This window comes from Pongo pygmaeus, chromosome 4, assembly GCF_028885625.2.
Source record: "Pongo pygmaeus isolate AG05252 chromosome 4, NHGRI_mPonPyg2-v2.0_pri, whole genome shotgun sequence".
NCBI lineage: Eukaryota > Metazoa > Chordata > Mammalia > Primates > Hominidae > Pongo > Pongo pygmaeus.
The window spans coordinates 58,220,868-58,509,225 of NC_072377.2; the positions used below are offsets into that span (position 1 = coordinate 58,220,868).

At 38.9% G+C, this 288,358-nt stretch overlaps 2 protein-coding genes, 1 long non-coding RNA gene and 2 pseudogenes across 4 annotated transcripts; 4 read left to right on the forward strand and 1 right to left on the reverse strand.

Moving 5' to 3' along the window:
• The first annotated feature begins 1,120 nt into the window (after positions 1 to 1,120).
• ITGA2 (integrin subunit alpha 2) lies at positions 1,121 to 116,127 on the forward strand. 2 transcript variants are annotated; one of them, XM_063664813.1, is made up of 31 exons: positions 1,155 to 1,365; positions 21,521 to 21,641; positions 45,123 to 45,243; positions 60,526 to 60,635; positions 63,406 to 63,497; positions 66,788 to 66,902; positions 67,068 to 67,195; positions 69,841 to 69,989; positions 75,866 to 76,016; positions 76,312 to 76,477; positions 78,327 to 78,403; positions 80,172 to 80,310; positions 81,200 to 81,345; positions 83,085 to 83,228; positions 85,212 to 85,415; positions 86,140 to 86,276; positions 87,420 to 87,559; positions 90,412 to 90,563; positions 93,437 to 93,547; positions 94,112 to 94,194; positions 94,619 to 94,760; positions 95,878 to 95,970; positions 96,552 to 96,628; positions 96,712 to 96,795; positions 100,288 to 100,390; positions 102,021 to 102,131; positions 103,105 to 103,209; positions 104,866 to 104,979; positions 108,480 to 108,569; positions 111,466 to 111,582; positions 112,036 to 116,127. In XM_063664813.1, exons 2-31 carry the CDS (start codon positions 21,584 to 21,586, stop codon positions 112,114 to 112,116), a joined length of 3,540 nt encoding a protein of 1,179 aa, XP_063520883.1. In that variant the 5' UTR covers positions 1,155 to 1,365; positions 21,521 to 21,583; the 3' UTR covers positions 112,117 to 116,127. The 2 variants fall into 2 exon arrangements, with proteins under 2 accessions (XP_054345114.1, XP_063520883.1); XM_054489139.2 differs by lacking the exon at positions 21,521 to 21,641 and having other exon boundaries at positions 1,121 to 1,365.
• Positions 116,128 to 119,583: 3,456 nt separating this feature from the next.
• Positions 119,584 to 130,197, reverse strand: MOCS2 (molybdenum cofactor synthesis 2). Its single transcript, XM_054489161.2, has 6 exons — positions 130,076 to 130,197; positions 128,628 to 128,772; positions 123,642 to 123,769; positions 122,888 to 123,038; positions 121,940 to 122,063; positions 119,584 to 120,189 (listed from the first exon to the last, which is right to left on the reverse strand). The coding sequence occupies exons 2-6, from the start codon at positions 128,723 to 128,725 to the stop codon at positions 120,124 to 120,126; spliced, it is 567 nt and encodes a 188-aa protein (XP_054345136.1). The 5' UTR covers positions 128,726 to 128,772; positions 130,076 to 130,197; the 3' UTR covers positions 119,584 to 120,123.
• Positions 130,198 to 131,407: 1,210 nt separating this feature from the next.
• Positions 131,408 to 136,844, forward strand: LOC129036335 (uncharacterized). Its single transcript, XR_008502524.1, has 2 exons — positions 131,408 to 131,716; positions 135,598 to 136,844. It is a non-coding gene; the product is annotated as an uncharacterized LOC129036335 (long non-coding RNA).
• A 75,016-nt stretch (positions 136,845 to 211,860) lies between these two features.
• LOC129036177 (transcription factor NF-E4-like) lies at positions 211,861 to 223,612 on the forward strand (annotated as a pseudogene).
• LOC129037406 (large ribosomal subunit protein uL13-like) lies at positions 223,299 to 223,915 on the forward strand (annotated as a pseudogene).
• The last annotated feature ends 64,443 nt before the right edge of the window (positions 223,916 to 288,358 follow it).

Here is a 288,358-nt window from a genome sequence, read left to right on the forward strand (position 1 = left end):
GCTTGATTTTTATGAATTATTAAGTCCTTCCCACCTTGAGCCACTTTGCTTCCTAGAGGCAGTATCTCAGGCATCCTATTCTGCTCATAGTAGCATTCCATGAAGATCTGGAATGATGACAATAATGATGATTATTAGACTCATAACTCCTTAAGCTTGATTTATGAAAACAGTTGGTTCCTTCACAAAAGTAGTCACTGGAAGAATTATGGTTTCAGCTATGTGCTGGAAATTTGTGGCCAAACTTTTGGATAAAACATAAGATTCAGACAAGAAAAATTAATATCCTATTTCTTAGGTTTTTAACTAAAAATCTTGGATATAGAATGTTCTCTTTCCAGATGTGAGACTGAAATAATGGAAGAAAATGGCCACAGTCTATGTCACGGTGTAATGTAGACAGGGAGAGTCACAAGTGCATGTATGGGCTCTCAGCCTTTTCTCTGGCCTTGAAGTTAATCTCCTAAACTAGGTCATTAAATAAGCTCTTAATTATCTCGGAGGAGAGGAAGTAATGATGATTTCTCTCTCTCTGTCTCTCTGACACACACACACACACACACACACAGCTCTTGCAGCAGGTATTGCTTAAATATCACCTCGGATAATCATAACTTGTGAGCAGATCTTCTTTCCTGGTGAGTTGGTTTCTAACCTGGTCATTCTGCACTTATGTTTGTCCCTTTCTCCACCCACTTAGGAAAAACAGAGAAAGGGACGCACCGCGCAGCCCCTAGGCACTGTGGTTTAGGGCTAGTGCCCTCGGCACCCGCTGCCAGGAGCCGGGCGCTGCCAAGGGCTGCAGAGGGGCCACGTTCTCCCGCGGACTGGGGCATCTCCTGCGTGCTGGCGACAGGCTGCGGAGGCGGAGTGGTGCCAGGGCAGGCGCTCGCCCGTCGGATGTGCCCACCCGTCCCGTCCAGGGTAGGAAAGCCTGCCAGGACGCCATCCCCATCCCCACCGCCTCCAGGCTGCCGGGGCTGGGCCGCTGTACGGGAGCCAAGGTGCGGTGCCCCGGGTGTAGACGAGCCGAGGCGCAGCCCGCGGGGCCGCGGGGCCGGGGTGGGGCGGGGCGCGGCCGGAGCAGATCCGGAGTTTGCGGAATCAGGAGGGGCGGGCCGGGGCGGGCCCTCGACGCTGCAGGAGCTGCCCAGAAACTTTTCCCTGCTCTCACCGGGCGGGGGAGAGAAGCCCTCTGAACAGCTTTTAGAGTGTGCAGGTTCTTGTATCCCTCGGCCAAGGGTATCCTCTGCAAACCTCTGCAAACCCAGCGCAACTACGGTCCCCCGGTCAGACCCAGGATGGGGCCAGGACGGACAGGGGCCGCGCCGCTGCCGCTGTTGCTGGTGTTAGCGCTCAGTCAAGGTAAGCGGGGATTTCGCTCTGCATCGGCTGCAGGAGGGACCCGCGCGGGTCCCTGGGGCTCGCTGGAGGGATTGGGCGGAACTAGGGAGCGAGCTCCGTGTGTGTTCCCTCGGATTCCACGTGGACTCGGGCTTCCAGACACCAGGACCTGATTGGAAAGGGATACTTCTTAGTCCCCTTCCTGCTCTCCCAGGCCTTGCGTCCCCATTAGGCGCGTCTCGCCCTGTCTATTAGGCACCCTCCAAAGTCATCTCAGTGAGTGCTTTGTTTTAGGTACACACACGCTCACACACACACACACACACACACACACACACAGAGAGAGAGACACACACGCACTCAGGCATGGACAGTGTGGGGATCCGCGGGTGTCCTGGAGACCACGAGTCCTGCAGCCCAACTTCCCCTGGCTCAGACAGGTGCCGCGCCTACCAGAGACCAGGGAAACCCGGAATCCAGTGCTGATGGCGGCCTGCAGCTCCCCAGCGCTGTGCTTGCTGGCTTTGCAGAAGCCTGCAGTTCCCCAGCGCTGTGGTTGCTGGCTTTGCAGAAGCCTGCGAGCCCCAGAATGCTTATTTTTCAACCCAAGGATGTGCATAATGCCTCTATTTCTTACTTGAGGACGAAGCGCTGTGTTTTTTCCCAGGGGGGACTTGGAATAAACCAAGCGCCACTTAAATACTTGGCAGAGGGGAATTCTTCCTTCCCCTCTGCCTTCCTCTTATTGTTGTAACATTGTCTATTCGACGAATGTAAACTTAGGCTAGGAAAAGTTCTTTTCACTTCTGGATCCTAGATGCCGCAATGAGAGAATAAGCCGGAGCAGCCGCTCTAACTGTAGTGCTGTGGCGGTGGGGCCCGCCCACCTCCTGAGTTCTTTTACACTAAAAGGAGGAAACAAGGCTGGGGTGGGGAACTTTTGTGGGACCATCGCGTGAGTACTTTTTCCCTGACCATTAAGCAGAGCTAGAGTGTGGTCAAATTTAAGAATTTTAGTTTATTTGGAGGGAGAAGGAGACACGTTTGTATATTGTAGTTTGAACAGCGATCAAAACAAAACAAAAAAGTTGTCTCTGATTTTAAAGTGTGTGTTTTTTTTTTCTTTTTTTACAAAGAAGATAAATATTTCCTAAGCTGTCCTCCTTTGAGACTGACATTCAGCCACTTGCTATTCTTTATTGTGGAGGAATGAATCCTAGTCCACGTCAACCTGGTGACATTTTCTCCAGGTCAGAGATAAGAGAGAAATAGCACCACTGTCCCCAGCCCCAGCAGAGAATGGGCATCTTAGGTTTTCTGTCTCACCTGTATTGGGTGCCTCAGATACTTTCTCCGGGAACCAGATGAGTTGTTTTGAGGGGCCACCAACCCTAATCTACGGATTTCAGGTAAAGTTGTACTTGACATTGAAAATGAGTCTCTGGAATACAACTAGAGCTAACAGAAATATAAACCCAAGCTTTTCATCTCTCTGTAATTACCCAGTATTAAAATAAGCTATGGAAACATAATGTCATTTTCTTATCTTTGAAGTGTTGAGACTTGTTATGTAAAGAGCAGTGAGAAACACTTTAATGAAATGCAGCGCTGCAAGGCATGAAGTCAGGAACAGAGACTTAACCTGGAGTTAATAAGGACACCTCAGGGCAAGCAAGCAGAGATGATCGAAAATAACATCTGCAAAAGTTTTGTGCATTTATTCCCTCCTCCTACTCCAGTCATTTGTATACTCAAGGAACAGGTTTTCTCTTAATTTAAGATCATCATAAGAAAGCTCGCTTATTTGTGATATCACTTGAGGTTCCTGGAGAAGCAGCATCATTTTTTGATACCATGAGAATCCCAGGTTAACATGAATAAGTGAAATCTCTAGCTCAGTAGTATCTGAAATTTTGTATGGCATTACCCTACCTGTATAAAATTTCTCATTCACTATCATTACACACACACATATAACTATTATAAAATTATATGTATGTACAATTACATAATATCACATACAAAAATTCAAATTTAAAAGCTATGTATGTGACAGAGCTTTATTATGATGATCTTAAATTAAGAGAAAACCTGTTCTTTGAGTATACAATATGCTGTGATTATGTATATACAATTGTATATACACAATATACATACTATACCTGTTAATATGTATAAAACACATGTGTGTTTAGATATCTTGTATCATCTCTAGCATACATGCAAACCACTTTAAAAACATATCACCTTCAAATCTTATTTTAACACTTACATTCAAATTTGCTTTCCAGAAACCTTTTCACAGGTGCTTAAGAAGAAACTGTACTCATAGTTTAGTCCCATATTTATCACCTTTCATTGCTCATTTCTAAGTGCTTAATACCATGAAAATGGTAAGTGGGCAGTCTGAGGATGAAAAAGAGAGAACATAAGAGGCCTAGATAATCTATAAACTAAATATAGGCCCTTAGCAGAAGGCAAATGTAATTTTGAAATGAAGGCCATCACGTATTTTCTCCAGTATGTTCACAGGTCAAGGATAGTCCTTCCACCCAGGTTCTAGACCACATCTTTTCTTACTATCCCTGAAACCCTGCCCCAGCACTCATCCCTCTTCAGTGCATGTCTTCAAATTCTCTCCCTAATTTAACTTCCCCTCAGTTTGTAAATATTCTAATTTTTCTTATTGTAAAAAAATATTTCTTTTGATATTTAATTTCCTCCTGAAACATCCTGTACTTCTGGCTTCTGTTCTCTTCCTGTTTTTCTCCTCCTTTCCTCACTGCTCTCCTGTCATCTCCTTCACAGGCTCTTTCCTTGTTGGTGTTTGCAGAGTTTCATCCTGAATCCTCCTCTTCATTCTGCAGATTGTCTCTGGGTCCATTCCCTGCACAAGTCACTATCTCCAGCCAGCCTCCCCTTCTGAGTTCCAGATCAGTATTTCCATCAGCCACCAAATTTCTCCAGCTAGACAGTCTGTAAGTAAGCCAGATTCAACATTTCCAAAACTGAATTTAATACGTGTCCTCCAGAATTTTCTCCTCTATTGACTACCATTGTTTAATGGCAGTATTATTATCACACAAACATGAAAGCCAGGAATTTGTCCCCATATTTTCAACCTCACAGCCACTCTCCAAATTCTCTTGGCTCTCCTCCCATCCATGCAACTCCTGCCACCCAGTCAGTCCCTCATCTTATGTCTGTATGTAACTTTTAAACTGGATTTTCTTTTCTTATCTCTCCAACCCATTCTCTTCATTTTCACCAATGATATCTTTCTAAGACACTTGTACGTATCCAATTACTGCTTTGTTTCAAATGTTAGTGGCTCCCCATCTCAGGTAGGGTAAAGTGACAATTTCTTGGCATGTCATAAAAAGGTACATTCTACCTATCCAATCTTTTCTTTACCGTACGCTTTCCCGAACACAAATACACATTCACACACACACACCACACATATGCCCACACATGTACACACTCTAAAGCCATCTATATACACCATTCTTTGTTATGACTATACCTGATCATACCATATTTGGTGTGAAAATATTTTCCAAATACTCCCTTTGCCTTCATTGCATTGTTGCTTTCACCCCTTTTCACTCATCTCTTTGCAACTGACCATTATCCAATGCTAGAAGGGTCAATCCCAAGCAAAATTATAAAGTAGAGAACTTTTACTTTTGCAACAAAAAGGAAAGCTTGAGGTAACCTACCTTTGCTGGGTCCCACCCTAAACCACCTCTCTGGTCTCATCCTCAGCCCCTTAATGGACTTAGGCCGCCCTCTGATAAAGTAACTTTGCTCCCCTGTGGCTTAGCAGTTATACCTGCCCAACCTCAGCTAAGCTTTGCTCTCTTAATACTAGGTCCTGAGCCACTGTTTGACTTAAATTTATGGACCGGGGTTCAGGATTCAGTATTTACAATGGCTCATATATTTCTGTTGTATGGCCTGGTTTGGAAGTGATTGCTTAAATATTATCACTGCCTCCCCACTTTCCTAAAATTAAAATTCCAGTGTTACCTACCCCATACCACCCTGTGGGATGATCACCAAGACAGGCAGATTTCAACGTCAAGAGTTAGTGGCTGTGAGCAGCTGTGTCAGTTAAATTCCTTCCAAAGTGGATGATGACTACTCCCTGTCTTCATGTGCTGACAGCCCTGGAGATATTAAAATGTAGAAGCTTGTTAATGTAAAGAGATGAGCTTCTCATGATGGAATTTTAGACATTCAGCAAAATAAAGACATATGTTCAGTCAATGTGTATAAAGTCAAGAATTTCGGGAAGAATGGGGAAAATATTTGGGGCCAAAAGTGTCCAGGCATCACATAAATTCTACCACTAAAGCCATAAGTCTTGACTACCAACACGGCTCAGCTTGGGATATTACTAAAAGATTTAGGGGGGAGGAGCCAAGATGGCCGAATAGGAACAGCTCCGGTCTACAGCTCCCAGCGCGAGCGACGCAGAAGATGGGTGATTTCTGCATTTCCATCTGAGGTACCGTGTTCATCTCACTAGGGAGTGCCAGACAGTGGGCGCAGGTCAGTGGGTGAGTGCACCGTGCACCAGCCGAAGCAGGGGCGAGGCATTGCCTCACTCGGGAAGCGCAAGGGGTCAGGGAGTTCCCTTTCCAGGGGTGACAGACGGCACCTGGAAAATCGGGCCACTCCCACCCGAATACTGTGCTTTTCCGATGGGCTTAGGAAACGGTGCCCCAGGAGAGTATAGCCCGCACCTGGCTCAGAGGGTCCTACGCCCACGGAGTCTCGCAGATTGCTAGCACAGCAGTCTGAGATCAAACAGCAAGTCGGCAGCGAGGCTGGGGGAGGGGCCCCCGCCATTGCCCAGGCTCGATTAGGTAAACAAAGCAGCCTGGAAGCTTGAACTGGGTGGAGCCCACCACAGCTCAAGGAGGCCTGACTGCCTCTGTAGGCTCCACCTCTGGGGGCAGGGCACAGAGAAACAAAAATACAGCAGTAACCTCTGCAGACTTAAATGTCCCTGTCTGACAGCTTTGAGGAGAGCAGTGGTTCTCCCAGCATGCAGCTGGAGATCTGAGAACGGGCTGACTGCCTCCTCAAGTGGGTCCCTGACCCCTGACCCCCGAGCAGCCTAACTGGGAGGCACCCCCCAGCAGGGGCAGACTGACACCTCACAGGGCCGGCCAGGTACTCCAACAGTCCTGCAGCTGAGGGTCCTGTCTGTTAGAAGGAAAACTAACAGAAAGGACATCCACACCAAAAACCCATCTGTACATCACCATCATCAAAGACCAAAAGTAGATAAAACCACAAAGATGGGGAAAAAACAGAGCAGAAAAACTGGAAACTCTAAAAAGCAGAGTACCTGTCCTACTCCAAAGGAACGCAGTTCCTCACCAGCAACAGAACAAAGCTGGACGGAGAATGACTTTGACGAGCTGAGAGAAGAAGGCTTCAGACGATCAAATTACTCCGAGCTATGCGAGGATATTCAAACCAAAGGCAAAGAAGTTGAAAACTTTGAAAAAAATTTAGAAGAATGTATGACTAGCATAACCAATACAGAGAAGTGCTTAAAGGAGCTGATGGAGCTGAAAACCAAGGCTCGAGAACTACGTGAAGAATGCAGAAGCCTCAGGAGCCGATGTGATCAAATGGAAGAAAGGGTATCAGCCCTGGAAGATGAAATGAATGAAATGAAGTGAGAAGGGAAGTTTAGAGAAAAAAGAATAAAAAGAAACGAGCAAAGCCTCCAAGAAATGTGGGACTATGTGAAAAGACCAAATCTACGTCTGATTGGTGTACCTGAAAGTGACGGGGAGAATGGAAACAAGTTGGAAAACACTCTGCAGGATATTATCCAGGAGAACTTCCCCAATCTAGCAAGGCAGGCCAACATTCAGATTCAGGAAATACAGAGAACGCCACAAAGATAGTCCTCGAGAAGAGCAACTCCAAGACACATAATTGTCAGATTCACCAAAGTTGAAATGAAGGAAAAAATGTTAAGGGCAGCCAGAGAGAAAGGTCGGGTTACCATCAAAGGGAAGCCCATCAGACTAACAGCGGATCTCTTGGCAGAAACCCTACAAGCCAGAAGAGAGTGGGGGCCAATATTCAACATTCTTAAAGAAAAGAATTTTCAACCCAGAATTTCATATCCTGCCAAACTAAGCTTCATAAGTGAAGGAGAAATAAAATACCTTACAGACAAGCAAATGCTGAGAGATTTTGTCACCACCAGGCCTGCCCTAAAAGAGCTCCTGAAGGAAGCGCTAAACATGGAAAGGCACAACCGGTACCAGCCACTGCAAAATCATATCGAAATGTAAAGACCATCGAGACTAGGAAGAGACTGCATCAACTAACGAGCAAAATAAGCAGCTAACATCATAATGACAGGATCAAATTCACACATAACAATATTAACTTTAAATGTAAATGGACTAAATGCTCCAATTAAAAGACACAGACTGGCAAATTGGATAAAGACTCAAGACCCATCCGTGTGCTGTATTCAGGAAACCCATCTCACGTGCAGAGACACACATAGGCTCAAAATAAAAGGATGGAGGAAGATCTACCAAGCAAATGGAAAACAAAAAAAGGCAGGGGTTGCAATCCTAGTCTCTGATAAAACAGACTTTAAACCAACAAAGATCAAAAGAGACAAAGAAGGCCATTACATAATGGTAAAGGGATCAATTCAACAAGAAGAGCTAACTATCCTAAATATATATGCACCCAATACAGGAGCACCCAGATTCATAAAGCAAGTCCTGAATGACCTACAAAGAGACTTAGACTCCCACACATTAATAATGGGAGACTTTAACACCCCACTGTCAATATTAGACAGATCAACGAGACAGAAAGTCAACAAGGCTACCCAGGAATTGAACTCAGCTCTGCACCAAGCAGACCTAATAGACATCTACAGAACTCTCCACCCCAAATCAACAGAATATACATTTTTTTCAGCACCACACCACACCTATTCCAAAATTGACCATATACTTGGAAGTAAAGCTCTCCTCAATAAATGTTAAAGAACAGAAATTATAACAAACTATCTCTCAGATCACAGTGCAATCAAGCTAGAACTCAGGATTAAGAATCTCACTCAAAACTGCTCAACTACGTGGAAACTGAACAACCTGCTCCCGAATGACTACTGGGTACATAACGAAATGAAGGCAGAAATAAAGATGTTCTTTGAAACCAACGAGAACCAAGACACAACATACCAGAATCTCTGGGATGCATTCAAAGCAGTGTGTAGAGGGAAATTTATGGCACTAAATGCCCACAAGAGAAAGCAGGAAAGATCCAAAATTGACACCCTAACATCACAATTTAAAAGAACTAGAAAAGCAAGAGCAAACACATTCAAAAGCTAGCAGAAGGCAAGAAATAACTAAAATCAGAGCAGAACTGAAGGAAATAGAGACACAAAAAACCCTTCAAAAAATAAATGAATCCAGGAGCTGGTTTTTTGAAAGGATCAACAAAATTGATAGACCACTAGCAAGATTAATAAAGAAAAAAAGAGAGAAGAATCAAATAGATGCAATAAAAAATGATAAAGGGGACATCACCACCGATCCCACAGAAATACAAACTACCATCAGAGAATATTACAAACACCTCTATGCAAATAAACTAGAAAATCTAGAAGAAATGGATAAATTCCTCAACACATACACCCTCCCAAGACTAAACCAGGAAGAAGTTGAATCTCTGAATAGACCAATAACAGGAGCTGAAATTATGGCAATAATCAATAGCTTACCAACCAAAAAAAGTCCAGGACCAGATGGGTTCACAGCCGAATTCTACCAGAGGTTCAAGGAGGAGCTGGTACCATTCCTTCTGAAACTATTCCAATCAATAGAAAAAGAGGGAATCCTCCCTAACTCATTTTATGAGGCCAGCATCATCCTGATACCAAAGCCTGGCAGAGACACAACAAAAAAAGAATTTTAGACCAATATCCTTGATGAACATTGATGCAAAAATCCTCAATAAAATACTGGCAAACAGAATCCAGCAGCACATCAAAAAAGCTTATCCACCATGATCAAGTGGGCTTCATCCCTGGGATGCAAGGCTGGTTCAATATATGCAAATCAATAAATGTAATCCAGCATATAAACAGAACCAAAGACAAAAACCACATGATTATCTCAACAGATGCAGAAAAGGCCTTTGACAAAATTCAACAACCCTTCATGCTAAAAACTGTCAATAAATTAGGTATTGATGGGACGTATCTCAAAATAATAAGAGCTATTTATGACAAACCCACAGCCAATATCATACTGAATGGGCAAAAACTGGAAGCATTCCCTTTGAAAACTGGCACAAGACAGGGATGCCCTCTCTCACCACTTCTATTCAACATAGTGTTGGAAGTTCTGGCCAAGGCAATTAGGCAGGAGAAGGAAATCAAGGGTATTCAATTAGGAAAAGAGGAAGTCAAATTGTCCCTGTTTGCAGATGACATGATAGTATATCTAGAAAACCCCATTGTCTCAGCCCAAAATCTCCTTAAGCTGATAAGCAACTTTAGCAAAGTCTCAGGATACAAAATCAATGTACAAAAATCACAAGCATTCTTATACATCAATAACAGACAAACAGAGAGCCAAATCATGAGTGAACTCCCATTCACAATTGCTTCAAAGAGAATAAAATACCTAGGAATCCAACTTACAAGGGATGTGAAGGACTTCTTCAAGGAGAACTACAAACCACTGCTCAAGGAAATAAAAGAGGATACAAACAAATGGAAGAACATTCCATGCTCATGGGTAGGAAGAATCAATATCATGAAAATGGCCATCCTTCCCAAGGTAATTTACAGATTCAATGCCATCCCCATCAAGCTACCAATGACTTTCTTCACAGAACTGGAAAAAACTACTTTAAAGTTCATATGGAACCAAAAAAGAGCCCGCATCGCCAAGTCAATCCTAAGCCAAAAGAACAAAGCTGGAGGCATCACACTACCTGACTTCAAACTATACTACAAGGCTACAGTAACCAAAACAGCATGGTACTGGTACCAAAACAGAGATATAGATCAATGGAACAGAACAGAGCCATCAGAAATAATGCCACATATCTACAACTATCTGATCTTTGACAAACCTGAGAAAAACAAGAAATGGGGAAAGGATTCCCTATTTCATAAATGGTGCTGGGAAAACTGGCTAGCCATATGTAGAAAGCTGAAACTGGATCCCTTCCTTACACCTTATACAAAAATCAATTCAAGATGGATTAAAGACTTAAATGTTAGACCTAAAACCATAAAAACCCTAGAAGAAAACCTAGGCATTACCATTCAGGACATAGGCATGGGCAAGGACTTCATGTCTAAAACACCAAAAGCAATGGCAACAAAAACCAAAATTGACAAATGGGATCTAATTAAACTAAAGAGCTTCTGCACAGCAAAGGAAACTACCATCAGAGTGAACAGGCAACCTACAAAATGGGAGAAAATTTTCGCAACCTATTCATCTGACAAAGGGCTAACATCCAGAATCTACAATGAACGCCAACAAATTTACAAGAAAAAAACAAACAACCCCATCAAAAAGTGGGTGAAGGATATGAACAGACACTTCTCAAAAGAAGACATTTATGCAGCCAAAAAACACATGAAAAAATGCTCACCATCACTGGCCATCAGAGAAATGCAAATCAAAACCACAATGAGATACCATCTCACACCAGTTAGAATGGCGATCATTAAAAAGTCAGGAAACAACAGGTGCTGGAGAGGATGTGGAGAAATAGGAACACTTTTACACTGTTGGTGGGACTGTAAACTAGTTCAACCCTTGTGGAAGTCAGTGTGGCGATTCCTCAGGGATCTAGAACTAGAAATTCTATTTGACCCAGCCATCCCATTACTGGGTATATACCCAAAGGACTATAAATCATGCTGCTATAAAGACACATGCACACGTATGTTTATTGCAGCATTATTCACAATAGCAAAGACTTGGAACCAACCCAAATGTCCAACAATCATAGACTGGATTAAGAAAATGTGGCACATATACACCATGGAATACTATGCAGCCATAAAAAATGATGAGTTCATGTCCTTTGTAGGGACATGGATGAAATTGGAAATCATCATTCTCAGTAAACTATCGCAAGAACAAAAAACCAAACACCGCATATTCTCACTCATAGGTGGGAATTGAACAATGAGAACACATGGACACAGGAAGGGGAACATCACACTTTGGGGACTGTTGTGGGGTGGGGGGAGGGGGGAGGGATAGCATTGGGAGATATACCTAATGCTAGATGACGAGTTGGTGGGTGCAGCGCACCAGCATGGCACATGTATACATATGCAACTTACCTGCACGTTGCGCACATGTACCATAGAGCCTAAAGTATAATAATAATAATAATAATAATAAAGAAAAAATGTGGCCCTTAGAATTGCTTAAAATCATCACATTTCAAAAAAAAAATACTGATTTGTATAATTGTAGCTATTTTACATGACAATTATAACTAATAAAAATAATGATAAGACAATAACAAATCTTAGTGGCTGAATGTAAAATAAAATTTGCTTTCTGCTAAGTAGGCTTTCAGGTGCACAACAAAATACATAACGCTTTAGGTGTTTGTGTGTCTGTAAATGCCAAATAATGAAGAGTGTGTGTTTGTATATATCTGTACACACATATACATATATGTGTGTATGTGTGTGCAAATACTCATATGTACATGCTTACACAATATGTAAAGGAAGAAATTAAAATTAGACAACATTATGCAATAAAAGTAAACATTTTGTGATTAAAAAAAAAAAAGATTTAGCACAGCATAAGAGAAACCATGAAAGATCACTGCTGTGATTGGCAAGTGAAAGAAATGGAAGGTGGGTGGAGTTCTTTTTTTCCAGTTGTTACAGTGACCAATCATTTACCAGCAGAACATACAGAAGAATGGCTGCCTACAGGGGAGAATCCTAGCATTGCAAATCATGAGACAATAGACTGTGTGTATGACAGTGATTCCTGTGCCCCTTCAGGTGATCCATAGAGGCTTTATTGATCTGGCTACAGCGAATTTCATAAAACTAATACTTGATAATATTCTTATAAGATATCTACTTTATGTAAGGCTGTGTGTTAGGCTCAAGGTGGAATCAGAGAAAACTTGAAACATGGCTGAGAGAGTTTGGAGTTTATTTGGAAACAAATCCAAACATAGGGAAAGGAAATTGTCTCAGCCCTGAAGCGTACTTAACCAATTTCAGCCCCTTGTCATCTTCCTTTCTAGCAGAAGTCCATTTATTGAGTTACCATCCTCTTCTGCATAGCTAAAATATTGAGGTGATGCTGAAGGGTGATTAGGCTGGTCCCAGGCATCTGGGCTGTGTCTGATTTAGCCATGGGCATGTAATGCAAGGTTGGCCAATGAGATCTGCTAGGTGACTTATGGGAAAGGAATTTTCATTCCTAAGAGAGATATTTGTTAAAATATTGTCAAGTTTATATGTGAAATTTGGAACAACTACAGCCATCTTGCAACTGCGATGTCAACTAGCTTAAGGATAAAGCCAGTATACTGGAGTTAGCCTTATGGAAAGAAATGGACTTTGATGTTGTCTTTGAACTTCTGAATTATTGGAATTTAAGACTATAGTATGTCTTGGTGTCTTTAAAATTTTCATATAATTTAAAACTTGGTTATATCATTTTCTATAACTTAGAGAGCTGTAACATCAGTTTCCATAGCATAATAGATGTCATGTGTTCACAATTAATGAGTGGTACAGATAACTTGTTGAATTCAGAGGATGGAGAGATATCATTGTGATACATTGAAGTGTCGAGCTTCCTGAGATGTCTTCATGGAAACAGGTAAGAATCATTACAATTTAGATTTGCCATGAAGAACCTCAGAGATCCTGGAGTACAGTTTCTACCTTTTAAAATGGATGTAAGTGATACTAGAAAAGCAAGCAACATAACTAGCAATAGGACTCATCTCCTAGTTCCTGGGGCAGATGTTTAGGTTCTTGAATAGGATACTGATGCAATGAAAACAGAAGGTCCTTATGCCCACAATGTGGTATTCAAGTTTTTCCCAGAGACTGAAAGCTGAGTTGCAGCCACCAGACCTTGAAGGGCCTTGTAAATCATGATATAGAGCAGGGGTTTTATCCCGAGGACAATAGAAAGGTCTTGAAGGGCCTTGAGCAGGGGAGTGACATGATCAGATGAGGAGAGTGGATTGGATGCAGGCCAGGTGGAAAGCACCAAGATCATTTAGGAAAGAATATGTTTGGGTTTTAGTTTTAGTTTAGGAGACCAGTTGTGAGATGATGGTGGTAAAAACTCAGATAGTGGCAGGAGGGAAAGAGACTGGAGGATTTATTGGAAAGGCATTAAAGAAGAAGAATGAACAGGATTTGATGATTGATTTACTATGGAGGTGGAGAGAGAGGGAGAAGATAAGGCTGATGCTTAGGTTTCTGATATGGACAAGTCAGTTGATTTTGTGCCATTCACTGAGATAAGCAGTGCTGAAGGAGAGCAAGTTGGAGGAAAAAGATGATCAGTTCAGGTCAACAGATGGAGTTTGAGACATCTGGATGTACACCTGGATGTATATGTCTAATTAGCAAATAGTTATATGTAGTGGCGTTAGGAACAGGCAGGAAAGTAAGATGGGGATAGAGATTTAGGAGTCATTGGCACCTAGAGAATAAATGAAGACATGACATTAACAAGATGAGCAAAGGGACTAGAAGAGGGCTTTGGCCATGGCTCAAGGAACTGCTTTAGAGGGTCAGGTGAGGAAGAGGAAATGTGAAGGGAGAGAGTAGGAACAGCTGGAGAAGTAGAAAGACATGTGCAAGAACTGAGGTAGCACAGAAATATTTGGAGAAGGAAGAGGTAGTGAATAGGGTCAACTTCTTCAAAGAAGTCAAGCAAGTTGATAGTCTTGAAGGGCAGTCTACATGGAGTGAGAAAAGAGAAATCAGAACAGAGTGACTGGAGGAGTAATGGAAGATGAGGAAATGTAGAGAGTGTGAGAAAGTTTGGTAAGATAGTAAAAGGGAGGAGAGAGTAGCAAGAGAGGTAAAATGGGAGCAGCTGCCTTTAAGCAAACATGGGAAAGGCTTGCATAAAAATTATTACAAGGAGTTTTTTTATTTCTGTTATTTATGGTGCTGCATGGTACACTTGTAATGTTTTAAAATTGCATCGAGCTATATGTATGTGGCAGAGATTCATTGCACAAGAGAAACCGAGGGAAGGGGAGGAGCTTTGATGACTATACAAAGGATATTATCAGAGAGAAAGGAGAGGAAGAAAGTTAGGTGTCCAGCACCAGTAACAGCTCTGGCAGAAAGGAGCCCCTGCTTAGAAGCTACAGGTGATCATGGGAAGGTAGGCAAAGCAGACTCTGGGCTATGAAATAGAGAGGATATTAACTAATCAGGGAAAGGTGAAGTTGATCCAGGTATGCAGAGAGGGAAAGAAAGCAGAGGTATGGAAAAAGGTACCTCCCGTCCTCCAGGGTGGCTACTTAGATTGATGAGCCCATGTATACATTTTGGTTTCAAACATACTTTTCACACTAATGCAGTTATAATTAATAAGCTGTTTTTAGGGCATGTAATACATAACACTCCAATTCCAATGGCAGAATTAATACCAGGGCTTTAGTCAGATTTCCTAAAAAACAAACAAGTTCTTTTAGAAATATAGATTTATGTTTCTCCAGTTAAGCCTTCAATTCCTTATTTCTATCTAGTTTAATAAAGATCCCCAAAATAATCTTGTTAGAAATAAGTCTCATATATCACAGAGAAATAGTGTTGTCTCTGAAAGATTTTGCTAGTAAAATGTGAAAGCTTTTTGCCCTGTAACTTAGTGTTGTTTTCAAAGCATTTTAAAACATTTTCATTGAATCATAAATTAGAAAAGAAGTTGATGTCTATCCTTAATTTTGTTAGTCATGATTAAAGTGCTTATATTCAAGTGTTTTATCCAGTCTATGCCTGCTAACTCTTGAACACATAATTTACATTTTAGAACCAGTATAAACTTGAACTGCATATTTGGCTAATGTTTTCAGCTCCATAGACTGTTGGGACAGTTAATGATTTTCAAATATATTTTACTTCCTTTGAGAGACTTGTCTGTTCAGTTGCCCAAATAGGTAACAGAAACTTTGCAATTCTGTCAGCAAAGATTCCTGCATTATTATCTTGTTCTGAAAAGGTGACTGCAATTCTTCCATTTATTAGTTTAAAGTGTCTAGAGACAGTTTTTGCTACAGAAGCCATCTATAACCCCTGACCACTGAAAAGCTTTCTGTATAAAAATGAAGTTAATGTTTAAACAGAGCAATGGAAATAAAAGAGTGTTCAAAAAATGGAAATAAAACAGAGCAATGGAAATAAAAGAATCACTGTATTGTCAGTGCAAGAGATTACTTCATTGTGTTTTGAAAGGCATGAGCAAAGCTATTGCACCGATGGACGCCTTGAACATTGGCAGTTGTCATTCTCCCGGATTCATTTGAAGGTGGCCTTTGTTTGTCTTTGTGCAGGCCTGATCTCATTTCCATGGATACCATGTAGAAATGCAGACTGAACACAAGCTGGCTTCGGGTCAGTTCAGTCAGACAACTCTATTCCAAATTGTTTACCAGTTGCCTTCAAGTCCTTTAGCCAACAGCTTCTTAGATGCTTTTTAGAATAGAGACCCCAAACCGTCCTGGATTTCATAACCTCTTCTAAACCATATTCTGAATGCTGGTGCATAAAAATAGATATTTCAAAATAATTGACTTAGTTTTCTATGTACTTATTAACATTGTTCCCTGGGTGGAGGAGGGGAAGGAAAAACTTAGCCTTGGAAATTGGGGCACTTTTATGTAATCTTTATTATTTTTTCAGTATAAAAATATAATAAATAGCCCTAATGAGAAAATCTAATGCCACATTGAAAAATGATTAAAAATTTATGGAAGTAGTCATGGTAATTAAGAAATGCCTTTATTATTACACAATATTTAATTTTTGCCCCTCAAATAATCAGGCTTTGATATATTAGTGTCATTTTATAATTTTTTTTTTGCTATGGTTCAAGTGAGCTATCGCCTTAGCTCTTTTTAAAAGTGAAGTCCCAGACCGAGTGCAATGGCTCATGCCTGTAATCCCAGCCCTTTGGGAGGTTGAGGTCAGGAGTTCAAGACCAGCTTGGCCAACATGGTGAAACCCCGTCTCTACTAAAAATACAAAAAAATTAGCCAGGTGTGGTGGCGGGTTCCTGTAATCCCAGCTACTCGAGAGGCTGAGGCAGGAGAATTGCTTGAACCTGGGAGGCAGAGGTTGCAGTGAGCTAAGATTGTTGCCACTGCACTTCAGCCTGGGTGACAAAGCCAGACTCTGTCTCAAAAACAAAAAACAAAAAACAAAAAAAGCAAAGTCCCAGGAGCTCCTGACTTTGTTCATGTCCTCCCTCTCTTACTGGAATACTCTTTAGCCCCAACCTCCATTCTGTGCATCGTTTAAATCTTAACTTCACTGAGGTTCATGCACCCTGGGAACCCTACCAATCTTCTAATCCAATTTAGGTATCACTCCTCACTTGGACCCTTCCATAGCAATGTTACATTCTATTTCAATAACCCATTCAGAACTTGGCTATAGCTCTTACAGACTGCAAGCTGAGAAGACAGGCCCATATCATCTTCACTTGTATCAAGGGTTCTTGGCACCATTTTATTCAATGAATGATGAATCTATGAGCCACATATGACAGCTACTGTAACGGGATTAAAGACACACTTTCTGAATGAAGGCCAAGCTGAAAAATTCCTACTTCTTTCCAATTAGTATATGCAAAAATAATTTTATTTGTAAGTGTATCTGAATTTGCTAAAATATTCCTTTAGTTGATAAATTTGTTTTCACTTCTTTGACAGAGTTTGTTTGCTTTTAAAATGTTTTTCCTTTTTCATAACATGTCTAACTAGGATAGCTCTGTTGACAAGTAACAAGATTAATGAAAGTATTAAGACAGTACAGATATCATTTTTTCCCCAAACCCTTTTCTGTTCCCCTTTTCTGTTCTCATAAAGCAACACCATAATTTATCTTCAGCTTGACTCTCTCTCCCACTGAATACATTCTTTAAGATTACCTTCTGTCCTATTTATCATTGTATTTCAGGAGCCTGGCTCATAGTAAGCACTCAGAAAATGATGTATTAAAAAAGGGAAAAAAACAAAATTCAAATACAGTAAATTTTAAAACCTTTATTTATTGTAAAATGTAACATACATGTAGACAAATGCATAAAAGGTAAATGTACAGCTTTTTAGGGCTTAGGTTTCATTTTACTCTACTTAGAATTAGTAATTTTGTTTGTTACTATTTCACGGATGCTGGCACAAGACATGAAACTTCTGAGTAAGAGACAAAGGCCTTTATTACTCATTGCACAGCAAGTAACTTGATCAGCATATCTGTGTTGATACCCTTTGCCCACCAAGACACAGGGGCAACACAGAGGGCCCGGATAGATGCCTAAACATGCAGTAAGTTGCATTACAGAAAAGGAACACTGAGCTTGGTGAATCTGCTGTTTTGTAGCAAGTCCCAAAGCCTGTTCTTTGTCCCACAGGGAGATGTTACCTCATTCTTCAAAGCTGCTCACTGCAAAGACACCCCTGAGAAATGCTATGGTAAACAGTCATCAGGGTCTTGCATCTCAGGTATACTCAGCAGATATGTAGGTGTGTGAGATCTCCATGGAAGCATGTCTCCCAACACAGCTTAACACATTATTTTTTAAAATATTGTGTAACCACAACTCAGATAAAAAAATAAAAATAAAAGATTTCCAGGATCCCAGAAGTCCCCTGTATGTTCTTTTCCAATCATAAATCCATTTCTCTAGTCTTATTTTTTTGGCAATAATTTCCTTTCTTTCATTTATACTCCTACTAGTTAAATATACCATCTACACTCGAGGGCTTAATTTTGCTAGATTTTAAGTATACACACACACAATTATACAATACATATTATTTTGTTTTTGAATTTTTTAACATTGCATTTGTAAGATTAATCTATATGTTGCACATAGATATAGTTCTTTTGTTTTCACCACTGTACAGTAAATAGTATAGAATTTTTATCACACAGTTCTCCTTCATCACCAGATTGCTAAGAGATTTTTTAAAGTGACAATTGAGTATTAACTTTTAGAAATATTTTTCTGCATCTATTGGTGATTACATAAATTTTTCTTCTTTATTAATGTGGAAAATTACACTGATTGATATTAAAATATGATGAAAACCTGGTATTTGTGGTATAAACCCAAGTTGATCAACATGTTCTTTTCATAGGTTGCTGGATTTTGTTTAGAATTTTTGTATTCATGTTCATGAGTGTGATTATCCTATAATTTTTTATGTTTCTTACTCTCTCTACTGTATTGTTCCTCCATATGTCTGCCTACATTTCATTCTGGTTAGTTTCTTTTATCCTATATTACGGTTTACTAATTTTTGTTTCAACAGTGTGTATTCTGGAGTTAAAACATTCATTGAGTTCTCAATGTTGGTTATTATATTTCTCAGTTTATGAGTTTCTATTTGGTTCTTTTCTAAATTTCTTTACTAAAATGTTTAAGTTTAGCTTGTCCCCTTCACAACTTTTGTAAAGTTAGTGCTGGTTCTCATTTATGTTGCCTTCTTTCCCCTGGTGCCTGCTTATCTTAGCTAGACGTTATATTAGAAAAAATTATTTGATAAAATAGTTTGAGGCTTGGGTGATATTTTTCTACATAAAGCATTTTCTTTTTTTCTTTTTCTTTTTCTTTTTTTTTTTTCTTGATGAAGTCCAGCTCTATTGTCCAGGCTGGAGTGCAGTGATGCGATCTTGGCTCACTGCAACTTCCAACTCCCGGGTTCAAGCGATTCTCCTGCCTCAGATTCCCGAGTAGCTGGGAATACAGGTGTGTACCACCACACTGGGCTAATTTTTGTAGTTTCAGTAGAGATGGGGCTTCACCATGTTGGCCAGGCTGGTCTCGAACTCCTGACCTCAAGTGATCCACCCACCTCAGCCTCCCGAAGTGCTGGAATTACAGGTGTGAGCCACCACACCCAGCAATAAAGCATTTTCATTTGCTTCTATTGAGACAATACCCTAGAAGTTTTGCAGTGGCAGTGTGATGACAAATGAGGTTTATCTGAGGCGTGATTATTGCTAATTGAAGCAGTGCCCTGGAGGTACTAGAATTCCTTATCAGTTTCATACAATTTCAGGGCTTGATTTTTTATAGGTTACCCAGACAATTCATTCAAGGGCTGCTTTACTTATGGTTCACATGTCATGTAAGGAGCAGTGGTTTTGAGCATAAACTCCATTCCTGGGATAATTTATCAGATACCCCACTTTTGACAGGTCTTGGATTTCACTTTTCAGATCCTTTTTAGGATTGGCAAATCCTTTTCCTCACTGTCCTCTAGCAAGACAAAAAGTGATTCAACTCCCCAGCACTTTGGGAAGCCAAGGCAGAAGGATTGTTTGAGGCCAGGAATTTGAACCTAGACTGGTCAATATAGCAAGACTCTGTTTCTATAAAAGAAAAATTTAAAAAATTAGCCAGGAATCATGGTGCATGCCTGTAGTCCCAGCTACGCCAGAGGCTGAGGCAAGAGGATCATTTGAGCCTGAGAGGTCAAGGCTATGGCAAACCTGGATGACAGAACAAGGCCCTTTCTAAAAAAAAAAAAAAAAAAAAAAAAAAAGAGTGATCCAACTGTCTGCCTGAGTCATTTCTCTGAACTTCTTTCTTCACCCCATCTTCTTAGCAATTTGACGCTTTAGAAGACATCTTAAATATCTTGTTTTATATTTCTTCCAATTTTTCAGTGATCTTCAGTGGGATAGTTGGTTAAAATAACAAAGTCTTTTATTGCCAAAGGAGAAAATCTAGAGTAGTGTTTTAGAGTCCCCTTTTAAAAAAATATTGATTTTTAATTTTCCAAATTCCCCTCATACTATTTATTGATGTGGCATTTTAACTGATAGAAAATTAGATTTTTTCAAAATAGATTAAAACAATATTCAATATTGGTTAGTATTCTAAAATTTTAATTTTATAGTATAAAACATTTTTAACCAATAAACTCAACTCACTTTTTAATATATATCTGTATATTTGCTTGTATTAATTACTCCCTTTTCTTTAACTGTGAAGTAAAGGTGTCCACTGAAATACTAAACTTGATTAATAATTTTATTTTGTGGATTTTCTTTATAAAGTTGAATATTTAAATATCTTTAGAGAAAAATGACACATACTAAAATAATTAACAGAAAAAATATTTATATTTCTTTTGATATTTACATGTGATTATATGAATATAATCTTTTCATAGATATACTTACTATATGCAAATGAATACTGCACTTTTATCACTTAATATATTTTGTATATTCTTTTCCATATGAGTTTTATATTTATAACTTTAATGCATCCTGCCATGCCTTGGTTAACTATTGTCCCATTGTTGGATATTTAGGTTGTTTCCTGTGGGATATTTTGCCCCCCACTGTAAATAATGTGGCTATAAACATCATTGTACAAGAAGTTTTTTCTTTTCTTTTTACTTTTGGATCATTTCCAGAAGGGGCATTACTATGTCAAAGAGTGTGTGTGTTTTTTAGCTCTTGTTGCATATGGAACAGTGTAGCCATCTGTAATGTGGAATTTACTAATTTCACCAGCATTAGATTTTCATTTACTTCTTGAAGTTTGATGGATATAAAGTGGTGCTCCATATTTATTTCCATTCTTTTTATTCATGAGGGTGCATTTTTTCAAGTTACGATTTGAAAATGCCTATCTTTTGAAAAAAATATTTTTAGATTAGGGTATTCTAGAAATTTGACCTAGAAGAAACCTCAAGATATCATCTAGTTCAGTGTCCTGCTTTATTCTTATGATAACCAGCCTTGAAGTGACTAAAGCCCAGGACTCCAACCCGAACAGAACACTCCAGCCAGTATAGTGTCCATCATTTTAAGCTACCCATTGGGTCTCCCTCTCGAAATCTCTTTGACAAACTGCCCTTTGTCTTTTATTCCCCACAGGCTGGTTACAATCCATTTTCACTTGAGGAATGGCAATCTTCTAGTTAAGATTTCCACACTTCCATGGGTCAGAACCCTTTAAGGGAGAGGGAAGACATTCTGTTTGCCAGAGCACTTGACTGTGAGTAACTGAATCTGTAGACTGTTCTGGTTATCCCTTGACATGTAACCAGTCAGCCCAAAATTTAGTGATATAAAACCACAACCTCATTTATTATCTCTCATGGTGTCTTGGGTCAGGGCTTTGAGAATGGCTTGGCTGGGCAGTCTCACTCGAAGTCTCTCACCTACTGTTAGAGGGAGGCAGCTCTCTCTCTTCCTGTGGTATGCTCAAGCCTCTCCACATGGTGCCCTCTGAGTAAGTTGACTTCTTGCATGGTGAGTAGGGCACCAAAGGCAACCATCCCAAAAGAAACTGGCAGAATGGATGGGCTTTTATAATCTTGGCTCAGAAATCCCATAACTGCATCTATTCATCAAAGCAATCACAAAGTCTCACCTAGATTCAGGGGGAGGAGACTTAGATTCCACCTATGGATGGGGAGTGTCAAAAAATTTCCAGACATATTTTTAAACAAAGTAGTAACTTAATAAACTTAATGGTCCTCACAAGCCCATTCATTGTTTTTTTTTTTATTTTTATTTTTTAGAGACAGGGTCTCACGATGTTTGCCCAGGCTGGTCTTGAACTCCTCAGCTCAAGCGATCTGCCCTCCTCAGCCTCCCAAAATGCTGGGATTACAAGCTTTTGAGAGACCATGCGAGAGCCCATTTGTTGTTTAGACCAGTGTTTTGGCATGGATATTATTGACAATTGGGGCCAGATAATTTTTTTTTGAAGTAGTAAGGTAGGGTGGGGGTGTCTGGTCTGTGCATTGTAGGATATTGATCGTTAGCCCTGTCCTCCACCCACTAGACGTTAATAGCAATACACTACTCCAGCTGCCCCAGAGTGACAACCAAAAATATGCCCAGACATTACTAAATGTCCTCTGAGGGATAAAATTGCATCCAGTTGAGCACCACTGCACTAAATGAACATATATTAAGCACATTTAATGTTCATGGCAACATAAAGAGAACTCCAACTCTGGAGAGTAAGTTAAATCCCATCATTTTTCTGGATAACTTTAGATAAGCCATAGGCAAACAATTCCCTACCTTGTTGGGTCATTGGGAGGATCAAAGGGGATTATACATGAAAAAGTATTTTTCAGATTGTAAAAGCATATGGAACATTATTTTTAAAAAATCAGTACACTTGGTATGCATCCATTTTTATCATCATTTATTTAAGGGACCTTCTTAAGGGACTTTTATGGAGTGCCTATTGTATACCCACAGAGTGTCAGGCCTGGGGGACTGGAGGATTGAGGCAGCCAGCCCCCTTCCAGAAGCTCTTCTTTCCATTTCTAGTATCAACTGTACAGGAGAATAGTAGCACCTAGATCCTTAGTGAATGTAAAGTTTGACACTTAAAGCAAGGACTTTCTAAGAAAATTTCATCTTTCTTTTTTTAATAAAAGCAAGGGGAAATGTTATGCCACTGCATTCCAAAAGCGGTTGTAAGGGTCCTTTTGTGCTTTTGGTTTTTGCTCTAACGTTTTGTTTAAGGACTAGAGCCATAAACCAAACATTACAGAACTTAAATCTTTAAACAGTGTGTGGTCATTTCCAAAAAAAAGGCCTACAACTTCTAAGTTTAGTTGCATTTTTTTTTTTTTTTTGGAAGGGGAGGAGAGGACTTTCTACTTGCATTACTGTCCTTTCAACATGAAGACAATGCTATTGGAAAATGAGATTTCCTGTGGTGATGTATGTGTTCAAAAGATCTAATGTGACCTATGATCATTTCCCGTTGCCATACATATTCTGAGTAATCATGAGATACACTTTAGAGTTTGAAGTCTATTTGCTTAGGTTCAGAGTCAGGGTCTGAGTAACCCCACTTCCTGTTTGTGTGACTTCCTGGAGGGTCCGTGGACGGATAATATTTTCTTGGCTTTTGTGGTGTGCTTCTCATGTGCGTCAGCAAAATGTAGCAATATGTCATCCTCCTACCCATTAGACAGCAATTTTCAGAAACTTAAATATAAATTTGCTCAGGATATACTTTTTATGTTAGAGATGAAAGTGGGCGCCAGGTGGGCAGATCACTGGAGGTGAGGAGTTTGAGACCAACCTGGCCAATGTGGTGAAACCCCATCTGTACTAAAAATACAAAAATTAGCCAAGTATCGTAGCAGGCGCCTGTAGTCCCAGCTAACAGGAGGCTGAGGTAGGAGAATCGCTGGAACCCGGGAGGTGGAGGTTGCAATGAGCCAAGATTGCACCACTGCACTACAGCCTGGGCGACAGAGCAAGACTCTGTGTCCAAAAAAAAAAAAAAAAAAAAAAAAAGATGAAAGTGGGATAATAAATTGATATGCCTTATTAAATTTCTCAAGACGTGTGCCCCCCTCAGTAGTGCATAATGATACTAATCGTAAAAACAAAAACAATCTACTATTTACCATTTGTCAGACACTGGGTCGAGAGTTTTATATGCATTTTCTGACCACAATGAGGTAAACATATACATGATATCTATTTTACAGATGGGAAAGGAATGACTTATACAAAACAAGGAACTTGCTCAAGGTCACAGTACTATTCAAACCTCAGAGGCCAAGCTCTTAGGCACTGTGATATACTGTTGGCTTTGCTCAGTAAATGGACCTTTCAGCTTAAAAAATGTTGTACATCACAAACTAACACAGAAACAGAAAACCAAACACAGCATGTTCTCACTCGTAAGTGGGAGCTGAACAATGACAAGACATGGACACCAGGAGGGGAACAACACACACTGGGGCCTGTCGGTGGGGGCGAGGGGAGAGAGAGCATCAGGATAAGTAGCTAATGCATGCTGGGCTTAATACCTAGGTGATGGGTTGATAGGTGCAGCAAACCACCATGGCACACATTTACCTATGTAACAAACCTGCACATTCTGCACATGTATCCCAGAACTTAAAATAAAAAGAAAAGTTACAGTTGTGAAATTTTTAAAAAATGGTGTACATCTCTTAATGGTATTAGCATACTTCTGCCACGCCATCACCCCGTAATATAGTCAATCTTCTTTTTAGGGTTCTCCTATAGCTAGATTCTTGAAAAAGTTAAATGTTCTGTCAAATTCTAAATAGAAAATACAATGTGTTTATTTGCATGAACATATGCGTATATAGGTATATATATTTTAAATTAATCTGTCTTTTAATTCATTGATGTATATACCTGCACAGTAGCATTCAAGCATTTTCCTTTGAATCAGTCTAGAATTCTGAGGATTTATTAGTTAATTAAACTGTTCTTTATTAATCTCCTATTATATCCGTAACTTATTGTTAGGTGGAAAGGTGAAGCAATGAGTGTTTATTCAGTAATTATTATTGAACCACGACCATGTGCAAGGTATTACTCTAAGTACTGGGGAATATATCAGTGAACAAAATAGACACAGCCCCTCTCTGTTAGGGTCAAAGGCATATTTATCATAAAACAAGTGAAGCTGAAGTTTCAGGGGCCCTCCCTGTGCACTTCCCTTCCTCTGTTTTCACAGTGCCAGATATTTTCATTCAACATGCAAAAGGTTAAGGTCACCATCTCTTTTTCTATCCTAATACAACATATTTCAACAACAAGAACATCAAAAAAAATTCATTAATCGACTTCATCAATTCAGAGTTTCTGGATTAATCACTATAAAACAAAGCATGAGGTGCCTTGAAATGCTGTAGCTCCTATGCAGACTTAGAAAACAGTCCTAAACATGTGCATGGCATCACAAACAGGAAGGTGTGAAAGTGAAAGGAGCTTTTCCTAACTACGAATAATGATAATTTTAAAAATTCAATTTAGCATGCTAGAAGAAAAAATGAATTCTCTTATTCTCTTTAGAGAATAGTAACTTAATAAAATTGCTGTCATGTGAAGAGGTGATCTAGAGCAGAGCCCCAAACTAGGAAAAAACGAGTTACATAAGTGTGTCAGGCAATCAGTTGGATTTCCAGGAAGTACACTACAGTAAGAGCTGCCAATAGTGACCATCAAAGGAGTTGGAAGAAAGGTATGCACAGGCTAGGATGGTCAGAAAAGACCCTAACCAAAATTTGTAAAGAAGTGGCTTGTGAACAGGGTATAATAAAAGAAATACTAACTTCAGTTATGTCTGTTTTTTCCATATATTGCCTCAAGATATGTGAGACATATCCTGCTAATGAGCAAGTTAGGTGACAGGCACTGACTTGCTAAATACACACAAAATATGCTATTTTGAGAGAGAGAAACAGGGGGAGAGAGAGAGAAAAAAAAAGAGAAAGTTTATCCTTTCACATAGAAGCAATTTAGGAAGAAGTGGAGAAGTAGAAAGTGACTTCATGGGATGGTATTTCTAGTAACTCTTGGGCCAACACACTTTCTTCTGTATTTCACTGTCTTCCTCTCAGCCACTGAGAGACAGCAAGTCTACCAGATGGTGGCTTACCCTCCAGCAATCTTATGAAAAAGAGAGAATCTACTGAGTTGTTAAGAAGCACTAACTCATAATAAATGGACATTAGAGGCAATTGCAATGGGCTTTTGGAGATGTTCCTGGCCTGAAGATTGAATTTTTGAAATGTGAAAGGGCCTCCAAATGATCTAAACACATGCCACAGTACTCCAGGACTTGATGCAGTTACAAAACAAAATGAAAACAACTTTGGATCATTTTCACACAAAATATAAACCTTAAATGATACAACTGGAATTATTGTATATCTGTCCTTATATCTGTGCATAAATGTATGGACAGAATTATCTTCAAAACCTAAAATAGTAAATTGGAATTTTCTGGTGTAATATACTTTCTCCTTGTATTAGTCAGCTCGGGTTGCCATAACAAACTATCACAGACTAGGTGGCTTAAACAACAGAGACATATTTTCTCACAGTTCTGGAAGTTAAAAGTTCAAGATCAAGGCTCTCTCAGGTTGGTGTTGGTTTCTACTGAGGACTCTCATCCCGGCTTATAGATGGGCACTTTCTCACCATGTCCTCACATCACCTTTCCCTATGTGTGTACTGAGAGAGAAAGATCTCTGGTGTCTCTTCTTCTTGTAGGGACATCAGTCATACTAGATTAGGGCTTCACTCTTAGGACCTCATTTGACCTTAACCACTTCATTAAAGGCTCTGTCTCTAAATACAATCACATTGAGGGTTAGGGTTTGAATACAGGAATTTTGAGAGAGACACAATTCAGTTTGTAACACCCACTTAGGCTTAATGGTTTAAGGGGTTTATTTCTGGCCATGGAAGTGACGCTCATGTATTTCTTTGATATGAACACAAAGTAAGTGTCAAACATATGATATATGGACACACTGTAAAAAACAAATAGCCACAAATCATGAAGCAGGATATTATCGCCAGATGTCAGCTAAAGTCTGTCTCTCTGCCTCTCAAAATTGAGATAAGATTTATTCAAATCCCTATTCCATTCTTATAAGAAAATGCAGTGCCCTCTCAAGATTTCTGTGAACTCCCAGGAGATGTGCATTTTCATTGATTTGGGCCCTCACTTCCTGACTGCAGAGTGTTTATTCTCCACTCTGCCAGGTCTGGTATTTGATTTTGACCCTAGGTACAGTCAATACATTAGCTTGATACTGTCTCATGGATGCTGCCAGATGTCATGACATGCATGAGTCGGAGAAGGACTTTATTACTCACAGCACAGCAGGCAGCACGAGTATGAGCATGTGTCTATCAGTTCCCCTTTCCCCACTCTAGTCTCATAGTATTACATGAAGGGGCCCAGACAGACACCTGCACACAGTGGGGTACACTACAGGAAAGAAACAATGAGCTTGGTGGACCTGCTGCTTTATAGCAAGCAGTCAGCAAGCCTGCTCTTTGACCTGGGGGAAGAGATTATCTCACACCTCAACATTATTCATCATAAACACAATGCTAAGAAATGGCCCAAGTAAATAGTAGTCAGGGCCTTGCATTCTTGATATACCCATTGTATTAAGTTGAATGGTGGTCTCCCCCAAGTATGTCTCTATTCTAATCCCCAACACCTATGAATATTACCTTATCTGGAAAGAGGGTTTCTGTAGATTGCCTTGAGGAGACTGATGGTAAAAACATGAAGGCTCAAGCTACTTCTGGTGAGGGCTCAGAAGGAAACCAGGAATATGCTGTTGGAAACTGCAGAAAATGTCCTCATTATACAGTGGCAGAATATTTGACCTAATTGGGTCTTATAGTTGTTCAGAAAGCACACAACTTTTAAGTGAGGAACTTGGATATTTAGCTGAGCAAATTTTCAAGCAAAATGTTCAAGGTGTAGCCTGTTTTTCCCTGCTAGATATAGTAAATTGTGAGAGGAAAGAGATAATTGGAAGGATCACCACTTGGTGATCTGGCAATTTCTCAGCCTATCTAGATTGACTATATATAATATATATATAATATAATATTATAATATATATATATAATATATATATGCTGAGTGTTATGGACTGAATGTTTGTGTCTCTCCAAAATGCATGTGTTGAAATACAATCCCCAGTGTGATGGCATTTCGAGACTGAGTCTTTGGAACATAATTAGGTCATGTGGATAGAGCTCTCTTCCTGCCTTGTGAGGATGCAACAAGAAGTCAGCAGCCTGAAACTTGGAAGAAGGCTCTCACCAGAACTTGACCATGATGCACAATGATTTTAGACTTCCATCTCCAGAACTGTTAAGAAATTTCTATTGTTTTTAAGCCACCCAGTCTATGGTACTTTAACAGGTGGAATGAAGACACTCATATTAGGAGTTTCACTGTTAGAAAAGCATCCTCTGAAAGCAAAGGGTGTGGCTAGACATCCTTTTGTGGAAAAGATTAGGTATGTGGTTGCTGGATCCTCTCAACCATCTCAGCAGCAATCAAAATAGTGATGAGGTTATCCAGGGAAAGATTTCCTGTGGAGAGCTCTTTTGTTTAGTGGCATGAATCCTGCATTACCTACATAAGAAACCTGCACATTTTTTAAAAAATGTTATCTCAGCAGAAACATTGCCATCTTTGATTGAAGGTGATAGAGAGGCAGAGGCCAGAGGAGCTATTGAGAGCCCAGAGGCCTATAGTTGACAGCCCAGAGAACAGAGGCTCGAACAACAGAGGATTATTCTCAGGCCTTGAAATCTAATGGAAAATTTCCTGCTAGGTATTAAATTTGTTTAAGGTTGGTGACCCTTTTACTCCTTCCAATTGCTGCCTTTTGAAATGGGAATGTCTATCAGATGTCTGCCCCACCATTATATTTTGGAAGCAAATAACCTATTTTCTAGGCTCACAGGCTTAGAGATGGAGAGGAATTTTGCCCCAGGACAGATCATGCCTGGCACCTCACTCACACCAAATTTAGATGATGAGATTTGGGACTTTTGAGCTGACAATATTTAGATGAGATTTTGAGCTCAGAGTTAATTCTGTAATGGGTTGAGCCGTTTGGAAATGTTGAGATACCTTAATGAATGTATTTTGCATGTGGCATGAATGTGAATTTTGGGGGGCCAGGTGACAGAGTATAGTGGCTCCCAAAAAGATATGTCCATGTCTTAATCACTGGAACCAGTAATTGGAAAAGGGGTCTTTACAGATGTGGTGGTTAAGGATCTTGAGATGAAAACATCCTGGATTATCTGGGTGAGAGCTGAATCCAATGACAAATGTTTTTGTAAGAGTGAGGCAGAGGGAGATTGACACACGTAAAGGGGAGGAGGAGATGTGACCACAGAGATAGAGATTGGAGTGATGCAGACACAAGTTAAGGAATGCTCACAGCCCCAAGAAGATAAAAGAAACAAGAAATAGATTCTTCTCTGGAGCCTGCAGAGGGAGCAGAGCCCTGGCAACACCTTGATTTTGGACTTCTGACCTTCAGAACTGTGAGAGAATAAACTTCTGCCGTTTTAAACCACAACGTTTATGGTAATTTGTTACAGCAGCCAGAGAAAACTAATGTATCCATTAAGACATATAGAGGGGCCAGAGACCCATAGAGGACTGTCTTTCCCAGCCAACTAATCCTGTAGTTGTTCCTTTATTTTGCCTAAAAGGTTGAATTTTCTTCCTTAACTTTCCCACAAAATCATTCATACAAAACCTTTGTGTGTGTAGTGAGCTTTCGCCAAGGTGTGGTGAGATCAGAGGCAAGCCAATTACAGCAATACAAACAGACTAAACTACTGTGTTAGGCATCCCTGTTGCTGCAGGTTTCCAACCACACCGCTATGTTGTGGTCATCCTTTCTTTCCCTCTTGTCCATTGTTCCTGCCTCCCTCAAAGTCCTATTCAGCTTCCTCCTTAGTGGCCCTGCCTCTTTATTACTGATGCCCTAAAAGTTTTATCTGCACCTCAGTTTATCAAGGATTTTTCTACACAAAGATAGTTTCTCTCTAAAATGTAAGTATAAAATATTTTCCCCATTAAATAATAAATGATTGCATCAGAGTAATAATGTTTAAAAAGAACTTTGAGAGATTCATTGTAGTGATGGTGAATATGTGAGTTGGGGGGAGTGAGGGGAGTGGTAATAAGGGAGGAAGGTAGGATGGGACCAAGAAAACCCGGAATCAGAAGGATGTTGGAATTAGAACCAGTCAGAGCTAGAAAAGCAAGGTCCTCAAGGCTGAGAATATGGTCTCATGCATCTAGACATAAAAGTTACAAAGTGGAAGAATTTGCCAACTTAAAATGTAAGTGAGTGTATTTGAAAACAAATTTGTCATCACTGATTTTAGCAAAATCTGTGTAAATTAAGTACAAAGAAATTGTCATGGTTATAAAAAAAATCCTTGGGAGCAGTGAAGGGTTATTTATATGTAAAATATCATTATAGTCTTAGGAAGTTGAGCACAGTCTGGCTTTCATTCTGCACCACACACTAGAGTGGAGATTCCCTCAGGATGAGGACTGTATTTTAAATTTCATTGAAGATTAACAGTTTCTACAAGGTGGGAAAATATTCTACTGTACACTCTTGCTGAGAATTTGTAATGTTTGTGGATGCATTCAGATTTATTTGGATAAAAAAGGATGAGTTTGTTCCTAATACACATGAGATAGATTTGGTTTTCTGTTCCTGCCACCAGATAGCAACATTATATCCAAATGGTGGCTTAGATTGACTGGAAAGTTTTAAATAACATTAACAAAATTAATTTCTATTTTTATTTTTGGAGAAGGAAGAAATGATTCTGTCTTAAGCATCAGCATTTATCGCTTTCTATTATTTTTATTTTTAAACAATACCATTGTTGGGCTACCATTGGTGGGCATTTAGGTTGACTCCATGTCTTTGCTATTGTGAATAGCACTGCAATGAACATACACATGCATGTGTCTTTACGGTAAAACAATTTATAGTCTTTTGGGTATATACCTAATAATGGGATTGCTGGGTCAAATGATAATTCTGTTTTAAGTTCTTTGAGAAGTCACCAAACTGCTTTCCACAATGGCAGAACCAATTTACATTCCCACCAGCAGTTTATAAGTGATCCCTTTTCTCTACAACCTCACCAGCATCTGTTATTTTTTACTTTTTATTAATAGCCTTGCTGACTATGAGATGATATCTCACTGTGGCTTTGACTTGTATTTCTCTAAAGATCAATGGTGTGGAGCATTTTTTCATATACTTGTTAGCCACATGTATTTCTTCTTTTGAAAGCATTGGTTAATTTCCTTTGCCCACTTTTTAATGGGGTTGTTTGGTTTTTTGCTGGTAAATTTGCTTAAGTTCCATACTGATTCCGGACATTTAATCTTTTTCAGATGCATAGTTTTTGAATATTCTCTCCCACTCTGTAGGTTGTCTGTTTACTCTGTTGATAGTTTATTTTGCTGTACAGAAGCTTTTTCGTTTAATTAGGTCTCACTTGTCAATTTTTTTTTGTTGTAACTGCTTTGGCATCTTTATCATGAAATCCTTGCCAGAGCCAATGTTCAGAATGGTATTTCCTTGATTATTTTCCAGGTTTTATAGTTTCAGGTTTTGCATTTAAGTCCTTAAATCTATCTTGAGTTGATTTTTGTGTATGGTGTAAGGAAGGGGTCCAGTATCAATCTTCTGCCTATGACTAGCCAGTTATCCCCACACCATTTAGTAAATGGGCAGTCCTTGCTCTATTTTTCTTTTTTTTTTTTTTTTTTTGTCAACTTTGTCGAAGATCAGATGGTTGTAAGTGTAAAACTTTATTTCTGGGGCTCTCTATTCTGTGCCATTCATCTATGTGTCCATTTTTGTACCAGTACTATGTTGTTTTCATTACTGTAGCCTTGTAGTATAGTTTGAAGTTGGATAATATGATGCCTCTTTGTTCTCTTTGCTTAGATTGTTTTTGCTATTTAGGCTCTTTTTGATTCCATATGAATTAGAATTAGTTTTTTCTAATTCTATGAAGAATGTCATTAATAGTTTGATAGGAATAGCATTGAATCTATAAATTGGAATGGGAAGTATGGCCATTTTAACAATATTGATTCTTCCTAGCCACAAGCATGAAATGTTTTTCCATTTGTTTGTATCATCTAGGATTTATTTCAGAAGTGTTTTATCAGTCTCTCTAGAGATCTTCCACTTCCCTGGTTATGTGTACTCCTAGGTATATTATTCTTTTTATGGCTTTTGTGAATGGGATTATTTTCTTGTTTTGGCCCTCAGCTTGGACGTTATTGGTGTATAGGAATGTTACTGATTTTTGTATGTCAGTCTTGTATCCTTAAACTTTGCTGAAGTTGCTTATCAAATCTAGGAGCTTTGAGCAGAGACTATGGCATTTTCTAGGTATAGAATCATATCATCTGCAAACAAATAGTTTGACTTCCTCTCTTTCTATTTGGATGCCTTTATTTCTTTCTCTTGTTTGATTGCTTTGGCTGTGACTACCAGTAATATGGTAAATAGGAGTGGTGAGAGTCAGCATCCTCGTCTTGTTCTGGTTCTCTGAGGGAATGCTGACCACTTTTGCCCATTCAGTATGATGTTGGCTGTGGGTTTGTCATAGATGGTTCTTATTACTTTGAGGTATGTTTCTTCAGTGCCTAATTTGTTGAGGGTATTTAACTTGAAAGGATGTTGGATTTTATTGAAAGGTTTTTCTGCATCTATTCAGATGATCACGTGGTTTCTGTTTTTAGTTCTGTTTATGTGATGAATCACATTTATTGATTGGCATATGTTGCACCAACTTGCATCCGAGGGATAAAACCTACTTGATCATGATGGATTAGCTTTTTGATGTGCTGCTGGATTTGGCTTGCTGGTACTTTATTGAGGAATTTTGCATCTATGTTCATCAGGGATGTTGGCCTGAAGTTTTCTTTTTTATCGTGTCTCTACCAGGATTTGGTATCAGAATAATGCTGGCTTCATAGAATGAGTTAGGAAGGAGTCCCTCCTCCTCAATTTTTTGGAATAGTTTTAGTAGGAATGGTACCAGCTCTTCTTTATACATCTGGTAAAATTCAGCTGTAAATTCGCCTGGTCATCTGGTCCTGGGCTTTTTCTGGTTGGTAAGCTTTTTATTACTCATTCAATTTCAAAACTCACTATTGGTTTATCCAGTTTCAGTTTCTTTGAGGTTCAATATTAAGAGGTTGTATGTTTCCAGGAATTTATCTATTTCTTATAGGTTTTCTAGTTTGTGTGCATAGAGGTGTTCATAATAGACTCTAAGGGTTTTTAGTATTTCTGTGAGGTTGCTGACAATATCCCCTTTGTCATTTCTGATTGTGTCTATTTTAATTGCCTCTCTTTTTCTTTATTAGTCTAGCTAGCAGTCTATCTATCTTGTTTATTCTTCAAAAAAAAGAACTCCTGAATTTGTTGATCTTTTTTATGGGTTTTTGTACCTCAATTTCATTCAGTTCTTCTCTGATTTTGGTTATATGTTGCTTTCTGCTAGCTTTGGAGTTGGTTTGTTCTTGTTGTTCCACCTCCCATAGGTGTGATATTGGGTTGTTAATTTGAGATCTTTCTAACTTTTTCATGTGTATGTTTAGCACTATCAACTTTCCTCTTAACATTGCTTTTGCTGTGTCCCAGAGATTCTCATGTTGTATCTTTGCTTTCATTAGTTTCAAAGAATTTCTTGACTTCTGCCTTAATTTCATTGTTTACCCAAAAGTCATTCAGGAGCAGGATGTTTACTTTAGATGCAATTATTTGGTTTTGAGCAATCTTCTCAGTATTGATTTCTATTTTTATTGTGCTGTGGTCCAAGAGTGTGGTTGGTATGATTTTGTTTTTTTCTTTTTTTTTAAATTTGCTGAGAATTGTTTTATGGCTGATTGTGTGGTCAGTGTTACAGTATGTACCTTGTGCAGATGAGAAGAATGTGTATTCTATTGTTTTGGTGTAGAAAGTTCTTAGATGTCTGTTAGGTCCATGTGGTCAAGTGTCAATCAGGTCCTAAATATCTTTGTTAGTTTTCTCCCTCAATGATCTGTCTAATCCTGTCAGTGGGGTGTTGAAGTTGCCCATTATTATTGTGTGGTTATCTAAGTCTTTGTAGTCTCTAAGGACTTGTTTTATGAATCTGGGTGCCCCTATTTTGGGTGCATATGTATTTAGGGTAGTTAGGTCTTCTGTTGAATTGAACTCTTTACATGATATAATGCCCTTCTTTGTCCTTTCTGATTGTTGTTGGTTTAAAGTCAATTTTGTCTGAAATTAGAATAGCAGCCTCTGCTTTTTTCACTTCTCTGTTTGCTTGATAGATTTTTCCCCAACTCTTTACTTTGAGCCTATGGGTGTCATGACATGTGAGATGGTTCTCTTGAAGATAGCATACACTCGGGTCTTGCTTCTTTCTCCAACTTGCCACTCTGTGCCTTTTAATTAGGGCATTCGGCCCATTTATACTCAAGGTTAACATTGATTTGTGCGGATTTGATCCTATCATCAAGTTAGCTGATTGTTATACAGACTTGATTGTGTAGTTGCTTTATAGTGTCAATGGTCTATGTACTTAAGTGTGTTTTTGTGGTAGCTGCTAACAGTCTTTCCTTTCCATATCTAGTACCTCCTTAAGGACCTCCTGTAAGGGAGAGGTCTGGTGGTAACTAATTCCCTTAGCATTTGCTTATCTGAAAAGGATCTTATTTCTCCTTCACTTATGAAGCTTAGTTTGGCTGGAAATGAAATTCTTGGCTGGAATTGCTTTTGTTTAAGAATGCTGAAAATAGGCCTCAAATCTCTTCTGGTTTGTAGTATTTCTGCTTATAAGGTTCGTTGTTAGCCCGATGGGGTTCCCTTTATAGATGACCTAGCCCTTCTTTCTGACTGCCTTTAACATTTGTTCTTTATTTTCGACTTTGGAGAATCCGATGACTATGTGTTTTGGGGATGATCATCTTGTCTGGTATCCTGCAGGGGTTCTCTGCATTTCCTGAATTTAAATGTTGGCCTCTGCAATGAGGTTGGGGAAATTTTCATGGATGATGTCCTCAAATATGTTTTCCAAGTTGCTTTCTTTCTTTCCCTTTCTTTCAGGGATACCAATGAATCATAAATTTGGTCTCTTTACATAATCCCATATTTCTTGGAGGTTTTGTTCATTCTTTTTTATTCTTTTTTCTTTATTTTTGACTGAGTTAATTTGGAGAACTGGTCTTTGAGCTCTGACATTTTTTCATCAGCTTGGTCTATTCTTCTGTTAATACTTGTGATTGTATTATGAAATTCTTGAAGTGAGTTTTTCAGCTCTATCAGATGAATATTTCTTTCTTGAAATAGTCATTTTGTCTTTCAGCTCCTATATTATTTTGTTGTATTCCTGAGATTCCTTGGATTGGGTTTTGACTTTTTCTCCTGAACCTTGATGATCTTCATTTCTATTCATATTGTGAATTCTAGTTCTGTCATTTCAGCCACTTCAGCCTGGTTAAGAACCATTGCTGGGGAACTAGTGCTGTTGTTTGGAAGTAAGGAGACATTCTGGCTTTATGAGTTGTCAGAGTTCATGGGCTGTTTCTTTTTCATCTGTGTGGGCTGATGTTCCTTCAGTCTTTGAAATTGCTACTTTTTGGATGGGTTGTTTTTTGCTTTTATCTTATTTGATGCCCTTGGAGGATGTGATTGTGGTGTTTAGTGAACTGGCATTGTCTCTGTAAGATTATAGGGAGCAAAGGCTCAGCCCTGCACTCCTAGGCTTCATACTTTAACTCTGAGGAACTGGCACTGGGCTCCCCCCGCTTTGTTCTCTGGTCCTTCAAGGATAGGCATCTGCTGCACTGGAGGGGCCGAAGTGTTCACGCTCTATATTGTCCACAACACTCTGATGGGGGAATGCTAGCCAAAGCTCTTTGTTGGGGTGGTGGCAGCAGGATCCATGCTCACTTTTATGTGACAACAGCTGTGGCAGCATGGCCGCGTGCACATGTGTCAGCTGGGGTGGGGCTCCAGAAGGAGCAGGGTAGCAGCAACCTGCTGGTGGTACATGGTAGCAGCACAGCAGGGGCAGGGCACCAGCGGGGATAAGGTTGCCAGTATTCCTGTGTGCATTCATGCCAGCATAGCAGGCTGCCCACACATCAGCCGGGGGTATGGTAGGATGAGCATGCACTGGCAGGGGAGGAGAGACAAGGTCTTCTGGCATGTGTGGGCTAGCAAAGCAGTGTTGGGGGGATGTGGAGGGGTGTGAGGCATGGGTAAGCGCATGCTGGCAAAATGGTGGGGAGAGGCTGCGGTTGGGGAGGCTGTGGTTGGCGGAGGCTGCAGGTAAACCATTGTGCGTCGGTAGGGGCTGTTCTGCTGGAGCCCTCTGATGGCCAGCCATGGTCTGTCAGTGCAGGAGCTCTGATGAGGTGCTCTAGGAAGCACTCTGGTTGGGCATCTGAAGCTGCTCTGCAAGCGGCCATGGTCAGGCTGGAGCTCCAGGAAAGGCCAGCAGACAGGAGATGCTCAGATAGGACTGGCCTCATCCCACGGGCAAGACTGCCCTGCTCTGTCCGGGTCCAACAGTCACCCTAAGGCTAAAGTCTCCTATAGGAGCACGGCAGGCCTTGAGGGATGGGCGTCCTTGGCCATATTCTGCTGTTGTTAAATCCTCTGGGCTCCCCACTGGCTGGAGTCTGCCTCTGCCACCTCTCTAAGCAGCTGTCTTTGTGTCAGCTCAGGTGTCCGTGGGGGTCGTGAGTTCCGCTGCTAGGATGCTGGAGGTCCGTGGCAGGAGGAGGCCGCTCCTCACCTGTTCAACTGACCCCAGAAGTTGCTGGGGACCAGGAAGGATTCCTGGTGCTGGGCAGCCCCGTGTAGGGCTCCTAGCTTTCTCCCCCTTCAGCCCAGCATCCGCGTCCTCCCTCATCCACTCTCAGTGCCTTCCCTGCAAAGACCTGTTCAGAGTGTGTGCCAGCCTTCCCAATGTCCTGGTTTCTCGGTCGGAGAGGTTTCTCCCGGCTGCCTCTAGCCAGCCATCTTGGCTCCCATCTTGGTATAGTTTTTGAGTAACACAAAGAGGATTATAGAAAGCATATAAAATATTTGTAGAAATTGCATTTATTCTTGAAGAGGTCATGTCTAAAATTAGTGAAATACTCTTTAAAACATTTTGTTTTTTAGGCTGGGCACAGTGGCTCACGCCTGTAAATTCCAGCACTTTGGGAGGCCCAGGCACGTGGGTCTCCTGAGGTCAGGAATTCGAGACCAGCTTGACCAATATGATGAAACCCTGTCTCTACTAAAAATACAAAAATTAGCAGGGCGTGGTGGTACACGCCTGTAATCCCAGCTACTCATATCTCAGGAGGCTGAGATATGAGAATTGCTTGAACCCGGGAGGCAGAGGTTGCAGTGAGCGGAGATCATGCCATTGCACTCCAGCCTGGGTAACAGAGCGAGACTGCAGTCTCAAAATAAATAAATAAATAAATAAACGTCAAATAAATAAATAAAACATTTTATTTTTTAAATGAAAATAAAGGATACTTTAAAAAAATAATTTTAAAATAAGTTGAATCATTTAAAAATGATTCAATGATTTATTGAACCACAAAGGATAAAAGAAGTAATTCATATATAATAAGCAAACTCATTAATTTTTTATCTTGAGCAAAATATACAAATTAGTTACCCACGGTCACCTGTGACCTAAAAATATTAAATGGAAAATTTCAAAAGTAAACAAGTCATAAGTTTTAAATTGTGCATCGTTCTGAGTAGTGTGACAAAATCTCACTCCATCCTGCCCAGGTTGTGAATCGTCCCTTTGTCCAGCATGCTGTCTGAGGCCCCTGCTCATTAGTCATGTAGGAGCCATCTTGGTTATCAGATCAACAGTCATGGTATTGCAGGGCTTGTGTCTGAGTCACCCTTATTTATTTATTTAGAGATGGAATCTTGCTCTGTGGTCCAGGCTGGAGTGCAGTGGCATGATCTCGGCTCACTCCAACTTCCACCTCCTGGGTTCAAGTAATTCTCCTGCCTCACCCTGCCATGTAGCTGGGAGTACAGGCATGTGCCACCATGCCCAGCTATTTTTTGTATTTTTAGTAGAGATGTGGTTTCCCCCTGTTGGCCAGGCTGGTCTTGAACTCCTTACCTCAGGTGATCTGTCTGCCTCGGCCTCCCAAAGTACGGGGATTACAGGCGTGAGCCACCATGCCTGGCCAAGTCATCCTTATTTTACTTCATAATGGCCCCAAAGTGCAAGAGTAGTAATGCTGGCATATTATTATAATTGTTCTATTTTATTATTAGTTATTGTTTTTAATCTCTTATTGTGTCTAATTTTATAAGTTAGATGTTATTATAGGTATGTATATATAGAAAAAACAGTATATACCGTATAGGGTTTGGTATTACCTATTGTTTTAGGCATCTACTGGAGGGATGGGAGGATCTTAGAACACATTCCCTGAGGATAAGAGAGGATTAATGTAATTCTCATTCCTGCACTAAGAACAATGTTTACCACATCATAAATACTCAATAAGTTTATTGAGTGAACAAAAAATAAATAGGAAAATAAAATCTGTTTATTAACTGTGTGTATAAATTCATTAGTTTTGTATTATGGACAGTTTTGAATAGAGAAAAACCATAGAATCATGGAGAAAATATCACAAGTTATCATACAGATATGAACAAGTTTATACAAGACATTACAAACATAGAGTTCCATGGAATTGAAGTGTTATTATGTGACCATTTGAGTTACTGAGATGAAAGACATTTATAACCATTGCACTTTTAAGTCTATAGGCATAAATGTAGGGATCTCATTCTTAGGACATGCCTAGCAAATGAAAGTAATAGTCAAATGCAACCCAATGGGCCAGAGTTTCCTTTATATATTATAAATTATATATTTGTGCATGTGACAATAAGATTACACACTGCAAATGAGGTTGAAATAAAATAGCTCATGCTTATAGTCCTTCTAGTGCAGGGTAGGAGAAGCAATTTTCTTTCTTCCTTATTTTATCCTGATTCTTATTTTTATTTTATTTTATTATTATTATTATTTTTTTTGGTGAGGTAGAGTTTCACTCTGTCACCCAGGCTGGAGTGCAGTGGCTTGATCTTGGCTCACTGCAACCTCCGCCTTCCGGGCTCAAGTGATTAACCTGCTTCAGCCTCCCGAGTAGCTGGGACTACAGGTATGTGCCACCATGTCCGGCTAATTTATTTATTTTTTTGTATTTTTAGTAGAAATGGGGTTTCACTATGTTGGCCAGGCTGGTCTCGAACTTCTGACCTCAGGTGATCCACCCACCTTGGCCTCCCAAAGTGGTGGGATTATAGGCATGAGCCACTGTGCTGGCCTTTTTATCCTGATTCTTACACACTAAAGGAAAATTTAAAAGCAGCTACATTACACTCACAATTGTACTGTTTGTTGTGTTACTATTCACATATATTTTACCTTTTTCTTCTATTCTGAATATTATTTTTGTATTTTATTTTCATTAAGCACTTTCATCCTCTTCACAATTGCTGTTTTTTTAATGGCAAGATAAAACTCCATCTAGTTTATATGCTACCATTTGCATATTCACATCCCTAATCTTGGACATTCAGATAATTTTAATGGTGGTTATTAAGAACTAATTTTTTTAGATTGCTAGAAATTATTAAAGCTATTTAATATGTATAAAGTGTGTTTTCTTAGGCCACCTAAGACTGAGAGATGACATAAAATACAAAATTTTTATTAGCAAAATAGAACTTCTGTGGCCCAGCCACCTACTTACACACACGGAGAGCCTAAGTGCCTGAACACTGTTTTCTCATTCTTCCAGAGTAGATAACATTCTCCCAGACTCTAGAGCGTGGTTCTCCTGGAAACCTTTGCTGCCCCTAATTGTGTCCCCTGTGTCCTGGTCACTATTGCACCACGGCCCCTGCCCTCGGCATGCTCTAGTTGCTCACTATCCTCTGCCCTCTTCCCTGTCAATCCTTCTGCAGCTACTGAGGACCAGTCCTTCAGGTATGGGAGAAATGTGCTCCACCTTCTTAAAGTAATGACACTCTGTGCTAACAGTTAGAGATAGGCCTTACAGTTCTTATGTTTTTTTTTTCAATATTTAATGGAGACACTGTTCCCCCTAGAAGTGCAGTATGCATCTTCGGGAATGGGCCAAATTGCAATCTGAGAGGCTATGTCAAAACCACACCTCTATTCCCAAGTCCACCTCTTGCTTTTGGCCTTTGCTCTCTTCACTTAACCTGAATTTCTTCCTATGTATGTCCCTGGGCACCTTTTGCAAATGAGTCCCTTCTATGAAAAACCCATCCCTGCCCCTGGCCCTTCAGTATATATAGATATGCTCAAATTTGCATTGACCACAAAAGTTAGACCCTTTTTTTTGCCACCCTTTACTACAAAATGCATCCTTTAGTTCTGACACTGATATCATAGACATCAATAAACTTCCCTTGCCAAATTTTTGTGGTTGAATATAAAATGACATGTTTTGTTTTATACATTATTTACGCTCTTGTTGTTAAAAGACTTTCCTTTCTGAGTTTCACTGCATTTTTTTTTTGGAGACAGGGTCTTACTTTGTTGCCCAGGCTGAAGTACAGTGGCACAATCACAGTTCACTGTAGCCTTGAACTCCTGGGCTCAAATGATCCTCCTGTCTCAGTCGGCCATTGAGATTACACGTGTGAGCTGCCATGCTCAGGCTTTGCTACATTTTTAGAGCAAAAGTAGGTTAACTATATCAAATCCCCAATCATATGTTTCTCTTTTGAATTATAACTTAAAATTACGCTCCAGAAGAAAGTAGGAGAATAAATTTCATATTTACTAAAATTAATTCTTAAATTATTGTTTCCAAAAAAATTATTTCAGAGATGGTCAGGAATCCTCAGGAAAGGAGATCCCGTAAATTTTTGTTTGTTTGATTTAAAGACAGAGTCTCTGTCACCCAGTCTGCAGTGCAGTGGTGCCATCACGACTCACTGCAGCCTCGACCTCCTGAACTCAAGCAATACTCTCATCTCACCCTCCCAAGTAGCTGGAACTACAGGCATGCACCACCGTGCCCACCTAATTGTCTATTTTTTTGTAGAGATGAGGTCTCATTGTGCTGCCAAGGACGGTCTTGCACTCCTGGATTCAGGCTATCCTCCTGCCTCAGACTCTAAGAAAAATAAGAAATCTACATTAGTTAACTTATGCTTGACTATCTGGTTTACTTATGCATATTAAAATGGCAACCAGCCTGTAATAATCTAGGATGAAACACTATCCCCTTTTTATTGTGAAAATAGAGGAAACTAGTTAGCCCTGCATGAGATTAAAATGTATTTGGTGTAAGCTTTGGTGAGATTTACTGGAATACTTTGGCCTGGTTACTGTCAACACATGTATGACAAGGTCACCTTTGTTAAATATGTTGAGTTTGCTATGCTATTATTGCATTTCCAGGCATTCACATGAGGACAAAGAAGGAAGATTTATATTCTGGGTGATAATAGGCTCCTGGCAAAGCCCAAGTCAGTTAAGACTCACTGCATCTAATAGAGAACTGGAAATGTATAGATTAATGAAGCAACCTATGACTTTCTGTGCCAGACTTTTCGCCATTGCCGTACTCTTCTCTTTCACACCCTATGCCTACGTTTAACATGATGTTCCCGCTGCCTGGGATGAACTTTGCCTTCCTCTTTATGTAGTGAATTCCAACCTGTCCTCCAAGATCCAGATTGATTGCCATCTCCTCTGTGAAACCTTTGAACTTAGATTTACCCTCTTCTCAATACTGAGCTTAAGGTTCTTCTTACCAATCTTTATTTTAACACTTACACATTTTGATGCCATTTTTTTAGTAAAATTACCATAATGGAAATGCAAAGAGAGCAGGGAGAGTTAGTTTTATTTATTTGCAGTATCCTTAGGACCTTAAAAAACACCTGGTACAAAGGAGCTGTATAAACATATGTTGAATGATCCATTTTTTAAGTATGTATAGACACATGGGCATGGTTTGGAGGAAGGAAACAAGGTGAACCAAATATGGTTCTTATTATCCATATGATTCAGTTGAGCTATGAGGACAGACATCAGAAGATATAGGCACTGGGATTGCAAAGAAGAAATAGATGTTGAATTAGACAGAATACTTCCATTAAATTTTTATGAGCTATTTAGATATCATATGCCAAGTGTGAAATGATGACAAAGATTTAAATTGTAAATACATATTAAGAGAAAAAGTATAGAGAATTGAGATTGTCTAGATTTATCAAAAGAGACAGGATATAAAGGGAAAGATTTAAGTAGCTGAAAAGAGATTTAGTATCAATGGAATGAAGGGATGGTGATAAAGAAGGTCATGCTTTGTGAGGAAAAATGAGCAGATCATTTATGAATAGAAATTCTGGACAATAAAGTTGAGAGATGAGCCAAATCTAGACTCAGAGTGGGTGACATTGCGCAAGAAAGACATTTAGCCTTCATGAGTTTCAGTTTCCTTATTTGTAATTTGTTAATAATAGCTTGGTTTTGCTATTTCACAGGATTGTTGTGGCACTCAAATGAGTCAGGATGATTCTGACATAGGCAGACATAAGCATTAAGAAACAGTAGGATGCGAGTTGGAATAAACATTATAATTTAAATAGAGGAAAAATACTGGAAGGAAATACATCTGAATTAACTGAACTTACAGTAGAATGAAAAGATTATGAATGATTTTTCCCTCGAGTTTTCTCTATATTCCAAATCATTATTGAAGAACATATAGTAATTAAAATGCATTTTATTAAAAAAATTATCCTAGGTGCTGAGAAAGTAAGAGTGAATAAAAGAAACAAGGTTTGACTTCTCAAGGTGCTTACATTTTAGTAGGCACAGACAAAATAATATGGCTATATAAGATAATTTTGGATAATTGCTCTAGTAGTGATACAGTGATGAAGAAGGGTGCTGCTGCTACACAGAGGGGCAAGGGAGAGCAGAGACCTATTTGAGCAAAGTCCTACGTGCCGTATTGGGTGAGGATGTTATAGGCAGTGGAACAGGCAGCTGCAAAGCGCATAAGCAGAATGAGCTGCATGTGTTCAAAAAACAGAAGGAAAGTGAGTGTGGCTGGAACACAGGGAGGGAGGACGAGAGTGGTGGGAAGTGAAGTCAGAAAGATACACCAGGGCTCAATCATGAAGGACCTTTGAATCTACAGTGAGGAAATTGGATTTTATTCTCAGTTCAATGGCAAGACATAAGTTAATAATATATATCTATGCATGTATAGTAACACATATATGCCTATATATGTGAACTGCTGTATAATTGAAGTGCTAAATGATAAAATGAACTCCTTCATAATTTCCTGCCATTAAATGATCTGCCCAGGTGTAATTAATGGGGGAAAAAGAGGTCGTTGTATGTACAGTCACATGTGTCCTTTCCAGAATTAGGTATTTTAAAGGTGAAAGCAGTTTGGCATCATCTCTCCACGCTAATGTGTTAGATGATTGATAACATATTCAAATAGCATTTATTGAGCTCTCCACAATGGGGTGAAGATAAATTTTGGTTGAAAACACCAGTATTTTGCATGCCAATTCTGGTTCTCTGCTTAATTTGCTGTTATTTTCTTTTGCATTTTTTTATTATTCAAAAATAAAAAGGAGCAATGTTTCATATGAAAAATAGATGTTAAGGAGAAAATTTGCAGATGTTAAGCTTTGTAGATTTTGCTACAGAGTATTTCAGAATGAGTATTTGTATTTCTCTTCATGGCAGCCCATTATTTGTAAGAAATAAAAAGCCGAATTCCTTGTGTGGACAAATCCCTGATAGAGTGATTTTGGCACTTAGAGAGGGACGTTAACTACTTAAAGTTCCCGTTGCTTCATCATTGACTTCATTATCCTTTTGGAGCACTCTACAGAATCTGCTCCCAGAAATGCAGAGGCACAATGGAAGAGCAAGCCTTTTTCTTCCGGCCTTTCAGTGCCTAAAACAATAGACATATGAAATACCGTGCACTTGCAATGCTTCCTAGAAAGTAGGACATTTCTTTATGAAAGCACGTGTTAATGGAACTTTGATGTCAATTTTAAAGAGTCCATTCTGTCTTCAGTGTCTGCAAAGGTAAATATTGATCTTAAGCAACATAAGGCATATTCCCGTCTCCAGAGAGAGCATTAATATCCACACAACCTTCTTTCTGTAGGATGAAGAACTGGCAGCATTAATGTTGTCAGTGTCAGACAGAGAAACATGATTTGCCTTATTCCTTTCCTTCATTCCCTTTCCATCAGAAATAAGAATTAAAAAATAAAATAAAATCTATCAAGGCTTTATCTGCCTTGGTCTTTGTTCTGTTTTTTGAAATGATTAGCATTTCTCAATCATTCAGAAAGAAGCATCAAAAACAAAACCACTTTTGACAGTTCCCACTGGAATAAAAAAGATAAGACACCAATCCCTACATTTTCATCCTCAAAAATGATAATGATCCCTTCTGAAAGAAAATGATAACAATTTTCAAGGAGCTGTGATTTTCTATCTCCTTTGATGTAGTCATCAATGCTTTTTCAACGGATGTTTCATATAGAGTCCATGTCAAGATGTTCAAGGTGATTCAGAATAAATAGATGATACCCTTCAGCCCTTGCCCTTGGGTGGCTTAGAGTCTTGTTGTTTTGGGAAAGACAAATATAACTCAAATTACTTAAGAATACTTAGAGGCAATTTAGTGGTTTTAAGTCTTGTGTTCAAATTTTGCCTTCATCCTTACCTCTTTCCAGCTGTGAGATATACTTGTCCCCTGGAACCTCAAAATTCTCTGCAAAACAAAGATAATATTAGTAGCTGTCTTCTAGGGTTGCCATGAAGATTAATAAGATAATGAATTATGCATATATAGTGTTTAGCTTGGTGCCAGGCCTCCAAATAAGTACTTAAAAAGCAGTAGTTATTTTTTCTGGGTAAACGTTAATAAGTAATAATTATTAGGTCAAGCAAGTTTTCTTAAAAATGGCCTTTGAGAATTATATGACACACTTATATTCATGAATTGTAAATATGTGCTGTTTCATATTTTTCTTAATAGGCATTTTAAATTGTTGTTTGGCATACAATGTTGGTCTCCCAGAAGCAAAAATATTTTCCGGTCCTTCAAGTGAACAGTTTGGCTATGCAGTGCAGCAGTTTATAAATCCAAAAGGCAACTGGTAAGAATATTCTCTTCTTTATGATTTCAATAAAAATACAAAATAAATTTCATATTTGACTTCAATTGCTTTTTCAAATTGGTGCCTGACTGTACTATAGATGGGTGGCCCTCAAATATCCTTAAATGAACAATCTTTGAGAGTTGACAACTGCAGACTGATCATTAATGGGATGGTATAATGGTTCATTTTTAAAAATCTGGATAGAAAATTTTCTCTAAATATTCAAAAGCAAATTTATAATACCAGTTTTGACCATTAATACATAGGTAGGTAGATTGATTGATAGAATGATAGATTTGTCTTCATTTCTTATCGTGTAAACTGCTATTCATTGAACTTTGTAAATCATCACCTAGTTATTAATGCTCTCTCTGGGCCATTTCTAAATGGTGGAATTGTTGCCTACATTTTTTTCTTTAGCAAGGTTTTGTCTACTTGCTTCATTCTAAATTAACCTTCTCCCCTCCATGTGGTGAAGGGTCCTCACAAACATCAATGCGAAATGTACAAAGGTGGCTTTCTCTAGCATATTAACACCTTTTATTTTTGCCCCAAAGTGCCCCCAGTTTTTTCATGCTATGTGGTGGTTACATTTTCAAACCATGGCTATTCTACCCAGGTGAAAAACAACCACCTCAATGGAGATGGAAATCTAGTTCCCATAATAGTAATGCAAGTGAACCCAGAGAAATGAGGTAATTTGAAAGTTGTATTTGGGGAGAAGAGCTGTAGCTCCTATTCTGCCAGAGTTAATGCCCACTTGTGGACACGGGTCCTGCCATGGGGACCTTATCTCCTTGTTGCAGCAGGAGGCTCCAGACCATCCCCACTCACCCTGGAACGTCAGATTCTGAATCTCCACTCTCTAGAGCTCTTTTCAGTGATTAAATGGGCTGTTGTTGGCTTATCAAATAAGAACTGTAATGTATGGCCAAGTGCAGTGGCTCACGCTTGTAATCCCAGCACTTTGGGAGGCTGAGGTGGGAGGATCACTTGAGCCTAGGAGTTAGAGACCACCTGGGCAACACAGTGAGACCTCATCTCTATTAAAAACCTAAAAATATGCTGGGTATGGGGGTGCATGCCTGCAGTCCCAGCTACTCAGGAAGCCGAGGTGGGAGGTTGGCTTGAGCCCAGGAGTTTGAGGCTGCAGTGACCTATGTTGGCACTGCTGCACTCCAGCCTGAGTGACTGAGTAAGATCCTGTCTCAAAAAAAAAAAAAAAAAAAAAAGGTAAAAAACCGTAACTGTAATTTATAAGCCTTTTTTTTCTGTGTGAATTTCCATTTGATACTCTAAACAATCGAATTCAAAGAAAGGTTCAGGATCACATGTTGGGGCATGCCTGTCTATTTGATGAGGAAACAAAATGAAATCATCCCCTGAGAGGGCAGCATTCCTCAGGAGGCATCTTGGAGGATGTAAATCGTGAGCTGGGTTTTAAGCAGTGGGAATGAAGAGGCTGGAGATGAGTATTAACTAATGTGAGGAGACTTAGAAAACAATGCATGTAGAGACAGTTTGTCAATTGTCTGGAAGGATAAGAACATCTGGTTGGAAACCAAAGATTAGCAATTATTGTAACCATTTGGGATACGAGAGAGAGTTGCATGTCTAACAATTATCAAACGATGCTTTGATAATCATAAAGTGGTGAGGAGGCTAGAAAGACGATATGGTCAGTATATTTTGACCTTGGAATCTAGCAGATGAAGTAGCTAATGACCCACAGTTTTAAATATTCAGCCCTAGTTTTTTCCCTCAGACTGCTATATTAAACAATTCATTCAACATCTCCACTTTAATGCCCAGTAGACATACCAGACTTAACTGGGAGAACACAAGTATCTGATTTTCTGCACAAGCTAATGAGGCCAAAAATCTTTGACTTGTCTTCTTTCTCCTCCCCTGTATCTTATCCATGAGCCAGTCCTGTTAATCCTGTCACCAAAATACCAATTATACCTGGCCGTTCCTCACTGTCTCTCCTGCTGCCACCCTGATGGAAGCCAGCACCAGCTCTCACAGGCACTGCTGCAGCAACTTCTCCACCTGCCTTCAGCTTCTCTTCCTGCCAGCTTTATTCTGCTCTCTTTGCTAAAAACATGGCTCGGCCAGGAACAGTGGCTCACACCTGTAATTCCAGCACTTTGGGAGGCCAAGGCGGGTGGATCACTTGAGGCCAGGATTTCAAGACCAGCCTGGTCAACATGGCGAAACCCCATCTCTACTAAAAATACAAAAATCAGCCAGGTGTGGTGGCAGGCGCCTGTAATCCCAGCTACTCCAGAGTCTGAGGCAGGAGAATCGCTTGAACCTGGGAGGTGGAGGTTGCAGTGAGCCAAGATCAAGCCACTGCACTCTAGCCTGGGCGACAGAGTGAGACTCCATCCCAAAAAACAAACAAAAACCACAGCTCACTCCCTAGACTAAAATTCCTTAAAGGATGCTCTGCGATTGGGTGTCAGCCTGCCTCTCCTATTATCATCTTTTACACCTTTTCCTTTGCTTTGTATGCTTCAAGGACTAAGTCTTTTGTCTGTTCTTTGAACATGCCTAGCTCATTCCTGTTGCAAAGCTTTTGCAAATTCTTTTCTCCTGCCTGGAAGAGTCTTCCCTAAGATCATCACTCAAATGGTTTTCATCTTTCAATCTCAGCTCAAATGTTTCCTCCTGATAGACCTTTCAGAGCAACCCTATCTATATAGCGCTCGACTGCTCTCTGAGTCACTCTAGCCTTACAGGTGGATTTATTTTCTGATGATTAGTACTATCTTAAATGATCTATACTTTTTTATATGCTCATTATCTGTCTCCTGCCACTGTCTCTGAGTTCAGGGACACTGTTTTGTTGACTGCTGCACTCTCAGTACCCAGAGTGATATCTGGCATTGAGTAAAGGATCAATAATTATTTGTTAAATGACTAAATGGAAGTCCCAATTCTAAATGATTCATCCCAAGTGCTATACAAAGTGAGCTATAGTAGACTGACTTAAGATGTATGAGCTGAAAGGGAGCTTCAGATGAACTCCACTGTTCTAGTTCATAGACATGGCCGAGCTGAGGACATCTGGCACCGAGTTTGAAGCAATTCTTTTAAGTAACAAAGCTTTCCTGGACAGAGTAAATCTAAGAGAAAGAGCCACCATCAGTAACAGACATTATTGAAGGTGATAAGCCTTTCAAGGATTGTAAGGGGCTCAACAACTGGCCATGCTGCGGGTTGGAAGTTGAACAAGATGAAAAGGGACACAGAGTTGAGAGGATCCCACCAGGCAGAGTTCTGGGAACATGAGCGGCAGCCCTATCTCCTTTCTCTATTCAGGATTACCTCTAAGTATCCAAGACATTGTTGAAAGACAAGTATATTTGCAGTTTATAGTGAGATCCTAGTGCTGGTAAGACCAGGGACACTGGACATTTATAAATCCTGCCTGGACCTTCTCATGACATCCCTGAATGATGTATAAACACAGGACAATAGGTCTGGGAAGCAAGGCACCACTCTATTATTGGCTGGGCCAGTGCTTTGAACTCTAGTATAGAGCTTTCTGGCAAGGTGTAGCACTGAGATTAGGCTCAAGGCCTAACCACCAGATGATACAAGCATACCCCACCATGCAAGAGGAAGAGACAGCATCTGTCTGACCTGAAGGGCTAAACCATATGGAATTCAGAAGCAGGAAGGACAGAGAACAAAAGTTGGCCAAGCAAGTCTGTCTGGGTCCTTTCGTTGATCTGGTCTTATGAAGCAAAGAAACAAGAGAGGCAAAACCATGGGCATGATTTTCTAAACTACATAAGGTGCAAAAAATGCAAAACATAGTTGTTAGCCTCAAGGAGTGTAAAATAGAGTCAGTGAGGAAGATTTATATGCAGAATAGGCAACTTTGAATAATATAGAAGACATCACTCAATGTAAACCCCTTGCAGTTAATGGTGTTTGTTTTCTTTTATTGTCACTAGCTATAATAACTTAATATTAAGAGCTCATTTTCTTTTCCCAAGGCCTGGATCATTAGAGAGACAAGGTTTTGTCATGACCTCTGTCATTTGCCCAGCCCTGCCAAAGTACCTTGCCACACAGGGCAGGGCTGTGGCCAGGATCCAGGTGAGTGGGTTATCCCATTACAGTGCTAGAGTGGGCCACGTTAGGACAAGCAGTCTTCACGACTCTCAGGCTCAAGGAAAATTATATGAAACTTGGAACCCAGAATTGCCTGTTTGTTTTGACAGTGGGCCCTGTGCCCTTCTCTACTCTTAATTTATGACTGTTGCATAGGCATTATGGAAGTAGCAGATGTGGGAAGGACTGTTTAAACATTGACTTTCCTTCTGATACTAATCAAGTTAGCTTTGGACACAGAAAGTGGTAGGACCATGAATTATTCCTTTAGCAAATTGTGAGTTCTTTTTCCATGGATTTATCATATAATACATGCACACACACACAACTTTGTTTTCTTTATTCCCTTACTGCTTATTCTGAAGCTGTCATTTTGGTACCTTTTTCCTCTGCTTACTTTGACTTTCTTTATAATCTGTCTATCTAAGTCCTGACTTCACACTTTTCCCTCAGACAACTCACTGAAGGCTCTAGTCTGAGTATTTTTAAATCACACTCTGTTATTTTTAAAGTACAATTTTAGCTCTGTCATGTGTGCCATGTTTTCTAACAATTTATGGGCATATTTACATCAGGATCTACCAGATTTTAACAAAATAATCTTAACTCTTTTGCTAGTTTTATTTATGAGACTTTCGTTGCACTATGAACTTCAACTCTAGAAACAGTGGTGACATGGCTTTGATAATTCTGGAGCCTTTTTAACAGTCTCAAGTGAGCAGGATAATTTTAAAGCAAGCTGACCTCCCAAGCAGAGTACCTGGGCAGCCCTCTGGCTGTAAGTAAGGCTGTGGTCTGTTCTCTTTTCGGTGTAGGCGGAGGGCCATCCCGCTTCAGAGCCCTCACTTCACACACAGGATGTTCCAATGTGGATGATGCAATTCTTATCACAAACAATCTACAAAGGATTGAGATATGTTTAAAATCATTTCCTGGAGTTTGTGGTGATATGCACTCTTTCTGTTTGTCTAATCTGAAGGCCTGTTGCAAGAACAATCTGAGCTCATTATGTGACTCAAAAACCAGAGAGAACTGCAATCACTTGTGTGATGAGGACTGACTGGGAATTAGGGTATTTCCAGTTGTAGAAATCATTCTAGCAAGGACTAGTGCATTCTTTTTCCTTAAAGAGAGAGGAGAAATAGAAATAACATGTGTCATAGCAAAAAATAAAAATAAAAAAATCCACTTATATATGAGCTTATAGTTTTAACTTTTTAATTGAGAAAAATTTTAATAAAGCTCTATGTGTATTATAAATATAACATTGTCATCCACAGATGTGCCTGTAAGAGAACTTTAAATTAAAAAAAATGTTTAATTCTATAAACAGACATCAAAGATTATGTCACATGATACTCTGATAATAACACCACCTGGTATTTATTGAGTACTCTTTCCTTGCCAAACATGTAATACCTATAATTACTCTAGGAGCTTTGCAAAATTATTACCCCCTTTACAAATGAGAGGAGTGTGACTCAGAAAGGTTAAGTAATTAACCTAAGATTACAGAGCTGATAATTAATAAAGATAGGGGAAGCTAATGCAAAAATGAGACAAAATGTTCCAAATGTACATATTTTTGTAAGTATCCAAGAAGGAGAGTGACAGGATGTAGTTGGCATTTATAAATAATATTTAAATTTTATTTTAACATAAACTTTTTGAAGTTAAGAGAAACTTACAGAATCTTGAATGGAAAATTCTGTTATAGAATTTATATCATCATTCTGTAACATCTTTACCATCAAGTGTTTCCTGGGCAAAGTTGATAGTTACCATCCATCTTTTCATCTTATCATAGACAGGAATTTCTTGTATGAATATACTCAGGAGCCGGAGCACAAGGGTTTTACCCTCAGCTTCCCCACCACTCCCTGGGTGACTTTGGGAAAGTCACACAACTTCTCTGGAGCAGAAAGTATGCCATCCCTATCAAACTGGAATGTTATGAGCACCTTGTGTGAGAATAAAAGTGAAGCACTTCAGGGCTGGGCTTGGTGGCTCATGCCTGTAATTCCAACACTTTGGGAGGCCAAGGCAGGCGGATCACTTGAGGTCAGGAGTTTGAGACCAGCCTGGACAACATGGTGAAACCCCATCTCTACCAAAACCATAAAAAATTAGCAGGGCATAGTGGCAGGCACCTGTAATCCCAGCTCCTTGGGAGGCTGAGGCAGGAGAATCACTTGAACCTGGGAGGCAGATGTTGCAGTGAGCTGAGATCATACCACTGCAGTCTAGCCTGGGCAACAGTGGGAGATTCCATCTCAAAAAAAAACTGGGTCCTCCCTACCTCTTCCTATCCCCTCAACCAATTCTCATCTGTCATGGATGAGCTTCCATGCATATTGGATTAGCTTCAGTCCATTTCTTCTTCTTCTTGGCCAAGAATGCTATTCTATTCCAATCCTCTTTCCAAAATAATCATGTCTTTGTCTTTTATGATATAGCCTTTTAAATATTAGTCAATTATCATCCTTTATATCTCTTTCAAAGATAAAAGTCTCTTGCCATTAGGTTGTCCTGGCAGTGCCATTTAACATGCCAACTTCATTTATTCACAGAGTTTGCTTTTATCTTATTTAATTGAATTTATTTATTTATTTATTTATTTGAGACAGAGTCTCAGTCTGTCACCCAGGCTGGAATGCAGTGGCTCAATTTTGGCTCACTGCAACCTCTGCCTTCTGGGTTCAAGTGATTCTCATGCCTCAGCCTCCTGAATAGTTGGAATTATAGGCATGTGCCACCATACTAGGCTAATTTTTGTTTGTTTGTTTGAGACGGAGTCTCACTCTTTTGCCCAGGCTGGAGTGCAGTAGGGCAATCTCGGCTCACTGTAAGCTCCACCTCCTGGGTTCATGCCATTCTTCTCCCTTAGCCTCCCAAGTAGCTGAAACTACAGGCACCCGCCACCATGCCCAGCTAATTTTTTATATTTTTAGTAGACACAAGGTTTCACCGTGTTGGCCAGGCTGGTCTTGAACTCCTGGCCTCAAGTGATCCCATCTCAGCCTCCCAAAGTGCTGGGATTACAGGCGTGAACCACCGAGCCTGGCCCTCCTTTTATTTTAAATTCATAACATAAATATTCCTTTTCTTCTTCCATTCAATTTTATTTTTTACTCATAACTTAGTTCAGTGTTTGATTCTGTAAAGACATTAGAAATCCAACTGTAATATATTCTTATGCTTTTATTTTAACTTTAAATACTTATTGTTAAAATTTTTATAAATAGTTATTATGCTATTGCTGTACAATTAAGCCATCCTTAACACTATTAATACAGGTATCCAAAGTGGCATGTCTCATATCAACAATGACAACCCCCCGAGAGGCGGAAGTTGTAGTGAGCCGAGATCACGTCACTGCACTCCAGCCGGGGCAACAGAGTGAGACTCCATCTCAAAAAAAAAAAAAAATCTATAGTAGGAAGGAAACTTTAAATATCTCCTGATTTGCTTCTTCGTTCCTTCACTCTGGATACAAGTTTGTGTGTGCACCTACAAACACATGAATACATACATACCCATTGTTTGTGACTCGCACGTGGGACAGATATGTTGCTCCAGAATGTCTGCTGTGCTTTAATGATCTATAAAAATCCTCCATGCCTCACCAACAAGTCTTATAATTTTAAGCTTTCCTCTGTGATAATGTGTGAATATCGGTTTCTGGAATAAAGTTCATTTACAAAGGTGACTGGGACTTACACACACACTTTCCTAATATCTAGTTGTCTAAGACATTTACATCCATCTAACTCCATCTAGAGAAGTATCTGGGGAATGCTAAGTGGCACAAGTGGAAACTATTTATTAACTTGCTATGCCCCATATGATGGGAAAGCAAACAGTGCTTCTCTAGAAGAGTTCTAAGGGAACTTAATATGGTAAAAAGAACCAGCGATTTTGAACAAAAGGGCAGGGGTGCAGATATATAGGTTTTGCTTTCACTTAGACCCTTAAAGTCAGTTTCTTTAAATGAAAACATAAATAGTTATACACTTGACCTCACAGAGTGTTTATAAGGATCAAACGAGATAATGCACATAAAAAATGCTTTATGAGCTATAAAGCAGTTTACAAATATTGCTATTCCAGTTTTTATCATTGATGAAACAACCATCTGCCAAAGCACCTAGTTGAAAGGTACTAGCTCATGAGCTTTGATTTGCAAAATGTGGTGGTCTTAAAATTATCCCCCTCTCTCCCTCCAGTAGCCAAGAACAGGAATTTGTATCATCACAAGGCTTTAGGGTTAATATTTTAGCTTTTGATTTTAAATTCAAGAAAACTGCATGTTGGATGAGAAGAAGTAACATAATTAGTTTTTATTGATTATATTTCTTCTAGTGCCAAAGCCAATTTCTGGAATTTTTATGAGACAGAACAGTAACCTTAAGATGTTTTAGCAATAGTGAAGTCAGTGGACTCTTTATTGCGAAACTGGAAGACGTTGAGGGTCTAGCCATCCCGCTAACTGAGGAAACAACGTGGAAGCCTAAGAAGTCTGAGACAGCATAATGAGGCCTAAATACTAAAATTGCCTTTCAATATATGCCAAAGAATTTAACTATTAAATTTATAATAGCAGTATTTCCAAATAAGACCTAAAAAAATGAAATGACTCTTTTTACCTGTCTTCCTTCTTCCCAGAGACGGGCAGCCTTCACGGGTGAATTCTTTCCATCACAAACTCATTTTACGTTTACCAGCAGAAAGCAGGTACCATTTAGAGCTCACCAAGCACCTTGTGTTGTCCGTGGCCTGGAACTAAACAATATAAGAAACAATATTTATATTTATATACTATAGACTTTGAAAATTTTTACATGCATGTAGATACAATAAGTTTCTAATCCAAAGTAAAATATCGCCTTGGATGGCTCATAGACCTCTCAAACTTAAAATATCTCACAGTGAACTCTTGAGCTCCCCCATAGCAAAATCTTGCTCTACTGACAGCATCCCCTTTAATCTGATGGTAGTGACTGGTTTCTTTTAGTTTCTCAGCCAAACACCTTTAGGCTGTCTTTGACTCGTATTCATCCATCCATTCATTCATTCATTCATTGAAAGACCAACTCCTCAAGAAGTCCTGCGGCCCCTACCATCACACTCTATCTAAAACAAGACCACCTCTTACCACTTTCCCTTCTGCCAGCCCTGTATGAGCACTCCATCATCTGTTGCCTGGATGATTGCAGTTGCTTTCTAAGTACTTTACCTGATTCACCTGTGCTTCAATACAATCATTCCCAACAGTGTGGCCTTCAAAATTCTTCTACAGTATGTCAGATCACATCATGCTGTACTTAAAACCCTCCAATGGCATTCTCATTTCCCTCAGTTGGAGAGCTGAGGCCTTCTATTAATCATTACATACAAGTCACTACATGATCTATCATTACCAGTAGGACTACCATCTCCTTCCACTATCCCCCTCACTCATTCTGTTCCAGACACAGGGCTTTTGCATTTGCTGTTCCTGCAGCCTGGACTATTCTGCCACTAAGGTCTTAAGGTTTACTCTTTAATCTCCTTCAAGTTTTTACTTAAATATTACCTTCTCAGTGAGGCCTTCCCTGACCATTCCAATAAAGATTATACTGCTCTCCACTCCACACTCCTAACTCCAGCCTGCTTATTTTTCTCCCAAAGCACTGATCACTACCACTATATGTTTTACTTACTTATTACATTTACTGTCTATTTTCTCCCACTAGAATGTAAGCACCTCAGGCTAGAAACTTTTTTACTGATTTATTCACTAGTATATCCTCAGTACCTAGAATGAGGTCTGGTATATAATAGGTCTGGCCACCACGTATAGACTCACAGATTGTATACTGCACAAGGCCTGGACACACCATTCAAGAAATGGTGTCCCCTGGGGTTGTGTACCATTTCAGTCCCCAAGAGCCCAATAAACATTTGTTATAAAATTGAATAAAACAAAATGTTTTGCCCTACTATCTTAAGTACATCTCTGTCAGTAATCTCTGGTAAAATCTCTAGTATTGAAGAAAACACTTGGAGAATTTATAGACTCACAGACCAAAGGAAGATATTTATAACAGCCCCTAGATTGTGGGTTTAAAACTGTCCTACCTACACCACCATAAATACTGCTTGCTAACTAAACAAAGTATTTTGAATTCCACTGGAGGTAGGCAAATTGGCTGTGTTTTGAAAGTCTACATAATCACTATTTTCCCACAAGATAATTGAACAGTAAGTGTTATTTAAAGTACTCTTGGAAGAATTCCCAGTTTCACTGGAGGAAAAGAAAAGTTTATATCTTGGGATTTTGTTTTGTTTTGAGAATCAGCACACATGCCTGTTCATGCAACTCTTTTGTCTGGTTGGGATTAAATTAAATCCATTACTTCAAAGAGGTTTTGCCATACTTCAACAGGTATACTCACCAACATATCCAATTTCCCACCTTGGTAACAGTCTCTCCTGGTGTGTCTCTTCCTTCACGTAAAATTTCATAGACAAATATAACAGCCTCCCTCATCTTCCTGTCTGATTAATTTAAGAATGTCACAGTTTTCTTGGAATAGCCATTGGTGATGTCATAGCCTCTTCTTATGAGGGTGAGTTGTCAGGAACTAGGATTTCACTGGGGCCTTAGGGTGTGAATGAGGAGGAGAGTCTGCTGGAAATGTTTCTAATAAAGAAGGTAAGCAAATGTTAGTGACTTCTCTGTAGTCACCAACATGACCTGTAGCCTACTTACTAATTTGGTTCACAATATTTAGGAAATGAGTCATATATGATGAGGAAACCCTTGTTCTTCAAGAGTTACCAAAATGGTCTGGTTTTCCACTATTTTCTATTGCCTTGTGTTAAGAGTTTAAGATAGCATAATACTGTCAGAGATGTATTTGCATGTATCTTTCAGGGAATTCCAAGTGCTTCCACATCCTTCTTGTTAAGTGCCACACAACTGCACAGATGCTTACTTTTCTCTTCTTTCTGATTAACTTAGAAGAGCTGCAGTGTTCACAGAGGTGGTCATGATGTTACGACCCCTCCTGCGCTGCAAGGTTATCAAATCCTGAATTTTAGAAAAGGTGGTAGGAGGTGATGGGGAGAGTGTCCAGGGAGTGCTTAGTTGAGAGAAAAAACCAAATAGTCTTCTCAGGGAGAAAATGGCTAGTTGTTTCAGCTTTGCTACCAGAGGCTCTGATAAAAACAAAACAAAACAAAACAAAACAAAAAAACAGTTAAATTTTAGATCAGACACACTTCTCTGTTGTTTCTCAGCAAGCCTCTCTTGGGCTGTGGTGAGGATGGCTGGAAGTGTGCATAATAGAATCACCCGAATTTGATATTTGCATTTGGTATTTTCTGAACATACCCTGTTCTTACCTGTCATTGAGTTTGTATTTGGTATTGTCTGAACATACCTTGTTCCTACCTGCCATTGAGAACAGTGTAGCCTAGGCCCCACAGTATGGATGTGCCCTCACAGGACAGCTGTGCTTGGTGTCCAGTCTGCAGCCCCTTCATATATCACACAGCCACACACCCCTTCACATAAGTGTTGCCTGACTTTCTGTGTCTGGTTTCTGATCCATGCTGGTTCTAGAACCCACCTCATCTGCTAAGATCATTTTCCCAATCTGGGCCCTCTGCCAGGACTTCCTGCAGCTAAGAGGAAGGACACTAGCCTAAGGGTTAAGAACCTGGGCTTCCGCACTTGGTTTTCACTAGCCGTGGGAACATGAGCAAGTCACTCATCGATCTGTGTCTCAGTGATTCCATCTGTAAAATGAAGTGTAAAATGGGGATAAGATCATCCCTGGTGGCCAGGCACAGTGGCTCACACCTGTAATCCCAGTGTTTTAGGAGGCCGAGGAGGGTAGATCACTTGAAGTCAGGAGTTCCAGACCAGCCTGGCCAACATGATGAAATGCCATCTCTACTAAAAAAGTGCAAAAGATAGCTGGGCATAGTGGTACATGTCTATAATCCCAGCTATTCAGGAGGCTGAGGCAGGAGAATTACTTGAACCCAGGAAGTGGAAGTTGCAGTGGGCCAAGATCATGCCACTGCACTCCAGCCTGAGTGACAAAAGAAGAGACCATCTCAAAAAAAAATAATAATAATAATTTCTGGCTTCTTCTGCAGATGAAATTAGATAATCTTTGGAAAGCCTTACACATAGTACCAGATGTTGTAAAATTTACTATAATTAATAGAAATTAATTAATGAATGCCAAGGGGCAGAGCCACACTTCCTATGATAGTTCCTTGCTATAAGGTGCTATTTTGTTCTCTACATTTACTCCATAGTAAGCTTTTGTTTGAGAAAAAAAATGCCAGTTTGGTGCATAGTAGATATGCAGAGGCTGAGTCAGGAACAGATGACACAATAACAAAATGGTAACAGAATGTATGATGCTTTCCTCTCAACTTGGTTGATTTGGTTTTTTTACTTTTACTTGGACCAAACAAGCAAAAATACATGCTCCCCAGAAGAATAGAAGTAAGGATTTTCTTTGGGAGGTGGAGGCAGGCGGATCACCTGAGGTTAGGAGTTTGAGACCAGCCTGGCAAACATGGCAAAACCCCCTACTAAAAATACAAAAATTAGCCAGGTGTGGTGGCACGGGCCTGTAGTCTTAGCTACTTGGGAGGCCGAGGCAGGAGAGTCGCTTAAACCTGGGAGGCGGAGGTTGCAGTGAACCAAGAAGGCGCCACTGCACTCTAGCCTAGGCAACAGAGTGAGACTCCATCTCAAAAAAAAAAAAAAAAAAAAGTAAGGATTTTCTACTTAACTTTTCCTTAACCAGGAAACTCTTTTTTAAATAATAGCATAGAATCATCCATTCATTTGCTTGTTTGTTTGTTGTTGTTGTTTTTAACTCATTTGTTCAACAAGTGGTTATTGATTGCTACAGGCACAGAATTCCTAGCCCTCATGTACCTTTCCTCTCTAGTGAGGGATTTAGTCAGTAGGAAGGCAGCTATGGGGCAATATGATTTTTTTAAATGGGAAGTGGAAAGGTCAGAGGCTATGTAGGTACTTAGGGTTACCTAGAGTTAAAAGAGCCGGGGGACTTCCTAGAGGAAGTGGTGTCACACAGGAGATCTAACTAATGAGTAGACATTGCCAGGCAAGAAACAGCATGTATGAAGGTTTAGAAGCAACAGAGACTCTGATTTGAAGGAGGAGCTAAATTCGATATGACTGAAATGTGATTTCAGGAAGACGCATAGAAAAAGCCAGGGTTAGGGAAGAAAGTTAGAGTCAGATTTTTTCCTTTTTACACTTTAACATATGTTCAGCATGCAAAAATCAGAGTTAATGCTGTGTAATACTACTGTGAAATGAAGACCTGTACAGATGGAGAAAATCAAGGCTCTGGAAGACAATTTTCTTGGTACCGACTCTATAAGATTCCTAATTTCTTCTGAGCGATCATGAATTTGAAAGACATCAGATATGCTCAAACACGCATTCCAATTCTGCACTGGTTCCCTCCCTTCAATAAAGTGGCTATTGGGACTTACTAACATCCGACATTCAGATTTCTATCTTTTTCAAAAGCCTTAACCTATCTGCCTGGTATTATTGTAAACCTAGCTATGGTAATGTTTTAAAAGGTAAATTATGGTAAATTATTAGCTCATAAGAAGAAAAAATCTTTCAACTCTAACGTTAAGGCTAACTGAATTAAAGTGTGCTAGAATGCTCTATATTAGTTTGAGAATAATTTTATAAGATGAACGAGGAGAGAACTTATTACTGAACTATTAACTTTCAAAATAATCTGCATTTTCCTTTTTCCCTGATTGTTCATGCTATTCTGTCTGCTAATACTTCAGGTTAAAACCTTCATCCTTTGGTGTCCATTTTTGTAACCTTGGACCATTTTAATGTTTTTTCTACTGGTAAACTAGATCATATATTCCAGATCATTTGAATTTTTATTTTACTTGTCACATATATCTAGTTTTACTAGATTTAGAAGACAGCAGTCTGCTTTAATCCTTTTGTATCTACCGTACCTCAACATGGGGCATATGTTGTTTAAATGGTAATTATAAAATATATATACAGAAGGCTCATGAAAGAATTTTAGTTTCTTTGATATTTTAACCCTTCCCAATATTGACATGAAAAAAAATGGAAGCAAATATGCTTCCGTATTGATTGAATGCTGCTGAGTAACCTGCTGCAGTTTCTAAAGATCAAACTGATACCTGGGCTCTTTCTGTGCAATCTTCTGTGGTTCTAAGTGTCAGGTGAGTGCTTCTGCAAGAAAACCCATAGTCTCTAGGTGAAGTTCTGAAGGAAGTGAAACTAACAAAAGGAAGGATGTAAACACCAATCTCATCCTGCATTCTAGATATATGCACTTTGTTACACATAAAGATAGCTTGTAACGTATTTGTTCTGTATTTTTGCTAAGTATCCCCTTATAAAGACAGTTAGCATAAAGCCACTAAGATAAGATATCTGCTCTCTAAATGAGTCAACATACGAAAATGCTTAGGGCATAGAAAGCACTCAGCAAAGGCTAGTTGTTGTTCTTGATTTAAATTTGGTTTCATTCTTTAGAGCTGTGCTGAACAATATGTAGCCATGAGCCACATGTGACTACTGAGCACTTGAAATGTTACTTTTCCATACTGAGATGTGCTCTAAGTATAAAATCTACACTGAAGTTCAAAGACTTAGGAAAAATGAATGTCAAATATCTCATTACTAATTTTGATATTGCATGCTAGTTTTGATTGCATGCTAGTTTGGATATATTGAATTAAATAAAATATATTTTTAAAATTAATTTCACCTGTTGCTTTTTATGTTCTTAATGTGGCTGGCTACTAGAAAATTTGAAATTATATACGTGGCTAATATTCGTGGCTTGCATTATATTTCTATGGGACAGCATTGCTTTAGAGAGACTTTCTAGGGTGTGTAGCAATGCAGCAGTTTTAAAGACATTGATCAAGGCTCTTTATCAGCTAAGCAGAAAGGAAGCAGGTCAAATCATAGCTGAACAAATATAAACTGTTCACATTGAAATTTTAAATGTGTTTTTCACTGTTTGTGATCAGGTTTATCTTTAAGAAACGATACTTAACACTTTGTGTTTAATAAAAAAAATCTGTTTCTAGGTTATTGGTTGGTTCACCCTGGAGTGGCTTTCCTGAGAACCGAATGGGAGATGTGTATAAATGTCCTGTTGACCTATCCACTGCCACATGTGAAAAACTAAATTTGCAAAGTAAGTTTAAATTTACTTGCAAAACAAGCGATTTGTCTTAGACTCAACTGAAAAATAACATCAAAACAATCATTGTTCTGTCTTAAAGAAATATAGACAGCTTTTTTTGCACTTATGTCTTTAGTAATATGGGGCACAATCGTATCCAAATTTTGAAAACAGTTTGGAGACTTGACTTAACAAGATGCGTGGAAAATGTGTTGTCTCCTGTACCATTTACCTCCAGACCATGGACTGGTTTCCATCAACATTTAGAATAATTTTGATGATTACTTGCAGAAGTCCGAGGCTATCCATATTTCTTTCTCTCCTCTTTGCAAAATAAACCATTAAGTTTGGAAACATCAGTACAAGGGCTGAGTTTGGAGGCACCAAAAACACTCTGTGTTTCTTGTTATGTCTAAATGATGGCATTCTCATAAAACAAATCCACAATTTGGAATTATTTGCTGTTTTAATTATCCACATCTCAGATGCCTCCTATTAATGCCAAAAAAATTACTAAAGGTTCAAGGATAGATAGCTAAATGAGTGACATTTCCATATAATATGCTGATACAAGTAAAAAGTTACTCAATTTGATCATCATTACATCATCAGCAGCAGCAGCCTAAAAAAACAGCCCTGAGGAATCACAGAGTTCTTCTGAAGAATTGAGGCATGAATTAGAAAAGAGTGTTGTGAAAATCAAGGGAAAGAAGAGTTTCAAAAATAGTGATTAAGACTTGGAAACCAGGGCAGTGGTGTTTCTTACATATCTCTGTAGACCTAATATCTAGAATAATTTATGGCACATAATAGGGCTCAATAAACATATTTTCAGTGAAGTGTAAGGAATATCAGTAGTGTCAAATGCTACAGAAGTTGAAGGGGATGAGGACTGAGTAAATGTCTTCAGCTTATTTAAGCAGGTTGTGGGTGATCTAGATCAGTGATCTCCAAATTTTTTGAATGTTCTCTCTCTATATATATATTTATATTTCTAATAACACAAATATATATATTTGGAGTGAGAGTTCAAAGCTTCATTATATAGCCCAAAAACTTTAGTATATCACCCCCCTAACATATCATATCACCCTTAACTTCTGAACACTCATTCTTAATGTATATATTTTTATTATTTTTAAAGCTATATACATGTACTGGCCTATCTTCTCAATAATACCTTCACATAAAAATAAATTTTAAAGAATAACAACATGCCCATAGAAGTTCTATTATTTTCTGTCTTCACTCTAACAGATCATATTTTGTGTAACTTACCCACCTAGAGGATAAATCCACCAGTGTTATGGGGAGAAAATAGATAACAAAGAATTTAGGAGTGTGTCAGTAGTGAATGTATAAGGGGTGAAAGTTGACCTCCATTTCCAGAAGTTCAGCAGTGAAGGGGGAGCTGGGAAAAACAATTCTATGGGATAGCAGTGTTAGAAGATTTTTCTAGTAAACAAGAGATGATACTTTTTGTAGGGAACATGGAGGCAGCAGTAAAAAGGGATGATTTGTCCAGGATAGAGTTAACTGATTGAAATTAATGTCATTTGTACCTGAGAAATAGAGTCTTAAAAAGAGTTCTTCCTTCTCTAAGACACAAAGGAAGGAGAGAAAAATTAGGAGTTCTAAGAATGATCTTTACACAATGATTAGAGAAACTGAGATTACCCTGGAAGTCTGATTCATCTTCTCTGCAGTAGTCGTTATTCACTGAGTGATGGGATCTGAGTTGAGGTTGGAGGCTTGAAAAGAAGGGGTGAACTTGGCCGGGCATGGTGTCTCACGCCTGTAATCCTAGCACTTTGGGAGGCCGAGGTGGGTGGATAGCCTGAGCTCAGGAGTTCAAGACCAACCTGGGCAACACGGTGAAACCCCATCTCTACTAAAATAAAAAAAATTATCCAGGCATGGCGGCATGCACCTGTATTCCCAGCTACTTGGGAGGCTGAGGCAGGAGAATTGCTAGAACGCGGGAGGCGGAGGTTGCAGTGAGCCAAGATCGCTCCACTGCACTCCAGCCTGGATGACAGAGTGAGACTTTGTCTCAAAAAAAAAAAAAAAAAAAAAAAGAAGGGTGAACTTTTACAACAGTCACCCTGGGAAATAAGGGAAGGAATCCAATTAAGAACAAGTGACAGAGGCAATGATAGCTTGGCAGAGATGAGAAACATGACAGAATAATGGTATTACTAAAGAGAATTGCAATGTTCAATAACTCAAGAATGGATACAGTGGTTGATGCCCTAGGTCAGTGGAAGATAGGAGGTGGAGAGATTTATTTAGTATATTATATGACTAGTCTAATTTCCTTTTAACATTCACTTACTATTGCTTTGAACCAGATTCTATCATAGGGCATTCTTTGATAACACTTCAAGAATATTTTTACTGACCCAGAAAAAAAAAAAAGGCATTAGATAGAGCTACTATGACTTTCAAAAGAGAGGCAAAAATGATGTCCTCAAATGTGTTTTGTTTTGCTAGAATATTGTAAAAAAAAAAATCATAATTAAACATCTATAAGTCATACCCTCTCCAGAGCCCACTCCTTATTGTCTTATGCTCTGCAGCCTCACACATTAATGTGAGTTACCAGATCACTGGAAGCATCGCGTTTCCCCACACTTCATTATATAACTCAAGTACCTGTATTGATGACACATGCAATGTGTCAATGCTACGTGCAAACATGAGTGTGCCTGTTTTTTTAAAAATATCTTTAAGTAAATGAGGAGTTTTTAATCACTTTTAAAAATTGTTTTCCCTTTGAAAGCTTCAACAAGCATCCCAAATGTTACTGAGATGAAAACCAACATGAGCCTTGGCTTGACCCTCACCAGGAACATGGGAACTGGAGGGTTTCTCGTGAGTGTTTACTTTACAAATCATTATTCCTCTCAAGAAAGTACATAGACAGTGTCTTCTCACCATCCCTCCCAACCTGGGGATTTAGATGTTTAGAACTTGCTTTTTGATAAATTATGCTATTTATTTGGCTATCCAATGTTGAATATTCAAAATAATGTTGATGTGTAGACTTTTTAGGATATTCAGCAAAACCACTGCTACTGAATGTTTTGAAGAAAAGGTAACAAAAAGAACCCTGATTCTTTGCCCTTGGAAAGTGTGCTGAGTATTTATTGATAACAGCAGAATCCCAAATCTCATTTCTACTTCCTGTAGGATCATTCAAGATAGATACTTCTAATTAAAAAAGTAGGTTTCAAAGCTAAAAAGTATTTTTGGTTTTTAATCATTTCCTGTAATTGTAGAGTAATCTGGTGTTATCTGAGGCATGGAGCAGTCTCTCATGTCAGTGCTCACTTTCATTTAGTTACAAAAAGAGTAAAAAGACATCACTAATCAGTGAAATAGAATGCCTTATTTAACAAGTGCTTTTGGAACAATTAATTGATTAATATTTACATATCCAAATACACTGTCAAGTGAATTGAAAGTTAATATAAAAAACTAGAAAAAAATGGAAATTTTCTGAAGGATGGAAAAATTTCTGAGTTTAGAGCTAATAGAAAAAGTAATATAGGAAACTGTTGAAAGGATTTGACTATATAAAAAAAGGGATAAACATCACATACCAAAAAAAAAAAAAGTTTGAAGACAAAAACACAATCTTATTTGAAATTTCCATTGACTCATATAGGTATGTGTATGTATGTATAACCCTGTTAAAATTGTCTTAGAGAGGTCGGGCGCAGTGGCTCATGGCTGTAATCCCAGCACTGTGGGAGGCTGAGGCAGGTGGATCAAGTGTGGTCAGGATTTCGAGACCAGCCTGGCCAACATGGTGAAACCCCGTCTCTCCCAAAAATACAAAAATCAGCCAGGAGTGGTGGCACACACTTGTAATCCCAGCTACTCGGGAGGCTGAGGCAGGAGAATCACTGCAACCCAGGAGGCAAATGTTGCATTCAGTGAGCCGAGATTTTGCCACTGCACTCCAGCCTAAGCGACAGAGTGAGACTCTGTCTCAAAAAAAAAAAAAAGAAAAAAAAAGTCTTAGCGTAATTCAACTTTACATTAGTTTTATCTAAACCATTGGCATGCTTCCTTAAAAATCCTGTTTTATAACTGTATTATTCTAAAAATGTAATCAATTTTGAACAATGTCATTCTATTTTTACTAATAGATATTATTATTCTGATGACTGTGCTGCCAGTAAGTGAATTAGATATTGCTTGTGATATGTGTTAACATCAGTGCATAAATGAATATTTTGCAATGGATCTTTATGGTTTATGATATTCCAAAGTCTTCACAATAAGATTGCTTTCATCTTTTTGTTTGTTTGATTTTAAGGTTGCAAAAATTTAAAAAAAGAACATACTGATATTTAGAGATTACAGAATGTGCCTCAAAATTTTTAATCTATAACTCCAGATAAAGTAAAAAATAAAAGGTAAAAAGCAAGAGAATTTGAGAGATTAATTAACAGTCCGGGTAGCAAGCAGAGAGGCAGAAAGAGAGAGAGGAGGAGAAAGAAAAAAAGAAAAAACCCAAAGTTTCCTTTACATACTTAAAAGGTCAAAATCATAAGATACTCTTAAGAATTATGTGGAAAAGACTGACAATCATCACATTTTTTTGAAACTTCTTAAGTTCTGGGCTTAAAGTAAGAATGTAGTTCTGGCACTTACAATTGGCATATTTTAATTTCAACTTCTTAATGCTGTTTTCCATTGCTTTTAAAACAAAAAAAGTATTTTTGAATACTTCATGAGTTCTTTTTCAAAGTGATTTTAAAAAAATCTTAGGAATGGGGATATAGAAACCAACAATTGGTATCTGTTATTTGGTAAACTAACCAAAGACATTAATAATGACTTTCTTCTAATTAATTGGCAAAATAAATCAGTTTTTTAAGGAGAAAACTATGCCTTGTTCATTGCACATGAAATATGGCCAAAGCTGCTTCCCCTTTGACAGTTAAACTGGGTCAAATAAGTTTTCTTTTATTTTTCCAATTACTTCTTGCAAGCCCATACTCTTCTGTTCAGTTTTAATAACTGATTCACAACTTTACGTAATGTTAAATTCTGTAGGCATTTTTTAGGATCTTAATTAGATTTCTCTTTTGCACTTGTCTCTTTTTTCATCTATCAATTTTAAAGTTATTTAATCTAATGTTTCCTGTGTCATTTAATCATGATTTAATCAAGAGTTTTTGGCATTCAAGGACTCCTGACAAGGAGAGAATTGGGATTGCATTAATGGAGATACTAAGGATTGGAGCAGGTATAATGTGAGCAAGAAGATAAGTGCCATTCAGCATTAGTGACTGCAGTTAATTGGCAAGTGGGCAAAGTTAAAAACTGGTAGTCAGTGAACCTCATTTGTGTTTGCTTAGCATATGGAGTAATTTTGAACTGAATTTTCACACAACATTTGCCCTCTCAACTCTCTTTTATAAATTAGGGAATCTGGCAACACAACCTATTTCATACCAGTGGGCAGGCAGAAAACATAGTGGTCTGTACATAGGCATGGGTTCTTCATTCACCATGATGTCTATACCTGACCCCAAGCCCTCTTCAAGCATTACTGCCATTAGGTTTATGGTTTCTGCTGAGCAGTATGAATGGAAGGAACTGCAGAAAACTAATGTTCAACAAGAACAATGATAATGATGCTAGCTAACAATATTATATGGCATTTGCTATTTATCTGGCATTGTTCTTAGTGTTTTGTATCTATAGACCCATTTAATCTTTACAACAATCTTAAAAGATAGAATGTGTGATTATCCTCATTTTACAGATGAAGCACCTGAGGCCCAGGTAAATGAGAGACAAAAAGTGAACTTGCATGCATTCTCCTCCTTGGTGTTCTCTGGAAGGAAAGCACCTGTTTTATCTCACTTGTTGGGAGACCTCATAGGCTCCTCCCTTCACTGACACCTGCTCCCAACAGTCTCGGCACTCCTCCTCCCGCAAGGCTTGCCACTGGGCACAGAGCACCTGCCACCTTCTCCATCACTTCTGCTTTCCCCAAAGGCATTACTGACTCATTGGTTTTGAGTTGACAATTATTAGTATCTTAGAAAAGAGTAGAGATGATTTCTGAGCTCCATAATGGAGAGGTAGAAGGTTAGCATTTTTCCTGTGTTTCCATTGATTGTTTTCTCATTTCTTTGAAGACATGTGGTCCTCTGTGGGCACAGCAATGTGGGAATCAGTATTACACAACGGGTGTGTGTTCTGACATCAGTCCTGATTTTCAGCTCTCAGCCAGCTTCTCACCTGCAGCTCAGCGTAAGTTATTTATGTGCAGATGGTCTGAGCAATGCCTTACAGTTAAAGGAGGGGGAAAAGGTTATCAACTAGTGGCACCCAAACCCTCCTTAAGTCTCATTTTTATATGGCTGTGAAATGTGACTTACCTGTGGAAATCTGCTTCTTTCTTCTTTTCCTGTGTAGCCTGCCCTTCCCTCATAGATGTTGTGGTTGTGTGTGATGAATCAAATAGTATTTATCCTTGGGATGCAGTAAAGAATTTTTTGGAAAAATTTGTACAAGGCCTGGATATAGGCCCCACAAAGACACAGGTATGGCCAGCAGAAATGCATAAACTAACTTATGGCTTTCTTTCTGAAAAAAATATTGTTAGCTATGAAGTCTTAATTTTTATATTTGCCAAATTCCCATTTTAAATGCATTTGATGGTAGTTTTTAAAGTTAATTGAAACTTTTACTACATTGGGTTATTCTACCTATGGCTTTGCCCGATGCTGGTCTTTTGACCTTAGAGTTCTATTTCTGACACAAGCATTAAAGGTATGGGATATAACTTTTTTTTTTTTTTTTTTTTTAAGACCAAGTCTTGCTCTTGTCACCTAGGCTGGAGTGCAATGGCACGATTTAGGCTCACTGCAACTTCTGCCTCCTGGGTTCAAGCGATTCTTTTGCCTCAGCCTCCTGAGTAGCTGGAATTACAGGCTCCTGCCACCACACCCAGCTAATTTTTGTATTTTTAGTAGAGACAGGATTTCACCATGTTGGCCAGGCTGGCCTTGAACTCCTGACCTCAGGTGATCCACCTGCCTCAGCCTCCCAAAGTGCTGGGATTACAGGCATGAGCCACCATGCCCGGCCAGGATATAACATTTTAATCTTTCTTTAGTTTCCTGTCTTTCCCTTCTAACCCATGAGTTACATTTTAAAATTCAATATGTATTTTTATGTCCATTTGGACTAATAATTAATTTCTTTTGTTTATTCCTTGCTAGTAAAACAATTATTGAATTCTGAAATTTGTATAAATAAGTCACTAAGCATAGTTCTACCATTTATGATAATATTTTATAGTTATTTATCATATTCCAGTTTAGCTTGCCCTTTTGCCTACAGAAAAGGTCTTTTCAATAATTTTATATAGCTCTTTATATTTTAAGAAGTCTTTAATTTGCTTTTACATCTTGAGGTAGGCACCTAAAGCTCAATAGTATTATTTTAAAGTTCAGTTTCTGGTTTTGGATTTTTTTTTTCCTTTCTGATTGAATCTGCCATTTCCTGAGCCATTCTGGTTATAGCAGTATACTGAACCAGTGTCAACCCGGACCAGTTCACTGTTACTAGTGTATGTTCATGGATTGCATCTTATACTCTAATGTCCAACATCTAATACAAATTGTTGACATATTTTTCCCTAAATGCTTTCCAGCTATCTTTATTGAAATTTGCTTTTCTGCTTTCCTGTTCACTATTATAACATGTTGTTATATGTTTCCCCCATTGAAATTGCTTTTCAGTACCAAGAGTATCTCAATACCCACAGAAGCTTTGGAAATTTCCCTGTGGGCATTTTCCAGGACATTCTGCTAAATAAAACTGCATATAGCACTGGTTTCCAGCAAGCACCACTCTTAAAGCCCCTTATAAGTTTTCATATGTATCTGCTTATTTCCTGTTTCTAAATGAGTTACCCTTATAATGTGACTAATTTTATTTAAGTCTCCTATATAGAATTCACAGTCTTCCTCTTTTGTGTCTTCCTACCACAGTGCATCTGATTCCTCTCTAGAAGTGGTTTAACTCAATCTCTTTTCTTACAGCCTAAATTTGACCTTCCTGTAAGTTCTAACCTACCACATTTCTTTAAATCTTTTTTCTTCTTTTTCACACGGAAGTCCTGGGGCTCTGTCATGGGATTACTACCGTCTTCCTCTCATATTAGACTTTGAAATTCTCAGTTATTTTTGATTCTTTCCTCCCTCTCAAGTCTTACATCCCTAGAGAAAGGGGTCCAGGAATATTATATTTCTCACTATCTTCCCAGTGCCTAGCTCACTGCCCCCTTGGCAAAACACAGCAGATGGAACTCAGAAATCCAGTCCTCACCGCTTCCACCTCCTTACATACTGACCTGTATTTCAGAGAGCCTCTTATTGCCATTCAGAGATCCCTCACTGCCACTCCTGTTCTGGAAAGCCCATCTCCTAGGCTTAGAGGATGATCTCAATGCCTGCAAACAAGGACATTAACAGAAGGGTGTGACCTTGTTGATCTCTAGGATTAAGGAATGCTCCCAAACATCTTGTTCAGAAATTCTCTCAAATAAGATGCTCTCCAGCGGCATTTTCTCTGAAAGCCAGAAACTCCCTGCCCCATATGCACATATAGCATCTTCTTTCCAGTGTTGTTGAAGCCCGCCCGTAATAGAGGAAATCCAGCACAATAAATAGACCTCAATTGACTACACTGATTAGGAGCACATTGGTTTTTGTTGTATTCAATTCTAATTATTTATTACATCGTTACTATCCTTTGATGAGATGTTACTTTTCATCTGTGATTGCTTATAGTTGTTCGCGAGCTTCTGTCCATTGGTAATTAGAAAGTTTATTTATATCAAGTTTAATCTTCCTGTTAAAAACAGTGTTCTAATAGTCATCCATATTAAAATATTATATGGCAGTATTAAAAACTACAAATATTACTCTTGGGAATCAAATCATACACTGTAGCACATCATCTTTCTTGGCAATAGTACTGCTGTTGTACACTGATGGCCTCTAACAGAGAATAAATCATTCCATTGAAAGAAAAGTAACTATCGAGAACAAAGTTGGAAGTGATGCCTTAAAGCTACCGGCCCATGTCTAAATGTACTTTTGATTTTTATTTTATTGGTTAAGTAGAAATTATTTTTAATGTAATGACAGCCCATTAATAAATGTCTCCTCTTTTGAAGGTGGGGTTAATTCAGTATGCCAATAATCCAAGAGTTGTGTTTAACTTGAACACATATAAAACCAAAGAAGAAATGATTGTAGCAACATCCCAGACATCTCAATATGGTGGGGACCTCACAAACACATTCGGAGCAATTCAATATGCAAGGTAAGTTTTGGTGCTAATAGGCCAATGTTTTCATAATATAAAACATTATATTTATGTAATAAATAAGAAAAAGTAAGGAAAAGACAAAAATAATATACCTGGTACCTAACTTAAATCAGAACTAATAAAGAAAAAAACACCAGCGCATTCTATGTCTTGAATATTTTGGGAAGGCAGTTGGGAAAGTTAAATCTTTGATTTTAGGGTATTTATAAGATATTACATGATGTTTAAATGAATTTATATGAAGTAAATGAAATGAGAAGACCTTAGATTAAAACAGTAGGAAATGGGGCAATCTGTCATAATTTGTTAATATTCATCAGAGATTCAGACAAGTTGAGCTCATGCATCTCTTGGTGCGAATTAACAAAGGCCACAGAATCTTAAACATACAAGTTTAAGTTTATTAGGCTGATTACAATCAGTGGGAAATGTGAAATTATAACTATACAGGACTCTCTTGATTCTTATCTCAATTTCTCTATTTTCTCAGATCCACTGACCTTTCTCTTCACTCTATTTTTTATTTTATTTTTATTATACTTTAAGTTCTGTGATACATGTGCAGAACGTGCAGGTTCATTACACAGTATACACATGCCATGGTGATTTGCTGCACCCATCAACCCATATCTACATTAGGTACTTCTCCTAATGCTATCCCTCTCCTAGTCCCCCACCCCTTGACAGGCCCCAGTGTGTGATGTTCCCCTCCCTGTGTCCTCATTGTTCAATGTGCTCTCATTGTTCAACTCCCACTTATGGGTGAGAACATGCAGTGTTTGGTTTTCTGTTCCTGTGTAAGTTTGCTGAGAATGATGGTTTCCAGCTTCATCCATGTCCCTGCAAACCAGATACCTTCATTCACAAAAATGCTAAACACACTCCGGTTGTTAAACAAATTAATGAGAACAACAAGCTTGCCTTCCCTTAAACCTATTCTCTCTCTTTGTCTTGTGCATTCCTTATTTTCACCACCATAATTCTTTTTGAAAAAAGCAACTCTATTCCCTCTCTCTACTTCCTTGAAACTTAACAGTTCTGCCACTAGATAAGCATGACCCTCTTCATCCCCCAACCCCGTGGTCCCACCTCAAACCTCATCCTTTCTGGCTCCTCTGAACATTTGATAATGATGAACATACGCTGCTATTCCTAACCAAGTTGCCATGACACCACAAACTTCTCGAACTCCTGCCAAATTCTTTTGCCTCTTCACTAGCTCCTTTTCCTATTTTTTCTTCACTAAACAGAGCCCTCTCTTCTTTACTGCCCTTCTCCTGTAGAAATTCTATCCACTGTCATGGCATCAGCAGCAGCACTGTTGGGTTATCTCATTGCTATGTTGTCAGCCCTACACTCTCTCCCAAAACTCACACTGGCATCTAGCTGATGCTGAATATTTTTATTTGGAGTGTTGGCTCACTTACCAAATTCAATCTGTCCCACACTGGCCTTATTCTTTTCCCCACCACTCCTCATGAACTTGCCATTTTGATTCATGCCACTGTCTTTTGCCCAGTCATTCGAACTAAAAATTTGGTTTCCTTTATTCTTTCCACTCTTCCTTACGTCACACATCTGGTCAGTGGCCACATCCTGTCATTTCTATTTCTGCATTTCCCATTTTATCTGTCTTCTTTTTCTGTGTGTGTATTTCAGTTGCTACTTCCATCAACTGGTGACAATCCCAAATGTCTCAAAAGCAGATTCCCCACAAGAGAAGATATGATTGGTTTGGTTCATCATTACTGTCTCTATTCAGGGACAATAAAGGTTTTTTGGGCCAGGCCATCTCATAAGCTGCTGGCCAGTCAGTAGGTCAGCTGCCATTAGGTGAAGCGCCCTTCCTGGATCCAGCAAACTGGACTAAAAGGACAAAGAAGTTGAGATGAAAAATGGCCTTCCTGGAGTTAGAAACTGCAATGGCCCGGTTTTCAGCAGGGAAGGTGGGAGTGGCATTTTTCCCTGGAAGGAGCCTGGGGCCCTGGCGAGCTTTGTTCTCCGGGACAGTGGCCACTGTCCATTGAGGAAGGATTTGCCTGGCTTTCATCATCTTTCAAAACTTTGGTTTTCTCCCTTATGCCATTGTCTATCTCCCTCTTCCCACTATTTCCCAAGCTAACAGGTTTTAGTCTGCCCGGTGCTAGGACAATCACCCAACATTTTACTCATCCCTCCTAGAATGTAATTGCCTGTCTCTCTCTCTCTCTGTCTCTCATCTCTTTCTTTAAAACATTGAAGATAATCTGAAATTATTTCAGTAAATGTTGCCATGTTTTCATTCACCTCATTTCATTCAATGCCTACAGTTGTAGTTTATTGTTTTAAGCACTGTGGGTAATTAAAACTAAATGAGACGCAGTTTCTGTCCTCAAAAACCTTAGAATCATACATGAAATTTACAGTGTATCATGAAGAGTGTGTGACACTCAAAAAGGATCTGATGTGAATAGTGTAATTCAAATTTGGCCAAAAAATGCAGAATATTTTCTGTGTTTCTATAGTCTACATTATAGAATACAAAAAAGATTTTAGGAAATGATATGCTCAGTTTTATAATAAACTTAAACTCATATGTTTAAGATTCTGTGGCCTTTGTTAATTTGCTCCAACTGATCCATGAGCTCAATTTGTCTGAGTCTCTGATGAATATTAACACGTTATGACAGATTGCCTCATTTCCTACTGTTTTAATCTAAGGTCTTCTCATTTCATTTACTTCATATAAATTCATTTAAACATCATGTAATATCTTATAAATATCCTAAAATCAAAGATTTAACTTTCCCAACTGCCTTCTCAAAGTATTCAAGACATAGAATGCTCTGATGTTTTTTCTTTATTTGATACTATCTATTAATTATTTGATACTGTCTATTAAAATTTGAAATGTGTGTATCCTGTGTCCCAATAATTTTACTGCTAAGATTTTATCCCATTTGAAAAAGTATGCCAAGATATATACACAAGGATATTTATTACAGCCTTACTTGTAAAACTCAAAATTGCCTAAACATCCAATAATGGGGAACCGGTTAAATAAACCAGTCTTCCTTCATATGGTCCTCCAAATAAAATATTATGCAGACATTTAAAAAAAGAATGAGACCTTCATATATATACATGTGCTGATATGGAAAGGTCTCCATCAAAGTGAAAAACAACTGTTTAGAATATGCCCTCATTTGATGCAAAGGCATAAGAATGATACAGTGGACTCTGGGGACTCAGGGGGAAATCGTGGGAAGGGGGTGAGGGATAAAAGACTACAAATTGGGTTCAGTGTATTCTGCTCAGGTGATGGGTGCAAATCTCACAAACCACCACTAAAGAGCTTATTTATGTGACCAAATACCACCTGTTCTCCAAAAACCTATGGAAATAAAACATTTTTTAAAAAAGAATATGCCCTCATTTGAGTAAAAGTTTAAGGGGTAGACTATGCCTGTACCTATATTACATCTAAATAAAACATTTTCTAGAAGGAAACGCAAGAAACTGATAATGGTGCTTACCTGTGGAGAGGGGTTTAGTGTCACATTTGGTTTATACCTTTCCAAATACTTTGATTTTTTTTAACTGTGGATATCTATTACTTTAAAAAAAATAAGTATTGAAAAAGTAAACACAAGCCTAATGCATAAAATTTATAACAAAAATATATTTGCCTGAATGGTATTGCCTAGGTTTTCTTCTAGGGTTTTTATGGTTTTAGGTCTAACATTTAAGTCTTTAATCCATCTTGAATTGATTTTTGTATAAGGTGTAAGGAAGGGATCTAGTTTCAGCTTTCTACATATGGCTAGCCAGTTTTCCCAGCACCATTTATTAAATAGGGAATCCTTTCCCCATTTCTTGTTTTTCTCAGGTTTGTCAAAGATCAGATAGTTGTAGATATGTGGCATTATTTCTGACGGCTCTGTTCTGTTCCATTGGTCTATATCTCTGTTTTGGTACCAGTGCCATGCTGTTTTGGTTACTGTAGCCTTGTAGTATAGTTTGAAGTCAGGTAGTGTGATGCCTCCAGCTTTGTTCTTTTGGCTTAGGATTGACTTGGCGATGCGGGCTCTTTTTTGGTTCCATATGAACTTTAAAGTAGTTTTTTCCAATTCTGTGAAGAAAGTCATTGGTAACTTGATGGGGATGGCATTGAATCTGTAAATTACCTTGGGAAGGATGGCCATTTTCACGATATTGATTCTTCCTACCCATGAGCATGGAATGTTCTTCCATTTGTTTGTATCCTCTTTTATTTCCTTGAGCAGTGGTTTGTAGTTCTCCTTGAAGAGGTCCTTCACATCCCTTGTAAGTTGGATTCCTAGGTATTTTATTCTCTTTGAAGCAATTGTGAATGGGAGTTCACTCTTGATTTGGCTCTCTGTTTGTCTGTTATTGATGTATAAGAATGGCAAGGACTTCATGTCTAAAACACCAAAAGCAATGGCAACAAAAGCCAAAATTGACAAATGGGATCTAATTAAACTAAAGAGCTTCTGCACAGCAAAGGAAACTACCATCAGAGTGAACAGGCAACCTACAAAATGGGAGAAAATTTTCACAACCTACTCATCTGACAAAGGGCTAATATCCAGAATCTACAATGAACTCAAACAAATTTACAAGAAAAAAACAAACAACCCCATCGAAAAGTGGGCAAAGGACATGAACAGACACTTCTCAAAAGAAGACATTTATGCAGCCAAAAAACACATGAAAAAATGCTCACCATCACTGGCCATCAGAGAAATGCAAATCAAAACCACAATGAGATACCATCTCACACCAGTTAGAATGGCAATCATTAAAAAGTCAGGAAACAACAGGTGCTGGAGAGGATGTGGAGAAATAGGAACACTTTTACACTGTTGGTGGGACTGTAAACTAGTTCAACCCTTGTGGAAGTCAGTGTGGCGATTCCTCAGGGATCTAGAATTGGAAATTCCATTTGACCCAGCCATCCCATTACTGGGTATATACCCAAAGGACTATAAATCATGCTGCTATAAAGACACATGCACACGTATGTTTATTGCAGCATTATTCACAATAGCAAAGACTTGGAACCAACCCAAATGTCCACCAATGATAGACTGGATTAAGAAAATGTGGCACATAGACACCATGGAATACTATGCAGCCATAAAAAATGATGAGTTCATGTCCTTTGTAGGGACATGGATGAAATTGGAAATCATCATTCTCAGTAAACTATCGCAAGAACAAAAAACCAAACACCGCATATTCTCACTCATAGGTGGGAATTGAACAATGAGAACACATGGACACAGGAAGGGGAACATCACACTTCAGGGACTGTTGTGGGGTGGGGGGAGGGGGGAGGGATAGCATTGGGAGATATATCTAATGCTAGATGACGAGTTGGTGAGTGCAGCGCACCAGCATGGCACATGTATACATATGTAACTTACCTGCACGTTGCGCACATGTACCATAGAGCCTAAAGTATAATAATAATAATAATAATAATAATAATGAAAAGGAAATAAAATAAAATAAAATAAAACTATTAAAAAAAACAAAAATATCTTTGCTCTATTGATTCATACTCATTAATTCAACTTTCTTAGAAGAAAAGAATTCTAAGGAATACTGGGATAAATACATGCACACATATACACGCATATGCCCTGACACACAAGACATTGTTTTTAATGTCAAGCAAGACTTACATTTGTGTATGTTTCTCTACAAGCTACAAATGGAACATTAAATATGTCGCCAGAGTTAATATGGAGTTACAATAGATTGTATTTAAAGAAGCTAGTTTCATGTTTCTATTTTAAACCAGAGGTTCTCATATTAACTTCGTATTTTGATAGCAAGTCTTTATTTAATTTTATCTGCCACAGAAAATATGCTTATTCAGCAGCTTCTGGTGGACGACGAAGTGCTACCAAAGTAATGGTAGTTGTAACTGACGGTGAATCACATGATGGTTCAATGTTGAAAGCTGTGATTGATCAATGCAACCATGACAATATACTGAGGTTTGGCATAGCAGTAAGTGGCTTTACTTTTTACTTGTCCTGCAGCTGTTGGGTAAATCTTTCTTTATAGCATCACTTCTCAAGGCTGCACTTTCCCATTGGCTGTTCATAGTTGAATATAAAAGAAAGTTCTTACTCTATCTCTGCTTCTTGATGATTTTCAATCCTGTCTACTAAATAAAGGGTTATGGAAATGTTGCTTGATTTGCTTTTCCAGAGGGACTATTGTGTTCAAAATAGACTAGAATGTACTCATAGGGAAAATGTACAGCAGTAATGACTGTACATTCTCTTCCTCTATTTTCAAGGTTCTTGGGTACTTAAACAGAAACGCCCTTGATACTAAAAATTTAATAAAAGAAATAAAAGCAATCGCTAGTATTCCAACAGAAAGATACTTTTTCAATGTGTCTGATGAAGCAGCTCTACTAGAAAAGGCTGGGACATTAGGAGAACAAATTTTCAGCATTGAAGGTAAAAAAATAACCTCCTTTCAAGAATTTTCTTTCAAAATGTTTAATTGTTTATTATCACATATTTGCTTTATCAATGTTAACTTGTATACCATGTATAAAAAGAGCTACTACAATCAGTAAGAAAAATGGATGAAAAACATGAATAGTTTATAAGTGATAAAATACAAATGATTGATAAACATAAGAAAATATTCCCAATTTACAAAGTATATTTCTAAATACTTTCAGTAAGTATTTAAAAATATAAATTAAACCAACAATATGTTTTTCCTAAAAGATGACACAGAATAATAATGTTTAATCCTGGAGAGATTATCAGGAAGCAAAGAAGCTCATACACTGTTGACAGGATGATAAATTGTTATGACTTTTGGGGGACAGTGTATTAATATCTATCTATTAGAATCATAAATAGTTTTGCCTTTTTACACTGTGTTATATAAGTTCTACAATTCTTGAATTTGTTTACAGTAAGCATATATATTTTTAAAATTAGAAAAATACAGCAAAGATTTTTAATAGTTCAGTTTTTGAGGAAGCATTTTATTTATAGGACCTAAAATAATTTACTTAGGTGGCCTTGGAAAATCTAGTTAGTGCAGAAAGATCACGTGTTCAGGAGCTCACTGTGTGGGGGACTAGCACACACTTCACAGTTGGTTGAAAGAAAAAAAAACACATGACCCAAATCCTAGTTTTTGATGGTTAACCCAAATAACTCTTTGCAATAAAGACCATATGTTATTGGAAACCTATGTATCAGGTACAGCCTTAGAGTCTGGGGCTAAAGAAATTGCATAAATTATTCATTCATATATGATTTGATTATCCACTGGAATTACCCAAAAAGCTTTATTGCTTCTTCAGTATTCCATGGTGCTTCAAAGTTGTTTAAATAACCATTTAAATCCAGTGTACTCTGAGATAACACAAAATCACTAGGCTATCCACACTGATAATTGTATTTGTTTGTAGTGGAATGAATGAGAACAATTGCAATCTACAAGCTAGCTAGAAATGATTTTGAGCATTATTTGCTCTTACGGACTTTGGGGAGCATTATTCTATTTTATTAAAAATTATCTCTACTCATCCTGTGTAAATTATTTTATCTTCTAAATAAGACTATGTTGTACAGTACAGTTTGTCTTCTTTTCTATATTAAAGTGTCAGTCCAGTAATTTAGCTTCCTTTTTGTGAAGATTAGTGAAACGTAGCCATTTTGATCACACTGTATGAAAAATAAGTACCAATTGCATCTTACAGTGTTAGTGACAGAGGCAAGCACATATACAGAACCAGAATAAACTTCCCAATTGGTAAAATTCCTACACAGTCTTGAATTCTGACTCCTAATAGCTAACTCAATTATCTCCCAGCAGTCTTCACTACAGATCAATTGCCCAGCCCTTCCAACTGCATCTGAGATATGTGTACATTATCAGTACCAATATTTCAAAGCTAAAAATTCAGTTTCTTAGCTAGTAATGATCAAGTTTTTAAAAAATTATTATCTCAGTTTTCACCTTACCTTATACCCTTTGTTGAGTGTCCTTTGGTATCAAGAACGTCATACATATTCTGCGAAATACATTAATGTTCAATTAAGATTAATGCCAACTTTGAACACTATCTTGGAAGTATTGTTATTTCTATAACCTGCTAGAACACTTTCTTAGTAATTTCTTCTTCCCAGAATACACAAGCTCTGTATTTTGGGGTGAGTATTGGAACAGTGTGTTGTTTTTGTGTTTGTAGGCATGTGTGTACATACGTGCCTTCTTGTGTTTGAAAACTTGATTTGAAATTACTGACAGTAATAAAATTTTTAAAATTGAATGTTCCAGGTACTGTTCAAGGAGGAGACAACTTTCAGATGGAAATGTCACAAGTAGGATTCAGCGCAGATTACTCTTCTCAAAATGTGTGTATATCAGATAGCTTCAAGCCATGTTGTCATTTGGCATAACACTTCCAGACACAGTAGCCTTATACATAAAATGGGAAGACAGCCATCTAGGGATCAGCCCTTCTGATTCCTAGTCACGGTCATTTAGTTTCTTTGTGCTGCTGATTTACCTCTAAAATTTGAAGGTTAATAATGTCTTCCCTTCCCTGTTTCACAGGGATCTTATATGGGGGAAAACTGATAGTATACCAGAAAGTCTTTGAGTACTCCAGGGCACAGACTGTGTATTAACTTAAGGTATTATTCCTGCAGGAATTTTCTTTGAATCAATTAACTACTGGAAATGTTTGTTAAAAACATGTACTCTTGTCATCACCGTCATGGTCGAATTCTGAGTTGTCATAGTATCTTTTTCTAAGAGCAGACAGAAAAGAGTTGAAAAAATAAGGAGGTAGGAAAAATGTGAGATGGAATTGGAGTACAACACTGTCTTTTCAGCTCAGGGAAGTCTATTTCTATCTCTCAGAAACATCCACCTCCTGGGCCCCGATTCTAATTTGAGTCAGGAGGTGAGAGAGATAGTGAAAGGAGGGGGAAAAAAAAGAAAGAGATCCTGGGAAATATTTAAGGAACAATAGGAAGTCAGAGGATTTGATCAGCAGGTCAGAGGACCAAGAACAGCTTGTTTTCTGTCTGGAATCAAAGAAACTGACTTTTTCTGGATCATCAATCCTTAGAGATACTCATAGAAGTTATGGATCTTTCCCTCAGAAAAAATGTAAATGAATCTATGCACAGAGAATTTTGCACACAATCCCATGAGGTTTTTGTACATACGCTGAAGTCCTTTCATGCACCCCAAATCCAGAGTCCCTCAATTTACTACAGTCATTCACATAACTTCATGGTCTCTTATCCTCAAAGTAGAACACATCTTTTCCTTACTTGCTATTTTTCATGGCTTGTATTTTTTAGTCCAACATCTTATCTTTGGTATGTTCTAAGATAGAAGAACAAAAAATTAAAAATAGTGTATCTCATCCTCACCAAATCTGCCTCCTTTGATGATTTATAGCTTTGACTGTTTAGATTGGGTTTCAAGTCAATCCAGAGTAGGCTTCCTCCTTTGCCCTCCCCACAGGGCTGACAAATGGTTATTTTCCTTCCAATAGATTGAATGTCACAGCTAAAGGTGTCTCTTGTAGCTGTGCTATTATCAAATAGATGGAATATAGGAATATACTGGAACATTTGAGAAGGGGTCAGGAAGAGAGAGGAAGAAAGCTGAAAGTAGAATAGGTCAGAAGAGGGCCTCCCGAGCCATGTCTGGGATAGCAGCATCTCCGTCTCTCCTGTGTCAGTACTTCCTGTTTCTCAAGCATGTCTCATATCCGGCTGTGAGCTTTCCTTATAAATATGTGGAGTGAGAGACTCACTTCTGACTCCTTTCTAAAGTTCATAAGGGTTTACCATTGGCAAATATATGCCTTTGAACGGGAAATTTGAAGATGGCTATGTACCTGTCCTGTACTACAGGGTATTACAAAGGTTTGTCTGTATAACATGTCATACTAAATAAAGTCCAAAATAACACAGCCAATGGGAAGGCTTGTTCTCTAGCACAAATATATTAAGACAATTCTAAGATATATCAATATATGTTCATATATATTTCATCATTTTTAATAAATCTAAACAATTTATTTCAATGTTTTGCCTACCCTGCATTCTTATGTTTTAAGGGTAATTTGTTTCAATGATCTTCATTTTTCAATTATTTTAGGATATTCTGATGCTGGGTGCAGTGGGAGCTTTTGGCTGGAGTGGGACCATTGTCCAGAAGACATCTCATGGCCATTTGATCTTTCCTAAACAAGCCTTTGACCAAATTCTGCAGGACAGAAATCACAGTTCATATTTAGGTAAGGCATAGTAATAATTGGCTCAGCAAACTTAAGTTCCCTTGCTTTAAACCAGCTCTTTGTTGAATCTCAGGGTGAGTTCAGCAAAATCCTTGAACTGTCATCTAATTATCATATTTATTACACATATATATGTTGTCTCTTTGCCAGTCGGGCCTTAAGGCATAACTGCTTATTGGAATACTATATTATACTCACTAGTTTCTTCTGGCTGGTCAAGTGGTTGTAATTCCTGGAACATGATTGTGTTCCTCCAAAATGGAAATAGTTCCCAAAAGTCAATACAGTAAGTGATAGTCTTATAGTATTTTAGAGCTCTTAGTCTTCTTGTTCTTATAATAAGCAGCCACTGATTTTGCAGACTTACTATGGGACAGTTCCTGAGCTGGCTAGTCTATCTACATAAACATTTAAATCTTTCCAACAAGTCTTTCAGGGATGTTTTGCCTTTGAGAGATAGCAAGATTAACAACTTGTCTAACGTTCAACAACCTAGTAAGTGGCAAATCCAGAATTTGAACCTCAGACTGTTTCCAAGACCTGTGTTCTTTCTACTGTGCAACACCACCTTTTAAATACATTTATTCATTCGTTCAAGAAATATTCGTTGAATGCCAGGTTCATAGGTGGCTGATGAGGACAGCGTGGAATCTAGAGGCAGTTTTATAGGTAGAAGTCCCACCTACACAGGGAAGTGCTGCAAGTCACAGGACAGGAGCAATTCATCTTAGAAAAAGGAAGACATGTCCTCAGTGATGTATTCAGGAGCACTAGAAACTTTGCATCACATCTGACACAAAAGGATCTCTGGTCACCTTTACTCACTTCTTTTAACCTTATTTTGCTCAGATATTCAATGGTAATCACTCTGTTGCTCCTTCCCATTTAGGTTACTCTGTGGCTGCAATTTCTACTGGAGAAAGCACCCACTTTGTTGCTGGCGCTCCTCGGGCAAATTATACTGGCCAGATAGTCCTATATAGTGTGAATGAGAATGGCAATATCACGGTTATTCAGGCTCACCAAGGTGACCAGGTAAATCTCACTGTTTAGCAGGTGAAATTAATTTTATGGGCAACTGGGCAGATGGGGAGTCAGGTGAGCAGAAATGGAAAACAACATGGCCTGAGTGCCTACTCTGTGATTGGCTCTGTAATTTGAGTTTACTTAGTGTATTCCTTAAATCGTCACAACAATACCAAGAAGACAGCCCTCCCTTTTGACAACTTACTGGGAATTTAGCTAGCTTTCTAAGGTCACACAGCGTCCACTGATTGAGCTGTCATTAAAACTCAGTCCTTTCTGGACTCAGAGGCTGTCCTGTTTGATTACATCCCCTTCATGTTTTTGACTCCCTGGATCAATAATGCATGGACATTATTTAGTTGTGATGGCAGGCACCTAATCACAGCTTTGTAGGTAAGCACACACTAGGAACAAGGATTTGGAGAGTAAACAATGAGTAGAAGGGAGGCATAGCATTATAAGGACTGAACTTTTACATCTGGACCTGTCAGAATCTCATGTTCGTTTTGAAGATTCTAAAAGTAAAACAATTATCTTCTCTGCCACTTTCAGCTGATGGTGACAGTTTGGTAGTCAGACCCTATGATGAATCCCAGATATAGCTCACTACAGCAAAGGTCTGTTGCTAGAGCAAAGGCCAGCTGATTGCTTCCTGTTTCCTTACTAAACAGTTTTGACCCAGGGGCTTGACACATATTTAAAATGAGCATCACTAATCCCTGACAACCAACAAAAAGTGGTTTCCTTCTTTAAGCTGGAGAAACTTACAAAGATTTCTCTTCTCTGAGATTAAGTGTGATCCTGCTGTTCCTATGGATTTTCTAGGAGTAAGAAGATCCGAGTTCTTGACTTCCATGACCACAAATTAGCTATGGTCACATACTTTTCTCTCTTTTTTAATATTTTAAAGAGGTTCTTTTCTAATTTAGAAAATAACAGTGACTGTTATGGAAGGAATCATTTCTTAGTCATTTCTAAATCCTTAAAAAGTGTTCACATAGGCATGCATTGAACATTGTTGAATGAAATGGGATGAAGGTTCAAAGTCTCAGCTTTTCTTATTTTAATTTATCTCCACCTAGTCCTCCTGTCCCAATCTATCCAGCAACTACTTACCTGTCTCATATCATGCCATGTACACTTACATCATCATATGTGCTTTCCCACTTCCCTCTGCCTAGAAAACTCCATGTCCTTCTTACTTTGCAATTTGAATAATATTTTAACTTTCTAAGCCTTCCTGACTCTCCTGCTTTCTGATCACTCAGCCTTTGGGACTTGCCTCTATTACACTTTATTTTACTATAGAAACTTAATTATTTATTCTCCCTGCCTCTACCCCTCCTGCCTTTTGCTACGACAAACCTCACATACCTACAGAAGGTTTGCCTTATAAGTATGTCTTTGACCCCCAGGCATCAGAAACACCTGGAATGCTAATTTAAATTGCTGTGTTCTGGATCACATCCTAGACATTACATCAGAATCTCTAGAAATGGGTCTCAGGGATCTGTATTTCAAAGGCATTTTCTTGGAGATTCTTGTGCACACTAAGATTTAAGAACCAGGTGTTAGATGGTGTTAGAACCTGAGGGAAGGGACTATGCTGTCTGTCTTCATGTTCCAAGCACTTTGCAAATAGTAAACACTCAATTTTTATGTATTGAATGAGCAAGTAAATGTTCAGTGTAATATTAGAAGTATATGAATCCTAGGAATTCTAAGTTTAAAATGTTTTATTACTCCAGATTGGCTCCTATTTTGGTAGTGTGCTGTGTTCAATTGATGTGGATAAAGACACCATTACAGACGTGCTCTTGGTAGGTGCACCAATGTACATGAATGACCTAAAGAAAGAGGAAGGAAGAGTCTACCTGTTTACTATCAAAAAGGTAAAAAAAAAAATTAAACTTATAGTTTAATTTGCTTTAGTACTGGTAATTTAACTTGCATTTGGAAAGAAAAATTTATTATTATTGAATGATAATTTGCACAGATAGTGTAGTTTACATTTCATCATTTTTGAGGATGTCCCCATTAAGTTATGATTTTAAAAATCACATTAAAAGGAAAAACTAGAGTTGAATGTGTAATGTACTGCCATTTTCCATGAGAGGTCTTTGAATATATAGTCTCTTATGCAAATAAAGCCATTATAAGTGCACATCGTTTATTGAAGTATGCACACACACAAACATTTGTGTATTTCTCTAGTATCACATGTAATTTTTTGCTATAAAGACAACAATAACAGGGCAATGCTTTCTTGTTATCAGTTGACAGTGAAAAACATAAGTTGTACCAAGCACTTTGTAAATTCGTTGTGATCTCAGATGCTTCCTACATTAGTCTGTCAGGAAGTGTCATTGCTTAGTGTAACATTTAGGCATGTATCCAACTCTTGAAGTTTCAAGTCCTTCCACAAAAAAACACCATACGTTAACATGGCAAAGCATAATTTTTCCAATTTGTTGACTGAACCCTCTAAATCCATGTATATAAGTATAGTGAACTCCATGAAATAAAAAAAGAAAACCAAATTAAAGGCACAGATTGACATAGAAAATTATATGCTCCTTAGTATATAAGAAAAAGAGAAGCTGATGTTAAAGTAGTAAATATTATGTTTAAGTATTGTGATATTTTGTACTACCTGATTTATTGATATTTATGTAAAAATTAATCTTTTAACAGAAGTAATTAATTAAAACAATTCTAAAGCAATTATACATATAAATAATGTGTAATTGAGTATCAACAAAGGCTGGACCTAGTTACTTGTTGAAAAACTGACAAATCCCCTGTTCTTTAAATATTTCTTATTTGTGAGATAAACTGAATTATCATTAATTGTTAAAAATGAACAGATCTTTTAATACCATGTCAAACTCAGTAAAAATTTTTATAAGATTATAATAGAAGAGAAAGAATCAACACTGACCCAGTTTCATGGTTGAGAAACATTGCTTTCTTGCGAAGTCATGAAATATTTCCATACTTGATCATAAAATCTAAGAAAAAAACCATGTTTTACAAGATAACGTCTTTTCCTTTGCACAGAATTATTTAGTGTTTTTAACAATGGAGATATTAACAATCTCATTTTCTACTTCCTGTACCACTATAATTATGTCACTATTTGGTAATTTTTACAGAAAGCCTAAATTAAGGTATTGTGTTTATTTTGTTCTGTGTCTGCTTTAATTTCATTCAAGATATTAGTAATTTTCACCAGAAAAATTTTAAATCAAAAGGTTGGAAATAGGTGAAGATCGTATTATTGAGAGGAAAATGAGACCAAGAAATGGATACTGTTCAGCTACAGTAAAGAGAATTATCTCCTTTCACCTTGGTTTATGAGCAGATGTTTATGACCTGACTGAAATTCTTATTTATAATTCTGATCATAAATAGTTCAGGTTTAAAATTCTATCCATTTTTAACGTTAAAAAATTAGTTTGGTCATCAATTGCTCTGAATTTTATTTTCTTTTTTATTTTATCATATTTCTTTCACTTTTTTAAATAGATGGGGTCTTGCTCTGTCACCCAGGCTGTAGTGCAGTGGTGTGATCATAGCTCACTGCAGCCTCTAATTCCTGGGCTCAAGTGATCCTCCCACTTCAGCCTCCTGAGAGCTAGGACTACAGGTGTGTGCCACCACTCCTGGCTAACTTTTCACAAAAATGTTTTATAGAGACAAGGTCTCACTATTGCTCAAGCGGGTCTCAAATACCTGGCTTCAAGTAGTCCTTCTGCCTCAGTCTCTGGAGTCTTTGGATTACAGGCATGAGCCACCACACCCAGCTGCTCTGAATTTTAATTATACAAGTTGTAAGGTTTGCTTTAATCATGCTTTTGTTTCCCTTTTGCAAGGGCATTTTGGGTCAGCACCAATTTCTTGAAGGCCCCGAGGGCATTGAAAACACTCGATTTGGTTCAGCAATTGCGGCTCTTTCAGACATCAACATGGATGGCTTTAATGATGTGATTGTTGGTTCACCACTAGAAAATCAGAATTCTGGAGCTGTATACATTTACAATGGTCATCAGGGCACTATCCGCACAAAGTATTCCCAGGTAATCCATGAGCTGTATGGTGATGTATGTATTTGTGGGTCTTATCATATTAGACATAGAAAGCGTCATGTAAACCATGCAGTCCGTCCCTCTTATGTTGTAACTTCATTCTTTCACTCAACAAATATTAAGTGAGCCTCTACTGTGTGCCCAAGCACTGTTCTAGACTCTGGGGATGCTATAAGAACAAGACAGACACAATTCTGATCTTTGTGTGCCTTATATTATATTGGAGGAGACAAATAAAAAAAAAGAAGTAGATAAGATAAAGTGTTCCAGATAGTAATAAAGGAATTTTTTAAAAAACAAATGAAACTAAAATAGGAAATAAAATTTCAGCAATAGGAGTATCAGGTGGTTGAAGGGGTGAGTAATGAGGCCTCACTGAGCAGCCAATTTTGGAGTAAGACTGGAAGGAAAAGAACTAGGAAATTAACCCTGTACCTGAACTTGCATCAATTTGCTCCAAGTCCACTGATCTTTTCACTAGTTTATGATTTTTTATTAAAGATTTATGCTGTCCCTTTGATGAAAATGTGGCTGTAAGAGTGATGCAGAGATCAGATAGTAAGATGTGATTAAAAAACTAATCTTTAGAATTTGTAGAGAATAAACACAATCTGGAAAATTACTATATAGAAAATACAATAATGAAATTCAGAGGCTGCCATTTTCTGGTTCAGCTGTTGTGTACTATAATTTCATGTCAAACCTGCTCTTTTAGAAAATCCTGGGATCCGATGGAGCCTTTAGGAGCCATCTCCAGTACTTTGGGAGGTCCTTGGATGGCTATGGAGATTTAAATGGGGATTCCATCACCGATGTGTCCATTGGTGCCTTTGGACAAGTGGTTCAACTCTGGTGAGTCAGGAAGAGCCAGACACAAACTAACTAAAAATTACCTGCTAAGAAAGCAGAACAGATGTCTGTACTGGTATTATAGAAATGCCACGTGCATTCTGTAAGACTATAGGGAATCGATGTATCATAGTTTGCACAAAGGAATAAATGTGTTTTTCCAAGTAGGAAAAATAGATATATTTGCTTACCATTAGAAATATAGTTCTCTCCTCATATGGTGAGTAAAACAGTACATAGAAAACATAAAGTTCTGGAAATGGTATCCAGGCTATTTCTGAATGTTATCTTCCTATAAATAGCCTTATCTCAGCGTACAGAAGGGAAGCCTCATGAGAGTGCATTCAAAAATACTGAAAATTCAGACCACACAAGTAAAGTGTAACTTCTCTGTGACCGAATGGTATATTTTAAAATGATTAGTCATAAACAATAAGCCATTATTTAGGTTTCGCTGACCTCTCATTGACCTCCACAGGAGTTGAAGATTCAGAGAGAACAGTATAAAGATCATGTGATTCAAGGTCAAAAATAAGTATATTGGGCTGGCAAGGGAATAGAATCAGAAAGAAGTTGATTATTCAGTCAAGAATCTCCATTCATTTATCTCTGTCAAAAAATGTGCTTTAAATGTCCAAATATTTGAAGAACAGAAAAATAATATTCATTGATTATTTTTTTATTTCTGAGTTTAATGATACCATTTACAAATCTCACTTGTGCTTTTAAAGAATGAAGTACATTATTTTTATTGCAGAATGAAACTTTTACGTGGAAAAAATAAAACTCAAGAATCATACTTAAGACTTTAAAAAACAAGAAAATATATTTACTGAATAAATCAGTTAAAATCATTTCAGAGTAGCATATCAAGAGTAAATGCACATATCCCAGAACCTAAAGTATAATAAATAACTAATATGTTAAATGTGTATTGTGTTAGTGATGCAGTCACAAATTTAAAAAAAAAAAATTATCTCTGTCTGCCATCTTAGAGCTTTCAAATACAAACTACTGCTAAAGTGCTTTGATAGAGAGTAGAGAGAAAAATTCAGTAATGCTGGTACTGGGTCCTCTATGATAAAGGATATAATACGTGTGCTCAGTAATAACATCCATCCATCTGTTACTCTTTATGTCTTTTAGGTCACAAAGTATTGCTGATGTAGCTATAGAAGCTTCATTCACACCAGAAAAAATCACTTTGGTCAACAAGAATGCTCAGATAATTCTCAAACTCTGCTTCAGTGCAAAGTTCAGACCTACTAAGCAAAACAATCAAGTGGGTGCGTAGATCTGAAATAATCTGTATAGAAATTGGTTGGTTTACAGAGTTTTAGTCCTGAATATAACATATTTTAGTTTGTAGGCCAAGAGAAATAAGGGTCTTTAGTTACAGACACTTAAGTTTCCTTACACTGGAGATGCCAGAGAATGGTTCACTAGTCATGGAAGATTTGTTTAGATCTTCCTTCCACATCTCTAGAAGGTTCTGCTGCAGAAAGTTGTCATCTCTATGACATAACGAAGGGCCCTCCTGCTTCCATCCGTTGAGTTTCTCTTACCTCCATTTCTCTTACTTAAAACCTTGAGCATACACAGATTATGCTGAACTGCCACTCAAGTGACTATATCATGTTGGCTATGCCATGATCTATATAGGACAGGTTCAGTAAAAGTATCAAGTATTTTTCCTGTTGTTGAGGAATTAATAAACATGAAATAATGAAAGAAAACATGAAAAGCAATATATAACTTTTACCCAGTGTTTTAAATGTTCTAAATAATACAGAGAAATGAGTAAAAGTCTGAATTATGTCTCATCAGATGGGGAAGGGTAAGGAAATCATTGTGGGCAAGCATCAGCAGGAATTGTTGTCTTTTCTTTTGGGCTGGCCAAGCTGTCTTTCAAGGCCTGGCAAAGGTCCTGCCTCCTCTTCAAAGCTTTTTCTGAGCACACTATCTCACCTTCATCTCTCCTGCCCCAATTATCTCACCATGCTCAATACATAGCTTGCAATTTAACACTTGATTCAAAGCTACCTTCTTTCATTAACTGCTGCTTCATGGGTCCCAATTCCCCTTCCATCAGAATTTGGCTTTAAACTTCAGAACCTGTAATTCCTATAGGAATTCAATTAAGTGACAAATATATTAACTTAAAGCTGAAAATACAGAAGCAGGTTATTTGCCATAATTCATACCAAGATACAAATAAGATGAGAACACAAAGCAAAATTAGATTCAAATCTTAACATGCTTTCCATATTTTCCTACTTTTCATATCCATTTGGAAGTTTTCCATGCAGATGTTCAAAGATTGACCCAATTTTGAGTAGCATATGTCACTTGACCTGCCATGTAGCACATCTAACTGAGCACACATGATAGTTAAGTCAAAAAACGTTGCTGTATAAACATTGTGGCTAGTCTGCCTAATAGATTAACTTGGGAAATATATTATTTGGCAGAAACAGCAAACTGGTCAGCTCTTCTGGCCCCGAAGCATAGATGTGTCTCATGTATCTTCCCTTTTTGACTATACTTCAACCCTTATGGTGATGCACACTCAAAAATTCTACTTTCAGAGAATTTCCTTCCCATCCACAGGCTGCCGAGGGTTTCTGGCCTTTCTTACTATTGGGCATCTTTCCCCTTAAATCTTTTTTCCTGATGCCTTCAGGTCCACACAGACAAGCCAAGTGAAATGATTGTGAGCTCATTTGTCACTTCATTGCTTGGCAATAATAGTATGTAAGACATGAATCCCATCTTCATAACTGTGGAAAGTGAATTTATAAAGCATATGGTTTCTATCATTTATTGCATCAGGTGCACACTTCACTTTAAGATTAATAACATAGCGTATGAAGCGATGTATCATTTTTATAAAGCTGCTTGAAAAAAAAAGGAAAAGCATTATAATGTGGACTAACTTTGTCCTAACTGCACTCACCTCCTTGCCATTGTTTTTCCTTTACATCATCTTCACAACTTATTTTTAGTTTATTTAATTCTTTAATATTTTATCTATCTTTGTTTGCATTGTAAAGTCACTGGAGCAAGAAAAATTGTACAACATATATGATAGATTTTTTTCAAGGTAACATGTAGAATTCATGTTTTGGTAAGTATATACAACCTTTAAAATATTGAAAATAGTAAAGTAAGGTAGAATAACCCCAAATAAGGCAATAAGGCAGCTGATGCTGTGAATGGCACCAGGTGTTCTCTCTCAATTTTGGACACACGGCCAGTGGACTTTAGTTGAAGGTGATAATTCTGATAGTTTAGACATCAGTTACTGACATCAGTGATTGTCACATAATTTTTTTTCATGAGTTGGTATTAGGAAACAGAGGTTCAAAGAGGGTAAGTAAATTGCCCCAAGTCACAGAGCTCATAAACAGCAGAATTAGGATTCAAACCAAGTCTGCCTGATTGAGACTTTATTGCTGCAGTGTTGCGTGCATTTCCCTATGTGAGCATCTAGAATAGGTCAAGCACTGTCCATGTTCCCTTAGAGTATCTCAGTTAATCTTCACAATAACAATTAATTCTTACAACTGGATGGAAGCAGAAAGAACATGAGCTCTTATTTCAAAAATACCCAACTTTTACTTTGGACTAGCCATGTGAACTTAGGTGAATTATTTTACATCACTTATTCTAGTACATTATTTGAAAAATAAGAAAATAAAATTCACTTTCCAGATTCATTGTAAAATTTGTATGGCATACATGAGAATGTGTCCAATTGCAGGCTCTCAGCAACTGTTCCTTTCCATTCTGTGTCTCCGTGTTATGAGTAATGAAACCCGTGCTTGTGGGAGTGAGCTATTTGCCCAGGTTCATCACAGTAGGTTTCCTGGCGGCAAGTCTAGTTTCCTTTCCACTGCTCCCAGCCACATTTCTCTGAATCACATTTCTTTGTATGCACAGTCACCTACATCACATCAGAGCTAGAAAGACAAATGCTTTGTGGTGCTAGCTATGATTCACAAGCCACCAGTGTGAAGACTATTTCCATATTTTCTTGATGTGAGATACTTTGTCCAAGAAGACACAATAAAGCAAAGATGCTTTTTCCTATAAGTTGATTTGAAATAACATTTCTTTATGATTTTTTTTATCATAGCCATTGTATATAACATCACACTTGATGCAGATGGATTTTCATCCAGAGTAACATCCAGGGGGTTATTTAAAGAAAACAATGAAAGGTGCCTGCAGAAGAATATGGTAGTAAATGAAGCACAGAGTTGCCCCGAGCACATCATTTATATACAGGTAAGGCCTCAGGAACATCCCTTTTCACTTTATTTCTTCCTAAAGACAAATGAGTGGTAAAAGTCAAAAATGGAAGCTTATGAGTTAGAAAATGCTCACCTTTCTAATGGATGCCTTTCTTATGTAATTCCATAAATAAGAAGCATATTACTTTATGCTAATATTTATGGTCACAATCTATTATATAAGTCAGCAGCATCAAATTTCATTTGGAATTGCAGTGAAAGGGCTAAAAATACAATTCTTAAAGAAATCATAGATACAGTGTTTTCTTAAATGTTTAACAGAAAGAACTTTCCATTGGCAATAAATGTTATTTTGATATTTTCCTATCAGGGAAAAATCTTATTTATTGTTCACCTACTGAAAAATAACTCCAATTGTGGTTTCTACTATTAGACTTAAGTTAACATAGATGAAATATAGTAGATTATGAGATAACAATTATTTGTTCTAATTGTATGCTGTAATTACTGTATTTAACATGGATTTTGAAAATTTCCCAAGAAAGAAAAATGCTTTTCAGGAGAAAACTTCCAGCCAGAAATTTATTTTATAAATGATGTGAATATTTCCACCTTGGAAACCACATAATGGCATTTGAAAGGATAATTTACTCAAGAAATCACTTTTTTAAAAGGATATTTAAGTACTTTCTTAGAATACGGTTCTCAGAATTTAAGGTGTGAAAGAACTGCCAGGGAAACTTTTGGGAAATGTATATTCTGGGTTCTTACCATCAGAAATCTAGGTTTGAAGGCCCAAGGAATATGCAGATCTAAGGAGCACCCCAAATATTTCTGATATAAATGGATGGTACAGAGAGATCTTACTTCAAGAAATGCTAAGTGTAAACACTAGAAAAACATAAAGTTGACAGTTAGATGAATTAAAATCAGTTGAGTTGTTTAGTTCATTTTTCAATTTGAAGTTTTCTTGTTTGTGAAGACATAGACTTCTTTTTTGTTAAGGTGACAATTTTATAGACTCTTTAAAGGAAAAAATCTTGTTCCCTTCTCTCCCATCCTGTGCTAACTGGTGGATCAGATTATACATGCAATCCCTAGTGAGGAAATGGAGACAGCCAAGCTGTTCTTCTTTAAAGTTTAAAAAAAAAATCCTTTTTCACTATTTGATATCAATGCCAGTTAAAGTACACCCTACTTGCTAAGCCCACAGCCAGCCAAGGAAACATCTCCTCATAGTCCAGAGCTGTCATGGTAGACAGGCCCCCAGAAGGAATAAGTCCTCTGGGAGGACTTCTGGGAGGCCCCCAAAAGTTAAGAGTAAGTCCTGCCTGTGAATAGACTAAAGAATACCAGGTGGATTAAAGACTTAAACGTTAGACCTAAAACCATAAAAACTCCAGAAGAAAACCTAGGCATTACCATTCAGGACATAGGCATGGGCAAGGACTTCATGTCTAAAACACCAAAAGCAATGGCAACAAAAGCCAAAATTGACAAATGGGATATAATTAAACTCAAGAGGTTCTGCACAGCAAAAGAAACTACCATCAGAGTGTACAGGCAACCTACAAAATGGGAGAAAATTTTCACAACCTACTCATCTGACAAAGGGCTAATATCCAGAATCTACAATGAACTCAAACAAATTTACAAGAAAAAAACAAACAACCCCATCAAAAAGTGGGCGAAGGACATGAACAGACACTTCTCAAAACAAGACATTTATGCAGCCAAAAAACACATGAAAAAATGCTCACCATCACTGGCCATCAGAGAAATGCAAATCAAAACCACAATGAGATACCATCTCACACCAGTTAGAATGGCAATCATTAAAAAGTCAGGAAACAACAGGTGCTGGAGAGGATGTGGAGAAACAGGAACACTTTTACACTGTTGGTGGGACTGTAAACTAGTTCAACCATTGTGGAAGTTAGTGTGGCGATTCCTCAGGGATCTAGAACTAGAAATATCATTTGACCCAGCCATCCCATTACTGGGTATATACCCAAAGGACTATAAATCATGCTGCTATAAAGACACATGCACACGTATGTTTATTGCGGCATTATTCACAATAGCAAAGACTTGGAACCAACCCAAATGTCCACCAATGATAGACTGGATTAAGAAAATGTGGCACATATACACTATGGAATACTATGCAGCCATAAAAAATGATGAGTTCATGTCCTTTGTAGGGACATGGATGAAATTAGAAATCATCATTCTCAGTAAACTATTGCAAGAACAAAAAACCAAACACCGCATATTCTCACTCATAGGTGGGAACTGAACAATGAGAACACATAGACACAGGAAGGGGAACATCACACTCTGGGGACTGTTGTGGGGTGGGGGGAGGGGGGAGGGATAGCACTGGGAGATATACCTAATGCTTGATGACGAGTTAGTGGGTGCAGCACACCAGCATGGCACATGTATACATATGTAACTAACCTGCACATAGTACACATGTACCCTAAAACTTAAAGTATAATAATAATAAATAAATAAATTAATAAATAAATTAATTAAAAAAAAAGAATACCAAGATACCACTTCTGAGGAAAAGGCAAATTCAAATGTTAGGGTTTCATTTGTGTAGACATAGTGCTTTCTTGACAAGAACTGATGAGCTTAACTAAGAATCCCTGCTTCAAATTCTTACTAGACCCAAGTCTCCTTTGGTTTCTTAGTAGAAGAGAGGCTAAAAGCAGAATTAGGATGGAAGAAAAGAAGCGAGAGTCTTGATTATTCAAAACAAAGATATTCTACATAATTGAGAACTGACTGTGCTCTTAATTGTAAACACATTTGTAATCGTTTTCTTGTTTTAATGCTGCTATGCCCTAATAAAGTGACTCTGTCTCTCCCTGTATGTTTGTGTGTGTGTATGTTTAGGAGCCCTCTGATGTTGTCAACTCTTTGGATTTGCGTGTGGACATCAGTCTGGAAAACCCTGGCACTAGCCCTGCCCTTGAAGCCTATTCTGAGACTGCCAAGGTCTTCAGTGTAAGTGCAGCTTATACTTCCTGGATTTAGACTGGCAAACAAAGTTTCACAGTCACTGCAATAGTGTCTGAAGGATACTTAGGATGCAGCCTGAAAATTCTTAATTTTCTAAATGAACTACAATTACATATGCGTAAAGTTCACTAACACTTAAGTTCCATGACAGCAGGGTTTTTTGTCTTTCTTGTTCACTGCTGTGTTTCCAGTCCCTAGAGCAGGACCTGGCCCATTGTATGTGTTCAATATATATTTGTTGAAGAAATAAATAAAAATAAAGTAAATGCCTTGTGCTCACACTCAAAAAATATTACCAATACATATAAAGCTGTATGTATAGCTGTCCCCGCCATAGACACTTCCATCTAGCTCCCCCTGTGCAAATGATTATCTTGAATTTTGTGTTTATTAATGCTTTTCTTTATTATTTTGTTAAACATTTATATATTCCTAGAACATTGTTTGGTTTTGTACTTTATGTAAATAGAATAATACTGTATGCATTCTTCTGTAATTTGCTTTTTCAACCCAAGAGCTAATGTATGGATCTTTTTTCCTTTTTCATAGATTCCTTTCCACAAAGACTGTGGTGAGGATGGACTTTGCATTTCTGATCTAGTCCTAGATGTCCGACAAATACCGGCTGCTCAGTAAGTTTTACTTTAAAGCTTGTTGTAAAATGTAGAAATAAAAGACACACTAGATTACTTTATTCAAATGCATGTTTATAGAGTTTTTCTACAAAAGCAACATTCATAACTAATAAAGACCTTTAAAAACTAAATTTCAATGTCTACCATCCACATAGGAGTAAAACAATAAGAAATACAAAATTATCTGTATTTAAATGGTTCCATTCCCTCTAATATAATAGCAATAAAGAACAAAATCCAATTGCATTTACTTATTTGTTGTCAGTATCATTTTGATGAAAAGATAGTTTATTACACAGCAATTTTCTCAGTATTCTAAGTAAGTGTAAGGAGTTTAGTTTTTTAATGAGTGAAATTTTAAAATGCTGGCCTTTTTATTTAACAGTAATGGCTTTTCCCCCCTCCTTTTTACTTTTAACAGAGAACAACCCTTTATTGTCAGCAACCAAAACAAAAGGTTAACATTTTCAGTAACGCTGAAAAATAAAAGGGAAAGTGCATACAACACTGGAATTGTTGTTGATTTTTCAGAAAACTTGTTTTTTGCGTCATTCTCCCTGCCGGTATGTGATGAGACCCTGCGCTTACCTCCACCATGCTTCCTACTTATCGATCACTGTCTTCTCTATGTCCTCTGAGTTGTTTAAAGAAGCACCTTAACCCTCAGCATGATCAATCTGAACTTTGTGGCTTCCGACTAGTTAAACCGCATGAGAACATAGTCTGGCTCTATATCTAGATTCTGCTTGACAGCTTGGGTCAGTTTTTCCCTTATCCTGGGACTTGGCAGCAGTAGCCAGACACTCCCATAACTCTTCCTGAGCTATCAGTGTGATGAGGCTGCTGCATTCTGCACAGATGCGGTGCACTTGCTCTGAGACATTTGAGTCCCAAAGCTTAGCCTGAGCTTTGCAACTATGGTTGTTGCTGTGCCAAGATGATGCACGCCAGCAAAGCCAGCTAATCACATTGACTTGATCATTATACCAGGAGCACACTTGACCGTGAGTGCTCCCTGGTCCCTCCCTTACCACCAAATGATGAAGAAAAAAGGGAGAGAAGGAAAAGCTGAGATTTTCCAAATGAGCTATTTGATTAAAGGATTAAACAATGATTTCATTTAATTTAAAGTTAATGTGATCTTAATAGGCTTAGAGTTCTAAACCTTACCTGACCTTGGTGTTTAAACATCCTGTGCCAAGTGGCAACTACTTCTTTTAAAGGGGAAAAAAAAAACCTGAAGAAAACTAAAAAAAAAAAAAAAACCCTCAAATTACTTAAAATACAGACAAACACCAATATATGATTTTACTTTCTTCTCTTGAAAATGCTTCAAATAAATTGAAAGAAACATATTCCTAAAGCTAGCATTTCAAAATATTGAATTAAAGCTATTTGTGCATCTGAAATATAAAAACTATCATTTTTTTCTGGGGAAAAAATACAGTATTTAATCTTTTCTTTGTTTTGTTGGATGTCTTAGGTATCTTTAGGGTTAGCAATAAAAATAGTACATTAGCCACCTGGGCAGTATAAAATTTCAAGTCTTGAGGTATAATAATTTCAGTATGAACCACCCTTACTGCTAAAATGCCACTGTACCTTTTTTACCAGGTGCGTGCATACACACGCAAATGTTATATGCCAATTGATCATTGTTGTTTCCTTGGTCTTGTTCAGGTTGATGGGACAGAAGTAACATGCCAGGTGGCTGCCTCTCAGAAGTCTGTTGCCTGCGATGTAGGCTACCCTGCTTTAAAGAGAGAACAACAGGTACAACTTGCATTTCATCCTCCAATCCATACAAGCCCTCCTCAGCACATATGCTAATTTACCAACATAACATCTTGCTATCATAATTTGATAGGCATCACAAAATAACTGGCTGCATACTTAGGGGAAGTTTTCAATATCTAAATGTTTTCTTTAAATTATTAATAAAAATGGGATTTTCTCCATGCAATTCATTCCAAAAGGTACACATAATATGGAAAGTTCTTTTTGTCTAAATATGTTGAGCAACATTGGTCAAAGCACTATACACAGAGTCACAGAGATCATTTATTAACCCCTAGTAACAAGTTTCACATCAGCTCAAAGCTTCCAAATTCAGACAGGTATATATGCCTGGATAACTTACATGTGTCACTTGGAAGTCAAGCTTCTCTAATTCTAATGTGAGGCATAGTAAAACAAGGTGGACAAATAAAGATATTCCACAAATTTGAAAGCTTAAGGTATATAAAATTCAGAACCAAATTTGAGTGAGTTTACTTTTATGAGAAACATTTTTTTTCACGTTGGCCTCTGAGTATGAAGCATCATAGACTGAGAAATTTTAATTTTGTCTGTAGGTGACTTTTACTATTAACTTCGACTTCAATCTTCAAAACCTTCAGAATCAGGCGTCTCTCAGTTTCCAAGCCTTAAGGTAAAACATAATGAAGTCATGAATGGAGTGATGGATAGCTTTATATTTCTCTTTAAGTAATTTCCTAATGTTTCTTTCTATAGTGAAAGCCAAGAAGAAAACAAGGCTGATAATTTGGTCAACCTCAAAATTCCTCTCCTGTATGATGCTGAAATTCACTTAACAAGGTAGGTGAAGCAGTGGGTAACCTGCTATCACTGACACCAACTCTAGATCAGAAGATTTTTGGCTCATGGCTAAAGAAGTCCTCTGTATGCTCATTCTTAACTGAAGAATTTGAATTAAAATTCTTGTCAACTAAAACAAGTCCACAGACATATTGGTCCCTAGGAAAACCTTGAGTGACTCGTTAGGCTTATTAAACTAATGAGAGTAGCCCAGAAAGGCAGAGAAAGATCCCTGTAGCCACACATCACAGGCACACTCCACATTGCAGGCCCTCTGAGTAGCTGCAAACATTCTCAAAATATTGAAACAGAACTCTCAAAGGTCCTGAGAGTTGTCTTCACTTTCTTCTCACTGCCTGCTTCCCATTGTATATGAGCTCTCAAGCAGTATCCCCATTCCTGGACATTGAAGCCCCAAGCACAATGTTTTGCATATAGTAGGTCCACAATAAATATTGAATCTAATCACAGTTTGAATATTCAGATATTAGAACTAGATCAAGTCTAGTTTCTGAGTGAAAAATTCCTAACATATCAGATTAGGGTTTTCTTCCAGCAAGGAGGAAATGAGGTTTTTTCCAAAGGAAGTTATCCATAAAGAAATGCTTTGTTCCCTGTTTTTACCTGCCCAAAGCAAGCAAACCTGAGAGCAGTGGTGTAAACGTCACTGGTTGATACAGGCTGTCTTTAATTGTTCAGAGGGACAGGTGTCTTGGTAAGTGGGTAACACACAAATTTCACAGGTTCTAATAGGTTGATATCACTTTAACTCACACTTAGAAGTAAGGTGAGTTCATGGCACAGACAAACTGGAACACAGTTGTGCAGGTGCGCTGGGCACAGGTGATGCCCTCCTACAGGCCTGGGAACCAGAGTTCTCTACCTGGTGAAGCAATAGGACAGCTTCCCAGCACAGATCAATGACCCCTGAATAGCACACTGCAGCACTTTCCCAAGAAATCCAGTGACAGCAGGTTTGTCTAACTTCTACCACATCACTCCAGCCCCTAAGAGCATGGAATCTGTAGATCATCCAATAGCTCTCTGAGCAAAAACAAAAAGGAAAATATGTCATCATGTCTAGAGCTTGAGCCAAAGAGCAAAGATGAAAAGAATGCTTCTGTATCAAGTGAGTTGCAAACAGCACAAGCAGAAACAAAATTCAGTCCAAATAATACATCTCTGAAAAAGTCATCAGTAACTGCAGACTTCAAAGGATCCCCACTTGCTAAAATAAGAAATTGGAAACAAATGCAACCAACCCAAATTGATGTTACCACATTACCTGAATTTTTTCCTTCTTATATTTGGTCCTTTCTTCTAAATATTTTTTGTCAATACAGTCTTTTTATTATTCTAATTTCCTACAATGGCCAATATTTTCCCAGATATTTAAGAATGAAATAAATATAAGATTGAAATGAGACTTTACTTTTACTAATTATCATTTTAGGCAGGTATTTTTGTAATGGCAATTTGAATTCAAATGTATTCTAATGTTCTTTAAAATATATCCTCAAAAAAATTAATGTAGAGAATTATAAAGAACAAAAGTTAAAATGAGTCCTAGTCCTACTACCTAGAAAACCCAAACATTAGAGAAAGATACACAGTGAGAAGTCATCCCTCCCCACCTTCCCTAGTGCCACTCCCCATAAGAGACTAACAAGACTGTTTTCAGAATATCTTCCAGATACAGGGTTGCTTATCTACCAGGATATATGCATGTAACACACACATACACATATATATACACACATGTGCACATTTTATTACCCAAAAGGAATGATAAAACACTCTTCTGTACCTTGCATTTTACATAATCTTAGAAAAGTTTTCATATGAGGACATACAGATCTAACTTATTCCAGTCCTGGCTGGATCATAATTTATGTAACCAATTCAGTATTAACAAGATATTTGGTTGTTTTGCATTTTTATTTTGTTTTGTTTAACCATCATAAGCAATGCTGCAAAAAAATTAACAAACATCTTTGCAAACTTTTGGAAAAAATCCTACACAATAACTTAGTGTATTTCTTAGCAACAACTTTGATACTGTATAACTGTACAGTTATATTGTAAAAAAATGATGCGTAGAAATAGCAATAATAGTATTATTTCTGAAGCAGGATCACCCTGAGTATAGATAATTACCATTATAAATATATTGATCAACACTTAAGTAGCTTAAGGAACACTTAAGTAACAAATGGAAAAGTGTCAGATCTCTTTAAAATGCAAACGCAGACCATATTAATTTAGAAATTGGCCCCATTTAGGATCTCACACAAAGATCTTCTGGAAGGCATAGGAAATAATTCATGCACACACATTCAAGCTTTCTGTTTCAAATCCTAGTCAGTTTTCCCATTTTCCATGTCAGGCTGACAAATCATTGTTTCCTCTCATATATAACCTTGAGAAATACATCCACTCAAGTCTCCCTATGACATATTTTCCTTTTAAGGATATGGAAAAAAATCATTAAGGCATAAAAGAGGGAAAGACAAGGTTTTAGTAAAGAAACCCAAAAAATTCTACTTCAGAAAATGTCCACCCCAAGTTTTTAAGAAATAGAATCAACATTCTATAATTAACGTAAATTGTCCAGTGGGAATAAATGGAAAGGATATGCACAGTGTTCTCAGACCCCTACCCTCACCACTCATCCCCTAATCCTCCACCCAAAGAAGGTACCCTGGTTGGAATCCCACCTCAGAGCCCCAGAAATGAGTGAGGAGAGGGGAGGTCCCCAGTTTCATTCTAGTCTGAGTGGTCCTATGAGGGTTTCTCTGATCTCATTATCACTTTGCTTGCAGAACTTAGTTGGCAATCTTAAGCAAAGAAGTTAAGATCAATCTAGTGGCTTTAGGTCCAAAATACTAAAACCTCTGGGTCAGCCATCTTAAAGGTGGTCTCTACACTAATGGTGGAAACAGATTTGACCAACCCCATTCAGACCCAAACCATTTGAATTGGTTTGCAACTGAAGAAGGATAGGAAGAATGAATAATACAGGCATCCGGTAATGAACACTGAAGGAGCTCAATACCCTATTATTATATTTTAGCCACATCAAAGTGAAAACCCCTGGCTTATAAATCCATTCATTCAACCAACAAGTACTGATTGTCTACTATGTTAACATACTAGTCAATATAACAGTAATCTTGGGAAGACTTCTACTATCAATTCTAAAGTAATACTTTTGTACTTATTTAGAAACTTGACAATTGGTAGACATGTAATGCACAAACTCTTAGCAGAAAATCCACAAAGAAATATGTTTTGAAAGAAATTTATGTTAGTCTTAGAAACATACATTGGACCATAAGCCCATAGGCAAGCATTTCTTTTTATTTGGTGCTTTTGTAACTAAAAGTAAAATTTACTTTAACCTAAGCTATAAGATACTTAAATAAAAGAAATATTAACCTTCAAGAACAAAAGCAAACTAAAATATTTGGCTTTACAAACATCATCCAACAGATCTACCAACATAAATTTTTATGAAATCTCTTCGGATGGGAATGTTCCTTCAATCGTGCACAGTTTTGAAGATGTTGGTCCAAAATTCATCTTCTCCCTGAAGGTTGGTAAGCCTGTCATAAGGATGGCAAATCCAGGAGAAAGTGAGAAGAAAAAAATGAGTCTGGAAATAAAAGGAGAAAGTAAAAAGAAATTGAAATAGATCCGTGGTTCTCAAACTTGGGTGTGCATTAAAATCACCTGGAGGAATTGTGAAAACACAGATGCTGGGCTTTATCTCCAGGGTTTCTGATTCAGTAGGTCTAGGGTGGGCCTACACATTTGCATATCTAACAAGCTCCCAGGTGATGCTTATGCTGCTGGTCCAGGTGCCATACTTTGATAACCAATAGGCTAGATCTAGATAGGTAAACAACTGGGCTTTGTGCATAGTTATGTGTCTTGGGTAAGGGATAATTGATATATTTTGAAGGCAAATGTTCAACATTAACCAACAGAGCATTACTATAAAGGAAGATATTGCTGTGGGTAAGTCTTTGGCATATAATTATTATGCCAATTTATCCTCAGAGACTACTTCTGTTTGAGTTTACCATTTGTATACAAATCTGTACAGTAATACTAGGTAGTATCTAAAAATATTTTTGAACCAAATTCTATTTACTATTAGTAAGCGATTATTAATCTAAAGATTACTACCAGTTAAAGATAAATTAATTTGTGAAAGAATAACTATTTTATATTGTAATTAAAATTAAAGAAATTTTGGAAAGTAAAAAGAATTTATCCACTATCCTAAGCCAATACCATTTTATTTTTGTTCATTTCTCACTCGTTTGTTACATGGTTGCAACTCTGCAATTTTGTGATAAAAAAAATCTTTAGAAGAATCTTTATGATCTAGATACTATAATAGAATTTATAAAATATGGATGGTATTTGGCAACTACATTCTTTAACGGGGCATCTATTCAATTCGCGGTAATAACATTCATAGAGTGTGTAATAAGTATACACCAGCCATGGTATCAAGTGCTTTACATATGTTATCCCATTTAGTTCCCAGATCAGTTATGACCTTGGTATTATTATTCCCAGGGATGTTATTTAAAATATTTAAATAACCAGTAGGGTATGAGCCCTGGCCAATTAGAACAGAAACCCCAACCCATGAGAACAGATGCTATACCAGTGCCCTGTGCCAGCACATACCTACTGAATTTCTGATCATCTTTATTTTACAAATAAGAAAAGCATAGAGAGGTCAATTTCCTTGCCCAAGCCACACTGCTAATCAGCAGCAGACTGGGACACAACACCCTGGCAGCCCAGCTCCACAGATGGCATTTTTAACCATTTATACCACATGTCTCACAAAGTCACAAATTACTTACCCATTAACATTGTAGATGTTGAGTTTTTTTTCCATTGAGCCATTTATGCCTAGTGTTCCATTATTGGAACACTAAGCATGTGGGAGTTACTTATATCCTACTGCTCAAGGTCATTGCCAAGGTATGATTGAAATTTCAAAAAAATTGCAACCTCAGGCATAAATGCATTTTAAGAGGTGAGACACAGAGACCTGAAGTGTGACTATAAAGTGATGGCTTTCATTTGGACTCAATCTTACTACCTCGTAGTTGCCCTTCATCAACACAGGGGTTACTGGTGAATTTCCTTGCATCATGTACATCCTGTTGCAGTACTGGCACATTTTATTCTCTATATAGGTAACAACAGGAAGTGTTCCAGTAAGCATGGCAACTGTAATCATCCACATCCCTCAGTATACCAAAGAAAAGAACCCACTGATGTACCTAACTGGGGTGCAAACAGACAAGGTAAAGATACAAAATTGCCTAAAAAAATGTGTACTTTCAAGATGTAAATAACCCATGAGATTAGGGCGATCATGTCTGACATTTTACAGATGGGAAACAGACGGTAACTCCTATGCAGCCCAGGTGCCAACTGACTAGCAGTTAATTTCATATTAGAAGAAGAATATTGTTACAAGAAAACAAATGGCTGAGTCTAGGGAATAGTGGGTGGCAGAAATTATTCCAAAAACCCCATTTTGTCCTGGTGAAGATCTGACTTTGACAGGCCCTGTGAAGGCTGGGAGGTAAGAGGCTGGACCTTTATGGGGAGCATAGCAGGTCTTCACAGCTGCAATAAGGAGCTGGTCTTCAAGCAGCCAGCCTGGACTTTCTCCTGGTAATACTCAACCCTGGCTGTTCATTTTAATCCCTCTGTTCACTCTTTTAAATAACAGTGCCCAGACCTAACCCAGGCAATTAAATCAGAATCTCTAGGGATAAGATTCTTACACCAGGGTTTTTCTTTAACCACCGCCACTCCATCCACCCCGTGGTTCTAACACGCAGCCTGGGCTGAGAAGCGCTGCTCTAGCCAAACCCCTTGACATTGGCTCATCTTCATTCCAACAGTTGTATTATTCAACAGTTGTATTATTTCTGTAGTGTGCATAGGGGGCTACGGAAAAATCAAAATCCTAAAATGTTCCAGAGAAAATTACCCTGAATTATTCACAGTGTTTAGCTATTGCAGATTTGCCTCATCATATGTGGGCTATAAGAACCTAGCCCACCTCATCAGTTCACATCACGAGCATTTAAATACTTCATGTTCACCTAGAGATTATATGAAGTGTGGCCAGGTCAGCGGCGTTGAAAGAAGCCTAACAGCCCTTCCCAGGCCCCTACAAGTGACAGTAGGATTTCCTAACGTGTTGAAAGGAACATCATAAACTGTTTTGCTTCTGCAGTCTGATCGGGTGTTCTTCTTTTATAGGCTGGTGACATCAGTTGTAATACAGATATCAATCCACTGAAAATAGGACAAACATCTTCTTCTGTATCTTTCAAAAGTGAAAATTTCAGGCACACCAAAGAATTGGTGAGGACAAGTTAACGTGTGAAAGCGCCCCTCATTCATTTATTTCACCTGTGATCAGGACGCTGCTTTTCTCCTACCAGCTGATATCATAGAGCTTTCTTATTTTGCCTTTGATGCTTACATGAGTCAAGATTTAGAAAATATTAGGTTGGTGCAAAAGTAAATATGATTTTGAAACCCGCAATTACGTTTGCACCAACCTAATATGTGGTCAAATCTAGGTTACTGGAATTATTTTATGCCACTTCTTATAAAATATAAGTTCCAGACTTCAGGACATCAGAAAAACTCATGTGAAGCTATTGTGTTTATGCATTGTGCACTTTGGAAACAAGGCAAAGAGCTGTGAAGGAACTGGGTGTGTGCTACAGAGCAGAAGCCCCTTAAATCCCCCTTCCACATAATACTTACGTTTTTTATTTAGCTGTGAAATATGCTGCTGCACTTCTCTGTTTTTCAATATTTTGTTATTTCCTGTTCTCAAGCTATGCCTGCTTCTTTGGGAAAGAGACTAGTCTAGCGTCTGGCATGGTGCTTGGCACATATTAAATATTCAAATAAAGTAAACCTTTAGTAAGCAATAACTCCTAAACAAACCTCAGCTCTCCCCTGTGAACAATATTGGAATTCTCCTGGTTTTCTTTGATTGCAATTGTTTTATTTTGCGAAGGATGGGGAAAACAGGAAACCTGTTCTATTCTTTTATTAAAAGAATAAAATTATTTCTTTTAATGTGTATTAATCTACAAGTAGGTAAATGCATGCTGTAACAGAAGTGGGCCATGCTACCTTTTGGCCTTGAACATAGGCCAATATGTCATAGATTTTCAATTAATCACTTCATTTTTTAATGCAGTTTTACATTCATGGAAGAATTGAGTAGAAAGTACAGAAATTCCCATATACCCCCTGTCCCACACAGCCTCCCCCACTATCAAAATCCTGCACCAGAGTGGTATATTTGTCACAATCGATGAAACTACATTACTATATCATGATCAACCAAAATCCATAGTTTACATTAGGGTTCACTCTTGGTGTTGTTAAAATCCATGCTGCGGAATTTGACAAATGTAAAATAACATGTATCTACCACTATAGTATCATACAGTGTATATTCACTGCCCTACACATCATCTGTGCTCTGCTTATTCATCCCGCCCGCCCCACTAGCCCTTGGAACCACTGAGCCTTTTTCTGTCAACTTTTTTAAAAATCTAGGGAGTCTATAATTAGGTTTAATGACAAATTGTAGTACATTTTGTATATGTTTAATAATTTATTTAACTAGTACATTGTTGATAAACAAGTTACAGTTTGGGGGGTTTGGTTTTTAGGTTTTTTTACTCTTAGAAATAGTAGTGCAACAAACAGGCTTGGGGTACTTTGTTCCACACATTGCTGATTATCTCCTGAGGCTATCTATACAGACAGGAAATGGATGGGGTAAAGGGTGTGCACTTGGTACATTTTGAGATATAGTCCCACAATCCCTTGAAGGAGGGCAGGAGAGTTAGAACTACTAATAGCTCATGAGATTGCCTGTTTCCCTAGGTGTGTCCCAGCACTGAGTTTTATCTAGCTTTGAAATTTTAGCATTTATTTTTAACTCCTACTAACTTGCTCTCTCTTTTACCTTTGACTCAATACTATAAGAACTGCAGAACTGCTTCCTGTAGTAATGTTACCTGCTGGTTGAAAGACCTTCACATGAAAGGAGAATACTTTATTAATGTGACTACCAGAATTTGGAACGGGACTTTTGCATCAGTAAGTATCAGTTTTATTTGTTAGATTTATCAATAGCAAGGAAACGTAAGTCTGCACTGACAAGTTCTTCCCCTTTGACAAAATAAGTATTCTGGCTAATGTCTGCAATGGCCAAATAACCCAGAGCATTTTACCCTGAAAGGCAGCACACTTCCATCCCTTTCCAATGCTCATCCAATTTGGCAGTGCCTCAGAGTCATCTGGGATACTTGTGAAAGGGTCTGTTTCTCAGACTCCATGCGACCTACCACATCAATGGGAATGGTGTCGAGGTCATCTCTGCGGCCCTGGGCTACAAGGGGCAGCCTGCTTTGTCACCCTCTAGGGGTTCCCCCACTCTCCATCTTCCCAGTCTCCTCTGCCACACCCAAATCAAAATGTCTGCGTCTCTGTCTCACTCCTTGAGCTCTCAGTTAATTGTATGATTGATCTCAAACCACCTAGTAGATGAATCTAGCATAAAGATATGTCTTCCCATATTACAGCCAGGTCATCACCCTGCTCTCCTGTTTTACCCTTTCCCTGTTGGGAGAGCCCAGTGGGCACATGACTTTCTAAATCATCTCAATCCCCATGAAAGTTTGAAGAAAAAGCCAAAACAATGTCATTGTTTTTTTCCATATGGCAACTGTGAGTCTGCTCTAGTGATATTTGCTTTCAGCAGGGATTTTGGTAGCCAGAATTTCAGTCTGGCATGAAAAAATATAAGGATAGACAGGCCTTCTTAAACTGGACTGCTTGTGTGGCTAGCATTCCTTTTACTGACATGGGCTCCAATTGAGGAAGAAAAACAGAAATTAGTCTGAAACCTCCTGGGGATCTTTGTAGCTCTTACTAGATTTTTTTTTTCTTTTTAACAAATAAATGAGTTCCCAAGGTGCTTACAACCAAACGCTACTCATTTTTTTTCTTTTTACCATTTCATGAGCTCTCCAATAAACCCACTTCCTGCTAGAGAGTTTTGTAAAACCGGAGGACTCAGCACCCTCCAAACTCATCCCTGCAGTCAAATATAAGCAATATTCTTGGATAAAGACATAGAAGAAAATGGAATAGTAAAAGTTAGAAAAAAATGCAGAATTGGGGGAATGGGGAAATGAGGAGTTGAATATTTCTTCTGGCTTGCCTGCCTGCTTTTACTTTGTTTTCTTGTTAGTTGCATTTGCTTTCAAGCCTTCAGGACAATTCTAGGTCCTTTAAGATGTGAAGCATGCTGTTAGTTGTACCGCCTTCCCAGCTGCTTCAGTGTGGTGCTCAGTTTTGCTCCATTGGTTCTTGGCTCCTTGGATTTGAGGAACAAATGTTTTCATAGCAAATTTTGCCAACTGGAAGGAACACTGACTGTTGCACATCAAAATGCACACATGCCAGCTCTGTAAAACACATTTGGATTTTCTTGAGTTTAAGACTACATCACTTTAACTGTGAAACGTTTTAAAGTACCTTCCCAACGATCTTCAGAAGCAGTTTATTTCTGGGAGTAAACTTCCTAGAAAGTGTAGTATTTATGCTGCTTTAATGTGGCTATGGTGGTTAAACTAAGAAAACACCCTTGAGATTTCAAGGTATGTCAAGTGACATACAAGGATTGGTGTCAAGTCCTACATATCTTCCACCTTCATGAAAAGTCAAATGTTTATCCTCACCTTGCTTCCAGCAATTTAAGCAGCAAAGTGGATGTTTCTCAGACCACTTAGGAGATCCAGTCTGAAATATGGATCTCATTTCCTGTATTTGAACCCATTAATGCACTGCCTTTTGTTGCTAACCTTTCTCTGACGTAGTGCAAGGCAACTTAACATTTCAAGTAATTTCACTACAAAGTGATTGATCAGGCCTCCAAATTGATGATAGAGTTGCTGCCATTTGTAAGGAGAAGCCTTGTTGAATGCTAGCAGGTGCGTTACTTCACTCTCCAGATGTGTGTGGCATGCTTACCTCTACTTGTTAACCCTGCAGGATATTGTATGCCTGTGAGAAGGGCCTATTTTGAGAATGCTATAAGAAAAATTCTTTCATCTTTAGTCTTTGGGGATTATGAAACCAGCATTTACTTAACTGCCGCTTTTTTTCTTAAACTTAAACCATCATCAATACTCTTAATGTTTCCCCCAATAATATGTTTAAGAGACTGGTGAGCGTGGTTAATTTCTGATCCAATCATCTATCTTGAGAAAATTAACAGTAACCAGAGACCGAGCCAGTGGAAAGGAAATAAATTGCTTAGTTTTTGGAAATACATTCTTTCCGGATCCCAGATATTGTTTAGCAAATTACCTCATAGAGTATGTCCCATAATGTGCCCTAGTAACCAGAAAAACTGAGTCCTAGTAGCCACAGCATGTGAAAGCAGCTCTAACATCTAAGCGCAAGTGCTGCATTCTGCTTCACAGTAGCATCAGACCTAATGTAGAGAAAATAGTGAAATATACATATCAATAATGTTTCTATTGAAAAAATAGACCTTTTTTTCCCCCCCCCCAGACAGAGCCTTGCTCTGTTGCCCAGGCTGTAGTGCAGTGGCTTGATCTCAGCTCACTGCAACCTCTGCCTCCTGGGTTCAAGTGATTCTCCTGCCTCAGCCTCCTGAGTCGCTGGGATTACAGGTGCCCACCACCATGCCCGGCTAATTTTTTATATTTTTTAGTAGAGTCGGGGTTTCGCCATATTGACCAGGCTGGTCTTGAACTCCTGACCTCAAGTAATCTACCCGCCTCAGCCTCCCGAAGTGCTGGGATTACAGATGGGAGCCACTGTGCCCGGCTGAAAACTAGGCTCTTTTTCTGTAACTAGATGGAGGAATGAATGTAAAGTTATTTCGAATTAGTAAGTTACCAGTGACATCAGCACAAAATATCCTTCCTATATACCTGCCCCAAATTAAGTATTATTTGATAGAAACACTTAGGAAATCTGAAGTTATACTGATGTGATATAACAAGCTGAAAGGTTCAGGGCCATGGGTGGTCAAGTGCACTTTTAAACACTATCATTTTACACACATGTACCCAGAAGGAAAATTCTCTTCCCTTTTAAATGTTGGTTTTCCATTCCATTGTGTGACTTATTCAGGTAAGTATACAAAGATGCCAAGTTTACAATTTTCTCTCATGTCACAAACTTATTTTTTAAAAAATCTGAACTATGATCTTCCCAGTTAAAAATATTCATTTTAAAATCCTCGCCTTTCAACCCAGTTCTCAAGTTCAGATCTCCTCAGGGAGATATTTTAACCTACTCATGTCTGGATCCCACCCCAGAGAGCTGATTTGTGGTGGCAAGGTGCAGGCAGACATGTATTAAAATTACCCCAGGTATTTCTGACGGGCAGTCCTATTACACAGCACTGGTTTAAGCACACACAGATTCTGGACGGGTCTTCAGAACCATTTGCTCTTGTCACATTCTACCAGGAAATAAATACATAAATCATAAGCATGCCAACTTCGCTGCATTTGCTGCTGCTAGGATAAAACACATTCCTTATTCTTATCTTCCAGTCAACGTTCCAGACAGTACAGCTAACGACAGCTGCAGAAATCAACACCTATAACCCTGAGATATATGTGATTGAAGATAACACTGTTACGGTGAGCATATCACACCCTTCCCTGTGAGCCTCAGGGTCTGTGATGGCATTCCATTTCTAAAAGCCTGGAATAGTCGCTCTTCTTACCTACATGTATGTAGAAGTATCTTACTAAAACTTTAAAGATCTGATGTTTATTATGTTGAGATTTTGGCTAGGGTGTGTGCTACTTAAAAAGTTCAGTGATACACTTGCCTTCCTCCATGCCCCCCACCCATGGCAGCAAAGCTGGCTTTCCTAGAAGTGGTGATCCAGTGAGAAGTACAACAAAAGGGGCTCTATGTTCTTTGGGACTTCATGGTGTCTCTTCTCATGACTAAGCCAGCAGCACCAGTTCTTCCTTTCTCCTCCTGCTTACACAAAATGATCTGGAGCTTAGGCCACGAAACCTAATCATGCTTATTTAAATCATAAATTGTATTTTGAAAAATTTTTAAAGAAAGGTACTGAAGCATGCTTAATAAACAATGCATTTATTAGAGGGTTTTTAAAAATAGTTCTCCTTACAAGTAGACACTGACACTGTGTGGCATGTCCATTCATTAGATCTTACATTCTGGAGGACTATAAATGCTCCCCTTGATTAAAAAAAAAAAAGCTTTTACAGAGAAATGTACTTTCACAGAAAACAAAGGCTCTCTGTTCTAAGAGCTGGCATGAGATAATTTTCCTCTGCACTGACTCTCTGGTTAGAATATGCCATGTTTAGATACAGTGGGATTTCCATGCCCAGCTAATCTGCTGGCAGAGCCCTGAGCATTTTCCTCCCAGTGCTTGTGTTAGGAGTTGAAAGCCAGTTTAAGAGTCTGCCCCCAAGGCCAGCTTGGCAGTTGGCCTCAGTCCACTGCTCTGGCTTGGTCAAAAAGTTATGGCCCCATGAACTATGGGCCTCCTCACTCCATGCCTAAGAGTGAAGCTCACAGCACTGGGGCCCTACTCTTGTCCAAGGGAAAATGATTCCACACAACAGAGCACACTTCTCTGCCTCTGGTTTAGGAGCCTCAGTGAAAACCTACACCCTCTCTTCAGAGACTGGGGCCTGGAAAATCAGAAATAGAGCCAAAGGAAATGCAGACTTCAAATTTAAAATGCTATGAACTTAGCATAGGGGAGAAGTATTATAGATTTTTTTTAAAAGCTCATTTTAGAAAAACAGTGTTCAGACAATATGTGAAACTCTACTGAAGACTTTTTAGAAAGCAGTATTAAATATATTAATTGGAAATTCAAATGAACAATTTTAATAAATCCATTAGATTCTTCTTTTATTGGTTTTCTCTGAGCAATACTAATAAATAACAGAAGCCAATTACTAGGTGCAAAAGTAATTGTGGTACTTGCCATTAAAAGTAAAGAAAGCCTGGGCGTGGTGGCTCAAACCTGTAATCCCAGCACTTTGGGAGGCCGAGGCGGGCGAATCACCTGAGGTTGGGAGTTCGAGACCAGCTTGGCCAACATAGTGAAACCCTGTCTCTACTAAAAATACAAAAATTAACTAGGTGTGGTGGTGCATGCCTGGAATCCCAGCTACTCAGGAGGCTGAAGCAGGAGAATTGCTTGAACCTGCGAGGCAGAGGTTGCAGTGAGCTGAGATTGTGCCACTGCACTCCAGCCTGGGTAACAGAGAGAGACTGTCTCAAAAAAAAAAAAAAAAAGTAAAGAAAAAGTACTTTTAATGGCAAAGACTGCAATTACTTTTGCACAAGCCTAATATTACTCAGCTGTGTCTATAAAAAATTTTTTAATCTAAACAATAATTTGGATAAATTTTTGAATAAGGTATCTAACCTAAATAATAACTTCACATGTTCCTAAGTATCTGTTACATTTATTTGAATGCCTGGCCCACTTAAAAATCTGATCCACAAAATGCTATAGTCATGGGTCCATAGAGATCCGTGGTTCCCTGGGTTAGAAAGCTGTGGAAAAGACAGAAGTAGGCTTACGACTGTCATTAAGCAGTGAGCTACAAGAATTTATCATCACTTTATTCATAAATTTATAAAGCCTTACATTTTAGCTCTTGAAGATACAAATGAAAGGAAATACAGTCACCAAGGCCAGTTGCAAGTTTAGCCCAGCCCATAAATTTATGACAAAAAGTAGCTCATCTGCCATTGCAATTTAATGTTAAATCAAGTAAATAAAACACATATTATCCTCTTCTTTTGCTTCTAAATATAGCTCTTTAGGAATATTTTATAAAGAGAATGCTTGAGACACTTTCCCCAATTAATTAAATTTCCCCTAATTAATTAAAAACTGAATATATAGTTTTACTGTTAAAACTCAGGGCAGCCATTCCATTACAGCATCTCAAAGATTGCCAGGAAGCAGATATAAAGAATCCTAAGTAGCCTCAAGGACAACGTTCCCACTGAAAAGGTCAACTTGACCCTTGAGATATTATTTCTACTTTTTCAACAATATCAACTTGGAATGAGGATTAAATGAAACTAGTATTTTAGACACCCAATACAAAGCTGTTGTTTCATCACCATGAAGTTGGGTTAAAGAGTTTCTTCGACTCCCCTCCCCAAAGCTGTTTGCTTTCACTTGATGATGCTTTCACTTCATTTGAATGTATGCCAGAAATGGAAGTTTCTATTTCATAAGTAAAATAAGCATCTGAGATTGTCAGGCATGATGTAGCCACAAGACACTGATGTAGTTAAAGCAGAGAAACTAGAAAAGTTGTATTTTTTAGCTGGTTGGACTTTGCAGGAGGACTTTCTCTAAAATTATTCTGACAATGTTTGAGATACGCCATCATGAGCAAGTCATGTCACCTTTCTAGAGCTGTAGACCTTCACTTACAGAATTAGAGAATTGGACTAGACCATCTCCCCACTTTTTTGTGGTATTAAAATAACTCAACTGTGAACTTACGTTTCCAGATTCCCCTGATGATAATGAAACCTGATGAGAAAGCCGAAGTACCAACAGGAGTTATAATAGGAAGTATAATTGCTGGAATCCTTTTGCTGTTAGCTCTGGTTGCAATTTTATGGAAGGTAAGAAAAGCTTCATATTTTAAAATACAGGGCTCCTGAAGGCCAGCCTTGAATTTGCTTACGAAACATCAACCTCAGGTTTTATATGGTACCTTCTCTATCACAAGGAGAAAAGAAATGCAAGTTTGTTTACAATTTCTTACTCATGTCATTAAAAACAACCAGTATGGATTTTTACTTCTTTTAAACCTTCCTTTTATCCATAGCCCTGAATGTTTTGCTCAGCTTCAAATAAGTAGAAGCTGAAAAATGTAGCTTTATGCAATGCAGCTGAGCTCTCTGGATATAAATTTCCTTCTAGCAGGTGATAGATATCAGGTCATCAGTCTGCACACCTTCAGATCCTCAGGGATTCCCACAGGTGCGTCAGAGGAGGTGGGCAGCCAAGGCGGTCAGAGGCACCTTACAAAATAAGCCACAGGTGGTAACATTCTTATATCATCACCTTTACAGCTCGGCTTCTTCAAAAGAAAATATGAAAAGATGACCAAAAATCCAGATGAGATTGATGAGACCACAGAACTCAGTAGCTGAACCAGCAGACCTACCTGCAGTGGGAACTGGCAGCATCCCAGCCAGGGTTTGCTGTTTGCGTGAATGGATTTCTTTTTAAATCCCATGTTTTTTTTATCATGTCGTAGGTAAACTAACCTGGTATTTTAAAACTGCAGGTCAGTTTGGAATGAAGAAATTGTGGGGGGTGGGGGAAGTGTGAGGGGCAGGTAGGGAAATAATGGGGAAAATACTTATTTTATATGATGGGGAAAAAAAATAATCTTTAAACTGGCTGGCCCAGAGTTTACATTCTAATGTGCATTGTGTCAGAAACATGAAATGCTTCCAAGCATGACAACTTTTAAAGAAAAATATGATACTCTCAGATTTTAAGGGGGAAAACTGTTCTCTTTAAAATATTTGTCTTTAAACGCAACTACAAAAGTGGAAGTGCCTGATATGTAAGTACTTCCACTTGTGTATATTTTAATGAATATTGATGTTAACAAGAGGGAAAACAAAACACAGGTTTTTTCAATTTATGCTGCTCATCCAAAGTTGCCACAGATGATACTTCAAGTGATAATTTTATTTATAAACTAGGTAAAATTTGTTGTGGGCTCCTTTTAGACCACGGCTGCCCCTTCCACACCCCCTCTTGCTCTAATGATCAAAACATGCTTGAATAACTGAGCTTAGAGTATACCTCCTATATGTCCATTTAAGTTAGGAGAAGGGGCAATATAGAGACTAAGGCATAAAATTTTGTTTAAAACTCAGAATATAATATTTATGTAAAATCCTATCTGCTAGAGGCCCATCCTGTGCCAGAGGAAGGAAAAGGAGGAAATTTCCTTTCTCTTTCAGGAGGCACAACAGTTCTCTTTTAGGACTTGTTTGGCTGACTGGCAGTAACCTAGTGAATTTTTGAAAGATGAGTAATTTCTTTGGCAACCTTCCTCCTCCCTTACTGAACCACTCTCCCACCTCCTGGTGGTACCATTATTATAGAAGCCCTCTACAGCCTGACTCTCTCTCCAGTGGTCCAAAGTTATAAAGTTCCCACTCCTTCAGGGACAGCTGCTGTGCATTAGATATTAGGGGGGAAAGTCATCTGTTTAATTTACACACTTGCATGAATTACTGTATATAAACTCCTTAACTTCAGGGAGCTATTTTCATTTAGTGCTAAACAAGTAAGAAAAATAAGCTTGAGTGAATTTCTAAATGTTGGAATGTTAGGGGATGTAAACAATGTAAAGTAAAACATCTCAGGATTTCACGAGAAGTTACAGATGAGGCATTGGAAGCCACTAAATTAGCAGGTGCACCTTCTGTGGCTGTCTTGTTTCTGAAGTACCTAAACTTCCATAAGAGTGAATTTGACCTAGGCAAGTTTGTTCAAAAGGTAGATCCTGAGATGATTTGGTCAGATTGGGGTAAGGCCCAGCAATCTGCATTTTAACAGGCACCCCAGTCACTAGGATGCAGATGGACCACACTTTGAGAAACACCAACCATTTCTACTTTTTGCACCTTATTTTCTCTGTTCCTGAGCCCCCACGTTCTCTAGGAGAAACTTAGAGGAAAAGGGCACAGACACTACATATCTAAAGCTTTGGACAAGTCCTTGACCTCTATAAACTTCAGAGTCCTCATTATAAAATGGGAAGACTGAGCTGGAGTTCAGCAGTGATGCTTTTAGTTTTAAAAGTCTATGATCTGGACTTCCTATAATACAAATACACAATCCTCCAAGAATTTGACTTGGAAAAAAATGTCAGAGGAAAACAGGTTATCTGCCCATGTGCATATGGACAATCTTGACTACCCTGGCCCGGCCCCTGTGTTGGCAGTCCAGGGCTATCTGTACTGTTTACAGAATTACTTTGTAGTTGACAACACAAAACAAAAAAGGCATAAAATGCCAGCGGTTTATAGAAAAAACAGTGTGGTATTCTCCAGTTAGGTATGCCAGAGTCCAATTCTTTTAACAGCTGTGAGAATTTGCTGTTTCATTCCAACAAAATTTTATTTGAAAAAAAAAAAAAAGACTGGAGAAACTAGTCATTAGCTTGATAAAGAATATTTAACAGCTAGTGGTGCTGGTGTGTACCTGAAGCTCCAGCTACTTGAGAGACTGAGACAGGAAGATCGCTTGAGCCCAGGAGTTCAAGTCCAGCCTAAGCAACATAGCAAGACCCTGTCTCAAAAAAATGACTATTTAAAAAAACAATGTGGCCAGGCATAGTGGCTCACACCTGTAATCCCAACACTTTGGGAGGCTGAGGCCGGTGGATCACAAGGTCAGGAGTTTGAGACTAGCCTGGCCAACATGGTGAAACCCCATCTCTACTAATACAAAAATTAGCTGGGCGTAGTAGCAGGTGCCTGTAATCCCAGTTACTCGGGAAGCTGAGGCAGGACAATCACTTGAACCCAGGAGGCGGAGGTTTCAGTGAGCAGAGATCGCGCCACTGCACTCCAGCCTGGGTGACAGGGCAAGACTATGTCTCAAAAAAAGAAAAAAAAAAAAAAAGGTTAGTACTGTATATGTAAATACTAGCTTTTCAACGTGCTATACAAAGAATTATAACACATCCTTCCTTTTACTCTGTCTCACCTTCTTTAGGTGAGTACTTCCTTAAATAAGTGCTAAACATACATATACAGAACTTGAAAGCTTCGGTTAGCCTTGCCTTAGGTAATCAGCCTAGTTTACACTGTTTCCAGGGAACAGCTGAATTACTATAAACCATTAGCCACTTGTCTCTGCACCATTTATCACACCAGGGCAGGGTCACTCAACCTGGGCGCTACTGTCATTTGGGGCCAGGTGATTCTTCCTTGCAGGGGCTGTCCTGTACCTTGTAGGACAGCAGCCCTGTCCTAGAAGGTATGATGTTTAGCATATGTTTAGCAGCATCCCTGGCCCCTAGCTACCCGATGCCAGAGCATCCTCCCCCTGCAGTCATGACAATCAAAAAATGTCTCCAGACATTGTCAAATGCCTCCTGGGGGGCAGTATTTCTCAAGCACTTTTAAGCAAAGGTGAGTATTCGTACAAGAAATTTAGGGGGAAAAAACATTGTTTAAATAAAAGCTATGTGTTCCTATTCAACAATATTTTTGCTTTAAAAGTAAGTAGAGGGCATAAAAGATGTCATATTCAAATTTCCATTTCATAAATGGTGTGCAGACAAGGTCTATAGAATGTGGTAAAAACTTGACTGCCACACAAGGCTTATAAAATAGTGAGATAGTAAAATAGCTTATGAAGAAACTACAGAGATTTAAAATTGTGCATGACTCATTTCAGCAGCAAAATAAGAACTCCTAACTGAACAGAAATTTTTCTACCTAGCAATGTTATTTTTGGAAAATAGCTATCTATCTATTAAAACTGTGAAGAGTAAAGAAAACTAAAGCCAATTTATTATAGTCACACAAGTGATTATACTAAAAATTATTATAAAGGTTATAATTTTATAATGTATTTACCTGTCCTGATATATAGCTATAACCCAATATATGAAAATCTCAAAAATTAAGACATCATCATATAGAAGGCAGGATTCCTTAAACTGAGATCCCTGATCCATCTTTAATATTTCAATTTGCACGCATAAAACAATTATATAAACAACTTTGTAGGACTATGCCCTTTTGTGTACATTCAGGCATACCCATTTTAATCAATTTGAAAGGTTAATTTAAACCTCTAGAGGTGAATGAGAAACATGGGGGAAAAGTGTGAAATAGGTGAAAATATTAACTATTTCTTTGAACTCTAAAGACTGAAACTGTAGCCATTATGTAAATAAAGTTTCATATGTACCTGTTTATTTTGGCAGATTAAGTCAAAATATGAATGTATATATTGCATAACTATGTTAGAATTGTATATATTTTAAAGAAATTGTCTTGGATATTTTCCTTTATACATAATAGATAAGTCTTTTTTCAAATGTGGTGTTTGATGTTTTTGATTAAATGTGTTTTGCCTCTTTCCACAAAAACTGTAAAAATAAATGCATGTTTGTACAAAAAGTTGCAGAATTCATTTGATTTATGAGAAACAAAAATTAAATTGTAGTCAACATAAACTAGTTAATAGTTTTTCTCATATGCAAGTATAACAAACAGAAAAGTTTCATTAATTGTAAGCCACTTTTTTCATACCACATTATTGAATTTTGTTACAATTGTTTTGAAAATAAAGCTATTTTCTTTGGGCTTTTACAAATTATATATTTTACTATTTTTATCTTATACATTCACTTTGCTCACATCCAAGACTCAATTTAAGAAGACTGAGGCTATAATTTGCCATAAGTGTCCAGTCTATGTTTCTAGCAGTGACCACAAGGATCTTTTGTAAGACTCAAACTGCCTTTGAAGTTTTGAGACAGTGTAAAGCATTGCTCCTCAATGTGTGGCCCAGGGACAGATGGTGCTGCATCACCTGGAGCCTGTTAAAAAGACAGATCTCAGGGGCCACTCAAAACTATTCAAGTCAAATTGTAAGTTCTACAGCATCCTCAGGTGATTCATATTGCATTGAAGTTGAGAAGCACTGCTCTAAAGCTTACCTCTTGAAATAAAATGTGTGCTTGGAATAGAGAGGGAAAAAAAAATCAGCCAAACCGCTGCAACATGCAAAAGCAGAGTCATCTGCATAGTTTTAAAAAAAAATCGTAATAGGAAGGTTTAAATATTTTTAAAGAGTAAATATGCTGAAATAAATATGCTGCAGTTATAAAGTAAGTACACGTTGGGCTCACAGACTGCCATCGCTGTACAGATGGCAGAGTAATGCAAAGATAGGGTGGAAAGTGTGTGTGTGCTGCCATAAATAGCGATGCACCAGCATCTCCATTCATGTCTGCGGCGCTCTCTCACATGCCTCCCTGCCCATCGCAGTTGTGCTGAGCCGTCTCAGGAGGGCAGCTCACTGCAGCACAACCATCAATAAGTGTGTCTGCTATATATCTCACATTAAAATACAATCTTGGAGAACTGAATGTGGGAATTGCAGCTACTTGGGAGGCTGAGGCAGGGAGGATCCTTTGAACCCAGGAGTTCAAGGCCAGCAACATGAGACCCCCCTCCCAGCTCTTAAAAAATAAAAATAAAATGTTAGAGAAAAAGAGCACTAAGTTTTATTTCTTTGTTTTTCACAGAGCAGGTTAGGAAATGCTGTTAAAGACCTGTATTAAAGCAATCATTTATGTCCCATAGAGTTAACTGGAAAATACTTTTATACTTACTTTTTAAAAAGTACTTCTTTTTATTTATTCTACATCACTTGTTAAAAACTACAAATTGCATTTTCAAAAACTCCTTCCTGATCCTATCATAATCTTTTAATATTTTTAAGGTGTCAATTAAAGATTGGACATCATCTTACACAAAATCAGGGCCTAATTTTCATTTAGGAACCACTACAGCCTGACTTTAAAGAAAATGGGTGTACTAAACTGAACTTTTGGTTCTATGCAAAATTAAATCTAAGACTCAAGTTGCCAAGAGCAACTTTACTATAACTTTTACTATGGCTCTGGCTCTACCGCCCTCTGCTGGATGATCCACCTAACTACATCACACAAATCATTCCTAAGAGAGATCTTTACTGTACCAGGTGCTCAGTAACTGTGTAAGATGTCTAAATCACTTATTTCTCAAAAAAGGCTGAAAATATATTGTGACTCTATACATCATATCCAAAGGACAAAAATGTCCACAAAATAAGTCACTCATTGAATATCTGCTGTTACTTTCATTCAAAGATGATAAAAATCAATTTCATTTTACCACCTGTTCAAAAATACTTGAAACATAAATAATTTGAATTTCCTATTTCTTAAGTGAACTTACCTAGCAATCATGTAAATTCACGGCTTTAAAGTGACCATGAAACACTGCAGGCAATCTGATTAAAAGCTAATTTTTTTTTAGATTACTCTTCTAGTTACTTGAAGCTAAGTTACAGAGATAGAAAAGCTACATATCAGAGTGATAGTAGCCCCTTAATATCTGAACCACCAATTAACTCTGCCACTCCTAAGTAAGCAAGGGTCAGTAAAGATCCTATCTAAGTCAAGGGCAATGCACTAAAATCTTTCAAGGCCATTCCATCCCAGTTCTGGCATGCCCCAGGTTAACTCCTTAACCTCTCTATTGGAGACTTTAAAAGCATAATAGTCTCAGTTCCAAACTTAGAATAAAGCCTACTTAATGAAGGCATGATTCTTTTAAAACATAAAGAATGTTCTATGTTCTTTAAAAACATCATTACCCTCAATAAGGAACTTCTAAAGAAATATCTAGGAAAGTCTTGAAATCCACATATACCTATCAACATTGCATATGACATAACATCCATTTAACAACCTATGTCCAAAATCCTAGAAATGTCTAGTGACCCAGTAACCCCATGATAATGTGCTTTCAGATATAATGCAACAGCCAACACCCACCCCTTCTCTCCAATGGGGACAGGCTGAAGCTTGATGGCAAGCCAGAGTGACACTGAACTGTGAGGGTAAGGCTGAGACCAAACAGGCAACCCGAACCCGGCAGAGGAAGTAGGCGGAGGGTTTGTCTGCCCTTCCAGTATCCTTCTGGCCCAATCTCTCCAGACGGACTAATGAACAAGCATCAACTGATGTAACCAGGTGATTCCTAAAGTCAGTGTGGCTGTCCTGTGGGTCCCAGCCACAGATAAGATGCAGAGTGTTCCCCTAGGTATTTTAGGTTGGCAGAAGAAGATCACTGGGTGGGTGCCTGGCACAAAACAGGCATTCAATAAATATCTGTTGAATAAATGGGTTCCTTAGGTAAAAGATGTTTTCACTACATATAACAAATAGGATTACTAGGTTTCTTATTTGTCCCAGACATAAGAAAAAAATTCTTCAATCTAAGTGTCTGAAAGTATAGCTTTTGTTCTTAATATGCATAATGCAAATTTTGTGATGATGCCAACTGCCCAAATTTTGCCGGTATTTTATTATTTTATGAGCTACGTGTTTACTTGAAATTTGCTGAGAATAGACCTTAAATATTCTCACTACACAAAAGGGGACTATGTGAGCTGAGGAATATGTTAATTAGTTGGATTATGGTAATCACCTCACAATGTATATGTATATCAAAAATCACATTGTATACTTTAAATATATACAATTTTTGTCAAGTATACCTAAATAAAGCTGGAAAAAAAAATTTTAAGAACTATATGGGACTTATATATACAAGTCTATCAAAATACTATAAAGCTTAACCAATTAAAAATTGGGGCATCGTTTACCTAAACATTTCAACACAAACCACCTTGTTGCTAGTTAGCTTTATGACAATTTTGTGCTGATTTGTGTATTGACACAAAATTAACAACTAATAAAAAACAACAAAAAGTTTTCTGGTAAGATTATAGATTCTGAAATCCCAGAAATCTCCATAATGAGAACTATTTTAGGCAATTTAAAAAAAAAGAAAATACTCTTTTTAAACTTTTGAAATCATGGGTTTTAGTTTATTTTTAATATATTTCTGAAAATATATAATATCAAGACTGTCTGATAATGATTTTTTAATACTTTCCAGTTCTGCCAACATTCCTGTCATGCATCCTTAATAACAATGCTCTCCCTGAACCGGGACCGGGGGGTGAGGTGGGGTTGGTGGGGGAGTATGTTTCTGAGCTAGTTAAAGTCACTGAGGAGGGCCCCCACCTCAATGTGTGTTGAGTTACAATTAGAAATTAGTCATGGAAGGACATGTCTACCACAGATATCTTTCCTCACATTTAAATTATTCCATTTCTTCCTACAGTCCTCCTTCTATCTTTAGTTCCACTTTAAATAACCCTTCATCCTACATACCCATTTATCTTGCTTCCTTTTTCTCCCTTTTGTCCCACTAGTATAACATAAGAGATTATGCTTTAGTAAACTATCCTGATGTGGAGAGAAAAAAATCAAAATGTGATCAATAACAATAGTTTAACAAAGTTAAGATTGCATGCTCTAAAAACATAAGTGATTAATTGTTGGATGCCCAAAAGCACTCTTTGTTTCCTTTCCAAGATGATGACTCTTCATATATTTCCTAAAAAACAAAATCATAACAGGTATTAAAAATAGACCATTCTAATATATGAATATAAAATATATTTGAATAAATCAGACAAATGAATATCACATCTATTTCAATGGCTCCTCTTTTAACAATCATGACGAGAGACATCATGGGCAAGGTTACATAGGGGAAGATAGAAAGTCTTTAGTTTTAAACATTTTTTTTCTTTCCAAACATACCTACTACTTCAATATTTCTAAATATGCTTTTCCAAAGGCAAATATCTTCATTAGCTGTTGAATTAAGTGATCACCTCTCAGAAGTTCTTAAACAAGTCTGAGCTGCCCTCTGGTATGAGCTGTTCTTTGACATATGCACTCTACCTACCTGCCACCCTTCCCTATATCACAGATGATCTCAAAGCACAGGCCGAGACTAGAACCAGACTAGAAGTTACATAGTTTGTGGAAAGGAGGGGTAAGGAGAACATATCACTTTCTCTTCTCACTCTCTAGTCACATTCCATTTCTGTAGGGAAAAGAATTCAAATTCAACTGTCCTCTGAACTCCTGCACTTCCTCGGACTCTCTATGGACAAACAAAAGCAAAATACGAAGACCAGCTAGTCCTCAAAGCATGAAAACAAGAATATGCCCCAACTCCTGCTCATTACCTGTATTTCTGGGGTTGCTCCCATCTACTTTCTGTCCACTGACTGTGCACCCTTTCCTCCCTGGTAAAGAAAGCTACTCCTGCCTCCCAGGCTTGCAGCTGATCTTAGAATGCTCTTCCTACCTCTCCCTCTCTGGGGGCCTGCCTCCCGTTCTATCAAAATTGTGTCAGCCTGGTTCATAGGAAGGGAACAATATATCTGAGCTTCACTAAGTTTCCTTTCACATATTCTATCCTCTAATCCCTAGTATTCTCTTATAACAGTGGGCTTCAATTTTATTCTGAAAACATGGTCACCAAATTTCCCAGGCCCTGGTTATGAGTCCAACTTGCTTATTTCTACCACTGACTGAGGCAGGTCCCCTGGGAAAGAGGGGAGACGTGCCCTTTAAAAGCCTTGGCTCTCTGCTCTGGTCTTTTGATCTACTGAGCTGTTCATTAACTCCTCAGCTTTCTGTCAACCACAACGCTGTAGGCAATTCTAGACAATTCTAGATATTGAATGTGCAACCACAGAACAATCCCACTGTTAATGTTACTACACCAGGGGAGAAACTAGGGAGTTGGGCCTTTTCATCCCATCAGAATGCTCTATTTAACCAGAGAATTACTTGCCCTTATTGCCAGAAAACATGCCAGAAGTTCCTATTTCTGTTTTTAAATCCACTCACTGCATTTTCTCAGAGGGAGCAATATCTCACCTTTTTTTTTCTTCCCTAAAAAGGACCTCTAGGAAAAGCCTCTTTCACTTTAAAGAATTTCTATTTTAGCCACTACCTAAATAGCTAATGCATTACTCTCATTCTTCAACAGAAAGACCCTCTAATTCAAGGGAATTACAATCCAAGGGAAATAACTTCATATATGAACCCCTCCAACAGTCCAGACTAGGAATTCTCACTGTTACCACTCATTGAGTCTTGCTGTGTGCCATGCATTCTTTGGGGCACATATTTTTCATGCTTAACAAATCTTGGAAAGAAGATATTTCACAGATAAAGAAAAGAAGATACTACAGTAAAAAGTCCATAAATTTGGGGGGGTTTATCTAAAAATTCCTGAGAAAAATCAGGTCCACATGCTAAAATGTGTTATTTTCTTAACTTACCTTTTTCCATATGGGCACCTTGGCTTTTAAAGTATCAATGGCATAGCTCACAGCTTCAAGAGATGCAGCTCTGTGGGCTGAGGACACAGCAATGATTATGCTTGCTTCTGACACTGGAACCAAGCTTTAACAAGATGAAGGGAAAAAAAATCACCATCATCTCTGAATCTACGTGTTAAAGAATCTGCTAGACAGATGAAAAAAAATCCAGGTATGCAGTCTTGGAATTATACTGTAGTTCTATTTTACGTAAACATAGTTAGAAAAAAGTAATTAATTGCAGTAGCATTCAGCAGAGGCAGCAGATGAGGCTGATGCTACAGCTAATTTGTTAGAATCTATCCACTAAACCCTCCTGATGGGCACCAAGGAAAATCCTTTCATTGACACAGCAAACATCTGACTCAACAAGGCACAGTGCCAAGTAATGCCTAGAAATACGAAGTTATGTCCTAATGAGTATAATACAAAATTTAAAATAATACATATCAAGTAATAGGAGTGATAATATTAACCATTAATAAAACTACTGGTTATTAATAACAAACTAGTAACTAACAGAGTATGATAGATACAGTCTCAATTACTGGCTTCTTTTTAAACCCAAGAACTCTTCTCTTTTTAGGGGTACAAAAAGGCAAACCACTTTAATGACTTTCAGAGGCATTTATATCAAAAAGAATCTGTCACAGATTGTCATAGGGCCTGTAAGTCTTGGCACAGGTGCACCTTGTTACAGCAACAGAGGCAACAAGAGCTCTCCCAATATCAAAACCCACTAGGCAGTCACTAAAGGTACTAACAGCCATCCCTATTGTCCTCCAAAAATAATACATGAATATTCTTCTCATGGTAACATAGAATTCCTAAGAAAGATTCAAGAATCAGAGTTAGTACAAAGATGGAAAACAATTATACTTAACTTTTAAAGTGATAAAGAAATCATACCCAAGTCTATGGAACACTGCTATGTGTTTGACTGGCCATTTCTGCCTAATGTCACTACAAATCTTTCTGACTTCATTTTCCGCCATGGGTAGATATGCTTCATATTCTAAGCTAATGACTTTTTTCCCTTCAAAGTTATTTCTTGTAGTCCCTTTAAAAATTAAAAAAAAAAAAGAAAGAAAGAAAAAGAAAACAATTAAAATAAGGTTTTTCCCTACAAAAGAAATAGCACGTTAATAAAAAAGGAATATTTTTAATAGTAAACAAGCAGCATACCAATTCTTCTAAAACTACTTTGAAATCTTCTAAAAACAAAATTTGATTAGGAAAATAAAACAGATCATCACAAAGATGATAAGGAAATAAAACAGCACTGATTAAGCAAGCTTATTAAAAACACTCACCTGGCAAACTGGGCAATATTCCTCTTCTGACTAACAGATACTTAAAAGGAAAATATTTATGTTCCCAGGACTATCAAGTACATTTTTACCTTCAATTTTGGAAAATCTAGAATTCTCTCTCCTAACAATGACTTTTATTCTACTTTTCAAAATGCCTTGTAATTTAATATAAGTTAATTTGAAGGTTACTAAAACAAAACAAGAACTAAAAAAAAGTCTACCCACCAACATCGGTAATCTTGGCTTAAAGTTCAGTATTTCAAACTCCTCCGTTAACACTGAACATAGAAAGCACATGCTAATTTCTATTGTCTTATACAGTGATAGATGCAATGAAAATTACAACTCACCTACAAATAGGGATATTGCACCACAGAGCGGAGAAATCACCAACTGTGAGACTTCATCTACTGAAAGTTTCTCGGCAGTAAAGTTTATAACATCTTTAGATTTCTCTTCAACTTCATCCATATCTTTCCTGGAAATAATACGTTAACAAACCTTAACAAAAGTCCTAGGGGTAAAACACTCAACAACTTATAGGCTCTTTCAATTTATATTTTTTTCTACATTATGTCGATGTAAAAGGAAGAGGCTGTGGCACAAAATATAAAGAGTTTACATGAGCCAAATGAAGGACAGTGGCCCAGGATACTTCCAAGATACCTCGGGGAGTTCCCTTGGGGAGCACTCCCTCGGCCTTTGTTGCAAGCAGGTTTGTAAAGGCAAACGGAACAAAAAGTGGGCTGATACAATGATACAAAGTTTCACCAAGAATTCTCACTGGCATACAGAGATAATGTTGATCACTGATTGGCTGTACACTGTTGAACTATAGGGTGGGTACAAGTTAAGAGTGTCCAGCATATGGATGTTATGGTTTCTTAGCTTCAGCTAGTCTGCAGCCCTCATAGTAAGTGGCTTCAAGGGACCAGTGGCTCACACCTGTAATCCCACCACTTTGGGAAGCCGAGGCGGGTGGATCATTTGGGGTCAGGAGTTTGAGACCAGCCTGGCCAACATGGTGAAACCCCATCTCTACTAAAAATACAAAAATTAGCCAGGTGGTAGTGGCACACATCTATAATCCCAACTACTTGGTAGGCTGAGGCAGGAGAATCGCTTGAGCTTGGGAGGTGGAGGTTGCAGTGAGCTGACATTGATCGTGCCACTGCACTCCAGTCTGGGCAACAGAGTGATACCCCATCTCAAAAGAAAAAAGAAAAAAAAAGGTAATGATGCAGCTTAAGGGGGAGTGACATGACTGCCATTTCATTCCAGTGCCTTTCTGTGCCTCTTAATGTTTTATCTGACGGGCTCACATTCCTCAGATAAAAAGTTTCTTTTCTTTTTTTCCCCACCATTAAATGTGTTAGGACGCATGATCTGATCTAAATGATAAAGATAAGCAAGTGTAAAAATTAACAAAACTCAATTATGTGTATAAATATTCATAATGAATCAGGCATGACATAAAAAGTAATCCATTATTAACATGATCACTAAAATATAATCTATCTCAATGCCAATATATTCCAAATTCTGTAACTGCTATTCATATCTCCCATCAAGATACAGTGGAGGTATTGCCACTTTCACCTACATGCCCATCCCCCCTCACCACTATGGTACCAAGCACCACACCTAAAGCTGCCTTTTTCTTTATCCAACAAAAAAGGGAGTACAGAAGTGACAGTGATTCTACTGGAACTGGGTTCCCTTCACAAACTGGCAAAACCCCAGGTAAGTAACTGAGGAAATAAGGGAATGAACTGCACACTTATTTACTAGGTATTGTGCAAAGCCCTTTGCCATGCATTTCTCATTTAATTCCTCAAACATTACTACATACTCACTAAGGGCCAGAGACTAGGGCCAGGCACTAGATATCAACCAGGGGAGAAAGAAGCTCAAGCTCCTTTCCTCAGGGTGCTTACATTCAAATAGGAGAAACAAAGCATTACAGGAGAAACTCAGAATTACAAATAGGGATAACTTATGGAAGTAAACAGGCTTCAGAGACAGAACCTGGGGTCTGGGGCAGATTTCTCTCAAGAGGCTTTACAAAAAGTTGCGACCTGAAAGATAAGGAGGAAGTCTTGTAAAGAAACCAGGGCACAGGCCCCCAGGCAGAGAGAGGGAGTGGCCAATGCCAAGGCACTGGGACAAGAAAGGGTGTGATGTGCTCCAGAACCTAGAACGAACGGAGAGAACTGGGCAGGCTGAGGCTGGACAGGTAGGTAGAATCTTGCAGGCAATGAGGAATATAATTATTAATCCTGTAAGGTTTCATCTGAATTGAAAGACGAGAGAAAGAAGGCTCAGAGAAGTTAAGGAACTCAGTCAAGGTGCTGAAATTCCAACCAAGGAGTACTAGGTAAGCCAACGTTCTTTTTCCTATCTCCTTTCCACCACAGAAACAGCACAATTCTTCATATACCACTGGATTGCAGGATTTTTCATCTGCTACGCAAGCCACCTAAGTGTCTTCCACATCTTTTTCTTGCAATAAAATATAGGTAATATAAATATGGCCTATGAGCTTCAAACCATACTGAGTTCCCACAACTTCTGATTTTACAAGACTACTAAAACCTAGCTGGCAGGTTTTAAAAATGCATAATACCAGTCCTGCGAAACACATTCAAGTAACACACAATGCTATTGAGTAATCTTCGTAACCTTTTCAAAGAACAGCTGTAATTACCACAAATACCCCTTTAATGGCAGTCTATAGTTTTCTGAATAAATTCCAAATTCCAAAAAACTGCATTTTTAGGACCTCCTGAAATCATGGTGGTGATATGGTGACCACAGTTTCTAAATAGCATTGAGATACATATCTGACAATAGATTCTCCTATTATTTCCAGATAGTAGGACTGAGAAAGAAGCCTAGTGTTGACATGAGAGGCAATCTGTTTTACAGATTGATTCTTCATTTCTTGTGGCATTGCCCTCCAGGAGGGTGGGGAAAAAAATGGGTGAAAAAAGATAAAAAGGCATCCTTGACTTGTTCCTTTCTTTAATGGAACCAAGTTTTTGCCATTAAGTATGATATTTACTCCTGATTTTGAATAAAAATCCTATCAAATTAAGAAAGTCTTGTTTCATTCCTAACTCACCAAGAGTTTTTATTCAGGGATGACTGTTAATTTCTACTGTTTGTTCTTCAGCTGACAATAAATTAAACCTCATTCTGTCTGTACTTAAAAGAAGCCTGATCTCTCCACACTATACTGAACAATGTTCTTGTACATTATCGTACTTGAATATGGACTAAGTTGTTTAGAAAGATGACAAGGTAGCATGGGTCAAAGAGCCACCTGCAACACAGCCATAACAATAAAGCTATTCCTTTAGTCCTGGGCAACGGTTAGCTTTCTTTTCAGGCATTATTAGCTGTGCAATTTTTCTACATTTTCCATGGCCAGGAGAGCTATTATCTAGTATTAGCAAGTGTGGTTGGAAAAAAGTACACAGATAGTCCAATAATATGAGTTCAAATGTTGTCTTTTAAAAACCTCTTGAATCCTCAGCAAAAAAGAACAAAGCTGGAGGCATTACGCTACCCAACTTCAAACTATACCACAGGACTACAGTAACCAAAACAGCATGGGATTGGTACAAAACAGGACACATAGACAAATGAAACAGAACCCAGAACCCAGAAATAAAGCTTCACATCTACAACTATCTGATCTTCAACAAACCTATAAAAACAAGCAATGGGGAAAGTATGCCCTATTCAATAAATGGTGCTGGGATAACTGGCTAGCCATGTGCAGAAGACTGAAACTGGACCCTTTCCTTATACCATATACAAATATTAACTCAAAATTGATTAAAGACTTAAATGTAAAACCAAAAACTAGAAAAACCCTGGAAAACAATCTAGGCAACACCATTCTAGACATAAGAACAAGCAAAGATTTAATGACAAAGAAGACTCAAAAAGCAATTGCAGCAAAAGCAAAAATTGACAAATGGGATCTAATTCAACTAAAAAGTTTTTGCACAGCAAAGGAAGCTATCAACAGAGTGAATAGACAACCTACAGAATGGGAGAAAAAGTTTGCAAACTATGCATCTGACAAAGGTCTAACATCAGCATCTCTAAGGAATTTTTTAAAATTTATGAGAAAAAACAACCCCATTAAAAGTAGGCAAAGGACATCAACAGGAACTTTTCAAAAGAAGACATACATGTGGTCAACAATCATATGAAAAGAAAGCTTAACATCACTGATCATTAGAGAAATGCAAATCAAAACCACAATGAGATACCATCTCACACCAGTCAGAAGAGCTATTATTAAAATAACAGATGCTGGCGAGGACGTGAAGAAAAAGGAATGCTTATACACTGCTGCAGGGAGTGTAAATTAGTTCAATCATTGTGGAAGACAGGGTGGTCTAGAGACTGAAATACCATTCAACCCAGCAATCCCATTACTGAATATATACCCAGAAAAATATAATCGTTCTGTCATAAAGACACATGCACACGTCTGTTCACTGCAGCACTATTCATAATAGCAAAGACATGGAATCAACCTAAATGCCCATCAGTTGTAGACTGGATAAAGAAAATGTGGTACATATACACCATGGAATACTATGCAGCCATAAGAAAGAACAAGATCAAGTCCTTTGCAGGGACATGGATGGAGCTGGAGGCCATTATCCTTAGCCAACTAATGCGGGAACATAAAACCAAATACCAAATGTTCTCACTTACAAGTGGGAGATAAATATTGAGTACACATGGACACAAAGAAGGAAACCATAGACACTGGAGCCTACTTGAGGGTGGAGGGTGGGAGGAGGGAGAGGATCGAAAAAATAACTGATGGGCACTAGACTTAATACCTGGGTGACAAAATTATCTGTACAAGAAACCGCCATGATACAAGTTCCCCTGAACTTAAAAGTTAAATAAATTCTTTTTAAGTTGGCTCTTTTACTTATTAGCTATGTGATTAGCTATGTGATCATAGGCAAGTTTTTTAAGTCCTCTGAATTTGTTTTTCTACCTGCAAAATATAGATATTAATATGTCACTGTGCCTGACACATAAGATCTCAATAAACCATGTTAAATGAAACACATCAAACTGATATGTTTATTGTAATTAAACTGCTTACAATAGACTTGACGCAGAAGTGGTGCTAGATATTCATAAATCTGTTGGCACCAACGAAGAGTTGCTGCATCAATAAAGATTTGGTACAGAGAGACTTACAAAGAATATACATTAACAGCAAACCACATACACTTTATCATCTGTATGATCCTTCCCCACACGACTGATTAAGAAAAACAAATCTCACATACCTAGATGGCTCAAAAGCACTATCCTCCACTAATGGGGGGGATAATGGCAATTTCGTCTCCAGGTTGAAGCAGGAGGAGCTGATCTCCAAGCTCGACATATTCTTGACGAACAGCTAATATTATCTGATTTCTAACATCAGCCAATCTAAAGGGGAAAAAATATGACTCAAAGTATCAACGCTATGATAGACCTCAAATCGCTTCAGCTGCAATTAGAGATATCACATAGATATAATTATATAAAGCATCACTTGCAAAATTACCAATTAAATTTACACATAGTATATGGAGAAAGGACATATCCACTGAAGAACATACTTATACACCACAAAGATATGTTGAACTGCTGTCAACTCTTTATTGGATGTTGTATGCCTTGGGGAATTAAACAACAAAAAAATGCACAAAAAACCCACCAGACTGGAGGCAACACTCAAACCAGGTCAAAAGAAAAGTTTCCAATCAGTACATGGCCTTTCCAGGGTCCTTCTCTCCATGTGTTCAAGCACAAGTAGAGCTGCCCACAAACTATGCCTGTACACATTCTCCTACTCAAATATGGATTAAGTTGCTTAGAAAGATGAAAAGATAGCATAGGTCATAAAGCCACCTGCAATACAGCTTTATTAGCTGTTCCTTTATACCTGAACAATGGTAAGCTTTCTTTTCAGGCACAGTGAAAATGTATACAAGACCAGCTATCTTCCTCCAGGTAAAGCAGAATGGGAGACCCCACTGTGTTTCATTGATTATCAGGCCACTATAAGAGCAACTTAAAAGATATGAAATCATGAAGTGGTTTGCTTTTAAACACTTATTGTGGAGTATCTTTTACACAGAACTAGGACTTCCAGGTTAAACATCTATACAAGCTTAAGTGACACCATTAATATTCCTGAATCACCCTCAAATAAGTCACTTTTAAATTTTGTTCCAAAAAGAACTTGAAGTGGGAATGACATAACTAAAATTATAGGTTTTTCAAGAACCAGAAAAAAAATTAAATATTACAAAAACTCAAATTCAGCAGCATCTAGGATTTGTTGTAACTCATTTTTCTTTTAATCTTAGAAATTTCTATGTTGAGCTCTCTAAAGAGAGGGGCAGAACAAAATGTTTAAAGCACACATTTTTAACAGAATTTGTAACAATTTCATTTAATGTTATAAAATTGCAGAAGTGACGTGTGCAGTGTTTTGTAAATTATCAAAGAGAATATAATCATGCCCCTCTGGGGTTCACTGTGTTTTGGGGTAAAATATCTTTAACCTTTCTTTAAAATACGGTGCACATTTAGAGTTTTTCAGGTGTTCCAAAAAAATACAACTAACGATTCTTTTTGACATTAAGCACGGAAATCGAAATTAACCTTATTTTAACTTTTATCATTTATGTATTTTGAAAATATTTAAGTGTTACTCATATGCATTCTACAAATTTTTAACTACCCAGGATGTCGAGTTTCTATCTCCTTCCACAGCTGCAACGCTTTTATTTCTTGCGGCACAGAAATGGTCTCTGAACGAACTCCTGTTATTTCAGCACTTTTTGCAAAATACAATACTTCAACCTGAAAGTAAAGAAAATGCTTTTAATAACAACTCATACTCGTTTTCTGACTGCCAATATTGAGCAGTTTTCTCATTTTCCAAATGTATTGCTTTAATAAAAGACAAATTTTATAAGGAAAATTAAATAACCCATAAAAAATTTCAGTATACCTACAAGTTCAAATTCTGAAAACTTGTTGTTTTAAATACAGTTCAGACTAATTTCTGGATGCCTTTTAGTTTTACAAACTTAAGTGTGCCATCATTAAAATCCTAAGTATTTATCTTCTAGGAAAACATGTTAAGCCTGCCTTAATTGACATAAAAGTATAGCACCTTTTATAAATATGTAAGCAAAGAACAAATGTTTGAGTCAAGAGATGAGTTACACAAATAAAATAAATGAATAAATAAGCGAAAAACCTGTTTCTCACGGTTGTCAAATGACCTTGGATTCCGGTCTGCATAACATTGTCCCCAGGCGCTAAGGATTAAGTTATGCAACATAGTAAATCTGACATTTACAGAAGCAAGCAGGTTTGAAACACAGGACAGACTGGAATTTGCTAGAACAAACTTGTGCCAGCAGCCTGGTATGTAAGGGATCCGACGAAGTAAAATAGGCACCTGTCACTCCGTGCAAACAACTCTTTACGAAATAATTACAGGTTTGCAAATGATCAAGGGTGTGAAAATCCACAGATGAAGCACAGTTCTTCACAAGAATTCTCCATGGGGTGCATTTCTTTTTAGATTAAAATTTTAGCTTCATCAAAACGAATAAGCTGGGAAAGAGGTGGCCATAAAAGGTGGAGGCGCCTGCAGAACGAGCTCGTCCTTGCTGCCCTGAGCTGACAGGAGTTCTCGGAGAGGACCCGACTTCTGCTAGGGCAGCGGCAGCAAAGCCCGGAGCCACGAAGGGCCCTAGGGCGGGGACGGGGCGCCCCCGAACCCAAGACGCCGGCCAGGTTGGGGGCTAGTGGGGCGGTCCGACTGACCAAGGCTGGGTATGTGGAGGGAAAGGGCGGGAGAGACACGTCGAGGAGGGCTCCGCACCCAGGCCCGCACGCACACCCACCACTCTTACCTGGCACAGGAGCACCATCCCGACTGGGATAGCAAGACCCAATCACGGCCGCAAAGGCGCAGGCGCGGGCCCACCCGGCGCGCAGGCGCAACCCGACGGCGCTCAGCCCCGCCCCCCCCCCCCCCCCAGCCTGTGCACAGAGCATGCGCACAACCAGCTCAGCCCCGCGCGGGGCTCTGGCTGTTTCTCTCAGGCGGCCTGTTCCATGCGAGGATTAGTTTTGCTTCGCAGATGGGCCGTGGTGGTGAGAGCGAGCAATCAGTATGGAAATGGAGAAACGGCTTACCATGCATGTCCATCTCCCCAGGAGGGAGGTCGTGGTGCAGGCGAGCAGACGCCAGACTCCCCTAGACACTTGCTGCTTTCGTTGTGGAGGCTTAGCTAATAACCCTGCAGGGGCCTTCAGGCTTTTCCACTGTCTCACCTTTAGGCTTCTGACACTTTTACTTACGGTATGTGAACCTCGAAAATTTGAGACAGGTCTCAGTTAACTTAGAAAGTTTATTTTGCCAACGTTGAGAACATGCCCGTGACACAGCCTCAGGAAGTCCTGAGGACATGTGCCCAAGGTGGTCGGGGCACAGCTTGGTTTTATACATTTTAGGGAGACAGGAGACATCAATCAATATGTAAAAAGTACATTAGTTCCTTCCAGAAAGGCGGAGACCGTGAAAAGCAAGTCCCGCCCCCCCCCCAACTGGGGGCTTCCAGGTAGGTAATAGACAGATAGTAGCATTCTTTTGAGTTTCTGATAAGTCTTTCTAAAGGAAGCAATTAGAATATGCATCTATCTCTGTCAGCAAAAGAGGTGACTTGAATAGAATAGGAGGCAGATTTGCCCTGAGCAATTCCCAGTTTGAAGGGGCCCAAGATATTTTTCTTTCACAGGTATATGATTATTGTTTCTTAAAGACTTAGAATATCCGCCTGGTCAGAACATTCGAACTGTATCACTTTTCCTGTTTATTGGCTGCTCGGTAATTGTATACTGTCCATCCAACTTTCCCAATTCTTGCCAACAAGAACTCTTGGCTTTAAATTGCTTGCATCGTTAAGTGGATGTAAGTTACATGTCCCTTTCCTTGGAGCTCACAGTCCTGGGTAGGAGAGTTTTAAATATGAATGATAATTCCCTGTAATACTAAGGATATGTGTTACATTTCAAGGGTGGAAGGGGAAAGTGGTTGTGTCACCTGGGGAGTGAGAAGATGCTGAGAAGGTAAATCTGCTAGAATAGTGGCAGTAAATGACAAGAGTGGGAGTAGAGCATGAAGAAATTTCACTTGCCTCTGACAAGCCACAGGGATATGAAGAAGCATAATAAGTTCACAGAAGGGCAAGTAGTTGGCAAGGCAGGTGTGCCTCCAGCAAAGAAGGAGGTGATGAGAAGTGAGGCTGGAGAGTCCTTGGTAGGAAAAATTGACGAGGAGCAATGAATACCAATGTATATCCTGGTAAAGTTGCTAAACATAAAGGATAAAGAATTATATTCACACCCAGGCATAAAAACAAGGGAATGACGATAGTGGCCTTAGACTCCTCAGTGGCATCTGATGCCAGCAGGTGGCAATGTGCAGTGTGTAAAAAAGGCTGAGAACAAAAGCATGACCCCATAATATTACAGCCAAACTGGTGGGGCATGATTCTCCTAAATCAGCAAAAACTCAAAAAACACAATACCCAAGAACCCTTCTTAAAAATCCTTCTTGGGCAAAAAGTCCACTCAATCAAGAGTAATCAAAGTAAATAACTCAGCAATAAAGGTATTAATATGGGAAAAACGAAAAACTAAAAAAACTGGCATTGAGATTTTAATCCATTCAAACATAAAACTAAGATATCAATTATGGGATTATGATTATAAAATAAAATGTAAATGACATCAGAATATTTAAAAAAAATGGAAACTGTCCAAAATGGGAACATATAGTTACAAAATATCAGTTCAGGTTTCTTAATATTTTTCATAATCTTTATTTTAGAAAATATTTTAGGAGCAACTATCTCTTACAAATAAACAATAATCTGATGATTTATAATCCTATCAGTTTCACCAGTTATTTTGTTGATAAATTCAAGTAAATATATGTCAATAATATTGCCTTGCTTTCATTTTTTTATTTTCTAATTCCTAATGAGGTGAATCGTTGCGTGTTTTCATTGAGCACTTATACTTCTCTGTGAAGTTTCTGTTCACATCGTTTATTCATTATGCTGTAGATATGACACAGTTCTTTTTTTTTTTACAAAATACAGCCCCATCTATAATTTGTGGATATGCAAGGAAAACTGATACCAAACAATTCCAGACTTATTTCATAGGCTTTGATTTTACTTTTCTTATGAATTCATTAATTAAATCAGTGAATCATCACAATGGTATATAAATTATTTTAGTAATAACAAAATGACTTTATGAACATTTGCATTTCACTTAAGCTACAATTTTTTGTGAAAACATAGCTGGAGCCACCATTTTCCCAGTTATTTTTACCATAAGGAATCCTATTTGGTAAAAAAAAAAAAGCAAGTTGAGGCAAAAACATTTCCATTTTGTTTTCAGATTGAAAAAAGATGAGATTCCATGAGACTAGAAATGTAGGAGCATCTCAGACCCTCACAGAACGTTCTGTTAGAAGATGAGAAACATAACGTTGCTTGTGAGAGGTGAAGCCAGCTGGACTTCCTGGGTCGAGTGGGGACTTGGAGAACTTTTCTGTCTAGCTAAAGGATTATAAATGCACCAATCAGCACTCTGTAAAAACACACCAATCAGCACTCTGTGTCTAGCTAGAGAATTGTAAATGCACCAATCAGCACTCTGTGTCTAGCTAGAGAATTGTAAATGCACCAATCAGCACTCTGTAAAAACGCACCAATAAGCACTCTGTATCTAGCTAAAGGATTCTAAATGCACCAATCAGCGCTCTGTGTCTAGCTAAAGGATTTAAATGCACCAATCAGCACTCTGTAAAATGGGCCAATCGGTACCCTGTAAAATGGATCAATCAGCAGGACGTGGGCAGGGACAAATAAGGGAATAACAGCTGGCCCCCCCAGCCAGCAGTGGCAACCCACTCGGATCCCCTTCCACACTGGGGAAGCTTTGTTATTTCGCTTTTCACAATAAATCTTGGTGCTGCTCACTTTTTGGGTCCATGCCACCTTGAAGAGCTGTAACACTCACCTCGAAGGTCTGAGGCTTCATTCTTGAAGTCAGCGAGTCCAAGAACCCACCGGAAGGAACCAATTCCAGACACATGTGTAGTAGCAAATTATCAAAAATGTTCATTGCCTTTTCTGAAAAACAATTTTCCCAGAAACACCTGGCAGAATCAGAGTTCATTGTGTCAAAAGAAAAACTTTAGACAAATTAAAATGAGTAAAGAACAATTTGTGAATTGTGCCCCTCTCCCAACCAGAACAGGTTCAAAGAGACTCCAGTGCTGCCACGTGATCAAAGAATTATGGATAAAAAAAGCAAATAAATTACAGGAAAAGAAAATGAGGTACAGAAGCAGCTGGATTGGTTACAGCTTGGTGTTTACCTTACTTGAACAAGGTTTGAACAGTTGGCTGCCTTTGATGGGCTGCAACACAGTGATTGGTATAAGAGTAGGTTACAGCCTGTTTACACATGCAGTTAGGTTACAGTTCACTGTGTGTTGAGAAACCTTTAGGCCAAACTTAAAATTTGTAAGGAGGCAACTTTAGGCTAAACTTGATTTAAAAGTTATTAGATGTTCCATCAGTTGTTTCACCAATAGGTAATGGGTGTTTTTGGTTTTGTTTTCTGTGCTATTAAAATAGTATATAAAACTTGTCATCATTGATTCTGATTTATCATGTTACAGTTCAGTCTCTAATTGAACTGAGCCTGTTTTTTTCCTTAAAATCCAACCTATTCATCCATTTACACAGATTTTTTTAAATCTAAATATTTTATATCAAATTGCTAACAATGTTTAGTTACATTCTTTTTCTATTGCTGCCCATATATTTTCTGCCATCATTTTCAGCTACTAAATAGTATCTAGTCCTAAATATCTGGTAGCCCATTATCAGGAACTCTTCATGAAATGCTTTAGTGACCTTGTTTAAGTCAGTAATAAAGTTGAGGTTTATAATCACATTCTATTACCAAAAAAAATACAGGTAATAGATTTTCAAATCTCAGCCTATGTCTACTCCTTTATTTCCCAGTATGGCAGAATTTTTGAACAGTGAAAATATTTCTGTCTGAGGAAGTTTGGACTATGTGGTATGAGATCTGTAGACATTGGACTAATGTCATTAACATATTTTAATATTTAAATTTCTTATTAAAAAATAGATAATGCAGTAGTTACTTTTTGAAGGATTACTGAAGCAGGATATTTCCCTGATTCCTTCATGGGACCCACATCAGAGGTGTTTACTCAGCCTGCTGCCCACAACTTCTCATGGGAGGGAGCGCACAAGTGAACGAGGGTGAGGACTGGAGTGCACCAGCACTGGAACAACCTGGCCACTTCAGCGCTAGTGGGATCAAACTCCACTCACTTGGACACACTGTGTTCCACCCCTCGTGGGAGGGAGCATGCAGGTGAGAGGATGCAGGAGTCAGGGTGAGCACTTTTGGGCTCCAGCAGGAGCAAACTCTGTGCAGGGCCCTGCAACAGTGACTGAGGGGCTGCCTGTGACTCCCAAAGCCCCAGAGGACATGTTACAGTTCTCTTTTAGCTCTACCATCCGTAGGTGGCTTAAGTGTAAACAGCTCAGTGGGCCTTTTGCCTTTTTGCCTAAGCAAAAGTAAAGGGCCAGTGTCACAGCCTTCTGTATCTGCACTCATGACTCCTGAGCTCTTGTCCTGCATTCAGGGAAAATGAGGTTACACAAAAGAATTGACAGATGGTAAATGCGGGGTATTTTATTCCCAGTGAAAGTGGCTCTCAGCAGGAAGGAGAGCAGAAAAGGGTATGGGCTGGGTAGGTAACCTTCCCCTGAAGTCCTGCCATCTCTGGCTGGATTTTTCTCCAAAGTTACACCATCAAAATGTCCCTCTGAAATCAAGCCACTTTTCTCTGACATCCAGCCGTAGTCCTTCACGTCCAGTTGCTTCTCCTCTCTGCTGGCTGAGTCTGTGGTCTTTATAGCACAGGATGGCGGGCAGGGTGGGCCATGGGTAATTTAGGAAAAAGCAACATTTGAGCGGACAAAAGGGAGAGAAGTTCTCTACTTTGGGCTGCGGTTTCAGGCTTTTTGGCTTGAGGGTGGGGTTTTGTCAGGGACCCTCCCTTTTCTGCCTAAAATTTCTCTGCCTCCTTCCTCTGTCATTGTATCACTAGTTTGAAGTAAACCCATCTGGAATTACTGATTTTAACAAATCACACAGAATTTCAAGCACCTTTCTATGCAAATGACTTGTGAAGACGTAGAGTATAGTATGCTGTTAACAAACAGCCCAGCAGTGTGCCTTGCACCTTGTACAAAATATTGTCAATTTTATAATTGAAGGAGGTTATTTTAAAATGCTACATCCATGTTGCGTAATTTTATTCATTGGTCATTTTAAATAAAAACAAAAGCCAGAATAAACCATATATATTGTACTTGTTAGTTTATTCAAGGAAATTTAGGTCAAAAGAAGCACACCTCCTTGTGGTCAGTTATTCCAACTGCAAATCATTCACCTTAAAATGAAAGAACATGGCTACAGGAGCTTTTTGCAAATATGTTCTTCACTGATCATTTTCTAAAATGTATATATCAAATCCCCCAGTTTCAGATGCCAGAGGAAAGCGAGAGCTTGTAATTTCATTTCTGCAAAAATCTAAGATATGCACAACAAATGGATTTTAGAAACAGAAAAATATACCACACAGATGTTGTTGAACAATGAAAACCAAAGCTCTTTTTTTTTTTTTTTTTTTTTTGAGATGGAGTCTCACTCTGTCACCCAGGCTGGAGTGCAGTGGTGTGATCTCAGCTCACTGACACGGCTGCCTCCCGGGCTCAAGTGATTCTCCAACCTCAGCCTCCCGAGTAGCTGCGATTACAGGCATGTGCCACCACGCCCGGCTAATGTTTTTGTATTTTTAGTAGAGACGGGGTTTCACCATATTAGCCAGGCTGGTCTCGAACTCCTGACCTCAGGTGATCCGCCCACCTCGGCCTCCCAAAGTGCTGGAATTACAGGCGTTAGCCCCCACTTTTAAGGAGCATATTGTGGGCTCTAGAAAGCTCCTAAAACTGCCTTTTCAGATGTGTTAAGAAGGAGAGCTGAGGAAAAAAGTCTGCAATATCTCACCAAAGGGAAGTTGGTGAAGCAGAAGTCTTCATCCAAATAGAAATAAGAACTGAGGCAGTGAAGGTAAGAAAGGGCCTGAGCCCAGAGTCCTTGGTGGATGGCCCAGGTAAAGTTCTTCTAGTCTTAACAGTGCTCAGTAAAGAAGCCAGATCTACCTTTCATTATTAGCTTTTCAGCTCTGGCCGTAGAAATGATTGATGCCTGAGTATAGGGCAAGAGTATAAACTGAGCTACATCTCCTTAAAAGTAGCAGAATTCACAGATCCAAGTTGAACTAAGGATTGAGGATTATCTGAATCTCAAGTTTATTCCTGGACTGAAAGAGAATATACCTGGTGATGTGATGTGTTATGAACTGCATGTCTGTGTCCCCCCCCAAATGCATAGGTTAAAATCCTAACCCCCAAGCTGATGGTATTTGAAGGTGGGCATTTTGAGGTAATTAGGTCATGAGGGTGGAGCCCTTATGAATGGGATTAATGCCCTTATAAACGTGACCCCAGAGAGCCTGCTCACACTCTCTTCTATGTGAGAATACTGCAAGAAGTTGTCCATTGGCAACTCGGAAGAACCCTCACTAGAACCCAACCATACTGGCACCCTCATCTCAGACTTCCAGTCTCTAGAACTGTGAGAAATAAATCTCTGTTGTTTATAAGCCAACCAATCTATAGTACTTTGTAATGGCAGCCCGAACTAAGACACTAAGTAAACCCAGACCGAAGACCTTTAACAAAACTGCAAATGAGAAACAGCCCAGTTTGGCTAATGGAGGATGTCTTCCAAGTCTATTCTCACCCTACCGCATGCCCTTGGGCTACAGATAATTCTTCACTGCACTTTAGGGGTCAGCACAACTTTTTGTAAAAGGCCAGACTGTAAATATTTAGATTTCCCAAGCCCTGTGATCTCTGTCACAAATACTGAGCTCTGCTATTGCGCATGAAAGCAGCCAGAGGCAAAGAGCAAAAGAGTGAGTGTAGCTCTGCTTCAGTGAAATTATTTGCAAAAAGAGGAGATGGGCCAGTTTGTCCCACAGGCCATATTTGCTGACCCTTGCAGTGTAGTTCATAAAGTAAGGAAAAGAGAAAAGAAGTAAGGGATAATTCAGCCACATTACCAGCAGGATAACTAGGTTTGGACAAATAAGTTTCAGTAAAATGAGAAACAAACAGGAAAAACATAAACCAGTTTAAGGAGGGAAAATATATATTTCAGCCCAAAATAAATAAAGCTAATATGAAAAAGGTAGTGTGCAAATAATAGACAAAATGATATGTTCTAGTAGAAAGCAAACCTCCTCCCGAAGGGAAAATTCCCTAGTGTACTTCACACCCCAAGAGTTTACAAGGACACTAATTTGTATAAGAAGACTTTGAGGATAAGATAAAATCATAACATAGAAATAAAAGGTTATAAGAAAGTGTTAAGGACTAATATGATAACAATTACAGAAGCAAGCAATAAATAAATAAGAGGAAAAAAATGCCACAAGTGGTAGAGACTCATTATTGCTTGAGAACAGCACTGCCCCGAAGAACTTTCTGCAGTGATCGTGATGTTCTGTAACTGTGCTGTTCAATACAGTATCCACAAGTGCCTACTGAACGCTTAAAGTGTGGTTAGTGGAGTCAAGGAATTGAATTTTAAACTTTATAATTTATTTAATGAATTTAAATTCAAATAGCCACACTTGGCTAGCAGCTATTGATTCAACTGCAGTTCTGGAGGAAACACTGGAGTCAATTTCAATGAACACAGAAAAAAAGAAAATAGGTTAAACAAATACAGATAACATGATAAAGGAAGAATAGATACAAAACCCACAGAATATAATCTGTGTCCCTGAGTAGGAATAAGCAAATGGAATATGACATACATTTTAGATTATAATAGAAGACAACTTTCTTAAATAAAGGAGGAATTTACATTACAGATTCAAAGGACAGTGTATTCCCATAAAATTTAGAAACCTAATGAAATATTTCCTGGTCTTTATTGAATTTTAAGAATAAAATGTCTTCAGGTATCTGGGAAGAATGTAAAGTTACACCTGAATGAAAATTGAGCTACTTTGTGATTTCTTCACAGTCACATTTGTTATCAAAAGGCACAGAACATTGTCTGCAAAATGCTGAAGGAAAGAAACTGAGCCTAAAATGTCTTACATCAGACATATTATCATTGAGCTATAAAGACAGCAGGCAAATATGAAATAACTTGGGAAATACAGTACACATAGGACTATCTTATGAAACCTTCCATATAATAAAATCTAATCAAACAGGAACTAAAGGAAAGCCATTGTAAAAAAGACCAATGGCAAACTGAACTATTTAAATATACAACCAAGTTTAAATAAACATGGAAATTATGGTTATAGAATATAAATGCATTTTAACTTAAGAGGTGAATATTACAGTATGCTGAATTACCTTAGGTCTGGTTCCCCAGAAGTACCACCTGAAATGAGAAAATAAAGTCATTTATTAAGGAAATGCTCCCCAGAAATACTGGCAAGGAAGTGGGAAAGGTAAGTAGGGAAAGGGGAGAAAGCAAACAAGTATACAAAGGTGCAATTTCAGGCAAAACTCCAGCAGAGCAGAGATGAGGATTTCTGATTAAACACGGCAGGTTGAGCACCTGTTTACCTCTTCTCCCTCTGAAAAACGATGTTAAAAGGCATAAACCCACAAGGATGAGAAGGCCAGGAGAGAAAACAATAGAAAAATGTTGGAAGCTAGATAGTAGATGGGACAATGCCAGTTCTGGTCATGATGGAGTAGCTGGATTCATGCTTACCTTTTCACAAAAACTGTAAGAAGTGAAAAGATGTATTAAACAACTGTCTTTGATGCAGGATTTTGGCTCCTTTGCTCAGCTAGGTCCAGGTTCTTGTCTCATGATCAGGAAGAATTAGGCACACAGACATCAAAGAGTGAGTGGAGTTGAATTTATGAAGCAAAAGGAAAGCTCTCAGCAAAAACAGGGGATGTAGGGGTTGGTTCTCCTACCTGAAGACAGGAAATTTCCCCAATATGGCTGAGCTTGGGGCTTTTTATGGGCTCAGAATAGGGAGTGTGTGCTGATTGGTTTGTGAGTATCCAAAAAAAGTCAAAGTGAAGACACCACTCAAATATGGGCATGACAGTGTAGAAAACTAATTAGGAAAGGGTGGATATGTGTAAAATAGGTGTAGAATGGGGAACAATCAGGAAAGTGCGCCAAATGGGAAGGTGGGTTCTCGATCCAGTTGGAGGATATCCCCAGGACAGTTTCCAGCTTGAAGGTCAGGTTTCACTGGGGACCCGCCCCATCTGCCTAGGCATTATCTGCCTTCTGCCACTATCATTGGCAGGCACCTGATAGCAAGGGTTAAAGTTCCTGAAAGAAGGAAAACACACATGGCAAATCTCATATTCATTTTAGCTTTTTTCTTTGAGGACATTTTCTAAACCCTTGCACAGGGAAATCAAGCTAGGGAAAACAGCAGGTAGATTGAAAACAAATTAACGGAGATACATGGTGTAAACACTAACCAAAAAAAGCCAATATGATTATGTTCACATGGAACAAAATAGATTTTAAGGCAAGATGTAGTATTAGAGAGAAAGCATGATATTATTAATACATAATAATAAAAGGCCTAATTCAAGCAAAAGACATAACAATCCTAAATTAACTCTTTTGGGATTTACTTGTATATTTTGTTAAGCAGGATCAAGCCAGTGTTAGTCTAGGGTTAATTTTACCCACTACTGTAGCAGAATTCTTCTGAGTACTCTACCCAACATCTTGTGAATTATGAGGTTTTTCCAGTCGGCTGCCGGGGACAGGCACTAATCCTGGACCTGTGAGTTCTATGGATTTTTTTCCTGATTCTCTACCTTGATTCTTTCTCTGGCCTTGGGTAGTTTCCTCACACATGTACTGATCAGAACTCAGCTGAATGCTTAAAGGAGCCCTCAGCGTGTCTCCAGAGCTCCCCTTCTGTTCACATCCCTCCTCTCTGGTGGTCTAGCTTACTTGGCTTCCCCAGATTCTCATCTCCTTCTCAACTCAAGGAAACCACTGGTTTCTGCCTGGTTTCTCTCTTATTTGCAATCTGGATATTCTCACCAAGCAGTGAGCTGTGCCAATTGTATTGTCTACCTCATTGGTTTTCCATCTCTCAGGAGTCACTGTTCTTCAATCCCTGATGGTCGGTGTCCTGCAAACTGCTGTTTCATATATTTTGTCCAGTTTCTTAGTTGTTTAAACCAGAAGGGTAAATCTGGTCCATGTTACTCCATTGTGGCCAGATGGGCTTTTTCTACAGCATTATATGAAATAAAAGCCAAAGAGATCATTCCAGTTTGTTTCTTAGGATCTAAGGGTCTGGATACCTGGATTTGTATGCATACTGACAGGTTAGTGGCTGAGAATTTAGGGTCAATTTTTCTAGGTATATATCTTCAGTTGACTCCTATATTTTGCTCTTCATTCTCACACCCACACCCCTTTGTGCTTTATCTCACACTCCGGGTTTCAGAGGCATAACCAGAGCCTTCTCAGTTGTAGCCCTTTGTTTAAACACTCTAGACTGTGTTCCAGCTCCCTCCATCCCATTCCTCCAGCTGCTTTCCCTCTTCCAGGTATCCACTGAAATCTCATTCTCTCTCTCTCTCTTGCTCTCTCTCTCTCTCTCTCCATATATATATACATGTATATGTATATATATCTTCTCTCTCATTGTGGATATGTCCTGTTGAAGTTTCTTCAATTTTATTTAAATAAGCATATGGTCAGTCTGCTATATGGCCCATAAAACCCCACCTTTACATTTTTAATGCTAGTCAATTCTCCTAGCACCTTATCTATTTATTTTCACTCAGGGAATCAATCAAATTGTTAAGTAGAGTGCTAAACAAAGCAAAGCAACCTAATACTTATTTAACATTATCCAAGTCCAGCCTTCACCACATTTCACTTAGCTTCAGGAATCCATTTTAACATTAAGTTCTTATCATAAAAATTAAATTACAGGGTTATTGCCTTTTATGTACATTTGAATTGCATGTACTATAAATCATCCAAATAAAAAACAGTAAAAGTTTAGTTTTGTCTAATATTTTGAACAATGGTAACTAAAATGAAAATAAATTCATTAAAATCAACCAAATTATCAAAATCAATTAAAAATTAATAAGAAATTGCTACTTTTAAAACGTGCTGTCTGAATACATGCTATTTTTGTTCTTGCCACATGGTGACACTACTTTAGCTAATAAATTACAAATACTATCCTTCAACAGTATGTCTTAAATTATGCATCCTTTGAATGCTACTAAGTCTTCAGAAGTGAATTCCTAGCATAAACTGTGATCACCAAGTTTATAGACCTAACCGATTCCGTAGTTAACTGAATTATTGAATAGTCAGGGCTCAACTACCAAGGTTTCCAGGGATTCCTCACTAGAGATGAGAAGCTGTTGTTTCCTAAAAGTGTTTGCTTTCAGCTTTCAGAGATGTCCTTAATGCAAAGGCTAGGGAGGTCAAACTTACAAAGATCTGCTCACACAAATATATGAGTCCAAGTTAGCTAAGAGCACTCACACTGTGTGAATCTAAATGCTGAGAGATAAAAATGTGCCCCTATCAGTAATCAAAGATTATTAGAAAAATATTGTAAAATATTAGGGAAGATGGAGATCTCGTCCCCTGATTCATCAGGTAAGGTTATCAGGGATAATCAGTGAACACAATTTAATTTCATACAAGAAATATTTGTTTAGTTTGTCCCCCCACCCCCAGCCCCTGGCTATTAAATCCTTAAACATCAAGGACCCTTTCTGGCCATAAGAAAAGCTAGCCCAACCTGGGCAACACAGTGAGACCTCCATCTCTACCAAAAATTTTAAAAAGTAGTCAGGCTTGGTAGTGCACACCTACAGTCCTAGCTAGTCGAGAGGCTGAGGCAGGAGGATGGCTCGAGTCTAGAAGTTTGAGGCTACAGTGAGCATTAACACTGCACTCCAGCCTGGGCAACAGAATGAGACTCTGTCACACACACAAAAATAAAGGTTGAAGGAAGAAAAAGACAAACAAACAAAAAAGTAAAGCTAGCAGTTTTTGAGAGCCTTCTTGGATTAAGTATTAGGCTCTGTGCTTCTCATTGTTTTTTATGCCATTTAATTCTTACAACAACCCTGTGAGGTAAATATAATCATTCTTATTTGACAGATATGGGAGTCTCAGATACTTACCTAGGGCCATTCATCTAACAACAAACAGAACCAGGGTTTGAATTGGATTGTTTGTACCCCAAATCCCACACTTGTCCTTCTCTCAGGATGCTTCATGTCTCCCTTGAATATGTGCCCCTATGCCTTCTACGTTACATATTTCTGTATCTGAATCAGCATCTCACCCTTAATTATACCTGACAATTCTCTGCTGGAGATAACCTATATATTCCTTGATTATTTATAATTGTTTAAAACTAATGATTAAAGGGCCTTATGTCACTATTATGGCCCAGTTCCCTGATAAATATGCACTGGTTTGTTTTCTGTTTGTTTGTTTGTTTTTTGGAGACAAAGCCTTGCTCTGTCACCCAGGCTGAAATGTAGTGGTGTGATTATGGGTCACTGCAGCTTCAACCTCCTGGGCTCAAGCGATCCTCCTGCCTCAGCCTCCCAAGTAGCTGGGACCACAGATGCACACCACCACACCTGGCTAATGTTTTTTATTTTTACTTTTGTAGAGATAAGGTCTCCCTATGTTGCCCAGGCTGGTCCCAAACTCCTGAGCTCAAGCAATCCTCCTGCCTCAGCCTCCTAAGATGTTGGGAATACAGGCATGCATCACCTTGTCTGGCCTAATGTGCACTTTGAATGGCCCTTTGAAGGTCCTGATGGTTTACTTGAAAGAATAATTTCGGGGGAAGGTACAGACCAATGCTGCAAGGACTATGTTAAAATCTTCATGACCATCTCAGGAATAAAAGAGAAGCAATGGCAGTGATTAGTTCATTCAGTGGGGCTGGCCATTAGACTAAATAGAAAGGCTTTAGAATGTCAGATTGGAAGGGACCATGAAGATTATTGAGCCCAAATAACTAACTGAGCTTGAACACATTCTGTCAATTGCCTACTAAGCAGTTAACCATCCTATCTTTGAATAGTTTGAGTACCAGAAAATTCTAAGCCCAAGAATTACTTTCACTCTTAGACAAGTGTGACTGTTCTTTTTTATATACTGTCATATAGCAAAGGTGACCGGCCACTAAGAAGGTGGAGGTGAGCTGGGTGTGATGGCTGATACCTGTAATCTCAGCATTTTGGGAAGCTGAGGCAGGAAGATCACTTGAGACCAGGAGTTTGAGACAAACCTGGGCAACATAATGAAATCCTCATCTCTACAAAAAAAAAGCATGGGCATGATGGAGCACGCCTGTAGTCCTAGCTGCTTGGGAGGCTGAGGCAGGAGGATTGCTTGAGCCCAGGAGTGCAAGGCTGCAGTAGGCTATGGTCATGCCACAGCACTCTAGCCTGGATGACAGAGCAAGACCCTGTCTCAAAACAATCAATCAATAAAAATTGGAGGTAGGCAGGGTGGCTGACATTCCTGGAGGATTTCACATTTGGTCAGAACTGGTTCAGGTCTGGGTCAGAACCTATCCCCCCGGGAGGAGGCATCAAGAGAACTTTTGGCAAGGCAGATGCTACAGGAAAAAAATACAGATAGGGGACACCACAGTTTTAAAGCTTGTAAAAAGTACTTTTATTTGTATTTCTGTGTACTTATCCAGTTCAACCTTTTGAAGTGAAATATAAATTAAAATTCTTAGACTAATTGAATCAGATGACAGATGAAGATCCACTTAAGAAAAAAATGTCTTAAGAGTATAAATCTGCAGTCATCACTGTGCTGCATGTTAACATCTTCTGCTAGACTCTATGTATAAATAAAAGTATACAATTAATTTGAAGTCATCAAGAATGTGTAGAAAAAAATACATCTATGATAAGTGTGCCACCATGCTGCTTGTGTAAGATTTTCTTTTCCAATATCTAAAATAATCATTTCCACAAGAGGGTGCTAGTTGATATCTTATTCTTAAAATAAATTGAAGCTCATTTTGGAAATAAAAGGCTCTTGTTATATTTATATTTATGTAGTTACACCAAATATTTCAACATAATTCATGTAGTATACTTGGGAAGATTACCTTCATTGTTACTGTCTCCCAAAGAAACAAAATTTTAGATCACAGAAAGTCACAGCTTTTAGTTGATATAAAAAAGAAATCTCTCAAGTGTAATTCTAGTATTATTTATTTAAAAAAATAAATTTTGGCTGGGCACGGTGGCTCACACCTGTAATCCCAGCACTGTGGGAGGCCGCGGCAGGTGGATCATCTGAGGTCAGGCGTTTGAGACCAGCCTGGCCAACATGGCGAAATCCCTCCTGTACCAAATATATAAAAATTAGCAGGGCATGGTGGCGCATGCCTGTAATCGCAACTACTTGGGAGGCTGAGGCAGGAGAATCGCTTGAAACCAGGAGGTGGAGGTTGCAGTGGGCCGAGATCGTGCCATTGCACTCCAGCCTGGGTGACAGAGCAAGACTCCATCTCAAAAAAATGCAAAATAATAATAAATATCGTAAATAAATAAATGTTAAAAATGCATTTTAGAAAAGTGAATTTATGTCGTCAGTTATTTTTACAATTTACTTAAATATGAAATTTGAGCAAGATTGCTTCGCTTTAAATGACACCACAAAAATGCCTGATTTTCCTCTTTTTGTGGAAACATATCGAAGAGTAGAAGGCCTCAGAAATGTCTTGCAGTGTTGCTAAATTCATATGTGTCTCAAATTTGGCATAGCCTGTAAAGTATCCTGTGTTACTTTTGGGAAATGATCAATGAATCTCTGCTAGCATAATCCTAGCATAAACATCTTAGTCTCACACACACACACATCTATACATATGTATGCATGTACATATATACACATACACACATCTATACATATATATCCATACACACATATGCAGATATATATATATCTGCATATACACATATGCAGATATATATATATATATGCATATACACAAACACATCAGTGCTTAAGACAATTCATATACTTAAGTCTCCTTCACCCTCCATCTCTCATGCTAGGTTCTCCATTTGCTATTTACAAATAATAATAGGAGAAATGGCAGGAAAATTTGCTTACTGCCTGGGATAACTATCAAATTGGCCGCTTCTAGAAACTACAAGGAAAATCCTTCATAATTTAGCATGGTTTTCCACAGTATTGCTCTGTGTGCCCGGAGGAGAAAGTACTTAGCAACAAAAATAGTACTTATTGAGCCTTGTGCTAGACATTATATAATAATATATGTTATATTATTATATAAATCATATATTGATATGGTTTGGCTGTGCCCCCATCCAAATCTCATCTTGAATTGTAGTTCTCATAATCTCAGTGTGTCATGGGTGGGACCTGGTGGGTGAATCATGAGGGAGGTTACCCCCACCCTGCTGTTGTGATATTGAGTGAGTTCTCATGAGATCTGATGGCTTCATAAGATGCTTTTCCCTGTTTGCTCGGCACTTCTTCCTCCTGCTGCCTTGTGAAGAAGAATGTGTTTGCTTCCCCTTCTGCCATGACTGTAAGTTTCCTGAGGCCTCCCTAGCCACGTGGAACTGTGAGTCAATTAAACCTCTTTTCCTTATAAATTACCCAATCTCAGGTATTTCTTCACAGCAGCATGAGAACAGACTAATACATATATTAATATATTATATTTATTATATAACATATGTTTATATATTAAGAAATATAATAATTGTGCCAGGTATTTTATTTCATCCTTTTAACAACCCAATGATTTGGGTATTCTCAATACTCCCATTTTCTAGTTGGGGAAACTGAGTCTCAAGAGAAGTTAAGTACTTATCCAAGGTTTCTTGCTCTGGTGAAGCAATCATTTGGATCCAGGCCTGTCTTACTCTAAGGCCCTACATTTTTAACTAATCTTACTAATCTTTATGCCTGTCTGAAACCCAGAATAGCTACATTATGTTACCAAGCCCATACCTTCAACTTAGGTCCTAGCATGTATCTAATGCCCTCAATTTATGTTTGGACACATTTTGATCTGGAAAATCCATGGCCTTCTTTGATGGATACCAAACGAGGTTAGAAGGAATGGAGTGAAGTTATTTACAAACTTCAACTGACCCTCAGAGTGGCATCAGGTATCACTGAGCACTGTGAGACAATCAGGGACAGGCACACAACCCAAGTCATTTTCCAGGACTTTTGTTTGTACAACTGGGAAAGCTGGCTTGTAATGATGTGAACCTTGGGGGCCTCTGCAAGGACCCCACAACTCCTCCATCTACTATTTCTTTATCCAGAGGAAATGAAGTGGAGCTAGGGACCAGGAGATGTCCTTTGAGCCAGGAATCAATATGGCCTGAAGCCAGATCTTCCCATTTGGACTTTTTAGTTAAGTGATACAACATACTTCCTCATTGCTGGGGCCATTTTGGGTCAAGTTTTCTGCCACTCCCTGGTAGACCCCAGCTGATGCAGCCAGCCCAAAGAGAAGAGTGTAACAAGATGTTGAACAGGGTTTCTCCAGACTTGGCACCAAGGCTCAGAACACAGAACAACATGTGTGAAATTGTAAAGCCCCTTTTTTTCTGAAGAGAGCAGCCAATCATGAGACCTTCCTCAAGGCTTCCATAGAGTCTGCAAAGCTGAGCCTACCACATGTGACTGTTCCCCAATTTTGTCTTTATGAAAAAGGAATGGAGAGAGGAAAGTGTGAGCCTCAATGGAGAAACTGGAGAATCTGTTGGATTTGGAATGAGAGATGATTCACCTCTTCTCCCCACAGAGAGAAGAGATGATTCACCTCCCTTCTCCTCACCAAGGCAAGACAGAAGAGCTCGGAGGCTGGGGGCCTGCAAGATTGGCAACCTCAGTGGAATGGATGGACGTCCTGGTTAAACATCTGCTTAGGTCATGAACTGGCTAATTTGTCTCTACATAAATCTGGGTTGGGGGAAGAAGCACCTAAAGAGAAACACTAGGAAGGAGAGGGTTCTGATCTGCCCTACCACTGTTTGTGGCAAAGATGAGTGAGTTGACTTTGGGTCAGAAAATATCCAGGTTGTAGACATCTTGCCCTGCCCACAAGGTGATTGCCTGAGTAAGTGCAGGGATTGGGGGAGGGCAGTAACAAGAAGCTATGTGGTGAGGGCATGTGCTGATGATGGTAGGAAGAAGAGGTGGAGTTCAAGCTGGATCTCCTGGTTAAGAAACTGTGGAGCAAAAGGGTCTGCAGAGCCCTCTGAAAAACCACACAAGAAAGATCCAAAGGAGGGAAGAGACTTAAATCAAATTTGAGGTTGATGCTTTAAAATAACAGAGTTTTAATGGCTCAGCATGACTGAAAATTTATGGAATCTATCCCAGATAGTATAAAGTGACAAGAAACGGAGAAGGAATTAGGTATGGCTAAAGGCAGTGACTGGAAGAAATAGAACCTTTATATATGTATACTCCACTGAATTGGGGCTGCTTAGTAACTCTAATGGGATATTGGAGAATTTATCTCTCATCATACAGACATCTGAAAATGGGCCAAAAGCCAATAGAAATTTTGTCATGAGTGGCCATGGCAAATCTAATGTCAGTATCTTTGTCCACAGTTTCGTTGCATTGTTGGTCATCTCATAAATCCTATTTCAGAAGGCTTTGCTAGAGGAGCCCGGGGTCAGGGAGGGCTAGGCTAAGGGGAAAGTCAGAGTTTATGTCCAGTGGTTTCCCAGGTTGCACTAAATTGGACAACTAACAAGAATCTATTTAGATTATTATTTTGAAAATATATGAGAAGTTGGTCCCTCTTTTCTATGTGAAAGTTATGTCTCTTATTGTTTTCCATATGTTGGGAGGTGTTATTTTTATTTTAAAATATAATTCTAAAAGATTTCTTTCATTGTCCTGAATAATTCTTCAGGGGCATTGGAGGGCCCTAGAATAATCTGGAAAGGATAGTGGGATGTGGGAGAATGGGAGTGGAAACCATAAGTGTCACACTTAAATGTCTAGAGGGACCAGCAGGCAGGGAATTTAATGGAGCATGCACCAGGCTGGCTGAGGCTGTGGGGAACTGCAGAGCACCTTGTCAAATGACTACTCATACTCAGCTCTGGATGACTGTTGCCATAGAATCATACACACCTGGTTTGGCCAAGTCTTCCCACTTTTCAAGAGAAGTGAAAAAAAATCAGTTTTTATATAAACCTCATCATTTTTAAGTGTCAGCAACTATTCAAACAATTTTAAAAGCACCGTATGGCTAAACAGAACACACTGTGAGCTAATATGGTTTGTATGTAGCCAGAAACCTCTGGCATAGGTAATGGGAGAAGGTGGTCAGAAATGAAAATGGAACTAAGGCTCAAGGCCTGTCAATCATTATTCTTTGTAAAAGGAGTTCTGGACAAGCGACATCTCTCAGACTGGAAATACGAGCTTTTAAGGAGATATAAGGGGTGGAGGTAGCAAGAAAATTCAGAGAATGCTAAAGAATGAGGCACTAGTGCCCCTAGGAGGATGTCACCCACCACAGGACACACACCAGGTGCAGAAAGACTCATTTCAGGCAAAAGGTAAGGAGACTGAGTTCAAACTAAAGCCAGAACTGACTTTGGTAACATATGATTGAATGTGCTACAGGTAAAACCAAAAGAATTTTTAAAAGGATGAAGAAAGGTTTTGATTTGCATTTCTCTGATGGCCAGTGATGGTGAGCATTTTTTCACGTGTTTTTGGCTACATAAATGTCTTCTTTTGAGAAGTTTCTGTTCATGTCCTTCGCCCACGTTTTGATGGGGTTGTTTGTTTTTTTCTTGTAAATTTGTTTGAGTTCATTGTAGCATCTGGATATTAGCCCTTTGTCAGATGAGTAGGTTGCAAAAATTTTCTCCCATTTTGTGGGTTGCCTGTTCACTCTGATGGTAATTTCTTTTGCTGTGAAGAAGCTCTTTAGTTTAATTAGATCCCATTTGTCAGTTTTGGCTTTTGTTGCCATTGCTTTTGGTGTTTTATTTTATTCTTTTTTTTAACTTCTTCCAAATCTTTTTTTTTCTTTTATTATTATTATTATTATTATTATTATTATACTTTAGGTTTTATGGTACATGTGCCCAATGTGCAGGTAAGTTACATATGTATACATGTGCCATGCTGGTGCGCTGCACCCACCAACTCGTCATCTAGCATTAGGTATATCTCCCAATGCTATCCCTCCCCCCTCCCCCCAACCCACAACAGTCCCCGAAGTGTGATGTTCCCCTTCCTGTGTCCATGTGTTCTCACTGTTCAATTCCCACCTATGAGTGAGAATATGCGGTGTTTGGTTTTTTGTTCTTGCGATAGTTTACTGAGAATGATGATTTCCAATTTCATCCATGTCCCTACAAAGGACATGAACTCATCATTTTTTATGGCTGCATAGTATTCCATGGTGTATATGTGCCACATTTTCTTAATCCAGTCTATCATTGTTGGACATTTGGGTTGGTTCCAAGTCTTTGCTATTGTGAATAATGCGGCAATAAACATACGTGTGCATGTGTCTTTATAGCAGCATGATTTATAGTCCTTTGGGTATATACCCAGTAATGGGATGGCTGGGTTGAATGTAATTTCTAGTTCTAGATCCCTGAGGAATCACCACACTGACTTCCACAAGGGTTGAACTAGTTTACAGTCCCACCAACAGTGTAAAAGTGTTCCTATTTCTCCACATCCTCTCCAGCACCTGTTGTTTCCTGACTTTTTAATGATTGCCATTCTAACTGGTGTGAGATGGTATCTCATTGTGGTTTTCAAAGGGAATGCTTCCAGTTTTTGGCCATTCAGTATGATATTGGCTGTGGGTTTGTCATAAATAGCTCTTATTATTTTGAGATACGTCCCATCAATACCTAATTTATTGAGAGTTTTTAGCATGAAGTGTTGTTGAATTTTGTCAAAGGCCTTTTCTGCATCTATTGAGGTAATCATGTGGTTTTTGTCTTTGGTTCTGTTTATATGCTGGATTACATTTATTGATTTGCGTATATTGAACCAGCCTTGCATCCCAGGGATGAAGCCCACTTGATCATGGTGGATAAGCTTTTTGATGTGCTGCTGGATTCAGTTTGCCCCAGTTAGAATGGCAATCATTAAAATGTCAGGAAACAACAGGTGCTGGAGAGGATGTGGAGAAATAGGAACACTTTTACACTGTTGGTGGGACTGTAAACTAGTTCAACCATTGTGGAAGTCAGTGTGGCGATTCCTCAGGGATCTAGAACTAGAAATACCATTTGACCCAGCCATCCCATTACTGAGTATATACCCAAAGGACTATAAATCATGCTGCTATAAAGACACATGCACACATATGTTTATTATGGTACTATTCACAATAGCAAAGACTTGGAACCAAGCCAAATATCCAACAATGATAGACTGGATTAAGAAAATGTGGTGCATATACACCATGGAATACTATGCAGCCATAAGAAATGATGAGTTCATGTCCTTTGTAGGGACACGGATGAAATTGGAAATCATCATTCTCAGTAAACTATCGCAAGGACAGAAAACCAAACACTGCATGTTCTCACTCATAGGTGGGAATTGAACAATGAGAACACATGGACACAGGAAGGGGAACATCACACTCTGGGGACTGTTGTGGGGTGGGGGGAGGGGGGAGGGATAGCATTGGGAGATATACCTAATGCTAGATGACGAGTTAATGGGTGCAGTGCACCAGCATGGCACATGTATACATATGTAACTAACCTGCACATTGTGCACACGTACCCTAATACTTAAAGTGTAATAATAATAAAATTAAAAAAAAGTAAGATTAGGCCAGGAAAAAAAAAGGATAAAGAAAGAAAAAGTTACAAATGCAAGTTTCCTGCAAAAAACATTTGAAGCCCAGAAGAAAAATTTTTGAAAGCCAAAAGGTTGAATGTTTCTCCCCTAGGATGGTTTCATAGGGACTATCTTGGGTATAGTTGGATTAGGAAGAGATTGGTCCATGCACAGAAATGAGATCAGGGAAGGTTACGAATGATTCTGAGAAAATGCTAAACCCAAAAGCTGGCTATGAGGTAAGCATCATGGTTAAATATCTAACCCAGACTGGACTGAATGTATGTATTTCTTTCTTTTCTTTTTTTGTCTTTTTGAAACAGTCTCACTCCATTGCCCAGGCTGGAGTGCAATGGCACTATCTCGGCTCACTACAACTTCCGCCTGCTGGGTTCAAGCAATTCTCTTGCCTCAGCCTTTCGAGTAACTGGGATTACAGGTGTGTGCCACCACACCCGGCTAATTTTTTATATTTTTGGTAGAGACAGGGTTTCACCATGTTGGCCAGGCTGGTCTTGAACCCCTGACCTCAAGTGATCTGCCTGCCTTGGCCTCCCAAAGTGCTGCGATTACAGGTGTGAGCCACCGCACCCAGCCTGAATGTGTACATTTCTGAGACAAGAACTCATCTAGCATTTTCACTATTACAATGGATTTAAAATTCTTCTCCCTGTTTATGAACTTAACCCTACAGTCTGTGGCTCAATGTAAAAGTCAAAATGATCCTTTTAAAACTTAAATCTGATCATGTCACTTCACTGCTAAAAGTTCTTCCATAGCTTCCCATCTCACTCGGAATAAATATCAAAGCCCTTAAAGTGGACACCAAGGCCCGGGTCTGGCCCCAGCTCTGTTTTACTTGATGTCATTTCCTCCATCCTCGAACACATTGCACATTCTGCTCCAGCCACAGTGGTCCAGCCGTTCCCTGAACACATCAAGCACACTCAGGACCTTTTAAATTCCTGTTCCCTCTGCCTAAACGAATCTTTTCTCAGATATCTGCATAATGCACCCCTCACTTCCTTCAGGTCCTGCTCAACGACTAGTGTCAGAGCAGTATTCACTGACCACCCAATACAAAGCAGCAGCCCTCCCACCCAGCTTTCTCTTTTCCACGAACTCAGCTTATTTTTCTCATATCACTTATCATTACTTGGTAGATTGGATTTTGTTTTTGGTTTGTCTGTTTATAATCATTTCTCCCCTCTAGAATGCACACTTTCTTAAGATTTTGTCCACTGATATGTCCTCAGAGTCCAAAACAGTGCCTGGCACATAGTAGGTACTTGATAAACACTTGTTGAATGAAAGAGCGAATGAATAAATAAACAAACAAAGGAAACTTTCAATGACATCTGAGAAAATTAACAGTCATAGAGTAGGGAACTACACAATCAAATTTGAAAGACATTTAGAACTTGGGCTGTTTCCAAAATTAAAAAAAATTATGATTACCCTCATCTGTTCCTCCACTGTGATGAGTAATGTTAGTGACATGAAGTTGAAAGAATGGGTGATTGCTTTCTGGAAAGAAAGAGACCGACTCCTTGAAAACTGTTGAAAGATCAGAAAGGAGTAGATAGGGTTCCAGGCTTGCATGAAGAAATTGGCTCTGAACTTCGCCAATAAAGGACCCATATGTGGGTTTACAACTAAGAGGACATTATGTTTAAAAACTGTCATTGAAATTGTGCCAGAATCTGTAATCAGGACCTATGACTTTTCTGGATTTCTTAACTTAAAAAAAAAAAAGTCCATGATTTAGATATATTTCTTCAGAATGTTGCCTGTCATCAAGACCTAGTAGTGACAGTGTCCTTAGGGATTACTAGTGGGCTTTCTTAATTTGCTGAACTTTTTTTTCTTCTGTAATACATACGTATAAAATATAATAGGAAGAGAAAGACAAATATTTGAAATATTTTCGTCGAAAGCTTTTTTTCCCCCTCTCTCCCTCTTTGATACCATGGATATATCTGTTTGAACATATGTATAGTGAATTTCCCCTCATGGAGTTGTTTATCCTCAGCTACCTTTTGCTGCTGGAAGTAGGTGTGAAGGGGCTAGGCACAGCATGGGTAACTTAATTTATTACATAATATTAGGCATTTAACATAACATTAATCAAACCTCTCCAACTGGAAAAGACCAAAAGACAAAAATGAAAACCATGCTGCTGTAACAAATGTCTATATTTGAGATGGGTGAGGCTTTACCATTTTTAAGACTTAGATTTGCTTAATGTTTTTAATTTTAACTTTATTTAGTGTATTAGTTTGTTCTCACACTGCTATGAAGAAATACCCAAGACTGGGTAATTTATGAAGGAAAGAAGTTTAATTGACTCACATGTCTGCATCATCGGGGAGGCCTCAGAAAACTTACAATCATGGTGGAAGGGGAAGCAAACACATCCTTCTTCACATGGCAGTAGCAAGGAGAAGTGCAGAGTGAAGGGTGGGGGGAAGCCCTTTATAAAACCAACAGCTCTTGTGAGAACTCATTCACTATCACAAGAATAGCATGGGGGTAACTGACCCCATCATTCAATTACCTCCCACCAGGTCCCTCCCATGACACGTGGGGATTGCAGGAACTACAATTCAAGATGAGATTTGGGTGGGGACACCACAAAAGCATATCATTTAGTTTCAAAGGTTTTTCAAGTACCAATGTTGAAAATATTGCCTTGTTTTTAGAGTAATTTATTTTAATTCAAGTTTAATAAACTCAAGATGGGGATATGACTCAAAAACAATAAAATGTGTTTTTCTAAGCAAGCATATTAGATTATAATACAAAGAAAACATGTGAATAAAACCACAAAGAATACAGTTTTTAATTAGAATATTTTATGGGCCCAGTTCTCCTTTTAGGGTATATAGAATTATGTGCCCAGTTCCCATTAAATGTAAAAAAACAACTAATGCACAAAATCTCACCACACACTACAGTCAAAATGTGACTTGAGACCAAAGAGTTATTCCATGTCTTGCATTGACCAAAACCTCATTTTGTTGTTCTGTACCTAGATGAAACTTTTCATGACCTCTTTACAGTAATAAAATACTCTGTCCTTTGACTCTATCTATGGAGTCCTGTCTATTTCACCACTTCTCAGTTCTGGTACTCCTAACCTACTTTATACTTTGGACACTTGTTATCTGTTTCCTTTGTTCATTTATCCACTCATTTAGGAAAAAAAATTGATTGAATACCAAAGTCCAACCCCTCCCTAAGGGGAAAAAATAATGTACCAATCCAATTTCAGTCGACTACAATTTAAAGATGAGATGACATGTTCATCAGTAATTATATTCTGGGGTTTGGTGTGATCTTTAGCTGTACAGAGCCAAGTTCCATAGGAATTCACCTGTGTAACCTCCAGACAGATCATGAAAAGTTTTCATCGGGGAGATGAAATGTAAGCTGGGCTTTGAAGACTATACAGCAAGACTAGAGACAGAGAGGGGAGGTCACTGTTGGTGGAAGAATACCAAAAAAAAAAAAAAAGGAATTTTGAGGGGAGGAGAGAACGTTAGCTAAGCTGCTAAAGCAGGAAATTCCAGGAAGTGTTCTAGATAATGGAAACTAGTGAAGATTTTTGTGGGGATTCAGTAGCCAAGTAAAGGTAGAGGTGTATGAAATGATAGCTTCAAATTGGATAGTGTGGGCATTTGAATGCCAAAATGAATTAACTAGAAATAATGGCATCCATAAGAAGCAAAATCTGGCAAAGCGTGGTGGCTCATGCCTGTAATCACAGCACTTTGGGAGGCCAAGGTGGGCAGATCACTTGAGGTCAGGAGTTCGAGACCAGGCTGGCCAACATGGTGAAACACCATCTCTTTCTAAAAATGCAAAAATTAGCCAGGTGTGGTGGCGCACTCTTGTAGCCCTAGCTACTTGGGAGGCTGAGGCATGAGAATCGCTTGAACACGGGAGGCAGAGGTTGCTGCGAGCCAAGATGGTGCCACTGCACTTCAGTCTGTGTGATACAGCAAGACTCAGTCTCAGAAAGAAAAAAAAGAAGCAAAGTCTGATTGAAATGATAAATATATTTGTTGTTTTTCTAAGAAGAAGTCCAGAATGGCAGTCTCAAGGTGTGTCAACAGCTCCCCAGATTTCTGATGGACCAGAATCTTTCCACTTATGCTCTGCTATCCTTAGGGAATTTTAACCCATATTCATTTCCTCATGGTCATAAGATAGATGCGGAAGCTTCAAGCATTACATTTATATTCAAGACAGGAAGTAGAAAAAACATAGCAACAACCACGTTTTTCTTATCAGAAAACCAAAGGCTTTCTCAAAATCCCTCAGTAGTTCTATCTCATTGTCCAAAAATGAGTCAGTGCCACTTGTAGTTGAAAGATAGGTAGAGAAAAAAATCTATCTGCTTTCCAGCCTTTCTGGTGAGAATGTCAGTGAAGAAGTGTTGGGAAAGGCTGTTGCCCTAACTAGCCAACCTGCCCAAGCTAGAGGGAACTGTATGGAACTTGTAGACAATAGGCAGTCATTAATCTTCAGAAGAGAAGCAACACAGAGTAAAGCTATAATATGATTGATTCAATGGTGTTGTTGAAGAATGAATTGGAGAGCCGAGAGGCTAGAGGCAAAAAGAAACATTAAGAACGTGCTTTCTTTTAGACATGTTACATTTGAAATTTTATTGAAAATATGTCCATTGTTGAACTATATATACACATGCATGTATATATGTGTATATATACATATGTGTATATATACATGTCTATATATATGTGGGATCTATATGTATATATATATCCCCATTGAAAATATATCCCAGGTGGGACAGAATTTGAAAGTATTCATAGTATTTGAAGAATTTGGAGGTAGGAATATGAGTTTGTGTTAACTTTTGTCTTCTGTCTTTGAGTAGGTTGAAATCACACTATGCCCACCACACTTTGCTGTAGGTGGGCAACACAGAACCAATGTTATAGATGCTTACCTCTCTGGCTGCAGACATTTCCACCTGGATATTCCACTATAATTTCCCATTTATCACTTCAAAAATGGATTTAAATGGCCACTATGACTAAAATAATATATGGCTTAAGGCATATTTTTGTACTCTGTTGAAGCATTTCCATTATTAGAATGACTAGGAATTGCATTTGTATCTATTTTAGAGAAACAAAATAAACACGAGTAACTCTTAGGCCAAATTTGAATGGGAACAAATTTTAATCATTCTTTGTACTATCCGCAATTACAATATGTTTTCATTCAAAGATAACATTTTATTATATGCAGTGCAAAAATTGAGAACGTGTTTATGCTTAAGTGACATAGGAAACTTGCCATTAATTCTATTAAAAACATGGATAATTATGAAAGAGTTTGTTAAAATTTCCATATCACATTTTGAGTCTGGTTTGCAAATTTTAAAGAAATAAAAGTTATCATTTCTGTCCCACGAGTATGCCAGGTGTTAGAATGACGGATGGAATCAAAGAGTCTATTCTATCCCATCACTTACTCTTCTTGATCTGTTTATGCTATGTAATTGGTAAAGGCTGCTTCCAATTGGTTTTAGATTGAGATGGAGATAATTAAGCTAGTAAATAAGAAAAAGATATGTTAGAATGATTACAGGATCAGAAACCTGGCTTTCATAGTAAGTTATGATAGAATCTGATGCCTAAAATGTAATCTGTTGCAACCATGGCACAAAGGAGGCCATTGTTCCTACATCCTTAGTATAGTAGAGTAATGAGGGGGAAGGCCCCGGAATCAGAATGTCTGTATCTTAATTATGGATCCATTGCTTACTGGCTCTGGGAAAATTAGTTAACATTTCTGTACCTCGGTTTCCTCATTAATTTAAAAGAGGATTACTGGGAGGGTTCAATGAGATAATCCATACAAAGTACATAGAGCGGCGCCTAAGCATGCTTCCGCTATTGTTGCTGCTGCTACTATTGCTGTTATTACATTGCTACTACCATTACATTGCTACTACTATTACAACACTACTATTGTTACTACTATTATTACTGTTACTAATATACTGTTACTAGTATACTACTGTACTACTACTACTGTTACTCTTGTGACAACCAAGATGGAAATGTTTTCTTAATAGACAAAATGACAAAAAAGTCTCAAAGTTTGTTTTTACAAAGATCTCAAATGATCTGGCTGGCAATGATCTCATGTGACCTGTCAGCAGTATGTGGCAAAGTGAATCATTTCCTGTGCTTCAATTCACTTTCTTCTGTAGACCTCTAAAGACACTGCACTCTTTCTGTCTGCTTTTTCCCTGTATCACTGGCTGCCCCTTCTCAGTCTCCATTCCTGGTTCTTCTTCTTCTTCTTGAACTCCCAGTACACTGGAGCATTAGCATGAACTTTAGTATGAGTGTATTCTTTCCAGGTCTCAATTCATGGTCCTTTCCTTTATCTTTAGTCATGCCTGAAGTAATATTGTTTGGTCCTATCATTTTAAATATCAGCTATAATCTGATGACTCCAGCCTGAAACTGTCTCTCAAATTTTACCCTCGATATCAAACTGCCTATATCACATTTCTACACATATATCTAGCAGACGTGTCAAGTAACATGATCAAAATTCAATTCCTGATCTTCTCTCAAAAATCTGTTCCACATACAATCTCCCCTTAATCTGGGTACGGCAACGCCATCATTCTAGGGGCTCAGGCCAAAAACCTCAGACCCATCCCTGCCTCCTCTCCTTTCCTCCTTTTCGTGCCATACCTATCTATCAAGAAATCCTGTTGCATCAACCTTGAAAATGGGTAAAAGCTCTGACCGAGTCACACCCCCTCCACCTCCCACCCCAGTCTGCAACCACTATCTCCCACCAGGACATCAAAAATGGCCTTGATGAGGTAGTTTACCAATAAATTACCTCAGTTATTCTCCTTGCTATATTACACTCCTTTGTAATGTGATTTTTATAGCTTCTCCTATCAGGACATGGAATCTATTCCTCTAACCCTTCACCCTGCATAAATCCCATGTCTTGCTTCGACTAATAGAATACACCTCAAGTAATCCCAGCACTTTGGGAGGCTGAGGCAGGTGGATCACCTGAGGTTGGGAGTTCGAGACCAGCCTGACCAACATGGAGAAACCCCATCTCTACTAAAAATACAAAATTAGCCAGTCATGGTGGCACATGCCTGTAATCCCAGCTACTCGGGAGGCTGAGACAGGAGAATCGCTTGAACCCGGGAGGTGGAGGTTGTGGTGAGCTGAGATCGCGCCATTGTGCTCCAGCCTGGGCAACAAGAGCGAAATTCCATCTCAAAAAAAAAAAAAAAAACACCCCTCAAGTGATGCCATGCTAGCTTTGAGCCTAGGCCTCAAGAGACCTTGCACACCTTTGTGCATTCTCTTGAAATTCTGCTGCCACTGAGTGAATAAGCACATGGCCTGGTCACTCTTATTTTCCAAGCCAATGGTACCCAGCTTCCTGAAGCAGAGCCTCCTAGCTGATCTGTAGCTGGCTGTGGAGAAGACCAGAGAATGACCTGCCTGAGCCGATCTTAATTTGTCCATCCCCCCAAAGTTTGAGCTAAATAATGACTTTTGCTTTGAGCAGCTAAAATCTGGGGTGGGGTGTTACTCAGCAATAGCTAGTGGACACATCTTCCTAACTCATCTCCCCGCTACTACCTTTGCCCACTAAAGTCTATTCTCAGCATAGCAGGCAGGAAGGACTTAAAAAAAAACACCATCAGAATTACGTCACTCTTTTGCTCAAAACTTAAAACAGCTCACCTTACAGTGGCCCACAAGGCTCTAATTCATTTGGCTTCTTGTTACTGCTCTGCCCACATCTCCTGTTAATCAACCTTTTGTGCTCTCCATTCCAGCCACAGTGCCTCCTTGCTATTTTGAACACACCAGGAACACTCCTGCCTGAGGACCTTTGCCCCAAGTGTTCCTGGTGGTTGCTCTGCCTTAAACGCTCTTTCTTTAGATAGCCCCTTGGCTAAGTCTCCCGATATCTTTCAGTCTTTTCTCAAATCTCACCTTCCCAATGAGGCCTCCCCATTTCAAAAGACCAGTCTGATCCTCATTTCAAGCCTTTCCAGCTCACTTTATCCTGTTCTACTTTTTTATTTTTTTTCACACCTATCGTCTTCTAATGTATCATATAATTTACCTAATTCTTATGTTTATTATTTATTGTATATTTCTCTGCATGAGTCAGGGTTCTCCAGAGAAATAAAACCAACAGCAATAGGATATGTGTGTGTGTGTGTGTGTATATGTATATATGTGTGTATACGTATATGTGTGTATATATATGTGTGCATATATATGTGCATATATGTGTGTATATCTACACACATATATATATGTATACACACACACACACACACATCCTGTTGCTATTGGTTTCATTTCTCTGGAGAATCCTGACTATATATACACACACATGCACACACACACACACACACACACACACACAAATATATATTTATTTTAAATAAATATGTGTTTTTGTGTGTATATATACACACACACATACACACACTTATATAAAATAAATACGTGTGTGTGCATATATATGTATATTTACTTATATATGTATACATATTTATATTTATTTATTTATATGTATATTTATTTTTTATATGTAGGTATTTGTATATATTTATTTATATATGTGTATATATATTTATATATTTTTTATATATATATATATACACATTTACTTATTTTACGGAATTACCTCACATTATTATGGGGACTGGCAAGTTTACATTCTGCAAGGCAGACTGGCAGTCCAGAGATACAGGAAGAATTGATGTTCAGCTTAAGTCTGAAGGCAGTTTGGAGAAAAAAATTCCCTCTTCTGTAGGGGGCCTCAGTCTTTTTCTCTGAAGGCCTTCAACTGATTGGATGGGCCCACTCTCATTATGACAGGTCATCTGCTTTACTCTAAGTCTACTGATTTAAATGTTCATCCCACCAAAAAATACCTTCACGGCAACATCTAGACTGGCATTTGACCAAATATCTGTGTACCATGGCCTACCCAAAGTGACACATAAAATTAGCCATCACATTCTCTTTACCAAAATATAAGCTCTTTGAGAAAAAAAAATATTTATTTTGTTCCTTAATATATCTCAAGTGTCTAGAACTATGCCTAGCATATGGTTAGCAGGTATGTCAAATGAATCAATGAAGTAATGATTGAACCTTAAAAACTAAAAGTAAAACCCAACAGGAATATTGTGAGAGTGGCTGGAGGCTGGTGGGGTCAGTGCAGAAGGGCCCCTGAAGGATGTGTGTTCTACACATAGTTTTGAAAGGAGGATGGGATATAATTTGGCAGAAGAAGCAGAGGAAAAACTCCAGGAAATCAGAATGATGTGTATGTTGGCTCAAAGTGAGGAGAAAGCAAACAAAGTGTGCCCTCTAAGATAACCACATCTTATGTCAATAAGAAGGACATTTTTCAATTATTCCTGAAAAACTAAACACTTCCTTATTATCTGTTGAAATTCCAATGCATCATTTATCTGTCTATAATAGTCAAAAACTGTGGTCTCTGGAACATTTGAACTTTTTCTAAGTGAAATAAAGCATTAATACAAAGCATATGCATGCAACATAACTTCAATCGTGATTTTCTTGTATATACCCCCAATAAGACCACTACAAATAGGAAAAGCCATTCCTTAGATCAAACCAGCACTTACAAGTCAAATTCAATTTAATGACAGTATTACAAGCATCAGCCAAACCTGGGCCATTTTCTGCATGACATGCAGAATCTCTGGAGCAGACCTCCTGCCAAATTTACTCAGGTATAAAATTCTCTTAATATCTGACACCGATGAGGGCCTGGGAGAATCCCAGGCACCTATTATTTCTACTAAAATCTAAAACTACAGATTGCCTGGAGAAGGTGTTTTTAAAAATAATTACTTCTCATTGTAGTTAATTTAACCAATGTCACAAAAATAATCTCTGGAAACTGTCTATTTAGGAATCTCCCTACTTAAATATCTACCCATCTTTCTCTATTTACCATGCTCCAGTGTTTTGCACACTGTAATTATCCATCGGCATCCAAATTCTAATATAAACGCAAGTTGTCCCTCTGCTCTTTGAGTCAAAGTCAGAATGGAGTGCTTCAGAGTAAGAAGAGTCTGCTCATCAATGGCACATCAATTCAAACTGCTCTTCAGATTCGAGAGGCTATAAATCTCTCTATGACCACAGTTTAGAAAGTGGTCTTGGCCAGGCGCAGTGGCTCACGCCTCTTATCCCAACACTTTGGTAGGCCAAGGCGGGTGGATCACTTGAGGTCAGGAGTTTGAGATCAGCCTGGCCAACGTGGTGAAACCCCGTCTCTACTAAAAATAAAAAATTACAAAATACTAAAAATACAAAAATTAGCTAGGCATGGCACACACCTGTAGTCCCAGCTATTAAGGAGGCTGAGGCAGGAGAACAGCTTGAACCTGGGAGGCGGAGGTTGCAGTGAGCCGAGATCACACCACTGCACTCCAGCCTAGGCAGCAGAGTGAGAGAGACTCTACCAAAAAAAAAAAAAAAAAAGAAAGAAAGAAAGAAAAAAAGTGGTCTTTACTTTGTATGCTTTTGGGAGACTGCAAAAGCCCTAATCTTTTCACAGGATAAACTGCCAGAATTGTACCTAACATGTGAGAATAAAAATCTGCAAAGTCAGGGTGTCCAGGAAAGGCAACATCTTAGAATATTTGCAGTCCCCTTTTCTCCAGCAGTACGTAATACTGGGGCAGATTATAAGACTATGGCAGAACTATTTTTTAACAAGATATAACAGCCATTCCTTTATGCACTTATTAGACATTGGTATTTAAACTATCTGCAGATTTTTATTTAAAAATCTAAATATTAATACAAAACATATACTCAAACACTAATTCTAAACTTAAGTACTTAACACTTTGACTCAAGGTGAGAAGGTGAGTATAAATGCAGGCAAGACACATTGAAATTTATTTTCAATATTGATTTACTCAAATAAATTTAAAACATATTTCACAGGATTGATTAGCATCATCTACTAATGATTAGCAACTATTTTATTGCTAACTGAGGGAAGCAACAATAAGCATTCTAGTGCAAGCAGGTATTCAAGTGGCTACCGAGAAAAATTTTTGTAAGTCAATGAAATTGTTAGTGTATATTAGTAGTGTATGTAAAGTGTTAGCTATTCATTTCCAACAGCATAAGCCAAGTTTATCCCAGAATCTCTATAAACTCAAGATATACTTTTCTGATCCTCCGAGTTGTCTGAGCTATTAAGATAAAGTTCTGTGTGGCTTTTGCAATTCAATTCCATCTTACATTGTTGATTACCTAGTACTAGAGTCAGAAAAATAAAGCTCAGGAAAGAAAAAAGTAAAAGAAATCATGTCTAAATTATTCATCTTATAAAGAAGGGGGAAATGATGAGCATTTTATTTTTGGCACTTGTAAGTTTTCTCTTCTTTTTCTTAGATCTTAATTTGCTTGATGCCAGACTTCAACCCTGATAATTCTCTTGCTGGAAATTTGTTCTGTATAATGAAAGAATATCACCAATAGTCTTTGATAAATAATTTGCAGGCTCACAACCTCTTATTGAATAATTTGTAGCTAGGTAGCTTCTCCACCCAACAACCTTCTGAAAAGCAGAAACCTCTTTAGCAGACCCTGTCTAGACATTCACTGTGAATTTCTTCTAAGTTAACTTGTGTTTGGATTGGTACATGCAACTAACCTAACTTTCACCTAAAGTTGGATTGATGCTGGGTATTTCGTCTCCTTTTTGGACAGTTTTAGGAAAGCAAAATAAAAAATTTTATAGTGGCTGGGAGTAGTGACTTTTCTGAAACACTTTACCCCATTAAGAAAATAATATGGGCCGGGCGTGGTGGCTCACGCCTGTAATCCCAAAAACCTTGGAAGGCCAAGGCAAGCAGATCGCCTGAGGTCAGGAGTTCGAGACCAGCCTGGCGAATATGGTGAAACCCCATCTCTAGTAAAAATACAAAAATTAGCCGGACATGGTGGCAGGTGCCTGTAATTCCAGCTACTCAGGAGGCTGAGGCAGGAGAATCGCTTGAACCCTCCCCAGACCTATCCTAAGTGGTTGAAGAAGGAAGAGCATTCATGATGCTACACGAAACATCTTAACATAATTTACCCTGCACTTGGGCTCCAGTTAAGAAAAACAGAAAAGGTAAAGCTGTATTTTAAATTCATCTACTCCATAGAAATGCAACTAACTTGATTCTCATAGGGGAAAAACAGAGGTAGTGAACTGATCTATACCATCCAGTTGATCACAGAATGCAAAAGTTTCAATGGTCCTTATATATCATTTACTTTAATCTCTTCATTTTTCGGATGCTAAAAGTGAAACCTGGAGCGGTGATATAAGTTGTCTAAAGTCACGCAGTAAGTGAGTTGCAGAACTACAGCTTCAAATAATAGTTCTAAAGACAGTCTCTTAATTCCTCATTATTTACTGATTATCTATGTGCCTTACACTGTCACAGAGAACATAGCTTTAAGTATATGTAATTTAGTACTGCATTTTAAATTCCATCTTATTGATTGCACTCATGCTGTGCAAGTGAAAAATAATACAAGAATAAGGTAAAACCCCAGTATGTGAAGTAACCTTTTTATTTTCTCAAAGTATAAACAAGAGCTGCCAACAAAGGAGTAAAAATAACAGAAACTAAAGGCAACAAATAACACCCACTAAATTACTGATAGGTTAAATAAGAACTCAGAGATTAAAACAGCCCATGCTCCTGCTTCTCAGTGCACCTGCCTGTTTTGCAGGCAGAGGGCAGAAATAATAATATCTGCTATGGTGTAAGAATGCAACAATGACCATTTCTGGCCCAAGAAAACATGTATAAAATTTGGAATTTAAAATATAGAATGTTTAGATCAACATGTCTTATTGATATTTAAAGATTTAAAAGGGTTATCCATGAATCCACAGAAGCATTAAAGAATCATTCCATCTAGCCTTGATTCTGAAATATTCTATTTATTTTGAGAGATAATCTATACAGTTCTTTTCTGTAGAAGCCCCACTTTTTGGATACTCCATCTGTCAAGTCATCTCAGTAGAAATGTATTCAACAAATGTTGGTTGCCTACCACATCAAGAACTGCTGGGTGCTGCTGGAGAAATAAAGATGGTTGGGATAGCCTCCAGCCCTGAGGATTAGATAGTGTAGTTAGGAGAGATGAAGGAGTATAGAAATGCTTAGCTAACTATGATTCAAGTCACCTGGAATCCTTTCTAGAACTAAATGGGCTGTAATTTTTTTTCCTCCATAAGTCAATGTAACTTCATATTTTTAACTATGTAAGCTAAATAGAAGGTAAAATAAAAGTACAAATAATTATGATATTATCCAAAACAATGTCCAATAGACATCACAGTATTTGTTTTCTGTCCCTATGTCTGTCTTTTACATCATTTTGTTGTCAGCCAAGTCCTAAATGTATCTAGAAAACAACATTCTAGGGAATAGAAACCACTTGGTTTTAAAGCACATCAGGAAGAAAATGGCATTTTCATATAATTAAATGTTGAATTTTACTTAATGAGCATAATTTCTTTGAGCAGTTAAATATTCAGGGATTTTAATTTTGTGGTTAGACTAAGTTTTTACATCAGAGGGTGCAGTGTAAGGTAGTCAGACTTTAAGCCAGACCCAAGTTGAAGTCCAGTTCTTCTATTACATGTCTGACTTGAGCAAATCTCTTAACTTATTAACTTCTTGGAGATTTAGTTTCCTTATCCAGATAGTAAGACCCTTTGTGGGGGTTGCAAGGACAAGTAAATAGAAGGTATTAAATAAATAGGACCTATTCCATTAAATTTACTTCCACAAAACTCTAAAGGCAATACCAGGTAGAAAAAAGTTTCTTTTGTAGAAAGAAAAGAATGAATTTTAAATGTCTTTCCATCTTCACACCACCAACCCCAACCAGAGTAAATGAATGACAGTAAAACCTGAGGATGAAAACTCCCACCAGGCCCATAGTCTCTGCATTCTCTGAGACTTCTGAAGCTATGTGCTATTTCTGTCAATATCACCATCATTATGAAATGGCTCCCTTCCCCTCCTCCTCCACTCTCCTACCAACTGGGTTTATCTTTTTCCTTTCTCCTCCTTTCCTATCTTCCTTTAGGCTTTCCAGTAGCACATAACTGGGACCCGGGAACATTTTCTCAGTTACTCACTTGGGAATAAAACATTTATTGGCCTTAGCAGAAATCTCAAGACTCTGCTTTCTGAGTCTATGGTAAATACCCCTGAACATTCAGCTGGTCAATCGTTGGAGCAGGACTGTCATTTATCCTTATTTTTTTCTGAGTCCCTCTGGCCTTTGGTTACTTTGAGGAAGCTGATGCATCCATCCACCAGCCAACCCTGCAGCTTTGCTGAAAGTGTTCTAATGAGACAGAGGGTACTAGGTCAATTACATGGGTTGCATCTTTCTCATTTCTGTAGTCACAGTTTTCCTTTAAAAAAAAAAAAAAGAAATGAAATGAAAATAAAAGAGAAAAAAAAAATCCAGAATAAAGTCCTATTGAATTTAGCTCCCCAGGATTCATGAGTTGTTCAGAGGTGGCTTGTAGTCCAGCCTTCATATTTCAGAACTGTAGGGAGATGAGCTCAATTCCTGATCTCTCACATGGCATGTGCTGCAATACTTTGGCACAGACCCCCATGATCTGCTTGAAGTGGGAAGCATTAGTCTTTAATTTGTCTTTAAACTTTTATCTTTAATTTGCCCTTTCATGACACTTTAATGTGATCCTTGTGTTTTTATATGAATTAAAATTTATAAATATAAAGCCTCACTCATGAGGCCCTTTGTTTTCCTATCAGCTGGAAGAGAGGATCTGAGTAATTTAGCAAGGCGAGGTTTGTTTAGCTGGAATGAAAAGGGAAATGGTCAAAGATGAAATTGTTTAATTCTTTCTCACCAAGTAACTTCAGAATTACAGATGTCTCTTGAATGCAATAAATTAACTTCAGTCATTCTGCTTATTTGTATATACGTTGCCAAAGTAAAAGCCTAATCCAAAAATTAATGATTTGAGAATCCATTGGGTATTCTTCTGGGCCTAGTCCAATTATTATTTTTTTATGTGAACACCAAAACTCTCCTACAGTATGATATGTAGCCAACTGAGTGATTGACTAGTAGCTAATGCATATCAAGGAAGAGTTAAACTTGCAGCTTTAAGCTAAGGCAAAGTTCAGCGACTTAACTTCAGTCATCTTTAAATGTAATTAAGTCTACTGGGCTCCAGCTATGTGGAACCAGAAACTAGAAAGACTGGGTTTTTCAATGGAAATAACAACTGGTTATAATCCACAGGCAAAAGTAATGAAAATATTCAAGGGAAGAAACTTTTTGTTAAAAAGAATCAGATGTAGTGTTATTGACTGTTTAAAAAGTACAACAAACTATTTCATAATATGCCAAATAGTACCCACTACGTAAATTAATAAAAGCACCACAGATTAGTTTGGGGGGAATCTGATTAGGACAGGAGTTGAAAATAATGTGCACTTCGCTAATAGATTTACTCTTCATCATAGCATCCTTTATATCCATATCCATTCTGCTTGATAGGAGGAGACACCCACTGTTCTTGAAGCTCAGTGTGCCACCAGGCAAACTGTATTGGAGCATTGCTGCAACACAAAGTCCTAAAATTCCTGCTGTAGAACTGGAAGAAGCAGGTTGTGACAGCTTTTCATTTGCCCCCTGCTTAATTCTCTTAGGATAATACTTATAATTATTTTATGTAGGGAAGTCCTTTTGGCCCCGTAGTAATTTTTATCATGCCAACATCTAGCACCATCGGTCCACCTTTCTCCCATTTGCTCAGGTCAGACAAGAGAAGACTGAAAGTGTCTGGCCTGCAAATTGTCCTCTTAGTAACAAAATTCTATATGTATGTAAGTAGAAATTTTGTATCTATTGGTTTTTCAACAAAATTACTTCAATTTTACAAAATTCCTGCATACAGAGAAGGAAGTTCTTGCTTGCATTACTGATATGGTTTGGCTGTGTCCCCACCCAAATCTCATCTTGAATTGCAGCTCCCATAATTGCCACATGGGAGGGACCTGGTGGGAGATAATTGAATCGTGGTGGCAGTTTCCACCACACTGTTCTCATGGTAGTGAATAAGTCTCATGAGATCTGATGGTTTTATAAGGAGTTGCCTTTTTGCTTGACTCTCATTCTCTCTTGTTGCCACCATGTTAAGACGTGCCTTTTCCTTTCACCATGATTGTGAAGCCTTCCCGGCCATGTGGAACTGTGAGTCCATTAAACCTCCTTTTCTTTGTAAATGACCCACAGGTATGTCTTTATCAGCAGTGTGAAAACAGACTAATACAATTACCAAGTGATTAAGGAAATATTGACAAGTTTGGATATCATTATGACCATGATACAATTTTAGAGTTTAGAAGCATGAGGCTCTAAGGTTGATGAAGTAAAGCTTTATTAAGGCTCTTGCTTGGTTCTCTTGGAAAGACATTCTACTTGCTATGTCTTGATTTTCCATCCATAACATGATGTAAGATATAAGTTTTGAGTCTTTAGAAAGAATGGTTTGAGGAATTTTTTTGTGGTCATCTTAATAGTAAAAACTGCAAGAAGGACTGAATTTCGCTCTGGGGTCAAAATGGTGTAGGAGAATGGTGATGAGTAGGAAATCTCAGAGGTAAGGAAGGCTGAGGAAACCAAAACCACTTGGGAATTAGACATACTTAAAAAGGCTTTGAATTCCACAGACTATGGAATGTGGAAGGCTCAAGCAGCACGGGGCCTTCCACTGACATCTGAGTCACACTGATTGACATACCATTGGCACACTGCTACTGCTGTCTTTGGGAGACTTAAGGAAAAATGGCAATTTTGCACTTCGACTAGTTAGAAAAGGAGATCAGCACATTCCTGGTGGCTTGGAGTAGCGGGAAGCAGTGGTACTGTTTTGGTCTGTTACAGAGCTCATGTGCTGCTCTGGAGCAATGCCAACCCCTTCATCTGAGTCAGGCTTAAAGTTATTCAGCAAATATATTCCTTCTAGAATTCAACTTCTCTTCACATGTGTATGATTCTTTCTTTAATAAGGTAGGGCTAAATACCAGATGGATTTCTTATTATACCTTAGCTGCCAGGATGCTTAAAAAGCTCAATTACTATCATCACTCTTGGTGTCATCAGCATCTATGCTGAGACTTGTTCAACATCTCTTGCCTTCCTTAGTTGTAATAGTTTTCAAATTTGCTGCACTTCAGCACTGAGTACTCAGACTGGTGATCCATAAAAGGCTCTACTCCACTATATACTATTGCATCAAGGTAGGCATTGCCCTCAGCTGGAACCGAATGACCTATGAAAGTGTAAACTCTGGCATATCAATATCTGTCTATAACTTCTCATCCCTCCATCTCTCTTACTCTCTAGGTCCCAAAGCACTTGGTCTTAGGTATCTGGAACCTCATTTTTCTTCCCAGACAGTCACCTCCTCATTGTTTTCCTTCCTTCCTTTCCACTGTAATGAATCACACTATAATCTGACTTGCCAGGACCCTGAACATTCTTGCCCCATTTTTTCCTCTACACCTACTCTGAAAACCTTTACTTTTTTATCAGTTTTTAGGCCAGCCCAATGGTGTGTACTATCAACCCTGTCCCCCTGAAAGTCAATCATCGCCAAAGAAAATGCACATAAATCATATTGACTAGTAGTGCCAATGCAAATTTGGGGACTTCAACCTTGACTTGGCTTCGGCATTCAGCACTTCTTGATGATCTTTGTGCACGTGGTTGGCTCTCTTTCTCATTTTTCCAAAGCAGGTATTTCAAACCTTCATTATTTTCTTCTTTATGCACCACCCTATCTGTTCTTTTCCCAGACAAGTATGATGCTTTAAAACTCAATTTATGCTCTTTATATTGCCTTCTTTAATTCTCAATCATATTTCAACTCCCCCGTGCTTTAGTACTCTTTGAAATTGCTCTAGATAAAATTTTTAATGTGCTCTTTGCTGCTAAAATGAATGAATATTTTCAAATCCCCATCTTACTGCATTTTTGTATTCTTCCTGTAGCTGTCCTACCCCAACTCTTCAGTTATGTTTTTTCTTTTATTATTATTATTACTATACTTTAAGTTTTAGGGTATCAGTTATTTTTTTTTTCTATCTAACTGCATCTTCTTAGCCTCCCTTTAGAACTACTCCTCCTTTGCCTTCCCTTTAGCTATTGTTATTCCCTAGGCATGGTCGTCTTTTCTTCCCTTGCTCATATGCCAAAAGCATACTAACCCTACATCAGTAAGTACCAAGTCTGTACAACAAATCTACCCTCCTTCTCTAGGCTCCAGACCCATACATCTCACAATCCATTGGAGATCCAGGATGGTCTCTCTTGCTAACAGGAGTAGTTAGTTCAGCCTTGAGAGCTCATGCCATTGGGCTTTTACATAGCTCTCATCATTACCAACATGGCTACTCTATTCACGTGTCCATTATGACTGCATTGGGGTGGCTCATGACAGAATCTGGCTGATACCTACTGCCAAGTCATTTTGATTACCTGATAATTTAGTGCCTCTTCAGTGAGAGATGCTTCCTGCTAGACACTAACATGAGATACTTTATATCCACTTCTATATGTCCACTTGTCTCCAGCTTAAAACTTCCTTATTTCCAGGCTCCTGAGGACTGAACCAAACCATCTCGCACTGTAAGTATCTCCATGTGTATGGCATATATTCTCATCTCAGGCTACTTATCTTTCCACTCAAATTTGATAACCAGGTCTACTGCTAGAAGCTTTGTCCATTATAAAAATTTCTCTTTTGAGGCTGTAGTATAGTCACCACCTGTGTTTGACTTATACTCACATTCCTAATCTGACTAAGTTTAAGCTTTTTATTTTCCTTCATTTCCTGGTCACAAGGGATTCCCCTATAGGTATAAATGGAGGTAGGCACAGGTGCAATAGCAGTAGATGACATGGGGATCTGGGCTACTTGCTCACGATGCTTGCATTTCTCTTATTGGTCCTACTTGTCCTTTATCTGGGAGGCACCACTCATACTAATATTGTGGAGACACCACAATATTAAGATTGGTGTTGGGCCTACTTGACTTGAGGGTTTGATGGGTTTGACAATACTCATGAGAGTAGTTCTGGTGACATGGTCTGGTGCTTTATCTCTACCAGGGCCCCATTGCACACCTGAAGCTGTCTGTGAAAGGTATATAATTTCACACTGCATATGGCATGGCTTTGCTCCAGAACCCAACAGATCTACATGATGATTACTCCATTCAAGATTGCCATAAAATCCAGACAGTGTATTTTCCCACCAGCTGTATTTCTAATAACATAATGTCTTACAGATCATATGATCAGAGCAGTAGATCTGCTTATTTTGCAACTGGGAACTGATGAAGAGCCTTTTCCTGTTCTAGACCCCCTCTTAAATCTAGCAGTCTGTGTTTTCATTCAATGTGTTAGTTGAAGCTGTGTTAATAAGAGTGGTGTTCTACCTTTAAAATGCAAAGATGTGTACTAGACATTCCTTTTTGGGGGAGGAGGGTGAAATAAGCAATTATGTGTCTATTAATTTTGTGTTTTTGAAGAGGATGTTCCAGCATGCCCCAGACTATTAGATATCTAAAATAGTGGTGTGTTTCTGAATTTTTATATGCTTTATCACCCTCCCTCCAGAGTGCATGTATCTTATGAACATCTCTGATATACTCCCACTTTGTGCTCATTTGGTACAATTAGCATGACATCACTGATGTGATGTTCTGCAGGACATCCAGTAAACCCAGGTCTCTGGACCATGCAGAAGAGTTGATCTAGTCCTGAGACAAGACAAAAGATATAAATTGTGGCTTTTTCCAAATGAATTCAAACTTATTCTGAACTTCTTTTCTGATAGGGATGAAAAATAATGCATTCACCAAATCAATGGCAAATTAACCTGTTTCCTTGGTTTGTGTTAATCTGCTCTGGTAAAAATACTATAACTTGGCACAATAATTTCAATGGGGACTACTGTTTTGCAGGTTTCATAGTAGTCTACTCTTATCCTCCAGGATCTGTCTTATTTTTGGAGGATCAGACTCTTGAATTAAACAGGCTTATGACAGGAACCATAACCATTGCGTCTTTTAAGCTTTTAGGGGTAGCATTGGTACTATGGTTTGAGTGTGTTTCCCAGATTTTATGTGTTGGAAACTTAATCCCCAAAAGCATGTGTTGAATGAAGGTTGGTCTTTGGAAGGTAATTAGAATTAGATAAGGTCATCTGGGTGGGCCCTCATGATGAGACTGGTGTCTTTATAAGGAGAAGAGAGATCTGAGCTGACATGCACACTCTTGATCTGTTACCATATGATACCCTCTGCCATGTTATGACATAGCTAGAAGCCCCTCACCAGATGCTGGTGCCCTGATCTGGGACTTCATAGCCTCCAGAACCATGAGCTAAATAAACTTTTCCTTATAGATTACCCAGCATGAGATTCTGCTATAGCAACAGAGAGCAGACTAAGAAAACTGATTTCTGTGATAACCCCCATATTTGATATTGCTTTTGATTTACTCTTTTGGTTTGAGGGGCGATACTTTCAGAGGCTTCTACTTAGCCTTTCTCACTATGATCACTCTTACTCCATGGGCCAGGGAACCAATATGGCTTGTGCCAACTACCAATTTGTTCATTTTGAAATTTTTATTTATTTATTTATTTTGAGATGGAGTCTTGCTCTGTCACCCAGCCTGGAGTACAGTGGCACGATCTCAGCTCACTGCAACTGCCACCTCCCAGTTTCAAGCGATTCTTCCACCTCAGCCTCCCAAGTAGCTGGGATTACAGGCACACGCCACCATGCCTGGCTAATTTTTGTTCTTTTAGTAGAAACGGGTTTTCACCATGTTAGCCAGGCTGGTCCTGAACTCCTGAACTCCGGTGATCTGCCTGCCTTGGCCTCCCAAAGTGCTGGTATTATAGGCCTGATCCACCACACCTGGCCCAATTTGTTTATTTTAGTTATGCATTTGAGACCAGGGAAATGGCCAAAGGATAGTCCATGGATTCAGTAAGCCCACTGGGAGCCAGATCTCCCTTTATTACCTGTGGCCTACCTGCCCCTACTCTAGCCAGGGCCCATAAAGGCACTTCAGGTCACCAGATATCAATGTCAGCTCAGACCCTGTATCCAAAACTTCTCAAAATATCTTTGAATTTTCCTTTCCCAGAGTACCTTTACCTTAGTAAATGGCTGAGTTTGGGGGGAAGGACTATAGAATTATTGTTGCCTACATTTGTTATGCTGTTGCAAATCCTTCCTTCTAGAAATTTGACCTTGTCTTCAGTCTGTGTATTCTGGGTCTAAGAACAGCTTCAGATCTGAAAATCAAGTAACTGTCCAATCTCTTGATTACCCATCCTTGATTTCTTTTGCCATTGGGAACACCATGCTTTTTAAACCATAGCTATAACTGTCTGATGGATAGTACCTCTCCTCTTCTCTTCTTGCTACTCATTACAATCATTGCATCTGCTTGTATTCTCTTGGCAAATGGTGCCACCTGCTCTACATTGTCCCAGGGTCTTGTCATTCACTTTATGTTGAGCCTGGTTCTGATGGTATCTCCTATGATCCTTCTGACCTACAGAGAGGCATCACCAACTGAGCTTCTGAGTGCTTGTTCCATTTACATCTTTTGCTTAAATTAGTAGTGCATTCCCACCCCTTCCTGTGGAACATAGTCTTCTGGTGGGCTTTCTGCCTTATAGTATATTTACTCCAACATGCCCACTTCTCTGAGCCTTTCAACATCTTCTTTCAGTATCAGCAATGGTAATTTTCTCACTTAGAGTGAGCCACCACTTTTCTCATGCTTTTAGGGGTCATTCTAGTAACTAGTGTGTACAATTCCCAGGGTGTTAAACATTGTATCCTAAGAATGTAATCCCAAATTGATAACCTCTCCCTTTTCCAACCTTATTCTACTCTTCCCTTGATCAATACCCTAAAAATTCAAACCAATGCGTACTGTCCTGGTTCATGCCACCATGCAGTGGCTAAATCCTGTAGCTCTTTTGGGAGATATCCCATTGTCAACAGAACAATAGTGGGTCACCCAGCTCCAAAATTACATCCCAGCATCTGCTTTCTCAGAGTACTCCTGGCATCAACAACTAAGGTTTGTTTTCTCTGTAGAGCAGACTCTGATACCAAGATTAGCATATAGGATGTTATTAGGTAGTGCTCTTGAGATCAAGAGCAGGAAGGAAAGGGAAGGAGCAAGATCAGTCAGAGGAAGAAGTCGATTTGCAATACATTTCAACAGAAGCCTCAGGTGATCCTCTTGGTTATTCTGAATAGGGAATAATCCTTTAGAAACATCCTAAGTTGGGGAGAGAAGCTAGGTAGGCCTTTACAGCTCCCCTGCAGTGAATGGTGGCAACCCCAGAAAGGAGGTAAGGCACTGGACTAGGCTGCTGTCTTCAGTTGAAAAAACCCTGAAGGAGGCTGACAGCTGAAGGCTGTTTTTAGTAGTATACCCAGCAGCCATGCTTAATAAATCCTTCATTCCTGAAGGGGAATCTGGGCGATGCATCACAGCTTCCACCACACACCGTGTTGGAGTGTACTCATACTAAACAACGCATGTCTGCAAAACCATTTATCACCTTTAAAAAATTAGATGAAATAAAAAAAAATCTCTGAATGGCACCCCACGAATTAACCCAAGAGGTTGGGAATTAGGGAAATTACTTAGTGTGGCTGAAAGATACTCTGATCACTTTGTTATCCTTGCCAAACACAAAACCAAGATGGCTACACATGCTCCTGGCTCCTATGATCCCAGAGCTTTGTTTATCCTGAAGTAAATACACCCTCAAGAGAAGCAACAGAGGTTCCTCAGGTGACCAAGATCTCCCTCTGAGATTGGCAGCAGCAGGGAGCAGAGTTTTGATGTGATTGTCTAAAGTAGTATTGACATGGGTGGAGATTTCTCCCTAAGTTTAGAATATGCCATTAGCCATCAAGCCTAAAGCCTTAATCCAGTGGTTTTCACTGGATTAAGAATGGAAAGGAATCTTGGAAAGATTTCCTGTGGTGACAGTACCCAGGGGTGGGAGGAAGGTGAAAAGGGGGACTCTTGTGTCTTGCCCACTCTGAGCTCTTTGAAAGGAAGGAAAATGTTAAGGACACTCTGAACTTATTTAGACAAATCTTGGGCTTAAAATGCTTCACTAGATTCCATATTCTACAGCAGTAGTTCTCAATACTCCCATCTTTATAGAAAATATTTATTAATAATGCTCTTTTTATTATCCTGAGATAAAATTCATAAGTGTAATCTGCCTACATATATTTAAAATAAAACAAAACAAAATGAAAAACTAGAATTTTTTCTAGCTGGATTATGAAAGAAAAATAAAAGTACCATAGTAAAATAATATATTTTTCATTAGTAAATGCCTAGACACAAAAACAATAGAAGACATAATAAGCAAACAGATTCTTACACCCGTAGGTTGAGTCACTATGTATGTGACAGTTACATATGCTGACTGATAGAGGCATACATATTGGAAAAACAAAAACCAAGAGTGGTTTAATTGTGGCAACATGATTTTCTGAAATTGTAAATAATGTTTGGACACTAAAAAAATATTTTTGATCACAGATGATCCTAAAGATTTCATACACAAAAAATAGTCTTGTTGGAGTTGATAAATGAATTTAGCAAAGCAGCAGGATGCAAAGTCAAGATGTAAACATTGGTTGGATTTCTATACACTAATAATGAATGATAAGAAAAGAGAATTATGAAAATTCCATTTACAATAGCATAAATACTTAGGAATTAATTTGATCAAGGAGTGAAGGATGTGTAAAATGCAAACTACAAAATATTGCTGAAATAAATTAAAGACATAAATAAATGGAAACAGGCCAGGTGTGGTGGCCTTTGTTATCCCTGTACTTTGGAAGGCCAAGGTGGGAGGATCACTTGAGCCTAGGAGTTTGAAACCAGCTGGGAAACTTAGGAAGATCACATCTCTACAAAAAAAATATATATATATATTAAAAATTAGCCAGACGTGTGGTGGTGGCCCACAGCTGCAGTCCCAGCTACTTGAGAGGCTGAAGCAGGATTGCTTGAGCCTGGAAAGTTGAGGCTGTGGTGAGCCATGATTGCACCACTGCACTCCAGCCTGGGTGACAAAACAAAACCCTGTCTCAAAAACAAAGAAAGAGGAGAGAGAGAGAAAACAAAATAAATAAATAAATGGAAACATATCTCATTGGAAGACATTGTTAAGATGCCAATACTACCCAAAGCAATGTACAGATTCAATGCAATGCCTATCAAACTCCCAAAGACTTTATTTGCAGAAATAGAAAAACCCATCCTAAAATTCACACAGAATCTCACTGGACCCTGAATAGCCAAAACAATCTTGAAAAAGAACAACAAAGCTGGAGGACCCACACTTCCTGGTTTCAAAAACTTACTACAAAGCTACATTAATCAAATCAGGGTGGTACTAGTATAAAGACAGATATATAGACCAATGGAATAAAATAATAAGCCCAGAAATAAACTCTTGCATATGTGATCAAATTATTTTGAACAAAAATAACAAGACCATTTAATGGGGAAAAAACAGTCTTTTCAACATATGGTGCTAGGAAAACTGGCAATCCACACACAAAAGAGTAAAGTTACTTAACATCATGTACAAAAATTAACTCAAAACAAATCAAATATCTAAATATAATACCCCAAACTATAAAACTCATTGAAGGAGACATAGGGCAAAATCTTCATGACATAGATTTGACAATGATGTCTTGGAGAAGACTGCCAAAGGCAAAGGCAACAATAGAAAAAATAGACCAATTGAATTTCATGGAAAGTAAAACCCTTTGTGAATCAAAAGACAGTATCAACAGAGTAAAAAGGCAACCATAGAATGGGAGAGAATATTTGCAAATGATATATTTTATAAAAGACTAATATCCAGAATATATAATAAACTCCTAAAACTCAAGAAGTACAATAAAACACTCAATTCAAAAATGGGCAAAGGTTTTTAATGGACATTTCTTCAAGGAAGATATACAATTGACCAATAAGCATATGAAAATTTGCTTAACATCCTACCAATCACTGGGGAAATGCAAATCAAAATTACAATGGGATACCACCTCATACTCATTAGGAAGACCACTATGAAAAAAAAAAAAAAAAAAAAAAAAGAGGCTCCCGCCTGTAATCCCACATCCTGGGAGGCTGAGGCAGTCAGATCACTGAGGACAGGAGTTCGAGACCAGCCTAGCCAACATGGTGAAACCTCGTCTCTACTAAAAATACAAAATTTAGCTGGGTGTGGTGGTGCACGCCTGTAATCCCAGCTACTCAGGAGCTACTCAGAATTACTTGAACCTGGAAGGCAGAGGTTGCAGTGAGCAGAGATCATGCCACTGCACTCTAGCCTGGGAAACAGAGAGAGACTCTGTCTCCAAAAAAAAAAAAAAGAAGAAGAAGAAAGAAAAAGGAAAATAACACATGTTGGCAAGGATATGGAGAAATAGGAATCTTTGTGCACTGTTGGTGAAAATGTGAAATAGTTGAGCCTCTATGGAAAACAGCATAGTGATTCCTCAAAAAATTAAAAATAGAATTACTATATGATCTAGCAATTTCACTTCTGGGTATATACCAAAAGCACTGAAAGCAGAGTCTTAAAGGAATATGTGTATGCCCATGTTCATAGCAGCATTATTCACAATAGCTAAAATGTGAACCAAGCCATGGTCCATTGATGGATGAATGGATAAGCAAAATGTGATATACACATACAACGGAATATTATTCAGCCTTAAGAAAGAAATTTCTGACATATGCTACAATGTAGGTGAACATGGAGGACATTATACTAAAATAAATATGCCAATTACAAAAAGACAAATTTGTATGATTTAACCTATGTGAGATACTTAAAGTACTCAAAATCATAGAAACAAAGTGGAATGGTGGTTGCTAAAGGCTGAAAGAAAGGGAGAATGAGGAGTTACTATTTAGTGGGTATGGAGTTTCATTTTCGCAAGATGAAAACAGTTGTGGTGACAGATGTTAATGATGGTTGCTCCACATTGTGAATGTACTGTATTGAATGTTACTAATGTATACTTGAAAATTAAGTTGGTAATGTTTATGTTATGGGTATTTGACCATAATGGAAAAAACTGAAAAAATAGATATATTAAGAACTGTATGCTAATCTTACAGAAAACATTCCACACATTTTTCCTTTAAATAATAGTCATTCCAGCTGGGCACAGTGGCTCATGCCTGTAATCCCAGCACTTTAGGAGGCCGAGGTGGGCAGATCATGAGGTCAGGAGTTTGAGACCAGCCTGACCAACACAGTGAAACTCTATCTCTACTAAAAATACAAAAATTAGCTGGGCGTGGTGGCACGCGCCTGTAATCCCAGCTGCGCAAGGGGCTGAGGCAGGAGAATTGCTTGAACCCAGGAGGCAGAAGGTTGCAGTGAGCTGAGATTGCACCACGGCACTCCAGCCTGGGCGACAGAGCAAGATCAAAAAAACCTTTTCCTTCAATTTACAGAATAGTGATATACCTGAAAACTTCAGTGTATAGTAAATGATATAAAAACACTTGGTATTTTTTAGGTAAAATAAAGTTTTGTTGTGGACCCAGTTAATGATAAACAGGTTTTTCACCTATACAAATGTCTGGCCAAGGTGAAACATTTCTTCTTTGCATGAGGATTCCCCATGAAGGGGAAGGCATCTAGCACCATTGACCTCTACCCAGTAAATGGCAATAGCACCTGGACATCTTTGTGACAGCCAAAACAACTACAACAACAATCGTCTCTCAAATTTCCAAAATGCTCACGGCAGCAGTACTTCCCTGTGGAGAATCCCTGGTCTGCAAGATCAAGTCCAGACTGCCTGGCTTGATTAGTCAGTTCAGGCTGTCAGAAAAAATTACCACAGACTGGGTGCCTTAAGCAACAGAAATTTATTTTCTCACAGTTCTGGAGGCTGGAAATATAAGATCAGATGCCAATATGGTCACGTTCTGATGAGGACTGTCTTCCTGACCTGTAGATGGCCACCTCCTCCTTGTGTGCTCACATGGCAGAGAGAGAGAGAGAGAGAGAAAGCAAGCTCTCTACTATCTCTTCTTCTAAGGATACAAATCCCATCAGATCAGGGCCCTACCCTTACAACCTCATTTATTTAACCTTAATTGCTTCCATTAAGGTCCCATCTCCAAACACAGTCACTTAGGGGCTTAGGGATTCAACATATGAATCTCAGAGGGACACAATTCAGTCCATAGCACTGGCACATTCTACAAGGCCCTCCATTGTTTGCCCTTTATGGGCATTTGTATTAGGGTTCTCTAAAGGGACAGAACTAATAGAATAGATGAATATGTGAAGGGGAGTTTGTTAGGAGAATTGACTCACACAATCACCAGATGAAGTCTCACAATAGGCTGTCTGGAAGCTGAGGAGCCAGGAAGCCAGTTCAAGTCCCAAAACCTCAAAAACAGGGAAACCAGCTGTGCAGCCTTCAGTCTGTGGCTGAAGGCTCGAGAGACCCTGGCAAACCAAATGTAAGTCCAAAAGTTCAAAAGCCGAAGAACTTGGAGTCTGATGTTCAAAGGCAGGAAGCATCAGCATGGGAGAAAGATGGAGGCCAGAAGACTCAGCCAGTTTGCTCTTTCAATGCCTGCTTTTATGCTGGCAGCTAATTAGATGGTGCCCACCCAAGCTGAGGGTGGGTCTGCCTCTCCCAGTCCACTGACTCAAATGTTAATCTCCTTGGGCAACACCCTCATAGACACACACAGGATCAATACTTTGCATCTTTCAATCCAATCAAGTTGATATTCAATATTACCCATCACAGCATTCCTTCCTTGCAGGCTTGTCCATTAACACCAGGCTGCTCACAGGTCCCCATGCACCATGTGCTGTCTCATGTCTTTGTGCCTAGGCTCGCACTGTACTGTGTCTGAAACCACTGACCATTCTTTGAGGAAGTCTTTTCCTGCTTTCTAGGCTGAATGATACTCTTTCATTGCATTTCTCTGTTTGACTCTGCCTTTAAACTTAGCCAGTTGCATAATTTAATATTCTTTTCTTTTTATGAGTTCCCTGAGGATACTGTATCTTATCTCTGATGAATCCACATCTGAACACAAGGCCTGGCACCTAGAGGACTCTCAATTTCCATGTGGTGGAATTTTGAGTGGTTAGAAACAGGGAAGCTGATGGGCTCGCCAAAGAAGAGAGTGAAGAGAAAGGAAAAAAATACAGCTACCATGCAGTGATAGCACAGAGAAGGAATGTTCACATAGGATGGAGAAAGAGAAATGTCAGTGTGATTGAAAATCATGGGAAGAAATATTCAAGGAATACATGGCCAGCTGGTTTCTGAACTATAGGAATTCAGAAGTTAAGGCACATAAAATAACATCAGGTATTTAAAAAGGAAAAACATTGGTAGTATCCACAAGAAAGTCCCATCAGAGTGGGATTGAAGAGAAACCAGATAATGGAGGTTTAAGAAAAGATTGAAATAGACAGGGAGATGGAGGCACTTGCCATGAACCACCAGCTCAAGGATTCTATGCATACTTCAAAGGTAGCTCTGTAATAATATGTCTGAATGAAACTAGCTTTTTTTTTTTTAATTACAATGATAACTTTTACTTAGACTATGTAAGCCATACCCAGAAAGTTTAAAAAGAAAGTAAAACTCAGCCAAAATTTTACAACCCTGAGGTAAACCCTTTATATTTTGGTAAATATTCTTCTCCCAGTCACCTTTCTATGCAGTTATAAATTTTTATGAAAATGGAAGATTATTTCTCTTTTTTTAGTGCATTTGATCGCTGATGAAGCTGTTTTTAGGATCCAGTGATCAAAAAACATTTATAGAGTTTTTGAAAGATTCAGTGTCTCATTACTTCATGTGTTGCAGATGATTTAATTAAAGGGTGAATACATTTCATTGGTAATAGGAATGGACATAATTTACCCTGGGAAACTTGGCTTTCAAATGACATGCCTTTGATTAAATAAAACACATACTTTTCTTTGGTTTTAGTGCTTCTGTGAATAAACAACTTTGCAACTCTCTTGTGCTTTGGGGGAACACGTCCTCTCAGTTTCTCATGTTGCCTCACCTTTGTTTGCACTGAACTCTAAGCTCTGCAAGCAGTACCAGGAGGGGTGGTCATGGCCCTTTGTCTGCCTTTAAATTGTGAATTAATAACTGGTAAAAACAGAAGGACAAAGGACAAGGGCAGAGGGCAAAATCCCTGGCTGTGGTTTTGGAGAGAGTGTAGAGAGAGAAAAGTTGGTTGGCCTTGTCATTTTTCCCCGCTCCTCCAAGCTGTGGAGGGTCTCTGAGACCTCTCTTTGTGCCTTTTACTTACCCAGCTATGTGAGGCAGGTTCCTGGCCTCTGTTCTGAGTGGAATTTGAAGATAGAGCCACACTTATGCTATGAACTCTTGACCCTTCCACCATTCTATGCAGAGGAAAGAGTCCTGCATTGGAAGTTAAAGAAACTGAAGCTTCCTAAAATGAGAGACTGAGCTAGACGACCTTTGGATATCCTTCAATGTCCATGACTCTGTGAGTCTCTAATGCAGGAGCTCTGCAGAGGCAAGAATGTTGCTGTTTCTTTTTTATTCAGAAACTCCAGAAGCAAAATTAAGGGTGAATTTCCCAGCCCAGGGTATGTGATGCAGGTCCTCTGTTCTGTATTGGCAACTCCTTCCTTCTTCCTACTCTATAGTTTGGTTCCAAAATCAAATATTTTCTGAGTGTGTATAAAAGAAGCCTGAATGCCCTAATCTGGTGCTGCAAAAAAGACACAGAGTTGGATGTAACACATGACTTTACCCGGTCAATCTAAAAAAAAAATTGCTTATTCTGATACAAAAAAATTGAAAATTAAAAGAGAAAAGATATGCAGTCATACATTTAGATGCTGCATTACACACTAGAGATACTTTTGGCCCACCTTGAAATTTCACATATAAGGTTTCACAAGATGAATTTTATTAAAGTGGGTCAAGCAGCTATATAGACTCGGAGCCTGGAGTAGAAGCCATCTCTCTAGACAACCTGGTTAGTGCTTTCTCTCTTGAGTAGTTCAGCTTCACACACCACCATATGCTCATTCCAACAAAGCACATCTATGAATGTATATAGGCAGATTTATATGTATGTGTGTGTATATATATATTCATAGTCATCAACTTCCAGCATTTATGCACATAATGGGGTGCCTGGGAATATCTTATTTTTCTCCTTCAATATGCCCACAGCTGTTGATTCTGAACATCTGGGATAATTCAACTCTAAACAAAATACAGTGTGCATAATGCCAGGCACACTTAATCCCTCTTTTGAAGGAATTACCAAAATTAGTGTGGAGGAAAAAATTCAGTAGATCTAATAGAACCAACCTTGAATAGCACAACTAATATATTGCAAAACAAAAATCTCCCTTGAACGTTCCATAAGATTTATTCTTATGGAAGTGCTGTCACATGAGCTGAAAACACGCCAGAGTACCACGTCCAAAAGCAGTGATAAATGGTCATCCCCAGACAGGGGAAGTTGTCCAGTAAGTTCTCTATGGTATTGGAATAAAACCAGGTTAATTTAATATCTTTATTCGTGGCCTGTTAGAGGGTAGGGGGTAAATAGTATCCCTTGCTAGTATGATAAATGTGCTAAATTGGCAGCTGTTTAAAAATTGTAATGATAGAGGATGTAATGCACCGTGGAAAAGAGAAGCTAGAAATATGGCAGAAAATCATGAAATGAGATTCAACTTGGAAACACGAATGCCGATACAACTGGGAATTATAATATGAAACAGAGAAATTGTCCAAAATCTGGCCTGAAGGGAGAAGAAAAAAAAAAAGCAAGTAACAAAAATCAGAGTACTGTTCATTCCCAAACAGGATCTGCCACTTCCAAGTGTGGAGATTCAAACTTTACATATTTACAAATATTCTTCAAGGCACAGTTTGAAACTGAGAAGGTTGTAACAAGATGACCGAGGGGCATATCAGGTCAATGAGCATGTGAGACCACTCTAATAACACCAGAAAATGAGCTGGTGGCACTTCCAGAAAAGCCAGGAGAATTGCATTAGCCAGAGCTATTAGATAGCCTCAGGTGATTGGAAGCTAGTCACAATAGAAAGCTTTCTGGACTCCAGGAAGATGGAGTAGGTGGTGGGTGACAGACATTTTAATGGTCTGCCTGTGACAGTCAACCTATGTGCAATTAAGAGTCAAAGCATTGAAGTGGATAATTTAATCCTTCAAATAGAAGGTAAAAATAAAATGCTAATGCCACAACTATTTAACTATGACCAATTGGCAGAATCCAGTCCAATAAATTTTTTTTATGATTCAAATACTGTATCTTCCAAAGAATGCTGCTCATGAACAGAAGTAATGTAGAGACCTCAAGCAAAACGTAGGATGAATAAGCTTGCCAGAGAAATGGAGGAATTTTTTGTTAAAAATATCCCCTCTCTAGTCATTTTCAAATTTATTTGGGGGCCATTGTTTATTTTTTTTGAATTTTTCTATAAACATTAACTTTGAAATCAGTCAAATCTAGGTTCAAATCCTAGTTCTACTCCTTTCTACCCAGGTATTACTGAAAGTTTCTTATGCTTGATTTCTTCAGCTGTAAGAAGTGGATAATAGTACTACCTCTCAGGGAACATGCAAAGACTTACACGTAATGCATAAATAACACTTTGTGCAATGTCTATTCATAGAAAGCACTTATAAGGGAAGCAGTGAAATTCTATCAAAGCCAGTAAAGTACAGTGGATAAGAGATACCTAGTTCAACTCTCAGCTCTTCCCAGATCTCTAAATTGGGGTGAATTATGTAAACCCAATGCTGTACCTCTGTTTTCAAGTTTTTTCAATGCAAAGAATACCAGTGCCTACCTTTTTTATACGGTGATTGTGAGACTTAAATGAGAAAATATGTGTGAAGTACTTGATCCAGTACCTGGTATATAACTACTCAACTGTACTTTTATATGTTAAACTCAAGAGGCTTTAAATTTCAAATAAATAAAATATAATGGGATAGTCATTTTGATTGCATTTCACTTGTCTTAGCTGGGAATCCTGCATGTCATGTCTACTGTTTCAATGTTAGGGTGGCTAGGATGCAGTGGCCTATAGTGATTAGCAGCATGATTGCTGGAGTCAGGCATATATGAGTACAAATCCTGGCTCTGACTCTCACTAGCTGTGCCACTGCGGACATGTGATTTAACCTCTGGAAACCTCAGTTTCCTTTCCTATAAAAAGATTACCTACTTCATGGGGTAATTGTAAAGAATGAAGAGGCCAACACCCATATGAGAGTGAAAGAACATTGCTGGGGATTGACATGCCCCTGCCGCCTACCACAACAGCCCCATGGGTCCAGAGACAGCTGGAGAAAGTTGGGGAAGTCTCTGTCTTGTGGGTCAGCTTCTCCTGGCTAGTTCCTAAAACTGGGAACAGTTCCAGGAACAAGTTGCAGCTGAGGACACAGAGAACAGAACTGAGAACAGAAACCAGGGACGGTTGGGAGACATAGCTGTGGGCAAATCTAGACCCTTGTGGATGAAAGTTGGCTGGACCTGGTGTCATTGGGCAATGACCACAGGAAGGAACAGATAAACAAGAAACATTGCATGGTCTTAAAGACACAGGAAAAGCCTCAAAATCGAAATAAAGAGCAAGATGATTTCTGTGAGCAGTCCTGTGGGAAGTGGAGAAGGAGGGTGGCTCTGGAGAAATCTCAGATATTCAAAATGTCTGTTTTTGTTATATTACTAAGAGCCATATTAAATATGACGTGGTTTTTGAACCACTTCTATACCTTCATTAATTAGTTGTGTTTTTGTTCATTCATAAAGCACTGGTTTGTCATAAATGAATTAATTCTAAGCATCATTCCTTTTAATCCTCTAAAATAATCAAGTTTTATTGTATAGTCTTAATTACAAAGTCCAGATGAGGTCACAGAATAGAAACTTTCCACATTAAATATTTCTCCCCCACAGAACACTTTGTTTTCTCAGTCTACTGGAGTGGAGAGGAACAGATATAAATTATGTCAAAAGAAAACAAAATGTCTCCCTTAAAAGGGATTAGAAAACTAGAAGGAAGACTTAGCGTTCTGCAAACAGTGGATGTGTGGTTGATGTTATTCATGAAGGATGATAAAGTTAGGGATAATGGAATAAAATGAGGCAAATCGAAGTTAACCTTAGCCCTGAAAATAAAGATCCAAAATATGAACAATTTATGAAGATATTTATTAGTCCACTCATCTTCTGATCTATAGATCAAAACCAGTGACTTCCTATTCATAAATTACTGCTTGGGAGTTAGTTGGGCAATTTTGGAAGGTTTTCAACTCCCAGGTCATTTGAGAGCTATTAATGTAAGAGTGACTTTGCTAACTGGTACCCTAAGGAGCTTGTAAGAATTAAGAGAGACAGAAGTGACTTCTGCACTTGGAGAATTTGGCCAAGAATAAGACAAATAGGAAATGGGATAGATCCTTTTGTGATTCAGGCAAGTCAAAAGGAGAGTTGAGATTTACATGCACTTCTTCAGTGATTCTCAATCCCAGTAAATTGCAAGAGAAACAGAAGAGCCCTTATCTTGATTAGTGTCTCCATTCCCCTGTAGCCCTCTAGCAACTTCCTTTGAGACAAACTTATCATTGAGGATTCAGCGAGCAATTGCATTCCCATGTGTTTAATTTGTCATTAGAATATCACTATGTATCTTTCATAGTGCAACATTTATAATATTTTAGTAGAGTATTATAATTAAAATAATCTGATTTGATTGCGTAAACTTTATTCTGGCTAAAAGATGCTGTCCCTGGCACAATTTTTGTTAAAAATTTAATACTTATTTTTCAATGGAAAAGACTGGTTTCTCATTACAGTCACAGTGTATTAGTTCACTTAATGATCAGCTGATGTAATGACCCATCACTCCTCCATCCAGTAAGATGGAATTCATCTTTTGAACTAACTTCTGTCCTACACCTCAAGTCAGAGCATGCTGATCAAGCCATAGCAGTGCTTCTCCCTCACTGGGCAGAGATTCTCTTTTTATTTATCTTTATATACACAGTACATGCAAGGCATCAACACAGAGAATAGGGTAAGTATGCAATAGGTGTTTTTTGAGTGACTAAACGATGCTTATCATTTCTGACACTCAATACATGGAAATACTCTGCAAAGCCTACACAAAGCATGGCTTTAAATCACTTGTTTAGAAAATATATACAAAAATTTTACCATGTTGTTTTTCATTAAACCAGTTTAATCTCTCTTGTCACATTTTATAATGTAACTTGAATTGTTATATGATGTATTACTAGGTAATTATTTCCTTTAAAGCCCTGAGTGTTAGGATTATCAAATGATCAATTCAGTAAGGCGACTGCTGCCTTAGACAAATTTTCAGCATTTCAGGAGGATATTACTAAAATTAGGCCTTCTTAACAGCTAAAGTTCCACTGATTCCTATGTGCTAGGGTGCCATACAATGTCCCAAACCCTCTGTAAATTTTACCTATGTGAAAAGCAGAAGGGTCTTTGGAACATAAGGAGCCTTTGTAACACATTTTCATTAAGCTGGAAATTAACTGTTCCTGAATGCTAGATTTCTTAAACAAACAAAGTCTTTGACATTGGGGCACCTTCTTATTTCAAAACTTGCCATGGGACAATATGCTGGCTATCTCAGGGTCTGGGTCAAGAAAAATGTGAAAAAGTCTGGGCCATTTCAACGTCTTTTTTGGCTATAGACAACCTCACTTGCATCTAACATACCAGTGATTTTAAGAACTTTGGAGGTGAATTACATTATTCTGTATAAAATATTTTTGTCAGAGGTTTGAACAATGACACTGACAGTGCAATAATTAGGGAGGAAGGAACCTCGAGGAACCCTCTAGTCTATCCCTCCTTTGGAGCAGTCCAGAACCTTACAAACTACTCTCCATAAATAAGGATTCGGGCTGAAATTTAGAGACCTGCAGACCAGAAAACCTGTGGTCTACTCCAGTGGTTTCTCCCAACCTCAATTCCTCACACTGCAATTTCTATGTTACGTGGAAAAGTTATCGTTAGCACGTTGATAGTCTGTTAGATGGTAGCATTATTTGAAATACGAGCTATTCACAGGCGATTTTACTTTTTCACTATAATCACCTCAGATCAGATTTTGAATGAGCCTTTCTTTTTTGCTGGGATTAGAGAAGGAAATACTTTTAGCTGAAGCTTCCCTTCTCCTCCCCCTCACCTAGGGCAATCCAGCTCAATCTGGACAAAACTCTGCTATGCTGAATGATTTGCCACAAGAGTATTCCCCCAAAAGAATGTTCAGTCTCCAAACCAAACGACTGGTGTCATTTGGGCACATCTCCATGGGGTGGCAGTACATGTTCAGAACAACTTAACATGGTTACTTTAGCACATTATTCCTGAAATAAAATTTGCTCTTTATTTTCTTAAATTCTAATAACAATCTTCCTTATCAAGTGACCAATCTTTCAATTCAGTGACCATGTAATTGATAAAAGATGAATATAAATTAAACTGTTTTCCAATGTTTATTTTAATTAATGGTTGTAGAGTCTATATATTTTTTGTTCACTATTTTATCACTGATATCTAGTTCAGTCCTTGCCAAATAGTAAGCACTAATGATAGCATTTAAAATATAACTTTATGCCAATATAAAATCTAAAGACAAATTCTGAATTCAGAAAAATAATTTTTCTTCTCTATTCAACCTACTGAGGGTTTCAGTGTAAGCTATCCCATACTTGGTAATCTAAACTGTATTAAACTCAGTCATCAATTTTATCTGGCATAGTTTAGAGACATGTGCAAAATCTTGTTTTTAATACAATATAGGTGGCAGTCGTTCAAGTTACCATGTCCCATTAAATCATGTATATAGTCATGCAATCAATTTTCTATTTCTTACAGCATTTGTATTCCAGAATAAGGAAAAAGAAAACTAGAACTAGTGAAGTGAAAACAGCCAGTCATGATGATCTTAGGGGTTTTGATTCCTGTTAATCTCTGTTTTGATTGTTTATTTTTATTGAAGATGCTTTTTAAACTAGTTTATTGAGCTAGGGTGCATTTTGGAAAGGGTTTTTGGCTATAGACAAATACCATCTGTATTAAAGTAAACTTGGAATTATTTGTAAGAAAAAAGATTATTAGTACAAACCAAAAGCAGAAAAAGATCCCAAAATGAGTCCTTGGAGAAAGCCAAGAAGAATATACAGGTTTGTTGAAAACATTTACAGCAAGTGGATATTTCAACTAAATAATCGTCATTTAAAATCTATTATTCCACAGTGGTAGTTTTAAGGTAACCTGCCTCACTATTACTTAAATGATTCTTAAGGATTTTAATAGAAAATTACAGTTCATTAAAAAGAAGCTGAGTGGAAATAAACATATATATTATTTTAACATACATACTCATATTTTAAAAGTTTATGTTCATGTGTAAGTAGACATTTTTACACATCACATGAAGGAAAATATAAGATTATTTCTTTGCTATAATTGTAAACGCTATAATCAAATAGATTTTCAGAGATGTTTTTTAAAAGCTTCTTTCAATTTTGCCAGTTAAAGGCAAATTAAACCACAAGTACAAATTAAATTATGGAGCACTAGATGAGCAACACACCTAGTTTCTTTCTTTTCTTTTCTTTCTTTTCTTTTCCCTTCCTTCCTTCCTTCCTTCTTTCCTTCCTTCCTTCCTTCCTTCCTTCCTTCCTTCCTTCCTTCCTTTCTTTCTTTCTTTCTTTCTTTCTTTCTTTTCTTTCTTTCTTTCTTTCTTTTCTTTCTTTCTTTCTTTCTTTTCTTTCGTTTCACTGTTGTTGCCCACGGTGCAGTGCAATGGTGTGATCTTGGCTCATTGCAACCTCCACCTCCAGGGTTCGAGTGATTCTGCTGCCTCAGCCTCCTGAGTAGCTGGGATTACAGGCATGCACCACCATGCCTGGCTACTTTTTTATTTTTAGTAGAAACAGGGTTTCACCACGTTGGTCAGTCTGGTCTTGAACTCCTGACCTCAGGTGATCCACCCAACTCAGCCTCCCAAAGTGTTGGGATTACAGGTGTGAGCTACCATGACTGGCCCTATTTTTCATTTATAGAAGTACAATCAGCAATGTAATGTAAAGAAAGTTAAATTTTAGTTTTCCTTGGCCATTACTTGAGGAAACCAACCAACGATACTGTTTACCAAACGACTGTGACATATACAATCCATCAGACAAGAATATAACAGTATGACATATACAATCCATCAGACAAGAATATAATCCATCCGTTGGTAATAAAACATATAGTATTTTTTAAATTTCTTTTTCTCAAACTATGCACAATAAAGAGATTTAATATAATTTTTAATTTAAAAATATAATTCTCAGTCAGATGACTGCTACAAAGGATGTTTACACAAAAGTACTAAACAGATTAGGCTAAGACTTCAGTCCCTAAAGGCCTGTCATGAAAGAGATGATTTCTTGCACCTGAACTGGGAAAGTGCTTGTCTACGGCTCTCTGATGCACGTGATACTTACACTGTCTGAGGTGGGAAAGAGTGAATCAAGCACAAATCATGCCTATTGTTCTATTTAGTAGTTCTCTGTTCACCTCCCTGCTTGGAGGTAATGAAAACGGGGTGTGGTTGAATACACGTGGAAGGATTTCAATGTTTCACATTCCCCACTCCCGCCTTGGAGCATGTCTCAAACCATAATCTGCCGGTCTTGTTGCTTGGGTAAACAGCGGAAAGCTGCCGCAGAAAGCAACTGGCAACCCCTAAGAGGACTTTGCCGACACGTGATGTCAAATACTTTTCAGTTGACTTAGAAAGAAAGACTTAGAGTAAGAATCTCCTTGTACATCAGCCAATGAGACCTTTAGAACATTCTGAGAAATGTTTTCTTCATACTATAATTGGATAATGTTTTCAAATCACCATCAATGGAGCAGGCATATATCCACTAAATACTTGATGAGACTTCTCAAGAATTCATCCTTCGCATAGGCAGCTTTTAAGCAAACCGGTTTCAGTGAGAAGTGTTAGCTTTGGATTGGAAGTAAAGCTGCAATTCCAACCTGCTAGTAATTAGTCTCTTTGTATTCTTTCTGATCTTGTCTGAAGCCACTTTCAAATGCTAGGGGAGCGGTTTTTGAGTAGAAATCTGAAGAGGATAGGTCTGACATTAAAGTCTCACCTCTGATCAGGCTAGAAATAGCTGGACTGACTTACTGTTTTGGTTTTTGTTTTTTTTCCTGATAACCCAAAAATCCAGTACTTAAAGTTGCCTCTGGTCCATGGGTTCCCTCTGCCTGTGTTTCTCTTTTTCTGGTTCTTCACATGTCAGGTTCCACCTCAAACTTCAGATGCCATCTCGACAGAGGGGCCTTCCCAACCTTCTTGTTAGACACTGAATTGTGTCTCCCCCAACCCACCCCCAACTCTTATGTTGAGGTCCTAACCCTTAATGTGACTGCATTTGGAGGTAGGGTCTTCAGGGAGATAATTAAAGTTAAATGAGGTCATGGGGTGGGGGGGACCACAATCCAATAGGAGTGGTGTTTCTTATAAGAAAATGAAGAGGCTGGGTGTGGTGGCTCACGCCTGTAATCCTAGCACTTTGGGAGGCCAAGGTGTGAGGATTGCTTGAGCCCAGGAGTTTGAGACCAGCCTGGGCTGAACATGGTAAGACCTCATCTCTACCAAAAAAAATCAAGAAATTAGGCATGCATGGTGAAGCATGCCTATAGTCCCAGCTACTCAGGAGGATGAGGTTGGAGGATTCCTTGAGTCTATGAAGGTGAGATTGCAGTGAAGTGTGTTCACACCACTGCATCCTGGGAGACAGAGCAAGAAAAGAAGAAAGAAGAAAGAAAGAAAGAAAGAGAGAGAGAGAAAGGAAGGAAAGAAGGAAGGAAGGAAGGAAAGGAGAAGGAAGGAAGGAAGGAAAGGAGGAGGAGGAAAAAGAAGAGGAAGGGGAAGAAGGAGAAGGAGGAAGAGGAGGAAGAGGAGGAGAAGACATCAGAGAGATTTCTTCCACTCCCTCCCTCCCTTCCCACACAAGCACAGAGGAAAGGCCATGTGTGAGCAAGGCAAGACGGCAGCCATCTACAAGCCAAGAAGAGAGGTCTCACTAGACACCTACCCTGATAGCACCTTGATCATGGACTTCTAACCTGCAGAACTGTGAGAAAATAAAAGTCTGCTGTTTAAGCCATGACTCTATCATGCTTTGTTATGATGAATGGCCTGAGCAGATTAAGATATTTACCATCTACAGGAGACTCATGGCCTCATCTCTGCTTATCATATCATTGTGTTGATTTCCTTCATCTTATTTATCATAATTAATAATGGTTTTAATTTATTTACTTATGTGTTTATTTTTTGTCTTCCTTCCTAGAGCATAAACTCCGTTAAGATCACTCTGAATGTTTCGTAAATTGTCTATGGGAGAAGACAGGAGGTAAGGACATTAAGAGGCCATGGTAGTTCAGGGAAGAGAAAATGGCAGCTTGCAATAAGGTGTCCACGGGAGAGGAACATGGATGAGTTGAGAACTATTTGGGTGGTATGAACCAAAAGGACTTGCTGGTGATGTGATCTTGGAGGCAGTGGTGAAGGAAAGAGAATAATCTATAATAACACCTAAGTTTGGGACTTGAGGAGGTAGAGAATGGTGGGGTTATTTTAAGCAATGCGAGCTAACATAAGATCATTTCTATCATTATTAACACCATTGATTCTTCTTGTTCTAGCCTAGTGCTCCTCAAAATCGAAATGTAAATAGGAATTACCTGGGAATCTTGTTAAAATGCAGATTCTGATTTAGTATCTGTACACTCTGTCATGTTCAATTGATCTATATGTCTATTATTCCTCTAATACACTGCTTTATTACTGTAGGTTTATATATAATCTTAAAACCAGGAAGTATGATTCCTTCAACTTTACTCTTCCTTTTCAAAATTGTGTCCTAACTTTGCTAAACTCACTTATGAGTTCTAGAGAAGAATTTTCTCAAATTAATGAAAGAAAACAAACCACAGATCCAAGAATCCCAAAGAAATCCATGGATGTTACATACAAAGGGAAATCCATGGATGATACATACAAAGGAAAATAAAACTAAGCACATCTTACTTGAAGTGCTGTAAACCAAAAATAAAGAGAGCACCTTAAAGGCAGCCAGAATAGGACTCACTCCATACAGTGAAACAAAATGAGAATGACAGTAGACTTCTTGTTGGTAACTATGCAAACTAAAAGAGAGTGGAGCATTATTTTTAAAATACAGTCGTGCTGAATAATGACATTTTGGTCAGTGACAGATCATATATATGATAGTGATAGCATAAGATTATAACGGAGCTGAAAAATTTCCATTGCCTACTGACATCCTGATAATCATGAACTTGTGTAGGCTTAAAATAATGTGTTTTTGTCTTAGTTTTTAACAAAAATGTTTAAAAAGTAAAAATAAATAAATAAATAAAAATTTAAAAAATAGAAAAAAGCTTACAGAATAAGGATATAAGAAAGAAAATGCTTTTGGACATCTGTACAATGTGTGTTTTAAGCTAAATGCTATTACGAAACAGCCAAAAAGTTTTTAAAAATTAAAAAGTTTATAAAATCAAAATGTTACAATAAGTGAATTATTGAAGAAATTTTAAAAATAAATTTAGTGTAGCCTAAGTGTACAATGTTTATAAAATCTATGGTAGTGTACAGTAATGTCCCAGGCCATCACATTCACTCACTACTCTCACTCACTCCCCCAGAGCAACTTCCAGTCCTTCAAGCTCCATTCATGGCAAGTGCCCTATACAGCTGTATCACTGTTTAATCCTTTATATCTTATTTTTACTGTACCTTTTCTACATTTAGCTATGTTTAGACACACAAATACTACTGTGTTATAATTGCCTACAGTATTCAGTGCCAATAACTTGCTGTACAGTAATATACTGTATTCAGTATAGTAACAGGTTTGTAGCCTAGAAACAATAGGCTATTCCACATAGCCTAGGTGTATAGTAGGCTGTACCATCTAAGTTTGTGTGATATTCACACTCTCTGATGTTCACCCAGTTGACGAAATTGCCTAACAACACGTTTCTCAGAACATATCCCCAACATTAAGCAATGCATGACTGTATTGAAAAGGAAGAAAGAAAAAACTCTCAAGCCAGAGAAGACACAAATTATAAATTACCAATTTCAGGAATGAAAGAGAAGTCATTGGTATAGATCCTACAAACTTTATAAGAATAATGAAAAACTATTACCCACCTTCTACATTTCTACTACCTCATATACATAAATTTGACACTTTAGATGAAATGGATAAACTAACTAGAAGTCACGAAATTCCAAAGCTCTCTCAAGAAAGGATGATAATCTGAAAAGCCTTATACCTTTTAAATAAATTGAATTTATATTTTAAAACGTTCTTATTGATGAATTTTATTAAACATTTAAGGAAGAAACAATACAAATTTTACACAAAATATTTCAGAACGTAGACGTGGGAACTGTTTCCAACACATTTTATGAAGCCAGCATTACTCTGATACCAAAACCACAGACCAGTATCTCTCATGTATATCAAGAAAATCTATAACAAAATATTAGCAAGCCAAATCCTCCTATATCATCATGATAAAGTGGGGTTCATCCCAGGAATATAGTTGGTTCAATTTTTAAAAAATCAATCAACATAATTCACCATGTCCATACACTAATAGGAAAAATCATATATTGATCTCCCTAGATGCAGAGAAAACATTTGACTAAATCGAATATTCATCAATGACAGACTCTCTGCAAACTAGGAACACAAGAAAACTTCCTCAAGCAGATAAATTACATCTACAAAATATCTTTAGGTAAAATCATACTCAATCATGAAAAAACAAATGCTTTCTTTTAAGATAGGAAATGAGACAAGGATGTCTGCAAAGGAGTACAGGTTGGAAAGAAAGGAAATAATTTTCTTTATACCAAAATGACCTGATTGTTTATGTAGAAAATCACAAATAATTTATGAAAAGGTATGTAAAATGGAATTTATCAGAATTTCTGTTTGTAGGCAGAGCCTGTGGCAATACAACAAAAAACAGGTATATATATATATAACAGTTTGTAGGTGAAAGAAACTTGATAAATATTTTCCCAAATTTGACCACAATCCTAAATACTTGCATTGCATAACCAATAACAAGTTATAGAGCTGAAAATTTTCTAAACTCTCAATAGTGAAAGATAATTTAAATCATTTAAAATTTTAAAAAGTTCCTACTAGAAACAATCATAAAATCACAGAATATTTGAGCAGCCCAGGATTTTAGGACTCACTTCCTAGCCTTATTTTACAAAAAAGGAAACTCAGAGGTTAAGTAATTTGTCATAGGTCATCCTGCTAGTTAGTAGCAGATCTTGGTGTTTTGAGGAATCAATATTACTACCTTATTTTTACTGTACCTTTTCTATATTTAGCTATGTTTAGATGCACAAATACTTCTGTGTTGTTACAATTGCCTGCAGCATTCGGTGCAGTAACATGCTGTACAAGTAACATACTGTATGCAGTACAGTAGCAGGTTTGTAGCCTAGGAACAATAGGCTATACCATAAGGGACAGACTTAGGAGTCAGAGAGATAAAGTGTTAATTTTCCTGGTGATGAGAATAATTGGAGAAAAAAAAATCTTAGGCATGACACCAGGTGGGCATACTAATATTTATTCCTGAATTAGGAATCTTACTTACCCAGTCATTAGGTAGGCAACTTCAGGTGTCTCTTTCTAGATAAAAACCCCTATTACCTCATGGCAAAAGATAGATCACAAAACATGCTCTCTGCCGGTAGCCTGATCCCAAATAGAAGAAGGCGTTGAGTTGTACATGCTTGATTCTTCCTTCTAAACTTATGAATCAGATTACAACCTCATCACCTGGGGTAGGGGCCTCTCTTCCTCCCCTCTCTCATTCACTATTCTGTTCCCATCACCTAACATAGTGCCTGGAACATAACAGGTACTCAAAAAATATACACTGAATGAATGCACGCATTGTAATTCCTTAAGTAATCTGCACACTCCAGTGATGAGTGAAATGGTATGTAGCCTTAAGAAATTCACAATTTTAGAGAAATCAATATATAACCAAAAATAGTAAAATTATTCAATCATCTAACAAAATTCAAGCCCTGAATTTACTTTTCCATGTATGAAGCATATCATTTCTGTCTTAGAAACGCTGTGTTGAACAAAGATGCTTCCATCTACCCTACTCCCCATATAAATAAACGTGTTTGCAAAGGTTGGTTTGTGACAGGTGTACCTGGCTGCAGTCACAAACTGCCATTTGACTTCTGTTTACATTTGCTATGCATAGTTCTGTGATAATTTGCAGCCTTCTCTTCCTCATGAGTGAAAATGAAAAACTTGGCTCAAACTGGTCACCAAAAATTAATCATTGTGTGTTCACTCCTTCCCTGGAGCAATATACTTTAAATAAAACTGAAGTTGTATAGTCATGCACTGATAGTCTTTTTAAAAAGCTAACTTTTAAAACTAGAAAAGCTACCAAGGCAGAAAAATATCTATGCTGGTCATAAAATGAAAAGGCATAATCTCATTTTCAGTTATCACAAAGAAAACACATTAAACAACTATTTATTTGAAGATAAGAATAAGATTCTGTATCTGTCATCATTCAAACACTCTTATATCCTTTCTCTATAAAATATGCTCAGAATATCTGAGGCAATATCTCACGTTTTTCCTCAGAAACTCCTCTCTTAAAAAAAAATTAAAATTAACTATTTGCAGGTATGAAGGGTTGGTGGGGGGAAAGAAAGGGTGGAGATATATATACCTTCAGACACGCTGGAGAAAGAAATACTTTTAATTTTAACCAGTAGATTTTAACCTGTCTAAAAAAATTAGTTTGATTTGTTGGAAAGATAACCTTTATTATTTCAGTCAGCTTAAATAATAGTCTTACATGACAGATGCAAATCAAATTGTAGTACAGTATTTGTTTTTTCTACCACCGTGGAAGGTAAAGCTTCAGGGGTAGGAATTTAGATTAAAGTTATTTTGATGATACACAGGGTAGAGAAGATAGAAGCCAGGTCACTTTCATAACAATATGGACTTCAAGGCTGACAGTATTACAACTTGTGTTTGGGGCCAACAAGTACTGTCAGAACATACAGGCAACCCTCACTTGTGTTGCGTGTGAGTGAATGAGGACATTGGTTGGACCTCTGTCAGCAAACAGATGTGATCCGGAGACACATGGGGAGCTGCAGCTATGGTTCATTAGGAAGATGACATCTTTTACAGAGTCTCTTTTCTAACTCTAATCATGGTCTCAGGTTGATGTGGCCAAACATGGAACTTGGGAGTTCTAACAAAATCAAGCCTGTCTCAGATGTAGTGAAATCCCCCATCAGAAAGGATTAAAGTCATTCATTGAGCAATTTTAAATATCCAAATTATCTTCAAAATGATTCCCTATGTTAACACAGTATTTCTGAAAATCTAAACCAATCTAAAATAAACCCAAATATTTTTGTTTAACCAAGCGACCTCCTCATTAGTTCAGAGCAATGACTCTGCTCTGTTAGGAGGAGGCATACTATTTGATTTCCTGACCTTGTTCTACTTCTATCCCAAATGTTGTATGCCATTCCTATTTTTAAATATGTTACTCTGCCTTTGAAATCATTTGTTGGTTCATTTTGGAATAATTACAGATGTGCTGGGTGCCTTTACATGAGCTTTGAAGAAGAAAATATAAAAATATTGTCTCTAAAATAGATTCTTTTTCATCTAATTAAAAAAAAAGAGTTAAGTGTTGATATGGTTTGAGTTTGTGGCCTCATCCAAATGTCATGTCAAATTGTAATCCCCAGTGTTGGAGGTGGGGGCCTGGTGGGAGGTGATGGGATCATGGGGGTGAATTTCCTCTTTGGTGCTGTTCTTGTGATAGTGAGTGAATTATCATGAGATCTGGTTGTTTAAAAGTGTGTGCCACCCCCACCCCTTCCTCCTGCTCTGGCCACATCTGGCAGTAAAGACCTGCCTGCTTCCCCTTTACCTTCCATCATGATTATGTTTCCTGAGGCCTCCCCAGAAGCAGAAGCCTGTATAACCTGCAAAACTATGAGCAAATTAAATGTCTTTTCTTTATAAATTGCCCAATCTCAGGTATTTCTTTATAGCAGTGCGAGAACAAACTAACACAAGTGTGTCACTCAAAGTTTGGACACAACGTCAGTTTCTACTACTGAAAGAAGAATCAAATTTCAGATATTAATTTACTTGAGAAATATGCACTGAGCTCTAAGTATGTGCAAAGACCTATGATGAGCAAGGAAATACTGGCTAGAGATTGGTTTGAACAGTTTAAACTTCCAAACCAGATTGTTCAAAGGTTGTAGATCCAAGATAATAATAGCCCCATCTTCCAATTTGCCTTTCACTCTGTAGATGAATAAATGTAATATCCCTGCTTCTGCTATGACCTCAGGCAGAAATAATGACCATCCAATATGTTTTCCATGAGACAGTGGCTAAAAATGTGATCAGCATAAATGGCTGCTCATGTGGTTCCAATCACTCATCACTCATTAAAAAACAAAGTCTGTTACAGACTCGAAAGGCCAGGATTATGTAGAACAGGCCATGGTTTATACAGTGTTTAGATAACTCTGACGAAAACATAATGTTTGAACACAAAAGTAGCTGCATCTCTCCCATAATCAGAATCTGAAATTACAGTGAAGGTGAGGTTGATGGGCTGCCCTCCACTCAGCATCCTAATGCTCATTTATCAGCATTGCCATTATCAGTTTCCTTCCTGAGGTCTTTGGTTCTCTGCTTGGCTTTGTTTGAAATGCGATTTGCTTCCATAGTTTACTTGTTGTGTTTACTATAGACTATGAGCTTTACTGCCAGATGTGGCCTTTCAACCTTTTAGATTTGTGATGCACAACTATGCCTAGGAGGTAATATGTGTTGAGCAAATCCAATAAATATGATAAGAAAGTAAATACCTCACTGTCTAAAAAATTTTCCTAGCACGTAGGCTAAATTTTCTTTTCTACAAATTCATATTTACTTATTTCATGTCCTGCTTGGAACTATAGATCCTTCAGGTACAGTTTGGTTTAGACCCTAGGTCTATATTGTAACCTTCACAGTTTTTACATAAAGTCAACAACAAATCAACGAGGTCAGTGCAGGCATTTGGGGGAAGACAATATATAGTCTTACTATATTTTTCATCTATATAATCAAGCTATAAGATGATATCTTACATATATGACATGCACACAAATTTGTCTGCCACAATCACACAAACTTCTGAGTTAGATTTTACAAATCCTACTCTATTTTGATTCTTTATGTTAACAGTCATTCTCCCCATCTTTATTCATTTTTAATTGAATAAGTTAAGGAAAGAAATACAGAGAACATTAAAAATAAAATAAGAAAAAATAGAATAAATTATAGAGGAGACAAAAAAATGCCTAAAAGTTACCTAAGTTACAAGATTTGTTGCTGTTTTTCCTGTCGGAGGCAACTGAAAACCCATCCAAAACTGGCTTAAACATAAAAAGGAAATTATTGGCTCATATATTTGAAAAGTCCAGGGAACTGCTGGCTTCAGATATTGTTTGATGCAGAGACGCAAACACCTCTGGGCCTTAGCTTCCCTCTTTACATTTCTTGACTCCACCTCCTTGGGCAACCTTACACTTCAAAGAAGCAGGATAACTTCAGCAAGTCTATACTTTACATCCTCTTTGTTTTATATCCAGGAGTTAAGAGTAAGTCTCTTGCCCAGACATTTCAGCAAAAGTCTCATTTTATTAAAATGGCTCTCACTGGGTCACATGCTGATCCCAAGGGCCATGGAATACAGCACCAATACTCCCAATTTGCATAAGTTCTTGACCCTTAAGCTAGATGAAGACAAAACCTGTGGGCTGCAAGGAGAGGAAGAGTCATTCTTTAGGGCTAATCTTGATTTGGTTATCAGAAGAAGGGCAAATGAATTCCGAGCAGCAAACACAAGTGATGTCTGCAACAATACTCATCCTTCAAGTCCAGTGTTGGAATTCACCCTTTCCAGTTAAATATTTCTGAATATCCAGTCTTGAATCACTCTACACTGAACTCCCAAATATAATCATTGTCTCTGTCACTCCTTGGGCAATAACTTCTGCACAGCCTGTGATATTGTGCCCCAAGTTGTCATAAACTACTGGTTATATTTGTGCTCTTAGATTTCCATGTGGGTCCTGGGTATTGTACCCAACCTCACATACTCATTGTCAATCTTTCCAGTCTAGATACTGGTGCAGCAATCAGCCCTATGTAGGGGTAAACAGGCAGCACTTTGCCTCAGTTCCTAACTCTCACTTCCTGCCCAGGGGCTCTCTGCTGCCAACACTGGGGATCCCACTAAGCCATTCTGATGCCTGGGCCAATCCTGAAGTATGAGAGGTCCTTGACCAAGGTGGGGCAGGAGCCACTGAATACATATTCCTCTTCACTGTCTCTTGAACCAGAAATTCCAAGACATATTCTGCATCTTCTCAGTGGATACCCAAGAGGATAGAGCCCCAGTTGCCACAGCAGAAACCAGCTAGATCATGACTATTGGATTGGCTCTTCTTCAGTTCCTGTTTTAAGTTACTAATACCCCACTCCTGCTCTTTGAAATCCATTGCCCAAATAAACCACCTGTTCTCAAGCCCTTCCCTCAGCATCTGTTTTCAGAGGGATACTTAGGTTAAGACAGACTAAAAGTTCCTTGTAGGCAACCTTACTGTCTCTAGTACGGTGAAGGTAGCCAGAATATATTTGTTGACATAATTTGATTAAAATTAAAACGGCAGCAATAAAAATGACTACCAAAGTGCAACATGTATATTTGTGGACAAATATATTAGAAGGCACAGTTTTGAGGAGACACATGACTGTTAAAGTGCAAATATGGGAAGTTAGGCCCAGTAGCCAAAGTAAAAGAATTTCAAGTCAGCCAAACAGTGGAACTAGGAGTAGGTCACATCCTCAACATTCTATATGCCTTTAGTCATTTATTCATTTTAGATACTCAATTGCTCATTATTCCATGAATAGTAATTTTCTTTTTTTTAAGAATGTATTTTTATTTCTCCTTTAAATGATCATCCTTCATTTCTTCCTTTACTTAGGATTTTTGACCCAGGGCAATAGAGGATGAATGAATGCAGGAATGAATAAGTGATTGAGATTATTTCTTTAGCAAGACAATACATTTAAAATTAAGCTATGGACAGAAAGTGGATTTTTCTGAATTGTTTTCACATATCCTGGACTCAGTCAGAAGTTTCTTCTGTAAAGTGGGTAAGCTGCCACTCCATATCTGACAGCTAGATCACAAGGCTGCTGCCTTTAGGTAGAAGAATAAGATTATAAAGTAGGGGAAGGAATAAGTAGCCATTCCTTCTGCTTTTAAAGAGTTGTGGGTTGCAGAGGGAGAGAGGCCGATTGATGGGGTGGTCAACCATGTGTCCTTCTTTCCCAGTGTTGGAAGCACAGTGGTTTTAGAAAGGGCATAATCATGGAGTTGGCAAGGGAAACGAATAACCCATTCCATATGATAATAATAATCATTGCTATAGTTAATGAGCCAGACACTGTGCTAAGTGCTTCATATATCTCTTTGCAATCAAACTTCATAAGAACCCTGTTGTAATTACTTTGTTTTAGTAGATAAGAAACTGAAACTTGGAGAAGACAAGTGACTAGCTCAAGTTTATATTCTGCATAAATGGCAGAAGTAGAATTTGAATGGATGTATATCTAAGTAAAGAGCCCACATCTTTAACCACCATGCTGCAATGCAATTTTCAGCAATAGTTGATCTAGAATTGAGTTGCTTTGCATGCCTAAAAACTCTACTTCCTTGAATCCCTCCTTCATGATGCCACCAAAGAGATCCATCTCTGATATAAACCCGATTGTGTCACTGCTCCCTTTGGCTCATGCCTGTAATCCCAGCACTTTGGGAGACTGATGTGGGCGGATCACGAGGTCAGGAGGTCAAGATCATCCGGGCCAACATGGTGAAACCCCGTCTTTACTAAAATAAAAAAATTAGCCAGGTGTGGGAGGCTGAGGCAGAGGAATCACTTGAACCCAGGAGGTGGAGATTGTAGTGAGCCGAGATCACGCCACTGCACTCCAGCCTGGCAACACAGCGAGACTCCATCTCAAAAAAAAAAAAAAAAAAAAAAAAGTGCTAAATAGCTCCTTGTTACCTGCCTACCAGATAAAGTCCAAAGTCAACATAGCATACACTGAGGGGAAAAATGACTAAATAAAGTCAGGGGATGAACACTTGTGCAGTGAGAAATTAGGTCCCTTGTCCAATTTCTTTCTTTTTTTTTCTTAATTATACTTTAAGTTCTGGGATACCAGTGCAGAATGTGCAGGTTTGTTACACAGGTATATACACACCATAATGGTTTGCTGCACCCATCAACCCGTCATCTATATTAGGTATTTCTCTAATGCTATCTCTCCCCTAGCCCCTCACCCCTGATAGGCCCCAGTGTGTGATGTTCCCCTTCCTGTGTCCATGTGTTCTCATTGTTCAGCTCCCACTTATGAGTGACAACATGTGGTGTTTGGTTTTCTGTTCCTGTGTTAGTTTGCTGAGAAAAATGGTTTCTAGCTTCATCCATGTCCCAGCAAAGGATTCCATGGTATTCCATGGTGTATAGGTGCCACATTTCCTTTATCCAGTCTATCATTGATGGACATTTGGGTTGGTTCCAAGTCTTTGCTATTGTGAATAGTGCTGCAATAAACATACATGTGCACGTGTTTTTATAATAGAGTGATTTATAATCCTTTGGGTATACACCCAGTAATGAGATTACTGGGTCAATGGTATTTCTGGTTCTAGATCCTTGAGGAATCGCCACACTTTCTTCCACAATGGTTGAACTAATTCACACTCCCAAAAACAGTATGAAAGCGTTCCTATTTCTCCACATCCTCTCCAGCATCCGTTGTTTCCTGACTTTTTAATGATCACCATTCTGTCATGAGATGGTATCTCATTGTGGTTTTAATTTGCATTTCTCTAATGGCCAGTGATGATGAGCTTTTTTTCATGTTTGTTGGCTGCATAAATGTCTTCTTTTGAGAAGTGTCTGATCATATCCTTCACCCACTTGTTGATGGGGTTGTTTGTTTTTTTCTTGTAAATTTGTTTATTTGTAGATTCTGGATATTAGCCCTTTGTCAGATGGATAGATTGCAAAAATTTTCTCCCATTCTGTAGGTTGCCTATTCACTCTGATGATAGTTTCTTTTGCTGTGCAGAAGCTCTTTAGTTTAATTAGATCCCATTTGTCAATTTTGGCTTTTATTGCCATTGCTTTTGGCGTTTTAGTCATGAAGTCTTTGCCCATGGCTATGTCCTGAGTGGTATTGCCTAGGTTTTCTTCTAGGGTATTTATGGTTTTAGATCTTATGTTTACGTCTTTAATCCACCTTGAGTTAATTTTTCTATAAGGTGTAAGGAAGAGGCCCAGGTTCAGTTTCTGCATATGGCTAGCCAGTTTTCCCAACACCATTATTTATTAAATAGGGAATCATTTCCCCATTGCTTGTTTTTGTCAGGTATGTCAAAGATGAGATGGTTGTAGATGTGTGGCATCTGAGGCCTCTGCTGTGTTCCATCGGTCTATATCTCTGTTTTGGTACCAGTACCATGCTGTTTTGGTTATTGCAGCCTTATAGTGTAGTTTGAAATCAGGTAGCATGATGCCTCAAGCTTTGTTTTTGTTTTTTTTTCTTAGGATTGTCTTGATTATATGGGCTCTGTTTTGGTTCCATATGAAATTTAAAGTAGTTTTTTCTAATTCTGTGAAAAAAGTCAATGGTAGCTTGATGGGGACAGCATTAAATCTACAAATTACTTTGGGCAGTATGGCCATTTTTACAACATTGATTCTTCCTATCCATGAGCACGGAATGTTTTTCCATTTGTTTGTGTCCTCTCTTATTTTCTTGAGCAGTGATTTGTAGTTCTCCTTGTAGAGGTCCTTCACATCACTTGTAAGTTGTATTCCTAGGTATTTTATTCTCTTTGTAGCAATTGTGAATGGGAGTTCACTCATGATTTGGCTGTTTGTCTATTATTGGCATATAGGAATGCTTGTGATTTTTGCATATTGATTTTGTATCCTGACACTTTACTGAAGTTGCTTATCAGCTTAAGGAGATTTTGAGCTGAGATGATGGGGTTTTCTAAATAGACAATCATGTCATCTGCAAACAGAGACATTTTGACTTACTCTCTTCCTATTTGAATACCCTTTATTTCTTTCTCTTGCCTGATTGCCCTGGCCAGAACTTTCAATACTATGTTGAATAGGAGTGATGAGAGAGGTCATCCTTGTCTTGTGCTGATTTTCAAAGAGAATGCTTCCAGCTTTGGCCCATTCAGTATGATATTGGCTGTGGGTTTGTCATAAATAGCTCTTATTATTTTGAGATACGTTCCATCAATACCTAGTTTATTGAGAGTTTTTAGCATGAAGAGGTGTTGAATTATATCGAAGGCCTTTTCTGCATCTATTGAGATAATCATGTGATTTTTGTCATTGGTTCTCTTTATGTGGTGGATTACGTTTATTGATTTGAGTATGTTGAACCAGCCTTGCAGCCCAGGGAAGAAGCCAACGTGATCGTGGTGGCTAAGCTTTTTGATGTGCTGCTGGATTTGATTTGCCAGTATTTTATTGAGGGTTTTCACATCGTTGTTCATCAGTAATATTGGCCTTAAATTTTTTGGTTGTCATTGTGTCTCTGCCAGGTTTTGGTATCAGGATGATGCTGGCCTCATAAAGTGAGCTAGGGAGGAGTCCCTCTTTTTCTGTTGTTTGGAGTAGTTTCAGAAAGAATGGTACCAGCTCCTCTTTGTATCTCTGGTAGAATTCGGCTATGAATCCATCTGATCCTGGGCTTTTTTTGGTTGGTAGGCTATTAATTATTGCCTCAATTTCAGAGCCTCTAATTGGTCTATTCAGGGATTCAACTTCCTCCTGGTTTAGTCTTGGGAGGGTGTATGTGTCCAGGGATTTATGCGTTTCTTCTAGATTTCCTAGTTTATTTGCATAGAGGTGTTTATAGCATTCTCTGATGGTAGTTTGCATTTCTGTGGAATCAGTGGTGATATCCCCTTTATCATTTTTTATTGTGTCTATTTGATTCTTCTCTCTTTTCTTCATTAGTCTGGCTACAGTCTATTTATTTTGTTCATCTTTTCCAAAATCCAGCTCCTGAATTCATTGATTTTTTGAAGGGCTTTTCATGTCTCTATCCCCTTCAGTTAGTTATTTCTTGTCTTAGTTATTTCTGATCTTAGTAACTTCTGATCTTAGTTATTTCTTATCTTCTGCTAGCTTTTGGATTTGTTTGCTCTTGCTTCTCTAGTACTTTTAATTTTGATGTTAGAGTGTTAATTTTAGATCTTTCCCACTTTCTCCTGTGGGCATTTATGCTATAAATTTCTCTCTAAACACTGCTTTAGCTGTGTCCCAGAGATTCTGGTACGTTGCACCTTTGCTCTCAGTGGTTTCAAATAACTTATTTATTTCTGTCTTAATTTTGTTATTTACCCAGTAGTCATTCAGGAGCAGGTTGTTCAGTTTCCATGTAATTGTGCAGTTTTTAGTGAGTTTTTTAATCCTGAGTTCTAATATGATTGCACTGTGGTCTGAGAGACTGTTATGATTTCTATTCTTCTGCATTTGCTGAGGAGTGTTTTTTTCCAATTATGTGGTCAGTTTTAGAATAAGTGTGATGTAGTGCTGAGAAAAATGTGTATTCTGTTGATTTGGGGTGGAGAGTTCTGTAGCTGTCTATTAGGTCCACTTGGTCCAGAGCTGAGTTCAAGTCCTGAATGTCTTTTTTAATTTTCTGTCTTATTGATCTGCCTAATATTGACAGTGGGGTGTTAAAGTCTCCCACTATTATTGTGTGGGAGTCTAAGTCTCTTTGTAGGTCTCTAAGGACTTGCTTTATGAATCTTGGTGCTCCTGTATTGGGTGCATATATATTTAGGATAGTTAGCTCTTCTTGTTGCATTGATCCTTTTACCATTATGTAATGCCCTTCTTTGTCTCTTTTGATTTTTGTTGGTTTAAAGTCTGTTTTATCAAAGACTAGGATTGCAACCCCTGTTTTTTCTTGTTTGTTTGTTTTTGCTTTCCATTTGCTTGGTAAATATTCTTCCATCCCTTTATTTTGAGCCTGTGTGCATCTTTGCATGTGAGATGGGTCTCCTGAATACAGCACACAGATGGGTCTCAATTCTTTTTCCAATTTGCCAGTCTGTGTCTTTTAATTGGGGCATTTAGCCTGTTTACATTTAAGGTTAATATTTTTATGTGTGAATGTGATCCTGTCATTGTGATGCTAGCTTGTTATTTTGCCTGTTAGTTGATGCAGTTTCTTCGTAGCGTGAATGGTCTTTACAGTTTGGTATGTTTTTGCAGTGGCTGGTACCAGTTTCTCCTTTTCATATTTAGTGCTTGGTGGTGACAGAATCTCTCAGCATTTGCTTGTCTGTAAAGGATTTTATTTCTCTTTTGCTTATGAAGCCTAGTTTGGCTGGATATGAAATTCTGGGTTGAAAATTTTTTCTTTAAGAATGTTGAATATTGGCCCCTACTCTCTTCCAGCTTGTAAGGTTTCTGCAGAGAGATCTGCTGTTAGTCTGATGGGCTTCCCTTTGTGGGTAACCAGACCTTTCTCTATGGCTGCCCTTAACAATTATTCTTTCATTTCAACCTTGGTGAATCCAACGAGTATTTGTCTTGGGGTTGCTCTTCCTGAAGAGTATCTTTGTGGTGTTCTCTTTATTTCCTGAATTTGAATGGCCTGTCTTGCGAGGTAGGAAAGTTCTCCTAGATAATATCCTGAAGATTGTTTTCCAACTTGGTTCCATTTTTCTGTCACTTTCAGGTACACCAATCAAACATAGGTTTGGTCTTTTCACATAGTCCCATATTTCAAGGTTTGTTTGTTCTTTTCATTCTTTTTTCCTCTAATCTTGTCTTCACCCTTTATTTCATTAAGTTGATCTTCAATCTCTGATATCCTTTTTTCTGCTTGATCAATTTGGCTATTGATACTTGTGTATGCTTCACGAAGTTATCGTGCTGTGTTTTTCAGCTCCATCAGGTCACTTATGTTCTTCTCTAAACTGGTTATTCTAGTTAGCAATTCCTCTAACTTTTTTTCAAGTTGTTAGCTTCCTTGCATTGGGATAGAACATGCTCTTTTAGCTCCGAGTAGTTTGTTATTACTCATTTTCTGAAGCCTACTTCTGTCAATTCATCAAACTCATTCTCTGTCCAGTTTTGTTCCCTTGCTGGCAAGGAATTGTGGTCCTTTCAAGGAGAAGAGGCCTTCCGGTAGTTGGAATTTTCAGTTTTTCCTCATCTTGGTGGATTGATCTACCTTTGGTCTTTGATGTTGGTGACCTTCAGATGCGGTTTCTGTGTGAACATCCTTTTTGTTGATGTCGATGCTATTCCTTTCTGTTTGTTAGTTTTCCTTCTAACAGGCCCCTCTGCTGCAGGTCTGCTGGAGTTTGCTACAGGTCCACTCCACACCCTGCAGTGGAGGGTGCAGAACAGCCAAAATTGCTGCCTGTTTCTTCCTCTGGAAACTTCGACCCAAAGGGTCACCCGCCAGATGCCAGCCAGAGCTCTCCTGTATCAGGTGTCTGTCGACCACTGCTGGGAGGTGTCTCCCAGTCAGGAAGCATGGAGTTCAGGGACCCACTTGTGGAGGCAGTCTTTCCCTTAGCAGAGCTTCAGCGTTGTGCTGGGAGATCCACTGCTCTCTTCAGAGCTGGCAGGCAGTAACGTTTAAGTCTGCTGAAGCTGCGCCCACAGCCACCCCTTCTTCCAGGTTCTCTTTCCCGGAGAGATGAGAGTTTTAATCTATATGCCCCTTACTGAGGCTTTTGCCTGTCTTTCAGAGATGCCCTACCCAGAGAGGAGGAATCTAGAGAGGCAGTTTGGCTATAGCAGCTTTGTGGAGCCATGTTGGGCTCTGCCCAGTTGAAACTTCCTGGTGGCTTTGTCTACACTGTAAGGGGAAAACTGTGTATTAAAGCCTCAGTAATGGCAGATGCCCCTTCCCCCACCAAGCTCAAGTGTCCCACGTCAACTTCAGACTGCTGTGCTAGCAGCAAGAATTTCAAACCAGTGGATCTTAGCTTGCTGGGCTCCATGTGGGTGGGATCCTCTGAGCTAGATGACTTGGCTCCCAGGCTTCAGCCCCGTTTGCAGGGGAGTGAATGGTTCTCTCTCATTGGCATTCCAGGCACCACTGGGGTATGAAAAAAAACTCCTGCAGCTAGCTCAATGTCTGCCCAAATGGCCACCTGGTTTTGTGCTTGAAATCCAGGGCCCTGGTGGCATAGGCACCTGAGGGAATCTCCTGCTCTGTGGGTTGCAAAGACCATGGGAATATCATAGTATCTGGGCCTGAGTGCACTGTTTCCTCATGGCACAGTCCCTCACAGCTTCCCTTGGCTAGGGGAGGCAGTTCCCCAACCCCTTGTGCTTCTCAGGTGAGGCAATGCCCCACTCTGCTTTTGATCACCCTCCCTGGGCTGGACCCACTGTCTAACCAGTCCCAGTGAGATGAGTTGGGTACCTCAGTTGGGAATGCAGAAATCACCTGCCTTCTGCATTGATCTTGCTGGGAGCTGTAGACTGGAGCCCATTAACAGTAATTTTCTAAGTGAATTTAAATTTTTACTTTTTCAGGGCAATAAATATTTTATCTCAAATCCTTGAGATTTTCTCTCTTGACTTAGGGTCAGTGAGTTATAAAAATATTTGTCTCTTTGTCAAAATAAATGTAAGAGTTGATGAGTCTGTATAAGGTTGAGCAATATCCCCAAGCTGGTAGCCTCATGTTTTGACTCTTAAATTGCTCCTAAGTGCTACTTGACCTTTGCAATGATTATTCTTCCCATATGCCGATGGGCAAAGGAGAATGAGTAACACTTAGAGAAAACGAGATCAATAGATAACTACTCTAAATCACACACAAAGCCCATTGCCATGCCTGGAATATAAATTGTGGAAAAGAAGCCCTCTCTGAAATACACCACCTTTGTGACCTCAGCATAGGAATCTTAATGGTTTAGACTGCATTAGCAAAATAAACAAAAATTATTTCCTGCATTATCACAAAGTTATTCATCTTTGGGTTCTTTTTATTTTTATATTGGCAAGCTTGTCTGTAAGACCAAAGCTGTCTAACCCTTTCTTAGGAATAGAAAGAAAGGTCAGCACGTATAAAGTCTAACCATTCAGATTAAGGCTCTTTGATGCCCCAGCACAAGTATAATACAGACAGGGTGCAAATTAGCATGTATTGAGGACCTCAGATATGCATAGATCCTCTACATGGTGTAGTAGGCAGAATAACTGCCCACCACCCTGAAATGTTCTAATCCCTGGAACCTTTAAATATTGCCTTATATGGAAAAGGGATCCTTGGAGATAGATCTTAAGAGGGTGAGATTATCCTAGATTATCTAGGTGGGCCCTAGATGTAATCACAGGTGTCCTCATAAGAGAGAGGCAGAGGGAGGTTACACTGAAGAAGATGAGAAGATTATGTGGCCATGGAAGCAGAGATTGCAGTGATGCAGCCACAAGCCAAGGACTGCCAGCAGCTACCAAGAGCTAAAGGAGACAAGAAACTGATTCTCCTCCAGACCCTCTAGAGGGAGTGCAGCCCTCCTGACACCTTGATTTCAACCCAATGATACTGATTTCAGACTTCTGATCTCCAGAACTATAAGAGAATAAATTTCTGTTGCATGAAGCCACCGAGTTTGTGTTAATTTTTATAGCAGTCACAGGAAACTAATACACATACGTTATTTCATTTAATCCTCATGACAAGTGTTTGGGATAACTATCATTTCTCATTTAAAGATGAGGAAACCAAGGGTCAGAGTAAGTGTCCTAAGTCACCTGACAAATTAGTAGAAAAGTGAAGTTCAGGGAAATTCCAAAGCCCAACTTCTTTTCTCATAGCCTGTACTCCAGCCACACCAACCTACTCAGATGTCTTTTCACAGCTTCCTACTCCCCACGTTCTGCTTCCTGAGCCACATTCCCTCTCATACTTGACCTTCAGGACATGGCTCACTCACTCCACCTTCTTTCCTGGCTTCCATCCCTGGATCGGGAGTCTCATTTACATGATCCTTTGCTCTGGTCTCACACATACAATTGTCCTTTGGTTGGTGTCTCCCTTGCTAGACTAGGAGATCTTCTTCCTCAGGGACCATGCCTTTATCTTTGCTCTGTAAGTCTACTTGGTGTTTGGTACACAGTCTGTGCTAAAATAATATTTGTTGAATGAATGATGCATGCTGTGTCAACTCCTAAATAGAGACAGGAATAAATAAATTAACATTCATGAAAGTGAGGGACTTTGGACTCTCATGTTTGAACAAGATAAGATGCAAGATGGGGAGCCATCCCTTTTTATTTCTCTATGCTGCCTTGCTTTCTTCATAGGTAAATGGGTATAATAATGATATCTACTTTGTAGAGTTAGTGTGACAATTAAATAAGTTAACATATGTAATGGGCTTAGAACAATGACTAGCACAGGATAAGAGCTATGCAAATATCCTCTACTTTTAATTTTTATCATCTCTTTATTGCTCATAAAGAGGAAAGGCTTTTATTGAAAGTAAATGAATAAATGGTCTAAGATGTTTTGAAGCTGCAACTGATTTTTATAATATTATTTGGTAGAAAACAGAACCAATCTCAAGAAGAAGACAAATTTAACCCTGAAATGGCTATTTAGCTGAGCATCAGTAGTAAGATAAAACTCAAAAAGTCAGTGCCTATGTAGTCATTCACTCAAACTGAAAGTAGAAAAACTAGCATTTTGGAAATACAAAGGTACACCACTCCTTGGAATGTCACTGGGGATTTTCCATAGTGGTATATTAGTGTTTCTGAAGTGAAAGGAATCTTGTTGACTCGTGAGTCTTGATGTTGCATTAATCTTTCAATACTTTGATATTTCTAGATTAGCCCCTGCCAGGAACTCAATCTATCACTTTGTTTCTCACTGATGAACAAATTAGTCTAATGTGAAACACGTGGAGAAGAAAGCACAGCTCTTCAGTTTGCATGTGTGAGACCCGAAGTTGTCTTTAATTGGTTAGAAAGTTTTTACATCATGAATGAAAAACAAGGCTTACATCATGAGTGAAAAACAGCTTAAGACCTAGGATGCAGAGACCATTGCCTGAACTTAAGTAAACAAAAACCCCATTGTAATGCATTGAAATTACTAACATGGAAGCGATTGACACCAGTAGAGTCTTGTAGCTTTGCAGCTATCCCCGCCTTGGTTTCAGATAAAATGTTAGTTGCACTAGAGGGAAAAATACTAGCCCATTTCCTCCTCGAATAGGCTTATTATGCACCAAACTCCTGTACCAGGAGCTTAAAAATACCTTTGTATTTTTATTTAACAGGTTTTTTTTGGTTGACTGAAGTATAATATGACTATAGACTCTGAGGCACATGTTCAGATCAGAAGAGACTAAAGTATCGGATCTATCTAATATACAGATTTTCTCCACAGTCACTGCCAAAGGGAAGGGACCAGGAGCAGCCACTGATCTCTTCCCATAATGAATCATCACTGATATAGAGGTAAAATGCTGATGACAGGCTGGAGGAAGAAGAAAAATGGTTAGGATCTGAACAGGACAGAAGAATGGTAGCAATCTGAATGAAATGGTGTATAGACTCAGGAGCATTTTAGAGGAAATACCAACAAGATTTGTAAACTGATTGGATAAGGCAAGTATGAGGGTTCAGTAGAGAGATGAGTTATAGATGACAGGCTTCCAGGTGAAAAAAAAAATGGGTGGGTAGTGATGACACGGACGAATGGAGGAAGCTCGAGAGAGTGACAAGGGGAAGGTAAATAACATGGGAAATGGGGAGATAGAATTTGCTTCTGAAGATGTTGAAGTTAAGGTGTTTAAAGATAGCTTTCAAGTGTGGAGGCAGATACTGAGTAAATAGGTGGAAATTCAGAACTGATGCTAGAAACAGTTGCCAGGGCTATAGCTTCAGATTTTTTTTCTCAGTAATATTTAGAGTATTTTTTATAGGACTGGTTGTACATTAAATTGTCTATTCTCACCATTTTCACTCTTTGCTTACACAACAGCTCTGCAAGTATAAGCAAGATGCATTTATTATTTTTATTTCATATAAAAGGAAACCAAAACTCAGAGAGGTTAAATAATTTGCCCCCAAACCCCAGTGACAGATAATGTCAAAGCCAGACCAGACCTATAACTTTTGAAATTTATGTTGATAATTTCCTAGATGCTATGCACTGGGAAACTGGAGTCCTACATTTATTGCTTGCAAATATAGATTGCACCTATTGCAGAAAGGTGACACATAAAGCTATGTCTGTTGATACATTTCCTTGAGGACTGTCTAGGAGCCAGGGCAGGAAAAGAGGAATAAAATGGTTAGAGAGGGAAGAGTAGAAGCAGGAAGGAACTAAAGTCACAGGAAAAAAAAAAAAGAAACTCAAAGACCAAGGGGCAAAGGGCTGTCAACGGTATCAAATATTGTTTCTTCCCTAATTTCCTTCCACTTCCCATATCAATCCCATCCAGAGTGGGCATAGATGAGTTCTCTCACAGTTAGATGAGTGAGTACTCCTGCACTTTACACAAAATACCTCTGCTGATGTGGATAGAGCACATGTGTGTTTCCAACTTCAGCTCCTTTCCCACAGCTTCAAAGATTTAGCTTGAGAGTGACTCGAATATTTTAAGCTCTACCTCCCAGTGATAAAGCCGTCAGTAAATTTCACAAGATTCCACGTGTAACCTTTAGTCATAGATCGATATGTAATAACATACTTTTAAATGTAGATCACATCGGAGAGGACATGTCTACACAACAGCAAACAGATGTTTTGTCAAAGAGAAGAGTCTTCCTATGTTTATGAGTAGCAGTATCTCATGGTGAGAACCAGTTCCTACTCCTTCCTCATCTTTGTTTTCAGTTTTATTTTAAAGCATTTGTTTCTAATACAGAGAGGTAAGTAAGAGGTCTTATTTCTCTTTTTCTACTTTATTCTTTTCTGTCACAGCTTCTAGACAGTCCCAAAGGGAAATTTATCAACGTGCATCGCTTTGTGTGTCACCTTTCTGCAATAGATCCAATAGAGAAGTAAGAGGCTTTCAAAAAACCAGTTTTCCTTTTAAAGTAGGCAAACAGCATGCAAAAAAAAAGCAAAATGGGTTGAGTCAAACAACTTAAAGAATTCAGTATAATGAATATTTTGAGTGGTTTCTGTGTATAGAGCACTATGCTAAGTACTCTAGAGATAAAAATATCTAAAAATATATCCCTCAAAGATTGTAGCTTTGATAGAGATAATAGTGCCCACAAAATGTTCTGTTTGTTCTCCTGAATTTCTCAGCCCCTTTGGAGTTAGGCAAGGCCATGTAGCTAGTCCTGCCAATGATCTGTGGGTAGAAGGCCAAAGCATGGCTGGCTCTTTACCCCTCTGTCTCTTCTCCCCTTCCTTGACACTCACTAAGACTATTCTAGGTAGGCTCGTGCCACAGTGAGAGAGCCTCTGCCACCTGGAATCCTGCGTACCTGGATCAGATCTTCCCTTTGTCTCATGTTAGACATATGGTGTTACAAATCGTTTTTTTTTTTTCCTCCAGTTAAGCACCCAGCTAACATCTAAGCAGGGTCTGAAATCTAGTCTGTACTCTGCTCTCCAGGCTTCATACCCTTGTACAGAGCTGTAACTGCCAGGGAAGGGGTGCCTTTGTCAAATTTGCACAAAGAATCTTCAGAGGCTATGGTTGACCCTGGTAGGAAACACATATTTTAATTTGATTAAATCCTCACGGCACCAACAGTGTACCGAACACAAACTGGTGGGGAGAGAGGGGTCTTCAGAAAGTGCCTCAAAAAAATAATAGCAGTCTTAATTTGAAATCTCTTGTGAAGAAAAGTTTGAAATCTCTTCTGAAGAGTTAAAAAAAAAAAGCTATAAAAAAGTGGATGTAAAACAGAGAACAGAGGACAAAGTACTATAAAAGTAGTGGATTTTTTTTTTGTTTTTACTCATCTCTAAGACACAGAAGACAGATAAAAGCATTCAGGTTCTATGGAAAAAGCAAACTCAAAATGTTGTGTGATAACAAAATATGTTTTTATGCATCTCACATCTACAAAGTATATCTAACCACTGGGATCACAAATTATTAAGGCAATTAAAGGATCTGCCACCTAACATGATATTACTACATGATTAGAAAAAGCCTGTGTAAGCTTTCTTGCCAGCTCCAAGTTATCAGCAATGTATGAGTTTATTCTCTTTTTATGTCAATGTTACTGGAAATAAACTATTTTCTCAGTGATATGGTAGAGAAATTATGGTTATCTGTGAAATTTCTCTTCCCTCTTTTTCTCCTTTTCTCCCTCCCATGAACAGTGATTATGGAGGCCAGGGCCTCTTTCCTGCTACTTCTCCAGCATTTCTCTGCATGCAAAAAAAGAGGATGATGCAGATATAGTAATGCAACATAGTGGAGAAATAAGTTATTCCTACTTAGCAAATGTAATAAAAGTCATATATTTTAAAATGTTGCCTTTTGTACATGATAAAACTCAATAGGTGAATGATTTCTATTTGTCATTTAACCTCTCCATTCCTAAGCTATTCTCTCGCGAGCTTTCCATGCCACTTGAGCAACATGCTTCCATTACAACCTAGCCCACTAACAAGCCCAAGCCAAAGATTTATGTAAAAATCACCCTCAAATGACCTCCTGGCATGCAAGTTTTCATTGGCATTTTTATCTGTATTTAACCAATATTGCCTTTCATTCTCTTTGTATTGATATATTTATGGCTATCATAGCTGTATGTATTGTAACTAGATGAATGGAACTAAGTTTATAATGATCAAAACCATCTTCAAGTATACATTATCAATATTTCAAAATGTTGTAAGCACACAGATGAGAGTACACTCCAAAGCGATTTATGGTTTTTAAATTATGAAATATTTGAACTAAGGACAAACTGCTGATTAATGAAAGTTTATAAGTAGTCTGGACTACAGAAGTAATAAAAATACAAATTTTTATTTGTTACAACAAATCAGTTGATGCAACTGTATATTTTAAGGAAATACACTTTATCCTGTTGAGGACAAATTCTTCTTGAATATCAAAGGCACTGGGACTAAAAACAGACACGTGAAGTCCACAGTTGAAGCTGTCAATGAAAAGAGTCAAACTCTGTAAGATATTTTAAGAGATTCATTCTTAGCTAAATATGAGTGACCATGGCCCATGACACAGCTCTCAGGTCTTGCAAACATGTGCCCAAGCTGGTTGGCATACAGCTTGATTTTATATATTTTAGGGAGGCATAAGACATCAATCAAATACATCTAAGAAACACATTGATTTGGTTCAGAAAGGCGGGACAACTCAAAGTGGGGCTTCCAGGCTATAGGTAAATTTAAACATGTTCTGGCTGACAATTGGTTGAGTTTATCTGAAGACCTGAAATCAGTAGAAAGGAAGTGTTCGGGTTCAGATCAAGGATTATGGAGAATAAGTTTTATTGTGCAGAGGAAGCTCTCAGACAGCAGACTTCAGAGAGAGCAGGTTGTAAAATATTTCTTATCTGACCTAAAAGCGTCCCTGGCTCTTAGTTGATTATCTCCTTGATCTGTAAAGGAAGGAAGGAAAACAAAAGGAAAATGGGATTCTCTATAGAATGTGGGTTTTTCCCACAAGAGACTTTGCAGGGCAATTTCAAAGTATGGCAAGGAAATATATTTTGGGATAAAACATTTTGATTTTCTTTCTTGTTATGCCAGAGTCAGACTGGAAAGTAAGTCACCACGTACAGGGTTAAATAAAACCCATCTGACAAGAATTTACAGTCTGTAGGGCATGACTCCCCAGACCCCTTAGATAGGGGTCTAATTTGGGCAAGATTAAAATAAAAAATCAGAGCTTAGTCCTCAGTCCCCACTCTTGGCTAAAAGGCATTCCATAGAATGCATGTGCAGGCCAACAAACAGCAGCAGGTCCCACAGCGCTAGGAAGGCTCATTCCTAGAGGTGTCTGATTTGGCCATCTGGCAGGGTCCCACAGTGCTAGGAAGTCTTGTTCCTGGAGTCCTCTGATTTGACAGTAATAGTTTTAAGTATTAGCGATTTGAAAATGGGGGGAGGACACAGCCTGACCTGATGTAATAGCCAATTCTTTAAGGGGTAAAATGGAGTCAGACTTATGGTTTAGCCAAAAAAAAAAAAAAAAAATTCCCGGATCAGATCTATTTTCTGAGCTATCATGACCTGGGTCTTTAATTGTGCCTTTTCTTCTGCTGTATTTGGCATAACATTTACAAGAAAATGTCTATCATAAAGATAGTGAAGATTTGGGCATCCAAGGTTATAGGTAGAATCAGAGGGCAATTAACAACCCAATCACCAGGAAGAAAACCCTGCATGCATCATCATATTCTTTGATCAGACCCACAATTTGTTTACCTTCCTTATTAAGGGTTATTGGAACCCTACAATAAATCTTATTTGGAAATTGTGGGACCAACATTAAATTAGAATTTAATAAATTTAATCTCTTCTCTGGCCAGTTTATCTCCATAGGCATAGCATCCTGAGGAGGGTATAAATTAAATGCAAGAAACTCCTGGTCCTTGGTGTCTAAATTGTTATAGACTTGTTAACAGTAGACAAATCTATTCCCCACCCCCACTTTTGTATTGCATCATACACTGGTATTTGGGAGATAAAAGATTTTGTCACATGAAAGGTCATATAATTCTAAAGTGCCATTTTTTTTCTTGGCAGGACTCCCTATGGCGGAGGGCCTTAAGAGTCAAAAGATTTATAGCCAGTTAATTGTTCTAGGCCAGATAAGAATGGATGTAGACAGGCATTCATTACTTCTGAAAATTGTTATTTTAAGTAAAGTTTAAAAAAGCTGACAATACTGTGGCACTGTGAAATCCATCATCATGTTTATGCTGAAACCAGATTTCCTTCAGGCTCTTTCTAGCTAGTGAAACGTTCTCCCCGGGGCCTGAAAGCTTAAGGGAATGAATAACTCTTCCCTTTTCAGGCCCAGTCCCAAGGCGCAAGACCACTTGCACCAGCAGTGTCAGCAAGATAGCAAAAGCAGGAAGAGAGCTGGCCAGAAGACTCCATGAAGACCAACAGAGAGGCCGTCCGGGTACTGCGTAACAGTTACATCAGACTGAGACACTTCCTGTTTACAGGAGACTATAAAACCCCTATCCCGTCCTCACTTGGGGGTGACGCTATTTTAGGCCTCAGCCCGCCTGCACCCAGGCACTCATTAAAACAGTGTGTTCCTCCACACCGCCTTGTGTTGTTTGTTGGCGTGCTCTTGGAGTTTGAACCGATACAAGAGCCTTGTGTCTGGTGCCGAAACCCAGAAGGGACTCCAGTCCATGTACCCCGTGAACCTACCCCTCCACCCCAGAGAGCAGGCCACAGCAGCCAGACAAAGGAAGCTCCTCAGCCTCCAGTCGCCTCTCTGTGCATGCACATTGGTCACTGATCTCGCCTACTGGTAAGTTTCCCTGGGAGCCCAGTAAACAGGAAGAAATCCACATGGCCTCTTTTGGTTTCTCCAGTCTGAAAAATCCAGCATTGGTCCAAGAAGGTGCCGGCATGTGCCAGGTACTCACTGATCATCTGGTTTTAGGGAGACACCTCTAAGCCATTTGATCCCATTCCGGGAATGAAAAAGGCAGCAAGGACAATTGCTCCTTTTATTGTCTCCCTCAGGCCATCCAAGATGGTCTCCTTTTCCCTGTTGTCCCAAACCTACCCTCCATTGTGGGAAATTCACAGTCTTCCATTCCAAAGGATAGCCCTCTAGGCTGCCTCATAAAAATACCTACAAACCTTGGGCCTTAAGCAAGATATCTGCCCTAAGCGCCTTGTCTTTTTATGCAATTCAGTCTGGGCACAAAACGAATTGGATAATGGGTCCAAATGGCCCACAAATGGAACATCCAACTTTACAATTTTAACTGATTTAAGCAATTATTGATGACAACTGGAGAAATGGGGAGAACTTCCTTAGGTCCGGGCCTTTTTGCACTCAGATCACAACCTGACCTCTGCAATTCTTGCTCACCTGTTCAAATCTTTCTCCTCCATTCTCGCTGCCCAGATCACCTTTCTCCTCCCGACCCTACCTCTTTTCCTCCATCCATCCAGCAGACTGCTGCCCACCCCTCCCAACCCCTACCTCTCCCTCTCAACCGTCTTCTTTAACCCCCCACCAACCTCCTCTTTATCTTCTCAGCTGCCATATTCTCAGCTGCCATCTTCCCAGTTGCCATCTTCCCAGCCAGCAGTATTCACTTCTTTTTTCTACACCATCCCCGCCTCAGGACAATTCTAGTATTGCCTGTACCCATTCTTCTCCCCCATCGCCCTCTCCTGAGGCTTGTAAACCCATCCCACCACCTTACACCCCTATCTATGCTCCATTGCCTGTTAACTCAACCCCACTTCCCCCTTCAAACCCTCAGCAGGAAACACGTCCAGATTCTTCCTTTTCTCCCACACATACTCACTCAGGCACCATCTTTGGCCCAGGCCCCACCCTTATTCAGTGCCTGTGCTAGAGTGCTCCCTTTGGGAAGTAGCAGAAACTGAAAGTATTGTTAGAGTTCATGTTCCCTTCTCCCTCACTGACCGCTCTCAAATTAACAAAGGACTTTTGTTCATTACCAGAAGACTCTACCTCTTATATTAGAGAGTTTCAGTACTTTACCCAGTCTTATGAACTAATCTGGCATGACCTCTATGTTATCCTCTCTTCCACCCTCACCCCAGAAGACCTGGACTGTATCTGGACCCTAGTTCAGGCACATGCTGATACAATTCTTCATCAAGCTCCTGCCCAGCCTACTGGTGCAGAGCCAGTCTCCAACCAGGACCCCCACTGGGATTATCAAGACGGAGCCCCTGGATGCCACCATCGAGACCACATGATTGTGTGTCTCCTTGCAGGACTCAGAAAGGGTGCCCATAAAGCAGTCAACTATGAAAAACTTTCAGAAATCACCCAAGGTCCTGTCAAAAACCCAGCCCTTTTTCTCTCTCATTTAACTGAAGCCATGAGAAAGTATACCAACCTAGACCCAGCTAGCCCAGAAGGAACAACTATCTTAAACATTTGGTTCATCTCCCAATCCACCCCTGATATTCAGCGCCAGCTTCAGAAGCTTGACGACGGCCCTCAAACCCGACAACGAGACCTTCTTAATTTAGCCTTCAAAGTCTTTAATAATAGTGATGAGGAAAGTAAAAGGCAAAAACAGGCAGACATTCAAACGCTTGCCTCTGTTATCAGGGGCCCTGCAGGCCCATGGGGCCGCAACTCCACACGGAAGCCTCCTAGCAATCCATCCCCACCTGGTGCCTGTTTCAAGTGCAGCAATGAAGGCCACTGATCCAGACAATGCCCAAACTCAGGTAAGCCCACCAGGCTGTGCCCCCTCTGCAGAGAACCCCACTGGAAGTCAGACTGTGAGCAGCCCCCACAAGGACCACCCCCATCTCTTCCTGAGCCGGCCAAAACCTCCTACTCGGATCTCATCAGCCTTGCTGCTGAAGACTGACGGTGCCCTGGAATGGAAGCCCCAGCAACTGCCATCTCTTCATTTGAGTCAAGGGTAATCCTGCTGGTGGCAGGTAGGCCCATATGTTTTTTTAATTAATACCGGGGCAACCTACTCTGCTTTACCTAATTTTTCAGAACCCACCCAGTCCTCCCAAGTCTCTGTTGTGGGAATTGATGGACCAGTCTCCAAACCCCGAGCACCCCCCTCCACTTTTCTGCTGCCTGCACACTTTTTCCTTCACTCCCTCTTTTTTAGTCCTGTTGTCATGCCCAACTCCACTCCTAGGTAAAGACATCCTTTCAAAACTCCACACTACTGTCCACTTCTACATTCCCCATAGTACCCAACGCATCCACCCAGACCCCTCTGGTACTTCTAGCTTTCTTCTACTCCTTTAACCTCCCACCCTAAAACATGCAACCTTTCCTTATCCCCCATCTGTAGTTAACCCCACTGTTTGGGATACTTCCACACCCTCAGTCACAGAACACTACACCCCCATCTGCATTACCCTTAAAGAGCCCACCCAGGCCAGGCACGGTGGCTCAAGCCTGTAATCCCAGCACTTTGGGAGGCCAAGGCGGGCAGATTACGAAGTCAGGAGATCAAGACCATCCTGGCTAACACGGTGAAACCCTGTCTCTACTAAAAAAATATAAAAAATTAGCCAGGCATGGTGGCAGGCACCTGTAGTCCCAGCTACTCAGGAAACTGAGGCAGGAGAATGACGTGAATCTGGGAGGCTGAACTTGCAGTGAGCCGAGATCATGCCACTGCACTCCAGCCTGGGCAACAGAGTGAGACTCCATCTTAAAAAAAAAAAAAAAAAGAAAAAGGGCCCACCCAGTTCCTATCACAGAAGCAGTATCCAATCCCCTAAGCAGTTCCTGTAGGCCTAAAGCCTATCATTTCTTACCTCCTCACCAGTCACCTACTCCACCCAACAAACTCCCCTTTTAACACACCAGTTCTACCTGTTAAAAAGCCCTGTGGAACTTATCCTTTAATACAGGACCTCAGGATCATTAACCAAGCTGTACTCCCTGTATGTCCAGTAGTTCCTAACCCATATACTTTACTTTCTGCAATTCCCTCCGATACCACCCATTTTTCTGTTCTAAACCTAAAGGATACTTTTTTCACATTCCTTTACATGCTGATTCCCAAAACCTCTTTGCCTTTATGTGGGAAAACCCCACACCAACCTTTCATGTCAGTTCACCTGGTGCGTAGTGCCTCAAGGTTTTAGAAACAGCCCCCACCTTTTCAGACAGGCCCTTGCTCATGACCTCCATACCTTACCCCTAAAACCGTCCACTCTCCTTCAGTATGTTGATGACCTGCTCCTATGTAGCCCTCTCAAAAAGACTGCAACACCCATACTATCTCTCTTTTAAATTTCATGGCAGAGCGGGGGTATTGGGTCTCCCTTAAAAAGGCAGAAATATGCACCCCTTTGGTCACCTATCTAGGCCTAGCACTTACCCCACGAACCCGAGGGCTCACAACTGACCACATATCCCTCCTCCAGTCCCTCCCGCCTCTGCAGACTAAGCAAGAAATTCTCTCTTTTCTAGCACTAGCAGGATATTTTAGGCTCTGGGTCCCCTCCTTCACTCTACTTGCCAAACCATTATACCAAGCCACTAAAGGCCCTCTTGAGGAGCCTTTAAACCCTGCACAGCCTATTTACCCAACCTTTTCATCTACTCCATAAGGCTCTCACCTCAGCCCCTGTCCTCACTCTCCCAGACCTCACCAAACCTTCCTCCCTTTATACTGATGAATGGCATGGAGATGCACTAGGTGTTCTAACCCAGTCTAAGGGATCCACCCTCCAGGTTGCTGTCTACCTCTCCAAACAGCTCAATGCTACAGTTCTTGGATGGCCTGCCTGCCTCCAAGCATTGGCAGCAGCTGCTGTCCTCACCCTTGAAAGCCTAAAACTATCTCTTCATGCCAACCTAACTGTTTATTCAACCTTTAACATCAAAGACATGTGCTAGCTCACCACAGTGTACTAAGTCTCATCTCTGCCCCACAGCTCCTCCAACTGTATGCTCTATTCATAGAAACTCCCCACATCACCATGCTAATCAGCTCCCATCTAACCTGGCCATAATCTTACCTGAAGCTACAACTGCCCAAGACCCTATATGCTTCTGTGTGAACACTGTTCAAACCTTTCTTATACCTTTTCCAAACCTAACAGACCAATCCCTTCCAGGTGCCTCCTTTACTTGGTTTGTAGATGGCAGCTCCTTCCTACATAAAGAATGCCGACATGCTGGCTATGCTACAGTGTCACCCCCAGCACTATTGAAGCCAAGCTGCTCCTCCTAGGCACCACCTCCCAAAAAGCTGAACTCATCGCTCTCACTTGAGCTCTCACTCTAGCAGCCAAACAACAGATCAGCATATATTGAAATTCTCATTATGTGTTCCACATAGTACACTCACACTTGTCCATCTGGAAAGAACGGGGTTTTCTAACTGCAAAAAACACTCCTGTCATAAACTCCTTGAAGTTGCCAGGCACCCACAGAAAGTTGCCATCATTCATTGCAGGGGCCACCAAACCCCAGACAATACTATATTGGCTGGAAATGCACTAGCAGATCAGGTAGCCAAACAAGTAGCCCTACAACCCATGCAAGGCCAGTTTCTGTCCCTGTCCTTGTTCTTTCCTCTCTATTCCTCAGAAGAAAAGGAGGACTTCTGAGCCCAAAACCTTCAAAAGCAAGGACCATGGTGTCAAGGAAGGCACTTCATTCTTCCTCACTCTCAAAGCCTTCCTCACCTCCAAAGCCTCCACAACTCTTTCCATGTTGGCTACAAACCTCTCTTGCAACTTCTCCACCCTATTCTCACTTGTCCTCACCTTTCCAGCCATGTTAAAGAAATTACCCAGTCCTGCTCTATCTGCCACTCAGTGTCACCCACGGGCTCCCTCCAGCCACTGACTTTTCCTACCCACCAAGCCTGGGGCCAGGTACCCAGGCAAGATTGGCAAGTATACTTCATTCATATGCCGCCCAATTGCAGTGGTGCAATCACGGCCCATTACAGCCTCCTACCTCAGCCTCCCAAGTGGCTGGGACTGCAGGTGTGTGCCACCACACTTGGCTAATTGTTTTTGTATTTTTTGTAGGGACAGGGTTTTTCCACATTGTTCAGGCAGGTCTGGAACTCCTGGGCTCAAGCCTTCCACCTTCTTTGGCCTCCCAAAATGCTGGGATTACAGGTGTGAGCCACCATATCTGGCTACTGGCTTCTTGTGGAAAGTGGTCCCCTACAGCCCTGGGCCAGACCCTGCACAGCCCCTGTAACTTCACACCCTGGCTCTGTTCTTCATAGCAGAGTAGGAAGCAGGAAAGAGCAGAACCCCAAGAATTAGGCGAGTGAAGTCCTAATCCTGCTGCTCCCTCTGCACAAGGTTGTCTTGGTCCTTTCAATTCTTTTGGCTTCCATTTACTCATATGGACAATGAGGATTGAACTTGATCTGTGGTTTTCAAACAGGGTTCCAGGGAAATCTGGCAGAGGTACCTCAGGGGTGAGGGGGCCCCACACCCTTCCCTGTTTCATCTAAAAACAGGGAACTCCTTTCCCTGGTGGCTGCCAAATATGGTGGAGGGGCAGGTCCTGGAGCTCGATGGTCGAAGCCATCTCCTGGGCTTCCTGACTGCCATGGTGGCTAAGCAGGCTAGAAGGTGTGGGTCATACACTGCAGGGGCATTAACATTTCTGGCAATGTCTACAGAAACAAGTTGAAGTACCTGGCCTTCCTCCACAAAGGGATGAACAGCAACCCTTCCCGAAGCACTTACCACTTCCTGGCCCCCACCACTTCCTGGCCTCCAGCCGCATCTTCCAGCGGACTGCGAGGCATGCTGCCTCACAAGACCAAGGAGGCCTGGCCTCCCTGGACTGCCTCAAGGTGTTTGACGGCATCCCACCGCCCTATGACAAGAAAAAGCCGATGGTGGTTCCTGCTGCCCTCAAGGTCATGCGTCTGAAGCTTACAAGAAAGTTTATCTACCTGGGGCACCTCGCTCATGAGGTTGGCTGGAAGTGCCAGACAGTCACAGCCACCCTGGAGGAGAAGAGGAAGGAGAAGGCCAAGATCCACTAATGGGAAAAAGAAACAGCTCATGAGGCTACGGAAACAGGCTGAAAAGAACGTGGAAAAGAACATTGACAAATACACAGAGGTCCTCAAGACCTACGGACTCCTGCTCTGAACCCAATAAAGACTGTTTATCCCTCAAAAAATAAATAACTCAATAAATAAAGCCAACAATACAACCAAAAGGCAAAGCTGCAAGACTGACTTATTTTTAACTTTTATGTGTTGAGCTATTGTAAGCTTCATTTCTGTTACAGACTTATAGCAATTAGCTATACACAACATAAACATTGTTCTGAAAAAATAAAAATATAGATAGATAGATTTATCTCCACAACTCATAATTGGGAGTATTATACCCAGGAGGCTTTGTTACAAGGTATTTTATCCTGTTAGGAAATATTTTCCTTTAATTTTATAGTAAGCAGAAAATGTTTATGGTTGGGGTGGATGCAAAAGTGACACATAATAATTTAGAAGGCAACTAAACTTGTTTTACCAGCTGTTTAGGCATTTTTCACCACCTTTTGGATTTGGAGGGTTTGATCTTGACCTAATTTTATCCCTCAAAATGGCCTTTACAATTTTATGCACCCACCTCTTCCACGATAGTACCTGGGCCTAGAGGGAGGCAGCTTGTATAGTTTTGGCTGCAGAGCATTAGCAGTGAAACAGATCCAGGGCCAGAGGATGCCAAATGGGGGAGATTCATATCTCTGGTCTTCAGAATACCATGATTTTGGTTTCCTTGGAAGTAAAACAAGGAAGATAAATAACATTTATAGTTTGACACTTATAAGAGTAATTCATATGTTAGAACAGAAAAAGAAACCTATTCCATTAGAGCACCAACTAAAAATATAAAGAAAAATTATAATCTGGTACCTTCTAGAGGATAATTGTAGCCAAGAAATAATGATTTAATCTGCACTTAAAATGTTAGGGCTGAAATCTAGTATTAAGTGTCATGCTCTTCCCTTACAACAATTATTTTTTAACTATTATTGAACTCATGCAGACAACTGTACTGTTATAAAATTACAATCTAAATTTTGGAGAACTCAGAAAGGTAAATTTGCTTGCAAAAACATACTTCACCCAAACAACTTAAAAGAAAAAGATTTTCCTGACCCTCCTTTAACCAGGGCAGCAGCTTTTAAGACAAGATGTTTGTTTACATTGGAAATGTTATTTACAAACCAAACAGATAGACAAATAGAGTTTAGCAGCTTCTCACAATTAGTCCTAGGAAAAAGGCTCTCTGCTTATTAGGTGGCAAGATGTATGTAAACCATTTTTTATTTTATCATGGAACTCTTTGGGAAACATTTTTTCCATTAGTATAGGGGTAGCTTCAGTTAATATTTCATAGCAAGGCAGTAAATGCCTCCTCAAGTAGAACTTCTCTAGCTCAGTCGGTGTTATTTAAAAGTACTCATAGTTTTTGCTATCAGCCCCGATAAATGCATTACACAAAAGGCTATGCAGTGGAGGATTTACATGAGCAGATTGACATATCTTCAGTTTTATAGTACTAGAAAGGGGAAAACATCCCCCAGTTAGATATAGCACCCAATTTAATAAGACATTTAGGTAAATGGGGTTACAACTACCTTACATAAAGCGTGTTTAAACATTACATTTTATAATTCTATTAACCTTTATGTTTTTATGTTCTGGTCCCAGGAAGCCTTTTTTTGCCCTAGACAATTTTACCTTTTCTGGCGAAAAGGGTTTTGGTTCCCATCAGGGAGATGCATCTGTAAGACTTATGAGGGACAGCAGACTTGATAAGGCTTCTTAAACAGACCTATGATTCTGTGGGAGGGGCACCCATGGAAAAGGGGCACTCTTAACCCCCAAATTTACCATGACCTGGGTAATGAACATATTTGGTGGGAGGATATCTCAGTTATCATAAAGCTAGTCCCACATGGCTTGCATATGAAACATATTAACTGCTTCATCTGGGGTATTTCACGTGGTATTTTATAGGGAAAGTTGGGCAGTCCCCCTCTCAAGGCAAACAGACCTTATAATGGCATTATCTGGTCCACTAGGCTGATTGCTTTCTCAGGAATAATACCCTGTGCATTTGGATCACATATACTCAGTAATCGTTCAGTAATGAGCTGTGGGTCCTGCATTAATCCAAGCAAGCTCCTAAATTCTCTAGCATTTAAAATAAAGAATTTTGTCCTTAAACTGGTTATTTTTACAATCCAACATTTTTAAAGAAACTGAACGACACCAATCTATAAACTGTAACAATTCCTTTGCATTACACCCTCTGGTTTTTAATGGTTACTTGGTTTTACTATTCTCCCATATCAACTATTTTCTTGGTAACCACAGGGCTCAGAGTTAACTTTTGATGCCCTGGCTTTTGTTTTTTTACATTTATTTCATTTTATCTGTATAATTTTCTTCATTTTAGCTGTATAATTTTGCTTCATTTATAAAGCAACTCTTAAATAGTTTCTTAACCAAAAAGTAACACATTTTTTGAGAATTGACATCCTTGTGTTTATAAAATCCTAACAAAGGCAGATTTCATGCTTTTACTATTTTAACTTTTTCGTAACCCAAATTTCTGTGGGAAAAAAAACGAGTATTTAAACATGACTTCAGGTTTTTAAACTACTGGACAATTTTGAGGTTAAATTTACCAAATTAATTTTTACCAAAGATTATCAAAGTTATGTAAATAAAAAGGCATCTGAGCTAGCTTTTACTAATCTGGTAAGCATTTACATTTTTGTAAGTTAAGTGATTAGAACTTTTTCATGCAGTTTTGTAGTGAAATATCACCTCTACATGACACATATAAAGATAGAGATATAACAGGCATGCAGAATAAAATACATGTTCAAAGGATACATTATTTGCCTGTTTTTAGAAACAATTTTTCTCCCTTACTGCAGATAATTAGTAAAAGTTACAGGAGCCAACAAAAGGTGGAGGAGAGGGCCATCATTCAAGGTCTTTTCAAAAGATAAAGCTTGGCACTTTTAAGATATCAATCTGAAGAATGTTAAAAAAACAGATTATAGAATTTAAAAATTTAAAAATATCTTGCATTAAAAATAAGTCAATATTTGTAATAAAACCTCATTTTAATCAATTATTTAGTTTTGTATTTGTGTGTTTTTTAAATATTAAAGACACATCTCTATAAAGATTATTATGATTTCCTTTTAATTATAGCCAACTGAATTATACCACCCCTTAAAAATTCATTTTACTAACCTTATTATGACTTACATAGACCATTCACAGAAGTTAGACTTTTTGTTTTACCCTAAATATCTCTTTCTTGAACAATCCAGTTATTTTATTTTAGGGCAAAAATTCACCACACAAGATTCTTTCTTATATAAAATTACTTTCCTTTCTCGCCTCTTTTTTTAACTAAACATACCTCTTTATATCTTTCTTTACAGCTCTTATTTCCTGATTCCTTTGCCTTATTTCATACATAACCCTTAAATAAGCTTTGAATTAGACAAAGGTATTTTACCTTTAATAAGAACATTTAAAAAAAAGTTTTCCTGTAATTCTTAAATTGGAAATTGCCCAGATACTTAATATCAATTAATAACATTAGATCCTAAATTATGACAAGTTAGTTTACAAGCATTTATTCCATTACATTTACCTGATGAATTTAATAGTTTACCTAGATTATTTACAAAAAAACTGTAATAGCCAATATTCAAAGTTATTTTTCTATTAACCATTTTTATAGCTGTGAATTTCATGTATTTACTTAAGTAATAAAACTTGTGGCCACTTTTAAGTGTATTTATACCAATAACTCAATATTTAGCTCTTTTCATTTAAGCCAACAATATTTCATAAGCATATACAAGCAAAGATCATTCTGTCTTGGGCTGGGTTTCATAGTTTATAACCCTTATGGCAAATCATACAGTATTCTGCAGGAACAAACATGAAACTACTTGCTTAATATATGCAAACAAAATGCTTACAATTCTAAAGATATTGCTGATATTATTTTACCAATAATTTTAAAGCTGACTTATTTAGTAAAGATTTTACTTAAGTCATGTGAACTTGAAAAAGCATTTGACTAGTCTCTTTTTTTAGCATCTGATTTAAGCATTTTTTATAGCCAGTTAATTAGAGCTCTTCATATATTTTTACTAGTGAAAATATTGTGTACACACACATAAATATGTAGACGTATCAGGCATGCCGATAGAAGCACATCCTATAGGTTCATAAAGACTTTTTTTTCCTATTTTTAAAAATCTAACCCTAAGCAGTTGTCAGCTAAATGGCCTTAAATTTGCATATTAAAGGCAACTCAGGTGAACGTCAGATAGCAAAATTAGTCTGGTGTGCTAGAGGGAAATTAAAACGGATTCAGTTGCCAATTGAACATAAAATTACACAAGTCTATTATAACGGCCTTTAAATATATACACACACAAATACAAAATTCCCATAGCTATTACTTCAGTACTTTAGCCATGACATAAATACAACTTTGCCAACTTGCAAAAACACTGTTAAATCCGAACAGTGGTTTTTATCTCAGTAGAAAAGTTACAGGAGACTTACAGCAGGCAGAAGAGTAAACAGAACTTAGGTACTCTATTGTTTGCAGGTCTACCCGAGGACTCTTTTTTCCCTAATGTAAATGTCCACAAAGACTGTATTAGTTCCATTTTACATAAACTTCATCAAGTAGAGATGCCATAAAACCTACGAAGTGTCCGAAAGTGGGTTATTCTCCTTATTTTCTACTTATTAAATCATTTCCCACTTTTTTTTTTTTTTCTTAAAAGGAGGAACTGAGCTGTAGCCTAGGGTTATTGTGTGGTGGATGGATGCATGCTCCTTGTGGACAGGACTCCACAGTGCGTCACCACTGAGTCGTTTCCACCCTCTTACATGTCTCAGTTTGTCTCTCCAGAGGTCTATGACCTATGAGAGGGCTCAAAACGCTGGGTGATCAGCCCTTATATGCGTTTCCTGGATGAGCCATTTTAAAATTAAGTCTTGTTGGGGATTTCCCTGCAGGGCTGCTGCACATCGTGGGAGGTCAACCCCCCAGACCCTCCCAGGAGGTCCCTGGTCACTCAGGGGCACCTTTCAGCCAGGAGGAGCAAATGCCCTTTCTCTTTGGAGCTGAAAAACTTAGTCTCTCATTTATCTATGAAAACAACAGTTCCATTCCTCATGAAAATGCACACAGAAAAAACAAATCAATATAAATTTTAGGATAAAAAGCAATAGAGAATTCCCTTTAGAATGCATCTCCAAACTCAACTATGATCCTTAAACAACAATTTCCTAGGAGAAAACCAGCTCAGAATAAATCAAAGACTATCAGCCAGGTGGGTCCAGGGCTCAAGAGGACTTACCAGTTCCACCAGAGGAGAAGTTCGAAGTTGGACAGGCTTTAATGGGCCCTGCTGGTACCTTAGCTCTGAGTTTGGGCAACTCTTTTGGAGTCCTGGGTCTTCTCTGAGGCCCCAAGTGTTTGGGCACCAAGTTATTGTTGATGTAAAGGTCAAACTCTGTAAGACATTTTAAGAGATTTTCTGAACCAAATATGAGTGACCATGGCCTATGACACAGCTCTCAGGAGGTCCTGAGAACATGTGCCCAAGGTGATTGGGGTAGAACTTGGTTTTATATATTTTAGGGAGGCATGAGACATCAATCAAATACAATTAAGAAATACATTGGTTTGGTTCAGAAAGGTGGGACAACTCAAAGCAGGGGCTTCCAGGCTATAGGTAAATTTAAACATGTTCTGGTTGACAATTGGTTGAGTTTGTCTGAAGACCTGAAATCAATAGAAAGGAAGCATTCAGGTTAAGATCAAGGATTGTGGGGAATAAGTTTTATTGTGCCGAGGAAGCTCTCAGACAGCAGACTTCAGAGAGAGAAAGTTGTAAAATATTTCTTATCCGACTTAAAAGGGTACCTGACTCTAAGTTGATTATCTCCTGGATCTGGAAAGGAAGGAAGGAAAACAAAGAGGAAATGGGATTCTCTAGAGAATGTGGATTTTTCCCACAAGAGGCTTTGCGGGGCAAATTCAAGGTATGGTAAGGAAATATATTATGGGGTAAAACATTTTGATTTTCTTTCTTGTTATGCCAGAGATAGGTTGGAAGGTAAGTCATGATATACAGGGTCAAATAAAGCCCATCTGATGAGAATTTATGGTTTGTAGGGCATGACTCCCCAGACCCCTTAGATAAGAATTTGAGCAAGACAAAAAAACAAAGAAAAATCAGAGCTTAGTCCTCAAAGTAAAGTGAAGAAAATAATTCCGAGCAAACTTGCTGCAGAAAGATAATCTGATTTAAGTTTGTATTCCAAGTTCTTATTTTGCTTCGGTTAGTCTTGAATTTGATTATAAATCTGTGTTGGGGGCTATTTTAAGTGACTACATATATTTTGAGCATACTAATGTTCAAAATATGCTTGAAATAAAATTTTAGAAAGCTTAATAGTACTTCAAAGTGTAACATAATTTTTATTCATGAATACATATTTAGGGTTAATAAAATAAGGAAAAGCCTTAATAAAAGATTCTACATTTGCAAAGATACTAGTGTAATTATGAAGCAAAGATTTAGATTATTTTGAAGTCAAAACAATGTCTTAGTTTTTGAAACATAAGGATTACTATTGAAGACGTTTCTATGTAGATTATTTCAAATGAAGCACAGAAAGGAAAAACATTATTTTGTTTGGGATTCCCTAAGGAAATTAAAAAATATATACTGGAGATTATATAAATCAGAATTTATGAATTATTGTTTGAGTTATCCAAATGCAACAGCAATACTGGGACATGTTGTTGGGAGGATCTCAGAGAATGAGAAGAAGGAGAAAGAGATAAAAGAGATCAAAGAAATAAGTAGTCATCACCCAGCCAGCTCATGGAGTCTTTGTGCTTCAGTGAGTACAGATCCAAGGGAGCTGTTGCCTATCCTATCACTCAAACTCACAAATGCTCAGTTCCTGAAGACCTAAAGCAGATATATCACCCTTGTGACAGATCCTGAATAGCTTGTGCTTCCTGAGAGGGGGATCAGGAATGTTTTCAGTGTAGCTTTTTGTTTGTTTGTTTGTTTGTTTGTTGAGATGGAGTCTGGCTCTGTCACCCTGGCTGGAGTGCAGTGGTGGGATCTTGGCTCACTACAACCTCTGCCTCCCAGGTTTAAGCAATTATCCTGCCTCAGCCTCACAAGTAGCTGGGATTATAGGCACCTGCAGCCGCGCCCAACTAATTTTTTTTTTTCTTTTTGAGACAGGGTCTCTCTCTGTCATCCAGGCTGGAGTGCAGTGGCGTGATCTCAGCTCACTGCAACCTCTGTCTTCCAAGTTCAAGTGATCCTCCTGCCTGAGCCTCCTGAGTAGCTAGGATTACAGGCACAGGCCACCACACCAGGCTAATTTTTGGATTTTTGGTAGAGACTGGATTTTGCCATGTTGCTCAGGCTGGTGTTGAACTCCTGGGCTCAAGTGATCCACCCACCTCAGCCTCCCAAAGTGTTGGGATTACAGGCATGAGCCACTGTGCCCGGTCCAACTAATTCTTCTATTTTTAGTAGAGATGGGATTCTACCATGTTGGCCAGACGAGTTTCAAACTCTTGACCTCAAGTCTGCCCACCTCAGCCTCCCAAAGTTCTGGGATTACAGGCATGTGCCACTGCACCCAGCCTCCAGAGTAGCTTTTATTGGCTTTATTTTGCTTTTCTCACCAGCCTTAATATGAGTATTGGTATTTAGGTGATAGGATTCCTAGACTGGCTAATTATGATTTTACAAAAGAGTTGACATGTATGTTGTTGGCATTCCAGTTTGTACTGGTTTGCACATTTTACTCCCAGCTTAAGAGCAAGAGAGAAAGAAAGAGACTTAAAATTCAGTCATCAAGTGATTGAAAATAAAATGAAGTCCATTCCACCTAAATACCGACTATATTCACTGATATGGTTTGGCTCTGTGTTCACACCCAAATGTCACCGTGATAATCTCCACATGTCAAGGGCAGGACCAGGTGGAGGTAACTGGATCATAGGGGCAGTTTCCCCATGGTATTTTTGTGATAATGAGTGAATCTCATGAGATCTGGTGGTTTTATAAGCATCCAGCATTTCCCCTGCTTGCACTCATTCTCTCTCCTGCTGCCCTGTGAAGACATGCCTTCATGATTGTAAGTTTTATGAGGCCTCCCCAGCAATGTGGAACTATAAGTCAATTAAACCTCTTTCCTTTATAAACTACCCAGTCTTAGAAAACCTAGGCATTACCATTCAGGACATAGGCATGGGCAAGGACTTCATGTCTAAAACACCAAAAGCAATGGCAACAAAAGCCAAAATTGACAAATGGGATCTAATTAAACTAAAGAGCTTCTGCACAGCAAAAGAAACTACCATCAGAGTGAACAGGCAACCTACAAAATGGGAGAAAATTTTCACAACCTACTCATCTGACAAAGGGCTAATATCCAGAATCTACAATGAACTCAAACAAATTTACAAGAAAAAAACAAACAACCCCATCAAAAAGTAGGCAAAGGATATGAACAGACACTTCTCAAAAGAAGACATTTATGTTGCCAAAAGACACATGAAAAAATGCTCATCATCACCGGCCATCAGAGAAATGCAAGTCAAAACCACAATGAGATACCATCTCACACCAGTTAGAATGGCAATCATTAAAAAGTCAGGAAACAACAGGTGCTGGAGAGGATGTGGAGAAATAGGAACACTTTTACACTGTTGGTGGAACTGTAAACTAGTTCAACCATTGTGGAAGTCAATGTGGTGATTCCTCAGGGATCTAGAACTAGAAATACCATTTGACCCAGCCATCCCATTACTGGGTATATACCCAAAGGATTATAAATCATGCTGCTATAAAGACACATGCACACGTATGTTTATTGCGGTACTTTTCACAATAGCAAAGACTTGGAACCAACCCAAATGTCCAACAATGATAGACTGGATTAAGAAAATGTGGCACATAGACACCATGGAATACTATGCAGCCATAAAAAATGATGAGTTCATGTCCTTTGTAGGGACATGGATGAAATTGGAAATCATCATTCTTAGTAAACTATCGCAAGGACAGAAAACCAAACACCGCATGTTCTCACTCATAGATGGGAATTGAATAATGAGAACACATGGACACAGGAAGGGGAACATCACACTCTGGGGACTGTTGTGGGGTGAGGGGCGGGGAGGGATAGCTTTAGGAGATATACCTAATGCTAAATGACGAGTTAATGGGTGCAGCACACCAGCATGGCACATGTATACATATGTAACTAACCTGCACATTGTGCACATGTACCCTAAAACTTCAAGTATAATAAAAATAAAAAAAAATAAAAATAAACTACCTAGTCTTGGGCAGTTCTTTATAGCAACATGAGAATGAACTAATACATTTATAAACCACCTACAAATGGATTCATCAATTGATTGCTTGAAACTGACATCTATGGTCTATGTCATTTGTGGTGGTGACTAAAATGTACCACCTGGATGCCTCTTCATTGAAGGAACCATTGCCTCCGCTACTGGGGTTTGTCAGAAAACAACTAGGGCTATCATTCCCTTCAGGGACTGTCTCATTTGCAAAAAGTCTCCTCAACCAAGGTCATGTCATTCCTGGAGAAGCTGACAGCTAATAACTTCTTGATACAAGAGCATAAAGTCGTGGCTATCTTGGCCTGATGAGGAACATCTCTCAAGGACCTTTCTGGCTTTAAATTTCCTCAGGCCTGCATCACAGCTTGACTTGTCCTTTGGATAAGTGTTGATTCCAACATAGTCCTAGGTAAATATCCTACAAACTAAACTCAGTCCCAGAGTCTCCTTCCAGGAGAACTGAACATGTACTCATATTAGATTCACATTTATGTGTGTTTTCCTTTGTCTCACTGAAGCAGACAACATGAAAAAATGTATGTCTTAGTAAGGGGCAGCTCATCCTTCCCTATGAAAATTATCCAACATTCCCAAACTTGTTGGCCACTCAAGCTCTCAGTGTCTCTACTTTGTGCTTCTGCTTGAATAATGTGACAGGGAAAGTCATTACTGTGATTAATTTAGTTAAAGTGGGACAGGAAATGGAGATGCCTTTATAACTACCAGTATAATAAAAGTCTTTTAAGTATTTTAACATAATAGAGAAAGAAAGTAATCTCTGTGATCTGCATGAAAAGCTGTGCTGGAGAGTTTTTATATGGCCACATTCTCCAAGTCAGGCTATACTGATTAAAAAAAAAAAAAAAAAAGAATAAATGTGTTAATGAGCCTAAATCCAACTGTTCTGTGAATCTGAGCTAATTAGGTGACAAACACAAGTTTGTATGCACCAAGAGAAAGAGAGAGAAACAGAAAGAAGGGGAAGAAAGACAGGAAAGAAGGAAGGAAACAAAAAAAAAAAGACAGAGGAAAGAAGGAAGTGAGGGAAAGGAGAAAAGAAAAATGGGTAGGTGGAATAAAAAAACACCAAAAGTTCTGATACCCTCAAAATTTCAGAAGTCATAACCCCAAATGCCTAAACAATCAGGAAGTTGGTGTAAACATATGACATGGGCTAAGTGTGTGATCAACAGGGAATGTCAGGGACTGTGGCAAAGTAGAAACTGACTGCCCCATCCAAAAGGAGCAGCCACTTTTTACCTCCAGCCCACTGTTTTCTTGGAATAAAATAGAGGTAGTATTGCCAGGTCTTTCAATTTTGTTAAAGAAGACATCAACTCAGAATTTTTATAAAGTTTTTTGGCTTACAAAATATCCTGAAATCCACACCAAGTGCCTTTGCAGGCCGGATGTTGCCCTGGAGCTGTAGTTTGCAAATCCTTTCAGAATACTGATTATAATATACTGGTGACCTTTCGGTCACATATTTCTTAAGGTATATGCAAATCAATCTTTGTGAATGTTATCATATTTTAAATCACAAGAATTTCACTATTTAATGTAAACTCCCTAAAGATTTACCTGTTTGGTAAGCTTTTTTTTTTTTTTAAAGTAAAATGTCTTCATGTTGTAGTGGGATTACTTGTGGATCCCTTGGATAGACCAATCGGAAAGGAAGTAGTTACATTTCTAATGTAGTGACATATAATGCAAAATCCATATGGTGTGGAGAGGGCAGATTGAAGGGGCATTCAGTAAACCAAAGAATTTACCTTATGCAGAATATTTCTCTCATATTCTTTTTCTAGAAGTAACATCACTTCTGAAACATCACTAACAATAACTCATTAGTCGAGCTAAAACCAAACTATTCAATGTCTTGAAACAGCATAATCTATTTTTAAATTGAGATATTATTCATGTAACCATAAGATTCATCCTGTTACAGTGATCCTGTTACAATTCAGTGGTTTTTAGTATATTTGCAAAGCTGCATAGCCATCACCACTAACTAATTTCAGAACATTTTCATCACCTGCTCCCACTACCCTGAAAAACAAACAAAAAAAACCATGATTATTAGCAGTCACTCCTCTTTTCCTTTGCTCCCAGCCCCTGGAAACATCTAATCTACTTTCTGTCTCTACAGATTTGTGTATTCTGAACATTTCATATAAATGGAATTATATATTTGTCCTTTTGTGTCTGTCTTCTTTCACTTAGCAAAATGTTTTCAAGGCTTATCTGATTGTGACATTAATCAGTGCAGTTGACCCTTGAACAATATAGGAGTTAGGGGCACTGACCTTTGGCACTGTCAAAAATTCCCGTATAACTTTTGGTTTCCCCAAACTTAACTACTAATAGCTTTCTGTTGACCAACTGCCTTTCTGATAACATACACAATAGAAATACATATATTGCATGTTAAATGTATTACACAATACAATTGGTAAAGTATATTTATCTTACAATAAAATAAGCTAGAAGAAGGAAGATATTATTAAGAAAAATCAAAAGGAAGAGAAAATGTATTTACTATTCATTAAGTGGAAATTGGTCATCATAAAGTTCTTCATCCTTACTGTCTTCACATTGTCTGAGGAGCAGGGGGAAGAGGGGGGATTGGTCTCATTATCTCAGGAGTGGCAGAGGTGGAAGAAAATTTGTGTACAGGTGGACCTTCACAGTTCAAACGTGTTGTTTGAAGGCAAAGTGTATTTCATTCTTTTTTATGGCTGAATAATATTCTGTTGTATGGACATACAACATTTTATTTATCCACTCACTTGTTGATGGACATTTGGATTGTTTCTGCTTTGTGGCTATTATGAATAACCTAAGAACATTTGTGTACATGTTTTCATGAAGATATATGAATTCATTTCCCTTGGCTATATACTTAGGTATGGAATTGCTGGGTCATATTCTGTCAGGAGTTTTTCCTGCTGATGTGTTCGTGGTCTCGTTAACTTCGAAGAATGAAGCTGCAGACTTTTGTGGTGAGTGTTAACAGTCCAAAAAGAGTCCACGGACTAGGAGAGTGAGGAGCAGTGCAGTTTACTGAACAAAGTGAAGGGAAAGCTTCCACGTGGTGGAAGGGGACCCAGAAGGGTTGCTGTTGCTGGCTTGGATGCCTAGGGCTTATATCCCTGTGTTACCCCCTCCCCTTTCTTTCTTTTTGTCCATTGAGAGTGGTTCTTTTTTCAATCCTTCCTCAGAGTGGTTAATTTTGAATCCTTCACTTGAATGGTTAAGAACTCAAAACGCTGAGTCACAGGGGTCTTTTGCAAAAGTCTTTCAACCAGCCCAGGAAGTCCCACCAACTCTACCCCTCAGTCTCCCCTCTCAACAGGAGAGCCCAACTGCTGTTGGGTGTGGGACAATGACTGCTCAAACTGCTTCCTGCTGAATAGGGGCATAGAAGGGGCCCTGCAGCTGAGGTTTCCTCATGAGAGGTGGTTTGGGTGTCAACATCTGGGTATGGGCTGGCAGGCTGGTCTAGGGGTCCTTGATAATAGGTGCTGGTTGAACTCATCTGAGGTTCCATCTGCAGTACCATTTGTAGTTTCATTGATTCTATTCATGAAGAAATGAAACAGATGAGGGAATTGAAAAGACATGGGCCAAAGGTTACTCCTAGAATAATCATAAGGAGGGGACCTAAAAATGGAAGAAGCCAGGGGAGAACACACTGTGAGGACCATGAGGTAGCTTCAGTTGTCCCACCATGTAGTCTGCTGCCTCTATCCTGAAGTTGTTTAATTCCGTCTCTGACTATGCCTGATTTATGGACATAAAAACAACACTCTTCATTCAGAAAAAGGAATGTTCCTCCCCTTTCAGCAGGGAGGAGATCTAGCGCTCGCTGGTTCTGGAGAACCACAGCTGCTAATGAGTCTATTTGGTCCTGGATTTGAGTAAGTTGGACAGAGATTTCATCTAGGCTTTCTCTTAGTTCTTTAGAGTGTTAAGGACACTGTGAGTCCAGCGGTTCCAGTTCGTAGGGTGGTAGTAAATCCTAAACCAGGCAATAGAGGAAGTAGTGAGATTGCTCTTGGCTGAAGCTTAGCATGAATGGGCACAGCTACTGCCTCTTCTGAAAAGGAGTAAGTCACAGGAGGTACTATGTAGGCTAAAGTACAAGTTCCAGTCCAGTTGGTGGGGAAGCAAACATAGAAGGATTTCCACACACAAAGAAAACTCCTTGCCAGGGTTCTATACACCCCGTAGCTGAAAATCTGATAAGGGCTGAGGTCAGTCTGCATTAGTTTCTCATTCTCATGATTTGAGGGTTTGAGATAAATGGCCACTCCTAGCAGTTGGAGCTGAATAGAATTTGACAAAGACATATTATGGGATTCCTTTAAGGCAAACCAAGGGCTAGCTGCGTTAAGAAAAACTTGTGCTCTGGGGACAGGAAGAGAGAGCAATGGGATTTTAACCCTTCACCTGTGAGAGAGGGACAAAGTCCCCAGAGGGGAATATCCTGGGCAAAGGGAAGCCCGCCCCAGCAGTAATTGCTTGTTGTTTTGGCCTCTGCTGGGGGAATTATTTGGCTTGGGTTTGTAAATCATAAGGGATAGGTGACTGAAATGGGATCTCCAAGGAGCTCTTGTTTATTTCCACCAAACGTGGGGGTGCCAGTAGTGGTACTGTAGGAATTAGAATATTTGGACTCTATATCCGAGGCAAGCATATAGTTGCAGCTAACCACGTGTCCCACATCCTGTGATCCTGGGAACACTTGACAGAAGATACAAAGGAGTGGAGGTGAAGAGAAGGAGGTTACTGTACCCACAGAACCTGTGATTGGGATGGCTGATATAGTGAATTGTCAGAGAATGGCAGTGGCTGCTTTTAAGACTGCTTGAGCCCTGTCAGGGAAATTGGACCTATCACTAGGATGAAAAAATCCTGGGCCTTTAGAAGTGTTAGCTATGTATAAGGCTACCAAGGTTTCCACCCATATGTTGAGGGGTGGCTGGAACTGCTGTACATAAGGGGGAATTAGGGTTCATGCAAACCCATCAGGATGAGTTACTCTGGCTGGGATGTGCTTCAAATAAAAACTGGGAGGACATGTTTATAATTCCCTCAAGTTTAGGGGAAAAGGTTGAGTGGGAAAAGGTTAAGACTTAGGCAAAGGCAAGGAAAGTTAGGACATCAGAGTACATTCTGTTTTTAAAACAAGAACTGAGGTAGAACTTATGAGCACTAATTACTTTCCTGTGGTTTTTCCTTCCAAAAGAAGATAGGTCTTCCAATGGCTTGCAGGTTTAAGAAGGTTTGTCTGGCTGACTCTTAGATTCCTGAGCTGATGATTCCACAGGTTTTTCAGGTGGCCATCCAAGGTTTGATTTGGGGGTGATGGAACCAAGACTCTACTCCAACCACCTTGACTGCAGTTGGAGTGGGGAAGATAACTGAATACGGTCCTTGCCATGATGGATCTAGGGATGGGGAGGTAGAGGGGAGGAACTTGACTAATACTAGATCCCCAGGATGGAACAATTCTTTTCCCTTTTCTCAGTGGCATCCCTCAGGTAATGTCTTAAGGATTTGTTGGTACCTAGCCAAAGAAGTTATGTCCTTGACTAAATTGGTAGTTTCTTGATCAAGAAAGAGGCTGTTTGTGAGAAAAGGCTGTCCATATAGTATTTCATGAGGACTGAGTCCTATCTTGTGGGGAGAATTTCGGACCCTCAATAATGCTATGGATAAGATGGTAGGCCATGGGAGGTGAATTTCTTGTGTTAATTTCCTTAAGTGCCTTTTGAGTGTTTCATTCATCTTCTCAACTTTCCCTGAGGATTGTGGTCTCCAGGTGCAATGAAGGTGATATTGTAACCCTAACACCTTGGAAATTCCCCAAGTCACTCTGGCTCTGAAAGCTGGGCCATTATCACTTGGTAAACTAAGGGGAAGTGCAGACCTAGGAATTATTTCATGAACCAGGGCTTTGATTACCTCCTGGGCCTTTTCTATCTTACAGGGGAAGGCTTCAACCCAATTTGTGAAGGTATCAACACAGACTAATAAGTATTGAACTCCCCATGACTTAGGCATATGAGTGAAATCTAAAGGCCAGTCCTCTCCAGGGTAGTGCCCTGTCCTTTGTTCTCCCTAAAGGGCTTCATGATGGACCAAGGGGTTATTCCTTTGGCACACTTTGCAGGTCTTGACTATCTGCCAGATAGTTTTAAGGAGGTCTCATCCAGTGAACAGAGATTTGGCCTTTTGATGGGTATTCTCAATACCCACATGGAATGTTTGATGAAGGGTTTTAAGTATTTTCCATTGATTAGCTGTTGGTATGAGCACCTTTCCCTTCTCAGTAGCTAGCCATCCCAAGGGGAGAAAATTATATCTTCATGAAAGTCCCCATTCTGTTTCTGCAGGGGATACTGGGGCCTGATCTCCTGAAGGAGATTATCCCATACCAAGAGTCCCTCCATAGGTGTTTCTAATGGGATGTCCCATCTTGTGGTGACTTTGGCCTCAGCTTCTTCCTGGCAATTTCCTTCTGCTTCCTTTTTGATGGCCTTGGCAGTGTAAGACTGCCACTTCCTTGGGTTTTTGCACTGCCTGTAATAATTTCATAATTTCTTTATGGTATTTAATGTGTGTTCCTCCAGAGGTTAGGAACTCCCTTTCTTTTCATATGGCAGCATGGGCATGTAGAACTAGATAAGCATATTTGCTGTCCATATACACATTTATTCTTTTTCCCTTTCCTAGCTCTAAAGCTCAGGTAAGTTCCACTAGTTCTGCTAACTGGGCACTGGTCACTGGGGGAAGGGGCTCACTTTCAATTACTGCTTTATCACTCACTAGGGCATATCCTACCCTTCATAATCCCTTTTCTACAAATGAACTTCCATCAGTATATAGGTTGAGGTCAGGGTTCGTTAAGGGGACCTCTAGAAGATCCTCCTGGGCAGCATAAGTTTGGGCTATGACCTGTTGACCATCATGTTCTATTGGTCCTTCATTTTCTGGGAGAAAAGTATCTGGGTTAAAAGCTGCACAAGTATGCATCTGAAGCACTGGCCCCTCAAGTAATAAGGCCTGGTACCTAAGCAGGCAATTGTCTGACAGCCACAAACCTCCTTTAGCAGTTAGTTTGCTGTTTACATCGTGAGTAGTCCATACAGTGAGGTCTCTCCCTTGTATTATTTTGATGGCCTCTGATACTAAAATGGCCACCACAGCTACCACCTGTAGATGATGAGGCCAATCCTTTGTGACCACATCAATTTCTTTACTCAAATATGCTACTGGCTGTATGGTAGTCCCTCGAGTCTGGGTAAGGACCCCAATGGCTAGTCCCATTCTTTCTGTGACATATAAAAAGAAATTTTGTCCCATAGGTAGACTCAAAACTGGGGCTTGTGTTAGGGCCTGTTTCAGGGTTCAGAAGGCTGCCTCTGCCTCTAGTCCCCATTCTATCAATGGGTGTTAGCTTTTTGGGTTTCCTTAATTAGAGTGTAAAGTGGTCTGGCCATTTCACCACATCTGGGGATACATAGTCGGCAAAAGCTGATTATTCCAAGAAAGGCTCACAACTGTTTTAATGTCTTAGGGCAAAGATAAGCCAGTATAGGCTGGATACATTCTTTGCTGAGAGCCCTGGTTCCTTTAGCCCAAACCAGCCCCAAGTATTTGACCTGCTGTAAACAAAGTTGGGCCTTTGATTTAGATACTTTGTAAACTCGATCAGCTAGAAAGTTTAAAAGGTCTTGGGTAGCCTGATGGCACAGGGTCTCTGAACAGGTAGCTAGAAGTAAGTCATCCACATATTGAAGAATTAGGATACTTGGGTGCAAGAAGTGACTTAAATCTTGGGCCAATGCTTGGCGAAACAGGTGAGGCCTATCCCTAAATCCTCTGGGCAAGACTGTTCAGGTGAGCTGAGATGTTTGATCTCAGGGATCCTCAAAGGCAAATAGGAATTGAGAGTCAGGGTGTAGAGGGATACAGAAAGTCATCTTTAAGATCCATGACTGTAAACCACTCTGCTTCTTCTGGTATTTGAAAGAGTAATGTATAAGAGTTGGGTACAGCTGGGTATAAAGGAATTACGGCCTCATTAATGAGCCTGAGGTCCTGCACTAATCTCCATTGACCATTTCGTTTTTGTATCCCTAGGATTGAGATGTTACAGGGGCTGTTACAACATCTTACTAGGCCTTGGGCTTTTAAATGTTTAACAATACCTTGTAATCCCTTTTGAGCTTTGGGTCTTAGGGGGTATTGTCTTTGGTAAGGGAAAGAGACGGGGTCTTTTAGTTTGATTTGGACTGGACAGGCATTCTTTGCTCATCGAATTGTCCTTCTAATGCCCAAACCTCAGGGTTGATTTCTTCCTCAAGTAGGGGACAACAGATAGGTGTTTTGTTCCCTGTATTCATACAGATGGTAGCTCCGGCTTTGACTAATGTGTCCCTCCCCAGTAAGGGTGTGGAATTCTCGACCATGATGAGAAAGACATGCAAGAAAAGTAAGGTTTCCAAGTTACAGCTAACAGGGGTGAGAGAAATACCTGGTTACAGGTTGTCTCAGGATCCCTTGGATGGTAACAGACCTTGAGAACAACCATCCAGGGCAGGAGAGTAGAACCGAGAAGGCCATGCCAGTGTCCAGGAGAAAGTCAATTTCCTGGCCCTCAATGGTCAGACTTACCCAGGTCTCTGTGAGGGTGATGACATGAGATGGTGCTCACCCCAGGCACCTTCAGTCCTGTTGCTGGATCATCTGGTTAGGAGCTTCTGGCCCAGAGAACCTTCATCCTCTGGGGCAGTGTGCCTTCCAGTGATCACCTTGACATACTGGACATGGGCGAGGGGGTGTCTTATTTCTCATTGGACAGTCTTTTTTATTTATTTATTTTATTATTATTATACTTTAAGTTTTAGGGTACATATGTACAATGTGCAGGTTTGTTACGTATGTATACATGTGCCATGTTGGTGTGCTGCACCCATTAACTCGTCATTTAGCATTAGGTATATCACCTAATGCTATCCCTCCCACCTCCCCCCACCCCACAACAGACCCCAGTGTGTGATGTTCCCCTTCCTGTGTCCATGTGTTCTCATTGTTCAGTTCCCATCTATGAGTGAGAACATGCAGTGTTTGGTTTTTTGTTCTTGTGATAGTTTACTGAGAATGATAGTTCCCAGCTTCATCCATGTCCCTACAAAGGACATGAACTCATCATTTTTTATGGCTGCATAGTATTCCATGGTGTATATGTGCCACATTTTCTTAATCCAGTCTATCATTGTTGGACATTTGGGTTGGTTCCAAGTCTTTGCTATTGTGAATAGTGCTGCAATAAACATACGTGTGCATGTGTCTTTGTAGCAGCATGATTTATAATCCTTTGGGTATATATATATATATATATATAACCTATATATATATATATATATATAACCAATCCTTTGGGTTATATATATATATAACCATCCCAGTAATGGGATGGTTGGGTCAAATGGTATTTCTACTTCTAGATCCCTGAGGAATCACCACACCAACTTCCACAATGGTTGAACTAGTTTACAGTCCCACCAACAGTGTAAAAGTGTTCCTATTTCTCCACATCCTCTCCAGCACCTGTTCTTTCCTGACTTTTTAATGATTGCCATTCTAACTAGTGTGAGATGGTATCCCATTGTGGTTTTGATTTGCATTTCTCTGATGGCCGGTGATGACGAGAATGTTTTCATGTGTTTTTTGGCTGCATAAATGTCTTCTTTTGAGAGGTGTCTGTTCATATCCTTTGCCTACTTTTTGATGGGGTTGTTTGTTTTTTTCTTGTAAATTTGTTGGGGTTCATCATAGGTTCTGGATATTAGCCCTTTGTTAGATGAGGAGGTTGCAAAAATTTTCTCCCATTCTGTAGGTTGCCGTTAACTCTGATGGTGGTTTCTTTTGCTGTGCAGAAGCTCTTTTGTTTAATTAGATCCCATTTGTCAATTTTGGCTTTTGTTGCCATTGCTTTTGGTGTTTTAGACATGAAGTCCTTGACCATGCCTATGTCCGGAATGGTAATGCCTAGGTTTTCTTCTAGGGTTTTTATGGTTTTAGGTCTAACGTTTAAGTCTTTAATCCATCTTGAATTAATTTTTGTATAAGATGTAAGGAAGGGATCCAGTTTCAGCTTTCTACATATGGCTAGCCAGTTTTCCCAGCACCATTTATTAAATAGGGAATCCTTTCCCCATTGCTTGTTTTTCTCAGGTTTGTCAAAGATCAGATACTTGTAGATATGCAGCATTACTTCTGAGGGCTGTGTTCTGTTCCATTGGTATATATCTCTGTTTTGGTACCAGTACCATGCGTTTTGGTTACACAGCCTTGTAGTATAGTTTGAAGTCAGGTAGTGTGATGCCTCCAGCTTTGTTCTTTTGGCTTAGGATTGACTTGGTGATGGAGGCTCTTTTTTGATTCCATATGAACTTTAAAGTAGTTTTTTCCAATTCTGTGAAGAAAGTCATTGGTAGCTTGATGGGGATGGCATTAAATCTATAAATTACCTTGGGCAGTATGGCCATTTTCACAATATTGATTCTTCCTACCCACGAGCATGGAATGTTCTTCCATTTCTTTATATCCTCTTTTATTTCCTTGAGCAGTGGTTTGTAGTTCTCCTTGAAGAGGTCCTTCACATCCCTTGTAAGTTGGATTCCTAAGTATTTTATTCTCTTTGAAGCAATTGTGAATGGGAGTTCACTCATGATTTGGCTCTCTGTTTGTCTGTTATTGGTGTATAAGAATGCTTGTCATTTTTGCAATTGATTTTGTATCCTGAGACTTTGCTGAAGTTGCTTATCAGCTTAAGGAGATTTTGGGCTGAGATGATGGGGTTTTCTAGAAACACAATCATGTCATCTGCAAACAGGGACAATTTGACTTCCTCTTTTCCTAATTGAATACCCTTTATTTCCTTCTCCTGCCTGATTGCCCTGGCCAGAACTTCCAACACTATGTTGAATAGGAGTGGTGAGAGAGGGCATCCCTGTCTTGTGCCAGTTTTCAAAGGGAATGCTTCCAGTTTTTATCCATTCAGTATGATATTGGCTGTGGGTTTGTCATGGATAGCTCTTATTATTTTTGAGATATGTCCCATCAATATCTAATTTATTGAGAGTTTTTAGCATGAAGGGTTGTTGAATTTTGTCAAAGGCCTTTTCTGCATCTATTGAGATAATCATGTGGTTTTTGTCTTTGGTTCTGTTTATATGCTGGATTATGTTTATTGATTTTCGTATGTTGAACCAACCTTGCATCTCAGGGATGAAACCCACTTGATCATGGTGGATAAGCTTTTTGATATGTTGCTGGATTCAGTTTGCCAGTATTTATTGCAGATTTTTGCATCAATGTTCATCAAAGATATTGGACTAAAATTCTCTTTTTTTGTTGTGTCTCTGCCGGGCTTTGGTATCAGGATGATGCTGGCCTCATAAAATGAGTTAGGGAGGATTCCTTCTTTTTCTATTGATTGGAATAGTTTCAGAAGGAATGGTTCCAGCTCCTCCTTGTACCTCTGGTAGAATTCGGCTGTGAATCCATCTCGTCCTGGACTTTTTTTGGTTAGTAAGCTATTAATTATTGCCTCAATTTCAGAGCCTGTTATTGTTCTATTCAGAGATTCAACTTCTTCCTGGTTTAGTCTTGGAAGAGTGTATGTATTGAGGAATTTATCTATTTTTTCTAGATTTTCTACTTTATTTGCGTAGAGGTGTTTAGTATTCTCTGATGGTAGTTTGTATTTCTGTGGGATTGGTGGTGATAACCCCTTTGTCATTTGTTATTGTATCTACTTGATTCTTCTCTTTTTTCTTCTTTATTATTCTTGCTAGCAGTCTGTCAATTTTGTTGATCTTTTCAAAAAACCAGCTCCTGGATTCATTGATTTTTTGAAGGGTTTTTTGTGTCTCTATTTCCTTCAGTTCTGCTCTCATCTTAGTTATTTCTTGCCTTCTGCTAGCTTTTGAATGTATTTGCTCTTGCTTCTCTAGTTCTTTTAATTGTGATGTTAGGATGTCAATTTTAGATCTTTCCTGCTTTCTCTTGTGGGCATTTAGTGCTATAAATTTCCCTCTAGACATTGCTTTGAATGTGTCCCAGAGATTCTGGTATGTTGTGTCTTGGTTCTCACTGGTTTCAAAGAACATCTTTATTTCTGCCTTCATTTCGTTATGTACCCAGTAGTCATTCAGGAGCAGGTTGTTCAGTTTCCATGTAGTTGAGTGGTTTTGAGTGAGTTTCTTAATCCTGAGTTCTAGTTTGATTGCACTGTGATCTGAGAGACAGTTTGTTATAATTTCTGTTCTTTTACATTTGCTGAGGAGTGCTTTACTTCCAAGTATGTGGTCAATTTTGGAATAGGTGTGGTGTGGTGCTGAAAAAAATGTATATTCTGTTGATTTGGGATGGAGACTTCTGTAGATGTCTATTAGGTCTGCTTGGTGCAGAGCTGAGTTCAATTCCTGGATATCCTTTTTAACTTTCTGTCTTGTTGATCTGTCTAATGTTGACAGTGGGATGTTAAATTTGCCCATTATTATTGGGTGGGAGTCTAAGTCTCTTTGTAGGTCACTAAGGACTTGCTTTATGAATCTGGGTGCTCCTGTATTGGGTGCATATATATTTAGGATAGTTAGCTCTTCTTGTTGAATTGATCCCTTTACCATTATGTAATGGCCTTCTTTGTCTCTTTTGATCTTTGTTGGTTGAAAGTCTGTTTTATCCGAGACTAGGATTGCAATCCCTGCCTTTTTTTGTTTTCCATTTGCTTGGTAGATCTTCCTCCATCCTTTTATTTAGAGCCTATGTGTGTCTCTGCACATGAGATGGGTTTCCTGAATACAGCACACTGATGGGTCTTGACTCTTTATCCAGTTTGCCAGTCTGTGCCTTTTAATTGGAGGATTTAGCCCATTTACATTTAAGGTTAATATTGTTATGTGTGAATTTGATCCTGTCATTATGATGTTAGCTGGTTATTTTGCTTGTTAGTTAAGCTAGTTTCGTCCTAGCCTTGATGGTGTTTACAATTTGTCATGTTTTTGCAGTGGTTGGTATCAGTTGTTCCGTTCCATGTTTAGTGCTTCCTTTGGGAGCTCTGTTAGGGCAGGCCTGGTGGTGACAAAATCTCTCAGCATTTGCTTGTCTGTAAAGGATTTTATTTCTCCTTCACTTATGAAGCTTAGTTTGGCTGGATATGAAATTCTGGGTTGAAAATTCTTTTCTTTAAGAATGTTGAATATTGGCCCCCACTCTCTTCTGGCTTGTAGAGTTTCTGCCAAGAGATCAGCTGTTAGTCTGATGGGCTTCCCTTTGTGGGTAACCCAACCTTTCTCTCTGGTTGCCCTTATCATTTTTTCCTTTATTTCAACTTTGGTGAATCTAACAGTTATGTGTCTTGGAGTTGCTCTTCTTGAGGAGTATCCTTGTGGCATTCTCTGTATTCCCTGAATTTGAATGTTGGCCTGCATTGCTAGATTGCAGAAGTTCTCTTGGATAATATCCTGCAGAGTGTTTTCCACCTTGATTCCATTCTCCCCGTCACTTTCAGGTACACCAATTAGATGTAGATTTGGTCTTTTCACATAGTACCATACTTCTTGGAGGCTTTGTTCATTTCTTTTTATTCTTTTTTCTCTAAACTTCTCTTCACACTTCATTTCATTCATTTCATCTTCCTTCACTGATACCCTTTGTTCCAGTTGATCACATCAGTTACTGAGGCTTTTGCATTTATCACGTAGTTCTTGTGCCATGGTTTTCAGCTCCATCAGGTCCTTTAAGGACTTCTCTGCATTGGTTATTCTAGTTATCCATTCGTCTAACTTTTTTTCAAAGTTTTTAACTTCTTTGCCATTGGTTCAAACTTCCTCCTTTAGCTCAGAGTAGTTTGATCTTCTGAAGCCTTCCTCTCTCCACTTGTCAAAGTCAGTCTCCATCCAGCTTTGTTCCATTGCTGGTGAGGAGCTGTGTTCCTTTTGAGGAGGAGAGGCCCTCTGATTTTTAGAGTTTCCAGTTTTTCTGCTCTGTTTTTTCCCCATCTTTGTGGTTTTATCTACCTTTGATCTTTGATGATGGTGACGTACAGATGGGTTTTTGGTGTGGCTGTCCTTTCTGTTTGTTAGTTTTGCTTCTAACAGTCAGGACCCTCAGCTGCAGGTCTGTTGGAGTTTACTGGAAGTCCACTCCAGACCCTGTTTGCCTTGGTATCAGCAGCGGTGGCTGCAGACCAGCAGATATTGGTGAACTGCAAATGCTGCTGCCTGATCGTTCCTCTGGAAGTTTTGTCTCAGAGGAGTACCCTGCCATGTGAGGTGTCAGTCTGCCCCTATTGGGGGGTGCCTCCCAGTTAGGCTACTCAGGGGTCAGGAACCCACTTGAGGAGGCAGTCTGCCCGTTCTCAGATCTCAAGCTGCGTGCTGGAAGAACCACTACTCTCTTCAAAGCTGTCAGACAGGGACATTTAAGTCTGCAGAGGTTATTGCTGTCTTTTGTTTGTCTGTGCCCCGCCCCCAGAGGTGGAGCCTACAGAGGCAGGAAGGCCTCCTTGAGCTGTGGTGGGCTCCACCCAGTTCGAACTTCCTGGCCGCTTTGTTTACGTACTCAAGCCTGAGCAATGGCAGGCACCCCTCCCCCAGCCTCGCTGCCACCTTGCAGTTTGATCTCAGACTGCTGTGCTAGCAATTGAGCAAGGCTCTGTGGGCATAGGAACCTCCAAGCCAGATGCGGGATATAATCTCCTGGAGTGCCATTTGATAAGCCTGTTGGAAAAGCACAGTACTAGGGTGGGAGTGACCCGATTTTCCAGGTGCCATCTGTCACCCCTTTCTTTGACTAGGAAAGGGAATTCCCTGACACCTTGCACTTCCCAGGTGAGGTGATGCCTTGCCCTGCTTTGGCTCACACACAATGCACTGCACCCACTGTCCTGCACCCACTGTCTGGCACTCCCCAGTGAGATGAACTCAGTTCCTCAGTTGGGAATGCAGAAATCACCCATCTTCTGTGTTGCTCATGCTGGGAGCTGTAGACTGGAGCTGTTCCTATTCAGCCATCTTGGCTCCACCCTCTGGACAATCTTTTTTAAAGTGATGTTGTAAACCACACTGATAACAAGCCCTGCTGGGTGATTGGCCTGCTCCAATTTTTCTCCTCTCTGAACCGCCAAGGTTTGTTTGGCTGAGGGCCATTACTAAGACTGTGGCCTTTCTCTTATCCTGCTTTTCCTTTTTGGCTTGTTCCTCTTGGTCCCTACTATAGAACACCAAGGTTGCCAGGTTTAATAATGCCTCTAAATTGTGCTCAGGGCCCAAGGCTAACTTTTGGAGCTTTTTCCTAATGTCTGCAGCTGACTGAGTAATAAATTTGTCCTTTAAAATAAACTGGCCTTCAAGGGAATCTGGTGACAGGGGAGTATACTTTCTCAAAACCTCCCTCAGCCTTTTGAGGAAGGCAGTAGGGTTTTCTTGCTTCCCTTGGGTTACAGTAGACATCATTGAATAGTTCATGGGCTTTTTCCTAGTTCCTTTTAACCTTTCTAGGATACAGGTCAGTAAATACTTGCAGCTCCAGTCCCCATGATCCAAGTCAGGGTCCCAGTGGGAATCCACACTAGGGACTGCTTGCTGGCCCATAGGAAACCACTCTGTCTCTTCTGATGTCATTCTATCACTTACTTGACTGAGGTACCAGGTATCCCCAAACTCTCAGGCTGCTGTTAAAGCAGCATTGTTCTCATTAGAGTTTAGGGTCTGATCAAACAATAACATGACATCCCTCCAAGAAAGGTCAAAAGATTGTCCCAGACTCTGTGGGACATCTGTGTATCTATCAGGGTCATCTGAGAACTTTCCTAAGTCTGCCTTAATTTTCTTTACATCAGGGAGGGAAAAGGGAACATGTACTCAGGTTGGGCCAAATTCCCCTCCTACCGCCTGAAGAGGACATAGCCAGGGGCCAGTGGGGTCTCTTGGCTCTTTGGAGGCTCTTTTATTTTTTCCCTTTTAGGCCATAGAGGCCAGAGAGGGTTCAGCATTAGTAGGAGAAGGAGCCATGGGTTGGCCTGGGTATGGGAGTAGACTTTGAGGACTCCCCATGGGGTGCAGATTATATGTCTTACACAATCGTGGGTTATCTCTTAAGGAGAAGAAGATCTGAACATATGGCACCTTGCTCTACTTGCCTTCTCATTTACAAAAATGATCTCTAGTTTCAGGATGGTATTACAGTTTATACTTCCCTCAGGTGGTCAGTTCTCCTGGAAGAGGATATTGTGGCCAGGCAGTGCTGCAGAAAAACATGAGCCACTTCTTCAATATCTGGGGATCAAATTGGTCCCAATTACTCACCTTAGGGGTGACTTTGCTTTGGAGGGAATGTCTCCCATCTAAAAGGACAGCATAGGGATGCCTGCACCCCTAGACATTCCCAGTGTACACTGGTACTAGGGCATCCCCTACTGTTTTAGTGTCCTTTTTCCAGGGTGCACAATCACCCATGGAACCCTGCTTATCAGATTTAATTGTGCTTGCTGACTTAGCTGTTTCAACAGCACTCTTTTCTCTCCCTTCTTAGCCACAAAGAAGGATGCCAGGCTGCTGGGTTTATTGGCCTCTTACCAGTGTGCCTGAAACAGTTTTTGTTCCTGTGAATGGGTTCTAAGTCTTGGGTGTATTCTTAGGTGGTTAATGAGGCTCTAGTTAGCATATTTCTGAGCTTGAAACTGCCCCAATAAGATAAACTCCTTAAAGATTGTACATAGACATAGCAATTTGAAGGTGGGGAGCAATGGGGTGTTGGGCCAAGGCTGAAATAGCATCTCATGTGCTAGCCTTTTGTCCCCACTTTCCATCATAAGAATATGACTTTTGATTTCCCAGTCAATGGTCTATTATATTACTTAACTCCCATAAGTGCGAGTGGTACCCTGAGTGGAAGAGCTCCATAGTTAGGATTGCTGATCCCAAACAAGAGAGATGATAGGTGAAATGGTTCCCAGTGAGGTGGGGACAACAGAAGGATAAATGTCCTAAGCCTTCCAGTAACCACTGACACACACTCTATTGTCCTAAGTGTTGTCTCGGGCACTGAATATGGGGAACAGATCCTGTATATTTGTATTGTTGCCCATCTACATAAGAATAAGCCATGGGACACCAGGAACATGGATCTGAAGGTTGCCATCCTAATTGTTTTAGATTTCTAATCCAGAGGGTTTTCATCCTGGGGGTAGAGAAAATCTTGGAGGGGTAGAGAAAATCTTGGAGGGGTAGAGAAAATCTTGGAAGACATGGTCTCAAGAAAGTCTTCCCTACAGATATTTGGACCCGGGAGGCATGGGTCTAGAAGGGTGGGTGAAGCAAGTTTGGGCAGCTGCTTAACAAAGGTTTCACACAGCACCATGATCTTGACCGAGCAGTACCAGGAGCTCAGGTCTACTGTTTTCCACCCTTGGCCAGCCCTCAGTTCAACCCAGAAAATGCAGAGAAAGTGGGAACTGGTTCCGCGCAAACCAACGCTCCCAACTCAGAAGGGTTGGGGGTTGTTACAGACCCCTTTCTCAGAAAGACTTACACCCCTGTCTTTAGTCTGGCAGCCATGCTTGTCGCTTTTAAATGACCAATAGGTGTCTAGTGTTTGCTCCTGATTCTAAAGAAAAATAGAGCAGAGTAGCAAGCAAAAGAGGTCCAACGTTACTCACCACTTTGGAAATCCTGGACGAGCCCTCACAATGAGTCAGGAGTTTTTTCTGCTGATGGGTTCATGGTCTTGCTAACTTTGAAGAATGAAGCTGCGAGACTTCATGGTGAGTGTTACAGCTCAAAAAGAGTCCACAGACCAGGAGAGTGAGCAGCAGTGCAGTTTATTGAACAAAGCTTCCACATGGTGGAATGGGACCTGGAAGGGTTGCCGTTGCTGGCTTGGGTGGCTAGAGCTTATATCCCTGTGTTACTCCCTCCCCTTTCTTTCTTTTTTTCATTGAGAGTGGTTCTTTTTTCAATCCTCCCTTGGAGTGGTTAATTTTGAATCCTTAACTCGATTGGTTAAAAACTCAAAACTCCGAGTCATGGGGTCTTTTGCAAAAGTCCCTGAAATGGCCTGGGAAGTCCTGCCAACTCCACCCCTAAATATGGTAACTCTATGTTCAACTTTTTGAGAAACTGCCAGAATGTTTTTCAAACTGGTTGCACCATTTTACAACACTAGCAATGTATGGAGATTCCAATTTCTTAACGTCTTCATCAACACTTGTACTGTCTGTCTTTTTCATTATAGCTATCTTTTTTTTTTTTTTTTTTTGACAAGGTCTCATTCTGTCACCCAGGCTGAAGTGCAGTGGTGTGATCACAGCTCACCACGGCCTTGGCCCCCCTGGGCTTAAGCAATTCTCCTCCCTCAGCCTCCTGGGTAGCTGGGACCACACCACCATCCCGGGCTAATTTTTTGATTTTTTGTAGAGACAAGGTCTCACTATGTTGCCCTGACTGGTCTGGTACTCTTGGACTCAAGACCTCCTACCTCAGCCTCTCAAAGTGCTGGGATTACAGGTATGAGTCACCATGCCCAGTCTGACTATAGCTATCTTAACATTAGGGTGTGAGAGGTAGCTCATGGTGGTTTTGATTTGAATTTCCCTAACAACAAATAATGTAGAGCATCTTCTTGTGTGTTCTTGGTCATTTGTACATCTTCTTTGGAGAAATGTTTATTCAAATCTTTTGCCAATTTTTAACTGGGTTATTTGTCTTTTTATTGTTGAGAAATGTATTGTCTTAAATGAGAAAAATTGCTATTTTGTTGTCTTGTGAGGATCACATGAGTGGATGACCCTCTTGGTTACTGCTATATAAAGCAGGAAGATGCCCATTGCCCTGGAATTAGCTATTACAGAATGTTGGGGACTTTATCAAAACTGCTATGTCTTGTGAGAGAGCTAGTATGAGAAGTTAATCATGGGGAAAATGGTAGATCCATTTCAACAATGCATCCAGAGGTTTCCAGGATTAGTCTCCAAATGTGATTCTTTAAGTTAGGGAGACCCATTGGAGTTGATTAAGAACATAAGAATTAGTAAGAATTAGAATAACAATGAGGTCTCCAAAATAATATTGTCCTGAGGAAGGGAGGCATCTAGCTTGTGATTCAGGCCAAACCATATGTCTGAGGATTCACTAGTAAAAGCTAATTTCACCTTTCTGGAAAAACTACTCTACTTAAGTGAGTATGATTGGGGGTGGGGGGAACAGCTTCAATGTGAATTAGTAGTACAGTGACCTTAAACCTAAGGTAACTATGTAATTCCTTCCCCCAAAATATGGCACCTTTAAATAGGAAAGGAGTGGCATTAATAATTCAGCAGATCATAGGAAAAATCTTGTCCTCTTGCAGTGATGTCCCTGCTAGTCTGGGACACTTCTAGAGACACTGGCCTCCACAGCACTTCCTCCTTGTGACATCACCACAAAAGGACAGCCTTCTGGCAATCAATGAAGAAACAGTCCTTAACAATGACAGCACGTGGAGGCGATGACCAATAGCAGTTATTCTACTGGCATTTAGAAATAGGAGAAACTGGAGGAGGAGCCAAGATGGCCGAATAGGAACAGCTCTGGTCTACAGCTCCCAGCGTGAGCGACGCAGAAGATGGGTGATTTCTGCATTTCCATCTGAGGTACCGTGTTCATCTCACTAGGGAGTGCCAGACAGTGGGCGCAGGTCAGTGGGTGAGTGCACCGTGTGCCAGCTGAAGCAGGGGCAAGGCATTACCTCACTTGGGAAGTGCAAGGCATCAGGGAGTTCCCTTTCCAGAGGTGACAGACGGCACCTGGAAAATCGGGCCACTCCCACCCGAATACTGTGCTTTTCCGACGGGCTTAGGAAACGGTGCCCCAAGAGAGTATAGCCCGCACCTGGCTCAGAGGGTCCTATGCCCACGGAGTCTCACTGATTACTAGCACAGCAGTCTGAGATCAAACAGCAAGTCGGCAGCAAGGCTGGGGGAGGGGTGCCCACCATTGCCCAGGCTCGCTTAGGTAAACAAAGCAGCCTGGAAGCTTGAACTGGGTGGAGCCCACCACAGCTCAAGGAGGCCTGCCTGACTCTGTAGGCTCCACCTCTGGGGGCAGGGCACAGACAAACAAAAAGACAGCAGTAACCTCTGCAGACTTAAATGTCCCTGTCTGACAGCTTTGAGGAGAGCAGTGGTTCTCCCAGCATGCGGCTGGAGATCTGAGAACGGGCAGACTGCCTCCTCAAGTGGGTCTCTGACCCGTGACCCCCGAGCAGCCTAACTGGCAGGCACCCCCCAGCAGGGGCAGACTGACACCTCACAGGGCCGGCCAGGTACTCCAACAGACCTGCAGCTGAAGATCCTGTCTGTTAGAAGGAAAACTAACAGAAAGGACATCCACACCAAAAACCCATCTGTACATCACCATCATCAAAGACCAAAAGTAGATAAAACCACAAAGATGGGGAAAAAACAGAGCAGAAAAACTGGAAACTATAAAAAGCAGAGTACCTCTCCTCCTCCAAAGGAATGCAGTTCCTCACCAGCAAAGGAACAAAGATGGACAGAGAATGACTTTGACGAGCTGAGAGAAGAAGGCTTCAGATGATCAAATTACTCTGAGCTACGGGAGGATATTCAAACCAAAGGCAAAGAAGTTGAAAACTTTGAAAAAAATTTAGAAGAATGTATAACTAGAATAACCAATACAGAGAAGTGCTTAAAGGAGCTGACGGAGCTGAAAACCAACGCTCGAGGACTACATGAAGAATGCAGAAGCCTCAGGAGCCGACGCGATCAAATGGAAGAAAGGGTGTCAGCCCTGGAAGATGAAATGAATGAAATGAAGTGAGAAGGGAAGTTTAGAGAAAAAAGAACAAAAAGAAATGAGCAAAGCCTCCAAGAAATGTGGGACTATGTGAAAAGACCAAATCTACGTCTCATTGGTGTACCCGAAAGTGACTGGGAGAATGGAACCAAGTTGGAAAACACTCTGCAGGATATTATCCAGGAGAACTTCCCCAATCTAGCAAGGCAGGCCAACATTCAGATTCAGGAAATACAGAGAACGCCACAAAGATACTCCTCGAGAAGAGCAACTCCAAGACACATAATTGTCAGATTCACTAAAGTTGAAATGAAGGAAAAAATGTTAAGGCAGCCAGAGAGAAAGGTTGGGTTACCATCAAAGCGAAGCCCATCAGACTAACAGCGGATCTCTTGGCAGAAACCCTACAAGCCAGAAGAGAGTGGGGGCCAATATTCAACATTCTTAAAGAAAAGAATTTTCAACCCAGAATTTCATATCCAGCCAAACTAAGCTTCATAAGTGAAGGAGAAATAAAATCCTTTACAGACAAGCAAATGCTGAGAGATTTTGTCACCACCAGGCCTGCCCTAAAAGAGCTCCTGAAGGAAGCGCTAAACATGGAAAGGCACAACTGGTACCAACCACTGCAAAATCATGCCAAAATGTAAAGACCATCGAGACTAGGAAGAGACTGCATCAACTAATGAGCAAAATAACCAGCTAACATCATAATGACAGGATCAAATTCACACATAACAATATTAACTTTAAATGTAAATGGACTAAATGCTCCAATTAAAAGACACAGACTGGCAAATTAGATAAAGACTCAAGACCCATCAGTGTGCTGTATTCAGGAAACCCATCTCATGTGCAAAGACACACATAGGCTCTAAATAAAAGGATGGAGGAAGATCTACCAAGCAAATGGAAAACAAAAAAAGGCAGGGATTGCAATCCTAGTCTCGGATAAAACAGACTTTCAACCAACAAAGATCAAAAGAGACAAAGAAGGCCATTACATAATGGTAAAGGGATTAATTCAACAAGAAGAGCTAACTATCCTAAATATATATGCACCCAATACAGGAGCACCCAGATTCACAAAGCAAGTCCTGAGTGACCTACAAAGAGACTTAGACTCCCACACAATAATAATGGGAGACTTTAACACCCCACTGTCAACATTAGACAGATCAACGAGACAGAAAGTCAACAAGGCTACCCAGGAATTGAACTCAGCTCTGCACCAAGTGGACCTAATAGACATCTACAGAAGTCTCCACCCCAAATCAACAGAATATACATTTTTCTCAGCACCACACCACACCTATTCCAAAATTGACCACATACTTGGAAGTAAAGCTCTCCTCAATAAATGTAAAAGAACAGAAATTATAACAAACTATCTCTCAGACCACAGTGCAATCAAGCTAGAACTCAGGATTAAGAATCTCACTCAAAACCGCTCAACTACATGGAAACTGAACAACCTGCTCCTGAATGACTACTGGGTACATAATGAAATGAAGGCAGAAATAAAGATGTTCTTTGAAACCAACGAGAACCAAGACACAACATACCAGAATCTCTGGGATGCATTCAAAGCAGTGTGTAGAGGGAAATTTATAGCACTAAATGCCCACAAGGGAAAGCAGGAAAGATCCAAAATTGACACCCTAACATCACAATTAAAAGAACTAGAAAAGCAAGAGCAAACACATTCAAAAGCTAGCAGAAGGCAAGAAATAACTAAGATGAGAGAAGAACTGAAGGAAATAGAGACACAAAAAACCCTTCAAAAAATTAATGAATCCAGGAGCTGGTTTTTTGAAAGGATCAATAAAATTGATAGACCGCTAGCAAGATTAATAAAGAAAAAAAGAGAGAAGAATCAAATAGATGCAATAAAAAATGATAAAGGGGATATCACCACCAATCCCACAGAAATACAAACTACCATCAGAGAATATTAGAAACACCTCTACGCAAAAAAAATAGAAAATCTAGAAGAAATGGATAAATTCCTCAACACATACACCCTCCCAAGACTAAACCAGGAAGAAGTTGAATCTCTGAATAGACCAATAACAGGAGCTGAAATTGTGGCAATAATCAATAGCTTACAACCAAAAAAAGTCTAGGACCAGATGGATTCACAGCCGAATTCTACCAGAGGTACAAGGAGGAGCTGGTACCATTCCTTCTGAAACTATTCCAACCAATAGAAAAAGAGGGAATCCTCCCTAACTCATTTTATGAGGCCAGCATCAGCCTGATACCAAAGCCCGGCAGAGACACAACAAAAAAAGAGAATTTTAGTCCAATATCTTTGATGAACATTGATGCAAAAATCTGCAATAAATACTGGCAAACTGAATCCAGCAACACATCAAAAAGCTTATCCACCATGATCAAGTAGGTTTCATCCCTGAGATGCAAGGTTGGTTCAACATACGAAAAACAATAAACATAATCCAGCATATAAACAGAACCAAAGACAAAAACCACATGATTATCTCAATAGATGCAGAAAAGGCCTTTGACAAAATTCAACAACCCTTCATGCTAAAAACTCTCAATAAATTAGGTATTGATGGGACATATCTCAAAATAATAAGAGCTATCTATGACAAACCCACAGCCAATATCATACTGAATGGATAAAAACTGGAAGCATTCCCTTTGAAAACTGGCACAAGACAGGGATGTCCTCTCTCACCACTCCTATTCAACATAGTGTTGGAAGTTCTGGCCAGGGCAATTAGGCAGAAGGAAATAAAGGGTATTCAATTAGGAAAAGAGGAAGTCAAATTGTCCCTGTTTGCAGATGACATGATTGTATATCTAGAAAACCCCATCATCTCAGCCCAAAATCTCCTTAAGCTGATAAGCAACTTCAGCAAAGTCTCAGGATACAAAATCAATGTACAAAAATCACAAGCATTCTTATACATCAATAACAGACAAACAGAGAGCCAAATCATGAGTGAACTCCCATTCACAATTGCTTCAAAGAGAATAAAATACCTAGGAATCCAACTTACAAGGGATGTGAAGGACCTCTTCAAGGAGAACTACAAACCACTGCTCAAGGAAATAAAAGAGGATACAAACAAATGGAAGAACATTCCATGCTCATGGGTAGGAAGAATCAATATTGTGAAAATGGCCATCCTTCCCAAGGTAATTTACAGATTCAATGTCATCCCCATCAAGCTACCAATGACTTTCTTCACAGAATTGGAAAAAACTACTTTAAAGTTCATATGGAACCAAAAAAGAGCCTGCATCGCCAAGTCAATCCTAAGCCAAAAGAACAAAGCTGGAGGAATCACACTACCTGACTTCAAACTATACTACAAGGCTACAGTAACCAAAACAGCATGGTACTGGTACCAAAACAGAGATATAGATCAATGGAACAGAACAGAGCCATCAGAAATAATGCCACATATCTACAACTATCTGATCTTTGACAAACCTGAGAAAAACAAGCAATGGGGAAAGGATTCCCTATTTAATAAATAGTGCTGGGAAAACTCGCTAGCCATATGTAGAAAGCTAAAACTGGATCCCTTCCTTACACCTTATACAAAAAATCAATTCAAGATGGATTAAAGACTTAAATGTTAGACCTAAAACCATAAAAACCCTAGAAGAAAACCTAGGTATTACCATTCAGGACATAGGCATGGGCAAGGACTTCATGTCTAAAACACCAAAAGCAATGGCAACAAAAGCCAAAATTGACAAATGGGATCTAATTAAACTAAAGAGCTTCTGCACAGCAAAAGAAACTACCATCAGAGTGAACAGGCAACCTACAAAATGGGAGAAAATTTTCGCAACCTACTCATCTGACAAAGGGCTAACATCCAGAATCTACAATGAACTCCAACAAATTTACAAGAAAAAAACAAACAACCCCATCAAAAAGTGGGCGAAGGACATGAACAGACACTTCTCAAAAGAAGACATTTATGCAGCCAAAAAGCATATGAAAAAATGCTCACCATCACTGGCCATCAGAGAAATGCAAATCAAAACCACAATGAGATACCATCTCAAACCAGTTAGAATGGCGATCATTAAAAAGTCAGGAAACAACAGGTGCTGGAGAGGATGTGGAGAAATAGGAACACTTTTACACTGTTGGTGGGACTGTAAACTAGTTCAACCCTTGTGGAAGTCAGTGTGGTGATTCCTCAGGGATCTAGAACTAGAAATTCCATTCGACCCATCCATCCCATTACTGGGTATATACCCAAAGGACTATAAATCATGCTGCTATAAAGACACATGCACACGTATGTTTATTGCAGCATTATTCACAATAGCAAAGACTTGGAACCAACCCAAATGTCCAACAATGATAGACTGGATTAAGAAAATGTGGCACATATACACCATGGAATACTATGCAGCCACAAAAAATGATGAGTTCATGTCCTTTGTAGGGACATGGATGAAATTGGAAATCATCATTCTCAGTAAACTATCGCAAGAACAAAAAACCAAACACCGCATATTCTCACTCCTAGGTGGGAATTGAACAATGAGAACACATGGACACAGGAAGGGGAACATCACACTTCGGGGACTGTTGTGGGGTGGGGGGAGGGGGGAGGGATAGCATTGGGAGATATACCTAATGCTAGATGACGAATTAGTGGGTGCAGTGCACCAGCATGGCACATGTATATATATGTAACTTACCTGCACGTTGCGCACATGTACCATAAAACCTAAAGTATAATAATAATAATAATTAAGAAATAGGAGAAACTGGCTTCCTGCTCAAAGGGCAAATGACTATTTGTGCACTTAATTGTACCTGAGTGTGTGGATCAGATCACGTCAGTTACAAACAAACAGGTGCCAAATTCATATATATAGAGAGAGAGAGAGAGAGAGAGAGAGACAGAGTTTCATTCTTGTCACCCAGACTGGAGTGCAATGGAGTGATCTTGACTCACTGCAACCTCTGCCTCCTGAGTTCAAGTGATTCTCGTGCCTCAGCCTCCCCAGTAGCTGGGATTACAGGAACCCACTATCATATCCAGCTAATTTTTGTGTTTTCAGTAGAGACAGGGTTTCACCATGTTGGCCAGGCTGGTCTCGAACTCCTGACCTCAGGTGATCCACCTGCCTCAGCCAAGTGAGATTATTCTCAAACATTTCATTTTCCTGTAGTTTAAAAATAGCATTTAAGTGAATGCCTTCAGTTGAAAGTATTCAGGTACCCTACATCCTGGGAAAGGAGTGTCACTGCTCGTAACTCTCATGTTCCTCTACCTTTCATTATAATCTCTGTTATAGGGAAAGTACTATGATAGTCAAAGCACCAATTGTTACAATTTTATCAAGCACGAGAATGCTGTACTTGGTCTACAGCCTTTCACACTTCACTGGTAAGTATGTTACATGTATGGATAGAAAACAAGATGAAATACTGCCAGTGTGATTACCTAGGCTGATTTGCACTTCGATAGAGTGTAACTCCCATGAAGTATTAAGATATGCATGCCAGCTTTGGGATCATCTTATTTAAAGGTCACTTTAATTGCCTCTTTTTCACTAAGTGGGGCCCCAGTTGCTTTCTGGTAGTCCCTTAAGTTCACCTTCCTTGCTGAAGTTGATTTGGGACACCCATTTGCTCCTTACATTGATGGACTTATTGGACACAGTCTAGGTCACATGTTCCAGGAAAATGGGCCTAAGTATGTCTAACACCCAAAGGTTTCAGGAAGGCCTAAGTATGTCTAACACCCAAAGAATTCAGGAAGGCCTAAGTATGCCTAACATCCAAAGATGTCGTGAACCTCTAAGTTGGTTAATTCAGGGGTGTCACCACTTGTTTAATAAACTTCAGGACAGTAATGGTTTTCTCAAGATTTGGTTGAACATTTTGAATCTTCAAAAAATAATAAAACAGCCTGTGTATCAGAATGTTTCACAACATTGACCAAATTCCCATGTTTGCTGTTCCACTGAACCAAATGAAACTGCAGCATATATCTACTTATGAACAGAAGAACCTGCTCATGGAGGTGGCTCCAGTGCAGACAAAACACAAGCTGGAAGACTCAGTGAGTGATTCTTCAGTGAGCACTGATTGCCCTGCCAATCGTCAAACTCTGCATTGACACAGTGACCATTGTTGTGATCCTCCAAGTAGAAGTTTGGGCATAGAACAAACACAGAAGTTTAAGGAAGGGTCATGCTTGGCCATTTTTAATTTCGAGATCAATAGAGCACTGGCACTCTTCATTGGCAACACAGTGAGTGTCAGGCCCACACTTTGAACTGTCTGGCACATCTCTGTGTAATGAGACCTGGTCTCACCAGGGATTCGGTTCAGAAGGTAGCACTTAGCCCAAACCAGCTCTGCTCCAATTCCTTCAGGATGCACCCAGTTTTCCCCTTTGAGTTTTTTGCTTTGTTTTGTTTTGTTTTTTCACTGGAGAGTGGTTGGGGGAGACAGTAGTAAAAATGAAACTTTGCCTACTTTTTTACACCTTACCGATATGTTAAATACATTAGCATGTACCCATTATTTTGACAAAAAACCAACTTATCATCTCTGAACTTTATTTTTCACAACATCTAAATTGTAAAATAACATGGACCATGAAATAAAACTCAAAATGGACAACACTGGTTCCAATGTTGTGAGCTCTTTAGGCAATCCCAGTTGTTTACATTTGTGCTCCACGTACATACAGCTTTTTTTCACACTTGCACATTTCTCTTGCGAGGGGGCAGCCTGCTTTTCTATTTCCCTGGTGCTTTGCTCATTCTAGATATGCTGTTTTAAAGGCAAAAAGGACAGAGTCTTGGGAGCCTCTACCTGCTAGAATCCATGAGGTTGCTTTCTGACATCAAAGTTAAGTGATAATTGGGTGAATAAGCCATATTAAAAGGGTTCTAGTCTTGAAAGGACTGAGTGTATTTGTGGCCAGGAGCTCTCACCTGTGTGTCCTTGAGATTGTCTATTATTCCCATATTCCCATATGACATGGACATCTTGAAGTAGATTAATATTTGCTACCACTCCCAATGTTGAATGAAGCAGTAAATACAGGAACAAGCAAAGCTTCACAGTAGTGTTCTCAGTGTGCTGTGGCTGGAACCTCAGTTACAATGGCCTATAGCAAACCGCTTTAGTATCCATTATAATAAAATAAGGACTTCCGGTGAATCTCCGAAGTTTTAATTACACTCCTCTCTCTCTGTCTCCATAGGGTACTATTAAGTGTTTTCATTCATCCTCTCAGTTTTACTTGGGACACTCATATGCTATTGTGCGCATTGTAACAAAATGTGTGGTCTGCATTGGCAAAAGTATATATGCATTTGGGGTATTTTACATGAGGCTTGAAGCTTTGTAAGAGGAAGCTCCTCTTACTCTTGGTTTGTGGATACCCAAAGGTGGTGTGTCACTGTGAAAGCCAGAGACGACAGTCCAACTGTTGTTGTTGTTGTTCTTTCAATACAAAATCTTTTATTGGCCCCTTTTCTGCTTTATGTAATGTTATTTATAATTTCAAAAATATTGTATACATGTCAAACAATTGATAGAAAATATAAGTGAGAAATGAAGAATACTCACAATTTCACACGCCAAGAGAATGATAATAAATACTTTAAAATATGCTCTTCTGGATCCTTTTCTGACATTATATTTCATGGCTGAATAGAATTCCATGTTAGGAACACATCAGAAGTAAGCATATTGACGGAGAAGTGGTCTTTTGGAGGCAGGCTGTTTGGATCAGATCTTGGTCTTTTTCTTTACTGTGTATCTCTGGGCAAATCATTTCACTTCTCTATGCTGCAGTTTACTCAAGCATAAAGTAAAGTTAATAATAGTCCTTATTGCATAGAATTGCTGTAAGTATTAAGTGCATTAATACAGGTAAAGTACTTAGAACATGCCAACACATAGCATGTATGATGTAATAACTCTCATTTTCATTATTCATATATATATATAATATATAGGCATATTCCTTTTTTTTTTTTTTTTTGAGACGGACTCTCGCTCTGTCACCCAGGCTGGAGTGCAGTGGCATGATCTCGGCTTACTGCAAGCTCTGCCTCCTGGGTTCATGTCATTCTCCTGCCTCAGCCTCCTGAGTAGCTGGGACTACAGGTGCCCACCACCATGCCCAGCTAACTTTTTTTGTAATTTTAGTAGAGACGGGGTTTCACCGTGTTAGCCAGGATGGTCTCGATCTCCTGACCTCGTGATCCACCCACCTTGGCCTCCCAAAGTGCTGGGATTACAGGTGTGAGCCACCACACCAAGCCAATATATAGACATATTCTTATTATTGTTGGACATTCAGGTTCACAGTTGTCTTCTCATAAGTAATGCTATAATAAACTTCCTAGTAGTTAAACCTTGAGCACATCCTTATGTCTTTAGGATAGATTCCTAAAAGTTGAACTGCTAGCTCTAAAGGTATATACATTTTGCATTCAGTGCATTTTGATTACCAAAATGCTTTTCAAGAAGTTTATACAATTTTATATTCTCGTCAGTGGTATATGACTGTCCATTTTGATTTTTTAAAATTACAATTTGAAACTTTTTTGTCAGAGACAGAAAGTTGTATGTTATCCTGAATTTAATATATATATTTCTTTTATTATTTATTGTATCAATGCTCAGCACTGCACTCCCGGCACCTAGCATAATATCTGGCACAAAGTAGATGGTTGAAAGGGAAAAAATGTATAGACATTGAATATGTGTGTATGTATATGTATATATGCATATGTACATATGCTTACACACACACACTTACACATACACACACTGTACTTGAATTTTCTGTTCTTATTTTCATGAATCACTTTGGCAGTGGATGTGCCAGAACTTTGGAGCACCAGCTGAGCAGCTCCAGCTTCAGGAAAGGGGACAGCTCACTCAGGAGGATTCATAAACAGCTGCCATTAACCTCCCCAGTTTTTATGTGTGCAGCTCTGTCTAAGTGGTTGTGTCCTCCTCTGTGACTCATAACAGCATCCGCGTCTGTTATTGCTGGAGTCCCACTCTGAAATGTATTATCTTATACATATTTAAGTCCCAGCATACCACTTACTTCTTGTATACCTTAGGCAAGTCAAGTATTCCCTTGAAATTTCGGTTTTCTTGTCTGTAAAATGGGGAAAATAATGCTTAAGCCAACTGTGTCAGAGGGTTGTAATAAAGTGAGTCCTGGGAAAGTGTGAATTGCTTTGTAGAGGTGGAAGAGCGGAACAATGTGCTGTCGAAGGGTCACCAATGGTCTCCTGTGTATTGCTTGACTCAAGGTCCATGACAGAATTGGATACCTTCTCTTCTCTTTCAGATTGCCCATCACTGGCCAGGCACCAAGGATTAAAAAGAAATGAATTGAATGAAGTGATTCCAAGGGTTTAGTGGTTTATAGAAAAACTCTAGGTCTTTGACCCAGGATGTTTCTAGGACTTAAGTTTTTGTCAGGAGTGACTGGATAAACTGTGGTGAGATGTTTCAGTCTTTTTCTTCAAACTGTGTACATTTTTACTGCTTCTGTGTTCTTAATATTTCAAAATGAATGGGCACAGAGGAACTAAAAAGGCAGTGTAATTCTGAGGGGAAAATTACAAAAAGGACAATATATTGTCCAAGTTTTTATTATAGACTTAAACAAATCATGCTGTACCTTGTCATATCACTTCAGAAAATATCTGAAATTAATTTCATTTTCCTCCCTATTGCTTCTCAAAAAATATACTGCTTTAAACTTTAAGAAATATCCTAATCTAGGGCCATGAAAGAATAGGATAAAAATTTTCAGCCGATTCCAAACTGATCAAACTTGCGCATTTCTTATGTAATTGTATTTTGACCTTCTAGTTATTGAATTTTGCCCCTTTTAGATATTAATTATAGCCAGCTCCACAGTGAATTACAATTAAAGTTAACAGACAGTCTTAAAATTAGGAAACCTGGTCAACTTTTGAAAGGCACATGCCAAGTAAATGAGGTTTCCAAGTGCCCCTCGCCTCCAGGTATGGAAACATTTTTCAGCATGATTGTGTTCTGTGGCAGGCCTCAGCTGGGAAAAGTTTTGTTTACTAAAGAAAAGAACAAGCAAGAGTTTCTGAAAGTGAGTAGCTCTATTGAATTTACATGCAAGCTCCTTACCCGGACAGACAAAACACATCATCTTGTCATTTGTTCTCCACCTGCAGGGACTGTTCTAATATTGTTGGGTTGGTTAGTCAGGACCAGGCCATTGGCAGCCGTCATGTTGGCTGATCACTATGGCAACCTCAGAATGAGCAATTATGGAAAATGCCTTTTATTCACCTTCTCTTTGTCTCCTCCTCTCCTATTCAACTTTCTCATCCCTAGGCTCCTCTGAAAAACCTACCTAAAGAGAGAAAAAAAATTAACAATACACTGTGTTCTAGGATCATATTTCTTTCATGTTGGCTGACATCCTAACACCTTGAGCCATGGGCTGTTCAAAAGGATTAACTGTGAAAGGTCAGTTCTGGCCAGTACTGCAGTGAGACTCATCCAACAGCAATATAAATGTGGTCAAATACTGTCCAGGGAATTGAGTGCTTCTCCAGATCTATTCCATCCAGCATTGTTTGGGGGACAGTGTTGTGGAAGATGTGGCCTTTCCAAACAGAGAGAAAGGCAAAATCACTGGAGGGATTTAAAAATGGCAAATATCTTTTCTCAAATGGAGATAAGCCCTGGACATTAAGAATCTTGTCTAGTACCAAAAAAAAAAAAAAGGCACAGCATCATTTATTTTCTCAAATGAATGATTCTACTCCTTTTTTTTTTGTACTAGATAAGATTCTTAATCAATCTTTCCTGAATTGCAGGCTAAGGTTATTTTTGTTTGCTAGTGTTTTGGATTTTCCCCTTAGATATTTCTAAGTATGACATTAGAACCTCCTGGTTTATAAGACTGACCCAAGAAAAGAAGCGGATAATAATTATCAACCTATCAGCAAGAGAAAAAGCCCATGTTTTCTTGATTTCCAGCTTTTTTTAATTACCAGGAACTCTTCACACCTCCAGATGAAATTGAGGTTCTCCTGTACCAGGTCTAGTTTATGACCTTGCCCAGATTTGCTGGGTTCTCCCTGCCCCAGGGCTTCAACTGCTTGCTCAGTGGAGTATCCCAGCAGTTGCTGTCTTGACCTCATGTATAAATGCTGCAGGTTGTCTCAGGATCCTCTGGGGTGAGAACTGGGCTTTTGCACTACCTTCAGCAAACCTGCTGTGTCAGAGCCCAGAACAGATGTGATCCAGTCAAACTAAACTTATGGGTGGCTCTGGCTTCTCTACAACTTCCAGACTCAGATAACAAGAGTGAAATTTGCCCATAGAATGCAGATAACTCAACTTGGAAAGGATGGATTTTGATCAGCGAGGGCCAGGAAGTGGGAAGGAACCAGCAGATGAACTCCTTTGCTTTCGTTTTCCTGATGGACTGTTCTGGCATGATATGTACAAGAAGATGTCCCATATGCCTGAAGAACCTGCTACATGTGAGTGTGTGTGTGTGTGTGTGTGTGTGTGTGTGTGCATAGGTGTGTGTGTGTGTGTTTTAGGCTGTAGCCAACTCAGAAATTTACCATCTAGTATTTGCTCTCCTTTCTTCCTGCTTCATTCATCCTTATCCCCTATTATTGTTGTTAAGGGATAACAATAAATCTGACACCAAAGCTGAAACCAATAAAGCTGACACACTTCATCTTTGTTGCTAGCTCTAATTTTTAGGAAACCCAGACTAAAACGCCATCAATAAGACAGTAGCTGTATTTTAAATTTCTGCATTGTGAGAAAGTACATTTTGCTGAAATACATTAAATTCAATTATGTTTTAAAATAAGGTAATAGTCAAAACACAATGAGATAGAATCATGAAATTGCTAATATTTGAGTGTTCTTGACCTACAAAAATGACCATATCATGTGGTCTAACCTAATAATATCTATGCTGGAAGCAATGTAATATGGTGGTTAAGAGCTTAGGAGTCATGTTGACTGAGTGCAAATCTGTTCTGTCACTAACTACCTGTCTGACATTGAACAAGTTATTAATTCACTCTAGGCCCCAAATACCTTACTTATAACAAGAGGATAATATATATGCTGGTCATAAGAATTAAATTATGTAACACAAACAAATAATTTATAAACTTTAGTTATTTTTATATAAAATAAAGTATTTATTACATCCATAGATAATGTGTCCTGTATACACAGATTTAAGCATCCTTTTTAAAATATCTGTTCTGCCCTCCCATGAACTTTAGGCCAGGCATCCGTGCCCCGAGGTTGCAAACCATTGACACAAAACGTATTTATATGTCACAGATAAACAAAATAATGAAAAGAGTGTGTTAACAATTACTGTTATGCTTCTATTTCTGAACCACTAATTTCAGTTCTGTTAATTGATTCATTTTTATATATGAATATTTAGGATCTCTACTAATTTTCTTAGGTTATTATGGTTTGGGTTTTTGTAAATCACTTTCAAAAATATTTAGATGACACAAATTATTTGTCTTAAAAATATTAAATTAGGCCATTCCCCACTTTTCCACTGCTACTTTCCTCCACCTCTAGGCTAAATTTAATTTCATTCCTCACGTTATTACTAGATTAACAACAATAATGACCTAAGGTAATAGAGTAACACTTATCTCCACGACACACTAAAGAGCTTCTAAGGATCTGATCAGCCCTCGAGTACCTACTGCACTGTCCTATTGAACATTTACCCACTTAGATTAGGACATTTTCTAATAATAACCATAGGTAATATTTATATAGTTCTATATTATTTGCAAAGTCTCCCTAATATTACATGAATTGATCCTCACAGCACATCTATGATGCTTTAGTCAAGCATTTTAGTTGCAAATAACAGAAACCTATGTCAAACTTTAAGAAAAAGAGGACATTTCATTATCATCAACATCAGCATCTCATGAAACCCAAAGGGCAACCGGCCTCCAGAAAGGCTGGAACAGGGACCTGGAAGGCCAGGAAGTACCAAGGTCAATATTCTTGTTTTTTGTTCTACTTTTCTATGTGCACCTGATTCGTTGTACCCAAATTTGCCATCAAACCTTCCTACTTTACTTCTCCTCTCATCAAGTGACCAGCCCAGCTGAATTATCGTTACTCAGTTTCAATTCCAAATTACCAGGAGAATGTAGCTCTGATCATCCCAATTTGAAAAGGTATCTTTTCCTAGTTCTATCGTCTTTGGCCAGCAGGGTGGAGCCATCCACCACAAAAATGGCTGCCATGGCTCACCTGTGGGTGAGGGGGCAACTCCAGAACAACGGGGATGTGATAAGTTAAGCAGATAACTCAAAAATGCATCCACTATTTTTGTGGGAGTTATAAGTGTTTCTGCTTTATAGATGAGAACACTAAATAAAAGGTTGAATCCTAGGGTGAGGTAGAAAAATCAGAAATCTACCCAAATATTTTGACTATTAATTTTGTATTTTTTTTAGTTCTACAACTTAACCTCCCTGGAAGCTGACATAGAAAGGATCATCAATAAAACTACAGCCACCTTAACTGAAGAGGTAATATAATAATATGGATAAAATAATCCACTTAATGTTCTTTGAAAGAGCCTAGAGTTGGGCCTTGAGGAAACAGACCATGTTTAGTTGTCCAAATCTGGAAGACTGAACGAAGCAAAAATATTCAGTGAAATCTGATGATGGAGAGACAGAAAGAGGGGAAGGCTGTGCTAGAAAAAGGTAATACATGTCATCATATATTTGCCTTTTAATGGAATCTAATTCAAGAAAACACTACTATTTTGGTAATAGTAGTTTGTGCTTTCTCCAAACATAAACTCCCATGTTTTGGTGATGAAGAGAGTCTAATTCATGTCTCTAAGGTATGGCATCTGATTTCCATTAAGCACATCGCCTGATTCCTTTGAGCACACAATGATCACTTATGAGCTTTGAACAAAGTTCTGGCCCCTCCAATGCTTATTTTCATAGTTGACATAGACCATACCTACCTGACTTCAAACAATAGGATGATGGGTTCTCTACAAAAACATCTAGGTAGGCATTTTAGCTGCATAATGCCAAAAAACATCCTGGAATTTGGAAAAGCTCAGCTGATTATTTTAAGTTTTGGGTTTTCAAATTTTATAAAGTCTTATTAATACATTCTCTAAGGAAGTGTCCTAATTCATTTTTTAAAATATGCAATACTGTTTGAAACATCTGAGCAACAGCCTCAGACTTGGTAAACAAGATTTTGGCTTGTCAGTGCTATTTAATTTAGTCCAAACAGTATTGGACTAAATTACATCTCAGAGAATTTACATTTGTGGCAAATATATTAATTAATACTTAAAAATTAACTAGTCCTTTAAAATAAGTATGTTTCGTAAACCTATATTTCTCTTCTAAGGATACAAATACACACATACAAGATGTATGCATACATACATACAAACATACACACACATATATACAGGAGTTGGCCAAACTGTCTTGGATAGTCAGTGCTAGAGCAAGACATTAGTCCTACATTCTTGGTAGTTAGTTTTCAAATTAATCATGAGTTTGGGCTGCCCTTAAACAATAAGGAAATGTCATCATAACCCCCATCTGGGAAAAGAATGCTGAGTGAAACTTCTGCTCTCATTTAGGAAAGCCTGATGGTGATTTCTACACATAGAGAGAGTGAATGAAGACACTGGAAGCTGCTAGATTGAAATACTGAAGGGGACCGGTTACAAGAGCAACCTGCTTTTTGGAGTCTTATACCCTAAGAGTTATTAAAATAATGCAGCACGATGGGAAAAAAATAATGCTTTCACAGCAAAATTCTTCCTAGTGCGACTCAGCATGTCTCAATTTAGCACATAGGCCTTATTGATGAAATTTAGAAGGGCAGTACTATTTAAAGAATCCAAAATTTTCTTTTAATTAATATTATTTTTTACTTTAAGTTCCAGGATACATGTGCAGAACACGTAGGTTTGTTACATAGGTTTATATGTTTGCTACACCTATCAACTCATCAACTAGGTTTTAAGGCCTGCATGCATTAGCTATTTGTCCTGATGCTCTCCCTTGGCTTGCCCCCCAACCCCACGACAGGCCCCAGTGTGTGTTGTTCCCCTCCCTGTGTCCATGTGTTCTAACTGTCTTTTTATAAATTTTAAAAGACTGTTTTTAAAATATGAAGCCAGAAATGTTTCATGTATAATGGCACATCTATGGTTGTTTAATGAATAAATTGAACAGGTGATAACTTTATGCTTGCCTAACAGTGTACAGTTTTCTTTTTATAATCAACATTGATCAGAAGCGACATTAAAACTAAAAACAGATTTTTTTTCCGGAGGAACAGAGTCTTGCTATGTTGCCTAAACTGGGCTTGAACTCCTGGGCTCAGGGGATCTTCCTGCTTTGGCCTCCCAAGAAGCTGGGCCTACAGGTTTACACCATTGTGCCTGACTATAGTTATTTTTATAATCAATAGTTTACTTCCAATATAATACAACAAAATGGTTGGAGCCCAACATCATACAACTGATCTTATTAGCAATTCTGTGTACAATGTTTGCTTTTAGATTTTCTCCTAATTACATAAGATAGATAGCACTGCATGCACAGACAACAGTGTAAGTTATGAGGAAAAAACTCACAGTGTAAAAAGAATGTTTTTCATTTAAATTGTTTTGCTTTTTAGTCAGCTTGACTTACTCCAAAGCAATAGAAGATCCTTGACTTCATTTCTATTTCAAAGCACAATCACCACTTAACATCTGTTTTTTTCTGGGCAGTTGAAACTATCTTGCTGACCGCATGACTGCCCATGAATGTTTAAAAAAATCATCCAGTAATGTGCAATCTCATTTGAGGCAGGCACTATTCTGTCAATTTGAAGCAATTGTGAATAGTCCTTACTAAATATTTCTAATGCCATTTGATAGGTGTCACTGACTTTTTTAAGAAAACCACTGAGCCACTTCCTTTCCTGACCGTGTTTGGAATTACTGTACACATCTTTCTCCTGGCCTCTGGCAGAAGCTTGTGATGTAAATAAGTTCATATGGCTGGTTGGAAAGGAAGAAGGTGTGTATTACTAGACCCAGTACAACAAAGGGTGTGCACGGTTTCAACCAAAATTAAGAAAAGGAGTGCCTTAGAGAGACGCTCCTGAAATTCTTCTACAGACTATACCCTGCTTTGAGGAATACTTTTTCTCACTATTAATGCTCCTCCTTTCTGTCTCCATTTCCACCCACACTCCAAAACTGTAGTGAAACCAGTGTTCAAATAAAAATAGTTATGAGGAAGTTTGAATAATCAGAAAAGATTTGAATAAAAGGGATGATGATATGCCCATGTCACAAGCGAGACCCTAAAAAATGTTTTTTTGTTTTGTTTTGTTTTTCCAGAAGCTTCCATATGTGACTACTTTTTAAATTCTCTCCCATGGACACATTTATACCTTAAAACTTTGCCTTATCATTTCCTTGGCTACGGGATGAAAGAGAGTTTCAGAATTCTTTCAACGCCTTGCAGAACTGACATGATGTGTGATATAGTTCAGGACTCTATGCCTAAATTAAATTTTGTGTGTTTATAGAAGCAATTGTGAACTTTCAAGATTCTATTCTTATCGAAATACTTAATATAGAAGATGAAAACCTCCTAATCCTTCCTCCAAAAAGAGAACCACTCTCAATATTCACTGCATATCACCATTTCCCAAGCAAAATATTTTTTCTATACATGTACTAGCATATATTATTACATCCTCTTTCTACAAAGTTATTATTTGATCACAATTTCTAGCAAAAATCCAGAAGGACAAGACTGTTTTCACCCTTTCCCATTTGATTTTCAAGTGGAAAAAGAAAACTTCCACATTCTTTTTCTTATGCTTTTTTTCCTTCTTCCTTGATCTAATTCCTTTCTTTAAAGAAGCATGGTCTTTGGTGATGGAGTTCATAGAAATTTCCTGACATTCTCCAAAAATTCTATTCAATATTAAACTATAGCATTCATAACTAACATTTTTTTCATTCAGGAGAATTTACTAAATATATTCTAAGAAAGTTTGCTATAAAGAAAATTGCTGGCAAGTGAAACAAGCTCTTTTCTGATTTCCATTTAAAATTAAATATGCCTAACAAAGGATTAGAATTTCATAAACGTTTAAAGTTACATTTAAAAGAAAAGGGTTAATTTGTGATTAATGTAATTAACATTAACACTCAATATAACATCATGAAAAAATATATATTGACCAGCTTAGCTCTATTAGGATTTTTAAGAATGAAATGTTTTTGTAGTTCTCTGCCTAATAGTACTTCCAAAAGCATGGCATAAATAAATATTCACAGCAAGTTTGTCCTTTAAAATTTATCATCAACAAAGAAGAAAGTGAGCTGGAATAGAAGACATGAGCCCAGGTATCTGTCTTTGGCTCTGCTACCAGCTGTTTGCATTTATCTGAGAAAGTAATTGAGCTTCCAAGACTTTGATTTCCTTATCTATAAAATTAAAAGCAACAATTGAATTTGTTTAAAGATTTTTTGAAACATTTAAATCAGTCGATTACTGATCTTGGTGAAAACTGTAATGGTCATCTAGTTGTTATAACAAAACATCCCAAATTCAGAGGCTTACCACAAGAGTTTATTCTGTGATCATTATGTGACCAAATCCAGTGAGCCTGCTCCCGGAAGCTTTCTTCCATGTATACATTGAGGAACTGAGGTTTCTTACATCTCGTGGCTCTTTCATTCCCTACACCTTGGATTCCTCTGCACCTGATCCACAAAAGAAAACAGACAAAGAAAAAGGACAATCACTTAGTAAAAAATCTTTCATAGAAATGGCACACCTTATGTTTACTCAATTATAGCAGATTATATTATCCCACCTAGCTGCAAAGGGGACTGAGAAATGTAGTTCCTAGCTGTGCTGTCACTTTTCAGTGACAATGCTACATTATGGAAGGTGGAACACAAGTTTCGGCAGACAACCCCACAAACATCATCCTAATTAGAGCCAGTGATTCTGTGTAACCGTGGGAAAAGAAGTAATGGTGTTGGGAAAATTCAGTGAGTACCAACATACTCGTATGGCTCCTATATTCAAGCAACACCCCATGGCACAGTTGATGGAATAGTTCATTTGCCAGGAAACATGAAGTTTTATTAATAAACTGTAGAAAGTCAGAATTTGAGCTAATATCTGCTCTACTACAGAATCTGACAGGGTCCTATGCTCTGCAGCATTTTATCCATCCAAAAGAGTCCTACCATTTCCAGTAGCAAGGTGCATTGACTCTATTTGCATCTTAAACCTGAAACCATTTCAGCCAGCTCTCTCCAGTCTTCTGGCAATTATGTCTTATAAATTTCCCTGCTTAAGGCTGGCTACATAATCTGTTGGTCCCAGTGAAAAATGAAGACCCAAGGCCCCTTGGTCAAAAAACAGGAAAAAGTTGCCATTAAAAGTACTAAAATACCAAGCTTTTTCCTTTCTTCCAGTGATCCCTCTCTGTCATGTTTTTTGTTTGCTATCTAATGCCATCCTAAGTCAAGAAAAATTAAAATTTTAAGTTATTAACATAAATTTTACCATTCACCTTCATATTGTGCCATACCAATTTTAAATGTAAATATAAGAGCATTTAACTGGTAGGAGATCTCCAAAATTACCCAGTTCATATTTACTGGCTCAACTCTGCAGGCCCTCTGAGCTGACCAGAAAGGGAAAATGCATATCAAACTCGGGAAGGTTGGAAGCAAGAAGAGAGAACTCTCCAAAACACAGAACCAATCCCTGGAGCAGTCCAAGCCACGGGTATACTTGCCAGAGAGAGTAGACGTCCTTTACCCTACTCCTACCCCTCACTACCAAGCCCTGGCTGGGGACCCAGTCCTGAGACATGGGGCATGTAGTGTGCTATCTCAGGTCCCACCAGCCACCCTTGGAGAAGTCGAGTTAGGCATCTCCCCTTCCCACTGGCCCAGCTCAGGGCAGACAGGTGAGTCCAAGAATCTTTAAACCTTTCCACCCAGAATCGCTCAGTCCCTAGATCAGGGTAGGCAACAGGCTGAATGCACCAGGTTCACCAGTGCTGGAAAGGCTGCCACCGGAGCTGCCTCCAGTTGCCACCAGCCTCCCACCCAGTCCTCCTGTATGTCCAGCCCAAGCCTCCCCCGTTCTCCCACCCCCACTCCATGTCCCATCATATTTCACCTGTACAACGCAAATTCAGAAATAAGATTATTAAGAATTTCAGGACTGCAATGGACAAACATGAGGTCCTTCTGAGCATGGGCCTTGCACAGTCCTGCTGGCTGCAAGCCCCATAAAGCCAGCCCGACCTCTACTTCAAGTGAATCAGTCTTGAGGAACGATGTGTCTTTCCTCCAGCCAGGATGTAAATAAACCCTGAGACTCCACTTGAACAAGCCTTGCCAAGGAGTCTCACTCAAAGAAACAGTCCTGTAAAATAACCATGAGTAATGAAAAATAATTCTATTATTTACTTGTGTTATGCAAAGAGAATTTAACTCACAACTCAAAGCAATAATTTTTCAACTCCTAGTCTTCTACTTTACAATTCTCTCTCATCCAAGCTTCTCTATAGTCGTTTATTCTTCTCTTCACTTTCCTCTTTGCAGCAAAATATGTTCTCCCTGACACCAACCCCATAAAGCTTTTGCTCTCTTCCTTCCCTTCTACACTCTCTCCCAGCTGTTGTGTAAATCAACTCAGCCACTTGGTTTTCTTTCACTTTTTCCTCTGCCTTGACTGTTACTAAGGTTCTCTGATCCAAAGGGGAGCCCAGAAACTGATGCAAAGGACAACAATCTTTCCCATTGACAAGAGTGGGAGCAGGGCACAGACTGCACATACACATTTGGCAATGATATGTGTCCTAAGTACATGTTAATAATTTCGTCACACATGTTGACTTCATTTATCCCCTAGAATAGCTCTTGATGCTGTAGCCTCTAAACAGCAGCTCTCTCTCAATGACTAGTAGAAGCCACAAGCGCTAAGTTTAAAGTAAACCTGAGGGCAGAGCTCAGCTATGGCACCTGCTAACTATGTGACACTGGATGGGTCATTTAATCTGAGTCTTTCATTTCCTCTGTGATGTGTATAAACCAGTATTTGGGGGTAACCCTGGAAGCCTAAGGAATTGACTCTTTCTCAGTCCCATACATTAATTTGTATATTAATAAGTAATATTAATTGATCTTAAGAAAATGCATTTCAAGGAAAAGAGGGAGGCCTGAATTAAAGAAAAAATGTCTTTTTGGAAGAGACACTGAGTTAGTAATAGTTCATCAAGGCTTTCTGAACTTAAGTAGAATATCTCCAAACACCACTTCCTATTTTCTATTTTCCAGTTACATATTTCTGACTAATGGTTTGACTCTCAAACTTTCTGATTAATAGTCTGACTCCCAAATACCTTGATTCCAGGAGAGAGGACATAACTCCCAAGTACACCGACGAGAATTGATGTGTCATATTATAAATTAAAATGTTGGCATTCTGAATTCATTTGTCCCTTTACAAAGGGGATACGTTGTGAGAAATGTGTTGTTAGGTGATTTCGTGATTGTGTGTACATCATAGAATGCACTTACACAAATTTAGAATTCACCCCCAAAAATCTTTCTTTAATAATAAGTTTTTAGCTTATTGTAACTTTTTTACTTTATAAGCTTTTTAGTTTTTAATTTTTTGACTCTTTTGTAGTAATACTTGGCTTAAAAATCACATTGTACAGCTGTACAAAAATATTTTCTTTCTTTATATCCTTACTCTATAAGCTTTGTTCTGTTTTTGTTGTTGTTGGTTTTTGTTTGTTTTTTTTTTAACTTTTTAAACTTTTTTGTTAAAAACTAAGACACAAGCACATACATTAGCTGAGGCCTGCACAGGTTCAGGATCATCAATATGCCTGTCTTCCACCTCCATATCTTGCCCCACTGGAAGGTCTTCAGGAGCAATAACACGCATGGAGCTGTCATCTCCTATGACAATGCCTTCTTCTGGATACCTCCTGAAGGACCTGCTTGAGGCTGTTTTACAGTTCACTTTTTTTTCTTTTTTCAATAAGTAGACAAAGTACACTCTAAAATAACAATCAAAAGCATAGTTTAGGCTGGGCACGGTGGATCCCGCCTATAACCCCCACACTTTGGGAGGCCGAGGCAGGCGAATCACCTGAGGTCAGGAGTTCAAGACCAGCCTGGCCAAAAGTGGTGAAACCCCATCTCTACTAAAAATCAAAAATTAGCTAGGCGTGGTGGTTTATGCTGGTAACTCCAGCTACTCAGGAGGCTGAGGCAGGAGAATCGCTTGAACCTGGGAGGCAGAGGTTGCAGTGAGCTGAGATTGTGCCACTGCACTCCAGTCTGGGTGACGGAGCCAGATTCTGTCTCAAAAAAAAAAAAAAAAAAAAAAGCATAGTTTAGTAAATACATAAGCCAGTAATACAGTTGTTTATTATCATTATCAAGTATTATGTACTGTACATTACTGTATGTGTTATAGTTTTATAGGACTGGCAGCACAATAGGTTTGTTTACACTAGCATTATCACAAACACGTGGGTAATGCATTGCACTATGACATTAGAAAAATGGCTAGGACATCACTGGGTGATAGGAATTTTTCAGCTTCGTTATAATCTTGTAGGACCACCTTCGCATATGTGCCCTGTCATTGACCAAAAGGTCATGTGGCACATGACTTTATATCAGTCTTGTGTGAATTTAGAAATCCTGATCATTTCAGAGTATATGCAATTCTATAGGTTATTAAGTTGATAAACCAAGAATAAACCTGAAATGTAGTGACCCATTAATCAATATTTCTAACTGAACTCCACCTGATACCTTAGCAATATGCAAACCTAGATGACTAAAAGCTAACTACTAGGTTGCTGTAAAAATTAAGGAGATAATGTATGTGAAAGTCTCAAGAACAAAGTCTGACATATACAGTTGCTTCAAGTTTTTATATAATAGATTTTCTTATTTACCCAATTAACATTTGTTTGAATGTGTGATCATTAAGACTACAAGGATCATTTGTGTTTAATTTCTGCTTCTAGAGGAAGAAAAAATACTCTGTGTCTTATGCTCTAACAATGGATATGGAATCTTGTCTAAGGTTTTGATCATGTTAAGAGAAAAAAATAAAATTTCAGAACTTCTGCTAGTTTTTTGGCATATGTTTTGTTTTAGGTTAGCAAATATTCTTAAACATATTTTGCTGTAAAATGGTAGTCACCCACATTAAAAAGTCTTTTATCTTAAAACATGCTCAACAATATGCCTGGTTAAGAGTAGGGTACAGAAAGCAAAATTACATTGCATAAAAAATTAATGAGAATTTTGGGGCTGGAGTCTAGCAGGTAGATTGGGACCAGGGACAAGAAGATGAAGGCCAGGCAAAACTTAAGGAGGGCATATAGAAGGCAAAAATGTGGGAGGATAGAAAATTGTTAATGAATGTTAGAGCATGATGATTAACATTCTGTTTCGCATTTTGTCTCTTCAATGACACCCTGTAATCGCTCCATTACTGTCTCAGTTTGGGCTGCTGTAACTAATTACCATAGTGGCTCAGATGAGTTGGTGGCTCAAACAGCAACTTATTTCTCATGGTTCTGGAGGCTGAAAGTACAAATTAGGGTGCCAGATGGTTGGGATTTTGGTGAAGGCCTTTTTCCTGGTTATGTCCTTACATGGTCTTTCCTTGGTGCTTACAAGCAAAGAAGAAGTGAGCTCTCTCCTGTCTCTTCTTATAAGGACACTACTAGCCCCAGCATGAGAGCCCCACCTTCATGACCTATTACCTCCCAAAGGCCCCACTTTCAAAAACCATCACATTGGAGATTAGGGTTTTCAATATATAAGTTTGGGGGAGATAGAAACATTCAATCCAAAGCAATTATCCTCAAAGTAAAAGTCTGCTACACACCCAGGCTTGTGTCATTGGCACTTTGGAGAGTTGAAATAATCAAGGCAGTGAGTGTCCAGAAGGAAGCAAAGTGGTGTGAAGAAGGGAGAAAACAGCAGTCACGTAAGCCGAGATTCAGAGCAGAGACAGGGAGTAATGAGAAGAAACAACCACCCCATGAATCCTTAGAGATTTTGGAGATAAGGAATGTGGTAAAGAATGTTCATTTCTTGGTTGGCATTGAGGCTGGAGAGGGTGACCTCAGTCATCTGAAAAAATTGTAAACATTCAGGCAGCTGATAATTAGGCTCCCACTTGTGGGGCTCAGCATCCCAGAATGTACAGTGCCTGTTTATCTATCATGGTGATGGTGATAATGATGAAGGTAGCAGAGCCACAGCTGTGTGCTCTACCCTCTGGGCATCTTGGTTCTAAAAAAACCACAAACATGGACATGCTTATCTATGAAACTGAGACAGATGCTCTTGGCCTATTCAAATAAACACATACTTTAATCAGTCATCTTTCTGATATGCAAAACTGTAAGAGTTATTCATGTTACTTTATTTTCCAACAATTTACCCATGCGGACATGTTCTGGTGTTAGATAACAATGTTCTGTAGGATTTATCTATGTTGAATTTTTAGAAACTTTTTTTCAATATATTTCTTTCCTCAAAACTTTATCTCTGCAAACATCTCACTTAACTTGGACCTGTAAATATTGATTTAGCATTTGATGATGCCTAAACTGAATAGCTCAGTGTGTGTTAGGCAAACTGAATAGTTCAATGTGTCTGACTTTATCTCTTTTCTCCTGTCTACGTCTCTAGGTTTGAAATATCCCCTTCACCATTTTTATTATATTAAATTATTATCAAGGAAGGCTCTGCCTTTCCTTCTCAGCTAGCCGTTCTTTCAGAATCCAATCTATACTTATTTTATCAAACATAATTCTAGATGTGTAGACAACAGCTCAGGTGAAAACTCGATCTTCTTAAAATAGTTGAAAACAAAATAAAAGGCAGTGTTACTCTTCCTTCATAAGTGGCATAGAAGTCCTTCCATTTGGGTTTGCTGCTTTTTTCCCCCTTTTTCTTTCCTTATCTTTTTTTTTTTTTTTCTTTTTTGGAAGGAATAAAGAACAAGGAGACTGAACTTTTAAAAAGGGATCATTGAGTGATGTTGGGCAAAATGAAAAGGAAACTCCTATGATAAAAAAATTTTTGAGAATTGCCTATATAATACACTAAAACATTCTTTAAAGATGATATATATGCCTGCATCTTCAAAAAGCATCTTAGAGAAGAATGGAAACTTTTGGTATTCCAAAGCTCAACTTTGACATTTTAATTATTTCCTTTAAAAAATCCACCCACCTGATGAAAAGACAAAGGGCTATTGTTGTTAACTTACTAAAGAAACTTACTAGAATACAAAACATGGATTACTGTATTACAGCATATATAGTAATTTTATTTTTAGTTTCTCATTATCTTCATCCCTACCTGTCCTAAAGTTCTGTCGCCAAGTATGGATCTCTATCAGCTGCAAATCTCAACCTTTTTTTTTAACCCCTAGCACTTCCCCATCAATAATCCAGTCACCTGAGGCGATTAAAGTATGCTTATTTTATTACCAACTCAATCCACTCACAACTCAAAGCTAAACAATTAATGAACAAATGTCTGCATGTCCCCAGTTGAATTACTTGTGTGCACATTTACAAACACACACACACACACACACACACACACTTCTTTGCATCATATTCTTTCCCCACTAACTAATACAAAAGCTTGGTCTATGGGACAGGCGATGGGAAGTAAGAAGAGTTTGTGACAAATTAGAAGTCAAGTTAGTCAACAAATCATAATCTCTGTCTTTTCCTGTTATAGGCTTTGCTAGATTAACCTAATCAGTACAAACTAATACAACTTTGCATTGTCTTGGCAAGATGGAAACAGTTATAAAGGATAAATTTCTACTAAAATTCTAACTAAAATAACACATCCTAAATTAAAACATTTGACCTCCCACAAGCACAGATAGATACATCTTCCTCTGGGATTCATAACATGGCACTTGCTATATACTTGTTGCCATTTTCTTTCTGTGTTTTAAAAAAATTATTACATTGTATGACATAGTATTGTATTGTTCATGGAATGTGTTTTTCTCAAACAAGTTACTGAGGCAGGACCAGCTGCATCATCTGCAAGGCCCGGTGAAGATGAAAATACAGGGCCCCTTGTTCAAAAATCTAAGAATTTCAAGACAGTAACATCTGAGCATTAAGCGAAGCATCAGACCCCCTAAGCAAGGGACTCTGTGTGATTGCACAGGTTGCATGCCCGTGAAGCCAGCCCTGCTCAGAGGGCAACAATCTATTCTTATTCATATTTGTAATCCCAGAGAGTGTTGCACACAGAATCTGAGAGTAAGCCCTTAGTCAATGAATGTTGAACCAATAAACAATTTTCCAATATGCTACAGAGAAAAGTAGAATTCATTTGATATGCAAAATAAGAATGTGCTCTTGTTTTACATTTTACTTGGAATTCCTGGTGGATGAATGAGGGGTAAATTTAATCAATTAAAGGGCATTTGCTGCCTTTGCACCTAAGTTCATTTCTATTTACTTCAAAGACTCTTAAAAAGATAAAAGTAATAAAAAAGAATCCCAACAGTTGCCAATCTCCATGAAACTGGAATCGGATACTTTGTTAGAAACCAGGGGACTCAGAGCAATGATGTACCTCTTTCCACACTCAGAGCCCTCCTCACAGTATGAGGAGGTATGTAGCCACCACATTCCCTGACCCACCATCCTTGCCCCTTTCAGAACAATGTTCCATCTTCACAATCTTGCCTTGTCTTTTTATCCCTGTAAATCCCACACTGCGATCCCAATGGTTTCTCACATTCCAGAAGATAATGAAATTTTCAGCCAGTATGTTTTTTGGCTGTCTATTGACACTTGACTAAGGATTTGCAAGTATAACCTCCATGTGCCAGTTGGGATTCTTCTATTAGTGTTCCAACCTTGTTGACTTGAAAAAGCTGCTTCTCAGCAGAGGGATGACTCTTGTAGCAGCTGTCAGCCAGATGCCCATCAGAGCCACCACCTATACACAACTCTTCATTTGCTAAAGGAATGAGAGAATCAGCTTACAAAAGTAAGAATACTCACCAGCATCTACAGCAGAATCTACACAGAACTCTCTGGGCTCTTCCAATGTGGTTAATTACTTTCTTTTCTGTCAATGTCTCCAAAGTTTTTGGCTTTGGGACAAGACCAAAACTGGCACTGGACAAACTTAAATGGAGCAGGTAAAGCTGTTCTCATGGCATTTATGACCTGATGGGAAACATGAAGTACCAGACATTTCATGGGAAATCATCTTATTGAACGACTTCCAGTCCAGATTTGCTGGATGTAAAGAGTATTTGAGGTTTGAAGAAGTGTCTTTCCTCTTAGGTGCTTCAATAGGCTGTGCACCAAGTCTTTTGATGTCAGCTTATTACTTGCCTAGATCAGACCTTTCCAGGTTCCAAACCTCCAACCCATACTGGATGACTCAGAGGACTGGAGCATTATCTGAGTTGTCCTGCAATGCAACAGAAAAGCCTGCCCAGCAATCTTCCAGAACGATATTTTCTTGGTTAAGTCTGTGAGAAATAATCAAGTAGGAAGGAATATCAGGGTGACTACATACAGCTGAACTTGGAGGGAATGCTGTTAGAGACAGGATTTCAAAGACTTGAAAGAAATTTCATAGGGCATTTAGTGAGTAGAATCTGTAAAAATTGCAGCCTATCGCCCTCTTATTTATGCTGCACATTTTCACCCATCCAGAGCAAATATTCAGACACCGATCTCATGGGCCCCTTCTCTCCTGTGAAGCCTTATTTCCACTCTGTATTAGCCCTTTTTTTGGACGTTCTTTTCAACTGTTCTCCTCACTCTAGGTAACTTGATGGGTATATCCCCCCAAGGGACATAAAACATCTTCACATTCATAGAAAAGGGCCTGAACCACTTTTATTTATCATGAGATAAAATCAATTTTCTAAGTTTTCTGTTGGTATTTTTAGTGTATGAGAGACTGCTGATAAAGCCAACTTCAACAATAAATAGTTAATGAAACTAAACCAAATGTATTAAAATGTTGGGCCAGATTCACTTTGACGTTTATCAAATATTTCAGTAACTGCACATGTGGCTTCAGTAGCGCTTCTAGCATGCAAATAAAGTGTTTTTTTTTTTAATTCTGGACAATTTTCAGATTGAGATCTTCTAATCGATCTTGTTTATTTGTGCTTACGTATTGCTTTTTGCAGGTCATTAAGTATATTCTCTCATCATCATAACTTTAAAAGTATACATGCATCTCTGTCTACAGGACAGATGATCTTATCTCTCTCCTTTTTAGCTATTATAAATTCTCTTAGTAATGCTATATCTCTAATTGTAAAAGTACACTTATATCCAAGTCCAAAAAATTAGACCCAAGCTTAGTTTGAAGGTTGTTATATTGCCTAATATAAGATCTTTCCAAAGTACATGTATAATTAAAAACTGCTTCACCTGTGTTCTGCTCGGTAGGCCATGTACCTACCGGTTCTTTTCCAAGACATGTGATTGAGTCATGCATTCATATCAGGCACTCCCATGCAGGCATGCAACTACATTCCTTTCCACAGAGAAGATACATGTGCCTACAAGTCACTGAAACAGGCATGCCCATCACTCAGTATTTGAACTTTGGCTTTTCCCGGTTGCTAAAAGGCAGACATTCCTAGACCATTTGGGAAAAGTAGAAGTTGACTTGCCCATTGAAACATACAATATATCTGTGATTTACATCAGAGAACTGCAAACTAAAACCACAATGAGACATCAACTTACACCAGTCAGAAAGGCTATTATTAAAAGGTCAAAAAAATGACAGATATTGGCATGGATGCAGAGAAAAGGGAACACTTATACCTTGTTGGTGGAAATGTAAACTAGTTCAATTTCTATGGAAAAACAACATGGAAATTTCTCAAATAACTAAAAATAGAACTATCATTCAACCCAGCAATCTCACTACTGTGTATCTAGTCACAGGAAAAGAAATCATTATATCACAAAGATACATGTACTTGTATGCTCATTGCAGCACTATTCACAATAGCAAAGTCATGGACCCAACCTATGTGTCCATCAATGTTTTACTGGATAAAGAAAATGTGGCATAGATACAACATGGAATACTATGCAGCCATAAAAAGGAATGAAATTATGTTCTTTGCAGCAACATAGATGGAGCTGGAGGTTATTATCCTAAGTGAACTAATTCAGAAATAAACAGAAAACTGAGTGCCACTGTTCTTACTTATAAGTGGGGCTAAATCATAGGTGCCCATGGACATAATAAACACTGGGGACACCAAAAGTGGAAAAAGTGAGGGCGGAGTGAGGGTTGAAAAATTACTTATCAGATACAATGTTTGCTATTTGGGTAATGGGTACACTAGAGGCCCAATCCCCACCAGTATGCAATATACCCATGCAACAAACAAGCACATGTACCCTCTGAATATAAAATAGAATATATATTAAAAATTTTAAAAAACAAACTATATATATTCACATAGATGGGTATATGGGTATAAATTACAGATATATATTTATATATAATATATTTATATAATATATTTATAAGTATACTATATAAATATAATATATCATATTTACTATATATTTATATATACTATATATTTATACTATATATACTATATATACTATATATTTATACTATATATACTATATATACTATATATTTATACTATATATACTATATATTTATACTATATATACTATATATACTATATATTTATACTATATATACTATATATACTATATATTTATACTATATATACTATATATACTATATATTTACTATATATTTACTATATATTTATATATACTATATAAATATATATTTTTATATATTTATATATAAATATATAGTATATTTATATAGTATATATAAATATATAGTATATTTATATATATTTATATATACTATATAAATATACTATATATTACATATGTATATTTATGTATGTGTGTGAGTATGTATATGTGTGTATCTTCCCTTACTAGAAAATCCTTTGTAATTGGTTGTGTTTGTAATTACTAACCATCAAGAGTCATGGACATTTTCTCTGTATAATACCTTTTCCTAAGTCAGTTTCCCTGGAAATAGAGCTAGTGATTAGGATTCTTGTGCAAGAATTTACTGAGAAACTGATATCAGAAGAAGGAGAATAAGAAATGCAAAGTAAGGCAAATGATCTCTCCCTTTTATTTTGGCCATTGACAAGTTGTTGTGTCATGTAATACCTGTAGCTCTAATTGCAAAAGTCCAGGTTGGAAGGGGAAGCTAAGCAAAGACATAATTGCAGCTGGTGACTCGCTTCAGCCTGACCGCATGAGGAGCTCCAGAGCAAGAATTGTGCCATAGAATTGGAACCATCTTGAGGCAAGGGAGCCATATTTTTGTATCCCATGTTAGCCTTCCGAGGACGGGAATCATCCCCCAGGGAAGAGGGTTCCCATTTGGCTGGGAGCAAATCTCCAGAGGAGACAGCTGATCGGCATTCACAGCAGCTAGGAGTTAAGTGTGCCTTTCTTTGATGTGGATCTGAGGAGGACACCAGCAACACCACTGCAGTCTCAGCAGCACTCCATGCTGCTCAGATCCACTTGATTCTCACATTACCTCCCATTCTTCCAGGTACAACTTCTCCAACATTTATACCACTGAAACATTCTGGGAGAACTCCAAAATGAAGGTTGATAGATTAGACTACAGTCGCAAGTGCTGCAATTGATTTCAAGGTTGTAACTGATACTCATTGTTTCCTCCTCCACCACCCAGGGCATATTTCCTTTCCTTCAGCCAGCATTTGTGCTGGTCAAGGTGGTTTGCTTTGCGGGCCCTCATCCCTGTGGAGTCTGAAACCCTAGTGACTATGTCCTTATCATGCTGGGCTTACTATGGTTGCATTTACACCTAAAAGTGGATATGGGAAAACCAAAAGATGTCAAGATGGATTAACTTAATGACAAAAATATTCTTCACACCTCTATTATATAGCAGCAGCCAAACCTGTTGATGACTGGGGTAAATTACCCTCTAATAGGTAACTATTTTCTCAGCATGCTGGTCTACTACCATGAGGAGCCCCAAAATGACCACACAACAAGTGTTTATTCAGATTCTTAATGTGTCTTTGAGGGGAAGAGTCCCTTCCACCCCAGGAACCAGGACCTCCACAACAACAAAGCTTATGGTTGCAGAAATGAGAAGCACAAAGTTTCCAAGTGGTCAATGGGAATGATGTTAAGTAGAGCCACTTCTACTTACACCTTTTGGGTCTCCAAATTTTATATTCTACCTATTAGGGACAGAACAGCCAAGGACCTTTGGTTTAATATACATACCACATATTGCAGGATAGCACCCCATCCTTGCAGAGTGTCATCCCCAAGTTGGTACCTCAGCTGAGAAGAGGTGATCCCACTGGTTTTGGGATGATGTCGTGTGTGTTAGAAATAGTGGATCCCATGGTCATGTGGTCACCATCCCACTTCTGCCACTAAAACTGGTTCCTTTGTTCAAGGAAGTATCATGTGAGATCCCATGTTAATGCATGAGATACTTCATGAACCCTTGAATCGTGATGCTGACCAAGGCATAAAAGGTCACCCCTCACTGGAATACAAGACAATCTTGTCAGAATGAATCACTGTTCCTTTAGGGCAGAAGGGGACCCAAAGTAAAAACTTGCCCCCAAGTAGCTGCTTGGCCTCCTTGAGAAATGATGTCTTAGTAGGGAATCACCATTGGTCTTGGTGGCAATAAACTGGATATTAGTAACAGAAGTAATCTGATCAGCCTTCATGAGAGAGAGAACCCACAGCCTCATTCTCTGCCACTAGGTCCACTCCATTCAAAAGCCCATTGCATAATCCCTGAGATGGCTGAGAACAGAGGCAAACTGACATCTATCTTGCCCACTTTTCATTTTTTTTTTTTTAGCACCTCTTCTGGACAAAGTTACTTACATTTTGTGACACCAAGTTACTCATACTTTGTACTCACTTCTATAGGTCAAACCCCATGCCTCTTCCTCAGACATCCTTATTGTTAACCTTCCAGTCTGGTTCCTTCCAAGCTCCTCACCAACCAACTAAACCATTTACCACTGTCCATGAGTTTATGTATATTCAACCAGCTAAGCCATTCACCATTGCCTACAGGTCTAGAGATATCTTAATCTTAGTCCACTTCCCACTCCAACAAAGGAACTAAAACAGGTCACTCACTGAAGAGCTGCCCATTTGAAGAGTTATCTCTCACCACTGTCACTTTGTATGTGACTGTCGTAGAGTGGCAGTGTGTTATTAGCTTATACCCACATACCAACATGACTGATTCATGAACCAAGCTCAGGCTCTTGCCTCTGCCATTGGCCATTGAAAAGAAAGCCCCAGAGACCAAAGCTGTGAGCTGAGAGAAAGGCAATGGTGAAACATTAGCATGTGACATGGAAATAAGTGCCATGCAGCCTAATTTCACTCTCTGAACTATCTCAAGCCCCATCCTGGATCTACTACTGGCATTTTACCCGGGCCCAACTTATTACTTGGTGGGCTGACAGTATCCAACTCATAATGGAAAGACATGGCCGAATGAGCACTTGTTAACACATCAATAGATGCTCATCTTCTACCAGGGTCTAATAGCATGCCAGGATGTTTATCAAATGGTGTGTAATACTCTGTGGCAGATGGCATAAACTTGCTCCAGAGTCCTGTGCTGCAATTCTCTTATTGTGGCTCTCCAGAGGCTCCACACAGTGTTTTATCTTTCTATATTTTTATTATTTTCAGTCAGCTTTCTCAGGTTGAACAGGCATTACTTTTCTACTAGATATACCTGTACTACCATAGGATCTGCCCAAGAGGCAGCACTGATTGCTCCACAGCCCAGAATTGCTTCAGAGTCCTTTCTTGCTCTAAGATCCACTCAGAACTAGCAGTGTTTCACTTTGTAATAAATGGGTCACAGAAATATTCCCAAGTACAGAATATGTTGCCTCTATAACCCAAAGAGGCCTACCAGGGTATGTGCTTCTTTCTTAGCGTTAGGAAGTATAAGGCGCAACAATCTGTTCTTCACATTGAATGAAGATATCCCAGCATGCCTTATAACACTGGAATACATAAAAAGGCCACTAATGTGACAGGCCCTTGAACTCTTTTAGAACTTATCTCTTTCCCTCAGGAGCACAGGCATCTTACCAGGGCTTACATTTACCACTTCTTGCACATCAGGTCTAACGAACAAGATATCAATAAAAGGGATCAGTAGTGCAATGTTCTACAGAAAGTCAAGATGATTCAGCTATCTTCAGTTCATAATGTGACAGATAGGAGAATAAACATAGCCCTTGGGTAAGACTGTACATAGGTACAGTTGTCTATCTCATGTGAGTGTGAATTGTTGCTGATCATCATTTCTGATGAGTATTGAAAAGAATGAATTTGTCAGCTTCATCGTTTCATACTACACAAGGAGGCGGTGTTGCTCTTCTCTCATGAAGATACCACATTTGACACAACAATTGCAATTAGCTTTCTTTAGCCCAATATCATCCTGCCATAGCCATCAGTTTTTGTTTTTGTTTTTTTTCCAGGAACGGGACTAGTGAATTAATTGGGGATATGATGAAGATGACCACCCCCTGAATTCCTTAAATTTTTAATCTTCCAACTTCTTCAAAAGTGATGTTGTTTTCACTTACGTTTTTGGTCAAGGTGGAAGCCATTTCAGGTGCTCCTACTTGGCTTCTCTTACTACAATAATTTTTATTTAAAGGTCGAGGAGCTAATGTGAAACTTCTGCTTACTACCAAGTATGTTCATTCGGTTTATGTGTTCAAAAACAAAGGAAATGACCAGCAGGTAAGCCTTTAACCCCAATAAACACACTGAAATAGAAATGGTCCAAGACTTCATCTTTTTACCTGGCCCTCATACGCCTCTAGTCAAACAGAGGATGATTGAGGGACTTTTGTTCCCTTGGTATGAGGATCAGCTCAGACCCCAATCCATCAGTCTTTAAACTGTTAAGGCGTGTCCCTCTCCAAAGGGCCTAGTTTCCCCCAGAGGAAAGGACTGAGTATATCCCTACTGTATGACTTCTGGGGCTGCTGAGTGTTTTTTGTGGATATCTGGCTACTCTTTCAGTTGACAGTTTCTATGTCTAAGCATTGCTTCAGTATACAAACTTGACAAGAAAGTGTGGCTTTCCATTGTGGTAGCTGCCCTCTGCTTTCTACTCACACATTTATGATCTATTTTGATTGTGCACATATATTAAGCAACACCATTGTTGGCTGCCCATCTACCTTGCCCCTAGGAACATTTCTTGGCTTCCATTCCAAGCTTCTGCTCATTATGATACTTACAATTGCCTTGCCTCTCTCAGTTAAGTGCAGCTACCTGTCTATTTCTGGATCCTAACTCTCATGTCTGTAACAGCATCTCCTATTGAGGCCCAGTGTACAGAGGACAGCCATCTCTAAGCTTCTCAAAGATACTAGTTCTTCTTCACTAGCACATTTCTTATTGCTTTGATAAATAGATTCTTCCCCAAGACTTCTCAAGGAATATACTCAAATGGTGGCTTTTCCAGCCTTATTTAGTAGCCCAACTTAGCATGGCCACTTCCCAAAATTTTTAATACCTTTCTTCACAGCCTGCCACAGAAGTTTTGGCATCTCTACTTCATTTACTGTAGAACAGTGTTTGGAAAACCGTGGCTCTCAAGCCAGATCCAGCCGGTTTCCTTTTTTGGTAAGGAAAGTTTTATTGAAACACTCAATTTACTGGCCACACCCATTTGTCTACATATTGGCCATATGACCTTCAAAGCCTAAAATATTTGTTACCTGACCCATTACAGAGAAAGTTTGCTGACATTTGATGGAGGGCATTACTTTTCCCAATCTTCTAACCACCATCCTGGTATAGCATTAAAACTGCCCCTTGGCCCTTTACCAAAGTGTCAAATCCTGGGTCACAGAATGGTGCCCCCATTTCAACACTCTATTCCTTCTCCAGTTTTATATTACTCCCTCATTCAGCTGGCTTCTTCAGGAT

Coding starts and splice junctions, on each gene's coding strand:
- ITGA2 (XM_054489139.2), top strand. CDS start 1,302: ATGGGGCCAGGACGGACAGGGGCCGCGCCGCTGCCGCTGTTGCTGGTG. Junction 1,366..45,122: donor GGTGTTAGCGCTCAGTCAAG/GTAAGCGGGGAT, acceptor TTTTCTTAATAG/GCATTTTAAATTGTTGTTTG. Junction 103,210..104,865: donor TCAGGCACACCAAAGAATTG/GTGAGGACAAGT, acceptor CAATACTATAAG/AACTGCAGAACTGCTTCCTG.
- MOCS2 (XM_054489161.2), bottom strand. CDS start 128,725: ATGTCGAGCTTGGAGATCAGCTCCTCCTGCTTCAACCTGGAGACGAAA. Junction 123,770..128,627: donor AGTGCTTTTGAGCCATCTAG/GTATGTGAGATT, acceptor TATTATTTCCAG/GAAAGATATGGATGAAGTTG. Junction 122,064..122,887: donor GCAGTGTTCCATAGACTTGG/GTATGATTTCTT, acceptor ATCTTGTTAAAG/CTTGGTTCCAGTGTCAGAAG.